Raw genomic sequence first — 251,113 nt, 5'->3', positions numbered from 1 at the left:
AGTTTTAAGTCGTGTATCGTGTAAACTTGAGGGTTAGGAAGCATCTCGCGGTTATTGTACTGTTAGAATAAATTACTGTTGTTTCGCCAAATTCGTGCACGTGTAATTGGTCATTACTTGAGTCCTTAACATACAACCTTATTACATCCGAATGACAGTAGAGTCCCGGACAATGTACAAATAAAGCAAGCAACAACCCTCAAATTTTGTCAATCAGAGGTATACATTTTTTTTCAACTTATAGGCCAAGGTTTAAACTTTCATAAATCGCGTGATAACGCAGGTTTCGATAATGCGTAACGAATCCCCGCGTTGTACGGGACTCTACTGTATATATATATATATATTTAAAGCTATGAAATTAATAAATTCATATATTGTTTTGCAAAGGAATATCATTATTATTTAAAATTACTGTTTAGATAGTAGTTTTTAAATATCTATATTTTTTGACAGAATTTGTTGTTATTTAAGAGTATATGAGGCTTTCCGCCTTTCCAAAGCATCGCAGGAAAAACAATTATGAGCAAATCTGGAGCGTACTTGTTGTTGTTATATTAATTCAGTACATCAAAGAATTATATTATAAATTGCCAAATTAACAGGAATTTGAACTATATTAGCACAATAATTTGTATATAATCAGCATTTATGCTATACACATACATGTGCACATACAGTTAAAAAAATTTTTAATTCAGTTTCATTTTTTCTAATTTGTTGATATGCATTTTTTTTACAAATCGGAACAAAATTCTAATATTCATTTGCATAATTTATGCTGTTAACTAGCAATAGAATTTTAAAGATAATTTTTTAATTTGGGAAATAACTCCACTGTATTAATTGTTCTAATTGTTACATTCCTAAAGTGTAAAATATAAAAAGAGGCCAAATTTGATATCAATGTAATGATTGAGAATATTTTATAAGTAATTAAAATTGCCCAATCAAATAAAATTTGTAATATTGGGTTGTTTTTGATAGCTAAAAAGAATGCAACACATTAACGCTACATGAAATAGGAATTAGAATTATAGTGTTAAATTTAATAATTACTTCATTAATTCTCTCTGAAATATCTAATCCTAAATTTAGCTTAGCAAATTGGAAAACTTACAAAATAAGCATGCAAAAGATTATTTACTATTTCAGTATTTTAAAAGGTAAGAAAATAAACCACTTTATATATTACGAGAATCCATTTTACTGCAATCAAATTATTAAATATTTTTAAAACTTAGAAAAGGATACAGTTTGCTTCTATTTTCTGAGATTTAGGAAGACCAGGAAGATTGATGATGACTAGCTGAGCATTGTGAGATTTTGTAACAATTACTTCATTGAGTTTAACAGCAGTATGCATGCGTCTTACATTTGCTTCATCTCTGTAAATAAATATAAATTAAAACTGAGAAAGGTTTTTCAAACTTTTGAGATTTAAGAAGCACAGAGTGCACCATTGCATCTCATATTATTAGACATTTTTTTTATCATCATCCTAATAAGAACTGTTTGGCACTTTTCCGGTCAATGTTATTTACTTCTTATGATGATCAGACCAACCTCTCTCTCTTTTTTTTTGTATTTAGAATAGATGCTAAGATTAAATTGCTACAATAAATAATGCCTGTTTTAAAAGATTATAATATATCGAAATGTTCGAATTAGTATTATTAATATAAAACCTTTTTACTACTCAGACACCTTATACTTCTGAGAAATTATTAATTTAATAATGCGAACGTTTTCTACCTGTTCCACAGGTCATCTTCAAGCAATTTTTACTTTTGGAATGTTATCTCGTGCAGGATCGAATGTATATGCGCACGATATTTCAAATTTTAAAAAACCGTTGGAACATTCCATGTAAAATATAAAATATAAACAATAATAAAAACATTAATAAAATTAATTAAATAAACGTATTGATCTGGGATGTATGTTGACATAATATATATCTATATTCTATACGGGATGAGGATACGTTGTAAGCTCGATTAAATGGGGTGTTTGTCAATCATGTATTTCCACGCAGTTGGCAAATTCGTTGCGTCTTTATAATTCAAACATCTACCTGTTGTCCCTGATCTGTATATTTCAAATTTTTCCATGGTTAATGCTAACGATGGTGAGCGTACTTGTTTGATAACTTTGGCTTCATTCCAATTAATAATGCTAACAATGGTGAGCGTACTTGTTTGATAACTTTGGCTTCATTCCAATTAATAATGCTAACGTGAAATATCGTGCGCATATACATTCGATCCTGCACGAGATAACATTCCAAAAGTAAAAATTGCTTGAAGATGACCTGTGGAACAGGTAGAAAACGTTTGCATTATTAAATTAATAATTTCTCAGAAGTATAAGGTGTCCGAGTAGTAAAATTTTGAACTCTGAGCATTTATTCAAGTAATATAAAACCTTATATTAAAATTTCATAAAATTTTTTGAATTTTTCAAATTTATGATGGTCACTCCGAAAGGTTCTGGATACGAAAAAAACAGTCTGTTATATGTTACCGCCAAACATTTTCTGTACATGTGTTTAATGGTAACCGGTGTCCTTGAAATTTCCTGCACGCAGGAAGCGGCTGACTTTGGAAGTGCCACCAAATCTGGATGTTGAAAATGGAGCTGAAGTGGGAGCATTTCTGAACAATGATGTTATATGACTTTAAATCTGGTTTGTCAGAGTCCCAGTGCCTCCACCGTTTGCAAGAAGCATTTCCTGTTTCTTGTCTATCCAGAATGCAAGTATTCTGGTGGTTCAGAGAACTTAGACGTAACAGAAACAGCCTTAAAGATGGAGAGAAGCAGTTTTCCGGTCAACATGTTTCATGTCAAGAAACTGCTTAGAGAAGATCCTGTATATTCCATAAGGATATCTTTGGTATTGGATTGGCAGCAGTGAATGGTGACTTGCACAATCATCTTCATGTCAGGAAGATCAAGAATGAGGCCTCCACTAAGACATTCTCTGATTGAACAGCAAAAAGAAATTGTATGGAATGGTGGCACTATATACTAGAAAAATTTCAACAGGGAAGCTCAAAACGTGTGTGGGACATTGTCACTGGTGACAAGACCTGGATCTACCAGTATGATCTCAAAAGCAAGAGAAAGTCTGCAGTTTGACAGATGGTGCTTTGTCGGAGAAGACCCAAAGTCAAATGTCAAGAAGTGTTGGTCAGAAAATGGTAGTAACATTCTTTGGAAGACAGAGTCATGTTGTCACCATAGTCCTTGAAGTTAAGAAGACAGTTGATGCTGAGTGGTATGTCACCATTTATCTTCCTCAAGTCTTTCAAGAAATTTGCAAACAGTGCCCTAAAACAAGCCTTCGTGGACTGTTACTGCACCACAACAATGCAACGGCACCTACAGCAATGAGAACTGTAAACTAGTTGAGAGACTCTGGAGTGCAGTTGATCATTCATCCACCTTATAGACCAGATTTAGCACCCTGCAACTTCTGTTTTCCAAAGCCAAGAAGGTCCTCAAGGAATGTTGTTTTGAGAATCTGAAAGAGACAGTTGCTGCATAGAGACACCTTGGCAGACATCTCAGAAGACAGGTGACAGTGCTTGCAAAGCTGGTTCTACTGCATGCAACAGTGCATTGAGCATCAGAGAGAGTACTTTGGGAGGATATGAGGACAGACAGAAAGTAACAATACACAGGGCCATTGTAACTGGAAACTTTCAGAGTGGCTCTCACATTAGATAATCTTTGATACAATGGCAACAGATTGAATATGCCAAATTTTCTTTGAGGATGTTACAAGATGAGCATAACTACCTTAATAAGTTGAAATTAAATTATTTATTAAGGTAGTTATACTACTTTTGTATTAACATATTTTTAGACCATATTTTATTGTTTAAACATTCTTTTTATAATCAAAAAATAACCTGAATGATTAAGTTTAAGTTGTTCATATTATCTATAGAAAAGTTTAAATTTCTTTAATTTCCTTTCTTTCTATAAATCTTGGAGAAAAAAAATTGCCCAGATAGTTATGCTAATAAATTCACATATAATGTAAACAAAAACTGAATTTTGTAATTAACCAGTTTATGATTATGAACATTTACAGATAATTACACTTAAATATCAGGTCAGTCCATAAGTCCATGCACATTTTTATGACCTTGAGAAAAATCTTGTTTTGCTGTTAAAAATGTCAGTCTATGTGATAATTTTTACACTAAAGTGTTAAATTGGATCTCATTCATATAATACTGTTCAGAATTGTGAACGTTTCAGTTGTTTATTTTGGTTAAAATGGAAGTAACTGATGAATACAAAAGACATGTTTTATACTTTTTATTTTTAAGTGGTGAGAATGCTACAAATGCAGCCAAAAAAATAAATACTGTAAATAATCAAATTGTAATTAATGCAAGGACTGCGCAGAAGTGGTTTGAAAGATTTAGAAACAATGATTTTAGTGTGGAGGATAAGGCTCGTACTGGAAGACCCGTTGACTTTGATGATGATGCTCTCTCTGCACCAGTTGAAGCAGAACCATCTTTAACAGTTGATGAAATTGTGGAACGTTTAAATTCATCCCATGGAACTGTTCATAGACACCTACAACAAATCGGAAAAGTTTCAAAGCTAGGAAAATGGATACCACACGAACTGTCAATAGCTAACCGACAACGAGGTGTAAACATTTGCCCATCTCTTTTATCCCGTATTGCTTTAGAACCTTTTCTTGGTAAGCTGGTTACTGGAGATGAAAACCGGATCCTCTATAATAATGTGACGAGAAAAAGACAATGGATGGATTGCGACAAGCAGCCAAAACCGACTGCAAAAGGTGGGTTGCATCCAAAAAAAATTCTTTTGTCTGTTTGGTGGGATATGTCAGGTGTAATTCACTTTGAGCTGTTAGAACCTAATCAAACAATTACAGCTCAAATGTATTGTGAGCAATTAGAGCGTTTAAAATGAAAAATTGAAAAAAAGTCGACCGTCGTTAGTGAACAGAAAGCAGGTTCTCTTGTAGCATAACAATGCCAGACCACACGCTGCAAAAATAACTGTACAGAAACTTGATAGCTACAACTGGGAAATTTTACCTCATCCACCATATTTGCCAGATATTGCTCCCAGTGATTATCATCTTTTTCGCAGTTTGCAGAATTTTTTAAAAGGGAAAACTTTTGAGGATGAGAACAATGTAAAAAAGGCTATTTCTGAATATTTTGATTCAAAACCGAAATCATTTTACGAAGACGGGATTAAAAAGCTACCATCAAGATGGCAAGAAATTGTACAAAATAATAGTGAATACATTATAGATTAAAATAAAATTTAATTAAAATTTTTTGCTGCTTGTTTTGTAGATAAAAATATGCATGAACTTATGGACTGACCTGATAATTAACTTTCAGAACCATTTGTGATTTCTTTTCTTGGAAAATTACTTTGTCAACATCTATTGAAAATGTTGATAAGGATTCATGTCTATAAATAGGTTAATTCAATTAACGTAAAAAATAAATTGACTTCTTATATCTGAAGTTTTCAAATTATCATCTTTGCAATGTTATGTTATGCTTGTCCAGTTTGGTCTGGATTATTTGTATACATTGGAAAAAGTACACAGTATTTTTTAACAAAACCTCTTCAGAGTTGACCATAGTGTTCCAGGTTATACTTTATATCATGACACTAATAGATTTTGGCGTTAACATTTGCTTTTATTACAAATGAATGTTTTTAAAATATAAGGGATTCTCAAGATAGAGACAAGACAACAGCTGTATAAAATACTATCTCACACAATTGAGTCTGTAATAATTGGATACCAAAGTTAAAGCTAATTGCTAGTTTTGGAATTTTGCCGACTAATTCTAATGAAGAAGGCTGAAAGTTAGAATATGTAAATTAAGAGCATATCCGAAGAGAGAAGGATTTGTTGGATAATTCTAAGTTTTACCCTTGGTACAGAGTTCTGTTAACTTCTTTCTGACCTGACATGCACACATACATACAGAGATAAGCCTATGTTTGACATTGAAGAGTTTTTTGCTCAATTCAGACAAACATTTTTTGTTTTAGATCATTTTATTTTACAGTTTGTGAGGTAATTAGTGGTTTAACATCTATACAATATTTCCTTACATTTAGTACCTGCACAGAAGCAAATTTCAGAGACTGTTTTATGTTTTATAATTCTAATTTTGTTTAACTTTTTTTATTGCAGCTATTATATATTAGTAAGTAGCTCCCTTTTCTGACAGGGTACTAACAGATTACACTCTGTTTATAACATTAAACAGATTGGAATATTTCAAGCAAAATTGTATATAGGTCTTAACTTTATATGAATACTGCTAAAACTACTTAATAAAAATTTTGAAATAAACAACTACTTACGGCTTAATATTTAACACATCGTCGTCAAATTTTTCCTTATTATTCTGATCACAAGTTTCTGCTGGTTTTGATGATTTTTCTGGAGAATTTCTCTCCGTAGAACTTCTTCCTTCTTCAGGCTTATCACAGCTCACTTCTGACAAATCTTCTTCTTCTTCTTGTGGTGTTTCTATAAATCTCACTTTAGGATTTCTTTGACTTTGAGATTGAACAAAATGATGATCGACAATAGATTGGAGCTAATAATAGCAATATTAACGGTGACAAATGAATACGATTAAATTATCTCGCGGGAAAAAAATATTATAATGATACTAACGACATTTAGTGAATCCTTGCGATTTACTCTTATATGTTTCAACATTTCGATACGTTGTTCCATTCATAAGAGTTCTTTCATAAGTATATGCTGATATGTCACTATCCATCTAAAATATAAAAGAAAAATACAATCAGTCTTAGTAATATTTTCACAAGTATTAGCTTAGCTTTCATGTTCAGTTTTACATTCTTTTGAATTTGAGGATTTATTACTTTCAATATATTTAACTAATATGGAAAGTTTGAGAATCGCCAAATTCCACTTTTTAATGAAATTTATGTCATTTTAAAGTCTTTTCTGCAAATTTTTTATGGAATCAGATTTTACTTTATTTAAATCTCATGGCTAATGTAAACATTAATAACAAGCAATGATGACCTAGTTGTCTAATTTATTGATTCTGCATTTCAATGTATGGAAGGTCGCAGTTTCAAAACTTGTTAGAAGCACAGAAGCAGGGATGGTTTGTAACATTGCTAATTATGACTTGTAATGTTACCGAATCTTCTTATACTACTTTGCAAGTAAACTTTTAATTTGCCTACCTGGTAGTTTCAAATTACTATAGTCAACTGCCTAGTCAACTTCAAATGTTGATTTAAAGAACTAGATACTTATTGACAAAATTAGAACTATTTTTAGTCTGAATTTAAGCCACTCATAAAATGATTCAAAGAGTAAGATGTTCTTTTGAAACTAAGTATTTACAACATATTTATATAGTTTCCTAATAGCAATAATTAATACAATAGTCTTTCTTTACAGTGACCTTCAATTTACTGACTCATCATGATGTAACAACCAATAGTGACGGCCCTTGCTAATTTCCCAAAAGCATAATGCTATATTACCATTGATATAAAAATCCCGTAAGTGGTCAGAATCTTGTCAGTGACCTTTCAAACACTGAAACAACAAATGAAGTAAATCAAATTGCTCATTTTGGTGAAAATATGCCTTAACAATAAAATTTAAAAAAATTAAAATTACATTTATTGTATATCAATATAAAAATAATTTTGATATTGTAAATTATTCATTTAATTCATTGAAGAAATTCTAATAGATTTTCTTAAAGACTCCACAATAGATTCAATTATTGTTTTGTTTGGTGTCACGACTTGGTGAATTTACAGACACTTGGCAAATTCATCTATTTAATCCATAATCTTTAGAGACGCATTTCGGGCTTTCACCCCTCTTTAGTCTGTTACGTAATATACATATGTTGTATCTGGTGGACATCTGTCTGGCACTTTCTGCACTACGTCTTCCTACTTACATTCCCCTCCCTGCTAACTTGACTGCTTCCCCCACATGTCTCACAGCGTGTAACCTCTCCCTCCCAGAATGCTGCACACATCCACACCTACAACTGTATAAATATACTTTTTAAGATATTCTATTTAATAGCTTTTATGAATTTCTATGCTTAGGTTAAAGTGACCAGATATGTTAGGTTGAAATGCAGGATGCTTCTGTGTTGTGGGAGCTAAAAATGGGGTGGACCTCTTTTATTGTAGATTTTACTTTCCCAATTATTTATTATTCATTGAGGGTAGCAATAATGCCAGTCAAGGTCAGCAGGTCGTGGCCAGTTTTTTCAAACATTCATTTGTCAAAATTCAATTTCACAATGTTTGCATTTCCAACTTCCCAATGATATATGCATGAGCAAATCTTGTACTCTTGCCAGTTTGTAGAAGGATGTCGCCATTTTGTATTTTATTTTGACTCTGTTCTCAGTCCCCCGAGTATCTACAAGTCTGGTGTTTTCTTATGCATGCATGATTTGGGCATCTAATACTGTGTGTCAAATTGCAACTCCTGACATGTCCCCTTATACCTCTAAGGTGACAATGTAGTTTTCACCTTACAATCTGCCATTAAGAGGGCCTTTCACTCTGCGACCGAAGTCAAGGTCTGTAGACCCTCTGCCCCCTGGTGGAATAGGGAATTAGCTGCCAAACGGACTGCGGTACGAAGGGCGAGATGTAAGATCAGGACTACAGACGACCCGGCATTAAAATCTCTGAGAACCGATGAATATAGAACCCTTTTTAGGGACTACAAGACGTTAATCAACAATACAAGACGAAAGTCTTGGCAGGAGTTCTGCACCACCTCCAACCACTATGGACCATGGTCAACTCCTTATTACATGGCCATTAGAAAGAAAAAACCTCTGACACCTCTGGCTACCATCTCAACTGATACTGACAAGACAATCAACCTCAATGAAACTTACCAAGTCATTTTTACTGACCTCTTCCCACTTGATAATCCAACCAATGATAATCCCAAGCAACAAGAAATCAGAAATCAAAGCCTAATTTCCCTTCTGACTGACGACAATAGACCTTTCACCTCAGAGGAGATAAGTAGGAAATTTCATAAAATCAAAAAGCGTAAGGCCCCTGGCCCTGACTTGATTAACTGGCAGATGGCACAACATGCCTACGAGGCCATACCTACTACTTTCTTAATTATCTTCAATAAATGTTTGGACCTTAAGTACTTCCCAACCATCTGGAAAGAAGCGACCGTAAGGCTAATCGCCAAGACTAAGGACACCTCCCCCACCAAGCCCTTTGACTACTGCCCCATATCCCTCCTGGCTGTTTTGGAAAAGGTTCTGGATGCTTTAATGGGAGGACGGATCCTCCATCACTTGGAGAAAATGAATGCACTTCACCCATCCCAATATGGGTTCAGGAGAAATAAGAGTGCCCACCAAGCAATAGGTAAGATCCTTGATTATGTTCGTGATGCCAAAAGTGACGGGAAACAAACGATGGTGGTCTCGATTGATTTTAAGGGCACTTTCGACCACGTGTGGTAGCCTGCTATCCTGACTAATATCTCAACTGTCCAGCCAACATCCATGCGTTCCTCAGAAGTTATTTATCAGGGCAAACTGCCCTAGCAATAGAACAAGGAACTATAATGTACAAAACCGCTATCACTAGGGGCTGCCCTCAAGGTTCCAAACCAGGTCCAACGCTATGGAACATTCTTTACGATGGGCTTCTCAACTCTATCAATACCTCTGACTTCCCTGGCAACCCTTATCTGCAAGGTTATGCAGATGACACTGTCGTCCTGCTTTCTCACCAAAATCATGGAGGTTCTTCAACAGCGCACTAACAATCTCCTACAAAGTATTCTCAACTGAAGCAAAAACAATTACCTCATCATTAACCATAATAAAAGTTACTGTATGGTCTTTCCTAAGAGAATCCATTACGTCAAAACCGACCATCCGTATCAAGGGCCAAAGGATTCAATGTGTCAATAGTATGAAATACCTTGGGGTAATCCTTGACCCCAAACTGACCTGGAGGGATCACACTCAATATGTGTACAATAAGGCAATTCGTGTCAACCACTCCCTCAGGAGTATTGCCAGGAACTACTGGGGGCTTGATCATCGGACCAGCCAGCTCATCTATACAGGTGCAATTGAACCGATTCTAACCTATGGAAGCGAGGAGTGGGGCTACGCAGCCAACAACATCCATATCAGACGGAAACTGCTCTCCGTGCAGCGTAAAGCTGCGATTGCAATCACCAAATCTTATAGGACCGCTCCAACCAATGCCCTCCTGGTCATCGCTGGGCTCCTTCCTATTCACCTGGTAATCCTTGCAAGGTATCTGAGGAATCTACTCTACTTATGAAACTTCATTTTCGTAACATCACCGAACCTGAACTAAGAAAGTCGATCTCCAAAATGCATCTCCCAGACTCCTTCAGCAAATTGATTAATGACATTTCTAACTACGGGATAGACCTCAACTGCAATATTAACCGGCTCCACCCTGCAATTTCTCCCACCAATAGGATTTACTTTAATTTACCACCCTCACTTACTGGAGTAAATTTCTTCACTGACGGCTCAAAAACCTGGGATGCTGTGGGTGCCTCTGCTTGCCTGGTCAATAGCACTAAGAAACATCATTGGCAAACTGCTCTTCGCCTGCGCAATCAATGCTCTAACAACCAGGCAGAATCCCTGGCCATCCTTGCCACGCTGAAGTTTATCAATCAAAATATCTCCTGCTTTTCGGGAAAAACTGTCAACATCATCACAGACAGTCGTGTGGCACTCCATCAGATAAAAAATCGGAACCAAAAACTGCCCATCATTGACAAAAGTCTTAATCTCCTTAATGAAATCAATAACTCAGCCTACATCAATTTCTATTGGGTTCAGAGTCACTCTGGGAATCCTGGTAATGAAAGGGCCGACAGGCTGGCTAAGAATGCCCACAAGATAGCTGACTCCTATGCTTATGAGGCCATCCCTCTCTCTACTCTTCGCAGAGAACTGCACGAACTACACAGTACCATCTGGCAAAAAGAGTGGGATACGGGCACCACTGGCCGGCACACATACAAATTTCTCCCAAGTGTCAGCACACGTCTTAACTTATCCTTCTTCTACACCAACCATACCATCCCTCAGCTTATGACGGTGCACGGGAACTTCTGGGCGTACCTTAATCGTTTCCTCAAGAAAGGAAACCATAAGTGCAATTGTGACATCGTAGAAGAAGAGGATCCATTCCATGTTTTATTCACCTGCCCTAAGTTCACCTCCTACCGCAGAAATCTGCATAACGTAGTGCAAGCGGAAGGTCATCATTGGCTCTGCAACTTCAGTGTCCTCCTCTCCTCAACACGGATCTTCCATGGGCTGAAAAACTTCTGTAAGCATCTTCCATTAATGAACTTTTACAATGGACGCAGAACGATAACCTAGTTGTTGGACTTATTACTGCTTACATTATAAAGGCTAGCCCCTTTGTGTCCTCCTCCAATCTGCCCCCGCTTATCAATCCTGTTTTTTAGTGGGCGGACATCTGTTTTTTTTACTGTACAACTGTTACTTTTCAGAGCGTACTCTTCTCTGTCTACTACACGCTTATTTGTACTGCTCGCACCACTCTTTATTTTCAGGATCCCATCCAATTGGTCCCTGCGTATCGCTCTACTGTTCTCTTCTTTCCCTCCCCTTTTTCTCCCCCACCCCATTCCCTTCCCCCATCCTTCTCTCATCCTCTCTATCACCCCCTTTCTTATTGGCCACACCCCTGGGTATGCCATTTCTTTCACACACTATCACTATCACTATCACTATACCTCTAAGGTGTGCACCCGTAATGGCACCGCAATTTTACAAACAAGACATAGTCTTGTCAATTAAAATAAAAATTTTGGAATATTTTTCTTATATAAAATAAAAAGTGGAAAATATTCAGAAAATTCGATGTCCTCTGCTTTTGACAGGTCCCCTAAAGATCATTATAAAGAAAGCTTACTGTAACAAGAAAAGTGAGTGAAAAAAAATCCTGTTGTTTTTAAGGTATTTATGAATATCTGAGTTTAAAAATAATTATAGCAATAAGCATTAAGAAATTTGAATCTTTAACATAAACTGTCAAAGTTTAACAAAAAGATACATTGAGCAGGGAATATTATTAATAAATTAAGTTTAGAATGTTTGTACACATTTTGTATGTACGTTCGTGCACACAATATATATTTAAATATATTAAAAATTAAATTTATACCATTTCAACCACTTCAACATCTGCTTCAATTCTAAGATGATATAAAAATGTTGTCAAATCTTTCTTCATTTGAATACTGTTATCTTCCAATTCTGTAATTACGTTAAGTCAAAGTTTTTTTTTTTTAAACATCTGAAACTTCTGCTTATGATTCATATCTAATTGAAAGAAATGGAAATAATATACAAAAAATTACATTCTAATGAAAGGATACGTGCTACTGTAAAAATTCGAAGTTTACAATTCTTCCAGGTTTTATGTTGCTTCAATAAAAATGGAAGCAACATTAAAAGTCCGCCATCATTTATGCTAAGTCAAGGAAATATTTAAATTCATCGTTTGTTAATATTAATAATTATTATTATGCAAGAAATTGATGGTAATAACAATCTGAAGAATGAAGCATATTTAGGAATTAAATATAATTTTGTTTAAATTCTTGGATAATGTTAGTTATTTTGATTAATAAAATGCATTAAAATAATAGAATAAAATATATTTAGATAAGAAGAGAAATAATGTTCTTAAAAAATTAAACTCATACATTATATTTTTTAACTACAGATAGATAAAAAGACAATCTTCTTAAGAAGTTTTAAAAGCCTGAAATTACTAATATAAAACCCATTGTCTATCTGTATGTGCGCAAGTGAATTCCTTATAACTCCTGCAATTTTTGTCCAATCCAGATGAAATTTTGGTTCTATTTGTTTTATGTTCTGATGGAAAAAGTACAGGCTACTTATTTTGTGAAAATATTAGCTATAGAATAAACGTTTTATCGATTTATGATCGGTGATCACACTTACGTTGCAGTAACATTCATGCTTGACGAGAGAATTTCCCTTAAATTGCATTTTTAAATATTTTGGCAAATGGTGTATTTTAAACATACTTCATTAAATTTAAACTAAATTTGAACTTTAAACTAAATTAAACTTTAAAAAAGCCTCATTGTGTCACTTCTATAACAAATTTTAAAAAAATCTTTTCATAGTGACTACACGACATTCTATTATCCAATCGAAAGTAACGATCTAACAAACCCATTATTTAGAAAGTGTTATTGCTCATCTAACTAACATACATACAATTTAGCTTTGTCAAGTATATGCTACCATGTCCTATGGCAAAAATTATGTTACTTTCCAAATGATAATGGGTATATTATCATGAATTAACAGACAAAAGAAATGTTAAACACCCAGATAGTTGTATGCCAAGTTTTGTAGACAATTCTATATCTCAGACAAATATGTAAATTATTGTAGTCCAACCAGATAATGCCACCAGAATGCCTTAAAACCACTACTCCAATATTCTATGAAAAGACTCACAGAGGTTCACTGTGTTAAGCATTTTCAGTGTACCTGTTGTTTGGAAGTCTTGGAATGCCAGGAATTTATGCACGATGCAGTCAAAGACATTCCACACAGCTGAGAGTTTAGAAAGGACCACATCATTGAGCTGAGGGAAGCAGGATGCCATTTTGCTGAACTGCCTGCCATCTGGATCTGGACCATTCTGATCTGACCATGGTAAGGTGTTGGGACAAAGGGACAATTGCTATGACATTTAATCACTTATTACCACTGTCATTATGTTCACACTGATAAGGTTTCCTTCAATGTGTCATTCTTGGTGTAACTTTTTTGTCAATGGATGTATTTATCATAGAATATCTAAACCAATGCTCACTGATATACAGGCTATTATTAGATTTTTGTATTATAATAAGTGCATTGCATACATTGAATGACTAATAGTAAATTATTTTGAAGATCAAAAAATTAAGAAAATTATAGAAAATATACTATAAACTATTTTAATTTTAATCCCAAGGATATGAACAATCCACCAAATATCAATGTTTCCACTTAATTTCTGTGTGCTTTCTGGAAATTGATCAATACCTTTAGGCACTAATAAGGCATTTTTACTTGCGGTAACTTCTCTTACAGAATCTATAAAAAAAAATACATATTTAAATGTTAATAAATTATAACATAATAAAATATATTTTATATTGTGTTTTTATTTATATTACTAAATTTCACAGTCAATAAATATTGAATGGTGGAAAATTAAACAGAGTTAAACTTCCATGGAAGAAAGTGCCTCCAGGAAAGGCAGAGAATTCATTAAGTAGAAAAGATAACAATAGTGAAAAAGAAAACAGTGTTCTGAATAACGTTTTATTCTTACAAAAATATCCTTGTATTTATATTAATAGCAAAACAATGTTATGTAAGACTTTTGATTTTTTTTCATGTATAGTATCTATTGAAATTGAGAAGTATTAAAATTGAAATAATAAGTACTCTTACATATTTATATTAAAAATTAATCAGTAATCTTTACTTGTATATTTTAACAAAAGTTGCTAGTTTCAATAAACAATTCTAACTTTAGATGATAAAGACTTTCATAGGAATGTTTTCTTAGGTTTGAATTATACAAACAATTTTTTTGTAAAATAGGGCTGGCGGAAATACAGTATTAAACGTAAAAACACGTAAACAGATAATAAAAATATCTTCTTTACTCGCCACGTTCAATCACCAGGAACAAATTATTCTCCACAGCAGAGACGACCTTTCTTTAGAGGCTACGCCTCTGCCAAATTATGTAGAACAGTCTAAAATGGGTGTGGCAAGTAAAGAAAATATTTTTATTATCTGTTTACGTGTTTTTACATTTAATATCAAAACAATTGTTTATTTGAAACTGTTCTTGAATACAGATATATTTTAACTTTGTTATGAGAGTACAGATTCTCAGAACAGAGAAATATTTTGCAATGTGGCAATATGCCATATTAATGTATATATTAGATTTAAGTTTTCTTTCTTCTTTGTTCTTCCTTTTGTTTTCTCAAGTTTTCTATTAACATTCCTTCCTGTGGGTGGGGTAACCCTTTACACAAACCACATTAAACAATGGGAAGTGAAGTCCCTGAAGCTACTAAAATGATAAGAAGGTTCATTCTTGGATCGGACTCTCAGTGAAGGTAGACGTGCGAAAGTTACGCTCCTGCTTGTCGTCAAGAAGGACAAAATGATATGAAGGTGGCCTACAGAAAGAGAAAAGGCCCTGCTAACGTAAAGAGAGAGAGACAACGTCCCTTGTAAAAGGAGAATCTTTGAAGAGATCCGAAAAAGATCAGCAAGAAATAATTTAGAGTGGTTCCCCACCAGAAGAGCGTCAATACCAAACGGAGAACTCGGGTATTCCTTATAACCTCCTCTATCATACCTCGTACTAAAACTTCTTGCTATTCTTCGTTTCCTTTTTAGTTTATAATTTAGTGTAAGTTAATCGTAAGATTACAAGTCCATCTTTTCTTATTTGTCGCAAGTGTGTTTTTTTGTTCTGTATTTGCTCGATTCTTCGCCCCAGTTTGGGATACTGTATAACATTAAGAGTTGGAATCCGAAAGAATCTTGTATATTGCTAATCATGTAAAGAAAATTAAATAATTATTGTTATTTTTTTGTGTACTGCCTCTTGTGGACTATTGTACACTTGTGTGACTATCGCAGCAATATGAAAATCAATTGTTTTTTATTTTATTCTTTCAACTTATAAAAGTTTGTTATGTAGAAATTAACTTCCTGAAATAGGAAAATTTTTAAATATAAAATGACATTTTCAACATTCCACAAAAAAATTCATAATACAGAACTTCATTATACAAAAATCTGAGTGTATTAATAAATTAAATGACTTTTTAATTTAATTCATTAAATGAAGTTAAGAAATAATATGCTGGTAATATTAATCTTGATATCGATATGAATAATTTTGGTCTGCAATTTGAATGCTTTTGACACTGTCTGTGATCTAGAAAAAATAAGTGTCAAAATTTCACAATTAGAAACAATAAAGATGCTAGAGCTGGATGAACGTTTTTCATCACACGAATCAGATACAGCCATTCAGTAAGGAGTAAATGTCATCAGATGGTTTTATGTCATTTTCTACAACATAGCTAGGTGGATGAATGCAAAAATAGAAATTAATAAAATAGTTTGCAATTTTCTTGAAATTTTTGATAGACTTTTTTTTAACCTCTGTTTACTTGTGGACATCAAGAAGGTCTTTTAACAGCAAATTGGTGGGGGGACAGGCCTGACATATCTGAGACAGACCACCCCAAAAAATTCCCGAGGTTTTTGGACCCTCCAGATTCATTTCCAGGTTTCCCAGAGCAATATGTTGACATCCTAACCACTTGGCCATCTAATTATACTTCCTATTCCTTTTATTACAAAGATGAAAAAATAAAATAATAAATCTATTTCTACAAAGAACAAGTATGTCACTAAGATGGTTGTGTTGTTGTCATTCATCTTTGATTTATTCTTTTTTCTACTAGATAGCATAAGAATGAAGTGTAGTGGATATCAGTGATGTGAATTGTGCAGAAATCACATGATTACATGTCTGGTGTAGTGAAATTACTCATGTGGATACTCAGTTTTAGTAAAGAATATAAGTTTCTTCTTGAGAAACTTAAGAATATTTAGTAGTAGTTTGTGTCGTTCTTATATATTGTCAGCCTATATTGTTGTTATAAAAATAAATTGTTTTCTTTTGATTTCTTTAATGTTATTATTGTAAATTATCATCTCCTTTAATGTATGCGCGGTTTTATTTGTAATCGATATTTGTAAAAAAAAAATAAATAAAAAATTACTTTTGTTTACTTTTGGGCGGTTTTTTGCATGGCAGCATTGTTGGTGGTGGGGTTGATATGCATGGGATTGCGGACCAGCACAGGGCATTTTTTCTGGTTCCGGACTTTCAGCTGTTAGGAGTGTGTCGTCCTTTGGGGAGCTGTAGATGTAACTAGTGAATTTTTCTTTGTTCGTTTGTGGTGGAGTTTGGTGATCTTGTAATCCGTCTCCATCGCAAAAAGGAATAGTGAAACACGGGATAGAATTTATATACGTGAGTTAAGTGCCTGCTTTGCAATATTACCGAGTGGACATTTTTTGTTTGTTGGAATTTTTTTGTTTTGTTTTAATTTACTCTTTGCTAAAGGACTCTGTGAACCGCTACGTGCTCTGCACCCTATTGTGTGATGGATAACGTGTATATCTGTATATATGATTTTGTAAATAAAGATTAGTTTTAAGTGACTGTCTTGCTTCTCTCTCCTTGTGGTAATCAAAATCACCCATTACCTGCGAGTTTTAACACTACAGATCTTCGCAGTTCTCCACAAGTTATAATTTATAATCACTTACTCATTTTCTAAGATTAAAACATTCTTACCAAGAAACACTTTCCAAGATTTTTCATAAGGTGATTGTCTCCATCCATAAGGCCAACCAAGAATTACTGTATTGTGTTTCATTCCACCAAGGCCAGCTGTCTGAATTCTACATGTAATTTTATAATGCACAAATTAATGCCTAAATATTGTAATGTATGCTAATATATATTAAATAATTTCTCATTAAAATAAATCAATCTTTATTGACATAGAAAAAGTCCTCCTTTACTGTTAACAGAAATATTTAACTGTATTCAGGAATTAAATGGAAACTTTTTTGAATTATTGTTTTTAATAATTAAAAATAATTCTTACATTATTTATTAATTATAAAACTGAGTTTTTATTAGTTTATCACAACGACAAAGAAATTTGATATCATATAATGCATGTATATGTTACTGTAAATTTTTAGAATCAAATTACTATTACTGTCACAAACAAATCAACTCTCACAAACTAGCATTTATATTAAAAGTATAAAATACGATATTTTTAAATTTTAATTAACAAGTAAAGTAAGTACAAGTATATATTTTTAAAAATAATTATAATTTATACAAGCATTAGAATAATTTTTTTTTAAATTAGAATTTTAATTGATTTCATTATTAAATATTAATTCTGACAAGTAATAATTTTATAGCTTAATTCAGCTAAGTTTAAATATTTTATATTAATTAGATATATATCCTATTTATTTACTACCTATGTATTAATATATGTCAGCATTTATCTTTGTTGTTTTGACTATTGATGTTAAAAAAGTTAAAGGAACTAATGTCAAATTCTCTGGAGTAATTTTTAAAAAGAATATACATTTTGAACTGAAAGACAAATGTTTTTTACATATTGTTACTTTATTTTAATATAAAATTGTTTTGTGTGTATATTTCATTTCTTTAAATATTACACAACCATACAATCGCCATAATCGATCAGGTTATAAATTCACTATTATTGATGATTAGATACTAAGTAATTTGGTACTAGATGTAGACGTTAGGCACCATCTCTTATCTAAATTAATTATTATAATTTTTAATAATAATTTTTTAGATTTTATTTACAAAATTCTTTAAATACTGAAATTAAACATTATCAACTTATCAGAAATTAGCTGCAGTATGTAGTGCAAAGTACACATTAGTTCTACATTTAAAATCACCCACTACTTTTTAATATATTAAAAATATAATTATGAAATATTCATAAATATAGAAGATTCCATTTATTGTAATAATGCGTACAGTAGAGCATCGATTATCTGACTCAATTGGGGACTGAGGTTGGTCAGATAACTGAAATAATGGATAACCGAAAAGTATGAAAAAATACATTATTTGTATAGTGTATTAGTATATCGCTATTAACCTACTTCGCGTTGAATTTTCATCGATGTTAAGCCTAACAAAATTATTTTTAAAATAATAATCATTGTTAAATTATTTCTTTATTTTGCACAAAAGAAAAAATAGAAAATTAAGCCTGGTTTAAATACTGGCCTCCCTTTCGTGGTCGAGCCAGTGTTTCCGGCTAAAACACGCAAAAATTTAACAAAAATAATATTAAAGTAGCCAAGACATAGCCAAATATTGTAGCGCCACATCACTAGTGGACATTTGAATTTGCCGACTAGAACGTAGTCCGTTAACCGATGTGACAGTTGATCGGGGGTCGGATAATCGATGCTCTACTGTATTTTTATCATCTAATGTTATATGTTTTGGTACCTACAAGTTTCAATAAGTATATTTTTACTTATAAAACTATATTATAATCAGAGTTCAGTTATTGTTATCATTATCTTTGATTAAATAAGAATTTTTATGCTCTTTTTTCATATTAGTCTTCAATCTTTTAATCATTATTTGCTCTCAAAACAGTGGTTTAAATTTACATAACTGAAGTACTAAATGCCAGCAAAGCTATTGTTTAATGGCAGTAAAAGAAAAACAGTACTGGATGAATTATATAATTTTTAACTTGAATATTTAATAATTATAATATAACTGTTTTAAAATATCCTTTTAATGTTAGTCAGTAAAACTAGAAATTGTCATAATTGTAAATAGAATCATCCAGTATTGTTTTTTTTTTACTGCCATTAAACAATAGCTTTGCTGGCATTTACTACTTCATTTATGTAAATTTAAACTACTGTATTGGGAGCAAATAATAATTAAAAGAGTAATATTAAAACAGAGCTTAAAAAATTTCTTTGTTATTTCTAATTATTAATAAGATTATTATAATGTCTATATGAAATGACTTGTTATATTAATTTTTACTTACAAATGACAAATGCCATCAGATACATTTTTAGCAACAACAACATCAGCAAAACCTTTCACTTTTTCTTCTTCCATTATTCTTCTTAAACTCTGAATGAAAAAAAAATTGTAAATTTATATGAATAAAAATTCTTATTCTTAAATTTAAATTAGAATTATTTTCATATAAACTTACTAATTTAGCTGCCTGGCTTTCACTGTACATTTTAGAATAATCTCCTTCTAAAACTGAACATATTATTGTGAGTCCTTTTCCTAAAAAAATTTAGAAAATAAAATTTATGTAAACTTGAACTAAAAAAAATAATAATGAAGAATTCAGTTACGTATATAAACTAGACTTTATTGCTTAAATATTTCACATTCTAAGAATATTTTCATACGAATAAAATATCGTCATTCCATGATTTTTTAAATTTAAAGTCATAGATTAAAATTTTTAAATAGTATTTTAGAAGCTTAAACTAACCCGCTTTCAATTGTGAAGCAAAGGTAAATAATTTTCGGTATCTAGGACTTAATTCTTCATCTAACTTGCAGAGGACCAATACTTGAGGTCTCCAATTTTTTGTATGTGGTGGACCTTCTTCTAATTTTAATAGACTGTATCGTGCAGCAGAAAGTGCGAGACCATGTATACCATCACCCCATTCTTTTTCAGCTCTAAAATAATACATGAATATAAATTTATAAATGCTTATAATTAATAAAGTTATCAATTAGTTTATCTAATTAAAAAAATATTGTATATTTATCATCACTATTTTTAACTGCTTTATTAATAGTAATATGTTCATTGCAACGCACAGTTATAAATAATATAAAAACTGTGTGCGCACGCATAACTTAATTTTATGATGATTTATATTTGTTAAGGAATCCATAATTTTTATGGACAATCTTGAATTATTTGAATTCTTGAATTTTTAATGGATGCTTATTACATCTTTCTAGCTGTTAACAATTGTTGCATTTTATTCCTATTTTAGGAGAAAAACTTAATCAACTTTTTACATATAAAACATTTTCTTCTCCATAAATTTTTATTTTGTCTGCACAGTAATTTTGGAATTCATGTTTCTATAAATAAAAGAGCAGAGGTTTATATATTTGCACATCTATACTATTTGATTTATATACGCAAGGTGTGATCAAGAAACTGGATTTGGTCTATAAAGATTTTAATACTTAACTAATTTAAATCTGACCATCATCCTCTTAACAGTAGTCCTTCCCTGCATTTATACAGCAATCCCATTATTTTTGCTAAGCCTCAAATGCTTTTTGGAAGTCATTGGTTTGAAAATTCTGAAGTACTTCCTGCAATTCTAAAAGAATCAAAATTTTACCTCAAGCTTCAATTTCACCTTAGAGAATGAAAAGGAGTTATAAGGGGATAAATCTGGTGATTAAGAAGTGTGGAAGAAGACAAATGTTGTTTTTCTCCAAAATCTCTCATATTTTCAAGGCCACATGTGCAAAAGTGTTCTCATGATGAAGGAGCCAAGTTCAGTTGCAAAGTTCTGATCTTTTGCAACAAATGTCCTTCACAGTGACTCAATGTCACAGTAAAAAGTCTGACTGAAGAAACAAATTCCCAGTACACAATCTCTTTATGATTGTAAAAAATGATCCATAGCCTCGTTGTTGTGTTACTGACTTGTCTTGCCTTCTTGGGTATCAGAGATTGTGGTCTTGCCTATAGCTTGTTTATGATAGATTATGAAAATTTAATGTAAAATTTAACTTTGCTCAAATTACAAGATCATTCCTGAATCACAACATAACACTAACACATTACAAAATAACATGTAGGAAGTGTCCCAGTTTGAAAAAAGCTATCCCATTTGGCATACTAATACTCAAGTGTCTAAGACATTAATCCTAGGTTGCATTAATCCATCATACATGTGGTGCAGTTAAAATGAAACCAGATTGTTTTCACTGTTGGGTAACAAAACAAAATACAGTCTTTGAAGGATGCAAATATTCATATGATTACATCCTTCATATGTACGCTTTATAATATACATAATTGTTTTAAATAAATAACTGTTAATTAATTTTAATATTTTATACTATTATTATGTAATTATATTTTAAGTCTTTGAAATTAAAAACAAAAATATAATTCATTGAAAAATGTAAATTTTCATAAAATTCGTAAAATTTTAAAAAATATATATATTTACCCTCGATATTCAATATATTTATAAATGCAGCCAGCAATAACCATTGCAGCTAAAGCATAATACCAACTGCTAAGGAACATCACTACTAAACAAAGACCAACTCCAAGTAATGAGAGAGACCTAAAAAATTCCTTTTATTGTATATAAACAATTTGTATACAACAACATTATAGCATTACAAAAATTTAAATTAAAAAATACATATATATTAATTTTGTATATTACTTTTAAATTTTATATATATATATATATATATCTTTCCAAAAAACAGATTTTCATTTAAATTTTTGTCAGTGTTTTTATTTCTATAATAATTAATACAGGAAAAAAACTATATTCACCAATGATAGTATCTAAATCTGGGTCGCCAATTAGGAGCTCTCAATAAACTCTGTAGAGTACAGGCCAGATTAACAAACATATAACACATTAAAAAGAACCTGAAAAAATTTTTTAAATTTTAGTTTATTAAAATTAAGCATTTATAAATTATAAAAATTTATTTACTTACATAGTAAGTATAGGTGCAATGTAATCTAAATTTCCAATTAAAATGCCAATTTCACATATTGCCAAAGTTAAAAAAAGTGCCCGTGTCGGTTCGTTTCTGGCAGAACTAACCGAAAACACATTTAAAAAAGGAATAATCTGATCTTTTGATATAGCTTGAAGTAATCGTGGAGCTCCTGATTTATAATAATTAAAAAACAAAAAAACTAGTATTTAAATTACAAAATTAATATTATAAATATAATAATAGATAGCAAAAACAAAGATACAAGTACACTATTATATACAAAATTTTTATTAATTATAATTCTATTTTTAAAACTAATTTTAAGCTTACAAATATTAATTCTTCTGTCAAGTATATTTGTCAAATTTGGTATAAAAAGTATAACAACTTGGAATAAATACTTTCATACTTTGTATTTAATTTATTATTATAAAAAAGAATTTTTCCCATTATAAAAAAATCTTAAAGTAGAGAAGCATCTTCAAGATAATACACTACAAAGAAATTAATTCAGCTAATTGAAAATATTAAAAAGATTCAGTATACTTCCAATTAGCTTATTTTTGATTACTGATAAATGGTAAGAATTAATCATAACTATTTATTCATTGACTGAATTTTATCAATTAAATGTATAAAGCTTTATGAACTAAAAATAAAATTTCATTACACAAATTTTTTGAAGAACACTTAATGTGTATTTGATTTCATAAATTAAAGTTATCATTCTTATTTTATTCATTTCATTTTACTTATAAAATTAATCTGGATAATCAATGATAAAATTTGTATTATTTAAAAAATACTTATTATTCTTAATTTGCTCATTACCAGTAAGAGACTGTAATCCAGCTCCAATAGTAGAGAGGAAGGACCCAACTACAATAACTATTGGATGAGGCCAGGCTAAATGAGCCACTGCTAATCCTCCACCAATACTATCTCCAAATCTATAATAATAGCAAAACTATATATCAGCATATATTTCTCTGTAAAATTTAATTCATAACTAAACTAATTTATGTTAAAAATATTAATCCATTATTTTTAACATAAGCAACTTAAAAAAAAAAGCTAGGAAATTTGATAAATGTTAAAAAAAAATATATATTTAAGACTGTAAAGAATGTATCTCTAATAGCAGTAATGTGCAAAAAATAGATAGATGATAGGTAGATGACTTAATACACCTTTATATTAATAAAAGTAGTGATATATCTAAGATTTTGAGAATACAAGTGCTGCTGAAGACAGACTCATGGCATGTACTTCCTGTTGTTTTTGGATAATGTTATTTTTTTTTATTTTTAAACTAACAAAACTGATTGCTTTGGTATCAAGGGGATGCTATAGCACCATAAGCACTCACCCTGGATATATCCTAACTTTTGGTGATATCATTTCAATTTCATCAAATTTACTTGTGTTATTCAGGAGTAAATTTAAAAGTGGTATTTCAACAGACTAGTTAAGTAAGAAGAAAAATAAATCTATAAAATGAAATCTCTAAAAGTATTTCTAAAATTTTAGCTACAGTGTGAATTAAAATAAAAAGTTACAAAAAATATAGAAACTCTTCACCTACAATTCTGTACAATTACAATAATGCTAACAATTATAGCCAAAATCTGTATGTAAATTTTGGACAATCATCATCGTCTATCCAAGGACACCAACCTATGTGGAATTATCGGGCTAGAAAACAGCTATAGCCATTTTCTAGCCCAATAATTCAGCATTGGTTGGTGTCTTTATATATAACGGGTTAGTTGTTGTTTATTTGTGTCTATCCAAGATCTATATAAGAAGGTCAGGACACGCGTACTGGAGCCGCCATTTTGGGACTTTTTAAGTCACATGTTTAAAATAAACTTATACGAGCAGTCAGTTTTGTACGACATTAATTTAACTAAAATTGCATAAATTAGTTTAATTAATGTCGTATAAAACTGACTGCTCATACAAGTTTGTTTTAAACATGCGACTTAAAAAGTCCCAAAATGACGGCTCCTGACTTTCTTATATAGACCTTGAGTCTATCCTAATAAAAACCATTTTTTTTTTATTTTTTAAATATTAAAAGTTTCTATGATCATGTTTCAAATCTGTAATTTAAATAACTTTTTAATGTATGTAACTTAACAGATTTAAGGTGTAAAGTTAATTTAATTGTATTATTACATTTTTGTTTTAATAATGCATCATTTTAATTGTAAAAACATTAATGTATTCAACTTTATTCCTGTGACAGGGTTCTAACCATTACTGTTTGATAAATCAATACTACAATATTAAAAGTTTACAATTATATAAAAATTACACGATACTTATTTATTGGATTCACAATGTTTAAATAATTTTAACATTAATAATTACAAAACTTACTTATCTCTGAGAAACAAATTATCAAAAGATGCACCAAATAGTAACACACCAGAAAGATCTATCTAACTGTTAAGTAATATTTTTTAGTTGGAAAATTAAATTGTACAGTATATATTATTTTAAATTACAATTAACATGATAGATTTCAATTCTGTTCTTATCAATGGTACAGTTACAGCCAAAACTTGAAATATATTTTTTTGTCGTAATTTAAAAGCTAGAAATTAATTTCTTTTGAGCTTTGAACTATTTTACAGTCTGATAATCAGAATTTTAATACAAATTTAGTTAAATCTTCAAAAAACTTAAAGTTATCATTATTAATTTTGTAAAGATTTATTTATTTAAAAGATAAATGCACATGAAAATATACATGTTATAAGTGTGAGGGTGCAAGTGGTTTAAATATATAATAGGTATATATATCTCTTAAAAGAAGATATTTTTTCCTACACCCATCCTAGAGTCAGCGTGGGATAGTGCAGAACAGATCATCCTTCAAAAAGTTACCTTAGCCATCCAGTCATTTTGAATATTTTAAATTATACCAAGTGTTTGATAGAAAATGCACTATAAGAATGCATGACAAAGCAAGAATGCCACCCGGCATGAAATACAGGGTTTTTTCAATATTATGTGGAAAAGTTTTGACTGTTGTGCATTAATGCCTTATAAATCTTTTTCTATTATAAATTGTTTCTCTTGTTGACAATATGAAAGATATGGCTAAAATAAGTTGCACTACATAGAAAAAAACACAAGATTATGAAATTTAAATATTATTTTATTTCATGGTGCTTTGTTGAAATGAAGAAAAAAGAAACTCTTTTAAAATCTAAATGAGAATGAAATTATTTGCAAGGACATTTTATTTCACTAACCATTTAAAATGGGCATCCTCCACCTTATGACAATACACAACAAAATCCATAAATTCTTCCTCAACCCTCATAAGCTGCTCTGCCATTATCTGTGTGGAAGCATCAATTATGTGCTGTTGTAATTATATAATATTTGTAACTGCTGTTCAGAAAATGCTTTCATACAGGGTGTATCAGAATGATGTTTTAAAAATTTGGGGGATTGTAGAGGATGAAATTTTGAACATTTGGTATCAGGAACCCATAGCCAGAAATGTGATATAAAGTTTCTACAGCACTTTGCACTTTGCGCTCGGTATGCTGAATGAAACAGAAGAATACAGTATTTATGACAAGTTTTATTGACAAAACAGTAGAGTACAATCAAACTGTACATCGAATCAGTGGCTGCACTACTTTAGAGTAAATTTTCAATGTGACAACCACCAACTTCGTTACATCGTGTGCAACGATGAACCATGTGTTGTCCAACTCTCTGTAAGATGTCACGCTCCCCTCTGATGGTATTAAATGCTGTAAAGATGCACTCCGTAAGCTCATGAACTGTTCCTGCAGGTGTTGCGTACACAAGGGACTTTACATAACCCCAGAGGTAGAAGTGAAGAACAATAACATGATGGAATGGGTAGCTACCAAAGTGAAGGACGGTCAAGCACTTCCTACCACTGTAGAAACTTTATATCACACTTCCAGCTATGGGTTCCTTATATCAAAACGTTCAAAATTTCAATACAATTCGCCAAATTTTTAAAACGTCATTCTGATACACCCTGTATAACCCAATAAAAGAAATCTTATAACATCAAATCAGAAAAATGGGAGGCCATGGATATGGACCATCTCAGCTAATTCACATGTCTGGGGAAGGTGGCATCCCATTCTCTCTCTTATTTGAATATCCAAATGAGCTGATACTTCCACACTTCAGTGAAGTTGAATATAATCATAAAATGATAAATGAATAAAATGTTTTATGATTTAAAACAACCTAGAAGTTGTTGCTCAATCACCAATTTTTTTTTTTTTTGGTAGATTGGTCGCTATTCCTATATTTTACATTAACTTTTCCTTCTTTTCAACAAAGCAGTATGTAATAAGATGTAATTTATTTAAATTTTTCTGTTTTTTCTCAGTTAGCAAAACAAATTTCAGAGACATTTGCCATATTGTAGACAAGAGAAAAAAATTCCTAATAGAAAACAGATCCCTAAAGCATTAATGAAGAAAGTCAAAAGTTTTTCACAGAATATTAAAAATAAGACAAGGCCCCGTACTTTATGGTATGCTGGGTGGCATTCTTTGTCATGTGCTCCTATGGTGCATTTTTTAACGGAACAACCGGTATAAATAATTTAAGATAAATTTCAAACTAAATTATTAATTTAAGAAAATAATAAAATTATAAATTCACGAAAAATATTAATTTATAAAATACAGATTAAAAATATTCAAAATAATGAAATTTAACTACAAATACTGTTTGTAATTAAAGGTTATATATAATAAAATCTTTAATAATCATTTATATATTTCAGACCCTATTTTTTGAATTGTAAATATTGTATTACATTGAAATTAGCACATTATTGTGTTAATTTCTACATTTTTTTTTTAAAGGATACATACAAAAGTTGTTGTTAATTGTGCAGCAAGTGTACCAACTGGAATAGCTTTTTGTGCATCAGCCAAATCACCAGATCTGTTTGAACCAGCCATTATTCCTATAAAATTAAAATTTTTTTATGAACATATTTCTATAAATATTCATTACAAAAAAAAGTTGAAGAATATTTTTTAATAATAATATAAAATAGAATAATAATATTAGAAAAATTTTTAAATGTACAGTAGAGCATCAATAATCTGAAACAACTCAGTACTGGGGTTGTTCGGATAACTGATCATGTACAAAAAAATATATTAACCTATCTCATGTTGAAATTTTTCTCCGTTGCATGTTGCTTTGCATTGAATTTTCGTTGATGTTAACCTAACGAAAATTTTTTTTAAATAATAATCATGGCTATTGTGTATCGTTAAAAATTATTTCTTTATTTTGCACAAACAAAATAAATATATTGAAAAATATAAAAACAAAAAAAAATTATATTTCAGAAGTTAATCTAGTATCAAAAACACACTGATTCAGCACAACACGTCCCCCATGCAGTCCTCAGAAAAGCACCATACAAAACAACAAAACCTCACCACTCACAATGGGGAAAAAACCTCGTTCAAATACTGGCATGTCCTTAAGTACCCTCTCATGGTCGTGCCAGTGCTGCTGCTAAAACACGCACACCAACAAAAATAATATTGGAGTAGCCCAAGACAGCCAAATATTGCAGTGCTACAGAAGAAATTTGAATTTGCCAACTGGAATGCTTTCGGTTAACCGACGTTTCGGTTGATCTGTATTCGGATAATTGAAGCTCTACTGTAATTAATTAGATTAAAAATTGCATTAAAATAGCATTTTTCAGTCAATAATGTAGTGGGATCTGGTTAAAATATGCAATTACAGTAAGCATTAAGATTGATAATTTAGTAATATGAACAATAATATAATATAATGAAAACTGACAAAAATATGTAAGACGTTTTTAAAATTGAAACACACAAATAAAAATCTTATAAAATGAGTAAAAATTGTGCATAAGCAATACAAATGATCATAATTAAAGAGTATATGTTCAAAGTTCTTTGTAGAAAGAACTATTGGGGCAAATTGCAACCAGATTTTGTATACACATTGCCCCGCGTATACAGTTTCGATTTTCAGGAAAAAATTTTACTTTAAAATTCAGCTGAAAATGTGAAATTTGGTACTGTTGACCTCAATGTGCATATTACATATGCTTTATAACAAACTTTGAAACTTAAACAAAATATAATAATTTTATTTCATTTGCAGAAGTGAATACAAATGTGGAATTGACGATTTAAAGGCTCTGATCTCCATGGTTTAAAAACTGCATTCGCTCCATACACATCATTTGCAATTCTGATCAGCGTGGAGAATGCTTTGCAATTCCTTTTATACTTGAAATTTGTTAGAAAATATGCATATTAATGAGACAGCCGTAGCAAATTTTGCTGTAGTAGCCACAGTGAAGTAAAATATTTTTCCTGGAAATCAAAACTGTATACATATGACAGTATGTACACCAAATTTGGTTGAAATTTATCTAATAGTGCTTTCTACAGAGAGCTTTGTGCAGTTGCTCTTTAATTATGATCACCCTGTATATTTATAAATCACAAAATAAAATTGAAAAAGGGACAAAATAAATGTAATAATTTTAAATTAATGAAACAGTAAAAAATATAAACCACAGAAGATTGTAAAAGTGTACTAACAAATGCTTAAGCAGTTAAGAGCACACAAGCTTGGGAACTGATAGAACTGAAAAATCTCTCTCAATAATTATATCATCCATAATGTTATGTACATTTATGGATGATATAATTATTGAGAAAGATTTTTTTTATACCTGTTTATGGTATGTAAAATGGATGTGTCATATAAAGATTCCCTTTCTATAATATCTAAATAATGTTGTGCCCTACTTATATTTTTGTTTTTTCTGTATAGCACTGAAGAGGGGTTGGGAATGTAAACCAACCCAAAATGCATATGTAATCCAATTTTTTAAAAAATAAAGATGTTTCTAACTGTAATGCTGTGGGATAGTCTACTGAACATAATTTTGGATTAAAGAGACGTTCACATACAAGAAATAATTTAATGTTTCTTGCAGTCAAGAAATATGAAAGTTGGAAATATTCTGTTTTTTTATATTGACATACTGTTTAGAATACATTATTATTTTTAGATTAAAAAGTAAATAACATAAATTTCGGATTTTAATTAGAATCACTTACCTGTGCATGAAGGAAAGAATATTGCTACTAATAAAGTAAATGTAGTAGTAATATCGGCAACTAGCTGATTACGTTTTGTTTCTTTTTCTTCTGGTTCTTTCAAAGAAATATATTCTCCTTTTGCCCAATAATGACTTGGTACATTTTCTAGAAATATAAATAAAAAATTTGTTATTGTATTATTATGGGTTGTATTATAATGCTGTGGTTTTAAGAAGAATTTTGAAACATCTGAACTTATAATATTTCAAAGGCTTTTTTTAATCGATATTATTGTTGTGATACCATTATTGTTTTATTTTTGTTTTAATATGTGTTTTAATCTTATAAAAATTTATTTTTTGAATAATCTGACTATTTTTCTTCTTTTTATTTATTAATTCATGTATATATTTGATTAATTTTAATACACTTTTGGTAGGAGTGCAAATTAATTGTAGGCTATACTGTATGAAATATCACTGAAGTGGAGAATTAGTGAAGCCTCTTCTCTGTGGCTTATGGAATTAAGTTCTTTCTCATATATCAGTCTATTTTAATTAAACTGTCATTTTACATATGACACGAGGAAATTAAAAATGTAATAAATATCAGGAGTTCACATGATTTCATTTGAGACACAGTGGGGTCAAAGTGATAATGTCCAAGGTTGATGGCATGAGCCCTTTCAACCTTTTTTTTCTAATTCTTTGTTATGTCAGCAACAATGTCACTGCCTCAGTAGTGGCAAATGATCATCATAAGTGACCCCCAAAACAATATTATTGACTTGCTAGTGCTTCCATTCAAATCTTAGTTTGTGTTCAGACAGAAAGCAAACTATCTATTTTAATCCATGTGCTTGGACTTACTGTCAACAAATATCGCATGATTTTCTTTTAATCATACTAAATCTTATTCAATTAGACCACTTTAATAAACTATTAATAACTATATGCAGATCAATCTTTTTTTTGATGCAATAATTTTTGCTATTTTACAAAACTAAGTTTAGAAATTCCTTCTATTAAATTTACCAAAATAATATAAATTATTTAATTTATATTATTTGCATTTTCAATAATATTTCACTGGATTTTCAGTCTTTTTAATTTAATTGTATATGCAGTAATTTTAAATAGAAAATGATGTTAACAATGTTTTTTCAGTAATCTAAAACAATTATTACTATAATAAACTATGAAATAAATGCTTAATGTGGGACTTCTAATATATATATATATATATATATATTAGAAGTCCCACATTTCTTAAAATATTATGTAATTAATTTGTAATTAAGCATTTATTTCATAGTTTATTATAGTAATAATTGTTTTAGATTACTGAAAAAACATTGTTAACATCATTTTCTATTTAAAATTACTGCATATACAATTAAATTAAAAAGACTGAAAATCCAGTGAAATATTATTGAAAATGCAAATAATATAAATTAAATAATTTATATTATTTTGGTAAATTTAATAGAAGGAATTTCTAAACTTAGTTTTGTAAAATAGCAAAAATTATTGCATCAAAAAAAAGATTGATCTGCATATATTTTACCTTCATATATGTTATAACTATCAAATTTAATTCTGTCGGATGATGATCAAAATTACTTAAATAAAGTTACAAAAACTCAAAATAAATAAAAAGTGTAATTAACATAAGTATAATAATTAATATTAGTTTGCAGAATTTACCAAATTCATAAAATTATTGTAAAAATCTAAATATACTTAAGCATAAGTAATTACATTATTTATTATTAACTAAAATTGTACATTAAAAAGGTTAAAAAAAGAAAAGAAAAATGTAAATTACCAGAAAAAACACCACTTGCAAGCCCAGGAATTGCTTTAACTTTTTCAGCAATATTATTTTCAAAGTACGGATCACAAACATAATCTGTTATATTTCCAGTAGCTGTTTCATTTTTTTGACAATAAATATGGAAAAGTGAATCGGTAATATTTTGATCTTTACTACAAGTCATACTTCTATTCTGTGAAAGTATACGATCTCCCAATTTACAGTAACTGTAAATAAATTATGAAAGTTTATTATGATTGCAAAAATAATTATTGAAGTTTAATTTTAATAGATATTTTATTAAAATGATGTAATAAGTTTTAAAAATTATGATTTTAATAATCGACAAATAAAATCTGAAACAGAAAAATATCCATTTGTTAAAAATGAGTTCAATAAATTAGCTTATGATAATTAAAATCTGATGTGGTAACAAAATAAAAAGAAAATTATACTGAAAGAGCCATCAAACAACTAATATTCATAAAAGCTGTTAAATGGCAAAATGGATATTATGAGATACAGAAACACACCCTATTGACTTCCAGCAATGGGTTTAATACAATAAAAATGTTTTCGACATCGCTAAACAAATAAACATTAATTTTACAAGTTTTAAATATTTCTATCATTTCCAAGTGATTATTAGATTTGTAGTGCTATGCTACTATGGGTTGTATAAATTCTGTATTTTTATTTGTTTATATAAGTGTGTTTCTGTTATTTTGTGTCAGGTTTTAACAGAATTTTGCATTGTTTTTCCATTTTGTCCTTGGTGTCACCTTTTCTGTGGCAAATAAATTGGAACCCACTGATTGGTCAGGAAGGGTATTGCGTGCGGAAAATGTACTTCTGGATAGTGGGAGTTATAAATTAAGGCGTTTTTACCTGTGAACCACTTTTTTTCTTCCGGTTTCCCTTGTGGACTGTTAAAGAGAGGATTGAACTTCAAACCATGGAGAGAGATGTTCATTGAGATCATCGTTAACAAAGGAACGCTTCAGTGGGACTGAGTCAATCCGTGTTCATCTTCATGAAATTGTTAGGTATCAGCGAAGATCATGCACATTGTGTTCAAGAAGGTCCCGAGGACATTAATGAGATTTTTATTTTTTATTAATAGAAATTAGTAGACACACGTTTTATTGCACTTGTAATCAACAGGCTACAGTGATGTCAATTAGAATGGTTGTTCATGTGAAGTTGTGTGAAGGAAGGCAAGAGATTGTGTATATGCAACTGTGTAAATATCTGTAATTCATTAGAACGCAAATTCGTCTTGTCATGCAGAAGTATATTATTTTTTTGTTGTTTCCCCCTTGGTATTCATGACCGTAATACTCTGTACCTACAATATATATATATATATCAAAGCCGACTACATCTTACTGTTGTTAGATTAAACAAATTTTGCTTTGTTGTATTGGTCTGGTCAATTGTTAAGTCCTTGTCTTGTTACCCTATCAACATACTTGACATACCCCGATATATCAGTTACTACAGATTTTCTGTTAGGTCAGATTATTGCTACATCTTCCCATGCAATGTATATGTTCTTCTGCTTGGTGTAGTTCACTAAGACTGTGCTAAAGTAACTTGCACTTCACACCAACTCTTGTATATGTAGTAATATTTTTTAAAGTTTATTTTGGTAATGCCACAACACTTAAGTGTTATTACTATATATAAGACTGTGCAATTTGTGTTTCTATTAATTGTATATTGATGCTCCTTGAGCCTTACTTCAGGTTTCTCAGTGGCTTCCCCATATGCAAGCTTTTGTTGAAAATGCTGATCTTCCAGTAGGATGGAGTAGACTTCTGGACTGGTAGAAAAAAATTTTCTTTTAGTTTATCATCTCTGAGTATACTAAAAATTGTAGGATTGCATTTATAGGCTACTCTTATGTTGGTACTCTTGGCAACCTTCCTTGTGGATTTTTTTGAATGAAGTAAATTACTTTCCTACACTTGATTTTTCAATGAACTTCAACATTTAATACTTTACAATATTGAATTCACAGAAGCAATCACAAAATCTTTGTATCTTCTTTTAACGTCCTTTTCGCACTCAGGAAATAACTGTCTTTACGGCGGAGTCGACCTTCTTTTGTAGGCTACTCTTCCGCTTCAATATGTAAAACACGGTTAAAAATATCCCCAAGGCTTTCGGCACAATCATTAAATTTAATTTACAAAAAATATAATTATAATTAAAATTATAATTAAAACATGCCAGGACAAAATTCATACTTTACAATATTGAATTCACAGAAGCAATCACAAAATCTTTGTATCTTCTTTTAACGTCCTTTTCGCACTTGGGAAATAACTGTCTTTACGGCGGAGTCGACCTTCTTTTGTAGGCTACTCTTCCGCCTCAATATGTAAAACACGGTTAAAAATATCCCCAAGGCCTTTTGTCCTGGCATGTTTTAATTATAATTTTAATTATAATTATATTTTTTCAACATTTAAATTTAATTTAATACCATTAAATGGCATTAAACCCATTGCTGGAAGTCAATAAGCTGTGTTTCTGTATCTCATTGTCTCACATCCAGTTTAATCTAAGAATATTTTTCAAAATGAATTTTAAAATGATAAGATTGCTGTTTTTTTAATCTCCAATCATACAATAAATTAATGACACTAAAAAATAAATAATTTAAATAAAAACATGTTTTCATCCACAGCTAATTAGTAGAAACATACTTTTGTAAAATTAAATTGCCATTTTTATAAAAAATTTCTTTTTATATTACTCATTCAAAATATCAAAAAAGAATTTAATGTTAAAATCAATATATAAATAAGTATTTATTAAATAAAATCAATTGTGTTTGTTATTACCAAATAGCTTATTCAGAAACAAATAGAATAGCATTCAAATAGAAAATTCTGATTTTGGAATGAAGTATAGTATTTGTGCGTATGAAGCATGTTGCTGATGATAAAACCTAATGTTGAGAGATCAAAACTGTCAATTATATTTCATTATGTCTAAAAGACATTAAAAATCATTACATAAAATTTAGGTAATATGTAATCATTTTGTTTTGAATTTTAAGATTATTCTTGAACAATCATGTATAGTACAATAAAAATACCATAATACATTAATAGAAAATTTTTTAACTCATAAAAATTATTATTTGTTCTAGTTTTATTGATAAATAATTATGTTAAATAAATATTTTATATTTTAACTTAATATATTGTTACATTAAACTATAAAAAAATAATTAACATTTAAAAATATAACCAGTGACTTAAAAATGACAACTGTATAAGTTCTAATTATATATCACAAATTCACTAATAAATGTTTAATTTTGATTGATATGTCTTTAATAGATTTAATTCAAATTCTGCTTTTTCAAAGACTAATAAAAATTCTAGATTTATGAACAAATATATTAATTCATTAAATTTGATGATAAAATTTTATTTTTAAGTTCCTCATTTTGTGTATTTGATTATTTATAATTATAGATTCTGACAAACGCGAAGCCATCTATTAGTGATATTATGATAAACATAAATGCTATTATAATTTTAGTATTATTATGACAAAAAATAAAATGATAATACATACAACAGATGATCATTTCCATAATAATTTGTAAACACTCCAATATATACTGATAAAATAGAAATAATAACACAGAAGAGAGCAATAGGGGCAAATTTGCTAACAAATCGAACTCCAATGAAGACAACAATTCCAACAAGTACTAAAAGGATGGTTCCGTAAGTACGAATATTATGATACATTATTTCCTGGTCAATACGAAAATCTCCATATAAAGCTAAACTTGGTGCCATGTAATTCTGAAAATGATAAAAATATATTTAACTTAGAAAATTAAAAGAAAAAAGATAAATTATATATATATATATATATATATAAAATTTACAAATATTAATTATTTAATCAATTAAAAAATATATATATTACATATAAATTATAAACAAGCATTCTTATTATTATAAAATTATAAACAGTACATTAAACAATATGCAATATGTAATACAAAAGTCCAAAAAAGTTGGATTATTAATTAAAACAGAGGAGATCACAACTATCATTTTCATTTGATTTCATAATATACTCTATTAGTTTTACATTCAGTTTACTTTTATTCATCAAGCAAACTAAATTAATTAACTGAAATTCACTAGTTGCAACGTAATGAAATGTGTTATTATGTATGCTTATACTACTGACCAAGATCATGAACATGGGGGTTTAATCCCTCCTATTAAACAGTATATTGTATATAAAATATATATAAATATTCCTCATATAACACAGCATGGTTTCACTCTAACATGGTTTGAAAATTGGGGCAATTCCTTGTACAACATGATCTCACTCTGACATGGTTTGAGAATTTGGGAAATCCTCTGTACAAAATTTCACAATTTTTAAGTGCAAACTCCATTATTTTATATTTTTTTATTCAAATAAGCATGTGTGTTGTCTCAAATTTGCCCATGGATTTTAGAATATTGAAATTTTCAGTTTGTTTTGTCCCTTTTGTCAGGTTTACTTTAAAAAAAACTGATAGGATAGAGGAAGAAAAAAATTGTACCACCTTTCTTTCATTGTCATTGCTTTCAGACTAGCCTTTAAGACTGTCACTGTTTTTTGTTTTTATAGATTAATCTTTGTATTTAGTAAAGTTTATTTAATATTTTTAAGTAAGTATTTATTAAATTTTCTTTAACCATAGTCAAGTAACCATTTGTAAAAATGACATGCAAAATACAGATGTGTCATTTTTACAAATGATTATTTGCCTACGGTTGAGTTGGAAACAGTTTGTAAAACTGTTTCCAACTCAAACAATTTGGTATTCAAACATAAATTCTAGGGGAATCTATTGTTCAGTAATCAACTGAATAAACATGACCCACTAAAACAAATTTTTGATTAATAACAATTTTTGTCATCCATAAAAACTTTTTATGATAGAAATAAAAAAATGAAGACACTGCTGATATTTCTGACCAAGATCAACAAAAAAGCTCAGAAAATAATGATACATTATAATAAGAAAACACCCTGGTTTAACTAAAATTAATATTAATGCATAATACAACACTTTTAATTGTGATTGTTAGTTAATTATCAATTGGAAACAAATTATTGATTGCTTTCATAAATATATCTCTCTTAGTAATGAAAAAGAATAGCATACTTTAGGTATTTACAGGGTGTTTTTTTTATCTTGAGACAATGAAATAACTTAATTAGATCTCATTATTTTGGGAAAAAGGTACAGACAAAAGTTGTAGGGTTTCGAAGGGCCAATCGATTGGTGACCCTGATCTTGATCTTCAAGGTCATTTGAGGGTCAAGTCTGTTTTATATTTTTCAATGGGAACACATATTTTTGATCCCTGCAATGGAAAGAGCAGGACATGTCATAACTGGATATACCTTTGAACTTATGGTCTAGGTCAAAGGTCAAGATTATTTTAAGGTTTAAATTATAAGCTTTTTCTAATGGGAAACCATACTTTTTATTACTGGAATAGGCAGGCACGTAAAAGTTAATTTTTTCATGACCTTATTACTTTGATCTTTAAAAGCATTCACTACTTTTAGCACTACCCAGGAGTAACAATGTAGACATAGTAGTTTTCTGCTCCCTTTGAGATGCTTATTTTCAGTGAGTCCCCTTGCCTTTCACCATTGCTGAGATATTGGTTTTGGGGAAAAATTTTATAACATGTTCAAAATGATGCCCTTCCACTTTGATGCATTTGTTGAGCCGTGCTTAAAATTATCACGCTTGAGATGACCTTCAGAAGTCAAATTTGGGGTACTCAAGGTCATGGCTAATTGTGAAATTTCCCATTCATTCCATGTAAATGTAAGTTTTACCTCCCTGCCTATTCCAGTAATAAAAAGTACGGTTTCCCATTAGAAAAAGCTTATAATTTAAACCTTAAAATAATCTTGACCTTTGACCTAGACCATAAGTTCAAAGGTATATCCAGTTGTGAGATTTCCCGCTCTTTCCATTGCCGGAGTCAAAAATGTGTGTTTCCATTGAAAAAACAGACTTGACCCTCAAATGATCTTGAGTCAAGATCAAGGTCACCAATCAATTGGCCCTTCAAAACCCTACAACTTTTGTCTATATCTTTTTCCCAAAATAACGAGATCTAATTAAGTTATTTCATTGCCTCAAGATAAAAAACACATCCTGTATAGTTATCTTTTGGAACCTAACCATATGTTTTGCACTCGTCTTTTGTTTCATAAAGCATGGATTTGCATAATGTGATGCTTTTTTGGAACTTAATTACCATTACACAAGGGATATTGTATTTTGAACCTGTTTAGTTTTTCCTTAGTCTGTTACAATATGTTAAAAATTAATAACTACATTATAAAAAATATTGTTGTTTAGAACACCATTCTTTTAAAAATCCTGTATCCAGAACAGAATAAAATTTGAATCTATAATTTTGACTAATCAATAGAATCACTAGAACTGTAATTTCATTTATTTGCTGAGAGTTAGGAAAGATTTAATTTCTGGAGTCAGTTTAAATAATAATTATTGTTAAATGTGAGAAAGATCAATTAAAACAGACATGCTCTAAGTTAACTGCATGTCATTTGTTACCTTTGAAACAATATGTATCTAACATGTGATCTGTGATGCATTTATGACTTACCAGCCAGGAGATAAATCTACCATTCAAGGCTGGAAGTGATCATTTTTGTGTGAAACCTTATAACGGACATATCTATTCTGTTTAAAACAAAGACTTAACAGAAAGATTTGGATTATATTATATTAAAATAGCTGAAAAAATTATATAAAAAATAAGTGAATAATAGCTAATATTATTCCTGTATGGAAATTGAAATTCTCTTATCAATCTTGTTATCCTCCAGTTGATTATTTTTTAATCTGCTTAAAGGCATTGTGTCTGCAGAAACCTCCTGAGTAACCTCCTTCAATCCATTAGTTGATATTTTGTTTTGGTGATAAGTTAGGGCCGTTTATGTGAAGGAGTGTTTGTGGGGTTTGACGAAAAATAGGAACCGTGGAAATGAGCTGTATGAAGGAGCAGCATTGTTCTATGAAATTTTGTGTGAAACTCAGGAAATCCTTCACAGAATACCCACAGGTGTGTGAAACATCCCCCGCCCCAAAAAAGCTCAACAAATTCGCTCAAATGTTAAAGTGATGTTGACTGTCTTTTCGATGCAAAGGGGGTTGTGCATCACAAATACCTACCTACAGGCCAGACAGTCAACATGGAATACTACCTGGAAGTTATGAAACGCCTAAGAAACAGAATCAGGAGAAAATGGCCTGAACTTTGGAGGAGTGGAGAGTGGTTTTTTCACCACAACAATGTGCCAGCTCATTCGTCCCTCAGAACTCGTGAGTTTTTGGCCAAAAACAAGACCTCTGTGCTTCCCTACCCACCCTACTCAGCTGACCTGGCCCCATGTGACTTTTTCCTCTTCCCCAAACTAAAAAACATTTTTCTTGTAAGATTTGCCACCATTCCAGAGATAGAAAAAAAAAAAATGCCAGAGGAGCTTATGAGCATTCCGGAAAAAGCATTCCAGGACTGTTTCAAAAAGTGGAAACAATGTTGGGATAAGTGTATACATTGGGGAGGAGATAACTTTGAAGGTGACCCTGACAAATAAATTGTAAGTAAAGTATTTTTTTTGTAATAAATAAAGTTTGGAAACTTTTTGAACAACCCTTGTATGTATGTATGTTAATACATTTAATATTATCTGTGAATTTAGATTCTATAATTTGATATTGTAACTTTTACACTGTTTTCTTCTTAAATCTTTAAAAGTTGATTCTGTCAAATTTTAAAGATGCTTAAAATTCTTAACATATCTTATTATTAAAATTAAAGTATTAGAAACAAACATTTTTAATATGTACTTACAAGAAAAATTTCAACAGCACCAGTAATATACATTGCTCCAGCAAATGATGTTGCTAAATAAAACAATATTCCTACAGCACCACCAAATTCAGGACCTAAGGCTCTAGATATCATGAAATATGATCCACCAGCTTAAGATGAAATTTAAAAATAACTATTGTCAGCATTTAATAAATATAATTTATATTAAATTTTTAAAATATAGTAACAGATATGTAAAAATAATTTCAATAAAATCAAGATAAAAATAAACATGCAATTCTTAGTATGATTAGGCTAATATCAGAAAAGCATTAAAATGGATGGATGCTGTTTTTTCTATTCATGGATGTGAGGTCAATCGTCAGATGAGCACTATATTCCACGATGCGCATTAGTAGTCAGGTTTCTTTCAGATGTGTGTATGTCAACATGGATCTTAGATCGTGAAGCACTTTTTTTTATTACAAGTATTTTCTTCATTTGAAGCATGCAATGCCATATGATTGTAAATGCCATTTTTCTCTAAATACATTTTATTGAAGAAATGAGTGCTAAATGCAATGTTTTCTGCTGCAAAACAATATTGTGGCAATATTGGTGCTGTAAGTGGCTGTATTTTGAAGCTGAATTTATTTGCAAACTATAAAGTTTCACGTGCCAGAGTGCAAACTACATGACTTTTGGCACTTAAAATGTTATGACTTAATGTTTACATCATTTTGTTATTTCAGAGAATTTGTAACCTAGTAAGTTTTTTAACCATTTTATTGTAAGATTGAAATGAATTCCTTCAAGACTTGAAGGAATTCATTTACTAGAAAAAGTGTTTATCATCTTTCCTGAAAAGTTAGTTTTTTTTTTTTTTGGTATTTACAATATTATGGCATTGCATGCTTCATTTGTTTTTGTTCCAAAGCCATTAAATAAACCATTACACACTTGTAACCAGCCTTCCTTTTTTTTATTTCTGTCTTTATAATGTTCAGATGTCCCACAATTTCAACTCATATGATCATTTTATTTATAGGTGCACAGATATTGTGCACCCTTCAACAGGAACAACATTGACCTAGCAATTCCTCAAAATTATGATGTCCATTGGTTTTTTTAGTCATCTGAAGACCATAGGCATCAAGTGTATCTCCCAATGCACACTGATCATGATCTGTCATGAGTGTCTCAGATGATTCAGCAGCAGTGGTGTAGTGTAGTGGGGGCGGCACTTTTAGGGGGCGGCAAAATTTCACAATAAATAATAATATGTTGTAAAAATTTGAACCTGTACAATACAAAATAATGATGATTGTTCTTGCTGAAAAGTTCTTTAGAATTACTGTATATTTTAATCTTTTAAATTAAGATACCTAAATAAGGGGGCGGCAAAATTTTCTTCCACCCCAGGCGGCTGACACCCACGCTATGCCACTGTTCAGCAGGCTGTCCATGCAGCACCAGCTTCATTTTGTGCATTTGCATCCATCTGACTCCTCCCTTATATTTTTGCATTCCCATGAGTCCATTAAAAATGATGGACATGAAATCATGCTCATCTGACATTAGCCTTAAACTAAAAATATACATTGGAGCATTGTTTATGTGTTTTACATTTTTACTTCATTTTATGCTGGTCTGAAAGTATTTCCATTCCTTTCACTAATAAAATATTTTCTATAAATTTTTTATATATCTAAATTCATTAAGAAATCTCATTTACAAATTGTTTCCTTTTTGATAAAAAGAACAGATATTGCAATATTCTTTTAGAAAGCATCCAAAATTTTTAGAAAATGGATGAAAATCAGACTCTCATGGCCTAAACTGGACTTTATCCTCCCTTCTGTTCATAATAAGTTTCATTTTTCTTTTTCATTACCTCCATTCACATTGTTTCTGATGAATTAATAATTAAGCAAAGTTTATGTTTTGTCATAATTTTTATGTTCCATTTAGTTAAAGTATCCTATAGTGTTTGCTATTTATAATCCAATTAAAATATGATTTCTACAGATGAAAAGATAGATAATATACTGTGTATATATATACTAATTACACTTTTTGATATTTTCACATTCCTAACTCAAATTTGATGTTTTTGTAATCAACTGTATTCTTGATCATTATCCACTTTATAATGACTGGGTTAAAATAGAATATGGCCACCAGCATGTACTGTACCTCCAAATAGTGGGCAAACTTCTCGGTCCCAATGGTGTCCGCTGTTTGGAGGTTATACAGTATATATCTTTTTGACCTGATCCCTTCAGAGACAAACAATACTCCACTGTTAATAAATTTAGAAAAATTTTATTGATTTATATGATTATTTTTTAATTTTTCAAAAATAATTACATTTTTATTTTGATAAATTTATATTAAAGTTATTTAGAGGTATTAACTTAAGTGCCTGATACCAGGGCATTTACAGAGTCCTGTATTTAAATTTTCCTTTTTATTGTCATATTCTTTGAATTTTTCATCAAAGATACTGATATTTATAAAAAATATCTGCATTGAACTTAATTCATTAAGATATTCTTTACCAAGTTTAAAATCAGTCAAATAAATGAATTGGTATCCCTCTTACCCTATAGTTCCAATTATCTGGGTGCAATTTAATCCAAAGTTCTGAATTATTTGAGGAAAATTATGGAAGAATATTTTGTCAATTAAGACAAGAAACTTTGCTTCAAGTAGATGTTAAAATGATCATGATCTGTTATAAATTAATCAATCAATTTCCTAGATCAGTGATTCTCAACCTTCTTAGCTCCACAACCCCCCCAAATATTAAATATAAATAAAATTATTATTCCTTTGGGTGGGAATTTGCAAAATATTAACAGTAAGCCTTACTATTACTAATTGAATTTTGACTGTAATTATAAATGTAAATTTTTTAAAATATTAAATAATCACATTGCACTAATTTTATACATTAAGAAAATACCGACAGTATAAAACATGTAATACAACTGTTCCTATTATTTTATGTCGCTGCGTTTATAGTGATGGGTATGAACACGCAAGTGTGATGTGTACACATACATGAGCAATTTACAAGTTCCAACTTGATGTGTACGTGCTCTTTGTAATTTGATCTCCTTCTATAATACTCGCTGTGAGAGCATGTTTGAACATGCATATGGATGCGTTTGAACAAGTCGTGCTGTCACTAGCATAAAAGAGGCACTGGCGATTGCACGACTTCAGTTAAGTTTCGAATGCGAAGTGTGCGTCTGGTGCTTTTATTTTAGTGTGTGGTCAACCGTGACTGAATTGTTTTTTTTTTTAAATTTCTATGCGAAATGGATAAATTTGTGAAAAAACAAAGTGAGCCATCTACATCCAGTGAATCAGTTGGTAAAAAGAAAGGTTGTACAATGACAGTTATTTAAATTATAGTTTCATCCCCAATTCCCCTTTAATATCACTGCGACCCCCAGGTTGAGAATAGCCTTAGATTATCAATATTGAAATTTATGTTATTTACTAAATTGCACAGATATGTATAATAAAATATTTCAAAATAATTTATTAAAATTTTTACTTTTGCTAGCAAGAATAGACTAGATTAAAAGAAAACAATTAAATTGTATATTAAGTAACGTGAAAATATAAAGTAAAATAATTTTACCTGGAACAATACCATTTGTTGCTATTGCACTTAAAGAAATGCAAGTTGTGAATGTCTGAAAAAACAAAAGTCAAAATCTTTTACATAATTTGCAAATATATATTACAAAAAGTAAATTTCTCATAATTCATATACAAACTAATACAAAATAACTTAATATAAAAGTAATAGCTTAGTACAGATCAAAAGATTGACTATATGAATATCCTTAAATAGAAATATATAATTAAATAAATGGAAAAAATTTAGCAAATTATAAAAAGAACTAGTTGAGTTCATATTTATAATAAAATAGTTCTATAACTGACAAAGTAATAAATCATAACAGATTTTCTTGTAGGTTACTACCTGAGTCAGTGTTACTTTGTAAGCTATAGATTCTTTCATCATAAATGTAAACTAAACTTGTTTTGGTACTTGTGGATTATCCTCCCACAGACTGCCTTGTGTATTGCTTTCCAATGTCATCCATCATGCTCTGTTGCATTGCTTACAAAACAATGTAGACAAGTTTGAATGGGTAACCAAATAAAATAAACAAATACAAACAAATAAATCCCATTGTTTAACCCAATCTTTAAGATTAATGCCAAACGATTGCTGGATTACACCTGGCTACATTAATGCTATTTGTATATTAACATTAATTATAATTATTAAATTTATCAAGAGATGGTGTCTAATGACTATCTCTAGGTGAAATTACTTAACATATAATTATTAATAGAAGCATTAATATGGCCCAGTATCATCTGGCATTAATCAAATGAAATAATTAAATCCTTTGATTTGTATAAAATTTGGTTAAGATTGATTTGTTTCAACAACATATTCTGATATAAGTGTAAAAATATTTTTAAAAAAACTATTTTTTAAGAAATCAAACATATCATACAGTCTTTGGTTTGAGAATGTATTGACGATACAGTGTATAAATAATGAACTATTCATTCAATTTTTGAAATTTGTTTATGTCTGAATTTGTTATTTGTACGCTACAGGAATATGGTAGAGTAAGACCCCGCTTAACACGAGGGATGTGTTCCCAGACAACAAAGTGCTAAACAAAACAGCATTAAATGAGGTCATTTTAACAGAGTAAACAGGGAAAGTGGAACACACAACCAAAAATACATGTTACTTTAATCTTAAGTTATTTTATATTATTATGCAAATTATTATATTAAGGTTAAATAACACAAATATATGCACATAGAAATTTAAAGTTCATTTTTTGTGATTAAGGTCCTGGCTCGTCTGAAATTCATGTTTTTTGTGATAGTCACTTAGTTTCATTTGTCACTTTTTTCCTTTCCTGAAGCAAATGTCAGTAGCAAAAAACTGCATCCAAAATACCTTGTTTTGCTTTTGCACTCCTTTCAAAATCTGGATCATTCTCTACAATTTGATCAACGATTTTGGTTATCGTTAGAAAACTTTTACTAAGGAAATCTGTAGAGAAATTTTTTCGGTTCTTCATTTTCAGAATTTCTATTTTCCAGTTCTACATGAATTCCTTGTTCTGCCAGTTCTTGAAGGTCAATATTGGTAAGGCTCTCACCAGAAACCTGCTGTAACTCCTCAATATCTTGCTTGTCTATATCTTCTAGTCCTGCTGTATTGATTAGGCTTTCCTTGTTGAGAATTCTTGAATACCTTCAGCCATAACTTCTTCCACACTTTGTTCATTCATTTATCAGTTAATTCTTGCCAAGCAAAGTCGATATTGTCTATGGCATCTATAATGTTATAATACATTTTTCCAAAATTGCTCCAAACAAACATAGATTTAAGGAAAGTACAGTGCTGTGACGAACTGTCACCTTTTGCTGCTGGTTTGTGTTTGGGAATAATCAACGAAATGCCATGATAATTTGAATAAGTGTAAATTTTGAGCTTTTTTAGGCTTTGAGCATACCGCGTTATATCGAATCAGCATTAATCGGGGTTTTACTGTATATTAGATTTTGAAATGTTTCAACTTTTAAAACAAACTTATATTTAAAGTAAAAATGTCCAAAATGTGGGGGTAATAAAATGAATGTAGGTATGATATTGGTATAAGAACAAACAGACAAATTCCATATGGTAAAAATGTACAAAAAAGCATAATATTTATTGAACATGAATCAATAAGAAAACAAGTAAATTGGTATATTTCTGAATTTGTACAGAGAAAGTCATTTCAAATGAAAAATAAGTTTCATGTATTAGTGACAATTATTGTTAAAAATGGCTAGCCTATGAAGCAAGTTCTAAATGAAAGAAAGTACGAGTAAGTTTTATTACTTTGAAATTCAATTCAAGTAGTAATAATTAAGTTTTAATGTAATAACCAGGGCTGTGGAATCGGAGTCGTGGAGTTTTGGTATTTTAGCCAGAGTCAAAGTCGTCAAAAATCCCCCTGACTCTGACTCCTTTTCACTTTCCCAACTTGTTATGTATATAAAAAACGAAAAAGTATTTCAATCGTGTCACATTTGACTCTCCGAGTTTTTTTGCAAATCTATATGTTTGGAGATCTCTCAAACCCAAAAATTGTCAAATAAAGGGAAAAATTCGCGCGTCCACGCACATATGTTGGCGTCTAATTTGTTAAATTTCTTTATTCTGCTCTGAACTATTAAACAATATCTCAGAATGAGTAAAGTTTAAGAAACAAAATTTGGCACAGTAGCGTGTGTATAAAGGGCATTAATGCTATTAAATTTTGGTTCTTTATTAAAAGTCGACAGGGTAGAGACATAGAAGGGGTCATGTGTCATATCTCCAGTGTGGTCGGACTTAATGAATATTTTACTCGTTATTAGCATTCACAATCTTATAATATAATCGAGTTGGGTTAATAATAATAATAATAATAATAATACTGTAATAATGATGATAAGCTCAGAGTTCAAATGGTTAAGAGTTGAAATTTGGTACACAGTTAGGATACATCATAAGAATGTACGGTACACTAAGAAGGAATTTTTTGAAATTCCTCTTGCGGGGAGAAGAGGGAGAGGGTTAAGGATTACCCTGAAGAACTCCGTTTCTACCGTGCTATTTTAGATGCGGTATTTTGCGTTTTTGTGAAAAATCGAACTTACTTTTTCATCCGTCTAAAAATTCTCTAATTAGTCTCGGAAGAGAGAGGACCTAATTCTTGCACCCAGTGAAAACAGGTAAAATCAGCTATAATCTAAATATCTTAATCTTCGTTATCATTACTTTTTGCGTGAGCAACATCTGGCTCATCTGCTAGTTTTTTTTTATTTTTTTATAAAACTCGTCTCTACCTTCAAAATTAAGCTTGAGTTCTAATATAACAGAAAAGGAAATCTTATAAAATTTGAAGATTATTATTATTATGCACTGGAAAAAATAAATCACATTGACCACTCTTCAAGTTTAGATGTTAAAACAGCAATACTGTACTATCCAGACATTATCCAAAATACAACATTGATTGTCACAGCATTGTCACCAATCAAGTTTCGGTAGAGCGTTTATCTTCCGCTCTTAAAATTATTAAATATGATTTAAGAACTTCAGTGAATGCTGAATTAATAGAAATGATTTTTTTGTAAGGAGTAATTCAGTTTATAACAGAGATGAAAAATAATAAATTAATCAACATGGCAAAATAAGCAACCTCTTTTTTACCAGTCTAAATGTTATATTTCTCATTCTTGACTTAGTTTAATGTATCTGTATACTTATATATTATCCAATATACTCGTATAGTATGTACTGTACAACATTTTTATTAAACTAATTTGTTTGTATAAGAGTGTATTTACTATTTTTATTCATATATGCTTACCGAATACCAATGCCATCATCAAACGAGTCAATAAATGTGAACTTATATATTCGGTAGATGTGTCAAATTTTAATGTTTAATTAATTTTTAAAAGTCGTTTTATTTTGTATTTTTTTAAAAAAAAATCAGAATCGTCCTCATTATTACTTTCCCGGATGTTATACAGTATAGGCCTATAACAAAGGAAAAGAATGACGATCAGTCAAAAAATGATTTTCTCAGATTTTTATGCTTTTGGACTCGGAAAGCCTTGAAACGTAGAGAAGTGCAAAAGCATTTGGGGTTTTTTCTGTACGCACGGATGTTAGAATGTGTACCAACCGATTTAGTTCAACCATTTTCAAGCTTAATAACTTCTGTGTTAAACCATCAGACTCCGATTCAAAATAGTGTCTCCCATACAGTTTAACATTCGTACATACAGAAAAAACAACCGAATCTTTTGCAAATATCGACATTTCAAGGCACCCCAAGTCCAAAAATGCAAAAATTTGGGGTGGGATCATTTTTTGAACTATCACTACACTTTTCCTCTGTTATATATAACAACAGAAGAGTAAAAACTATCGTATTGACTCATCACTTGGAGGCATATTTTAGCTTTGGAATAAAAAAGTTTCTACATTCTATCATTACTAGAACTATATTTATTGATGCTAATATTCTGAGGTCACGTGATGACGTCAGAATTTTCGGGCCTACTTTGTTAACAAGTCCACCCTTGGTCGGAGTCGGAGTCGAATCGTAAGAAAAAGTCGGAGTCGTGTAAAAATCTACCGACTCCACAGTAATAACAACTGGTAATAACAACAACCAAAATTATTAACTGTACTATTTTAGCAAAATTACTTTGAAAAATTTCAAATAAATTTTAATTTGTATTTTTGAATAGCATGATATTTTGTCTGATTGCAAAATATGTTATGCAACACAATGCAACATTGGAAAGCAACATTCAATATAATTACTCATAAGTATGTAAATATGTAAGTAAGTAAATACCCTTTTTTTTATAGTTTATTAAATTTTTAGAATAAAAAATGATAATACTATTTCTAAGTGCTTTACAATATTTGTGAATCTCATTATTATGTAAATAAATGAAAGACATTATTTTGAAAGATTAGTGATGTATCTGCAAAACATTAGAAAATTCATTATGTTAGTAACTTTTAACCTTTAGGCACTGAAGAGTACTTCATTTATTCATAAAACACATCCAAATTTAAAGTTTTACCCTCTCCAAATTGGTCTAAGATGTTTTTCAGATTTTATTGTAGAAAATAATTTTATTTTAATAAACTTTTATATTATGGTATGGAAATATTTATGTCTGTTTTAATGTTTGCATTTGATACTTACCACACAACATGATAACAAAACAATTAGGAAAGCTTGTGGAATACCAGCAACACCAACTATCCAAACAAGACGGATGAAGAAAATTACACCAAATATGTTCTGAATACATGGAAGATAAACACCAGCAATAGTCCCAAGATTTGCTTTCTAGAAATATATATATAATTATATATATATTTTTTTTGAATAAAAATTAATACATAGCTTACATAAACATTGGAAACTTCCTCTTAAAATTATTAAATGTATGAATTTAATATCATTGATATTATTTTTATTGATAAAAATAACGATCAACGATATTAAGTGTTTTGTATTAACCATCATTTAATGAATTAATAAAAGAATTGAAGAATTAAAATAATATTTTCTGACTTTTATAAAATTATTTTTTGTGATTAATAACAAATTTTATTAAGAGTTATTTTAAAAAGTTATTTAGAATCTAATAACAATCACGAAGATACTACCTTAATATATATCACACCACCAACAACCAGCAAAAACAAAAAACTCTTACTGTAACATTTTCTTTCATTTACAAGGTGTGTCTGAAAATTTCAGTGAATGGTCTCATAAAATAAAGGAAACAAGGAGTACAAACAAAATACTTTTACTGGCATTCAAAGTAATCGTCATTAGCAACAACACACATTTGACATCGGTTGTACAGCTGCTGGAAGCTGTGAGCAAACACTTCTTTCTGTATTGCACGAAGCATCGTTGTCACACATTGTTGGATCTGCGCAATGTCGGAAAAGCGTAGGCCTTTCAGGCGGGGAACAAGAAGAAATCTGCAAGTGCCAGATCTGGAGAATATGGAGAGTGTTGAAGAACTGTCACCTGGCGTGTAGCGAGGAAGTGCCATAATGTTCATGTGTTGCTCCATTTCACAGTGGCACTCCTTCTCACACTGACTGCGTTGCATTGTTTGCTGCCCGCACTTCTGTTTAACTGTCATGATTTCGATGCTAAGAGGCACTAGTTGGCAAGTCTCTCACTATGTCTGCGTGAGCGGAACATCCTAGCCAGCACAGTTATTCAACTATGGGACCATTCACCGAACTTTTCAGACGCACCTTGTATAACAGACATCATCAGGTTTAACAACAGGTAATTTAAATGGAAGAACAAAAAACTTAAAAAAGCCAGTTCTTTGTTCTTCCATTTAAGTTAATCAGTTAAACCTGATGATGTCCATTATAAATGGAAGAAAACATTAGTTACTGTAAGAGTTTTTCTTTTTTTTGCTGGTTATTGGTGGTGGTGTGATATAGTTATTGAGAATCATTTAAATTTTGAATAAATCACAGAAATTTAACATGCTATAATAAATTTTGATAATTGTAAATTTAAATCTTTTTAAAATTTATATTCCCTAAAAAATCTATAATCTACAGAATATATATATATATATATATATATATATATATATATAAATTAGGTATTTAACTAATAAAATTTAATGTAATATACCTTTGGTTTTGGTTTTGCTTCACTATCATCAACACTTGGAATAGCTACATTGTAATTGGCCAATGAACTGAGAAGTGTTGCAACCCTAGGTCTTTCTGGCATTTCTTCCTAGAAATATCAATTAGCAAAAACTTTAAAAAAAAATATTAAATTAAATTTCAAATATATTATTACAAGAAAAATTATTGTATTTCAGACACTTATTACAATAAACATTTTTCAATTAATCATACATTTCGAAAAACCTTAATTTAATAATTTACGTATAAAATTTCCTAATATTTAGACTAAAAACAAAATAATAGACTTTTCAATATATAAGAGAATATTTTACATAAAACTAAAAATGTACACAGAATGTGTCAAAAAAACCCTATAAAAACAAATAGGAAATTCTAATGCTGCTCTATTCATTTCTACTGAGATAGAAAAATCAATTGAAACCTATAGAAATTTTTATTGGAACATTCAAATCTAGTAGCAGCTCATGGACCCTGAAAATAGATAGGCTAGTTTCAGAACAAGTTATTTATATGAATAATAGAAAATTTAGATTTTAACATAAATAATACACCAAAAAAAATGTCTATTTTTGCATGGTTTATTTACTTGTTTAAACATGTTTATGGTATTAAACAACAAAACAGCAAAGTTACAAATATCATCATGATGAGATTCAAAATATGCAATTACTGCAGAGTAGCATTGATAATTTAGTAAAATGAACAATAATGAAAACTGAAAAATTTAAAAAGGCATATAAAATTGAAACATGAAGTAAATAAAAAAATCTGAAATATAAAATGAGTAAAACTAGTATATAAGAAAAAGAATTTTGAGAGAATAACACTGTCAAAAGTTTTTGAAAGATTGTCAAATGTGTAGTGATGTGCACACTCCCAAACACAGTTAACCATACACTGCAAATGAAACCAGGCTCCAATGCTCTGTAAATTCATGCATGTTCCACCAATGTGCCAACCAGCGCGCAAATAACAGTAACGGTGTGCATTCTTATGTCTAATATCTCCTCACCCAGCAAAATATATTAAATAGGTTTTTTTGTAAAAAATGATTTTTATGTTTTATAACAATCATTTAGATCAGTGGTTCCCAACCTTTTCTAGGATGCGGAACACTTTTGTGAGCAATTTTCTTTAGCGGACACTTACTTAAGTTAATATGAAATACATAAGCTTGTCATCAGTTATTTTATTAGAATTGAGCAGTTATAATTCAAAATCTCTACTCATATTATTAACGCCAATTCTAAGACAGGAAAAAATATACCTAAATAACTTTAATGGGAAACTTGTGCCTGATATTTTTTACATATTTCATTCAGTTTTTATCATTGCCTTTATCTTATTCGAAACAGTAGTACACTCCATAAGTACGAGTCGTACATATATATTTAAGTTTATGAAAATTTTATGATTTTAATTTTTTGATATTCGGCGGCTCGAATAGATTGTACACTTTCCGATTTGCGACTAAATCTGCGGAACACTTGGGAGATGCTTACGGAACACCAGCGTTCCGCGGAACACTGGTTGGGAACCACTGATTTAGATTATAACAAAACTGAATAATCTGTTAAGCAGTACACTTTTATTGAGTAATTTGATTCCTTTGATAAAATTATTGGTCAGGTCCATCTTTTCTTATCATTAATGACTGCCTCTGATCAAACCAATTGGCACATCACATGCATATTGGTCTATGAAAGCTAATAGAATGTCATAAATTCCTACTACAATAACTATTACAATTAAAATTTATTTATTTACATACATATATTTGTAATTTGGCAAAATAAAAGTAAAATTTTTAATGTGACATCTTGTGTATGTTTCAATGTTCCCATAATAGATCAATCTGAATCCTCAAATTGATGCTGAAATGTATCATCTCAAAATTGCATTCAATTTCTACAGATGGAAACTATTTTTAAAATAGATTAGAACAATAAATACTTTACAACTTAACTTCATAAAAATAAAGTAAATGATGTTTTTGATAAAATGATAAGGATAGTAAATATAAATTCACAAAAATAAGACTATACATAGAAGTCTTCTTGTCCTTTTCTCAAACCTCAGGAAATAAGTCTTATGATGGAATTGACCTTTATTTAGAGACTTCTCATCCATTTTTACTGTGCCGACACCATAGGAAAGACTAACGTTTTGCATATTGATGCAAAACGTTAGTCTTCCCTACGGTGTCGGCACAGTAAAAATTATGTATATTTGATAAAGATTGATTCCATTGTAAGATTTATTTCCTGAGATATGTGAAAAGGACAACAAGAAGACTCTTTTATTGCATAGTTTTTTTATTTTTGTGAATTTGTATAATGTTTATCTACAAATTTTAAAATGATAATTAAACATTCTTATTTAAAACACTAGTTTTAACAGAAACATTTCTGAGATTAGAAAATTAGTATAATTCAGTTATAATTTTCATTAAGTTTTTAAAAAAAGTCATATAAAATGAAAATTTTTCATTTCATTAATTTACTTTTTTATTTTCCTTTGCCACTTGTAAGAACGTGCCATAAAATTATCGGTATCTATCCCAATCATATCAATTGTCAATGCAACAAAATACATACATACTTTATATTTTGGCCTTTGAATGACCAATTAGTTTCATCTGAAATACAGCAAAATTTTTTAAATGGTTCTTAAAACCAAACCAACTTGACAATAAATTGATACAGTACTGTAAAAACAAATTCCTACTTCTTCGAGAATTGAAGATTTTAGTTACAAATCCTTGTTCAGATTACTTAGTTATAAGCTTGTATTAGATTTTTTCAAAAAATATTACTGTATTTAAATTTTTTGTAGTGAGTTGTTCTATTTTAAGTGTAGATGCCTGAAGTTTAAGAAAAAAAAAACCAAACATTTGCAAGATTTACAATTAAATTTGTTATTTTTGTAACCTATGTACGAGTAGTTTCTTTTTTATAAAACTGTACACGATCCAATGTACCTCTGATCTATTATAAGTTATGTAAGTTAATTTATTTTTGTTTCATTGAAGCAAAAAGTAGCAGTTATATAACTCTTAGTAAAAAAAAAGGGCATTACAGTACATAAATTTCAAAGCTAATTTCACTGTTCTTAATCCAAATTAAAAATACATCTTTTTCTACTTTAAAAACTTATTATGCTTATTAGTAATTTGTACAGTACAGTATCTAGATATGTAATAATTCAAAAACTAATTCCATTCAATTAGAAACTTCTCAAACTTTTATATTTTTATAAATAATTTTTTTAGTTAATGAAATGAAAACTTATTTTAAAACTTACATGGTATAAATACATATTTTTTTCATAACTGGACAACTGATCATCAATAATCGGTTGATCTTCAGGTAATAATCCATCACCTAAATAATTGGATAAAATTCACATCATTTAGTTATTGTTGTATAGTTTAATAAAAATATTTAAGTTTATAATCTATGAGTTTGAATTTATAAATTAATCAATGATTGAAATAAACTGAGGAGCACTAATGGTAAAGAACAGATTTTTATGGAATCCAACAGATTATTTACAAATTAAATGTTTTTCAGATTATTACTTGCTTTCATCAAATTCTACCATTATTTTACTGTCAGTACTCTTCAGCTTACTTTATGGAGTCGAATATTGTGAAGAATAGATTTAAATAGATATAAAACACCTGTATTGTTAAAAATTTCAAATGCTAAAAATTCAAGAAGTTAAAATATTTTATGTTATTTTCTTTAAATTGTACACAAAAATAATAAAAATACATGTATATTTTTTAATACAGTAAGCCAATTTTTATTTTACCATGTGGTGCACTGACCAATTACGCCACCCAGACCTCCGAGTGATTCCTCCCTTCTGGACACATTTAAACTTCAGATATAACCATCCAACAGAGTTTAAATGTTTCGGAGGTCTGAGTGGCATAACTGGTCAGTGCACCTCATGGTAAGCAGAGGTTGTGGATTCGACTCTCGCTCTGGGCCAATTCTTTTCTTCCAGATTATTCTAAATTTAAAAAATAAATTATAGTTATTATTTTCATTAAGAGATGGTACCTAACATCTACCTCGAGTTGTTCTAATCATGTCTATTTTTATGTCATTGAATTAAGACAGCTTTTGATGTGAAATTGTCTTTCGTGTGTAATTTATGAAATGATTATTTAAAGGACAAACGTGTCTTTTAATGAGCTTTCATTTAGTAAAACTGTTCAGAGATAAACAGACAAATAGTTGATTGTTATGTTTGATGATATTTAATTAATAAACAATGCAAACTTAGCACTGATTCTTGCAAAGTTATCAAAATATTTGCTAAATTTGACCTTTGATAAATGTTTTGCAGCTAAGGTCATTGAAGTGTCCCAAATTACATTAATAACCTAGATTATTGGGTTATATTTGAAAAAACTGTAGACCTATAAATTCTCACTGTTGTCCGTCTGTCTTTCCTTAATCTCGAGAACGGAGATAGATAAATGAAATCAGACAGATATGGAAACCTTAGGGGCAGGAAACACCGATTAACTATATACAAAATTTCAAGGGAAAATTTTTGAAAGGTGGGAATTTTCCCCTGAAAGGTGTTAGACGGATAACTGGCACCACTCTACTATAAAAGGAAAAGTATGATGTACAGGGGCAAGACACTGCTAATTTAAGGTAAAGAGTATATTTTAAATTAAATAAATTAAAAATATGAGTAAGCATTTTTGAGCATTTTTTCGACGTAGAACACATTATTGTACTTTACATTAATTTCTACGAAAAAAATTGTTTCACTTAACGAGTGTTTTGCATTATGAGTAAGACTCTGGAACGAATTATGCTTGTTAAGCGAGGTTCCACTATATTTATTTTCTATTGGTTTTTAATTAGATAATCAAACCAATTGAAACCAATATCAATTTGACTATTTGTTAATGCCATATATGCAAATTTGGTGGCATATTTCTTTCTTAACATGGTCTTAAGAGAATAAGTTTTCTAATAGAAATTTCAAGTATATTGAAATTCAGTGGAAATTTAATTTAATGTTCAGAGTCTATAAGGATCCACCAAAAAATTAAAATACGAAAAACACTAAAATATTAAGGAATCTTGTTTATTTTAATCACATTTTATCATAATTTTTGAAAAATATTCTTTTATTTGAAATAGTTATTCTTGTGATCAGATGATGAGACAAAATGTCAAAAAAAAAAAATGTTTATGACTAAAATACATAAAGACTCCTTAATGTTTAGTGTAGTAAAACTTTGATTTAACGGACTTCGATTTAGCAGACTTCAGATTTAACAGACAAAATTTCCTGTCAGCATGTCATATGCAAAAATTGACATACTGTTAATTTTAAAATGCTTTTTATGTGTAATTAAATTAACAGATTTTTTTTCAAATCTAAGAGTCATCGCACTTAACTTCGTACTACAACAGGAGAGCTTTGATATATTATCATCCAAAGATGAATAAATAGGAAATTATTTTTGTGTTCTTTTCAAATTTAAAGTTTTTTTTTTCTTTTAGAACATTATTTTAGTTAAATACAATTAAGGTGTATTTTCCAAAAAATTATTTATTTTGATTTAGATTGTACACTTCTTTATTACAGTCTCAGAATTACAGTGAGTACAAAAGTAATAATAAATATAAAGTAAAAAGATTTTATTTGTATTTATATTTTATTCTAATAAATAAAATATTATGTATATATGTTTGTGTAATTAAAAATTTAAGTATTAATTTTAATTACACAAACATATCTACATAAGTAAAAACAGATAAAAAAATTAACAAATTAATTAGTTTAACAAATGCATTTGGAAAATCTACTTTATTATCTAATGGACTTTCGGCTTTAACGGACACCCCCTCGTCCGAATTAGTCCGTTAAATCAAGGTTTTACTGTATTTGTGTATTTTAGTTTAAATTAAATTAAATTAAATTATATTGTTGTTTGATATATTGTTCTTGTTTGATACTTAATTATGATTCTGTGAAGTAAATGCTTAGAAAATTGCCTCACAACAATAAAAAGTTATTTCACATTTGTTACTTTGAGATCAGTTATTATTTGCTTCCATAAAATTTCCTAGAACTTCTCATAGTCATCGTTAACTCTATTTTAAATTCATGCCATTCCATAGTTTGTTAGTATTTACTCATGTAATCTGCAATTAATAGCAAAATTTAAATGCTTATTAATTAATTTATAAGGAAATTTTTCAAACTGTCAATTCATAGTATATATTATCATTTTGTGTCTTTAATTCTATTACAAACAATTTTTATTATAATTTTTTTCTATGTCTGAAGCAAATAGATAAGGAATAACTTTCTAAATTTGCAATAAAGTTTGATTACCAGTAGATAAAATTAAAAGTTGGAAATTATAACATTGTAAATGTTATATTTATAATATAGTAGCTAAATTATGTAAAATCATAACTTTCAAGAGTAAATAATGTTTTTTAAAAACAATACAAATCAAGCTATTTAACACTATTAACTTAAAATGTAAATACTTTTGTATTGAAATCAGTATTTGTTCATCAAGTATTTGAAATCAGTTCTAACCTAACCTATTCTAATAAATTACCATAATTATTAGCAACCAAATTATTAGAATAGGTTAGGTTAGGTTAGAAAGTGCGTCCCACTGTTTCCTTGCTGGAATCAGAGACGAGCCGCCATCTTGGCACCAAGGGTTACATTAACCCAGTATTTAAACAGATGCATAGTTGACTCTGTTTAAATACTGGTATAAATTAAGAAAACTAAAATTAATAGAACTTCATATTGGGATTTATTATTGGTTCTAATAAAATCAGTCAGTTTAAACTAATAAAAAATATTAGTATGTACGTTAATTTTAAAATGGAAATTTAGATTCAATAAAAACCGTTAAGTTCTATTGGTCAAACATGACATACAGATAGGGTTGCAAAAAATAACATACTGATTTTATTTGAATAATAACCACCCTTGAATAGTAAAACTGCACCTTGTCTTTAAAAGCATGAAATAATAACTGCCCTCAAATAGTAGCCATATCTACTATTCAAAGAGTTGTGAAAACTTAAGAAAACAACATAAAATTAATAAATATCATAAGCTATTGTATACTTATATTGCATTTATTTAACAAGCAAACTTTAATATAAAATGAAAATATGTAAAAATGCATAACATATAGTAAGCACACTTTATTTTCTTATTACTAGTTTTAATGAGTTACTTTCTATAAACTGTATTTCTGTGTATTTAAGAAGTGTTCTTACAAATAGAATAAAATGGCATTATATTCCACAAAGTACTTTAAAAAAATTCTTTATTTTTAAAACATCTTTTATAGTTTTGGAAGCTATTTTTTATTTTGGCTTTGTTTTTTAATAATGGCTACAACATAAATATCACTGAATAGTTACTGTATCAATACCTTTACATTTAATTTACATTGAAACAGCAGTACATTGCTCTTAAAAGCCAAAACAAGATGGCATGCACAAGAGCATGCTCTTATAAGCAAAACTGAACGTGTGCTTCAAAAATGTAAAAACAAGTATTTTCATGTATAAGAACATGCTCTTATTTGCATGGAAATATTGTAAGAAAATACCAGTTACCATTTCAACTATAATGTATTTTAAAAATCTAATTTTTATAAATAATACTTAAGTATTTTATTAGTAATGGATATCAACCAGCTAGGTATATATAAAAAAAAATAGAAACTGTGTAGAAAATATGCTGTTTAAAACAGTAGCCATGGTTATTATTCACATAAAATGGTAATAAATACACAGCTCTTATTTTCAGTTTTATTTAATAAAAAAAAATGTTAAAAACACCGTTATATTTTTTGCCCAAAATATAATGTTTTGGACTAGCTTAAATCCTTAAGTATTAGTCTTTTAACTTTTAGTAATTATTGGAGTATGTTAAATTACAAAATTATAAATTTCACTAAAATCTGATGAGACATTAAGGATTTTTTTTTAATTTTAAATATCCAATAGCTCATGGCAAATTATGACAGCTAAAATTTTGCATTTGTTCCATTATTTTAAATATAATATTTTTTTAAAAATCAAATAAAGTAAAATCATACAGTAAAGTCAAGAATAAAGTAAACTGTCTATTGGCATTAAAACTGTTTATTTGCAAAGTATTTATAAACAACTGCTTTCAACATTTCAAAGTGCCGTCTTCAGGTTGAGCATATACCATTCCAATTAAATCTTTTTAAAAGCACTTTTTTTTTTAACCTGTAATTTGAATGGTATATGCTCAGTCTGCAAATAAATACTTTTAATAATACTTTGCAAATAAACAGCTTTAATGCCAATAGACAGTTTAATTTATTCTTTATTTGGTGTCATAAAAAACATATTTATACAGTAGAGTCCCGATTGTCCAAGGTAACATGGATCGAGAAGTACCTCAGATAATCAATAACTCAGATAATACATAATATTAAATATTCCATGTTATCATGTTATTAATACTTTATCAAATTTTGGTAAATTATTAAATAAACTGGATTTCAATGCATTAACATGTATGATCAATGTATATGATCACACACATTATGCATCCAAATTCAGTTAATGTTATTATTACATTAGACCTGGGGTGGGAAACCTGTAACCTTTTGGTGATGACGTACGGCCTTCTGTGCCTATTAAAGGCATTCTCATATTGTTATATATATGGTTGACATGTGTAAATTAATTTTGGCAATATGGCGATTCCACTAAGAGATTATTCTTGGTAAAAGCTGTTATCTGGCTGTGATAAGTCTGTTGTTTGGCAGTATAAGATACTTGAAAGGGTTACTTCTGTATAAAAGCTAAATTAGTACTAAATTATTTGCATTTAAGTAAATTTTTTTCTTTAGAATGTGGCCTTCTTGAAAGAATGTTAACTCTCATGCAGCCTTCAAATGAGAAAAGGCTCCCCATCTCTGATTTACTTATTGTACTGTAAATAATTATTTAAATTATACAATAAAAAGTTTTAAATTTTATTTACAAGTGTGTTTATTAAAGCTAATAGACCTACAAATACAATTAAAACTTCTTTAATATGCATTAAAGTTCTTATTGCTAAGAGAAATCAGAGTAAATCTTTTTAAAACTTCTAGTCTCTCTTTTAAGTACTGTGTATTGTCTAGCAAAAATCATAAAAAACTGTATTAAATTCTCTTGTCTTTATTGACAAAGTACTCTCTCATAATTCATCTCAGATAACAGTAGCATTTGTGACAAGTTATATTGTTTATTTTTATATAAATTTATCAGAATGTGCTGTATGATTAAATAGAATGAATGTATAAAATAGAAATAAACTTTTTATAAATTTATGAATAGAAAAAAATGGATAATGCACTAAATCAGAAATGTTTCTGCATGTGTCTGACTTCTTTAAACCATGCAGGTGTTTTTACTCACTTTTAAAATTCTAATATATATATATATATATACACACACACATATATTTTTTTTTAAATGCAAAACTCTATTTCAGTACATCTTAATACTTTACTGATATTTAAAAAATTCTCTTATCCAGTATTTATATATTCTTAGTACCTATATATACAGATGATTAGTTTCTAAATTAAGAACAATACATTACCTATTTAGCTATTAAGAAAAGCCAAAATAAATGCAACCTGAAACAAGAATTTGTTGGAACTTAAGTTTCACCTTGTATTCACCTTTCTAATCCTCAAGTGTTATTTTCAGCATTCAATGAGAAATGTTACATTATTTAAAAAAAGATTTTAAATATAAATAAACTGAAACACGAGTCATCATTTTTATAAAAATGCTGCAAAAATTCTTTTTTATTTTAATTCTATTTATGTAAAACTTTGTAAATATTAAATCTATATGTAACAAATTACATATATTTCTAAATAGTTGTTTTAATACATCTGAAATACTTCTCTAGTTTCATACGAAAATGAAAAATTTAATTATTAAATATAGTTCACCAGAGCTAAAACTTCTTAATAAATCAAGTAATTTTTTTTTCAAAACCTCTCTTAAATGCTTTTTCTGTAATTTCTGCTTTAGAATTTCCAAGTTAACTTTATTAGTTTGTTTGTCACTAATTTACACATTTCACTTGAAAAATCATTAATTAAATGAAATGATTAGTTTGTTAGGTAATATGCTAAGCACAGAGTACCAAAAATAATAGATTATTACGATTCAATCAATCATTTTATGACAAGTTATATTGTTATATTTTGTATAAATTTATTAGAATGTCTTACATGATTAAACAGAATAAATGTATTGTTCTTTGATATTTAATTAATCATATAGAAATGAATTTTTCTTTTTATATGATCTTTTCACGCAAACTAAAACAAGTCAATTATAAATCTTGTTATAAATATTTTTTCTTTGAAATATTTACAGATAATCATAGGTTTTATTTAAAATTGCTATAATTTGGATTTCATTCACTTTAACCATTAAAATGACTAATCAATTGAATAAAACTTATTCTGAATTACAGGTGACAAAATTTTGGTTCCTGCTAATTCAGAACCTTCATTAACTTAAAAAAAAAACAACAACAAAAGTTTTCCACAATCAGAAATAATAATAATAATGTCAAGTGAAGTACAGTAAAGTTTTGAGAAAAAATTAAGTACTTATTAATTGAATAATTCAAATACTGTAAACCAACGGTGGCGTAGTGAGGGGGTGCAAGGGGGTGTATCATGCACCGGGCACCACTCTCAGAGGGGCGCCCAAATGGTCTCCAAGACAAACTATATGTGTTTCCAGAGGGGGGAGAGGGGTGCCAATAAAGTGTTGGGCGCCAGTTATGTTCACTACACCACTATAAACCAAAGTATGTTTTTTACTGTACAGTACAACAACACAAAATCCAGTAATCCAACAATCTGCTGTAATCTGACACTCACTGGTCTGATTTATGTCAGATTACAGAGAACTTTACTATACCTAACATTAGCATTCTTCAATTTTACAATTTAATATAATAATTATTATTACATATGAACATTAAAAACCATTCAAAACATTTGTACTTCAATCTCTATAATTGTTCAAATATAATCCTGTAGAAAAGAAATGATAAATTAGAATTATCATAAATAGCAGCATATTTCATGTGATTATTTGATAAACAACTTTAATCATTTAATTTAAGTTCGAAAAGAGAAACATCTTTAATAAATGGTAAAGTTAAGAATACAGTTAAAACAATACTAAAATACAGAAAAAACGGTATTAAATACATTCATTCTCTCTATCTTTATTGGCTAAAAGAGAGAGCGATTTTCACTTTTTCATATTCCATGTCCTACAGTTTGTTGAACTACTGACCAGAAATATGACAAATCAGAAATATTTATTGAAATTAATTACCTTTACTGGCATAAATAGGTATTACTTTCGAATTCTAACTTGAAATTTTTCACTTACAATAATTCCTTATTATAGTAAAGTCCATATAGACTAATGTTACTGTCTCCCAACTAAACAGTAATACAACCCAACTAAATGGTAAGTTATCAATATTTAAAAATTATTAATATATTTCAAACTAATAATGTAGTAAATGTTATTTTCTTATTTTCTATATACAGTATTTTGACATTTACTGTATGTCTAATGGATTTTCATTTTAAAAGAACGTGGAGTTGTTTCTCATTACTCATTTTTTTCAAAATTAATTTTTTGCATTTGTCTTTCTAATCATTTTTAGTTTTTATCTTACATATATAAACTAAAAATGATTAGAAAACGATGGAAAATAAATAAACAAATATATATATATATTATTTTCTGTGGCTTATTTGCTAATAGCTCAAATTTAGATCTAAAAATGTATCATGTTTTATCCAATAGAGAAAGGATTTGAAAAATGAGAATTTGAAGTTTTTGGATCCTGGCCAGACTGTGAAATACATTATATCTTTCCATCTTTCTTTCTGTCTTGATGATACCAAAAGAAAAGCATATGTAAAACTGAAATGAAAAGAATTCCAGGAATGAACAGATGTTTGAAATAAAAACATAGATCTGATAGAGCATATCATAGACAGACAATCCATCATATTACTAAATAGAAAAGCACAATGTAATTAAAATAACCAACACCTTAGAATTTCCAGCAATGATGTATTTAATAAAAACCACCACCAACAAACAAGCACTTAAACATATTGAAAAACTTGAAATTTACAAGGCCCATATTGACAAGGGATGCATCAACCATAGAGATGCAGAAAGTTTATCCTCCGCATGGAAATCTTTTTACCACAGCGATTAATTTTCTTAATACATTATTTTAATTTATTTTTGTTTTTTACTTTCAGTTTTATTTATTCTGTCTTTACTTTTCCTATGTAAACCACGTGCACTGTACGTTGGAATTATTTTCAAATTTTTAAACCATTGTATGGCTTGCGTTCTATTTTACATTCTTTTTGTTTTAAAGTTGTTTAACTGAAGAAGACTATTAGAAATAGTTGAAAACGTTTTTATTTTATTAAATACATCGTTGCTGGAAATTCTAAGGTGTTGGTTATTTCAAGTATTTATATTCCGGTAAGTTGTTTGTTTTATTACACAAAGTAATTATGATCTATTACAGATACAGTGACCATATATCCTTTACTTAATTTTTGCACACACGAGATTGGAATAAATGAGTGAATGAGATAAACTGTAAAATTTTTATTTTTGAATCTTTTTGTTTGCATAATTCAAACTATAAAGTTTCATTGACTTTTTTGAAAAAAGTTTTTTTCTGCAATAAGAACATTTAACAACCTGTTTTGTACAGAAGTTAAATTATACCGGTAATGAACAATAAAATACAGGTATACCTCGCCTTACATCAGTAATTGGTTCCAGGAGAGGCGACGTAAGTCGAATTTACTTGTGTAGTTACGACGTAAGTTGAAACTACGGTGGAAAATGCCAATAATGAGCACTTAAAGACCACTAAATAAGATGACAACACAGAAACACAGATGTTTTCATGTTTCGTTCTCTAGGATTTATGATGATTATATTAACATTTACTATAAATGTACACATTTTAATATGATTTTATGTGTTTTTAACGCTTTTCTAATGATATTATGACTTCGATATTTGTGGCGGACGGATGTAAAGTCAAATAAAATGACTTAAACTTGATTTTTATTTTTCCATATACTTTTTTGACAAACGACATATAATTGAGAACGACGTAACTCGAAACGACATAACTCGAGGTATACCTGTACTACCAATACAGGTTGTTAAAAAAATATTTCAACGTGAATCTTCTAAAAAAAAAAAAAAAAAAAAAAAAAAATATTTAGAATTTCATTCAGACAAAATTAATTTAATTTTCAGTATTTCTACCTTAAAGTTATTTGAATATAGCTAGGATTTCAAATAGAATATTAAAAATACATATGTAGAAGTTCTTTAATCCAGCATTTACTGTACCAAAATGGCACCAAATTATTGAGAATAATTTAGCAGCTCTCAAATTTTGCAAAATTACCAAATAAAGTAATGTATGATCCAAATGTTGCAGACATCATTGTATATTTTTGTACAAACAAACACTACTTTATGTTTCCAATTTGTTTATGCACTTTCTTTAATTATTCTGAACCTAAAGATGATATAATTCATAACTACTGTATTAAGATTAAAAACATGCAAAAATATGAACAAACACATTGTACAAAATCAATATTTACAGTGATTCATGTGCATGTACAATAGCAGCAATGGAAGTTGCACCACCCATAAAATCCTACAAAAAATGTGTTTATTTTTTAAATTAAAGTATCATTTTGCTGCAGACCTGCAAGAAAACAATGATTGAATCATCAATCCATCATCTATGGCATCATAAACATGCATGCACTTTTCATTGGCTGATAAAGCCTACTGCAGTAATTTTTCTGGTAATCGCATCATCCATTGACATAAAAACCTGGATAAAAGTGGTCTGCTTTTATAAGCAAGATGGAAAGTTTTCAATAGTTAACACCATGTAAAAAGTCCATAACTGTTAATTTGAATGCTTTATCCTCTTCTGAAATAGCATACTGTGCATTGCAATAAGTCAACAATTATGTATTTGTTGCACAGGAGACATGAATATTGTAACATTGAAAAAAAGCTGGATCAAAAGGTAAATATGTGAGTATGTCATGTCAGGATGGGATGCTGAAATATCTAGGCCTGTAAGAATGTATGCTATTTCTTCCAAACTGAAAGGAAAGCAAAAGAGCAGACATGTTTAAAATCAGGGGCATGATCTATACACTATTATCATGCAATACAGGTTTAAAGCCTACTACTCATGCAAGAATTGTTATTGCCATTATATATATTATTATTATTATATATCATGCATCCATTATTAACAAGTAGAATATCTGGACAGCAGCTTATCTAGGTTAAACAACATGCAGACTGTAGTGATTCATCACATTGTTTTCTTTGTTTCCTCTACAAACCCTTTTATCTATCCAATTTTTGTAAACTTGTCCAGACCAGCTTTTATGTTGTACAATGTTGAGGTGGACTCCTGCTAGGAGAGACTGTTCTGTAGTGTACAGTACAATGAAGACAGCCTGGGGGAAACTGATGAAAGAAGGAACTTCACTTATCGTTGAGACACAGACCAGAGCAGAAGTGGAAGGAGCTTGAGGAAGAAGGCATCGAGGAGCTTTTGAAGATGACCCCGCCATTTGTTGAAGGGGAAACAAGCAGAAATCTACCCTTCAAACAAGTCCAGACGAAGAGGTACAGCAAGGAATGTTCTAGAAGGTGACGGATGCTGGAACTATATGTATTCCATCCCCTGTTGGAGAGTTTTTTTGTTTTGCCTCCTTAATTTTGTAATCATAAAATTTGTTGCATTGGTACACTCACAATGCCAAGTATTGTCTCATTGAGAATACCTGAAGCAGCTCAACTCTATGCTAGATAACTAAAGCTGTTATTAAGGCTTGAAGTGCTCCTACAAAGTATTAGGATCCCATTCAATGAGAAATATGTGTTCATGTAATAAAATGCTTTTGTTTTGGTTTATTTTTCTTGGTTTGTTCTTTGTACTATACATGTTATAAATTTTGATCATAGCTTAAATATGCTACTTTGCACATCAGTTGAATGCTTTTTGGTATATAACACAGATGATACAATTTTCATAGCTATTACTGTAGCATTTATTCTCCAGACATGCATTATAAACATGCAATTCATAAAAGTGTGGCTGCATGCCATTATTGTGTAGTTATAATTCATTTTTATTTTAGAATATTATATTTCCCTTCCCTCTTTTCTCTTGCTATTATCTTTCCCTCTGGAATTTTCCTTCAACTCATTCTTAATGGCATAACAGCAGGTGGTCCCTTAGGAACAATGGGATGGTATGCAACCCTCAGAGCAGACTACAGACCATGAGGGCATTCTTAAGGTGGAACCGGACAAGAAGAGACATGTGAAGGAAGCTCTCCAGCTTTTATGGAAGACAGAAGAGAAGTGAAATCCTGATAGTGAAAGTACAAGAGTACTACTTTGTCCCAGTGTACTTGACTTAAGAGGTTTGATGAACAAAACCAATATTCATCTTAATTAAAAAAGGTTCGTCCTTTAGATCTATTGCATCGAGAAGCAATGCCGATAATCTTGGGTACCCTTCTTTTTTTGTCTTCTACTTTCTTCTTTGCTCTAAAACTACCTATTCTCTTAAATTAATAGTAGTTAGCTATAAGATAGTTATAAGATATACCTATATATTTGTATTTGTCCTTTGTAAAATATTAATTAATTAAGACCCAATTGTCGCAAAATTTCAATTTGTGCCTTTTTGTTATTGTCGGTTATGGTATTAACAAGTATTTGTATCAGGGATAGAGATTGTAAAGCTGACATCCTACATAATAAGATCCTGTATTCAGCTATGCGAATTAAAGATTCTTATTTTATTAAATTTAGTTTCTTTGTCTAGAAAAATTTGCACATATCTTAACAAAAGCTATACATGCTCCAAGAATGAGAAATCTGTTTTTAGGTGCACTGTTCTTATATTTTTTTTCTCATGGGCCAACACGTCAGTCACAGTCATTATTGAAAGAACACACATGCTAGATCTAATGGAAAAATGTTTGTTTAGTATAATGTAGATTTTGTATAGTTTACCAAATTATATTACATGCGAGTTTGAAATCTTAACTATTTTTCAGATGAACTTGTTGAAACTGCTGGAATTAGGTTGTGGATATCTTCTGCCTCCACAAGACATGTCTATAGCACACCATGTGTCTAAACAAATTCTGATTCATGGAACACTGGCATGCTGGATCATCACACAACTCTACATTATCAGTCACTTTTTAGAAGATGCCAAATTACTGGGCATTCTAGATCAGGGGTCCCCAAACTTGATTATTGACCTTTCAAGGATTCCATGACTATCAATCCTAGTCTTTATTTTTGCTAATACAGTTATTAATAATAAACTGGTGAGTCAGTATTAAGCTATTGTTTTCATGAAAAGAGATCTATTTCCAGTGTGCAATATCCAGAACTAATAATAACCCACTGGACTAATATTTACTGAACCATTTTCAATCAATCCCAAAAATGGATTAACTTCTGGAGATCAATATCAATCACTTTGGAGACTCATTCTAACTTATGAAGTGTCAGATTAATAAACATCTACTATATTTCTTTGGTGTTCTTTTACAGCATAAACATCTTTAAAATATATAGGACAAATATAGCACGTTTCTTAAATATGCCACACTGCTGTGATGCATAGTAGCAATGACAATTTACATTAGTATGAAAAAGGTGCAGGCTATGAGGTCTACTCAGTCTCTCTTTATCTGAATAATTGCAGGAGATATATGACTACAGTATTAAATGCAGCTGAAGTATGCTACTGGCCACATCACCATCATCTACTTTCAAACAGCTAAAAGTCAACAAGTATATAACAATTCTTTTAAATACTTTCCAAATATGCAAGTAATTTTCTTTTCTTATAGTGATACCTCGGTTTTCGTTGATAATCCGTCCGAAAACAATTGGCGAAATCCAAAACCGAGGCAATTATTACCATATGAATCAATGTAAATCCAATTAATTTGTTCTAGACACTCCAAAATACATACCAAAAACACATTTTATAGAGAATTAATATAGTGTGGTGTTCATAATGAGAGGTACACAATCCTGCGAGTGAAATGGTATAAAATAAATCTTAATACAAAGTAGTTTTATTCTCTCTGAATAGGTTCTTTACATAGGATCCCAACTTTACAACTTCCAGAATTTAATATATACAGGCATTAAATGTTTGTCCTCAAAAACAGTTATCTTGCACACACGCGACAATCTGACGAAGGACCGTATTCACTTACACTAACTTATACTAACTTAAAACTAAAAAAATGGAAGAATGGAAGAATAGAAGAAATAAGGAAAGTAGTAGAAATACCCGGGTTTCTTTGCGATGTGTCTTTTGGTGGGAAACAACTTCGGACCTCCCTTTTTTTTTCCATTTGTAGCCCTTTTCCTTTTAGACCTTTCGTTTATAATCTTTTTCTTTTGGACTGAGTCGTCTTTCCTCGATGATCTCTCTCTGCACTTTATCGTCTTAGATCACCTTTCTCCCTTTCTGGAGCACTGACTTTTTCACCTCCTACCTCTTCGGGATTTCAACCCAGAATGGCACTCTTTCTGTCCGTTCTGCTTCAGGGCCTCACTCCCTCTTTTGTTCTTACTATGGAGAGAAAGATAATCCTCCCCCAAGGGCAAAAGAGTTAGACAAAGAAAGTTCTAGGAAGAGTTAGACAAAAGAAAGTTCTAGAAAGAGTTAGACAAAGAAAGTTCTAGAAAGAATTAGACAAAGAAACAAAGAAAATCTAAGACTAATTCAACATAAAATATACAGAATATACAATATCATGGCCAATGGCCACAATAGCATTAAGTACTAAAAGCAATAAGAAATTAACATAAAAGACTAATTAGCATAAAGATAAACGCATTAAGATTAAAGATAAGATAATTAGCATTAAGATGAAAGCAATGGAATTGTTCGGCTAGACACGCGGGTTAATGTCTTGTCTTGTAGAAGCTAGTTGGACATGAGCTTCTGGCCTATATTGCCCAGTGTTAAAGTGTGACTTAATTGTCATGTAATAGTAGTTGTATGTGTTTATGATGGTCGTATCAAGGGGAATAATGCCTTCTGGGAAATCCGTTTAAGGGTAACTGGCCCCTATTCAGGCATTACAGACATGGAGAAAACTCGGAAAACTTCACACGGCCAGCCCGCCCTAGCGAAGTGCGAACCCATGACCGAACTCCCAGTGTTTGTGGAATGGAACCGTTGGCCAATGGTGGGCTGCCATGGAATAGTGTTCACACAACAAGAAATAACATCACACTGCGCCAGAAAATGTGTGGGTTGCCCTTTGTTTTCACAAAATTAGCAGCAAGGTCACTTGAACACGCCGACAAAACCCGAGGCAATCGATGAAAACCAAGACAAATTTTTCGCAAAAAAAATTGACGAAAACTGAAATCAATGATAACCGAAGTCAACAAAAACCAAGGTAATACTATACTTATTTCTTGTCATATATATTTATTCATAGATATTGATACATTTTTAAAAACTTATAATATTAAAATAAACATTTAATTTACTTTGAGACACTTTCTACTAAATAAAACTATAAAAAGACTGAAAAATTTGTAACAGTATCCATTTTAGTACAAATAAGAAAGCAATATCAGATTGTAACTGTAACAAAGCTTGAATTAGCAAAGTTTGCTAATAATATTGTGTCTTCATGCCTTAAATATATACATGAAGCCACAACATTAATTTGTCAATTTGTCAGTTACAAATATATACAATAAGCATGCATATACATACATTCATATATATATAAAATTTTGTAATTCTACATTTTCAATAAAATATAGATTTAGTTGTTATAGTTGTATGTAGTTGTGTAGTTATAGACTTTAAAAATATAGCTATTTTTCTATTCATTTTGTAATGAAATACGGACTTTTGATAAAACATGGAGTTATGAAAATTCTGAATGTATAAAGACTAATAAAAAATATTTTGACTTCTAAAAACTAAGATTATCAAATAATTAGAAGAATAAATTCAAAGAATTGAAGAAATAAAATATTTTGTATTAGAGAAATCATAAAAAAGATTTATTTAATATATAAATTTTTTTAAACGTATATATATATATATATTTTTATCATCATTATATATCAGACTATTTGGATAATTATGAATTCTTATTTTTCTGCAATTTGTTATAAATTTTATTGATGTAGATTTAAGCTTTAAATTTTATAATCACCTAAAAAATTAATTGTCACTAACAGTGGGGAGGTGGCTATTTATAACAATGAACATCTGGCTGTTTGCCATGACCAAGAATCACAGCTGTTTTGTTAAGGTTATAATAGAAGTTTCATTTGAGATAAAATTATTTAGATTTTAAAAAAGTGAATACATTATTAACTATTTCGTTTTATTACGTAAGGAAATAAATTATGTATGCAAACAATCATTTAAGATTTATGTATTTTATACAAGTATGTTTGCTGTGATGTATTGCTTTAAAATATATGTTTGCCTTGATAAACTGTTGCTAAAATCAAAGTATTCCATAAATAAAATAAATATATTTAAAAAATGTTTCAGATGTCACATTAATTTTTAACTAATATAATTTGAATTATTGAACAAACTTTTATAAATAATTAACTCCAGTAATCCAATAAACTGCAGATTTATTGGCTTTTAGTACACTCATTAAATAAATTATCTTCAAAACAAATTCTGAGATATTCCTAAAAAGGAGATTTTAATTTATATTTTAATCAAATATGATATTAAATTATTATATTGCTAATGTTTCCAGCACAGAATTACCATACATGCAGGCATACAAGTCTACTTTTTAAGCCTGAGAAATCTCTCTAAAACCAGAGGTTGACTTACATGACGGGTATAAAATGCAAACCTTTATCATATATAAGTAAACAAGTGGAACCGTGCTCTTGTATCAAATTGCTATGCACCATGTAATATAATTCAGCAAGCCACCACAAATACTCCAACTAAAACATGTTTTGTGAAACTTATTTAACAGCGATATTAATATAATAATAAAAATTTGATATAAATGAAACTGCATCACACACTGTTTCCAACAGCTGCATTCTATAGTGTTCTACTATAGAAATGTATAGTACCATAGAAATGGTTATGTCATATAGACCAGGGGTGGCCAACAAGTCGATCGCCAAGCCAATTTTGGTCAATCGCTAGCGATGTCTTGACTTAATGTATTATATTTGTAACCGAACGCAACTGTATGCATGCAGTTATGACTCGACTCATAAGCAGTGAGTGCACTTCGTACTGAAACACAGTGTATAAACATAGTATGTATTTCACACTTCCCCCTCCCCACTTAGACTATGCCTATGACAACAAGTCGATCGCAACACATTTTTACGATAAAAAGTAGATCTTATGTGCACAAAAGTTGGCCACCCCTGATATAGACTATAAATATTTTTTTGGAGATGCTGATTTATCTAGAATGTATTTGCAAATTGATCTGATGTATAGTACAGTTCTTAACCAGGATAACTTATTGAAAATTTTTACAATTGTTTATTTGCTTGGTATCTTACATTTGATCTAGTTGCTCAATCCCTTTTTACATGAATATACACAAGTTAAATAAAATGCCAGGACAATAATAAAATTAAAAAAATATTCACAAAATTAGAAGAAAGAATGTCTTCATATTTTGTCCTTTTTCAATACTTTAGGAACAACAATTTTTATGGCAAACTTGACCTTTTATTTGAGTAGCCTCAAATAAAAAGGTCCTTCCGATTTTGTGAATATTTTTAATATATATAGCGTTGAACGTTATTAGTGTTTTATTGAAAGTGATATATCTTTATTACACATTTTTACCATTGAATTTATACACTGTATTCATATTTCAGTTCTAGCTTATTGATAGCTTACTGTATGTTTAAGAGTCAACATACATGCTGGTCTACACAGTAAGAATCCAGTCACACTGTATTTTTATTAAGTGAAATTCATTTTTAAAAATAAGCCAATTTTGTTAAATGTATAATTTCAATCATGTATACTCTAGTCTATAAAGCAAGAAAAACTTTTCCCTCTGAAAATAATTTAAAATTGTTTCCAAAGGAACAGATCTAAGAAACAGAAAAGGTATGCAATGCTGAATAGCTACTTAGAACATTAAAATAAATAAATTTGCATCTAATTTCAGACAAAATAAATACTTTTATATTTTGGGTCTTCATTTCTTTGAATGGACTATAAAGGATTTACATTTTTATACTACAAAAATATAAATCCTATGTATAATACAAAATCAGTAATTGTTATTCTATAATTTTAAATTTAAAAATAAAAACATTATAAATAAATATGCATTTAATTAATGCATTCTTACACACTTTGCAATGACTATGTAAACTTTTCTTATTTTATTAATAGAATTAATAATTAACTGAATAGAAATTCTTGGCTTTATATGATTTTTAAAATGTTAATATTCTAAAGATGAGATCAATATATTCCAAAAACATTTAATAAAACAGTAAAAAAACTGGTATCTAAATTAATTGATATTAATTTACAATTAATTACATTAAATTATATTTCAATTGGAAAAGGAAAAAAGCCTATGCCATTTCACAATTGCTAATTTTAAATAAAGCAAGTACTTTTAAAATAATAAGCAATTATATAATTGATAAAATGCCAAAATAATCAATATAAATTTGGGTAACTAAAATGCAAGAGAATTAAAAAAAAGAAAACTCAGCAATATTTTTTGTAATTCTGATTTGTGCCAAAAATAATATATGTTAATGTGTTATAATTGTTTAAATAATGCCTGAAAATGATAAGCTATTTGTTATTTGTTATAATCAGCTGAAAATATACCAGTATTTTTTTTCCAATAAACTGAAATTATTATACTTACCAGTAGGCTACTATAATTTTGTTTCCCCTAGCTTCTTTAATTCTAATATCACATTAATGTAATGTACTGTACATAATTTATACATAAATGTTTTTAAAGCTTCATTTTTTAAATAATGTATTCATAATTACGTTTCACAAATATATATTTACAAAGACATAGGCTGTTTTAGAATCTTATTTTTTTTGCAAATGATGTCAACTAATGCTATGGTACCTTGTCATTTCATCACAGTTAATTTACAAGGATATGCATGCGTGTATACTAATCGGCTCTAATATTAACTTTTCCATTTTGTAAAGAATGCTTCCTTAACAATGGAAAAGTAATACTAGAGCCAATTACTAATCTCAGCACGACATTTTCAGAAGAATTATTGTACTTGATTGGTAAAAACTATTTGGCCACTTTCCATAAGTCTCCATTACATAAAACAAACATTTCTTGCTTAAACTGTAATATTGATATCTTTTCTTTTTAAGAGATATTGTCTACAGTCATAGCAATATGAATGCATATTAAAAGATTTGTTATATATATGTCATCCTTCCAACATATTCAATTGATGTAAGTAAAATCTAATTCTTATAACTTTAAACATCAAAGAAATTAGTTAAAAATTTTATAAATGATCTTCAAATATCAAGTTTATGAATTTAAAAATTTATTGTATAATAATACGATAAATATTTACTTTCATTAAAAAAGCATAACGTACCGGTACCTTAACTTTAAAAAGTATTTTAATTGATAAGCAATTAATAAAAAATAAACAGTTCAAATATAACATGCCAAGAGTTCTAAAGACAAAAAGCCTGAAAAATAAAACACATTTACTAGTAGTGTTGCCACCAGGCCAGTTTTTAAATCCACGGTAATTTGTCCGGTTTTTGTAGAAATTGTGAAGTTATGATGAAGCAAAATAAATTTATAAAAATATTTGCGAATATTTTATTTTAATGGTTAATGACTTTAACTTCACACCCGCACCCAAATTTATCTTTAGGGTAAAAGTGACAGAAAATGTACTTTTAAAATTCTAACTTGCAAATATCTCTGGCAAATATTAGGTTTGTTCCAATACAGGTCTTAGCTGGTTTAAAACTGGCATGTGCATTGTTCAGTTCTTGGCTGTAAAATAACAGTGAATGCCTCAGAGTTTCAAATTCAAATTGGTAAGGGGCTTTTTTTTTTTTAACTCTTTCTACTCTGTGGGCACTAAGAAGTTGTGGGACTCTTTTAGCAAGCCAATTATGGGTTCAACCAGGCCCATGACGGGGTAACCGGGTGGTAAGTGATGGGGCACAACATATCTGGACAGACCACCCCCCAAAAAGGTCCTGGGATTTATCGACCCGTCCAGATTCGAACCTGGGTCCCCTAGAGTGGTAGGCTGCCGCCTTGACCGCTCGGCCATCCATCATCCCAGTCAGGGACTTGTGTTGGAACAAACCTATTGTAAAACAAATATAACTGTTTTGTTTGTTTGTTTTATTAAGTTACGGCAATGCAACACTTGGGTGATCTGCCTGGGGATGCCTTCTGGGAGGTCTGTTTAAAGATAACTGCCCCTATTCAGGCATTACAGATGTGGAGAAAACCTGGAAAACTCCACATGGCTAGCCTGTTCTGGTGAGGCACAAACTGTTAAGGATTGTAAAGCTCGAGCCACCAGAAGGCGCATTAGCTCTATATATACAATAGGCGGGCTTTCCAAAGCTCTCTTTCTTCTCCATTCTTCACTTTGTGTGTGTGTGTCATGAATAAAATAATTGTTAGTGTTACCAAATCAGTTGTCTCCTTATTTGGATTTTATCACAAACTAGTGTTGCCACCTTTACAAAATTGCTGACCTGGACATTTTAAAATTAGGATGTGATACCGAGGCACATTGTAGGAAACCGTAAAAAAAATGCATGTGCAATGTCATTTTACAGCCAAGAATTGAACAATGCACTTGCCAGTTTTAAACCAGTTAGGGACTTGTGTTAGAACAAACCTAATATTTGCAGAATACTCGCAAATGTTTTTATAAATTTATTTTGTTTCATCATAATTTCAGAATTTCTATGAAAACTGGACAAATTAATAATTAATCTGGACCATAAATTTAAAAACTGGCTTGTCCAGGTGAAACCGGCATGGTGGCAACACTAGCACAAGCCCATGACCAAGCTTCCAGTGTTCAGGGAACGGAACCACTTGGCCACTGGTGGGCCCTGACCATTTCAGTTTACAAATTTATAATTTCTATTTTAATTATTTAATATGACAACCAGTGGCGTGCTGTGACATTTGATGACAGGGAAGCTGTGTTTCTGTAAGAAGCCGACTTCCAGGGGCAATCAGTTAATTGCGCGTCAGTGATGGTCTAGGGCAGTGATTCTTAACCTTTTTATACTCGCGGCCCACCAAATATTTCATAATTTTTTTGTGACCCCCATTTTTTAATAATAATTTATATTTGATAATTTATCTATAATAAATTGATTTTTTTATTATTGCTTTATTTTTATATAATAAATGTAAATCATAACTTTATTATTTCATTATCTATTTAAATAACATTCAAACTTCACAATTAAACATGAAAACTCATTAATTTTTAACAGAAAATAAAATAAGAAACATGTCGATAAATCGATCCAATGTCGATGCTAAAACTAAACTAAAACTAAAATGCCCACTTGTGGTAAGGATTTTGCATATCTTTTGCAAAAATATTTAAATTTTCAAAGCCTACTATTTTTCCTAATTATTTTTAAAATTCCAAGCATTAATAGTTTCTTAAAATTGCTTTGGAATAAAAGAAGTAAATACTGCGGTGTAAGTAGCATATTTACATTTATTTCTTCTGTACCAACAAAGTTGTATGTAGGAAGAAATACAAAATAAATAAATAAAAACTAAATAGGAAAACTTTATCTTTCTTATTTCACTTTTCAATACGATATTCGGATTATACGTCAATTTTCTTTTTATTATATTCTGAAGAAAATTTTGCATAATTTGGCAGCCCCCGGCAAACTTCTTATGGACCCCCAGGGGCCGCGGCCCCCCTGTTAAGAATCACTGGTCTAGGGTCCATTCATATTCATTTGTTCGATAAGCCAGTAAAAACTGTAGACTTCTCTAAATGTATTTTTAATATCACAATTACATTCTGAATCGCTAGCCACGATATAAGGGCTAAAATTAAAAATAAATTATAAAAACTTACTCGGTGAAATAAAATGTGCGGTGGATATACATACCTGGTACAATGTATTGTTCAATTGTATTAATATACTTTTAAAGAAAATTATAATTAAAATATAGCTTTGTAAAGAAACGTACATAAAAATAACATAAAATATTCTTTACTTTTTAAATCTTAAAACAATCTACTTAGTCAAATATCTTGATACGAGTAGCTAATGGATGGAACTAGTGACGATCCAGGCAGGTGTGTAGTGAGTGTGTGCGTGCCAAATCCCGAGGGTGCCGATACCGGTCAATGTCAAATGCCTCTTTTGTCACATCACTAGTATATCTCAAAGGACGCCACAGGGCTATTGTAAATTTTAAACATTTCTCACCGTAGCTGTAAAAATCTAACTATGTTAAACTTAATAGTCATTCGTTTTCTAACTAATTTGTTTTAATACCAGGTATACACGGAAATCAGTTTTCCACTGTACTGAGCGAGTGATTGGTTCTGTTAAGCTTTTGTTGAAGTAAAATTCTGGCTCTTTCAACAGGGTTTTATTTATGTCTCCATTCCCTAATCTCTTAATTATTTAGTCACTTCTTAAGTAGAAATAAGTCGAAACCAGTTACTTTGTACCTGAATATCTGTAGTCTTGGGAAAACAGTGGAAAGACAAATTTTTATGACAACGGATATATAAATCGTAAATTTAAGGAAAATAAATTCTAGAGCTTTTTTTTGTACCATTGTATGTACTGTACGTCTCATTCATTAAATTTGGTTGTAAATGATGCTGCCAAAGTAACAGTTAATTTTTAACACTGTACTAGAATTGTACACGTTTTTTCTGCATCCCCTTACAGATGGGACATACTAAATCGTAATATCACCGGTTTAACATCTAAATCTGTAAGTAATATAAGATGGGAGAGCGGAATAAACGCAGAATAAATATATCAAATATTTTAATGGAGTGTTTTTAAACTCCTGTCAACTATACAGAACTATCATAAAAACGTGCCAGTAAACTCCTATCGGTTGGGTTGTTATAAATCTAGTCTAGGGTGGGCAACCCTTTTTATAACGTGGGCCAGAATAAATTTTACGTTTTTTTCCGCGCCGTAGTAGTTAATTGACGCCTTCTTGTGACTCAATTTTTTTAGTCTGCAAATATGAAATAAATAAACAAAAAGTTAATTACTACATTTATTTTTTTTATCATTTTCGAAAATTACAAAGAATTGGAAAAATAACTAATTAATAGTTATTTTTCCAATTTAATAATCTATTAAATATCTCGTGGGCCGGATAGAAACTTTTCACCAGCCGTAGCTGGCCCGCGGGTTGCCCGCCGTTGATCTAGTCTGCTTATGATTCACATAATCAGACGAGGGTGGCCGAATATCTAGCAGGCGGCTAAGAGCCCACAACCGCTCTGGGATATAAAGTCGCGTACTCTTTACGCGTGTGTCGCTTCTACCAGCTAAACCGGGTGAGGTTGGTGCTCTGTAAAGCGCATGTGCCAATGCCTATAATCTGGCTGCTTGGAAGTTGACAGGCAGGCGGCTAACAGCTCAGAACCGGTCCGGGTTATAAAGTTGGACTCCGTACGCGTGTGTCGCTTCTACCAGCTAAACCGGGTGAGGTTGGTGCTCTGTAAACCGCATGTGCTAATGCCTATATAATCTAGCTGATTAGAAACTGACCCAGTTTCGACATTCCTTCCGCCACCGAATTATTCGAATATACAATAGCAATCTTATCGTTTTTTTTTTCACATGTAGTATAGAAATTTGTAAAAGATACATAATGCAGTTATAATAAAATATTCATTTTAATTAATTCAAAGTACGTTAAAATATGAAAATTTATATTTTATAAAATACAAGGGAAGGTCATTGGAAGGTGGAATCGGCGCTTCCATCGCTTCCAATGACGGCATGCCACTGATTTTTTGAGTTTTCAAGAAATTGAAAACTCAAAAAAGAGGAAGCAAACTTGTAAATTTAATAAAGATTGGCTGATACAAAACGAATTTCAGAAATGGTTATGACTTATTCGAGACAGTTTTGCCACCTTTTCAAAATTGCTGGCTCTGTCCGGGTCAGCAATTTTGAAAAGACATCAACACTGTTTACAAGCCTATTTGATTTTTCATTAACTATAGAGGGACCTGTATTTTTACAAAATCGCTACTATATCTGAGTTGTTTGTAACTAGTGAACATAAAATTAATCACATATTACTATTTGGTATAATGATATATGCTGCTTGGAGCTGGTTATGGAGAAATTTTATGGAAGAAGAACAATCATTGCTAATGGGGCAGATCATTTTATGTTGTAGATACTCTCATAGCAGAGTTGAACAAAAAGAACAGTTAAAACGAATAGTCAGCATAACAGCATGTGGTTTTATAAACAAAGATTTATTGGGAACAAATATGCAACTAATGAAACAATACGTGATTCAAAATCGTGACGTTCGATCATGTAACATTATTATTCCTATTCCGATTCTCCCTCTCCTGACCTTCCTTCCTTATGCGAAGCCCTCCTTTTTCCCGATAGACCATACAAAAAATGATAATGCCAAGGTAATATCAAATAAACAGCTGGGGAAAAGAGATATACAATAAAACATACGAGATTTCCCTTGGGACCAAAAATTCGTTGGTCACAGTGACACTATAGTTAGTCCTTTACCCTGTTTGGATGGCAATCTTTTTTCTCTTGACGTATTGCCTCGATGAAAATGGATTCCCTTTCCAATCCAAGATTTCTTCACTCCCAGGACAGTTGGTTCAGTTGGTTCTCTTGTACCTCTTTCCTAGTCCTCACAACCTGTGGCATCCTCCAGTCACTCACGCATGAAGAAATCTCATGAACAAAAAAGCCTCTTCACGTGGGTTACCCTTGTTTTTATACCACCTACCAATGGATGTCACTCCAGCCCATGAGACCTTGGACCAATCACCACATCACACACCCCACCAGCAGAGAGCTGGTGGTACCGAGGAAGGAAATGGAGAGGAACCCACACAAAAATACACACATGACAAACAAAAAAATAAAGTAAAAAAAAATAATATGCATAATAGCTGCAAAGTGCTACAATTTAGTATTATTGAAACAAATGAACAGGATCATTCTATACATATTTGTGTCTGTGTTCAAACATCAGCTTTGACATCAGCCCACACAAAATTACTGACATTTTAAGTTTAAGGAAAAATCTTAAAAAATTTACAGCATAACTTATTCATGTAAAGCTGGACAATTGGGAAACATTTTGCCAATGGAAAAATAACTTCACACAACTGGGACTGGAAAGTAATATCCTACTAATAAAACATCAATGTCTCTATGCAATTAGGTTCTTATTTTTCTTCTAAGTACCAAAAAAAAACTTAAATCCAGTAAGAATAAAACATTTATTAACAGAACAAACACTTTCAACCACGTAAAATGGTCATCTTCACAAATTTTAGTAAATATATCCAGTTTTTGGAGTCCTCATTTAAACAATGTTAGATTTTTGAACACATTTAAAATATAGTTAAAAATATAATATTCGAAATAATTACATTCAGAAATTCTGAATGTAATTATTTCGAAATTCTGAACTAATAAACTAAATTTAAGAAATATAATAACTGATCCAATGCTTGATTAATTACATGGATTGTCTTTTATAATATAAACTAAATTAAATAATAAAAATTGTTTAGATTTATTTAAAGTTTTAACACCATAAGACAAGTTGAGTGCTTTAATATTCTGGTGTGTGCCAATACTGTTATATATTCACTAGACAATTACATTTTATAGTTATTTAAAATATACACTAGTTAATAAAAAAATATATTACCATAATTATTGTTTAAATAAAAATATCTTTAAACATTTTGGTAAGATAGATTCTTTTATTCTATCCTCTATTGTATTTTACAAGTTCATCTGACAATAGCTGATGATAAAACAGCATTTGTTCAGACCAAAGTGTTAGGCAATTAGACATCATAGAATGATACTTTTAACAATTAGTTTCTTTCAATTGAAATCTAGAACCAAGTATTCTAAAGTGTTTGAATAGCTTTAGAACTGAGTTGATACTGAGCTAAAGAAATCTTGATAACATTGACTGCTTTTTTTCCAAGCTGACTTGTTAACAAGCTATTTTTTATTTAGTCATTGAAGTAAATAGTTAAAAAAAAATTCTTATTTAAGAAAAATGTATTTGTGCCTGATTTGATGATGATTTCAGATGATCTTGTAAATGTTTCATCTCATTATATTAACTATATTTACTAAATGAGCAATATATATTACATTCATTATACCAAAACAATTTTGCTATTGTCAAATATTGTACTTATTCACTAAATACTTGACAACCAGATCCTATATGAATAAATAATGCAATTTGATTTTTTAATTATTGTTAACTCAATAATAACAGAGTAAAATAATTATATGGGGAATAACCTCATACAGAAGTAAATTTATTAAATATTTTAAAATATTCATTTCTACTTTCATTTGAAAAAAAAAATATGTATTTACATAAAATTTGTTTTATGTTGGAGATAAACATACTACAATTCAACAAGGGACACATTTCAGAAATCACTGAAGATGGAGTCTAAAACTGATTGAAATTTGGTTATTTTTAAAAATCTATTTATTTATTAATCTGTGAATAACTGATATTATATTGATGTGTTAATAAAATTGCTCTATTCAAAGAATAATTCTATAATCAAATATTAAAAATAGGCAAAATTGGGATGTCTTGTCATCCTATCTCAGATCACACGCAAATACAAATATTTTTAAACTGAAGAACAAAAAAGTAATGATGTTTACCTGAAGTTGTATTGAATAATGTTAATTGCATTAAGGTCAGAAAATTTATTTGAAATAATTCTTACAGAAAATCAATACTTATTACCGAATCTGATTTAGGAAATGTTCTACTGAGGGGTGAAAAAAAACTTCTCGCACAATCCCTGGGAAAAATAAATCAACACACTAAAAACCTTTTTATATTCCTTCCAGTACAAATAGCTTTAGATAAAAACTAACGTTTTCGTTAACGTAAGCAAAAACCAATCCTCAGTTTTTGATTTGTTACTCCAAAACTCAGCTCATTAGCTTAAGGAATAGATTTACATTAATCTTTTTCTTTAAAGTTGAATATTCAAGTGATCATTGAAATAAATTGATTCCAGAATGCATAAAACAGGTTATTCTCTACAAAATGTATGATACTTACCAGAAAATTTAAAAATTATAAAGGTAAACTATGAAATTTTTATGTCTTAATCGAGCTAGCTAAGATTAATCCCCATACATTTTATGGCAAATTTTTTGAAAATTCAAAGATAAAATTTTACTATTTAGAAATATCAATGGAAGTTTAATGTCTTTTATCTTGTTTTTTCCCAAAATAAGATAAGAAGTTTGAATCAACGGTTTAAAATTATATCATATCAGTCATCACTTTATTTTTAAAATTAAAATCACTTTTAAAAATTGTTATTACATTGTACTGTTAATAAGGAGCATTTTTTACAACTAGAGAAATTCTAAAAAACTATTATATAAATTCAAAATTCGGTCATTTTGCTAAGTTGATATAAAGTTGAAAATTTATTTAGATAATTTGTCAGAAAATCAAATGATGAAACTGATTTTAGGAACTGATAAATTCTGTTCACAAAAAGTTGGCAGCAATCCAATAATGCAATGTGAATGGCACACAGAGATTAGTAAGATATTTAATTTGAATTCAGAATAGTTTTATATATACTGTAAGAGCATTTTATACCCTCATATTTATTTATCAGTATGAAAAATGTTTCCTATTATCTTAGACATTAAATAAATTATGGACATATTATTTCATTTTACATTTTTGTATTTTTGACTTTATGCACAAATATTCTAAGTTAGAAAAGAATGCTATAAAGTATTGTCTGCAAAGCAATAATTTTCCAACTTGCAATATACAATTCACTGTTTTAACAGATATTATGAACTTACATAAAGTACATTTTTTCAATGTGGAATAAATTACTAAATCAATGTATAAAAATTAAAGTAATAAAATATCTCAAAATTTATTTTTCAATGTCAAAAAATGAGCAATATTTTTCAATAACTGCAAACTAAATCATAAGTTTACACTATATTTGTAATTTTACAAAAATTATCTATTATTTATATATATAATTTATTTATTTGTTAACAGCAAAATATATTCTAATAAACAATTTTTATATAAATGTAAAAAAAATAAGTACTGTTTATGTTTAGAAGATTCATTCATTTTTTTTCTTTTCCAGCTCTTCAATTTATATATATTATATAAATTCTAGTTAAGTTTTTTTATTTCCATTGATGATCATTTTGGGAATAAGTAAATTAAATTGATATATAGTACTTCAATGTATACATACATATTTATCTTAAAATTGTTAAAGATCACTTTTGGCTTATACTCCTAAAATATATTTTTAGTCTCATATGTGCATAAAAATCTGTTTAGCAGAAGAAATTGAGCAACAGAAAATTTCAAAATAACCAACATCAATGAAAACACTAATTTGCAGAATTTCATAACACAGTCTACATCATGCTTCTCTCAAAAATGACTCAAATTCATAATTAGAATTTGTGGAGTTCAAATTTTAAACTGAACAAAAAAAAAAACATGTTTTTAACTTCAAATTTATAATTTTATCTTTTGATAATTCCAATTGTCTTTCTTCTTAATAAATAGAAACTTCTTTATTAACTGAATTTAGAACCTGAGCACAAATTATATTTTTCATTTGAGCTAAAACAAATGATAACTGATTCAATATTAAATTGAAAATAAAAGTAATACGAGTCCCACAAATTGTCAAATTAACAATTTATAGATTTATATTGTTTATTTAAATTATCCTAAATATTAAGTTATGCATCTTATAATAAATAATAGCAAGGTTGAGGCCGAAGTTTTAACCGCAAAAACGTGTACGTCGGATGTTCGGCGCCGCTTTCCTGTAAGCCTATAAGTTTGACAATGGAGTTTGGAATGTCGAGCCCGATTCCACTGACTTTCCAAACACCATTGTCAAACTTCTAGGCTTACAAGAAAGCGGTGCCAAACGTCTTGACGTACACGCTTTTGCGTTTAAAACTTCGACCTCAACCTCGCTAATAAAACAGTAATATTGAATAAATGACCGAAGAAAAATCTTCTCAAAGTCAGAAACATTAAACTATTTATTAAAATTAAATTAGTTTTATTTGTCTGGCTTCCTACGATTCTACTCATTGAAGTATTAATCACTTTAGTTGAAAGAAAATGTCTTTTAATATTGAATTTTGTAGTCCTCATTTTGCAATTTAAGTATGTCAATTTTAATGCAATCTGATAATTTTAAAATATATTAATCGAAAATAAGATTTACTGTTTTAACAGGATTTAACAAATCTCAATTAAATGTTATAATTAAATTTAAATTATCAGAAGTTAAAAAATCTAGATTTTATTTGTTTATTTTGGATTTCATTACTGTTTATCCTCCAATTTCAGGTTAAAAATAAAGATTTCAACTTTATCACTATTACATTATTGTGCAATTAAAATTGTGCAATTTTTGAGTAGCCTATCGTATTTTCTTGATTTTGTACGTTACTATAGTTTAACCTCCACTTTGCAATTTAATAATATAATAATTTATCACACATTTATGTATTTCGATTGCTATTAAAGATTTAAGATGAAAAGATTGCACTACAGAATAATGCAGAATGTATACTTAAGTAAGAATTATATAATGTAAATGTTAAAATGTATTTGATAAAAAATAATTTAACAATAAAATTTGCACATACCGTTTAGACTTAATGTAGGATTAATATTTTATTGTTAATGAATTGAAATTCATTTAAACGGTAAACTCTATATTAATTTCTTTTCAATTAATGCATTTTTTGTATAACTAATCTACTAGTTTCAATATAAAATGAATATCAACCATCTTATTACTAGTAAAAATTTTAAACAGGAACGAGTACTTTCGGTCTAATTTAGATAATCTTCAGTTCTCTATCTTTAGACCTTCTCTAAGGTTAATGTTACCTTAGGTAGCCACAATGGCGGCTCGTCTCTAATTCCAGCAAGGAAACAGTGAGACGCACGTTCTAACCTAACCTGTTCTAATAATTTGGTTGCTGATAATTATGGTAATTTATTAGAATAGGTTAGGTTAGGTTAGAACCTGCATCCCACTGTTTCCTTGCTGGAATTAGAGACGAGCTGCCATCTTGGCTACCTAAGGTAACATTAACCAAAAAGGGGGTTAACTGCAAATTATCCAATGATAATATTTATTTTGACTCTTTTCTTTATAATGGAATTCTTCCAACATTATATAGGATTATAAATATTTAAATCACATATTTTTTAATACAAAACTGTTATCTTCAGAGCATTCAATAATTTAGTTTACATAAACTAACAGAAATTAACCAATTCTGACCTCACAGCTGGATTCTATTTTTAAGGCAACTTGGCTACATAACAAAACACTAAAACTTCCGGAATTAAATACGACCCAATCGTTACGATGAAGACAAAACACGATATACAAACAACATGTATTTGAATAGGTCAATACTTTCGAAATCAATTAAAATCACATCCAATGAACTTTATTTGACAACAATGACGTTTTGACAGGAACTAGAAATCGGTTATGTCCGGAAATCGATGACACGAATGACGTCAGCGATCGATTGGTGAAAGCTACTTTGTATGCTGTCAATAATAAATAAAAATGACACTAACGCTATTTATTTATTATCATGTATACATACGTATATACCGGTGGGTTTGTGTATGACGAAGAGATTAAAACGCGAAAATATACACTAGTAAATTAATTAATTAAAATTCCTTAAAAGGGAGAGAATTATTTTAAGTTTGCATCGATTTAGATTTAAAAAAAACAAATCGTTTAAAAAAATGAAGGCGGGAGACGATTTCCTTTGATGAATTCTTCACCTCCAAACATAACTATCTTGCAAGCAAAACATACGATTGTACAATTATCTCCACTGTAAGTGCACGCATTGTTTAAATATTGAAGCGATTACGGTGATTTATATTGTAATTTAAGCATGCACAGTTTACGGGCATGGTGACAATACAATCGAATGCTGTGTCTACGCGAATTATAGTGCAAAGTTCGGATGATTTGAAAAATGAAAATTTCGAAATGGATTATATATTAACGTATACGAAAAATGTTTAATTTCATACCTTCGGCATGATTTACTCCCGTTTTTTCTTGCTTCTGTTCTGGTTCCACGTTAGTCACCGCGAATTTACCGGAACGCGTTTCCATGGTTCGGTAAACCAAACTGAAGTGAATTCTACTTGCCGGGATGAAGTCACTCTCGACGTGACGTCACGTCAAACATACTCTACCGCAAATAAACCGGAAAGTTTTCTTAATAAACTCTCCACGTAATGTCACTGTCGAAATGACTTGATATTTACGTGTTAAAAAGTTTCTACGATACGTATTGATTTTTAAAATCAATAAATGTTTTAGGAAAATTCCCCTATGCTGGTGGCTCCATCTTTCGTTCAACTAATGTACAATTTAACAAAGAAAAAATTAGTTTGGCAATGGGATAATTTTAGTATTGTTACGCAACTTAACGACAAAGGTTACGACATTTAAAAAAATTAATACTTATTTGAATTATATCGGAAAAAATAAATAGGTTAATTTTTACCGATTAAAAATTAAAAAATAAATTAATAATAAAATGCTTTTATTATTAATACATTCCTAGACAGAATTTGAATTGTAGAGAAAATTAATAATATTGAAAGTATCGTATTAAAATTATGTAATTCCATTTGTTTTGTTACGGAAAAATGTAAAATGACGACAAAAAAAAATATAAACTATTTATTGCTTATATGTAAATTACGTTGTAGTAGGTCCTGTTTTCTTATATTAGCACTCAAAACAACTACAATGTTGACAGTTGTCTCAACCTGTCTAAATTGACAACTCACATCAGTTTTCACTTGACACTAAATAATGACCTAGATTTGTCAGCAAAGTGCCAACTGTCTGTTGTAAACGGTTTAAACGTTCATCTCTTACTTTGTGCATCTCCGTGTGATATTTCTTTTCCTTTTAATTACTGTTGCTTTATTTTACTATCTAATTAACATTATTAAATACTAACATTTTAAATTATTCGAATATAAACGTTATCTTTGTTACCTTTCTCTTATTTTGTTATTATTATTATTATTTTTTTTTTTCACTTTCCATATCGGATTTTTATATTTACTATTTCTGGCATTGTTTTAATATTAAATTATACAGAATAATAATAATTAATTAATTAAAAATGATAGAATTTAAGGTAATCCAATAAAGGAATTTCAAATATTAATTTGAGTGTAAGGTTATTAAATACATACATTTTCTATTCTATCAAGAGAGTTTTTCTTGCAAAAAAAAAAAAAAAAAAAGGAAAAAGAATGTGATAAAATTTGTAACCTGATTTTTTCTTATCCAAAACTATTATTTAAGAATTGTTTTCCAGCTTTTTTTTAATTAAAAATATCTACATTTATAGTAAATAAAAGTAAATTTATAGTAAATACAATAAATACAGAATTCATCACTTCTACAAATTACTTTTTATGATAGAAGTTACAAGCTTAATCATTAATAACTCTTATAAATACTCAATATATTAAATCTGAATTCTTTTTCGACAAGAAAATATTAATTATTTAGATTAATTTCGTTAAGTAAAAGTTTAATTTGATAGAGCAAGGCCATTTAATCATTCCCTCCCGTGTTCTTATACACTTTTAATTTTATTTTTTCAGTATATAGGCCTATATCATAAATCAAAATTACCGTGCTGCTTACGAAGTTTTTTTTTTTATTAAATTATAATTCCATAAAACTTAAAAATAAAGCTGTAAACATTCGCTTAATTTAATTTTTTTCTGGTAATTCGCTCGTTTTTAATCTAAATTGGTTAGGATCGATCATTTTTTTCTTTTACTGTGGAATGGTAAAATGATAATACGAAATTAAGTTTACTTTACGCTATATTTATTTCATAATGTAATTTTAAATGTAATTATCGTTTCAGTCAATTTGAATTTCTATTTAGAAGCTGTAAAAATTTCCCACGGTTTAGAACAATTTAGAATCACTGCTTTAAACGAAACTAGTCTGAATGTAATATATCGATTCATCGCAATTATATAGGACTATTTATAGAGTCATTACATAACATCTCACTGTGGTACCTCACATAAAAAAAAAAAAATTACATTTTAAAAAGGGACCTTAGTGACAATCCTAACAGTTTTACCGTATTAACAACGTAAAAACAAGTAAACAGATAATAAAAATATCTTCTTTACTCGCCATGTCCAATCACCAGGAACAAAGAAATTTTATATTTTTAATTGTGAAGGGATTGTCACCTGTGGACATTTTACATAATTTGGTAGAGGCCTAGCCTCTAAAGGAAGGATGTCTCTGCTGTGGAGAATAGTTTGTTCCTGGTGATTGGACATGGCGAGTAAAGATATTTTTATTATCAGTTTACGTGTTTTTACGTTCTTAATACTGTATTTCCGCCAGCCCTATTTTACAAAGTTTTCCTGTAGTTATTACTTGAAATTTTGCCTCATAAATAATTCCGAGAGATTATAAAGATCTTATTATACATATACGTTGACATTATTCATTTTAAACTTCATACTATCACTATCGGATTAAGATCTTCCAAGGCCTCTAGGCATACAAGATTGGGGTCTCCTCTATATAATTTTACCACCACATAAACTAATAACGTCTAATTGTAGCTATAGAATTATTTATAAATTACGATATGCAACTGCAACGGGCCCTCCGAGACTCAAGGCTCCTATGCATTTGCCTCATGTATGGTAGGTAATCCTATACTGATCATAATCCGGATAAACCAATAAAAAATAAGCAAATGAAATTCCAAAAAATAATGTTTTTCTATTTTTGCTAATTATGAAATGAATTACAAGAAAATGGCGGAGCATCCATATTAAAGAAGCTTCCATCAAATCTGAAATACTTAAATCAGTAAAACTCTAATTATTTTTAAACAGCCGACCAGTTATTTTGTTTCAATACAGGGGAAAAAAATCAAATTTATGATATATTAAATACGTTTGAATTATTTAATATATCTTAATCCATTTTATTCAAATCTATTCATAACTATTGGATTTGTGTCAATATAATAAACTGAAATATTTATTACTATTTCATTCTCGTGACACGCACTATTTCATAATGTATGATGCATACACATCTATGTAATTTAAATTTTTTTAACTTTTTTTATTTATTTATTTAAACAAAAAAAGCCTCATTATTTTAAAATAAATGGCGAATAAAAATTATATTCTACAGTAAAATAGTTAATATTGATACTTAGAATAATTTCTGAATGATTTTTTAATCTGGTATTTGGTTGCTTCTTGTTCCACACGAGCTTATATAAAATAGATCATAAAATTGCTTTAGAGAACTTATAAAAACACAAGAACCTCAGGTAATTAATCACTTTATTAACTAAAGCGGGCTTATTTGTCCCTCATCAGTCCTTTCTTGTAAATACTACTGTTGCAGTTAGTGACATCTGGCAATCATTTTTACACAAATAAACGGTATCCATTTTAAGATTTACTTCCTTCCCCCCCCGCTTCAAGTAATAGGCCTACACTACACCTCATAACTATTCTATTAGTCGATGATGATTCAGCGAGGCATATTAACTTATATTTACTTTTATAGCATTTTATCAGTTATTTTTACACACTTTTTTCTGCGTATTTATTCTTATGAATTATATTATTTTACCATGTTTTTATAGTTTAGTTTTATAGTTATTCAGTTGTCATCTACAATATACTCATTTCTCCATGTAATTATAATTTTAAACGTATAGTATAATTTATATTTACATAATACATCAAACAGTTTGTAATCTTTTAGTGTAATTTTTTAGTATAATTTTCGTTAATAAAGTCTTTTTTGATCAATTACTTAGAAGTTCCTGTGTGATAACTTCTCTAAAACAATTTTATGCTCAGTTTCAACAAAATTTTTAATCTATTCGAACTGTAGATTAAATCCATAGAAATATATTACAGTTGAATTGCCTGAATGATAAGGAAAGTGTTAATTTATTCATAACTGTGTTATAAGTAGAACGAGCGATATTAGCGAGGTTGAGGCCGAAGTTTTAAACGCGAAAACGTGTAGCCTAGTATACCTGTAAGCCTAGAAGTTTGACAATGGCGTTTGGAATGTCGAGCATGATTCCACGACCTTCCAAACGCCATTGTCAAACTTCTAGGCTTACAGGAAAGCGACGCTGAACGTTCGACGTACACGTTTTCGCGTTTAAAACTTCGGCCTCAACCTCGCTTATTTATTGTGACGTCGTCACAATGTCGGGCTGCAATTTTTAATCATATTTTTAATTTATTTAATTTAAAATATATTCTCTCCACCTCAAATTAGTAGTATCTTATCCCTGTGCATCATACTTTTCCTGTTAGCAATTGAGTCGTGCCAGTCATCTATCTAATACCTTTCAGGGAAAGTTTTGAATTGAAATAATGTGACTTCCAGTTTGCATTGGAAGTTCGTATATAGTTAATTGGGGCCTCTTGCTCCTAAGCTTTCCATATCTGATTTGGAATTTCATCTATATAACTGTATTCTCTATATTAAGTAAGGACAGACAGTGAGAATTTATAGGTCTATAATTTTTTCATGCTTATTTGTTCTTGTCTTATCGGTAATTTAAGAAATAAACACAATTTTGTCAAGTAGTTTTCTCTTGGTTCCATTTAATGAACTGTCATAATTATTATTACATAATCATATATATGCTATATGTTATATTTTAAAGTTTGTAAGTTAGTTGTTTAGTGCTTAATATTTTATATTAGTTTATGTTTAGTGCTTTAGTTGTTTAGTGCTTAATATTTTATAATGCTAAGAGCATAAAGAGAATAATTTGTCCATTTTAACCATGAATTTGATGTTCTTTGTCATGGTAAACAATTTAACATTTCTTAAGACTTCAATCACGCTTTATTGTGATTATTAAATGTAGAAAGAAAAAGCGATAGAGGAAAGAAAGAAAATTTCACTCTTAATGTGAATTAAATTTCATTAGATAAATTTAATCTAGAACGACAATTTTTATTTTTAAATATTTCAAGAATTTAGGAATATGTTTAAATTGCAAATGAAAATTGTAGTAGTAATAATATACATGTTTTTAAAAAGCTGTTTGTGTCAAGTAAGCTTGACTCACGTTAAGTGAACTTATGAGATCCTGTAGTATCTAATTTAATCTGCTTAAATACATAGTAAATATATTTAATTTCAGTACAATATATTGTTTATTTTTTAAACAAACTATACTAAAACAATGGCAGCTATCAATGAACTTTCAAAAGAGTATAAATTATTTTAGAGCACAGAAAAAATTAGTTTATATTTAAATTTTCAAATTAAAACATTAGAAATTATTTCAAAAAAATTCATTTTAACTGATTTTTACAGCGTTTGTTTTTATTTACAAACATATACATTCCACCCTACGGGGGCACTAAAAGGGCCTTTAATCAGGCCCATCGTGTGATGAGGGCCTTCTATATCCGGAACGGAATGCACGTAAAAATTTTTCGTAAACTTACACTAGAAAAATATTTTTTAGGGTCCAGATTCGATTCCGGATCTTCAGACTGAAAAGGCTGACACTAACCAATTCGGCCATCCGACTGTAGGTATTCTTTCATTTGTTAAAGTCTTGTGCATATCTTATACACTTTTACTTTCTTGTAAAAGAAATATTTCAAATTCAAAAACAAGGTATTAAAATACAGTGGTGCCTCGTATAACGTACGCCTCGAATAACGGACGCTGCGAACAACGGACTTTCTGTTTGACCGTTACGTGACTCGAGCAACGACTGGCTGCGAACAACGGACTTTCCGGTATAATTGGTGACTGCTCCATGGGTGCGTTCTTTAATAGCGGTCGCTCTGCGTCTCCGCTACTACGGGAGTGCGCTGCTGTTTGTAGGCATTTAGGAACGACGGTGAAAGAAAGAAAGATGGCAGCGTCCGCATTATCGATAGTATCGTGATGGAGGAATCTATAATTCTAAAATATGAGCTTTTAAAGGCAAAAGAAAAGTCCCAATTGTAAAATTTAACCATAAAATGGATTATTTGTTGAAAGAGCATTCAAAATAGCCACGAAAAAATTAGAATGCCGGCTACCATTCGAAAAAAATTCGTAAAGACGCTTACATCACCGCGTGCGCTAACTCGCGCTTTCACAATTTCTAAATTTTCATTCATAAAACCACATAATGGACCCGGAAACGAAACTATCTGAGCCATGGAGGACGCCATGTTGCTTTCCACCGTAAACTACTGCTACAAGCGGCCGTTTTTTGCCGTTCGAAGGCGCGCACTCCCACCGGAATTTAAGAACGCGTTCAGCAGGAATTTTTAAACGGATGTCGCTCGCGCAGAGTTACGCGGAGGAATAAAAGAACGCACCCCATGTTCATTTTTTTATGATACAGTACGGTTATTTTATGCTGCGGAACGAATTAGATGTTTTAACATGTATTACTATGGGAAAATGCGTTTCGTATAACGGACGTTTCACTTAACGGACGTGCACCTGGAACGGATTAAGTACGTTATATGAGGCACCACTGTAATCGTATCCTGATATTTTAGTTTGTGAATTACAACAGATAAAACAGCGAATAAAGTTCTACTTGACAAATTTCATTAAGAAAATATAGTAGAACTCAGATTAACCGAGATTCAACATTGTCCAGGATGAACTCATAAGCGAATACACTACTTTTCTTATACTGCAATTCATAAAAGTTCATTCATAATTTTTAATTTTAGATGGGGGATGGGGGTGGCCGTCCGTTTTATCCAAGTTTTCGTTTATCCAAAGTTGCATCGGTCTACATTTACTGGGATAATACGGATTCTACTGTAGTAACTCAGTTGGGGGGACAAACTCTGTATCTATCTTATAAAAACAACACTGATTTCTAATTATGTAAACTTAATACAAGGTGGCCCACCAGTGGCCAAGTGTACCCTGAACACTGGGAGTTCGGTCGTGGATTCGCGCCTCGCTCGAACAGGCTGGCCACGTGGAATTTTCCGGGTTTTCTCCACGTCTGTAACGCCTAAATAGGGCCAGTTTCCCTTAAAGGACCTCCCGGAAGGCATCCCCCCTAGGCAGATCGCCCAAGTGTTGCGTTGCCATAACTTAACAAACAAACAATAATAGAAGGTATTTATCGTATTGAATTACTTATTAAAACAAGAAAATAGAAATATGTAATTATGATACACACATAATTGTAAATTTTTGAATATTGATAATTTCAGAGTAGTTACGTACAAAAATAGGCAACCTAGGTCATTCTACTAAAATAAAACGAATGAATTTAAAGAATGATAGTTATTTTGTAAACATACAATAAATTGTTTTAATTAAAAAAGCAACCAAAATGCGTTAATTAATTAGAATTTTGACAGATTTAGATTCATGTCGATCCTACTTAAATTCAAATCTAATCAAACGTTCCATATAATATATATTATATTGCTATAAACTACAGGATATGTTATTTCTTTTCATAAAAATTTAAAGAAATTAATTATTTTAAAAACAATATACAAATACAGTCGAACTTCTAACAATGGCCACCTTTAAACAGCGGTCATTTTTTGTGTGTTTCCATCAGTGGCCATTGTACATTATTCAGAGGTTTTACTGTATAAATTATAGAGAATTTTTCTCAACTATATACTGTATTTTATATTTAAAAAATAATAATCTTTGACAAAAAGTACATTTTTAATACTCCAAAATAAATGCAATGAATTTATAATTTGTAGTAAATGTTTTTGAAGCCTGAAATGTTTGGCTGGAGTCTCACATTCACATATGAGACTAGAGCCAAATGGTACTCTTTGATAGGGCCTGATATGAACGTAATGCAGACTTGATTCATTCTCAAAAGCAGTCGTTCAAAACAGGTCGATAAGCAATTAAATATGATAAACGGTATAATCGTCATCAATAATCATATTTAACCTTATTAGTACAGTAAAAGTTGACTTTCTGTATAACTGCTTCTCCCGTTTTGAATGATTAATTTTCAAGAATGAAGCCTGAAAATTTTTATTCGATTTCTATATCAAACTATAGATGTAGATCTAAATGTGAGATATTTTCATACCCTTCATGGTATTATAAAACTTATATGATAAAATTATGAAACAGATACAATACTAACATCTGTTATAACTTGTATGCATGAAATACTATTATAAGGATCGGAGGTACAGTGTTTCATCTGAGTGGATGAAACTACTGAACATTGATTCTGGTCATGGGTTTGCTGGCCACGCGGAGTTTTTCAGGTTTTCTTCGGGTGTCTAACATCTAAATGGAGCCAGTTTTCAACTGAAAATCCTCCCAGGAGGCATCTCTCCTTGGCAAATCGCCAGTGTGATGCGATGCGGTATCCTCTCAAACCAAACGAAACCAAACGTTCCGCCCCTTGAGAACTAAGAAAGCCCTCTTTTTTGCACTACTTCTGTCCTTAACACCCGGCCGCCTCCGTTTGAGAGCAATTGTGGCATTTATAACCCACAATGGGTACCATTATGGGTACGGCCAGGTCCCAAATGGAGGCAGCTGGGTGTTAGAGACAGAGCTAGACATTCCTCAGTTCCCATGGTATGCTTCGATTCCCAGTCCCTCAGAGCGGTAGGCTGACGCATAAGTCGTCTTAGTCATCCAGCCATCAGATTATTTAGAATATTTATTAAATAAATCGTAGTTTAATACTTATGCGCAACTATTTTATGAATTAAAAATTAAAAAATTATTCAAAATATCGATCAATTTTTAAAATATGACACAAGTATTCTTCGACATACACCATAGGAGTTCCTTTTCACCATTCGATACATATTTTGTATAAAATTTGATATAACAAAAGATTTCTATAGACATTTAGGTAATTTATGTTTGTTTCTTTTAAAATTTCATTTACAGATATAGGCCTATACATAATAAATTAAAATAACCGAAAAGGTAACCATTATCTTAATTTTCATCATCATCCACAATTTTGCTATAAAAAGACATTGATTCGTCTTGAAGTCTTTCTAAAACATGTCCAAATGGTCATAAATCGAGGTAATCGTATCCTACACATCGTTTGATTAAAAAGCAAGTTCGGATAAGACAAATTAAAAACTTCTTTAATCATTTTTGTAGTTTATGGTGAAATTTATCCACCATCTCTCAAGTGTCGCATTGTTTATACCATCAATCCTACAATCCATCTGTGATAATTTAAAGAATATCACTGTATGTGGGCAACTAGAAGGAAAAATAGTTTCTGCCTTCATCAAGGTTTTCGGTATAATAATAATATTTAGAAACTCGTTTTCACTTTTTAGTACTGCCAGTCATATTGTAAAATATGATTTGCAATTTTGATAAAGATTAAATACGTAATTTTCTATTGTGACAGATATACTGACGTTATCGGAGCTTCAAAAGGTGATGATACATTAGAAAACAAATGATTTTGCATATTTATAAAACTGTCAGGCAGCAAACTGCAAGAAATATTTGTATATTTTAATATTATTCGAAACGTTCAAATAATATAAACTCTAAATGTTTTAATTAATCAAGAGGCAAGCCTATATCCTGTCTGTTTTTGGGATTGTATTGTCGATAGTAGACATGATGCATAGACTTGGCCATTGTCTGACAACTCATTGTAAACATTTAATCGTTTACACAAGATTAAAACTATTTAAAAATATTTGAATTTTGTTATTCATCCTCTATTTATTTATATAATGATTAAAAATATAAATAAATAAATATCTTCAAAGATTAAATTGACGAACGTAAGTATTACGCTGATAAGGCCTATAAGATGAATATTCATAGTCTAACTTGAAGCTTATTTTGACCCCATCTGGTCTCTATTGGATATGATTAAAAGGCCTTATTAGTACCCACAGAGCAGGAAGAATTTAAAAAAAGCACATGTTAACGATAAAAATTAAACTTACAAATAAATCGTATATCTAAGATAATGTTATGATTCGCCATGTCGAAATAATTACTAAACTTTAAAATAATACCTTTGTAATATTGACAAATCGATTGATAATATATAAATTAACAGTGATAGGAATAAGAAATTGTCTGATTTAATTAGATAATTTCCCGACACGAATTATGTTATACTGTGTATTTGTAATACTGTACACTGTATCCAATAAAATAGACAAATTCCAGACTTGTCTATAATTTTATATCTAATATCAAAATGAATATGAACACATTACAATACGATATAGGATACGACGATTGAAAGAGTATACTGTTTACATTTTCAATTGAAATAATACCAAATGTATAGTACGTTATACTGTATTTATACGTACAAAACAAAATACTTTGCTATAAATAAACTAGAATTTAAATGATTTCTTAACAAACATTTATTTTAACCGGAATTTCATAAGATTAGGTAATTTTATGCGAGATATTAAATTTCTAAATTTAATATTTAAATTCAAATAAATAATGCTTTATATAAGCGTATTTGCGATTATTAGGTGTATTTCATTTATTAGATTGTAAATTCAAAAGGATTGTTTGATTAATGAGGTAAGGCTGCGCAACACGAGAGCGATCTACCGAAGAGGAATACTTCCCGGTAAGACTTTCTATAGGAAACCTGATTCCTGTTTAGGTTGTTAGACAAGTGAAAAAGACTCAGAAAACTCCACGTGGCTAGCTCGTTGGTGAAGCGCGAATCCCCACGAACTACAGTATCGTTTGTTTGTTAAGTTATGGCAACGCGACACTTGGACGATCTTTCTAGGGGGATGCCTTCCGGGAGGTCTTTTAAGTGAAACTGGCCCCTATTTAGGCATTACAGACGTGGAGAAAACCCGGAAAACTCTACGTCCGAACGAGGCGCAAACCCACGACCGAACTCCCAGTGTTCAGGGTACGAAGACCGCTTGGCCACTGGTGGGCTCCCAATTACAGTATCAGTATTCAGTGGTCTTATCCACTTATTTGTTAGCCACTGGTGGGTCATAATATCAATGGGTGATATTACAACAATAACTGGAGAATAATGGGTTCTTCAACAATAAATGAACAATACGCACGTTTCTAAGCTAAGAAATTGTTCAAGATCACAATTTTATATTTTTCATCAATTTACCTTGTTCATCTATGAATATAAATCTTCATGATTTCTAGACTGCTTAATCTCTTCCAAATATAAGCATCCGTACAGGGCGAATTTAGGGGAATGTACAGGGCGCAGCTACATTCTCTTTCTGCTGTTTTTCTGAAGGAAATACAGTTTTTGCAAGACAATGTCTCCTTCCCGCATTCTCTGAAGATTTACGGATACGCTATTATTCCTGTACATAATTAATTACTAAATATTCAGCATACTATTATTATATGTTAAATATATAATTCAAAAACAGTCCATAAATTATACACTTTATTTATAAATTTGAAAACATTAAATTTGTTTTTCCTTACAAAATCCTTATTCTGAAAAGATTTACAAGAGCTGTTTTGTTTTCCGTTATACTGAGCTCTGTATTATAAATATAGTATAAGTAAATATAAGTTATAAATATAGTATAAGTATAAGTATAGCTGGTAGTATTTCTCATAGAAAATCTGGCCGATTTCTGATAAATAATTTTAATATACCGCGAATGAAATAACGTTAAGAATCAGTATTACGTAGAACACAGATGTTTCATAAATTCGTTTATTTTTAAGAATAAATTATGTAAAATGCTAATAGTTATAATAATTGCTATAGATATATATGTGCATATCATAGTGTTTTTTAACTACAGATTAATCTAAATCGTTTTTCTCTCCTCATCACATGGGTTAGTGGACAAGATGTTATTTTTGTAAAAATTTCTTTTTCCATAGTCAGATGTTTGATGACACAATAATATCTCTTTTCTTTGACGTCATCTGCGTATTCCGTTCCAGATCTTCTTCCTCCTGATTTTTTCCCCTCAACTTCAAGAGGTACGGAATACCTGATTGTCTCACAAGATGTTTAATCATACCAAGCGCTCCAATTTCCATTTCTTGCTTTAAATTTTCTAGTTTTTCGCATTTCTTCAGTAATTTATTAGCGAGGTTGAGGCCGAAGTTTTAAACGCGAAAACGTGTACGTCGGACGTTCAGGGCAGTCTTCCTGTAAGCCTAGAAGTTTAACAATGGCGTTTGGAAAGTCAGTGGAATCATGCTCGACATTCCAAATGCCATTGTCAAACTTCTAAGCTTGCAGGAAAGCGGCGCTGAACGTTCGACGTACACGTTTTCGCGTTTAAAAGTTCGGCCTCAACCTCGCTATTATTTCATGTTCTATTTCTCCAGGAGTTACGCTGGCTAATGCCCGAGGAAACTCAATAATGCACTTCCCTGCTGGGGACGATTCTCTATGTTAGCAGAACTAGGGTTATTCATTTGATCTTGTATTTCATTATACTTATAATAAAAGATGAAAATAAGATTGTGGGTTTCCGTTTCCTTTCATTCTCGATTGTGAGAAACCAAAATAACTAAACATTCTCCACAGGGAAACTAAATTAGCTTTATGGCTTCCACTCCTAATCTAAATTATAGTGTTATAACTGTGATTATTTTATAAATAGGCTACCGGCAAGATGGCAGAAGCGGTTAAGGCATCAACTATTGCTCCGAGGGATCTGGGATCTATCCCAATCAGCCGAGAAACCCCAGGAATTGTTCGAATGTGATCTATCCAGGATATATAGAGCTCTATCTTTCATCATCAGGCAGTCACCATTGTTGGCCAAAAAAAGGACCTCTTAGTGCCAATTTGTTTAAATATTCAATTATATATATTTACTCAAAATATTCATACACCGTTTCATTTAAAACGCAAATAACTTTTGTCCATTCGTACACAGAAATATTATATCTAAATTAATATGAGTTTAGTGAAATAGTAATTAGAAAGTAATTGAAATTTTGAAATTCTAACAACGAATTTTAATTAATTCACAAGTTTAATTTATTTTTAATTGACGAAAACAGAACAACGTGATTAAGTTAAAGTATAGCCTACAACATCTGTTTTCAAAAGATTAATTTCAAAAGCTTGCTAAATCCAATTTCTCAGCTGAAATTAAATATGTTTTAAAGCAGTAGAGTTTCTCAATTCGACAAATCATCGATTGGCAGAAAAACAATCATCAGAAGAATAAAAGAAATGAAGTCCGAACAACTTGCCAGAAGTATCATCAAGTCACATGGGTGACCACTGGGACTGGGTGGTAATTGCAGCCCAGTTACGTCTTGGTACAAGTACTCCAGACTAGGCACCCGAGAATCATTTTCATTTTCGAAATGAAGTTGTTTGCCTTGCTATATTCTACACCAGGGGTGGCCAACTTTTGTGCACATAAGATCTACTTTTTATCGTAAAAATGTGTCGCGATCGACTTGTTGTCATAGGCATAGTCTAAGTGGGGAGGGGGAAGTGTGAAATACATACTATGTTTATACACTGTTTCAGTACGAAGTGCACTCACTGCTTGTGAGTCGAGTCATAACTGCATGCACACAGTTGCGTTCAGTTACAAATATAATACATTAAGTCAAGACATCGCTAGCGATCGACCAAAATTGACTTGGCGATCGACCGGTCGATCGCGATCGACTTGTTGGCCACCCTTATTCTACACGAATACGTTCACATACACGGTGTAGGGCATGGGCAAGACAAGTCGCATGCTTTAGGTTGTTGTAGAGGCACTTCAAATTTGAGAATGCTGACATGTAAGATGCTTGATCTGTAACGACAAGCAAAACCTTTTCGTACCGGGCACCATTTAGCCACTACTTGACGCAAACGTCATTGAAAGCTTTGGACACTGTAGTTGAGTTCGTATTTTCAAGTTGGTACATTTTAACAACATTGATTGTACAGTACTGTACAGTACATAGCATCCAGTTGGTGGTGCAACAAGAACGTTCAGCACGTACAGTTTTGTGGAATCCGTTCTTTCGTACAGTATAAACACTACAGGATTGTCTCCCACAACGTCCAGGATTTTAGATATTGTTTGATCACAAACTGGTTTCACGTAGTTTTTCTGAGTGCTCTTGTCGAGGACAAGCTTTCCCGTATATTTCTGGAGAAATGACTTACAGGCTACATTGTTTATTTTATACAAGGGTATATTTGCCAGCAGAAGAGCAGTCGTTAAATCTACATAAAACGTACTATTAGTCTTCTGAGATTCTTCTCTCTGAAATGAGGCCTCTATAAATGTCTGCTCGAAATTCCTCCTTTTCTGTTTGCCTTCTCTATGCTTTTCCGAACTCATGTGTCGCCTGATTTTCGTTTCTTGGAGTTTCACATCAACCGAAATCACATAATCGCAAATGGAACAGCGATGAACTTTTCCGTCTGTGCATACGCCTTCATCTTTAAACTTATTTGCTAAAATGTTCAGTTTAGACGCGGACAATTTAGCTATTTTCTAATGTCGCCGACACCGAACAAAGGAAATTGGAACTGTTGCGCTCACAAGTCAGGATTTTCTAGATTGTTCTTTTCTCAGAAAAAAAAGACACGTGGTGCAGATTTTCAGTGAATCTGTTTACATTCTTAGAACAACCCTAATGCTTAGTTGTTTAATCCAGAAAATTCCCTTTACTCCCTTTTCTCTCAACAAAATAAGAAAGTAAGCTAATTATCGTTTTTTTTTTTTTTTTATCAGCATACATGGTCCGGTTTAACGAATTTGTTTCCCCCCTCGAGTAAACGAATAAAAACCTCAAAAAAAGAAAAAGAGAGCGAGAGAGATAATTGTCAGCATATTCTTTGAAAATGTAAAAAAGGGGGAAAATATATAGTTTGGGTGCTAGTCACAGCTTTGGGGCAGGTTTGCTTTTTGGGTGCATTTGGGTACTAAACGATTTGACAATGAGTGGGCCTACTGCACTAAAACCTATATAGTTTGTCTTTTTACATTCTGCCCCTTTCAAAAACCAAATGGGTGCGGCACCCAAAAATCCGGACTTTAGTTATTAGTAAGAGTTAAGTTTTTGGCATGCCTTCCGTTAGCCATTATTTTATTGTTTAATTAAGAAACTAAATAAAGAAAATCCATAAATTTAGTTGGAAACTTCAATATTAAAATCAGAATATTTACTACAGAATTATATTTTTTATTTGTTTAATTTAATTTAAAGTACAGTGATAGGCTCTATTTGTTATTCGGATTTCCGTTATAACTAACTTGCGTGTTATAACTAAGCGTTTGTTATTGTGTACTAACAACAAGTAATTTGATCAAAAAGTAATCAAATCAACTAAAATCATAATTTAAAGATAAACTATAATTGTAAATGTTCCTTAATTTACGTAATTTTTCCATTCTCAATATGGTTGTTACGTGGTTGTTCTTCATTGTTTTCTTTCTGATTTTTCTTCTTGAAAATGTATTTTAAAATTACCAAAACACATACAAAAACTGTACTTAAAAAAGCTTTAGTTTTTTTTCCTTTAACGTTGCGGCGGTAAGAACGAAAAACTTGTTAACCAAGCAATGTTAAATAAGAACTTACTGTATTTGAATTTGAGTCATATACCGACATGATTTCCTCTTTGAAAGTATTTTGACAGTTGAATTATCTAAAAATCTAAGCGTATTGTCTTAGATGCGCAACTGTTCGAAAAGTTAAAGTATAAAATCGGAGTCCATAAGTACTTTATGCGGTTAATGTTACCTATGGTTCCAAAATGGCGGCTTGTCTCTGATTCCAGCAAATAGAAGAAAGGAAACAGTGGGGACGCACGTTCTAACCTAACCTATTCTAATAATTTTATTGGTAATAATTATGGTAATTTATTAGAATAGGTTAGGTTAGGTTAGAACGTGCGTCCCCAAGGGCCGGATGGCCGAGCGGTCAAGGTGGCAGCCTACCGCTCTGGGGGACCCGGGATCGAATCCGAACGGGTCGTATAATCCCCAGGAATTTTTCGGGGGGTGGTCCGTTCGGATATGTCGTGGGCCTGGCCGAACCCATAATGGGCCGTCTATAAGAGGCCCTCTTAGTGCCCACAGGCCGGAAAGAGTTAAAAAAAAAAAAAAAAAACGTGCGTCCCCACTGTTTCCTTTCTTCTATTTGCTGGAATCAGAGACGAGCCGCCATTTTGGAACCATAGGTAACATTAACCCTTTATGCCAATCAATATACTAGGTAAGTTCACTACGGTACTAATAAATCAAATTCAGTGTCTTTTGAAAAGAAACATTTCATGTTTTAGCCTAATTATATTTTTTATAAACGATACATTAATAGAAGAAAAATAGCAATTTAATTTAAAAAAAAAATTAAAATTAGAGTATATACAATTTAATTTTCTGCAAGAAACTGCTGAACTTTTCTGAATTTTTATGCGAACGAGATAAACGAGTTTGCATTTTATGTTCTGAACAAAATAGACATGCCTTTATTTACTTACTTTAAAGAAATGATGGATAAAATGGAATAAGGCAACGCAACCAGTGCCGTCTTTAGAACGTAAGGGGCCCTGGGCCAGAAGAATGTTGGGGCCCCCATGAAGAAACAGAATCAATACTAGATTACAGACCTAGGGGTCGCTGGTGTAGCTAAGACGGGCGAGACCGGTTACGGATATCGTGCTATCACCCTTTTAACATATCCCAGAAAATCTGACCTTTTTTTTTAGCCAGTGAGATTTTTCACCCTGTACTCAACACTTCACACAACGTGTTGGAGGAGTAATTTCAATCGTATTATTAATGGTTTCTTCATTTCAAGCAACCTATTTGTTTTCTTTGTAACTTTATTACTTTCGGATTCGGGGGCCGCTACGACCTCGGGGTCCTGGCCTCGGGCACCGTAGGCCCTCCCCTGAAGACGGCACTGAACGCAACACAGGCGATCTGTCGAAGAGTGCTTCCCGAGAAGACTTTCTATGAGAAACTGGCCCGTATTTATTACACACAAGAAGAACACCTGGGAAACTTCACGTTTGTCAGACACGAGATCCACAACTACCGGTATTCAATGATTTTATCCACATAACGAACAATTATATCAAGAAAATAAGACAAAGAATCCTAGATAAGAATTCAAGCAGCTAAAAATTAAATTTAATTCTTACCAAAGTTTCGTTTTCTTATGCCAGTGATTGCAAAGGAATATCTTGTAACAGATAAATTTTCAATTATCCATATTTTATATTTATGAATGTTAGTATCGTTGTATAAATCGAACTATTCGTTTAAGGAATGACGTACAGCAGTGGTATTCAATTTATGGGTCGCGACCCAAATGGGGTCGCGGAAAGTTATCTTGGGGTCGCACTGTTAAAATGTTTGAATACTATTGACCTATAGCTATCATTTATGCAAAAAATTACTGTGAAATTAATTGTCGTTAAAGAATATTGACAAAGAAAAATTACTAAGAATGGAAAAATCCTCAAGGCATTAGCAACTTTGAAATCGATAATAAAAAAACAAGTAACATTTTTTTCAAGTAGATATACTACTTTTTTATGCTGCTGCAAATTATTACACTTTACGATAGTTCAGTGATGACTAAATTTTATAGATGGAAATTTCAATAGGTTGAAGTATCCACATATCACTTTACAGTCAATATCCTTTAAAAAATTCTGCAGTTAAAAAAATTATATGATAATAAAACTACATCGGTTACTAAAGGGGAAAAAACTATTAAATAATTATTGTTTTGTCCTTTTAATAAATGTATAATATATTTGAATACGTGTATTAATCGAAAACAACAAGAATAGGATAAGAGGATGTAATTTTCCGTATAGAAAATTCATTGGTAATCGATTTTTTTGTAATGTTTGTTTGTTTTAGAATATGGAATTACACTGATATACAATAATTGATTTTAAGAAATAAAACTAACTTTCATGATATTTGACAGCTAACTAAATTGCATACGTTATTGTATTTATATTCCGCTGAACGTTTACGTTCTTACCACTTTTCGGCCGTTTTCGTTTCGATGATGTGAACTTCGTAAGTGCATTGTTCCAATTGATTTAAGTCTCACGTAAAAGTCAACAGAACCGGAAAAGTTAGTCATCGTTCACATTGTTTTCCTATCCGTATTCAACCATAAACTAATCTTAAGTGAAACAAGTCTCTGCATAATAATGAACTGTTAGCTAGTCCCTAGCGTAAGGCATTCTGTTAGCTTCACAACGAACTTAACTGTAGGCCTACATACTATAAAAACGCCATGATTTTTTAAAATATAATTTATATCCAGGAACTCTTAATCAACGCTTCTAAATAAGATTTCATATTAATTATTTTTTATATCATAAACACGACAGTGTAAATTTTCCATCGGTTACGAATACAACATCGTTTTCGTCATTTTTTTTTCCTGCATAATTTACGGGCTAATCCATAAATTATTCTTTCCATAAACAATTTTTAAAACATCCTAATAATTTTCTACAGATGCATCGGAATACATAAACTTTAATGACGTCTATAAATAATGTAATTTTAACGAGTTAAGACCAAAGTATTACAACTTTAAATGGAGAGAAATATTTGTTTCTTTAAATTATAATTTTAACAGAATTATAAATGATTATCATCAAAGTATACAGTGCATACGAAACAATAACAAGATTAAAATTCATTTCTATGGTTTATAAGGAAAATTTGTTAGATTTCGATTTATATCAATATATTATACATTATCATATTTGCATTTTCCTTTATATACGTATATGTATTTTTTTTTAAGTATGTAAAACAGAACAGAAAAACTAAATTTCCTTGGCTTTGTCTTTAATTTTTCCTCCTATCTTCACTACATAAAATTTTAACGAACTTAATTAAAATTAATGATTTATTCAAATATATTAATATAATTTATTTGAATACATCATTCTATTTCATTTGTTTTAAAACTCTCATCACTTTAGTTTTAAAGTAATTATATCAATTTATATCACATATTAGCATACAATTCTTTACAGGAAATTTATCCGGAGTTCCCACGCCAAAAATATTTTTAATTTTCCTAGAAATAATTATATTAAATAATAGTAATTTTAATGTATGTTATAAGTATAGACTACCAGATTTTTAAATGTTTTTTGAACTTTATTAATATTTAATTTTTTACTGTATTGAACTTAACTAAGTTAACGATGTATATATTTAAATCCAGTAGAAAATTTACTCATTAGACTACCTGTTGATTGTTAGAAATTAAATTAGACTTATTCCATAAATCTAACCCATTAAAGTTATTTATCTTCAATTTGTTTATTTAATACATACATAGGCCTACATATGTATATGTATGTATATGTTTAAATATTGTTATAAAATAATTTTTGACTCTTTCTTGATATATTGTTTACTTTAATAAATATATATGTTACTAACCTATACACAGAGTTTTTGTCTTTAATAAATTAATATATATATCTAACCCCACTCCAAATATGAACCAAACCCTTCTATCTCCCTCTAGACTTAAAATTTTGACATTTTGCAGAGAAAACTCTGCCAAATGTCAAAATTTTATAAACAGAAATTCTGTTTAGGTTAGTGACATATATATTTATTAAAGGAAACAATATAATTATAACGAAAGATTTAAAAATTCGAGTTATTATTGATAAGGCGAATAAAAATAAGTTTTATATATAAAAATTAAAATTAACAGTTTAAGTAAGAAATTTCAAAATTACTACATATTGATAGATCTACATTTCATCAGCGTTTCGAAACAATTATTTCGAATAAAAATAAAGAGGAAAAGAAAAAAAGAAAACACATGGATAAAATACAATACATCAAATAAACAGATGGCGCAAGATTCTCACACACAAACTTGACAGCAATACACAGAGCACGTGTACTAATCCATTATTATACAAACTAACTATTTTAAACGAAGTTTAACGTCGAGCAATTATTTGATCATATCAATTTTACCAAAAAAAATATTTTCGTCTCGAATAAACAAATTCATCGCGATTTTTAATGGATGTTGATGATGATAATGTCTTTTTCTCATACAAAACAATTCATAAAAAATTATTATTACGAAACTTTCCTTTTTCATAAATTCTATTTCGAAATTTAACAATTAATTAATTGTATATATATTTTTACTCATTTAATCTGAATTTATACCTATTAATTAAATAACTATCCTTCAGAAAAGCACACACACAGAATACAAATAAATTGTATTATATATGTATATTTATTATTAATAATCAGGTAGAACGTATGGCTTAATCTATATTAAAAACTCGAGTAATGTAATATTCATTAATATAAACATCCTGTTCTCAAGACGTAGGTGGAACTAGACTACACATGTTTAAAAGGACGTCATATCTTTATTCTCTTCTTACATTAACCTACTTACTCATTGAAGAATTTGTCGGTCAAGATTAAAAACTTTTTTCCATATATAAAATTTCATATACTATTGTATTATGAATATTTCAGAATAAGTAAAACACTGTAAATATTTCTAGCGATTTACACAGGCTTGTATATTATAATAAATGATAAAATAATAAAGAACATCGCTGGTGAATAGATATGATCATCTGTTTTAATATCTCGATTGAATAATTGTACTAATATGGCATGACTAAATGTAGCCAGGTTTAAAAATAGACAACTCCTACACATAAATTGATTGTATGGTTTTTTTTTAATACGAAATATTCTTGTTGAATGTATATAAAATTTTCACCTTCATGCGATAACGATGGAATAGTTCATTAACAGTACTTATTTGTTTTGTTATTTCAGTAGTAAATAGTAATATTATTAGACAATATGTATACATTTCTACTCATAGAAGAATATATATTTTAACACAGGATCACACACACTACTAGAAAAACCAGTTTTTAATGTAACTTATAAAATTCGATTCATTCTAATTTTAGAATGACTAAATTATGTGTATATAGTATTTTTCTTTTATTTATTTATTTATTTTTTCATTAAAGACCATATTAATTTTGCCTTAAAATGAATTTTCTTACCAAAAGAGTCAACGTCCCTCATTGTGTAATTGTCGTCCGAAGTTGATCCATAATTCTTATCTCGGGATGAAGAAATGAATCGAGTCACTTTAAATCTCGACATTTTTACACTTTCCTTGAGATAAAAGCGTCAAAAGAAGTCCTTTTTTTACCGTAAATCACTTCTATAAACTCCCTCACATAACAAATAATGAAATGACAGATCGTGCTTAACACTGTTTCCAAACGACCCTAATCCCGTGTGACGTCATCACACGTAGAGAAGCGTTTTGATTGGTTTTGGTTAGTAAAGAAATGAATCTTTTAACCAATTACATCATAAATAGCACTTTTGTTGTTAATTCGTGTTAAGTTCTATTTATATTAATTTTAACGCGTGTAAATGATAATTTAAAAAAATTCGCTTTTAAAAACATTTTATAATTATTAAATTACAAACAAATTAATTAGATTTAGCTTTTAAAACTGTAATTACACTTTCTAACTTAAAAACAATAAAAAAAAAGTTTTCAGAATACGTTTAATTGTATAATTTATCGAATTTTATTTTATTTTAATATAAATGATTCCATGATTAATATTTTTTTAAAAAAAATTATTTAAAATAATTATAACTTTTAAAATTCAAATTTAAATTAATTTCCCTCTAGCAGACGACGTGTAGGCTTATTACGTAACACGGTAAACTTTTCGGCGTAAAATAAATATCAACTTTAAAATTTTTTAAATGAAATTAACTATTTATTTAAATTTTAGTATTATTATATTATGTTTATTATTAAACTAAGTACTTTTATTATTATTATTTCACATTAATAGTCGTATTATTTCTCTGTTTTAACTTCTGTCCAATGATTGTTAAGGGTGAAGGTTCATGGTGCAGCTGTTTGTTTTTAGCTTAATTAATAATTTATTGTAAATTTTTACGAATTTTCTTCATTATTTCAAGAAGTTATGTAAAAATTTATTTCCTTAAAACATGTATATTACGTAATAGATATATATATATACATATATCTATTACGTAATATACATGTGTACACAATACATATTACATTAATAATTCATTTTTAATATTATAATATATGTATATACTATATGATATATATGTGTATATGTAGTGGTGCATTATCCTATGAGCAAAAAGTGCAGTTGGCTGGGGGCACCGACAGGTGACCACAAACCAATCTTTTATAAGAAAATATTTGTCCCACCAGTGGCCGAGCAGTTCCGTTTCCCGAACGCTGGGAGTTTGGTCGTGGGCTCGCGCCTCACCCGAATGGGCTAGCCAAGTGGAGTTTTCTGGGTTTTCTCCATGTCTGTAATGCCTGAATAGGAGCCAGTTACCCTTAAAAGACCTCCTTGTGATGGTCATTATGACCATCATAAACACGTACAACTACTATTACATCACACTTTACCATGGGTTGATATAGCCTAGAAGCTCCTGCTCAACTAGTTGAGACGAGACAAGAAAATATTTTTCCAGAAAAATTCCCTCAAAGAAAAATGACCTAAGTCAGCATTACTTGGGGCCCCCTAATTCAAATTCACCTGGGCTCTACAAAGCTATAACATGCCACTGCATATATGTATGTATTACACATTATGTATATGTACTTTACATAATATATATGTATATATATTTAATATAAATTTATAATATGTAAAAATTATTTTAAGGATAAAGTTCATACATAATTTATATATAGATTATAATATATACAAATTATTTAGGAATTTTAGAAAGCTTAATTATTTTACATTATCTGTTTATACTAAAATTAGAGAAACTAATAATTATTACTGTTTCTTATAATAATTAAAAAATTTACAAAATTAAAATTAAATAATTATTATATAATGAATAACCTACAGTATAAACTTTTATGATTCTAGAATATTTCTAATTTTAGCACTAAACAAAATGTCGAAACTTTGGATGATTTCTTAAACTTAAATATTATCAAAATTTCAACCAAAAATTACTAATGAAATGTATTATACGTTAAAAATTTTTAAATTAAGATTAATTAAGTATATTGGATGAATTTTTTATCTTATTTAAACAATAGATCAAATACATTGGCTACACACATCTAATCTAATAGTTTCAATAAAGACTCCAGATTTACTGCCACATTGTTTATTGGTTTTAGTATGAAAATTAGATCAATAAATCTATTTTTTTTTATAACTTTGCTAAATCAACAAATTTACTGGGCTTTTTTTTCTTATTAGAATGGTAAATTTATTAAATTTAAATCAATATAAGAAGTTTTAAAGAAAGTAAAATTTTGAATATAACTAACAAAGAAATTATCTTAACTGCTATTTAAAAATATTGTATAATACATTATTTTAAATGATTTCTTTAATATAATCAATAAATTTAAATCAAAAGCCTTACAACCTAACACGAACTTTTATGGAATAAACCTCCTAAAAGTTTGATTGTAAGTTTTTATTGTTTAAGTTATATTTATCCATTTAAATGAATTACAGTAAAACTCTTTTAATATTTATGTAAAAAGTATAAAAATTTCAGAAAACCTTATAAATAATTTGACATTCATATTACCTTATATTATTGTTTTGTTTTTCATTTTTATAAAAGCATATTAATGAAATAAATTTTTAATATATTTTAAAAAATTTAAAAAAAATGTTTTTATTGGTCATGTTTTTCAAGATTGGGGTGGAGGTTCACCTCATCCTCACCATATGCATTTACATATGCATATATCACAATTAAATTCTACATTTAGTTATGTTTATCTAGTTTTGGAGTGAGCAGATGGTGTGGATGGGGCCACCCCTCTAAAACATCAATAAAAAGCAGTGTCATAAGACCTACTTGTTAGATCAAAGTTCCAGCCTTCCAGTGGCTGGAACTGTGTTCATGGAAGCTGTGGAAGCACTGCTTCCCTTGTATTTTCTAAAATATAAATACATACTGTGCAATTATTTTCATATTTTAACATACTTTGAATTAATTAAAATTAATATTTTATTATAACTGCATTATGTATCTTATTGCAAATTTCTATACTACATGTGAAAAACAATAATAAAATTGCTATTGTATATTTGAATATAAATTCGTATATGCATATTCCCAATGGAAGTGCTGTATTATCGAATATGGAATAGCTTCCATGGCAAAAATATTTGAATAGTGTAAAGCAGCCAGATTATACGCATTCATGCATGCACTTTACAGAGCACCAACCTCACATGGTTTAGCTCACACCAAAATATTGTATAACGTTTCCAATGATTCTCTCCAGGGCTGGCACAGCTTCCCTATCATCAAATCACATCACACCACTGCAGCCTTCTATTTTAATTAAGAGTGGATGAAATTTGAGTTAACTTTTGGGATTACATAGCAAACTAAATAAAAGTGTTTAGTAAAAATACATCCATGTATAAAATTTAAAAAGTTATCATATATTATTGTAATAATGATTTTGGATTTTTTTCATTTAAATATTTAATAAAAAATCAAAAGATTATACTCTTAAAAAATAAAAACTTCAAAAATTTCAAAAGTTATCCATAAAAAATATATAACATTACTTGAAAGTATTTTGCAATGTAATGATTTCTAATATTATATATGTTTAATTTACAAGACTATTTTTATTAATTAAAAAAGAAAAATTATTTTAAAATGAGAGATATTAAATTTCCATAAATATATATATGTTACAGTCAAAACCCGTTTTTAGTTAGAACGCATTTTAACTAGTTGAAACTAGTTTATACTGGATGTCTTTGTTAAAACCCGTTTTGTCTAGTTAAAACTAGTTTTAACTCAAATTCATTTTTGACTAGCAAGTAAATTCTAGTTTTAACTAGACAAAACGGGTTTTAACAAAGACATCCAGTATAAACTAGTTTCAACTAGTTAAAACACATCTTAACTAAAAACTGGTTTTGACTGCAACATATAGTGATTCGGGGTAAGATGGTAAACGGAGGAAGATGCCTACTTTTTGATATTTTCAAACGGTGACATCAGATATTGTCATGTGTTTGTATGATGAATTGTTGGGCCAATATTGAGCGCAGAAAGCTGTAGTTGGCTATCGTTACCTCATTTTCTACATTTGAGAAGAATAAAAGCAAGATAAGAACGAAGTTTTTGTTGTGAAATGTTTCTAGAATCATTTTAAAACTAAAAGTTAAAATAGAATTTATTAAAAATTTCAAAAAACAATTAATGTGTGATGTAGTTAAGGTTCTAAAGTTTCCATTGTGAGCTACTGCCGATTCCGATTGGACATGCTAGAACTCGTGACTCCACTAGGCATCTTACCCTGACAAATGGGAAAGATGCCACATTTTTCTTGGGGTAACATGGCTATTTTTTGTTAATTGAATTCCAATATGCCTATTTTTAATAAATTTTTGTTTTCTTGTTTTATTGTAGGATATGCATAGAAATTATATAAGGACTTCTCAAAAAGGTTTTTGGACTGAAAAAAACTTTCAGCTAGCTATAGAGCATGTTAGAATGGGCAGAAACTTAACAATACTTATACTGTGCTGTTATACTTACTACGAAGTACTTTGTATTACATATGCAATAAATTAAATTTGGTTAAGATATTCAAAAATTAATTTTATGCAATTATATTTGTTATCTTACCCTAATGGCATTTGGCATCCCACCCAGATACTTTGGGTGAGATGCCTAAAATGCCAGATAGTAAAATAAGTCGTCATTGCAAACACAATATACAATTATTTTTCATATACTCCAAAGTTTTATTCAAGCAATCCTCAAGAATATGATATTTTTGTTAGAGGCCTCCAAAACCCAAATTATCACTATAATTTCCTTTGTAAGCAAAATATTAGGCATCTTTCCCCGAATCACTATACATAACTTTATTTATTTCCCCCAAACATATTTATGTAGCTAAAATTAGTTTTAACTAATGTTAAAAGTTAAAACTAGTTTTATCTAAAATCAAAACATGTACAGCAGTAAATTAACTAGACAAAACCCATTTTGTCTAGTTAAAACTAGAATTTACTGCTAGTCAAAAATGAATTTGAGTTAAAACTAGTTTTAACTAGACAAAACGGGTTTTAACAAAGACATCCAGTATAAACTAGTTTCAACTAGTTAAAACGCGTTCTAACTAAAAATGAGTTTTGACTGTAGCATATATATATTTTTAATATATTTTATTTTATTATATTCTTGTAAATTGATTGTTTATAGAATTATTATGTTCTTTTGTGGAAATAATTACATTATATAAATTTACTAAGAAAGAGAATCATTAGAATATATAATGTTGAATTCTATTTAAATTAATTCTTCCAAGCCACAGAATTATTACTTTTAAAAGATAAATTTGGCTGAATTAGAAATATTAATTTTCATTCTGATCAGTTAATAAATTAGTAATGTCATTAAAAATTTTTAAGACAAAAAATTATTTTAATGAAAAAAACAAATATTCCTGTATTAAAAAACAAATCTTACATAAGAATGATTTTAATATAAAAATTATAACTGTAAAGTGTTAAGATATTTAATTTATGTAATAAAATAAATTTCAAATAGAAAAACAATTAGAAATTGCTTGAAAGCAGACTTTAACAGTATTCCAAACATTTCCAAACCCAACGATTTATCTTCAGAAAAGCACTTATAAAATAAGAGCTGTTTCTTCTTTATTTATATATCTTAAATGATGACATTATATTATATTAAAAAGTAAAATCTTTTTATTTCTGATTATATTTAACAATTTTTTTATATTCTATTAATAGATTACAAAGATGACAGATTGGGTCCATTGCAATACTTGTTTTAGTTTATTAGGAAGTGGAAAAAGATTTTTATTAACTAGCTGTGGTCATATTTACTGTAATGATTGTGCTACTGGTACTGATTTATTATTAATAACTTGATAATTTTAATTGGATGTATCTTAACTATATTAATTATATTTCTTATAATTTATTATTTACAAGGATCAGAAATGAACTGTCAAATATGTGGAAATTCATGTACAACAATTCATCTGACTACTCAAGTAAGTATCTTATTTTTAATGTCTTTATTTTCATTTAATAAAAAAATTAACAAAAACACAATATTTTATAAATAAATGTTTTATGATTCTTTGATAACTTACCGTTTGACATATATGAATATTAATATATAATGTAAATTAAAATATCTCCCTTAAATTTTGCATTGATTATATTATATAATTACATATATAATAAGATTACTGGTAAAATGCATCTATGATATTAGATATCATTTTACCAAACTTAACTATTAAAAGTCAATTATATTAATAATTAAATATCAGTTTTTGTGTATTCATTTAATCTCTGACTCCAAAATATTTTTGATATGATTGAAAATTTCAATTTACTATAGACTGTATATAGCAAGAAAACTACAGATATATTAAGGATTGAGTTGTTGTTATGCCTTTTGTGCTTTTATTTTAGTAAATAACATTTTTTATTATATTTAGGAATTTTTAATTTCCTATACTTCATTTTATATTATTTGTCTTTTTTCATTATATATATATATTAAAAATGAAGAAGTGTGTTTTCAAAAATATTCTATCTGTGATAAATTTGTGTCAACTGCTTTATCATAACAAACTAGGCAAGCAATAATTAATTTAATTTATTAATATTAAGTAGTAATTTATTTATTTATTTTTTTCAATATCAATATCAACCTTTACATAATAGGCTTTCGCCTATTACAAAAGACGTGGATTGGACCTTAACAAGATAGTCCACATAGAGTAAATTTAAAAGGCACTATTACAACTGCCTATGTATAAGTGGTTTATAGTATTGAACGATGAATTAATTAATGTGTTCTAGATAGCAGTAGAGCCAATATGATTTCACTCTTTAATATATGTTATTGGGTTACTAACCCTAGTGATTTATATTTTTAGGGATAATCATTAGAACATGCACATAGTACATATCGTTTTGACTCAAATCTTGAAATTGTACTAATTTTTAAAATATTGATTCATGTAATTATATATCTTAAATATAATATTGTTGTTTGTTCTGTCGAAGATCTCATATAGTTCACTTTCATTGTAGCAGTTGGATAATATACACTCAAACCTGTTTTTGTGCGGTCTATTTTTGTGCGATTTTTTATTTGTACGATTTGTTTAGTGTGATTTTTTGTGTGCGGTATATGAATTTCAATCAAATTGGTATACTGCACAAAAATAATTGCACAAAACACATTGCACGTATAAAAAATCGCACAAAAAAAGACTGCACAAAAACAGGTTTGAGTGTACTTATTTGTAAATTTTGGGTAATTTCTATTGCTTCACAACATTCACAAAAAATGTGGAATTTAGATAATGGTTTATTACATTTTAAACATGTAGTCTGGGAAAACTCTATGAATTTATTATTAATAGTTATTCCGTATTTATTCAGTCTAAGTTGTATAAATAGTTTTTTGACGTTGAAGGCAACATCAACATATAGTTATTGTTCGATGGATAATTTAAAATCTTTTTATACCAGTCTGGATTTTTCCGTTTCTGTATATCGTCAATGTCCTGTACAATTGAATTTTCCATAATTCTTTGGATTAGCAATTTACTCTGGTGATCAACAGTATTTCTTTGTTCTATGAATAAGCTGATAGAGAACCCATATGTATTGAGTATTTTCGATAATTGTAAAATCCAATTTCTATTTTGATTTTTTCCTTTGATTTTTTGGTATAATAGATGTAACAATATCATAGTTAGAACCTCAGCGTTTATAATTTTTATTAAAAGCTTAATGTATATTTTTATTATTATGGTGTTTAATTTAAACCTGCTCAACTCCAGTCTAAGTGTGCTTCCAGGGATATTATAATCTAGGTGGAAAATTCTGCAGATAAATCTATTTTGAATTTTTTCACAATCATAAAATTTCTTCAAACTAATCTCTGCACACAAAGCTAGAACTAATTTAAAATCGTAGGCACAAAAAACCTTTCACACACTGTTTCTAGCCAACAAATTAATGAGCACAAACGTTTTTTGTTGGCTAGAAACAGAGTGTGAAAGGTTTTTTGTGCCTACGATTTCTCCAAACTCCAAATTGGTATCACATAACCCAACGAATTCATAATTATCACATTAAAGAGATGAAAATGTATTTCGAGGTTCTTCAATTTAGTCTTACAAAAAACAACAGTGAGATTATTTAATAAATTATAAGCTTTAACTATTGATTTTTTATATTGTTTTTCAAATGATAAGGTAGGAGTAAATATTATTCCTAGGAATTTTACTTCATTAGCTATCTTCACTTCTTCTCCATTAATATGAAAAGACATGTGTTTCCTTGGTAGTTTGTTGCCATTTCTGAATATCATATTAAGTAGTAATTTAGTTAGTAGGATACATTAATAATATTTACTATTTTATTAAATCTAAAGAAATAAAAACATAAATTCTTTACATAATAACAGAAATTTATTATCTATTAATTACATAAACAATAAATCATTTATAATGAAAAGAAATATCAGTATCAATGCTTTACAAATTAAAATTGCATTAAAAGCAAGTCTATGCAGAGCATTTTAAAAAAGATGGGTTTTACAAAAAACATTATTTTTTCATAACATCTGTTTATTAATTTTTACAATATAGGTATGTAGAGTAACAAAAAACAATAGACTAAGGAGGAACTGAATGGGTACAGAATAAGTCTGTTATATGCAATATACTATTTAATTTTATTTAATTTTTAAATTCTTTCCAAATGGAGAGGACTCCCAAACTCTTCATATGTACATTACAACCTAAAAGTATCTAAATATAAATATAAATTTAGGCTGAATTGTTTGTTTATTGCTTCTGTGGGAAAGCATGCGATCTTTAGAGTATTCCCCATGCAAAAACAGAAAAAAGCTTCAAAGAAATAAATCAAGTACTCTATGACTCTAATGCAAGGTCCATTTTAGTCCTTCTGATCACTTCTCTGTCCATTCGCTATAACAGACAGTAAACAAAAGAAACAACACAAAAAAAGGAAACAAACTCGCAACTCTCTCATCTACACATCATTTCTCTTTCCTTCCAAAAAGCCCCACTTTTTTTGTTGAGCATGCGTGATATTTCTCCTTGATCCAGGTTCTTTGGTCGTCATCAAGCATGCCTATTGTGGCCATACACCTTATTTTGTATATTGTAGTATATATTATTCTTAGTATTTATTCCATTTTCTTCTTCTTTGTAGTTCTTTTGTCTATCTTTTTCTAGAAACTTCTTTCTTTCCTAACCCTTCCCTGTTCAAATGGTGGTGACCTAATTAAAAGGCAAAGAAAAGGTGGTAGCCTGAGGGCTAAGTGTAGGACAAGAGGTCATTTTTCAACTGGGATGTTGGAGAGATAGGACGTGTTGCGAAGGCCTCCAAGTCGTTCTAGCATAGACTGGAGAACAAAGGAGATGACAAGCCTAAGCTGGCTTTCGAGAGAAAATCCAAAATATATCTCGATATAGAAACCCCGAGAAGCTTATTGAGAGAATCGGAGAGACGTCCACAATTAACAACTCAGAAGGTTAATAATCTAGCATTCGCCACCATCACCCCAAGATCGTCGACACTTTGGGTACCCATTCCTTTCTATCATCATATATCCAACTATCCTATTGTCTATCTTTCCTTCTCTTTTTTCTTTATTTGTATAAGTAGTTTTAAGTATTTAGTCATAGTTCTTTATTTTGTACTGCGGTGAATATTCTTTTGTTGAGAGGTTGCTTAATGATTCTACCAGAGCATCTGCAGAAATTATATGTAGAAAAGGTTAATAGAGAAAAAACGAGGAGTGTCGGAATTGTAAAAGAATCCTGTCAAGTAAATAAACACGGGTGACGAGAACATATATGTGTGTTATATTCTCTTGTTGAATCACTCACCACGTGCATATCCTACACTATCCAGACCAAGGAGCTGGTCACAGAACATGTGGTCTTCAGACCACACTTCTCTTTATTCTTTTTTTCCTCTTTAGCAGATTTCTTTAATATTTTGAAATAAGAATATAAAATAATCTGTTTGAGTGGGGGTAATTTGAAATCTGTATCATAATAAACATATTAGTTGTGTGAAGTTCAATATGCCACAATGATAAGAGATGATGACATTTTAGTGGGTAGTTTTGGCATTTGACAAAAGTGAAAAGGGCACTGACCATGTATCAATGTGCTAAGTGTATGCAAAATTTGAGTCTTATGACTATCAAACATTAGTTTTGTTGTATACCATTGCATTGTGACATATCAGGAAAGCATTTTAACAAGGGACAGTTTTCTCATGTCTGTCTTATATTTTAATAAAGTACACTCATATCTGTAAAAATTGCAATACCATGAAGGAATCATGCAAATAAATTGAAACTTACAAGAAATGAAAAGTAGGGAATGACATGCAAATGATTAGAATATTAGAGTGATAGTACATGAATAGGCTAAGAAGCACCCTCTGAATGGATGTGTTAGCCATAGAAATAGAGGACAGTAGCAGAAAGTTAGAAGTGGGGTATCATTGTCTGTCACTGGTAAACGTTTCATTAGAAGTCATTATGTCTTTTCAACAACTAAGGGCACCATATGAGCCGGTTATGGAGTTTGAACAGAAGCAAATGATAGGCCTGTGTGAAGGGGGATTTTCTTATCACAAAATTGCAGCTCATGGAGCATAATGCCATGACAGTGATATGAGTTTGGAAGCAGTGGGTTGAAGAGTACCAGACAAGTCACAGATCTGGCAGTGGATAATGAAATGTTATGTCAGCATGGGATGGAATGTAATTGTCATCTGCATGATAATTGCAGATCATACAGCTTCATCTTGACAGTTGGCACAACATTGGAACACTGCTACAGGTGTGCCATCGTCTGCGTTCACAGTTTTTCAGCATCTGCTGCACCATGCAAGCATTCCTTTGTGCAGGATTCCCCCGATGAAAAACCATCAACACCTGTGGCTACAATCTTTTCCAATGGATCTTGCTTCAATTTAGAGTACAATGATGGCTAGAGCCAAAGTTTTTGCCAGTTTTTGCTGACCCAAACAAGTTTTGGGTTTTACCTAGAAACAAAAAGGGAGAACAATCGGGAAGCAAGGAAGCAGAATTTTTTAGGCTTCCTGGAGAAGGCAAGGTATATCTTTTCATTGCTGAAAAGATCTGAAGGACGACAAGGCCATTAAATCCCATGGTCATTTAAGAGAAGTTTTATCTCCAGACGTTCTGCTTTGAGGATAATGCGGTCAAAGATGTAGTGTGTGCTGCTGTCCTCCACCTGGCAGGCAGGTCAGAGATGAGAAGAGTGATTGGTGAAACATGAAAGATAAGTACCAAATTTGCCATGACCTGTGAGGAATTGTGTGGTGAAGTAGTTAGGGGTGGACCAGTCAAGTTTGAGAAAGTCATTAAAGTTTGGAATAAAATTATGCATGATGCAGCTATTTTTTTCATTCCAGATATCCTGCCAGGTGGAGAGATAGTATCCTTCCAAAGGAACTGGCGTAGTGTGTGTTTGGTGGCTTTGTCATAGATTATAGGAATTGAGTTATCCCTGACCGCAGATTTAGCCAAGAGGGCGGTACGCTCGTTGACAGGAATGCCTTGGTGAGCCCAAGTCAAGTGATTGATGTGGTATTGCTGGTGTTGATGATATTTCTGATTTTGGTAGTGATCGGGTGAAAGTTTGTACTATTAATAACATGGTTGGCAGATAAGCTGTCAGTAATGATATGGACATGGTTGAAGAAATAATTGTTAATAGATCAAAGGAGGCCCATCTTTATAGCGAGTAATTTGGCTCAGAAGACAGTGCATATGTTGCTAAGGTGGTATTTTTCGATGTGAGTTTCCTCCCCATTAATGAAGACAACAAAACCGCAGGCAACTGAGTTTTGAATTTTAGATCCATTGGTGAAGATCTCCATGTCAGGAGTTTGAGGAACATTGTCATCCAGGCAGTGAAGTTCATTACCAAGTAATGAAGTATCCGAAACCGGATAAGGGCTTTCATAATTGCTGAGGAATCCCTCTAGCACTAGTGTTAATTTCTTTACCTCATTTAATATTTTGAACTTTTCTGTTAAGTTGAAACTCTTGCCTTCCCTCATCTTTGTGGCAGCATTTGAACTTTGCAACTAATGATACAACTTTCAATTACTGCTATCCAAACAGTTTTGAAGTAAAATTACAAAAAAAGCCTCATTTAAATAGTCTTATTAAAACATAAGCTTAGATTATTCTTTTATGTTTTATCCAAAACTTCTTTTTTGATAAAATAGAACAATATTCTATTTTAATCTACTCTCCACTATATGATTTTCTTTTCATATAAAAGTAGTTTTATTATCTCTAAATAAAAAAATATTAGTAAAGTTGAATTATTTTTTATTTAGATATCAATACCACTTTTATATGAACTGAATAATTTTCTTTTATTTATAAAATTCCTTACAGACATTCTGTAAATATATTGTAAAGTTAAATTTCAATATATTAAATTTTTTTAAATGTATATTTGTTTGAAATTTTGTTAAAGACAGTTATTTTAAGTATCCACATCTGAAGATGACCATTAAACTGGTTGAAAATGTTAGAGTTCCTTTAATTTCACCCACTATCAGAGGAGCACTGATTAATTAAGCAGATTAACTGCAGTGGCTATTTCATCCTTGTTGTTTTAATTTTTTAGTAATGTTATGATTTAAAAAATAATTTAAAATATAATGTCTATATAGTTATGAAATAGATTTTGCAAAAAATAAATACTAAAATAAATATATATATATAGATTCAAAGCCAAAAATCATTAGAAATGGTGAAAAATACAAGTCTGAAGTTATCAGACTATACTTTTGTACAAAATTATCTAACAAAGTTAATATAGCAGTATTTCACGTTAAAATCACAATGAAAAATAATTTCTTAGTAATTAATATATCAATTAATAACGAAATGAATGTCTTTATAATAAATAAAAATTGAAAATATACCCAGATGTTTTCAATATTCTTAAATTTTATATATAGTGTTTTTTTTAACTATTAAAAATTATTATTTATCTTAAAACTTGAAAATAATGTACTGGTAATTAAAATTTAAAACTTAAGGATTATAAAAAAATTTTATTCAAATTATTTTTAATTTAGATGAAACCTGATGTTGAAATATATTTTATGGATCCTCAAGATTTATTGAAAAAATATATGAAGCAGTTACAACAAGTAAGTATAAAAAATAATTTAAAATAGTAACAAAGAATAACAGCAATTAATAATACTGTATAATATAAAATAATAAAAAAATGATTGAAATCATGTAAGAAAATCAACTTTAAACACATTAAAATGCATTTATTTGGAATCAGAAGTTGAATAATTAACCTAACAAAACATTGAATAATTAAAATGATTGTTTATAAATAATTTTCAGATATCTATTTTATTTTTCAAATATAGATATTCTGTGAGTAAATTATATAAAATCTCAAAATTACTTATAATAGTATGTAAAGAAAAATAAAATTATTTTACAGAATTACAGAATCAGTGTATCTTATTAAATCTCAATTACTTACATATATTGCATACATTTATATGATTTCAGATTTAATAAATTTATATTTTATGAATTCTTAAATGGATTTTATATATTTTATCTTTAATGTAAAATTATATAAATCTACAATACATATACATTTTAAATTAATATTTTTAAAGAAATGTAAGTTTTAAATTATTCAATGCAATTATACAATGTTTAAAATTAAATGCAGAAGAATATAATAATTATAATTTTATTTTTTATTAGATTATTAATTTTCAAAATAGTCATAGAATGAGATTATCTGCTTATTTTAAAAAAGAGGTAAAATTATTTAATTTAAAAATTATATTAATTTTAATATTGTTTCTATAAATATAATTAAATTAAATAATAGCCATAAATTTATTATATTAAATGAAATTATATAATTATTAATATGTTGAAGATTTATAATTCCTATTTTCAATGGTATATTGATAATTTATATTTGTTTTTATAAGAGATCAGTAATATCCATAATTATAATTATGGATATTACTGATCATTATAATTAGTAACTATAAGAAATTTTTAATAATTGATAATGTGGGACATTATTGCCGTTATAAATATAATAAGTCATATATTTTTTTTTAACTTTTTCTGCTCTGTGGACACTAAGAGGGCTTCTGTTTAAGCAAGGTGGGCCCATGGGTTTGGCCAAGTCCACATTGGGGTGACCAGGTGGTGAGGGACAGGACCAACATATCCAGTTGGACCACCGACAAAAAATACCTAGGGATTTTTCAACCTGTCTGGATTTGATCCCAAGTCCCCTAGAGTGGTAGGCTGCCACCTTAACGACTTGGCCATCCGGACATCATAAGTCATATTTATAATAAATGTTCCATTTATTATAAATGACTTATGAAATTTTATTAAATTTTACATATAAATTTTCTATTAATAAATATAATTTTTTTGATAATAAAATAATGCTAAGTGACTGATTTGTTAGTGACAAAGTATAAATTCAGGTATTTAAATTGTAAACAGAACCAAACAAATTGTCAAACAGGATATTTAAAACCCAGGTTTGGCTGTCTTAATGGACTTTCTAATTTGGAATATTCAGTATGAATCTAAATACAGTAGAGCATCGATTATCTGACCCCCAATCAACCGTCACATCGGTTAACTGACCGCGTTCTAGTCGGCAAATTCAAGTGTCTGCTAGTGATGTGGCACTACAATATTTGGCTATGTCTTGGCTACTTTAATATTATTTTTGTTAAATGTTTGCATGTTTTAGCTGGCAACATTGGCTTGACCATGAAAGGGAGGCCAGTATTTAAACCAGGCTTAATTTTCAATTTTTTTCTTTATTTTTGTATTTATTTTGTGCAAAATAAAGAAATAATTTTTAACGATACAAGAGCAATGATTATTATTTTAAAAAATTTTGTTAGGCTTAACATTGATGAAAATTCAATGCAAAGTAGGTTAATAGCAATATACTAATTACATGGGATATACTAATATATTATACTAATGTATTTTTTCATACTTTTCAGTTATCTGACCAACCCGTCCCCAGTTGAGTCGGATAATTGATGCTCTACTGTAGTGTGAATTCAGTTTTTACTTGGGATGAAATTAATTTTGTTTATTTGAATCTTGTTTCTTTTTCTACATATAGAAACATGTTTTGTATATCAGTTTTTATATACATTTTCTAAATTTATTAAAATATAATTTTACAGTATTTACAGTCTGATGAAATTTTAAAATTATTATAAACATTTTCTTAATAATGTTTTAATTTATGAAATAATTAACTAACTTATATAGTTTTTTTTATTACAGTTTTTAACAAGTAACTTTTTACTTATTGATAACATGATCTGCTTCTATAATCTGCCATATAACAATAATTTTTTTTTTACTTGAATAGTTAGAATGATTATTGTGTTTTCATATGAATAACCTGTGGGTTATGTGTTTAAAAGACAATTTGAAAAGGGTGTGGGTTATGCAGTTCAGTGGGTTACATGCTTATTTTAAATAACTATTGTAAACTCACACTTAGAGCAATCACTTTCCATAGACATGGGGTATATGGTATTGCAGATTATACACAAAAACATATGGTAATAACTTTTATTTTGTTATATATTTGATATTATTTATTGCATTTATCTGAAGTAAAAATCTAATTATACCAATATTGTATATCACTAAGATATTTTATAAATCCATAATTATTGATATAGATATATTAGTAATTTTCTATATTAAAAGCTGAAACACATTTCACATATTTTAAATATTCCATTATAGAACTGCCACTATTTCACTCAAAACTTTTTAATATAGTCCTACCTTATCATAATTATTTTAGGATTTTCTTTTTAAAAATTCTTTACAAACATACTGAAATTTTTTAGATACATATCAAAGCATTTTTATATCTTGGACAATATCTTTTTTAAAGTTTGAGATATTGGGAATGCAGTAAAAAGTTTAATCTTTTGTAAATTTATGCTAAGTACTTATTAGAATTATTATGATAGTTATATTAATATAACTATCAGGTCAGTCCATAAGTCCATGAGCATTTTTATGACCTTGAGAAAAATCTTGTTTTTCTGTTAAAAATGTCAGTTTAATGTGATAATTTTTACACTGAAGTGTTAAATTGGATCTCATTCATATAATACTGTTCAGAATTGTGAACATTTCAGTTGTTTATTTTGGTTAAAATGGAAGTAACCAACAAATACAAAAGACATGTTTTATACTTTTTATTTTTAAGTGGTGAGAATGCTACAAATGCAGCCAAAAAAATAAATACTGTAAATAATCAAATTGTAATTAGTGCAAGGACTGTGCAGAAGTGGTTTGAAAGATTTAGAAACAATGATTTTAGTGTGGAGGATAAGGCTCGTACTGGAAGACCCGTTGACTTTGATGATGATGCTCTCTCTGCACTAGTTGAAGCAGAACCATCTTAAACAGTTGATGAAATTGCAGAACATTTAAATTCATCCCATGGAACTGTTCATAGACACCTACAACAAATCGGAAAAGTTTCAAAGCTAGGAAAATGGATACCACACGAACTGTCAATAGCTAACCGACAACAATGTGTAAACATTTGCACGTCTCTTTTATCCCATATTGCTTTAGAACCTTTTCTTGGTAAGCTGGTTACTGGAGACGAAAAACGGATCCTCTATAACAGGGGTGGCCAACTTTTGTGTACATAAGATCTACTTTTTATCTTAAAAATGTGTCGTGATTGACTTGTTGTCGTAGGCATAGTCTAAGTGGCGAGGGGGGTGTGAAATACATACTATGTTTATACATTGCTTCAGTACAAGGTGCACTCCCGCGAGCTATGGGTAGATAAGGAAAATATATGTTCAAAACTATTTTTTATTTTTTAAATCACTTATTAAGTTTTCAAGATATATGCTCATAAAGAAAATAAATTTCCAGACCCAACTTTTGATATTTGCAGTTACGAGTTCATTCCGTACAGGCAGCACCTAAAAAAAATCGATTTTTCGACACTACCTACGTAAAAAGCAACGTAATTATTTAACGAGCCAAAAAACCCATTTCCAGGGAAATTAAAACAACATGAGTAATTATTAACAATATTTATTAATTCAAATTAGTTACTGATAAAGACAGATTTAGAATTTATTTTATTACGTTACATTAATGGGAGGACTGAGTTTGCATGTTTCTTACCAAGGAAACATAATTAGGTGTATATCCTGACAAAGATGATAATAATGATTCTTTAGTATGGGAATCAGTCAGGACAGAATGTTTAGTCTTCGTTAACCTTAAGTATGAAAATGCCAATTCACACAGGTATGTAGTTCCGAAACAGGAATAAATATATTTGCTACATTTGGTGATACTGGGATATTTTTCTCAATTGACGTATTTCCAAAAATCCAAAAATATAGAGGTCTGTTGCCGAAAACGCTCACTTATCAAGTAAATAGATAGGTAAGAAAAGCCATAATTTAATTTAAAACATAATGAACAGGTACTTACATTTTAAACAAATGAAAAATTGAAACTCAACGTTGTCACCATGGATAAATAATATTGATTAATAATAATAATATTGTTAATACTAAAGAAAAGAAGCTACCGCATGACAGTATCAAATATTCAAGCTAAATGGCTGTGTTTTCTACGAGTCCAGTCATAACTGCATGCATATTGTTGCTTTTGCGTGTTACGTTCACGCGTTGCATTCAGTTACAAGTGTAACACATTAAGTCAAGACATCGCAAGCGATCAACCAAAATTGGCATTGCGATCGACCGGTTGATCGCGATCGACTTGTTGGCCACCCCTGCTCTATAATAATGTGATGAGAAAAAGACAGTGGATGGATCGTGACAAGCAGCCAGAACCGACTGCAAAAGGTGGGTTGCATCCAAAAAAAATTCTGTTGTCTGTTTGGTGGGATATGTCAGGTGTAATTCACTTTGAGCTGTTAGAACCTAATCAAACAATTACAGCTCAAATGTATTGTGAGCAATTAGAGCGTTTAAATGAAAAATTGAAAAAATCGATCATTGTTAGTGAACAGAAAGCAGGTTCTCTTGCAGCATAACAATGCCAGACCACACGCTGCAAAAATAACTGTACAGAAACTTGATAGCTACAACTGGGAAATTTTACCTCATCCACCATATTTGCCAGATATTGCTCCCAGTGATTATCATCTTTTTTGCAGTTTGCAGAATTTTTTAAAAGGGAAAACTTTTGAGAATGAGAACAATGTAAAAAAGGCTATTTCTGAATATTTTGATTCAAAACCGAAATCATTTTACGAAGACGGGATTAAAAAGCTACCATCAAGATGGCAAGAAATTGTACAAAATAATGGTGAATACATTATAGATTGAAATAAAATTTAATTAAAATTTTTTGCTGCTTGTTTTGTAGATAAAAATACGCATGAACTTATGGACTGACCTGATAATATTATTAACTTAGTTTGTATGTAGTGTAATTATCCTCTTCTCTTCCATTTCTTTCTTCATATTGATGTATCAGGCAATCATAATTAAAGTACCCCTATTTAACACTGTCTAGAGATATTTTTAGTAGTTCAAATGCAACTAAATCTGATATGGTGACATTTCAGAACATGTGGAAGACATTTCTATTTAAAAGAAAATTATTACCAAAATTTACCACTATGACACTTTTGGCTCTGAAAACAACAAAATAACAGTTTTCTCTGCATAAGTATGTGTTACAGTAGAGATCTGAATATAAAAGTGCCACAACTATTTATTGAATACCATTCATACCAGCTACAATGACCATCATTTTGCTGGAAAATATATTGCTTGTGAAGTTGTTTTTATGATGATGATAACAAATATTTTGCTGCATTTTAGGAATTTTGCCATCATAAGAATTTATGCCAAGAACCATTAAGCCTCAAGAGAACAATCATTCGATTTGAGAAAACTGGATGTCTGGAAAGTTAACCCAATTCACAAGTCATTGAAAATGTTACCACCAAAGTTATTGATCAATTAACGAATAATTTTGCAGGCTTCAGTAGTGCAAGTGTAGTATCATGGCAGTAGTATTTGCCATCTTGTCATCTTGCCATCAACAGAAAAACCCAACAGATCTTTTCATTGACCTTCCTTGTTAGAATGGAATTGGATGTGTTGTGACCAAGGAATATCCTGTTTAGCAATGAAGAATATTTTTACCCTAGTTGGAACAATGAACACTCATAATATTGCATTTGGGCCATATAAACCCTCATGTTTTCCAACATTCCACTGCACTCACCTAAAGTTATAGTCTGGGGTGGATTCACAGCCACACTTATTCTTGGACCATTTTATTTTGAAAAAGCTAGTCCCAATGGGCCTCTGACATCATCTATGAAGACTCAGAGATACTGAGAGATGCTCAACACTTTTGTTATACCCCAACTGCAACAGCAGCAATGCTTTGAGTCAACCACTTTTGTGAAAGATGGAGTGCTTCCACACATCAGATACTACATACAGTAGTTTCTCAGCATTTCACTAATAACAGAGTGATTAGTTGTGCATTTCCTATTGTGTGGACATCTTGTTCTCTAGATCTTAATCCATCTAATTTTTGGTTGTGGGACATGGGACATTTAAAAAGTGTGATTTATTGTAAACATGTTCCAAATTTGAAAGTCTTGAAAGACAGTATCAACTGCATGTGAGAAGTATCGCATAGAATCAATAGTTAGCCATTGAACAAACTGTTCATCACCTTCAGATTTTACATCTTTGGAATGGGGACACATTGAGCCATATTTTTTGCATTACTAAGTTCTCTATATTGCATAAGTGCAACTTATAATACAAATAAACTGTTGCTTGCCAGCACCAAAAGTGCCATAGTGGCAAGTTTTGATACTAATTTTTTTTTTACCAAAATGTTTTCCATATGTCACCATATTAGATTTGGTTGCATTTGGATTGCTATATATATCTCTAGGTAGAATTGAGTAGGGATATTTTAATTACTCTTACTTGGTATATAAAAAAACTGCAAATATTTGACAAGAATCATTATATATGACTAAATATTTAATTTTAAATCAAATTCTAAATATATTTATTTTGAATGTTTCAGATATTAAAAATTAAGAAACTTAAAGAAGAATGTAAAATTAATTTTTCAAATCTTAAGGAGTTAGAAAAGTATGTCATAGTTTTATTTTATCTATTTTAGAATAGTTAATTATTGGTTTTATATTCAATTCTTTTCATATTTTTACACAATTTTTTTTAATATATATATATATATATGGATGGATAACAATTTAATACAAAATATCTTCCTATATATATATGTTATGTTATGTTATGTTTATTGGTTTAAAATTAATTCTTACAATGGAGGAACAAATTAGTTACATAATGTTATTAAATATACATAAAAATAAATTATTACAAAAATTTTAAAGATTTAGAGAAGAAGGAGAAAATCTTAAATAAAGTAATTTTTGACATGTCGTCATTTTTCAAATGATTATACTTGAAATCATTTCCTAGTACAAAACATTTTAGTTGATATATCACTTGACAAGATCCAAACAAATGTATTAAGAGATTCTCTTCCTCTTTACTACCGCAATAACTACAAAACTTCTCTCTTGATATATTTATCTGATAGCCCTTTAACATAATCCGAAATTTATTAAGTCTAAGTTGCATAATGAGGCTTTTCGTGGAAAAGTTAGTTTCACAGTTTAAGTAGTTTTTTGTACACCAACCCAGGCGCATTTCGAACAAGTTAACTCGTTTAGCTGAAATAGATGATATATCCTGATTCCACCACTGGTCTGACTTAGTTTGAATTATATCATTTAAGTAAGTTTTCAACAATGAAGCTGATCGTGTTGAAAACAAAAAGGAGTAGCCCAAGTTATCAAAAATATTCTTAACTGAAGCAGGCCAACTTTTCTTATCAGGTTTGACTGCTGTTAGCAAAACATTATAAGTAATTTGGTGCAAGTTGTATGAGGGTAACTCCATAACTTTTGACCAAAACAGAAGAATAGTCTCGACAAATTTCAATTCCAATAGAGGTCTTCCCAATTCAAGACGAACTGCAGAGCTTGAAGCTGAACGTTCTATTTTAAAAAGTCTCTTAAAATATTTCGTCTGTACTTTTTCTAGTTTAGACAAACTCCAGTCCCCAGACCGGGAATAAATAAGTCATCTTAGAACCAATAAAAGTGTCAAAAAGTTGAAAGATATCTTTTATAGAACTCTGCTTCATTCGTTTTTGTAGAGTAAACATATAGCCTGTCTTATTCTGTATGTCTTTGGCTATTAAATCAAAATGATGATTATATGCACCTGACGAAGAAAAATGTATTCCTAGGTATTTAAAATATGACACAAAACTAATTTCAGTATTATTCACAAATATCTTATCAGATTTAAGTAGTCTGCCTCCGTTGCGAAAAACCATTTCCTTCGTTTTTTGTAAGTTAACTGTAAGATTATTTCTTTTAGCATAATTAACTAGCAGAGAAAGTTTTTGTTGCAAACTCGTTTTTGAATCTGCTAGCAGAACTACATCATCAGTGTACATTAAGCAATGCAGATCAACAGATTCTCCAAGAGCAAATTCCAAAGTTTTCAGAGGTAGAAAACAGTTGTGGTAAATCGTTAATAAATAATATAAACAACAGGGGGCTTAAAGGTTCCCCCTGAGGCAACCCACTACTGGAAATGACACCTTTAGTATTTGCCAGATTGCCTCTCAAATGATATCTTGTGTTACAAAATAAATTTTTTAGTAGCTTAATGAACGAAGTTGAAACTCCCAATAAATGTAACTTTTTCCATAAAATATTAAAATTGATTCTATCGAAAGCCTTTTCCAAATCCACAAATATCGAATAGATTTTACGTCTTTTTCTTGACAAGACATACTGTATTAAACCATTAAGTATAAAGATGTACATGGTCCCGCTTCCTCTAACAAATGCACCTTGAAACTGGGAGATAACATTAAATTCTATTATCCATTGATCAACCGATCTGCCAAAATTCTGGTAAACAACTTTCTAAAGGTATTTAACAACGTTATTGGACGATAGTTTTGAGGATTTAGTTTGTCTCCTTTCTTGTAAATCATTTGCAATAACACATTTTTCCAATGCTCGGGAAATTTTGATGTTTCCTTAATCTTGTTAAAAAGTTTGAGTAATTCTAAACATATTTCATCAGGTAGGTGTATAATAAAATCATTTTTTATACCATCCATACCAGGGGCTGATTTTCATTTTAGTTTGCAAATTGAAGTTTTTAACTCAGTGCGAAATTGGATTATCTAAAATAGGAGAGAAATTATCATGGTCAAAATCAAGAATTGAATCAGAACTTGGGTGGCAAAAGTTATATTCTAAAAAACGTTCCCAGTCGTGAAAAGAAATTTGATTATCGGATTTCTTTATCCTGTTAAATCTATTAACAATAGACCAAAACTGTACAGAAGATCGTGCAGACTGCAACTGTCTACTAATATTTGACCAGTAGTAGTACTTTTTAGTCTTACATAACGAATGAAAGATTGCTTTAGAATCACAGTATTTTATTAGATCTTCATTACTACGGGACATTCAAAACCTCCTCAGTGTCTTATTCTTCATTTTCTTCGCTGTTCTACAGTCTCTGTCAAACCAAACTGAAGATGGTAATTTTGTCGTTCCCAGGTATGTTATCATTCTACCTTGTTCAGCTGATGACTTGATAAAATCCAGAATTGCAGAATAACTGTCCTCTATTCCACCACTTAAGACAATATTTACATATCTGGCCGAAATTGTTTCAGAATATAAACTGGATTTGTCTTCTTTCCAGATTAGTCCTTTTTTCTTGTCATTCAAGTTAGATTTTCTATCCTCGTCAGTGTCTATCAGGATTTCAGAAATGACAAAATGATGGTCAGACATATAATCTTCAGAAATAAAAAATTTATTCAATTTCTCAATTAGACTCTCGCTCAAGATCACTAAATCGATTACTGAAGCACCCAGTTTGGAAATGTAAGTAAAGTCTGCTGGTGATTCAGAAGGATATCGACCATTTATTATGTATAAATTATACGTCTTCACTAGTTCAATAAGTAAGTTTCCTCTTTTATTGCAAATTTTATCATTTGATAGTCAGATGTTTGAAATTGCATCCCCATGATAAATAGTGTCCATACTCAAGCCAATTCGTGCATTAAAATCACCCATCAGCAGAAGATCATAATCTGAAGTATAATCAGAAATCAAATCCACCAATTTTGCAATTAAAGTTTCAAAGATAGGAATATGAAGATATGCTAATATAACTATCATTTCTCGTAGCCCTTTATTTTGCTTCCGGTTAAATTTCACTCTAACAATCATTATATGTTGCTATGAAAGCAGCAAGTTTACTTCCCCCAGGTCTTCATTTATACCTAGAAGCAACCTGCCAGAAGGTCTAGCTCTTCCTAAACTTTTAGTAGCCATTACCTCAAAAACTTTTAATCTACAGTTAAGGCTTTTAAATCTCGAACACAGTGGAGCTGTAGACCAAGTCTCAGTTAATCCCAAAATATCAGTTTCGGAAATATGTTTAACAAAACCACTATCATTTAGATTAGTCAGGAGGGTACCCTGAGAATTCCATGTTGAAACTTTCAATCCAACTGTACACTTGCTTGGATCGGAGAATGAAGATTTTGAGAATTTACCATTCAATTTTCCACTAAAAAATCAAGTTTCAATAATTCTCCTCTTTCTAGGTTGTAAGTATATCTTTCATTGTCAACCTGCAAAACATCAGCCATCAGTCGAACTCTCCTGCCTTGCAGCTTATAATCGTGTAAAAAAGGCAGAAGCTTTTTCCGTTTGTCTTGAACGCCAACATAAATCATTAAATATTTGTATATTCTTCAATGCATCATTTGCCTTTATCTTTCTAACGTTACCAAAGATTAATTTCTTGTCTGCAAATGACTGCAATTCCACCAATACAGTATCTGATCGGTTAAATTTCACTATCTTAACTGTTGGAATTGACTTTGATTCACCTATCAGTTTAGAAAACAGGTTTTGCACTTTCCTATTCAAATCGGAACTGTTGTTGATTATCCGATGGATCTAAGTCCACGGATGTAATAAGGATGTATGTTAAGGACTCAAGTAATGACCAATTACACGTGCACGAATTTGGCGAAACAACAGTAATTTATTCTAACAGTACAATAACCGCGAGATGCTTCCTAACCCTCAAGTTTACACGATACACGACTTAAAACTAACGAAATTTACAATACTCTATATACATATATACATACACATTTTCCTTCTATACAATAATTGCATATATTAGCCTTCGACGAATCACGGTATTATGTTAAGTAAATGCAACACGATCTCGAGTTCCAAGCGTTCCTTTTCTTTACGTTAATTCACAAAACTAATAGTTCTTTCCGATACCTGAACGTAATTTACGTCACCAGAAGTACGTCCCTCGTTGATACTTCTCAATTACACTACGATGGAAACGGATTGTGCTTCCCGACTGAAAGTGGTCGCCCTTTCTAGACTCCTGTTCTCCCGGTCTAACTCCGACGTCCTTGCTGACCCTTCCTCGGCAACCTTCCTCGACGAATCCAAAAGCAGCCAAAAAGTGTCCTCAATCGTGAGAGTCCCTCAATTTATATTTCCCGCTCTCCGGAAGTCCGCTTCACTTATTGTCCCACTCTGGACCAATCAGAAAGCTTCTCACGTATCCTAAGGTGACATCATAAGAAAATTCCACGCGACACGGTACAAACCAAGAAAACCCGATACATACAAAAAGGAAACCGAGAAAATAATTAATAATAATAATAATAACAATAATACATAGTTGCGTAGCACTACATATCTCCCCCCCCAAGCGACTCACTTCCCGTAGTGCAAACTACGGAAATCAATTTTGCGTTCACGTAGGTTATAAGGTTTCTTACGCACCTCAAGGTCAGTGCACTTCTGCACACCACTTGTGTCAACACCTTGCGTGTTAGTGACCACCCCACGTCTCCTCACCAACCGATCATCCAGGACTTCATCATCATCCTCCAGTACAATTCCTCTATCCTCCCTCTTTTTTTTCTTATTACAAATCGGATAGCCATAGCAAGGTTTTAGGCGATCGACATGGACAGTCTCCTGATCCTTCATATTGCAACCCTCCACACGATACGTAGTTGGGTTTATCACCTTGGTGATCCGAAAGGGTCCTTTATAATTATAAGAAAACTTATTCCCTTTAACACCTTTCTTTCTCACCCAAACCCTCTGCCCTTCCGAAAAACTTACTAATGTTCTCCCTTTGCTTCGATAATCCCTTCCTTTCTTGTTGTAATTTCGCGCATGGATACTCGCATTTTCCCGTAATGCACGGAGTTTCGTGACCAGGAATGCCCTACGCTCATCGGTAGACATATCATCAGGCAGGTATTCGATATTAGGGGTACGGGGATCAACACCATACAAGAGGAAGGCAGGTGACTCATTTATGGCAGTGTGGTGCGAATTGTTATAGGCAAAACATGCAGAAGGTATCATTTCATCCCATTCGACTCTCCCATCGTCAGAGGATTTAGTTATCATTTCGACTAACGATCTGTTCACCCGTTCGCACGTGCCATTCGCACAAGGTCGATAAGCGGTAGTAATGTTCCTCCTAATTCCTAACCACTTGCAACAGTCCGAGAATAAAGATGATAGAAAGTTGGTACCTCTATCGGAAATAATTACTTCTGGGGCACCGTACCTACAAACGATTTCATTAAATATTGTATTACTCACAGACCATGCAGTTTGGTCCTTCAAAGGGTGTGCTTCGACGAAACGAGTGAAAATATCTACTATTACAAGGATGAATCGGTTACCGCTGCTCGATGTGCGGATAGGTCCTACTATATCCACAGCAATCTTTTGGAAAGGTGCCTCAGCCGTCTCGTTTTCTTGGAAAGGAGCCTTTCCTTTGTGTACATTATGCCTCTGGCACCTTTCACACGTCTTAATGACACCTTCGACCTTCTCCCTCAAATTCCGAATATAATAGTGTTTCTCAATGTTAATTATAGTTTTTCGCACGCCCCAATGCCCCGACAGATTGTTTTCGTGAACAGCCTTAATCACTTCCCTAGCAAGATCCTCCCCTACGCATAATTGGCTAACATACTTGTCACGGGACTTCAAGAGGCTTCTTCTATACAGGCATTCGCTTATTACTACATACTGGTGCATATAGCTCCCAATATTTCTATTCCCGGGGCTTCTCAGTAAATCCCTTTTTATGGGGCCAAAAGTTTCATCGCGATCCTGTGATAAACCAATCTCGTATCTATTAGGGATTACAGCCCTTGTAGATTCAACATCGAAGTGATGAACCCCGTTAACGTTCCTCGAAAGGAAGTCCGCTACTTTATTGTCAACGCCTTTCACATGTTGGACTTCTATATGGTAGTCCATAATCTCCATTATCCAACGAGTCAGACGCTTGCTCCCATTTTGAATGTTGCTAAGGAACACAAGGGGTTTATGGTCAGAGAGTATTATCGTTTTTTGGCCTAGAATTAAAAATTTGAAGTGTCTTAAGGCTAAAACAATTGCTAGACATTCTTTCTCAATTGTGGAATAATTGATTTCTGCCCCTTGAAATCTCCTACTAAAATAGCCTATCGGAGCCAGTCCCTTTTCGTGCCGTTGTTCGAGCACCGCAGCTGCCGCGTTGTCAGATGCGTCAGTGTGCAAATAGAATGGTCTATCAAAATCCGGGTGAGCTAGAATTGGTGGGCTTGCTATTGCCTCTTTTAACTTTTCAAAACCTCTCTGACATTCTGGGCTCCATAAAAATCTCTTCCCTTTCTTGGTGAGTTCTGTTAATGGAGCAGCGATATCGGAAAACGACGGGATAAAATTCCGAAAAAATCCAACCACACCGAGAAAACTGCGGACCTCTTTTACACTACGAGGTGTTTCCACTTTCTTGATCGACTCAACATTGTTGGGATCAGGTCGCACACCCTCGCTATTAATAATATGTCCTAAATATCTCACCTCCTTTGCTAATATTTGGCATTTACTCGGATTTAATTTTAGGCCCTCATCCCTTAATGTACTAATTACTCGATCGACAAGCTCAAGATGATCCTCCAAACTTTGTGAAAATAATACAATATCATCTTGAAACACAAAGCAGCTATTTCCGACAAATTTTGCTAAGATCTTCGTCATAATGTATTGGAAAAACCTCCCACTATTCTTCCCACCCTGAGGCATCCTACAAAGTTGGTATTTTCCCCATGGTGTGGAGAACGCAAATATGTGTCTTACCTTGGGATCTAGAGGAATCTGGAAATACCCTGCTTTTAAGTCCAATACCGAGAAATATCTGTTCCCATTAAGTTGGGATAAGATGTCGTCTATTCGAGCCATCGGGAATATTTGGGGTTCTGTTATATCATTAATTTTTCGCAGGTCCAAAGTGATACGAATCTCACCAGAGCTTTTAGGAACAACATGTATAGGAGAGTTCCACTCCGATGAGCTCTCCTCACATATACCTGCTTTTATCAGCTCACTAACTTGCTTCTTAAGGCCAGGTAAGTAACTGTACGGAATTCGGTACTGTCTAACGTTGACCGGACGTTCCGACGTCAGGCTAACAGAGTGCATATGTCTGCTAGTGCCAGATAACTCGGCAATTTCGCTAGCAATAGCGTCCGGATACTTTCTCAAAATATTTATTATTTTCCTCTTAACCGGTTCATCTAGGTGATCCAATCTCCACACCTCTCTTTCTACCTCTGCCACCCCTACCTCACTATTTATATTAATACAAAATCTCCCTTCACGACCTTGCTTATCTGCCTTAACCACTGATTCGATCCCCACCAACAGCCCAGGGTGCTGGCAAATAATGTCCATCCCGATGATCATCTCGTAACCTGCCCTTTCAGGAAACCCAACACTTGGTGTTGTCGTGCATACCTTTTTCCCATCGTGGAAACAGCACTCGATTGCTACGGCCTCATCACTGTTTATGAGTGCTCCCGACATCCCACTAATACATGAATTGTTTGGGACCACCCAATTCCTATTTTCACGCCTGATATATTCAGTCAATTCATTCTTAATTACGGTCCTTTCTGCACCTGTATCTACTAGACCAGCAATTTCACGTCCTAGGATTACACCTCTTACAATCGGTAACCCCCGGTCTGACAAGTGGATCTTTCTGGTCAGTTCTAATTTAACTAACCGGTCATTCGCCTGACCTTTCAAATGACCTCTGACTAGTTTAAACCTCTTCTCTTGTTGCATTTTCTCGAAATATGGCCTATTTCACCACACGTGTAACAACGGCGCTCTTTTCCCCACCTCTCGCGGTTATTGTTCCCCTTCATGTGCTCGAGTAAAGATGCCATGGACTCGGTCAAACTCCTTATTTGAGTCTCCAACTCCTCTACACGCTTACCCAATTGTACTTCCCTTCTCTCCAACCCCCTTTCATGCTCAACATTTGCGCATACCTCACTTATCCCACCTCGTTTGTTGCAGGCCGATTCGATTTCCTCTTCTTCTTCGGCCTTTACTATCGCCTCATCCAAGGTGTCCGGCCGCCTCTGCATCACCTGCCTCCTAATCTCCGCTAGTAGTCCTTTTATAAAGCATTCCTTAACAGCATTGTCGCGAAGCGTCGCTAAATTAGAATTGCGCGTCACCGCTCGTGAAAACAACGACTTAATCCTAATCCCGTATTCGCAAACCCTCTCCCCTCTTCTCTGGGAGATCTTTAATACCTGATCAAACGGGTCCTGTTCTTTTTCTTTACGACCAAAGCACTTTATAAGAGCCCTCCTTATTTCATCATAGCTCATGACGCCCTGGTCCCTTAAATCGAAAAATAAAGACAAGGGCTCACCTTTTAGGCGGGCTTGAACTACGGTGACCTTCACAGTCTCATCCCAGCTTGCCAACGACGCGACGTTCTCGACGGTTTGGAAAAACCTACTCACATCTAAAATATCTCCGGGCAGGTTCGAAAAACATGGGATCATGCCCATAAATCCCGTTACAATAGGCACATTGCCCAATTCCCCTGCCCCTGAAGATCCGCTGGTAATTTGTTCATCCATAGTTTACCGAAACCTTTTGGTTTTACAATAATATAATTTACAATTCCAATGGCTATAATTACAGATATAAGCGGCAGTAGGATGAGGGGTTAATACAAGATGCACGTTTGGTCGGTCCTTTTACAACAAACAACCCGATCAATATCCTGTCGCGGACGCCAATGTTGATTATCCGATGGATCTAAGTCCACGGATGTAATAAGGATGTATGTTAAGGACTCAAGTAATGACCAATTACACGTGCACGAATTTGGCGAAACAACAGTAATTTATTCTAACAGTACAATAACCGCGAGATGCTTCCTAACCCTCAAGTTTACACGATACACGACTTAAAACTAACGAAATTTACAATACTCTATATACATATATACATACACATTTTCCTTCTATACAATAATTGCATATATTAGCCTTCGACGAATCACGGTATTATGTTAAGTAAATGCAACACGATCTCGAGTTCCAAGCGTTCCTTTTCTTTACGTTAATTCACAAAACTAATAGTTCTTTCCGATACCTGAACGTAATTTACGTCACCAGAAGTACGTCCCTCGTTGATACTTCTCAATTACACTACGATGGAAACGGATTGTGCTTCCCGACTGAAAGTGGTCGCCCTTTCTAGACTCCTGTTCTCCCGGTCTAACTCCGACGTCCTTGCTGACCCTTCCTCGGCAACCTTCCTCGACGAATCCAAAAGCAGCCAAAAAGTGTCCTCAATCGTGAGAGTCCCTCAATTTATATTTCCCGCTCTCCGGAAGTCCGCTTCACTTATTGTCCCACTCTGGACCAATCAGAAAGCTTCTCACGTATCCTAAGGTGACATCATAAGAAAATTCCACGCGACACGGTACAAACCAAGAAAACCCGATACATACAAAAAGGAAACCGAGAAAATAATTAATAATAATAATAATAACAATAATACATAGTTGCGTAGCACTACACTGTCATCTGTTAAACCTTTAATCAAAATATTTTTCTTTCTCATTTCATTCGACACCTTGTCTATAGAATGCAAGATCAAACTGTTTTTTCACTGCATGTCATCTTTAAGTTTGAAAATTTCTTCTAATTTAACCTCCAACTGAGTTAATCATTGGTCGTGTTCATTATGCAAATTAACCAACCAGTCAATCCTCGTAACAACTTCATTTAGAATCGAAAAAAGCTTATCAAATCGGTCGTCCAAATATGAAATAATCTCCCTAGGAATGGACTTACTTGAATCTATCTTTGAAGAGAAAAAATCCTCTAGTCTCGCCAACTTCAAGGAAGGTTCACTCAGAGAATGATGTCACTTTACAGTAGATATCGGTGATTGAATCTGTGAATGCGGCAGAGTACGATCAACAGGACCAGAATTTAATTCAATACCACTTAATATTAACAGCAACTCAAACAACATTATCCAAAACTCAATATTTTCCATAATTTTAAAATTCAAAGTAAGCTCACAAAAAAGTTCACCAACACCCTTAGCAGTAAGCAGTGCCCCATATATATTTATAATATATATATATATATATATATATTTATATAATATTTATAATATATATTATAAATTATAAATATAACAAGTATTAAATATAATTTTGTATTAAATATATATATATATATATTTAATACAAAATATCTTCATAATATATATATATATATCAGGTCAGTCCATAAGTTGCTAAACAGGATATCAATATTTCAATCTATAATGTATTCACCATTATTCTGTACAATTTCTTGCCATCTTGATGGTAGCTTTTTAATCTTGTCTTCGTAAAATGATTTCGGTTTTGAATCAAAATATTCAGAAATAGCCTTTTTTTACATTGTTCTCATCCTCAAAAGTTTTCCCTTTTAAAAAATTCTGCAAACTGCAAAAAAGATGATAATCACTGGGAGCAATATCTGGCAAATATGGTGGATGAGGTAAAATTTCCCAGTTGTAGCTATCAAGTTTCTGTACAGTTATTTTTGCAGCGTGTGGTCTGGCATTGTTATGCTGCAAGAGAACCTGCTTTCTGTTCACTAACAAAGGTCGATTTTTTTTCAATTTTTCATTTAAACGCTCTAATTGCTCACAATACATTTGAGCTGTAATTGTTTGATTAGGTTCTAACAGCTCAAAGTGAATTACACCTGACATATCCCACCAAACAGACAAAAGAATTTTTTTTGGATGCAACCCACCTTTTGCAGTCGGTTTTGGCTGCTTGTCGCGATCCATCCATTGTCTTTTTCTTGTCATATTATTATACAGGATCCATTTTTTACCAGTCTCCAGTAACCAGCTTACCAAGAAAAGGTTCTAAAGCAATATGGGATAAAAGAGACGTGCAAATGTTTACACATTGTTGTCGGTTAGCTATTGACAGTTCATGTGGTATCCATTTTCCTAGCTTTGAAACTTTTCCGATTTGTTGTAGGTGTCTATGAACAGTTCCATGGAATGAATTTAAACGTTCCACAATTTCATCAACTGTTAAAGATGGTTCTGCTTCAACTAGTGCAGAGAGAGCATCATCATCAAAGTCAATGGGTCTTCCAGTACGAGCCTTATCCTCCACACTAAAATCATTGTTTCTAAATCTTTCAAACCACTTCTGTGCAGTCCTTGCACTAATTACAATTTGATTATTTACAGTATTTATTTTTTTGGCTGCATTTGTAGCATTCTCACCACTTAAAAATAAAAAGTATAAAACATGTCTTTTGTATTTGTTGGTTACTTCCATTTTAACCAAAATAAACAACTGAAATGTTCACAATTCTGAACAGTATTATATGAATGAGATCCAATTTAACACTTCAGTGTAAAAATTATCACATTAGACTGACATTTTTAACAGCAAAACAAGATTTTTCTGAAGGTCATAAAAATGCGCATGGACTTATGGACTGATCAGATATATAGGAAGATATTTTGTATTAAATTGTTATCCGAAGATACCCAAATGTCATCTACCCAAAGATAACATTTGGGTAGATGACATTCGAATAATAAGAAATTATGATTTCCAGTATAATATATAAGAAAACTCATGGTTTTAGTTTGTTCAAATTAATACAAAATTTAAGATGTATCTTTATTAAATTTTGCATTAATTTCAACAAACTGGAAAGTAAAGATGGAGAAATTTGTCATAGTAGTCAGTAGAAAGTTTGTTACACAATTCAGTGATTCAGTATTATTTATTATAGAAGATAAAATTAATACATCTAAATTCTATAAAGAGAGAATCCTTAAGTCTTTCAATATTTATCTCTGCTGAAAAACCTATAAGCACCATCCAGTTTTTCAGTCCCTTCTATTACTTATATTTAAAACATTTAAAATTTGAATTATATTTGTAGATAATTTAAGCTGTTTTATTATAAATTTTGTCAAATAGATGAAATAATGTCTTTTTTCACTCATTGGGATTCAAATTTGACAATCAGTTTATAAATGTAATGTTATTTATCAACAAATTTGTTTTTCACTACTAACTTTCTATCTTTAGAATTAAAAATTAATTTGAACCTTTATGAATAATGGAAAATAAATTTCAGTTTAATACAGCACCAGACCAATCATCCAGCAAGTTTGTATCAGAAGGGGTCTGTATTTATGGATTTTCCAGTTTTCTGTATTCAGGCTAAATATACACTTAAAATATAAAATAAACAAGTTAATATACTTCTAAAGAAGGGTGGATTTGATCATTACTAATCCTCTTCAAATTCAGAATACTATGTTAGTGTAATATTTAGGATGAAAATAAAACAAACAAAGCAGCTACGTGGTAAACTATAGCTGTGCTATAGCCTGCCAAAATCAAAACTAGCAAGTTTCAAAAATAGCCAGTTTTCTGGTAATTCTAGATTTCTGAAAGCTGATTAATTGGTTTATTACTATATATGCTTTAGTAATATAATGCCAAAAGGAAATGTTCACAATAACAATTCACTGTCTTATGATCAGATAAAATTTAAAATAATTGTAGATTATTTTTACTTCTAAATGAGATACTTATAAAAAAGCATACATAGGTTCATATACATTGAAGGGAAAAATAGATGAATTTTTGAATAATAGTTAAGAAATATTTAAAAAGAGTAATTATCTTAATTTTTTTATGTAAGGAAAAACTTTAATTTAAAATTATATAATTTTCTTTAATTTAATTGCATAGTGTTACAATAAAATAACTTACAAATAATATAAGATATTTATCAATTATTTATTTATTTCTGTTTTACAGACAAAATATTTCATTGACAGCTGAAAATTCTTATTTGAAACAACTGTTATCCTCAAAACATAAGTATTTACTTAACTAAAATTCTTAAAGGAATAATATAATACTATAATAAGATTTAATCTAGCTGTAAATTTTATATTTTGACATAATATAAAGCATATTGTGTGTGTGTTATTGGAATAAGTGAAAAAAAATTCACACCGTATTTATATAAATGGATAACAAAAGTAGAAAATTCTTGCATATATTGCTATACTATATAATCCATTGCAATTAAAAGTATTTCACCAATAATTTTGGAAAACTATTATAATTATAGATAAAATGAAAGAGTTTTGTACTTGAGTATGGATAATAGCATTTAATGATTTGATTTGTGTAATTAAGGGATCAAATAAGAAGTTGAACTAACTATTCTGTTTTCTATCAATCATACAGAAGAAACAAAGGCAGCAGATTATGTATAACAACAACATGTAAAACAATATTGTAATCAAGAAGTGACTTTTATGAATATAAAAATAAAAAGATAATAATATCCAAACTGTATTAACAGTATCTCTGATCCTCATATATACTTCTAAGAGTTTCAACAACACACTGTCATGTAGTAAGGGAATGTTCACAAATCACATAGCCCAGCTGAAGGGAGTTAAAGGATAAGTTAGTGGCTATCATGGATTAAAATGAGGGAGGGGGTTTAGGTCTGGTCATGTAGCATAGTCTCTTCATAATAAAATTATGAGTTGCAATATAGCCTATTATCTGTTGAAATTATGTTATAGACATGATGTCATGAATGTAGATGATCATGGTATTAGAGAAACTATTAGTAGAAGCAATGTTGAGCGGAAGGGGCAACAAATCACCAATATTGATTGAGAACCAGTGAGTATGTAATTGCACAATGATGATAAGTAACATATATATAGAAAATATATATTGTAATACAGAGATGCTATCCTCATATATAAGTGATTTGATAATTTTAATAAATGAAATCCTTAAATGCATATATTGCAATCAGTAGTGTAGCTAGCATGGGTGACATCTGGTGCGGATATCGTGGTGTCACCCTTTTTAACTCTTTTATAAAACACTGTTGAATTGTAATATCTTCACACTCGAGCAACTTGAACGCTATATTGAATATGCGATGTCACGACGTATGAGTTTAGATTTATAGAATAAATCATAGTAAGGTTTTTAGCTGCTGCGAGCTCTCATGGTGTCTCCTCATAGCAAAGAAACTGTCATGGGGGCGAGCCATTGACTTTTTTTTTTTTTTTTAGGTACAGGCCTACTGGGTGTCACCCCTACACGGGTGACACCCAGGGCAGGCTACCCCCCCAAGCTATGCCTCTGATTGCAATATTGAATCAATTTAATAAATAAAATAAGTTCAGTATACAGGTATACCTCGAGTTACGTCATTCTCGATTATATGTCGTTTGTCAAAAAAGTATATGGAAAAATAAAAATCAACTTTAAGTCATTTTATGCGACTTTACATCTGTTCGCCACAAATATTGAAGTCGTAATATCACTAGAAAAACGTTAAAAGTACATAAAATTATATTAAAATATGTACATTTACAGTAAATGTTAATATAATCATCATAAATCCTAGAGAACAAAACATGAAAACATCTGTGTTTCTGTGTTGTTGTCTTATTTAGCGTCTTTAAGTACTCATTATTGGCGTTTTCCACAAGTAAATTCGACTTATGTCACCTCTCCTGGAACCAATTACCGATGTAAGGCGAGGTATACCTGTAGTACAAAGTATTTTGGAGTTAGTTTAAATTAAAATGTATATATTGTATAATTTTGTATTCTATCAAATAATTTGAGATATTAATATGTTAGATCTAAATTAATTAGATGTATTAATCTTTGTATTTTGTAAATCATGAAGTTAATAAGTTAACAAATATTCTTAAGAATAATTATAAATTAAAAAATGTTAATATTAATTGTAATTCCACAATAAAAATTTAAATTATGTTATTATTATGTATTAATATTTTTAATTATTAAATCATATAGATATTTCTGTAGATTTAAAAATTTTTCTCTTAAGAAAAACATTTCTTTAGTATTTTTATATTGTAAAATTTTTTTGTATTACTTTTGATAAAATTTAATGATTTGCTAGTGTATTTTATTGAAAAAAATGTATTTTTTCTGGTCAAAGAAAAGCAAAGATAAAATCACATACACAAACTTTTAAGAAATTTTAAAATTTATAGAAAAACCATCGTTCAATTCCAATAATGTTCAATTTAATAGATCTAATGTTTACAACTATATTTTAATGGTCATCACAGATAATATTTTAGAACAAATCACATTTTAGTTCTGTTAAAATGAACATTGCTTGAATTTCAATGTTAATTTTATAATTGTATAATTTTATAACAATAATTAATTTTGTTTCCAGTTTCGGATAATTAGCATTATTTTAAAATCCATGTCGCTTTGGCATTATTTAATTTTTTCTTGCTTAAGTAATATTTATATATGAATGATAGTGTTTACAATGTACAAAGGAAATTTCTATTTCTAAGAATTCCTCTACTTAAAAACAATTTTGATAATTGCTAGAAAATTGCCATAATGTAGTTATGAGATAATATTTTTAATATGTTATTGAAACAATTATATATTTATGGAGATTTTTAATTTATTATATGAATTACAGATTTAAAATTTTCATCTTGTTAGATTTAGTACCAATGCTGATTTCTTGATATTTTAACATTTATTTAACAGATCAAATAATATGATGGATGCGCATTCAAGTAATAACAGTTTTACAGGTTTGTTCATCATTAATTTATTTAACAAAACTCTATGAAAAGAATGTAGTTATATTTAAATAAATTATTTCTATTAAAATTGAAATGTATTAAATTATTCAAAAAGTAAAATTATTCATATGCTTTCCATTTTAGATAATATGAAATCTGATTCAAATACACAAAAGAATTACTCAAAGTAAGAGTTTTATTAAATTTATTTTATTTGAATAGTTACTTTTTGCAAATTTTATACAAAATGTTTTTCCTTTTATTTAAAACAATAAGCTGCTGTTGCTATGAAATTTATTAATAGTTATGCATGTTGCGCTACTCCAGGGCTTCTTAAACTATGGGTCGCGACCCCAGATGGGGGTCGCTTAAATCTTGGGGTCACGAGATTTTAATGCAAAATATTGAAAATAATTTGTGAGAGTTTGAAAATGGCATGCTTTGTGTCGTAGGTTTCGTGAGTTGCACTTTGTGTCACTTCTGGTGCAGCGAGACAACGATTCAGCAACACTGATTGTAGTGTGAAATAGTGTAATGTTGTTGCTTTTCAGTGTATTCAGTTGTCTCTGTTCCATTGTAACACAAGAGTGAACTGTGGTAGTACACCATTATTGTTTTTGCAAATTTGTATATATCTTTATTGTATATTTGGGGGGGGGGGTCCCCCCCGCGAAAAAAATCAAAATCATAAATGGGGTCGTGAATAATAAAAGTTTAAGAAGCCCTGCACTACTCCATACATATTTTCAGTCAAATATGAGCACCTTCCTATATATGAAAATAACTTGTTTTTGTGTTTTTAGAACACATATTTTGTTTCACTTATAAGAGCATATTTTGCATATAGGAACATGTTTTTATGTGTACCAGCTTGCTTTGGCTTATTAAGAGCACTGCACTATTGTATTAATGTAAATTAAATATAAATGTACTGATACAGTAACTATTCATTGACATCTCTGAGTTAATCATAAAAATGAAAAGGCAAAAAGTGTTTCCAATACTATAAAATTTTTTTAGTAGTGAGTTTTTTAGATACTTTGTGGAAATACAGTAAGAAGTATAAAGAATAGTGTAATGCTAGAATCACTAAAGGAGTCCAAATTTTCTTTCAGATTAAACATCTCTTTATCAGATCTGATGATGGAATGTCCCAAAACCATTTAATCTGCAAGAAAATTTGAGATTTATTAACTTATATTAATTAAAACCCACCTTTTGAATTCAAAATATTTTATATATGTGGAAAATATGTATATTTGAAATAAAGTCAGAAATATGTGGTTGAAGTATAGTGATAATGACATTGAAGATGTCAAAGATATATCTTCACTCTGAAAATATTATAGACTTTAATGATTGATCTGTTAATATTATTTGTGTATCATCCGTGGATTAATTGTAATATACAGATGATAGACAAAAATTATGACAAGATTACAATTTTATGTCTTTACTATGTAACATGCCACTTAAACTGCATATTTTAAAACAACTTTCACATTTTTAGACAATGGGGTTAAGTTATCATCCCAGCATCATGCATGAGTGAAAGTAAAATTAGCTATCAGTACATTTCAAAATCCCTTGGTAAGTGAACAATAAAATGTTAAATTGGAGAATGAATGGATCATTTAAGTCAAACTGTGATGCTTTGATTTAAGCAGGACAAACTACATGATATTGCTGCCCAATATAGTCTGTTTACTGATTTTGACAACACAAAATGTGTTGCCTAATAAGGAGGTTGGCTAACATCAGTTTTCTGGAAGTTTGAAAACATGACTAGTTGTCACCAACAACTAATCAGGAAATATTTGGACGATACTAGCACCAATTTATGAGTAGCAAGTAGCAGCATTCATTATCTTATTCCTTCATTTTTTTCTTCATCTTCAATTTCCAATAAAAAAGCAACAGCAGCACTGGAGGATAATGTTGTTTAGTGTCCACTGTCTCCAAAAATATTGTTGGGAAACAAATCTGTCTCCAACTACAGTCAGCCAGTAAAATTGTGTGGTGTTTGCCTCACTTTAAAGTGTTGGCATTCTAAGGGTATCCTAAAATTAATGCAGGATTTAAATTTTATGCCATTTTTCTCCCATTGGGTTGGCTTTGCCATATGAAGTGACATCTTATAGTAAGCACATTGCAGTTAGTTAATATGGAGAAGCACATAATGATTATCAAAACTTATTACAAGTATGGGAAAGTTTTGCTGCAACTGTGCACAAATTACATGGCATTTTCAGTTGAAGAAACATTCCAAATGAAATGACTGTGCAAAGAACAATTGATGTATGCAGGGCCAGATTATCGAATAGGCAAAGTAGACAAATGTCTAGGGCCCGTAATTCGGAGGAGCCTGGCTTCAGTGCAGAAGATTTCTGTTTCAAAACGAGTTAAAATTATTCAAGAAATTCGATAGGACAGAAAAGGCTGTATTTAAGAATTCCTGCTAAGCTCCGCCCGACTAGCCATTACCTAGAAAAAAAAAGTCAACAGCAACCCGTGCGTCGGGTAATGTACTGTACGCTACGAGATCTCTCGCACCATCTAGGAATAATCCATGACAAATAAAAATGAATAACGAACCTACTGGAACTGGTATAATAAAGAGAAAACAACACCTTTCTTAAATTCCAGCAAAAGTTTAACTATATAAAAACGTTTTCAACTGATTTCATCAGTCTTCTTCAGTTACTCGAACAAAAAAACAAAAAGAACGAACCAAATTCAAATTTACAAAATCACGAGAATGGAAAGAATTCTCGTGATTGCGCAGACTATGCAAAAACGATGTACCGATAAACGGTAAAAAAATGCAAATTCTTGACAAAAAAATGCAGATTCTTGACAAACTATATATAATATCACAATCTTACGTTATCCAATGAACGATTTCCAAGCAGACGATAGCCCATCTGCGTCCCTGTGGTTGATACAATGGGATGTTAATTGTGCCCTATATATTTCTAATTTCTCCAAGTGTCTAACGGCCTGTTTAGATCTAGTGGCTTTTATGATGGAAGCACTATCCCAGTGTACCGTGATCTCCTGTTGCTTAGCAAATGCTGCTAGGACTGTGCTGTCAACTGTCCTCTTAACTGATTGCTTATGCTCTTTTATTCTTTGCTGTAAACCACGCAAGGTGGCCCCAATGTACACTAGATCGGATTTAAAACGTTGGTCCCTGATTGGAATTGAGTACACTCCTGTTAGCTCATTTGGTTTCTCTTTCCTCTTATCATTCCTTAACAGACGGTATACTGTCGGGTTGCGCCTATATATTATGCGTAAGTTCCTTTCTTTGGATACCTTCTTAACAATACTTTTAATAAACGGAATATAGTCCATGACCACTGTTTTTTTTCTGTTCAGTTCTGTGTTGTTGATGTTTACGTCTCTGTATATCCGTAATTAGACGGTTCACTACCCTTCTCTGATACCCAAACTGTGTTGCTACGCTTCTTACGTACGCACAGTCCTAGCAGCATTTGCTAAGCAACAGGAGATCACGGTACACTGGGATAGTGCTTCCATCATAAAAGCCACTAGATCTAAACAGGCCGTTAGACACTTGGAGAAATTAGAAATATATAGGGCACAATTAACATCCCATTGCATCAACCACAGGGACGCAGATGGGCTATCATCTGCTTGGAAATCGTTCATTGGATAACGTAAGATTGTGATATTATATATAGTTTGTCAAGAATCTGCATTTTTTTGTCAAGAATTTGCATTTTTTACCGTTTATCGGTACATCGTTTTTGCATAGTCTGCGCAATCACGAGAATTCTTTCCATTCTCGTGATTTTGTAAATTTGAATTTGGTTCGTTCTTTTTGTTTTTTTGTTCGAGTAACTGAAGAAGACTGATGAAATCAGTTGAAAACGTTTTTATATGGTTAAACTTTTGCTGGAATTTAAGAAAGGTGTTGTTTTCTCTTTAGGAATAATCCTGATATATAGTTATGATTTGTTTTTTAAATCTAAACTTATACGTCACGACATCGCATATTCAATATAGCGTTCAAGTTGCTCGAGTGCGAGGATATTACAATTGAATAGTGTTTTATAAAAGAGTTAAAAAGGGTGACACTACGGTGTGACTTGGGGTGACACCAGTGGTGATATTCAACGGGTTCGCACAGGTTCGGCCGAACCTGTTGTTAAAATTTTCAGTTTTTCCGAACGAGTTTGCCAGAACCCGTTGGTAAAATTTTCAGTTTCCCGAACCTTGTTAAACACACAGAACATTTCTCAGTGGTTTTGTTTTCTTAAAAAGATATATTAAAACATACGTATTATACTCTGTAATACTACTAAACTAGAGCCTTATACCCCGTTCGCACCGAGAATTTCAATCTAGATTGTGAGCAAGGTCGGAGACTATGTCTTGGTGCGATCTCTCTCGACCGTTTCAATTTCGACCGAAACGAGGTTTAATCGCGATCGATTCAAGAGAGTTCTTGAAACTAGATCCAGTCATAAGAGAGATTCCACAATCTCATGCGCGTGAGATAATACAAGATGGCTGTGGAAGACGTGTCGGGCTATGGACAGCAAAATAAAAAGGATATTGTATTTCGAGAGATAATGACATCTGTCTATTATCAGCAGTAGTGCCATTCGAGGTGAAAAATTTCTCTGCCTAAAAAAAAAAAAAAGAAAGGTCGACAGCAGTAATATACTATTGTTACCTGGTCTTCGCCCAGGGCTCGTTACGTTTCAAATACGCCACTGATTATTAGATATATCGCAAGAAAAGGTATTGTATTTAATTGCATTTATTTCTAGCCAAAACTTCCATTTCATTTGTCGGTGACTGTCAGGGAAAAATTTTCTGCTAGCGAACCCTTTGTTAAATATTTCGAATATCACCATTGGTGACACCACGATATCCACACCGGGTGTCACCCATGCTAGCTACGCTAATGTCACATTATATAAGATTTGTTTAGAAGCAACTTATTTAAATGGGGCCCCAATTTAAATTTTGTCTAGGGCCTGCTAGAGGCTTAATCCAGCACTGGATGTATGCCCAACAAGTTACAGTTTGGTGTGGCTTTGGACCAGTGGAGTGATTGAACCATATTTCTCTGAAAATGAGGTGGAAAATGTAGTTACTGTTAATGGTGTACACTATCACGAGATGATATCAGAGATTTTGTGGCCTCATTTGGACAGCATGGATTTGAGTGGCATGTGGTTCCAGCAGGATGGTGCCACCTATCATATGGCACATGAAACAACTGTGTTGTTGCAACAGAAGTTTCATGGGTAACTCATCTCATACAACAGTGATCAGAATTAGCCACCAAGATCATGCAATCTGACAATGTGCAACTTTTTTCTCTGGGATTTGTAAAGTCCAAAGTTTATGCCACTAAAATAAGAACAATTTCTGAATTAAAAGCAGAAATTCGAAAAGTTATCAATGAAATCGAACTGCTATTGTGCAACAATGTAATTGAAAATTTTGTCAAAAGAATACAAGAATGTCAGAAGAGTTGTAGGGGAATTTGCAGATATTCTATTCCATATTTAATTTTAATGTTTATACTTTAAAATGATGTAACAACTTTGCCAATTAATGAATAAATAATGCATTATTTTTAAAATTTAAATCCTGTATTGGGACACCCTGAATGTATAAATAAATAAATTTGCACTCATTTATTCATTTTATCCAGTACACTTTTATTTAAAAGATATCTCTAAATTTAAAATTTTTTTCCTGGTTGCTAGTGTCCCAGGCCTCCATTTCCATGGGAGCAACCACCTTCATTCTCATGACTTACAATTGGGTGAATTCCCCCTTCATATTTCTATTCTATATATCTTTACTTTTGTACAAAATGATGCTATGCCACTGTATAGATAGAATAACATATTTACTTTATCAGATAATTTTTTAAAAATTTCCAAAAACAATTTTTGTGATTACTAATATTCTTAATAGGTTATCTGATGACAAAAGTTTGTATTTAGAAACTTTTAAGAAATTTTTCTGTGAAAACATGAATAGCAACGTTTATATTAGTCTCACAGGTGTAAATTACAATAGTACAAGAACAAGTGAAAAATTAATTTCAAAACATGCAAGGAAATGCAAGATGTAGAATTGAAAGTTGTAAAATTTATCTGTATTAAATATAAACAGAATACATTTTAATTTTTAAAACTCTGATATTATTTGAGTGATATATTTTTTTTAAATTCAGAATTCTTGATTCCATTAGATTTGTTTTATGTATTTGACCAAAAATATTTTTTGGTAATAAGGCTTTTCATATTCTATTATCATACAAAATAATCTAGAAAATGAAATAAAAAAATTTTTAATAATTTATTTGATATAATAATGAGAAATTAAAGTTCTTAAATTAATGTTTAAGATTTTCTGAAATAATTTAAAATGTCTAAATTTTCCAATTCAGATATTACATAATGTATTATTACATAATAAATTATTATTTCTCTTAGATAATTATAAATAGATATTATATTTACTTATTAAATTAAAAAAAATCAATTTTTAATAATTTTCTTTTTTCAGATCATTTTCAAGTTTGCAGTTTCAAAAATCATCAAATATGGTATAAACATTTAAATATAAATGATAACATAACAACTCAAATATAACAATAAATTAAAAATTAAAATTTTCTCTAACAAATATATAATTAATTTTTCTTGATAATTCCCTAATAATTCTTTTAATAAATTATTGTAAGAAAAGTACCTTAAATTTTTCATATACAAAAGTCGAATTAAATGAATTTAATAATTTATAACTTTAATAAATATTCATAATAATTAACAGCTAGAAATGTTTAATGGTCAGAGAACATCGATGCCTGCAAGAGTAACAGTTCGAACACCACCAGTTAATGGTCATATAGGTAATTTTTATAAAATTTATGTTAAATATATAAATATTAACAAATTAGTCTTAAAAGTGACCTTTAATAAAGTTTATCATAAAATATCCGTCATCCAGGAATACATTCTTTATAGATTCAATATAAAAACACATATGAAAAGAAATAATCAATAAATGAAAATAAGAAATTGAAGAAAGTAATTCAAATTGATAACTACGTCTTTAATATCTAGAAAGAATATTTATAATTGCTCAATGCAGTTGAAAACATTTGTTCTATGATCTCCAGTTTCTGTTTGTATTTAAAATTCAAAATTTCTTATTTTGAGGGTTTGAAACCTGAAGATGACAGTTTACAGTAGTTGAAAAACACTTGTTTTAATATAAATATTCTTGTTGAATATTAAACATTTAGTTTTAAGTTATAAGTTCTTTTAATGTCTTTTGATCTTCATTTGTTAGGATCTCTATCTTTCATTTGTTTATGTTTAAAAATATGAAACATTATTTAAGTTATAGGGATGACTCAAGTTATAAATTCTTATAAAATATTGAAAAAAAATCATTGTCAACTACAAAAATAAATATAAAAACATGGCCGACAGTATTACATTTAATTTCATTATACTTAACTATACGAAAGAACGACGGATGAATAACGGAAGCAAAGTATTTTTGTTAAACATTGTAATATTATATTATATTTATACAATTAAGTATAATGAAATACAAAATTTAAGTTGTTATTATTATTATTATTGATTATTTTTTAACTAGTAATCCAATACTTGTGTCTTTAAATTTTACAAATTATGGTGTATTTATTTTAAAAGCTTACAACTTTTTCCACTCATTTTTAATTTATTGAAATTTTTTTTTTCTTTAAAAATTAAAAATATATAGATTTTCCTTTCATTATTATAAATATTTTTTAATTTAACCATTTATTAAGAAACTTATATTTTTGTTAAATGTAACCAATATACATCAACCAGCCAAATCATTATGACCATATACTTAATAGGAAGTTTGTCCTCTTCTTGCTACCAAAACACTGTGCCTGACAAGGTGCAGATTCCACAAGATTCTGGTAAGTGTATAGTGAGAGCTGTGCATATTACTGTAGTGTTTAAGAAGTATCGAAAGTACTGCAGAAAATAAGTTGGGTAAAAATGTATGCATGAAGACTTTACATCGACAATGCCTTGACTTACAATTAACAAAATTTTAATAATAGACAAATACATCAGAACTTACACTATTTACTACCAGATACAACTAACAACACTTGTGACAATTAATAGATCCTTTTTGAGGAGCCAATCGTGTGATCTAAACAAAAATTAATTTTACACTGTAATTTTACAGATGATGGTCATTTGCTGAATCTCCTTAGTATAAGAATACATTTCTTTCTAGGGGTCCAAGAATCCACTCTCGACAGTCTCGACCATGTGGTTCACTGATGAGCTCAGAGAACGATAATATTAGTCTTATCCGGTTATACACCCCACTCAGTCTAATGATAATGATAATTTATCATGATGTATAACTTACTATGATGTGGTCTGATTGCTTCTCAAATGGTTTGCTATCATTCGTCCAAAGCAGGTCGTGTCCCTCTTTCTTCCTACTTCACTCCCCACTCCAAACAAGCCTTTGTATGTTTGATTCAAGTCCCAGTTAGAAAAAAAGAATGATTCATCTGCACATGGGATGCCAATTTATACATCCCGCCATCATACTATGTCACACCCTTCACGTGGTCACATACAACCAATTGTTGCATGGCAGATGATGCCACCCAAAAGGTGGTTCTACCAGAACGGAAATTATTAACATTTCTTCATTTACACAATTACAATTTCAGCATGGACTAACGAAACATATTACATGAAGGACATAAACATATACAAGTCATATGAAAAAAAAATGTATATAGTGATGCAGCACTACATTACCAAAAGAGCCTTCAGTTCCTTCAAATTATGTGGTTTAGGTGATACATCACAAACCTATTTCTCCAACTAAAACCATAAGTATTCAATTAAATTTATGAATCATGATTTGTCAGACCAGACAACCTTTTTCTATTCCTTGATGGTCAAATTTTGATGTTGATGTGCCCACTGCAAGCGCTGTTAGTGACAAACATTGTTAACAGAGGCAGAAGACTAATCTGTGGCCTCATATTCAGAAGTATTTAATGAACAGTGTATTTGGACACACTCATACTATAATCACTATTAAAACTGAAAGTTTTGTATCACAGTAACCTGTCTGTTTCTTTGTATAAGACTGTTCAGTCCCCAATGGACCTAAGTCTATTGGACGAAATGTTCGGGTGAAGGCACATTAATCAAGGACTTTACAATTTTGTACATTTTTTTACAATAAGGTTTAATAATGAACACATATTACAAAATTAATATATTCTAAATGACATGAAAAATAACGTAATTACAATTCTGGGTTTTAAAGACAAAGGATCGAAGAAATTACTTAAAAAGTAAGATACAACAATTCACATACCGACAATAATATTCTTCGGACGTTCCTTGAAGTCTCCTTTATATATCTGGCGTGATATTTTTTTATACCATAGAAATGTTCTCCTCGATGGGTCCGGATTTTATTCACTGTTCAATTGAATGTCCGCATGTGTAGTCTTCCTTCTCCTTTGTTCTTTCACCACAGTCTAATTTTGTCGCACAACTGGTTGGGACCGAAGGAAGAAACCAAAAAGAGTGGTGGACGGGAGTCCAACCTTTATAATCCCCGCCATTGCGCGTGACGTCATGTCCGTTGCTAACCAATCCGCAATGGAGACCGGTTTTTACCCATCCAAAAACCGATATAGGGTACAAAACGAAATGTTAAAAAAAAACACAAACAAAGAAAACCCGATACAAATGTATACATATATATATATACAAAAATAACGATATAATAGTGCTTAGGCACTACAAGACAAGACATGCATGCCAAGGATGGTGAACCTATGGCATGCATGCTCAAAGTGGCACTTCAGAAGGCACATAACCTATCTTATGATTTCAGTTTTCACCTTTTTCAATCAGTTTCTTTACATTTATTTTAATTAAAGCCTATTCATTTCATTTCTTTAAAAATATTATTTGAAGTCTACAACTTCAGCATGCATTAACATTTTTAAAGATAAGTGTGCTTACGATGTGGTATGCTGACTCAAAACATTTGTTTCTGGATCTGTGCTGACTTTCATTAATGAAGTGTGGTTGGCCCAATGTCTTGTCAATGGTTCATTGTTTTGCCATGTTTGGAACACCTTTGATAGACATTTACTATAGATGAATGTAAACAACCCATGAACTTTGCTGTTTCGGAGATGCCAAAGTGCTGTTTCAGAGATACCAAGGTGTCTGACAGTCGTAATTTGACCATTGTTGAAGTCAAATTAATCTGCTGTTTCACCCATTTGCACATTGTAACAACTGCAGACTGTGCAACCTTCTGACACATATATATTCATTTGCAGACCTTGACTTGAGTAGCTATAAGAATGTTCTTACATTGACAAGGGGTGGTCATAATGTTTTGGCTAGTTGATGTATTTTTGAAGTGTAGTAATAATCAGTAAGTATAAAATATCTGGGATCAAATCTGTTATAATACAGTTATCTTTATATTTCATTATTTTATAATTTCATAAATTTCCAATTTGTTGATATAATTGTTTTAATAACTTATTTCTTTAAGTTTTGTACATATATAAGTCAGTTATATCTTCCTTCTTTGATTTTACTCACCCAATAAACAAAACTGAATTGTTTTCAATTAATCGAACTACAATATTTTAATGTAAACAGATATATTCGTATAAAAATCTGATTTAACTCTAGCATTTTTTCACATTTATTTTAATTATACACCTTTACAGATCCTAATATGTTTTTAATTTCGTTTTAACTCAGAGGAATAATCTTAATCACTGATGTGCTGATATTTCTATTTCTTTACATAATTCAAATATGTCTTTTTTTTCTTAAAATCAAACTCTTCTGTCCTCTTAACTTTTATAGATTACTGTATTACACATGCGTAGGCTAAAGTAATTCATGATTACATTTTATATAGCTAAAAGTTCTTTTAATAAATTCTTTAGATGTATATTGTAAATACAATTAGTATAATTAATTAGCAGAAATTTTACATTGTTGTTACATATTTTATCCAATATAAGTATTCAGTTAAAATAATTATTTAAATTGTAATTTAACTGCCAAATTTTTAAATTAAATTAGTATACAGTAGATACTGGTATATACATTCCAAAACTCATTATATTTAAAGCATATTAAAAAGAAACAAGTTTTACTACTAAAACATTGAATTCTTTAAATTATTATTGAATTGAGAAATTGTGTGTTAATTCAGTAACTTGTTAAAAGTATTATTTTGATTATAATTTTTAATGTTGAATTGTTTACAATTTATATATTTTTGGCACCATTTGAATGTGAAGTAAATTAATCATGTCTGCTTATTTGTTACATTTAATAATTTCACATAGAAATTTAAAAATTTTAGAACATTTTAAATGCATTCGTACTTTAAAAATCTTAAACATACTCATGCATATATAATTTTTAATTTGAAACTATTTTTTAAGTGAAAATTTTTGATGATACAAGATACAAGACTAATTTTGAATTAGAAAATACCCATTAATATCTATTCCAGTTGTAAAATTTTCATTTGTTAATGAACTAACTACAGATGAAAATTTCCTTTGTTTTATTGTCTTCTTTAATCTTTTTATGAAATTCTTGATGATAATTTATTCACTCTTATATTGCAGATTAAGCTTCACTTTATTGTTCTAAATTAATTTTAAAAAATATATAAACCTTTTGATTACTTACTTCTATAAAAGTTTTTGATATTTTTAATTAAACGAAAAATGAATTGTTATTGTCAGAAATCTGCTCACATTACAGTTGAATCTATCTATCTCAAACATGTTTATGTTGAAAACCTCTTTACCCCGAAATTTATTATTTCCCCTGCATTTTTAGCCTAAATTCAATATATTTTCCATGTATATCTCAATTTTCTCCCAAAACCTCTATACCTCAAACTATGGACTGAAGTGTAAATTACAAATTCAAAGCTTACTGACTACCATTTTGATAGCATAAACTGTAGTTTAAAAACATCTCTTGCAATACATAGTTGAAATTAATGCTGCTTTTCTCTAGATATAAGTTGAAGAAAGTCCGGCATCAGAAACCATTGACAAACTGTTTCTGTTAAAGTACTCATAAATGTTTTATTTATACATAATAAGGTATGTACATTTGCTATTGTATTAATAAAATACCATACCTCTAATCCAATGGTTCTTAACTGGTGTTCTATGAACTTAGAGAAAGTGTTCTGCCAAAATTTAAAAATCAGTGAAAAATTAAAATGGTTAAAAAATGAAAAAGTAAAAATCATTGTTTTTTGTTTTATTGTCTTTACTTGTACTTATGTAGGCTTTTATCGATTTCTATTAGAACATGAATCAAATCTGCTTTTGTGTGTAGGCAGAGTCTGTGTGCAAACAGTTGAATGACAACAACTGAAGTGTACAGATGTGTTTCTTGCTAAAAATGTTACTTGAAAACTCAAAAATAACAGTAAGTCCAATGTTTTAGACAGATTGTCAGTGTCATAAAATGTATTGTTTTGTAATTGTAGGTAGAGGTTCATTTGCAACAAATTGGTCTTATAGAAATTAAAATAGTTCTAATTACCCTCCAAAGAATTAAAAATGATTATTCAGAATCAAATTTTTAAGATGAAAATATGATTCTGGACTGATAGTACTAGTGTTAGTGCAATTACAAGCAATATCAATAATGATACTCACAATAGGGAGAACAAAATAAAAAATGTCAATAGACAATATTCCAATGATTATCTAGATTTCAGATTCACTTATGTTCAAATTCCCTTTGCATGGTTTATGGGCTTTGTAATAGTGCAATGGTACCAGCAAAATTAAAACAGCATTTTACATCTAAACATGCCAATCTCAAGACCAAAAACAAGAATTATTTTCAAAGATTGTTGAATAATCAAATTAATTGAGGAAAAAAATTTTTTAAAATAGTAACAATATCTAATAAAGCACAAATTGCATCTTATAAAGTTGCCAAAATAATTGCTAAAAATTTAAAACCACACACCATAGCAGAGCATCTGCTTTTACCAGCATGTTCTGAAATAATTCAAATAATGTTTGGTGATGATGCAAAAAAAGAAATTACGAAAATTCCTCATTTGGACGACACAATAAAAAACAGAATTATACATATGTCAGATGATATTGAGAAAACAGTTACTAATAAGCTATCAGAACAATACTTTGCTTTGCAAATTGACAAGTTCACTGATATCAGCGTAAAGCTCGTGTACTAGGATTTGTTCATTTCATTGATGAAAACAAAATAGTGAATCAATTTTCATGCTGCAGACAACTTACCAAATGCACACAGGACAGGATATTTTTGACATTTCATCATATTTAGATAAATTTAACATAACATGAGACCAATATGCAGGAATCTGTACCAATGGTGCTCCTTCAATAGTTGGTTCTATCAAAGGATTTATTACTTTTGCAAAGAAGAAAAATCCTAATATCACATCTACACACTGTTTTTTACACCGAGAATCACTTGTCTCAAAAACATTACCTATAACATTAAAATCCATATTAGACCAAACTGTAAATATGGTTAACTACATCAAATCAAATCACAACCCTTACAAACACACCTATTTAAAAAACTTTGTGCATCTGTGGAAGCTCAGCACAAATCTTAACCACCTTACTTCAGTATGTAAAAGTAATCATGAGGTAAACTGCTGAACCGAATTTTGGAACTTAAGGATGAATTGTCAATGTTTTTTCAAAATGTAGGGAATGGTATTTTTAAAACTTTTCTTACAAATATATTTGGTGTATTGAAATAGCATATTTAGCTGATATCTTCAATTATTTAAATAACATGAATACTGGTATGCAAGGTAAAAACGAAAATATTCTAACATCCACTGACAATCAGTCAGCATTTAAAAAAATATATATCACTTTGGAGAACGACATGTTTCCTTTAGTCAAAATTAACAATATTGATGAAATAATTCCTATTATAACACAACATTTAGCATTATTATAAGTAAAAATTCAAAATACTTTCTCGTATCGAACATTGAAAGTTACGATTGGATACAAAATCCATTTTCTGTAGTCAACACATCAAGTTATGAGTTTTCATTACAAGAAGAGGAAGAATTCATTACATTGTCAATGAGTCATACTTTCAAAATTAAAATTTTCTGAAGTAACAATTAAAGAATTTTGGATTTCTATCCAAATGAAATTTAAAACTATTTCTGAAAAAGCAATTAAATTTTTATTACAATTTTCAACATTATACTTATGCAAGCTTAGTTTTCAACGTTAACGAATACTAAGACAAAGAAACACGAAAGGCTGACAAATATAGAAGAGGAAATGAGAGTAGCTATTTCACACATAAGACTAAATATTGAAAACATTTGTAAAATCATCAGGCCCAAATATCCCATTAAAAAATTGTGACAATTTTCTTTTTTTTTTTTTAATTTCATTTGCTATTGACTGATATGTAAACTGTTAAGTATGTGATTTTTAATATATTATGCAATATAAAAAACATATATACTGTTTTATTTTACAACTGTGTTCTGCAAAAATCATGTAAAATTGTAAGTGTTCCATGATTCTGAAAAGATTAAGAACCACTGCTCTAATCAAACCTATTACCATTTACCATTTACTGTTTAGGAACTTCTATATCTCAAAACCCGTTGCATCTCAGTTTTTTCCCCTCATTCCCATGAGATTTGTGATAATTTTTAAAAGATTCAAAATACAGTTGAATTTGTCTAATTTATTTTTTCATGTTTATAATATTCGTTATAGTCATTTTAAAATTTTATATTCCATTTGAATAAATAAAATTTATTTTTGTAGGAATAGTGCCAATAGGAACACCTCAGTCTTGTACTTCTGTTATTAATCAAAGGTAGATATGAAATATCTAAAATTAGTTTTGAGTTTGTATTAAATTTTATAAATTAGATAGTTTAAATGTTATTTTCTAATTATTCCAGTATTTCACCATCATTTTCGAATCTATCTGTTCCAAAAATTTTTAAAGAAACAAACATTTATTTATCACCAACATCAAGTCCATCATCACAATATTCCAACAGGTTTGTTTTAAAATTAAATTTAATCTTTTTGATGTATTTGAAGTTCTTTTTATGAACTTTTATATATACTTTTAAATAGACATTTTACTCACTCAGTAAATACTGTATATCTCGGCAGATAAGACGACCTTCAGATAAGACAAGGTATAAATTTTCGTCAAAGTTTTATAGTTTTAGCATATATCTGTCCTATAAGACGAACCCCAAACTATCAACAGCCTATGAATTTAGTTTAGATCGGCGATCATCATCTGAATAATAATACTGTATAGCGTATAGGAATTATGTCCTATTTGTAATTTTTCGAACGAACAAATTTTATTTTCTTGCACTGCTTTGCGATTGTTGTAAAATTTGCACCGATTTGGCATTCGGGTAATGACCTCGACTATTCACAAAAACGTCGTATCTGCTATTCTATTTTGTGCACATACCCTACTCTCTACTAGTAAATAATTAAGGTTTGTCCGTTTTTTATAATGGTTTTAATTTATATAAATTTCAATCTAATTTTTTTGTATCTGTCCTATAAGATGACCCCGGATTTTGGGGGCCTTTTTGTATGTTTCAGCTATTGTCTTATCCGCCGAGATATACGGTAATTGAAAAACAATTTATAATATTTTAAAGACACTAAGTAAATCTAATGAAGAAAAAATAATTAATACAGTAGAACCTCTATTATCTGGATTTTCGATTATCCGGATTGTTCAAAATAAACAAAAATTGTACGAATTTGCTGATTTGCACTTGGCGAATTGCGACACTGTTGTTCGTACGTGATGGAATGCATGGAACAAAATTTTGAAAAGACCATTAGTAAATTCCAGTAACACAGTAGAAAGTAGTATAGGAGACATTGCGGAAGCAATAGCACAAATTTCAATATGTGCCGAATGTGACGAAGAAGATGTAACCGAGTGGTTAAATTGCAATGCAAATGATCCTGGATTCCAAATTTTGAATGATGATGAAATAATTAAAGAAATATCTGCCTCAGATGAACAAGATCGAGAAGACGAAGAAGAGATTTGCGAAGTAAGAGATATTGGTCCTACACATTCTGAAGCTTTTCAGTGCTTAGATGTCGCCATGAAGTGGTTTGAGAGCTAAGAAGAGTGTAACTCAGGACAACTTATATGTCTTAAAAGTATTCGCGATTTAGCAGCTTCAAAAAAACAGCTAGCTTTAAACAAAAATCGATAATTGAATTTCTTAATAAAAAATAATTTAATATTGAAGCTATATATAAAACTAGACAAATAAAAATTATTCATACTGTATGTACATGTCTTTCACTGTCAATTATTAATTTTTTCGATTATCCGGATTTTTCCTTATCCGGACTACCTTCATCCCCAATTAGTCCGGATAATAGAGGTTCTACTGTATATTTATAAAAATTATTCTTTATTGTCAAAAATTAGAATAATCAAGATTATTCAGAAAAATTTCAAATCTCTTTAGTTTATTATTCTAGAAGTAAAATTCATTTCAAATTATTTTATTTATTAAATGATAAAATTAATGAGATTCATATAATGCAAATTTACATTTATATTGAATTGTGAGATTTATTAAAAAATTCTGGGAGCCACTGCTGGAATTTAATCCAAATCTAAAATAAAAAATACTATGTTCCATTTAGAAAATTCAACTTTCATTTTTGGTCTAGACAACCCATTTCCAGTTGGTACCAGAAGTTAAAAATATCACCATTCAGTAGAGTGTATCAGATTTATAGGATTTTTGATGAAACTTGTTTTCCTTCATTTTAAAAGGGGTATATCGGGTATCTGAGTCACCTTGTATATATATCAAAATTTTTACAAAAAGAAAATTAGTGCAAAACTTTTTTGTTTGGTAAAAATACTCAAAAGGAAAGTAGTTAGACACTATCAAAAAATGAGGGGAAAACTGTGAGAGATTTCTCAGTATGGCCTCACAGTTTAAAACAAGATAAATCATCCCTCTAGTTTTCTTCCTATACTTAGTTGGCTGCCTTGAGCATGCAAGTCAATTTGCTATTTTGAGCTGCTCCACAACTTTGTGATTTAAACTGTGCTTGCAATCTTTCATAGGAGTCAAGATAGGATTTGGTCCTATGAGAAGGGAAGTCAGGAATGCATGGTGGCTATGTCATCAAATAGCCCACTACTGATTACCTGTACCCTTGTACACTTGTATTTAGTTACATATCTTGCTTCTGCTAAGTGTTTTGTCTACACTCTAGATTGTGTGTTATAATTAATACACTCAAACCTGTTTTTGTGCGGTCTTTTTTTGTGCGATTTTTTTATACGTGCAATGTGTTTTGTGCAATTATTTTTGTGCAGTATACCAATTTGAGTGAAATTCATATATCGCACACAAAAAATCACACAAAACAAATCGCACAAAAACAGGTTTGAGTGTATAACACACATATCTAATGAATAAACTTAGGTTATATTTTCTCCAGAAAGGAAAAGTGATTCAATTTGATGTTTCATATTAAACCGAATTGCATATGGAAATAGTATAATTTTTCTCATCTTATAGTAATATGTTTTTTAATGGGTTTTGTTTTTTTATTGTTATACAAGTACTCCCCTACTTAAGAACAGATTAGGTTCCTGAGGTTTTTATCATAATTTGAACCTAGAAAATACATTTGCACACAGAATAACAGAACTTATTGCTAGTGTTTTATCCTTCAATGTACTTAATAGAATACATTATGCTCATTTACCCCTCGCTACTACTTAGTAACAGTTATTTCAAATGTGGTTTTTTTTCATCTTAAAGCACTTAGTTTTATAATGTCCAGTTTAGCTTCCATGGTAATATTAGTGACAATAAATGCAAGATGTGTTGCTCTGTTATGCTTTGGATGCATTTTAGAACCACTAATTATAGAAGTTTATAAAAATTGCAAACAATAGCAAAAAATGTCACTACTCCAACACTACCATCTACAACACCACCTCAGAATTTGCACAAAAACAAATGATGATATGCAATAGGAATAAGCCTACATTATTTATTTATTACTGGCCAAGGACTAGACTTCAATGCCATCTACGAGTGGCAAGAGAATTTCAGAATCTGTGCAAAATTTAAATTTTCAACATACATTCAAATTTGTCATAAGTCTGAAAGTTTATAAGTTTAATGTTCATAAGCAGGGAAGCACGTATTAGTTTTGTGTTTGTACTCGGCATTGCTTGGACTTTTGAGGGAGTGGACTTTGTACAACCAATTCTTTTACATCTATTGTACAATAGTCTTTTTAAAGAGTTGAAGATTAACTGTGTACGCCTAGTGTTACTCGGGTTTTTAAGAGGATGGGAGATTGGTGAGGTTAGGTTGAGAGAGGGTGATAAAAACAATGGTCTTAGTCATTAAAATGTATATTTATTGACCTATACATTTAACATAACATTGCAGTTTCATTATTGTAACACTTGCTCAGATTTAAGAGGCGTGGATTTTAGAGTTGGTTGGGGATGGGAAACCTCCACAGTATTTTTTCTAGGGTGTTGAAGAATATTCTTGCCAAATTTGGTATGGATATATGTTGAATGGCAAGAACCCTTTACCTAACATATACACACACAAAAGTCGAAATATGTAAGATTTGGGAGGAGGTTGACTAAATGGCAATGGTCATGTGTTTCTATTTCCAGGATTTCTATACTTAGCAGGACACCTTATCTATCAATCTCCAATATGGGCATTACTTCAAAAATTTTTGTTTGTTTCTTTAATAAAGCAATTTTAGAGATGAATTTGAATTTCATTGCATAACCTTAAATGAAAATATTAAAAAATATTTAATCTAGATAATTATCAAACAAACCATATTTAACTTTTTAGAAAATTTTTCAAATCAAAAAAACTTTTAATTGTGCTAATTATCTTTTATTTCGTAGAACTCCTATCAATCAAAATACTATTAGACATTCAGGCTTAACTCAAGACTTCTCAGGTAAATTATATTGAATAATTCTCTTCAAAAAATTGTATATTTAATTTTGCTAAAAAATTTCAGGTAAAATGTCACTTAGTCCAAGTTCATCAAAGCATCTAACTATGGTTCACAAACCAATACAGGTTAGTTATTTTATTATTATTATTATTATTAAACTTGCTGCTTTGAACACAATAAAGTGCTATAAATTAAGACACTTGGCAGTTTTCTCATCTTTTATTTAGTTGATACGTGTGAAAATACACACGTTTCGGGCTCCTAAGCCCCTCTTCAGCCAACTAAAATATTATAGCACTTTATTGTGTTTGAAACAGCAACAAAGTTTAAAGCACGGTTTCAGATTATTAAAAGAATTATTAAACTTGTTTATTTCAGGAATTTTTTTATTCAATTTAATAATAGCTTCAACTAAACTTTAATTTATTGAATTTTTCAGCTAAAACCAGAATTTAGGCATCCAGGATTAATCAGAAAAGCTAAAGTGTAAGTTTATTTACAATTTATAATTTAATATGTATCAAATCACGTTTTTGCCTTATATTAATATTTCATAATCAAAAAAATCTTAATATATATTAATAACATAATCAATTTTACATTAGACATTTTTGTGAACTCCAAATGGAATTAAATAAAATGATCTCCATTATCAAATGCATGATTTATTTTGATAACAAATTAAAATAGTCACATATTTAATATAAACCAACATGATTGGAGTAGGAAAAACTCAAATTGATTTTTTTTTTAATTAATAAGATTCAGAAACAATTTGAAAATTTGTAATTATCAACACACTACATTACATTGTCTACTTCTGTAGATATTTAGGGGACTTTGTTGACAGTCTAGGGACATTTTCTGCAAAATAAGAAATAGAATACTGGAAATTATCATGCAAGAATAGTATCAAGATCTATAAACATAAGGTCAGGACACTAATGTTCCCTATGGAGCTGCCATTTTGGATCCGTGGTTCCAAGGTCACAGTATAGATTTCGTGCCATCTACATGCTGTAAACTGCACGTTCCTTTGAGTTTGAGCCACAGAATTTCTTTTGTAGTTTCAAATAAGAGTAACTTCTAAATGAAAAAATACTCTGATACATAAAGGTTTTATCTAAATAGGTTTCAAAATAAAAAGCTGTCAATGGTACGTATAATAAATTACAAGGATAAATTTATTTAGTTTTGAAATGCAAAATTAGAGAAGACATTTGGAGATATTTGTTAAAATAAGAATGCATTTAGTTTTCTATATTCACATGCACTTTTACATTTCACAAACTGCCAATAGGAGCTCAGATTAAACATTTTTATAAATTAAAATTAGATGAAGAGGAAAACCATTCTCACAAACTTTACTCGTTATGTAAAGTAAACCTTCAAAAGTGTTTGCAAGAGATAAGATGCTAAATGAAGGAAATTATTTCTTATGCATATAAATTTAGTTTATTTATTTTTTATAGAGAATTAAATAAGTATATTTATAAAAATTTATTAAATTGTAGACAATTAGACAATACCAACAAATAGAAATATCAACTTTAACTTTATTTACTGTTTATTTTATAATAAAATGATTATTAAACAACAATTATTCATTAGAATATGCACTTTGTACTGTTACATTATTCTCAACTATTATGAAATATTAATTTAAATGAGTGAAAGTTTTAATTTCAATTACTATATTTTATCTTAAATTTTAAAGTGTGTTTCAGTCCACAAACAACATATTATAACATTTATTAAACAGAATATGTAACTTATTCTAAAGTTTCTGTTAATGTTGTTATACATCCTGTCAGAAAACTAAAACATTACTAGTCTATAGACTGTTTGTGGTACTGATCTGAGAACCATGTTTTAATATAATTTAAACAGAATTAAAACCACTTTAATGATGCATACTGAAAACATTTTATAAGTGTTAAATATTAAAGCAGTTTATATACTGGATTTTTGTTTTCATATAACAATATAAAATATTTACAAGAAATCTCTATTAGTAACCTGATACTGTATTTTTCAGTTTCGTGTTCACACTGAATGACACAAATAATGCTATTTGCTGCATATACTATCAAAATATGAATATATAAAAGCAATAATAATTATAAAATATGCACTAAATTTCAGTTGAAGTTTTCTTATTGAATATATTCAAGCAGTCTCATATGGCTGTTGTTCCTGATAAAAGAAAACATCAACTTCTATAGTCTTCTAAGCAAGTAATCATTTATTATATGTAACATTACAAATGTCACACAGCAAAAATCTTCACAATAATAATTTAATTAATATAAATAAGATGTTTTTGAAAAATAAATGATTAGTGAATATTTATTATGATAATATCATGAAGTTCTTGTGATTAAAAAATATATTTACTTTTTCAAATTTAAAAAAATGTCCTAAAAACATTTAAACCAAAGCTGCACTTATTTGGAGGTAATTCTTTCTCTTGGTGTTTTTCTTTTTAATTGTAGATGGGGTGGAGGATTTGGAACATCAAAAAGCGTCGAATTGCATTCCATTTCAATAATTTTCTTCCGTCCACTCTTTTAAGTTTAAACTTTTAGATACATTTTGAGGAGTCACAATTTGGTTACATTATATTACATTACAAAAGTTATAACACTTCATAAATTTATATTTTCAAGATTATTTTATCAAATAACCTCATACAGCCTCGAATTCTCAGTTGGTTTCGATTTATCTCTCCTGAATTTGCCAGCAGGAAAACAAAACAATCTTACACCTTTAACTGTTGAATTTTTACAATTTGGTGCTGAACCAAATCATTTTAAAGATAATTATATATATATATATATGCATATAGAGAACAGCCTTCATATATATGCATAAAGAAACAGCCTTCATATATATATATATATATATATATATATATATAATATGAAGGCTGTTTCTTTTTCAACCTCTGATGGTCCATGAAACAAAGACAAATGTAAATAACAAAATGAATTTATTACCAACAGTTAGGTACAGACATGGTTACTTTTTGACATAAATACCTCAATCTTCATGGTGATTGTCTACGTCAAAAAGTAACCATGTCTGTACCTAACTGTTGGTAATAAATTCATTTTGTTATTTACATTTGTCTTTGTTTCTTTTGATCTCAATTAGTTGGATTTCTTGTTATATATGAGGAATCTTTCTTTTTCAACATCTGATGGTCCATGAAACAATCAGATTCGCTCTAGAAACACCATACACATAATCTCACAAGGGTCCAACATGGCGACTGCTGTGATGCATCACTGTATCGTGTCTAGACCTTATGCTTATAGACCTTGATAGTATCAAATGGATTTTGCCTAATTAAGAGAAAAACTTTAATGAGTTCCAGAAAGACAAGATGAAAGTTGAAGCACACATTATTTTACTTGCAGACAATTTATAATAGAACACATTTTTTTCCTTACAGATCACCGTACAGTCCAGATGAGGAATAAATACTTTTTATTGCTTAAAAATAACTATTGTATATAAATATGTACAGTATTCAATAAAGTTCAATTTTATGTAGATTTGTTTTCTTTCAGTCTCATTTTTTCTTGATTGATGATTTTTCTTCTAATTTCCAAAGCTTGGTTAACAGGCCTTTTTTTATGATAAACTGATTGTATTCTAACTGAAAATACATATTAAAATTATATTTACTTCTTGTTCTATAATTTCAATCACACAAAATCAGTACTATTGCATAATAGTTTTATAGAAATAAAATATTGTAATTTTCACTTGTCACTGATAAATTAGCATATAAGTTTGATGGCTGTCAGCCATCAGTTTTAAAATCTACAGGAAAAAAGAAATAGAATATATTCTATCTATATACAGTAAAGATTCAGCTTTTTCAAATATTAAATATAAATTTGATTCCATTTTCAGTACTCTAAAGTCACAAAAACTAATTGAAGACTAATACAAATAAAAATTTGATATCTTCACATATCCTTCACAACCATAGGAACACAATTAACATGACCAGAGTTGACCTTTCCTTTTAGGCTCTTCTCTGCTTACAAATATGTAAATTGATTAAAAGTTCTTTTTGACAGAAAAGTTCTTTTTGACAGAGACTTTTAATCAATTTACATATTTGTAAGCAGAGAAGAGCCTAAAAGGAAATGTTGACTCTGCTCAAATTGTATTCATGTAGTTGTGAAGTGTATGTAAGGACATTTATAGGTGTAATCAACCATAAAAAAACTTAAGCCTATATATATGATTTTGACTTCCATAAGTATAGGTGTAGTCTAACCACAAAATACTGTATGACAATTCGTTTATAATTATAATTATGGCATTCATGGAAATTGGCCCACTCACTCCATTCATGCCATAATCACCTATATTATAAACTAATTGCATAATATACTATTATTTGTATTTATATTAATCATAATAGTTTTTTAAATATTTTAGACTTCAATTTGTAAGTATTTTTGAACTCTTTGATAAAGGTTTCTATTGATGATATGAGGAAATCATTTTCTTTTTAAATAGAAAAATGGATCTATTGAGAAATAATTATTAAAATATCTTATTAATGTCTTATGAATCATAACATAAGTTTATATTTATTCACTTTGATAGTGCACTCATTTTAAAAATAAAATATATTAATGTTAAAATTTTCATTCTATATCAATACATTAAGTATGAAGCAGTTATTTTGTAATTATTTATAACTAGCAGGTAGGCCCGGCGTTGCTTGGGCAAAAGTAACGATAGCGAAGATTAAGATTATTACATTATAGTCACAAAAAAAGAGTAATTTCATCAACAAACTAAGTTTTTCTAAAGAAAGATCGAATTTGAAAATTGAATGTTCTAAAGAAGAAAGGTCGAGAAAAACCGAACTAATCTGTTTAAATTTGAAAATCGAATATGTCCCAACATATTATTATTCTTCTTTTTTCTTTTTTTTTTCCAGCACCCGCAAATCTTGCACATTGCTTTCTCTTGTTCTCCATTGTTACTTAACACTATCTTTGTTACTTAACACTTTGGTACTAGAATCTGGTACCCTAACTGTGCACCAAATTTCAACTTTCAACTCCTAACTGTCTTAGCGAATATTAAGATTATTACGTTATAGTCAACCTTACCCGTTTTCACAGAATGCAAGAATTGGGTCCTCCCTGTTTCCAGACTAATTACAGAATTTTTAGATGGGTCTAAAAATATGCTCGATTTCCCGCAAAAACGAAAAAAATTGCATCTGCGTCTTGCACATCGCTTTCTCTTAACACTTCCATTGTTACGTTGTTAAGACTTAATCCTGTCCCTCTCCCCCCGTGCGGAGGAATTTCGAAAAATCCCTTCATAGTGTGCGTTCTCGAGACGAACCCTAACTATGTACCAAATTTCAACTTTCAACTCCTAACCATTTGGGCCCTGCTCTGATTATTATTATTATTATCAACTTTTCTCGATTACATATATAGATTAGTGTAAACTAAAAAAAATTTAAATTATCAGTCTCCATTCTGTTTTTCTATAATTTTTAACAGAGATGCATTTTAGAAACTTTCCCTTTTACCATCCGCTTCCCACGAAGTTAAGTCAATATTTGATATTCTCCCATTTTTAACTGTCAACAAGTCCTTTCCCTCTTGTGTAGACCAGTGAAAATAATGTTAAAACAATCAATTGTAAAGTGTGAGAAAGTTGACACTTAGTCCACAGGGAAAATCTAAAAACAATCAAAAGAAATACTAAACCTACAAATCAACTTTAACTTTCATCGTCCAGCTATGACACCTTTGACATGTCATTGCTGCCAAACAAACCTGACCAAATTCCCACACCAGATGGGAATATAACAGCCAGATACATGTTCGTTGGGGCAATCGTTCTACAAGGAGCTAACTTTTTACTTTGTGTCGTCTCCTCCAACGTGAGCAAGTTTCTATGGATTTATCTCAAACTCCCTTTATAAAGTTAATGTTGTCCCAAGTGTCTCCCTGGATAATTACAGGAGGTTTACATCTCCTGCTGCACAGAGGTATGATAAATGATCAATCTTATGCATGCTCTCTCTCTCAGGCGGAAATAGTTATTAGTAGGTATAACGCTCACTTGATGGTAATAATATCGTACTAGATTGAGGAAACTATTCCTCGCATTTAGATTTGTGTCTGTAATCTTTTAGTTTTTATTAAATTTGTTGAATTTTTATCAGTGGTTGATCTTTCTCTGGTATCACAGACCTCACTAAACCCTCCCACTCAATTAAATCATAAGAAGTAGAAACTCGAAGAACGTCATCCAGTGACAACGTGAGCAGGTTCTACCAACCCGTCGCCGAGTTTGGCACTCTATCCCCAGCTTTTCACACTATTATATTTTTAAACTTATTTTAAATGTTTTCTCATAGCATTTTTATGTTTTTACAAGAAATAATTTGCTTGAAATTACACATTTATTTATTTCAAATCAATAACTTTCAGCATACCTTTTGATTGGTCATCATGATTTTCTTTCATTCTATCATCAGCAGCATCACTGTCTCTTTTTGTAAGATTCTAAAAAAATTTATTTATTTAGAATTATAAGTCATAAAATTAATTGAATAATTATGCAAATATACCTTCATCTCAGTTAATTTTTGTATAAAATAATGTATTTGATCTTTTATACATTTTTCTTCTTTTTCTAGGGCTAAAATCTAACAAAATATATTTTTCTATTTAAAATGGCATAAAACAGTTACCAAAAATGTAACATTTTACCTTATCTTCGAGGTTAAACCAACTTTTAACAAAAGTCGCAGGTTTATCGAATTCTTGTTTTTGATACCAATCCGTTAATCTTATTTTCGTAGATCCCGTTGTTGTATCCAAATTATACAGAAATTCCTACAAAACAAATTATTTATAAATAAATCATGGAAGCCCTTTACTTCCTTAACAATAGTTGCATAAGAGAGAGTTTGAAAAAGTAGCTTCAATAAAACAGTTAGTATAAAATTTCCATATAATAACAACTTATTAATACAAAAGTGCATTATTTTATATTCCTTGAATACATTTAAATGGACAACTTGTGTGTTTTATATATACAGGATATTTTGTAATATTGGTAGACTAGCAGACGAGTCCAGTGTTATCCAGCGAAAAATAACAACAATAAAGATTAAGATTATTAGATTATTTTGTACTTCTAACCCTTCTATTATATTACATTACAGTACTTCATTTATGTAAGAAAACCTTCATAGTTAGATTGGTCACTTGGTGTGATAAACCCTTACTTAAGATTTCTTAATTATATGAATCAAATACTATAATATAACAAACATTAAAACGAAAACCATATAAAGAGTCTGGTTATTTCAGCCTACTGTCATCACATTTATCACGACACTCGGATGGTACGAAATGGAACAATTTTATTCGGTTAAATAGACAGAGCTAACATTAAGGAAAATGCTAACAAACTGTACCACCATTCACAGCTGAATATCAAATGGTAATATGCCAACAAATCAAGTTTTGCAAAAAAAATTGGACCAAATATTTAAACTTGGCATCCTTGAAAACCACTTAAAACATATTTTGTGGGGGCTGGTAACCTTGTATTATATAATTTTCCTATTCAAATGCCACCATACCGCTGGTTCTGATAGGAGGAAGAGTAATCATTGATCTCCTCCTGGAAGAGAGGATGGTCAATGATTACTAATTAAAATACTGGCCTACTATTAATATTTGAAAAGTGATCCATGTTGGATAAGTCGTGATGGCCTCACATATGACTGAACTTGCTAACCTTAACATCCAAAATACTTCATATGATTTGTTTAAATAAAAATATCTTGTAAAAATGCAAGAATAATTGCTTTTATATGATGATAAAGTGTTTATATTTTTGCGACAGATTGTATAAATCTCTCTGTCTGTCCTTCCTTAATCTCAAGCATGTAGTTAGATAGATGAAAGTCAAGACCACATATGGAAAGCACAGGGACAGTAGGTAGGATGGTGATTAACTATATACGAACTTCTGGTTTGGACCAGAAGTCATGTTACTTCAATTCAAATTTTTTCCCTGATGGAGTTAGATAGATAACCAGCACAGCTCTATTGCCAACAGGAAAAGTATGATGTACAGGGACAAGACCACCACTAAAAGAATTGAAAACATCGTAATGAAAAGTTGCAGTTTGTCATTGTGACGATATCACAATGAATAATCGCTTGTTAGAATTAGTTTGCTCACATGCTACGTTGCCATAATCAAATAAACCAATCTTCCTAGAGGATGCATCTTGGGAAGACTATGGGAAACTGGACCCTATTTAGGTGTTACTAATATGAAGCAAACCCAGAAAACTCCACATTGGCCATGCCCAAACCCACGACTAACTAACTGCCAGCACTGCCAGTGTTTGGTGGTTTCAACCACACAGTTACTGAAGGGCAGTTATTAGAATTAAGAAAGTACCATTTAGAAATGAAAAACCCAAGTTGTTAGATATGGAAAAATAAATACTTAAGACTTTTCACAGGGTAACACTTTCCATTTCACACAGGCATGTGCTATGTGCTACCTGTCCAATAATGATATAGTGTGAAATATATAATTACTGTGACAATAATATAGCATAAGTGAACATAATATATATTTTTAAACTTTAAACATCATTTTTGTAAGAATTGTATTTATTATTTTCTTGAATTTTTTGTCGATAGATGGCACTATGTGCAAAGCCAGCAAATCCAATGTAGATAGAAATGAATTGATTTATAGAAATCCAAACGATATTTTGGGGTGGGATGTATGACATTATCTAAGTTAGAAGCGTGTAAAAGTAACTGCCAATGTAACATCCTCATTTATATACATAGATGTACAAATAAAAAAACAATTCAGTGAAGAAAAGTAAGATGATAATACAGAAAAAACAATTTTTCAAATGTGTTACTTGCCATCATTTCTAGAAAAGTACGACCGAGAAGATAACAGCTATTAAAAGCTTTACTAGTTGGAAGAAGTTTGATTTGGTTTAATGGGATAAGGCAATGCAACACATGGGTGATCTGCCAAGGAGAATACCATAGACAGTCTTCCTGGGAGGCAAACTGGCTTACATTTAGGTGTTATGTTATGTGGGGAAAACTTGAAAAACTTCATATGGCCGGCCAGTTGGGTGGGCACAAACTCGTGACCAACTATCGGTTTTCAGTGGGTTTATCCACTCGGCAGAGTAAGAAAAAATAATTTTTAGTCTCAAAAATATATGAAATATTGAAATACAGCTAACTTTTTGTCAATTTTTATGACGATGTTTCACAATAAAAGTCATTCAAGTTAAATAATCATATTTATTTTCTATAAGATATCATTATTGTAAATGATATCTGTGTTTTAGATGGTTGACAGTAATAATTATGCTACAGAAATCACTTAAATAGTTGAATTATTGAAAATATTTATCATAACTGAATAGATGATACATAGTTATGTAGCTTCAGTGAAGCTACATAACTATTATTTTTTAACCTGAAAATGCTAGGATATTATATTGATAACTTTTTCATCCAGTTACAGTAAATCCTTTTATGACATAAATAATTAAGTATAGATCAAAGTTCCTGAACTGTTCATGTAAAAATGTATAGAAATAAAACTAAATTACAGTAGAGCATCGATTATCCAACTTAATTGGGGACTGGGGTTGGTCGGATAACTGAAAAGTATGAAAAAATACATTATTAGTATAGTGTATTAGTCCTGGTTTAAATACTAGCCTCCCTTTCATGGTCGAGCCAGTGCTGCCAGCTAAAACATGCAAAAATTTAACAAAAATAATATTAAAGTAGCCAAGACATAACCAAATATTGTAGCGCCACAACACTAGCAGACATTTGAACTTGCCGACTAGAACGCGGTCGGTTAATCGGGGATCGGATAATCAATGCTCTACTGTAATTTTAATTTTCCTGTATCAATATTAATTTTATATATCAAACAAACAGCTGGATTCCCTATTGGACTACAAGGCTAAGTAACCTGGCTGTTAATTTGATATTTTTTTCAGCTGATAGACAATTCCCACCAATAAATTCCCACCAGTGTCCATCTTCCTATCTGTCCTTACTTAATCTCGAGAACCAGAGTTAGATAGATGAAAGTCGAGACCAAATATGGAACGCTTAGGGCAGGAGTCCCCCGATTAACTATATACAAGCTTCCAGTCTGGACAGAAAGTTATGTGATTTGAATTAAAATTTTATACAGAATGAAGTTAGATAGATGACTGGTATGACTTTATTGTTATTAGGCAATGTGTGATTTACAGGGGCAAGACACTACTAAAATTGAGAGCATATATTTTTAAAATTTTACCTCATTCAACAGTTTTCTTTGTATCAATAATTGAAGATTTTTCATTTTGCACTCTTCATATCTTCTTTGCATTTCATTTTCTTTATCTATAAAATAATTAATGTTCTGATAAGTTACTGTTAAATATTTTGTAACTTTATTCAAAATAATTTTTATATTATGTATACGTCGAGGTAGAAAATATTCTAACGTAAAATACTTAATTATTTTTATAAGTAAGTTATAAATATGAAAAATTTTACATAGAGATGACAAACTCTAGTCCAATTTGCTTAATATCTAATGAATTAACCTTATAGTAGTTCGATAAGAATCTGGCCATAATGTGAAAGCCGCGAATTTACGCATTTGACGAAACTTCCAATTTGTCGGAAATTGTAACAAATCCGACGGAAGAACGCACCAGGTGAGAAATTAGATCATCACCGTTTTGATAAGAATCTGACAGGAAAATTGACACGTAAGTGCCAACTCAGCGCTGTTATGTCAACTTTTGACAGTCATGTGACCCCCCTTTCCCACGTTAAGGAGATAAAAAGTGAGAGTCGCCGGAACTCTGGGAGAGCGATTCAACAGGAAGTTTATCGGGACATCGTGCGCATCCAGTCTCCCAGGCATCCGTACGTCGGACTGGACCCAAGAAGAGGAGAAGACACCCGTTGGAAGAACATTGACGACAATGACCCTTCCATACAACGAAGTTCGTCTAATCGACTCTCCGCTACGCATAAGAGAGGTATTTAGGGGGGGCTAGAAACTTGTACACTCTCTCTGTGAGCAACCCATTAGAACTCGGGGAATAGAATGAGCACGCGCTTCACGAGCTACCTAGAACTATTTAGAATCTCCTCCCAATAGGAGTATTTGTACTTGTATTTAATCACCTATTTTACCACATGTATTTAACCCATATATCCTATCTTTAGTTATAGAATAAACACTGCTGTTATGTTAAGACCTGTCTCCTGTCAATCTAAGGATGCCTGCCGACTTACTACCTCCCCCCTCACTTTTTGCTCTCCTAGCCATCCGAAACAACGAGGTCGGGTTTTACCAACCCGTGCAGCGTAAGTGGTCAGCAAGGTTTTACCCCCGACCCTCTGCTTATCTCACAATAACATTTGATTAGTGAAATATTTTACAATTAGGTTTCAAATTTGATAATAAATCAAAGTCAATTAATACTAAAATTATTAAAAACTTTTTAAAAGTTAATCCATTTCTGATTATAAATAATTTTCTGGTTTTTTTTAAATATTTATTTTAATAATAAATTTTTCAAGATCTCACCACTTATATCAGTTTCATTGTTTGTACATAATTCTGTATTCTTTAACATGTTCCTTCTCCTTGTTTCTAAACTTTCTAATTCATCGATGTTATATTTTCTTCTTCTTTTTTCAAGTTGATAACTAAAATATTTTTATTTAAAGAAAAACTACTTGCACATTTAATTCTTTAAAACAATTTCGAAATGATACTTACTCTTTTAATAAATTAAATACTTTAAAATCTGTATTGTTGGCCAGTACGTACGGACTTTCACTTCGCCACTTTTCGTATAGAATATTATCAATAGCAATTCCAGTTTTTCTATAAAAATTCGTATTGTAATTTTTGATTATTTTACTTTATTGGATTTGTCTCTCTAACATGAAATATCAACAACCTATGGATCACAGCATAAATATAGAGATTTAATTATGTAATTGGAAACTGTTTTTATAGCACTAGTATTGATAGAGTGCATGATTTTGTAAAATTTGATGTGTATAATTTAAAATAGATATTAAGTCAAATTAAGAACTAAACATTTTCTATCACGAGACACTGTTCTGTGCATTCTATTGGACTAATTGATTCTAATCGAATATCAGATTTCTCAGTCAATTTTCTCTGTATTTCTAGTCAATCGTATCAATCTTAAGATGAGTGGGAAAATAACAGACTGAGGAAATGTATGGTTTATCAGAAGAGAATCATTTAAAGATAGAATCTTATGTACTATACTATTATACAGTGTAATCACGAAGTCCCTCTGCAGTGGCTCGGCAGAGTGGTGATGTCGTAACTTACTTTAATTCTTTCGATGCACTGTGTGTCCGTGACATTATTACTTCATTTCTGGAAGTTCTCTCCCATTTTCCTGCCCGCTGTGGAGGGACTTTAAAAATGCACTGTATGATCTAGTTTGTTGTTATAAATATTTTTGATTACAGTAGAGAGTCGAAAATCGGCACCCTGGTAATCGGAATCGGCACGATTTTCAGTCGGACTGTGTCGTGCTGAATCGAACGTTTTTGATACTAAATTTACTTCTAAAGTATAATTTTCATGTTTTTATATTCTTCAATATATTTATTTTGTTTGTACAAAATGCAGAAATAATTTTTAACAATACGATAGCCTCGATTATTATTATAAAAATTTTCGTTAGGCTTAAAATCGACGAAAATTCAACGCAAAGCGACACGCAACGGAGAAAAATTCAACGGGAAGCAACAGGCAACGAAGAAAAATTTGAACATCGGACAGGTTAATATATTTTTTCGTACATAGACCGTAATCGGAACAAATCCCTAATCTGAACAACCCCAGTCCCCAATTGATGCCGATTTTCGACTCTCTACTGTATCTAAATTATTTTCATTTAAAAATATTGAAGTAAAAAGAACGACAAAGAATGCGTTGTTTTTATTTATTTTGAATACAAAACTATCAAATAAGAAAAAACAGCCTTAAGCCATATTAAATTAATAATAGCAATTTAAAATATATATTGTACTGTTAATAAATTGAAAAACTTTACCTTTTCTGTAAATAATCTAATTCTTCTAAATATATTTCTTCTTTAGCTTTAAACTAAATTTTAAAAATATAAATTTTGTTTAGAAACCAACAATTTGATTAATTAAATTAGTTTTTAAAAAAATCTTTCTTACATGATCACTATCTTTAGGAAATTTGGTAAAAATTGGATATGTTCCTTTTGGAAGTGGCATAAAATGCCCTATAATAAAATCAGGTTTTAAATTAAATGGAGTATTTTCCATCAAGATATAAGCTTTATGAATAATTCTTTCGGCCGAAATATTAGCTTCCCGATCAAAATAAGGCTAAATTAAAATAAAATTTATTTTAGTCTAAATAATCATCATATCACAAATAAAACTAATCAATTAAACTAGCAACTAGACTATGTTTAAATATAGATTATCAAATTTGATTAAATCCTGTGAGAATTTAAAATATTTAATATTGACTGATTAAATGTTTAAACTACATTTAATTACTTTTCAATGAAGTATATTAAACGCATAAAATCTTGTTAATTCAAACTTGGATAGTTCAAAATCCTGTTAGTTCGTAACTGTACTATTCGTCCCAGCTGGGGATATATAGGTTTATACGTTAAGGAATTCGGTTAGTTCGAAATACCAAGAGGTGCCATACCTTCATTAATGCTTTCCGGATGTTGACGACAATGTACGGTAAGGACAAGTGCAAGGTTTGTAGAAACGCTTTTCTAAGAATATTTCCAAGCCTTTCTCTCATACAAAGGAAAATGAATTGGAGGCACTGAATATAAGTTTATGAAACCAAGGGAACAGTGGATCAAAAAAGTTTGGGAATCACTGTTTTAAGTAACACATTTTCAAGTGTCAACTTATCTATTGACAATTCTTTTTCTCTTATCTCATAAAATATGGCTGGGTTTCGGGGTTTCTAGATTGAGCTACAAGTAGCAAATTGAGATATTTGTAGGGCTCTACGCTACTAGATTTAGCAACTTACTACTATTTTGACTACTTTAAAAATAATTTGGACTACATTTTGACTGGTGAGGTTTTCACTGGACATAAAAATAAACTGCAAGTAAACAGCATATTATTATTATTAATTAATGAAAGTAGCATTCTTATATGTAGCCGTATTCCATTTTTACTTAATAAATTACATCAGTTACAAGGCATTTGGCACAATTCAAAGTCACAATTATTTTATCCCTTCAATTTTGAATTAGAGAGATTTTCGGCACTCCTGTACTGAATATAGATTTTCTGTTTTGATCTACCATTGTTATTTTTAAACAGTTTCAAGCTTATTTATATATTCTCAAACATCATTCATTAAAACTTGATTCTATATTGATTAAAATTATATAAGAAAAAATAAAAATAAATTGAAAATAGTAGATTGTGTTATTACACATTGTATTCTAAATAATTTCTTTAACGTATACAATAAATTTTTGCATATTTCATAATTGTGTATATACAAAGTGCTACTCAAAAGTTCCAAGAATGTGCCAACCAAAAAGTAAATACTGTATGTTCTAATTTTCACTGTCACATTACTGGAATCGTATGTGATAATTCCAGCACTCCTGGAAGTCTACTTTCATTAGTGTTGAGGAGTTGTTTAATTACATTTAGATCTCTTCAATTGAATCAAAATGTTGTGTTCTTTCAATTGGAGTTTCATTTTAAGGAAGAGAGAGATTCACAGGGGACAAAATCAGGTAAGGGGTGGGAATGGTAATCATGTTTTTAGTAAGAAACTTCCTCACAATGAGCAAAGTATTTGAAGATACATTGTCGTGATGCAACACCCAATTTTGTTATTCTACCTCTCAGGCCATAATGGTGGTCTCAAACACTCATCATATTTGACAGATCCCCAGCCCTTTTTGAATCACTTAAACTACTCAAATGTTCTTGTTTGGCTTAACGCTTGATCAGCAAGAGCATCTTTTAGTATTTGGTGAGTTTCCGATGCAGATTTTTTGAGTTTAAAACAAAATTTGAATGCAAGCCCTTTGCTCTTTTGCATCAACCATTTTTCAGAATCACAAAATCACCGTGTAAATAAAAAGTCTAAATGTTGGGAACTCAAGTAATCAGAGAGATGACATTTAGCAGGTTTTTTTTCTTAAACAATATATCTAGAGATGCCTAGCAGTACATGTCTGTACTACAGTTTGTAGGTGCAGACCATTTGAATTCTTGGGACTTTTGAGTAACACTGTATTGAGTAATCTGTGTACAGTAATTGTATGTATTTTTTCATTGAAAAATGTATAATACTGTATATATTTAAAATTAAATTTAATTACCTTCATTTCTTCTACTGTCGTACATCTTATTAATATATTTCTTATAATAATATTGAATGATATTACAACAAATAACATAAAGGACAAATTATTTGAAAAAATGTGATCCCAAAGATGAAGCCAGTGTTTATGAGGTAGTATTTTGGAGAATGAATTTTGCAGTAATGTCCATGCATAAAGCTGAAACATGTTATTTAAAACTTATTTTAATCAATTTTTATTAATAAAAATGTGCATATCAATTTATATTAAAATAAAAATAATCGATAACTTACATCTGCTTTAACTCCGACATTTGCAAAATGTTGTAGTAATTGTTTATCGTGATGTGCTAATAGATTTTCTATAGCGCTTAAAATACTAACGGGTAACAACGGAAAATATAAAAACCAATTCTGGTACCAATTACCTAAATAAATAAATATTTAAAGAGTTCCAATAATGTGTTGTTGTTATTACTGTATCTCGACGTACTGTAAGATATGTGAATGATCCTTGTTTAGTTCAATTATACTCTCTCGGTTACTTTTTTCATTTTATTTATATTGACAGAGTTTAACAGACTACTTCAAAAATAATATCAGAGAAATACTAATGTTTAAAACATCTCCAAGATTATGGCAATGGAAAAAGGGTAGCATTATAATTAGAGGGTATCACTTTACATATCATATAAACACTCACACATGGGATATATTCCCCTGTAAAGTCAGACTATTGTATTATCTGAATATCTGAAGTCATTCTGGATTGGGTGGATGGTCCAGGTAATTGGAAACACCAACATAAAATTATGTAGACCAAATTCCTTGTGATGAATTCGGGGACTCTACCGACAGAGGAAAAGCACTCGGAAACATTCTGGGTTTGGACAAAGTACTCGGAAGAAATAAGTGCCTAGTGACTAACTGGAAAGGACTAGATGACCATGCTAAATGGAAGATGCCAGACTACAGAGGATGCCCACTACTTTTGAAGATTCCTACATCCAATTATAACTCTCCATAAACTGGTAACTTAGTAACTGTCATGTGTGCACTAATAAATGAACCTTTTCTTGTTAACCTGTCAAGCACGGTCACTCTCCATCGGGATTCGCATGAAGCGACATCTTTCACCAAGGTATATCATCACAGAGGAATCGCAGATCGGCCACATCTCGAGCCAAGATCATTTGACATTGTCACAAAACAAACAAATCTAGGAACTTCACATTAATTGTTTATAATTTATATAATTTAATCGAAGTATGTAACAAAAAATTATGGTATATTAAGTATTATTATAACTCAGTATATTATGGAAAATAAATAAATTTTGAGGAAATTGATAAATTATTGCTGCTAAATCAAGGATCATTCAAAAAGATGAAATATTATTTAACACTTACATAAAACAGATAATATTACTTCAAAACAATTCAACAAATTACTATGAAAAATCTTCACAAATGGAAATATCATTAAAGGAATGTAAGTGGAATCACCAAAAAATGGACACCAATGAAGCAGTGCTGATAATAATCTATTAAAAAATTGTTTAATAAAATAATGTTTTATATATAATTCTAAATTAATATAATTCTAACAAAATCTTACCTTTGTAATGCTCTAAATGTACTATCACTTGCACTATTTTGAGAAATTTGTTGGCAAAGTTGAGCACACAACGGATGCTCTCCCTTCTCAATTAGCATTTCAAATGAATCATAGTTGCCAGGCAATTTCAAGAGTTTAAACCAAATGAGAAATCTAAACAAAGAGGTAAAAAGAATCTTAAATTAGTTACAGATGTAAATACTTTATCCAATCAAACATAAACATAAAATTAAAAAAATTCTTTATTGATGAAGTCAAAATAAGGATAGGGGAACTTCACACACGTGTCGGCATCTATTTTGTTTAATATCTCGGAATGGGATGAAGATTAAGAAATGAAATTTAGCATGGCAGCTTGTGTTAAGATTAAGAAACGAAATTTAGCATGGCAGCTTGTGTTAAGATTAAGAAACGAAATTTAGCATGGCAGCTTGTGTTAAGATTAAGAAACGAAATTTAGCATGGCACTTGTGTTACGATAAAAATGAAATTTACATGGCAGTTTCTATTATAATAGTACTGTTAAAGAAATGTTACTCATTGAGTTTAACGATTACTTATGTTAACAGTTTTGATTAAAGTTTATTTTTAGATTGACACAGTTTATTTTTCTTAAACCTTGTGGTCCCTGCTAACAACAATGAAATCAAAGTGGTCCCTGGTCAAAAAAAAAGTTGGGAACTGCTGTTCTAATCCTTCTATTATATTAAATTATAGTATTTCATTTATATTTACAAAGGTTTATCACACAGAGTGACCAATCTAACACATTCTAAAAATTTTTTAACTTGTGTACAGTAGACGAATAAAGAACTCTGATTTACATAAGATAATCTTTGTAGTTACATAAAACACTATAATATAACAAACCTTAAAACAAAAACTATATAAAAAGTTTGGTTATTTTAGCCTACCATTGTCATGTTTATTGCAATACTCGGATGGTAAGAAATGGCACAAATTCTATGGTCAAGTAGACACCAATTGAAAATATATCTTAAAAAATTTAAGATATATTTTTTCCTATAAGAAACTGTATCATTTGCAGCTGAATATCAAATGGTAATCTGCCAACCAATCAAATTTCGCAAAAAATGGATCATATATTTAAACTCGACACCCTCGAAAATCACTTAAAACATATTTTATGCTCGCCGGTAAATTTGTATTATACAATTTTCCTGTTCGAATGCCACCATACTGCTGGTCCGATAGAAAGTAGCTATTGACCTCCTCCCGAAAGAGAGAATGGTCAATGACTACCCATTAATACCAGTCTATTATTAATAATTGAAAAGTGATCAGTGTTTGATGGGTTGTGATGGCCGCACACAAGTTCTTAACCTTAATGTCTGAAAGACTTCATATGATTTGTTTAAATAAAAGAAATCTTGTAAAAAATGCAATAATAATTACCTTTATGTGATAATAAAGTGCCACAAACTGTACAAACTACGTGGGAAGTAAGTTCTTGTAAATATTGCGTTTATAGAAAAATTATCGGGGTGCAATTTGAAAAAACTGTAGACCTATAAAGTCCGTCTGATGTCCCTTGTCTATCTGTGTGTCTGTCTGTCCTTCCTTAATCTCGGGAAAGGTGTTAGATAGACGAGAGTTGAGACCAGATATGCTTAGAAACAGGAGTCCGAGAGTAACTATATAAGAACTTCTGATGCAAACCCGAAGTCACGTTACATCAATTCAGAATTTTTCCCTGAAAGAAGTTAGATAGCAATAGAGTCGTGCCAGTTATCTAACGGGAAAACTGAAGTACAGGAACAAGACACCACTAAAGGAATCGAGAACATTGTGATGAAAAGTTTCAGCCCGGCATTGTGACGATGTCACAATTAATAATCGCTTGTTAGAATTTGATTTATTTGGTTAGGGGAATGCACCATGTGAGCGATATCCTGAGGGGGCTTCGTCCCGGGAAGACTTATGGGAAGCTGGAGTCCATTTAGGTGTTACTAACGTGAAGAAAACCCGGAAAACTCCAGCTCATTCGCCATGCCCGAGCACCCAACTAACTAATTACCAGAGTTCAGTGGTTTTATCCACTCGGCTACTGGAGCGCACTTATTAGAATTTAGAAAAAACCATTTAGAAATGAAAAAACTTGAGTTGTTAATGTGGAAAATTAAATTCTTATAGACTTTTCACCGGATAACACTTTTGATTCCACACGGTCAACAACATTCCCAGGAAACGACATCAAATAAGATGAATTCGTACTTCTGGGAGTTTTCTTTATTATTTACTGTATTTTAGAATATTTTCTTGCGATTTACACATAGGGTAAGAAATTTAAGAACGTGTAATTACTGATTTACATTCAATTCAAACATTCCATTTGCACATTTACAGGTAGCACCATCTAATGGAGCTACATGTAAATCAGCAAATCAAATAGAGATAGAAGTTGATTAATTTATAAAAATCTAATAAACATTTTGGGGCAGAATGTTCAACATTATCTAAGTTAGTGGTATATAAACATACCTGCTGAGTTTTGTAGCAATTGGTTGAACGGCCTAGGCATGAATAGCAAACAAACATCCAAATGAATATTCTTATTTATATATGTATATAACCAAACAATCGCCTTAAATAATTGGTCCAGAGCAGAACTCGAACCCTCGACTCCCGTTTACTGTGCGAATGCATTGCCAGGAGTTGTGGATCGAAGTCCCACTCTGGGCTGATTTTTTTCTTCGGGAATATTCTAAATTATTTAATAAAATATTAATTTAATTATAATTATTAAATTTAATAAAAGATGGTGCCTAACTCCTACCTCAAGTACAAAATTATTTAGAATTTAATTAAAAATAACAGTGTTAAACTAGCCCAATTTAATTTGGCAATCATTTGGCATATTACTAAAATATTGGACTTTAGTATGTTTATATATGTATAGAAATTCTATTTTAAATATTTAAAAAATTATCTCTGTACATAATAAAATTTCACACCGATTTATTTTAAAAAAACCAAAAATTTTTAATTAAAAATTTAAACATTCTTTAGAATCAATACACAAAAACATCTACACACAGATAACGAAATCTGATTTAGTTATTTAGACAATGTCATGCATAAAATTTTTAAAATAAACACGTCTTAGTCTCTAATGATTATTTCTATTTACAAGTTTACCTTAAAGCATCCACTCTTTAAAAATGAAAGCTTGGAAATGACTATCTTTATAGATAATGACATGAAAGAATTATTTTGAATGTAAATAATTTTAAATAAAAAAATTTGTATAACAGTTACCAAAAACATCTTTATAAGATCTGTTCTTAATGGATGGAACTTTAAAGAAAAATTGCAAATGAAAGTGGGTTATTAAGATCTAAAATATTTTTGTATTGATTTGTTCTGTAAAATGTTTAACATGTTGCTGTTTACACGTTCTACAACACAGTACACAAATTATTTATAACACAACAACAAAACTATTTGTAATTTATTTTCAGCACTAGTGAGTAACACTCTGGCACTCCACAAGCGAGTAACATTCAGGCACCCGACAATTAATTAATAAAGGCACAACACCGGTTCTTTGCCAGCCACACAGCCACACACTCTGGTCAGCACTGCCCGGCCACACCAAAGGGAAAGCACACTTTTTCCCTCTCTAGGCAGGAAGATCTCTCCCCGCGTTCCCAAGTTTATAGTTACACAACACACCCGAAACGTGTGACAGAGCTGTAGACTGTACATCAACACTACATAACATAAACACACGTGTTACAATTTTGTTAAATTGAATATTTGAACTTGATTTGTTCTAAACAATTGCAATTTGTATGCAAAATTTCTTCAATATGCAATACACTTATGAAATGAAGAGCTTAATTCTTAAAAAGCCAAGTACCTGTTTTCAAACAAACAAACAGTTTTTTTAATAACATTTTGCATATTGAGGCGGATGAGTAGCCTCTGCCGTAAAACCGTTATTTCCCGAGGTGTGAGAAGAACATAAGGAGGCTTGTTATTGTATGGTCTTTTATATACTTGTGAATTTTTACAATTATCTGGCATTTCTTTTTTATTAAATTACAGTTTTTTTTAATTTAAATGGACTTAAAATAAGATTATCGTGAAATTTATATTGTAGTATTATTATTAAATAACATTGAAACTCACCTATATTCTTCTGGGCATACTCCAAATTTCTTTATTAAAAAACGTAATTTAGAAGTGGGAATTTCCTGTAAGTAATAATCGAACAACAAAGTGAGAAAAATATTCAGTAATTTCTCAACGTAAAATATAATCTAATTGATTTCACTATGTAAAAATACTACCTCAGCAATTTCAGTTTGTTTCCATTTCTTAGCATTTGACCCTGAATAAAAATGTTCTAAATTCTCTCTTCTTATGTTTTTTCTCTTGGTCTTTAAATCCTTTATAAAATCGTTTGTAAATATATTTTCTTTTAAAACAATTTATCTTTATAAAATAATCAAATCTATAATTAAATAAATAATATAAGAACAAACCTATTTTACACTAATTACACTCTACTTTTTTATATTATGTAAAAGATAAATAAATATTCATAAATTACACAATTCTAAAATCATTAATTATCAAATATTTTATATTAATTGCATCTATAATACGCAGTTTAAGTCATTGATCTAGTAGATAAAGTCTTCCAGTAATTAAGTATACACTTTCTGAACCATTTTAGATCCTCTCCCTCTCTGTTGTGTACAATCGAGAACTTTTGGCAAATACATTTTATAATTACGTGTACAATTGTTCATGGACTCCCCTTGCATTCAAATGATTAAAAAGTTTTGAAAATATTTTCTAATTGATTGTTTATTTGTGTGACTAGAAAATAAGCTCGTAAGAACAAATTTATATGCCACTAATACACAGGAAAGTTCACTAGACAATGCCGCAACATCTTAACCTACACACGTAATTAACGGAGGCCCCTAATTTATGTAATGTCTGCAAATGAATATGGAAAAAACTCAATTGTGAATGAACAGTCAAACTAATTCTCTGAAAAATGAAATATTTCCAGTCCATAAGTTCTCTGTGTAATAGAACTGTAATAAAATTTTAAATGACTAATAATTAAGAAAATTTTATTAGTACTTATAATTGGAAGTATTAATATATTAAAGCGTAACTATAAACAGAAATTTAAATAATTGATAATCTAACAATAATTGCATAAATCTTTTACTGAAAAATTATATAAATATTTGATAAGTTAAAGCAAACCGTATGCGTTAAATTCTAATATTTATAAATACAAAATAAATAAATAAAATCATCATAATATGATCTAATTACAGTTCTTTTTTGCTGAAAATGATTATTCAAGTCAAATAATAAAATATGGCCTTTTCCAGAAACTGCGGCAAATCTGTGTTCATATTCCGAAGTCGAAACTGTACGTATCTTGTCATTGTCCAACTGTACTTCAAATAGATGTTCCGCCGAATTTGAATCATATATGTGCAAGCATCCATCTTGTCCTATTACTCCTAATATCTAAATATTAATTAATTAATTAATTTAGAGAATTAATTAATAAAATAATAATATATAAATTACAATTTTGATTAATTTAAAAGAATTTTCTTCTTTTTTATACATTAATCTTTGAAACAATAAAAACATTAATCTAACTTTTAATCCTCTAAAGTACAACTGAATTGTTGTTGTTATGGTAATTATATATTTTTTTACATTATTTGCGCAGAAATTTCGATTTATAAAAAGTATTTAGAGTTTACATATAAACTGTAATAAAACTGAAGTATTGCACAGTGTACAATTTATCATATATTCAGTTTAAATGTATTTTATTTAATTCATTAATTCGTACAGTCTCATAGAAACATTTTAATTAATTATGTATTTGTGTAATGATAATGAACAGGTAACATAATACAGATCTTAATAATGTATTGATTAATGTAATTACAGGTAGGCCTCCTACAATGCGGTAGATACGTTCCTTGAAAATACCGCGTCGTGGGAAATCGCGTTATAGGAGACACCAACTTCATACAAAAACTGGGATTCGGTTCTAAAAAAGAGAAAAACTGCCTTTTATGGTGTAACATTTTCATCATTTTTTAAATTTATATACATAAAAAGCTTAAATAAAATTCAACATCATATAAAAACTAAAAAGATTATGATTTCAAGTCAAAATCAAAAAGAAACATAATGTTATGCTCACAAATTCATTCCTCGTCGTCACTTATTATAGTTGTTCGAGAATGTTTGACTGGCCTTATTTCAAGATCTGAGCTTGTTTCATCAAGTTCCACTGCATTTATGTGATCCGTTGCGATTTTACTGTTATGTGAAAGATAATTCGTTTCTAAATACCCTAAACCGCATTATAAGAAAATTTCTGCGCGTTTCCAACCACATTGGAGCAAAAATGCGTTGTAAAAGGTACCGCGTTGTAGGAGGCCTACCTGTATATGTATATTAAAATAAACAAGAACTGATAAAGAAATGAGACAGATAGTTTCTAACAAACAACTTAAAATTAAAGAGGAGAATCATTCTTATTTAATTTGATTAAGTATTTTATCTTGTTATAAGTTTTCTTTAAAAAACAAAGTAAAAATTATATTACTATTTGTACTAATAGTGGAATTATGTTAACAATTAAAAACTAATAAAAATGCACATTGCTGAATTATTTATATTTTGAAAATAAAATTTAATTAAATTAAACATACATAATCTGAGTTCTTCCATATTCCAAGTGGCATAAAAGTTACTTGTTTAATTGATTCAATCATTCTTGACACATTTATGGTACACGCAATCTGTTTGGTATTCATATTCCACAATAATAATTTATCTTTACGATTTCCGGCGACTAATAAAAATCCATCACTACATATAAAAAAGGGATTAATTGTAATTTTAATAATAAGATTTTTTAATTAGAAAAATTATTTACCTAGATACATCTAACGATTTTATTCCTTTATCGGGATCATCTGTCGAATGAAGTTGTTTTTGAAATCTCAAAGTTGTTGATTCCCATAAAAATAAATTTCCATCTTTAAAAGCAATTGCTATTTCATTTTGAAATGGTATATAAATTGCCTATAAACGAAAATAAATTCTTAATATAAACTAATCAAAAATTAAAACACTTTTTCCCCTTTAAAACATCTAATTTATGATTTAAAATTCCTATATTTTAAGCATAAATTCATTCATGGCTTATATAATAGTATATATATTAGCATTTCTCAAACTATGGGTCACCTCTCAATATTGAGCAGTGTGAAAATTTTAATGGGTTGCGAAATAGTACTACCTTCCATAGAAAAACACTTGTGGTGTTTCTACGGAAGGTAGTATCATTTCGTAATACTTGTATTACAGAAACATTCTCTAAGAACAAGGAACAACAGTTGCAAAAACTGAAAATTTTTTAACTACCGTATTTTCTGGCTTATAAGATGACTTTTTAACCCAGGAAAATCTTCTCAAAAGTCGGGGGTCGTCTTATATGCCGGAAAGTACGGTAGTATTATACAGCGAGAAAATATAGAGTTTGGGATATACTTGCCATATAAGACTACCATACTTTCCGGCATATAAGACGACTGGGCATATAAGATGACCTCCGACTTTCACAGTTAAAATATAGAATTTGGAATATAAACTGTAAAAGTCGGGGTCGTCTTATACGCCCAGTCGTCTTATATGCCGGAAAGTATGGTACTTTTTTCCTTATAATTGTTAGTGTCATTTAGTACAGTAATAAAATTAAGATTATAGGATAGGTGTATAAGAAATTGATTTATCTTTTCTATTTTGAATAGCATCAAAATAGATATTTTACGTAATGTCACAGTCATAAATCCATTTAAGTTGCAATGGTTTTCGAAAATATTTCCTTGTTTATTCAAACTTTAATTAAACACAAACGTTTTCAGCCTAATGTAATAGGCCATCCTCAGGTGAACTGGCATTCGAACGTATTTCAAAATTGTAATAAATTAATTAAATAAAGTATTCTCAGCGATAGAAGGTGTTAAATGTTTTATTAAGTGTTTTTAAAAAAGCTGAATTTGATATTTAATTATTTGAAATGATCTGTTTTATTTACACTCAACAGTCTTACAATTTTTAATAGTTAAATTTCAATACCCGAATGGCCCGAACTGCTCTTAAAAGAAATGTACTCGATGTTACATTTCACACACACAAGTTATTATCAATAATTGATTTCATTATATAATATACAGTGATTCCAGTTTACCAGTCTTTTTAAAAATTTTATATTATAAACATTTGGGTAATGGAACCATTACAAACAAATATATTGGGTCACATAAGCAAAAAGTTTGAAAAATGCTGGTATATATAATAAATACTTTTCTTTTTTTTAAGATTTTCTACCCTGTGGGCACTAAAAAGAAGGCCTTTTTTCGGGCCCATTGCAGTTTCGGCCGGGCCCACAATGGTGCAGCTAAGTGACAAGGGATGGGACCAACATATCTAGAATGGTCCAACCCCAGAAATATTCCTGGGGTTTTTCAACTGCCCAGATTTCATCCTGGGTCTTTCAGAGTGGTGGGCTGATACCTTAACTGTCTCAGCCATCCAGCCAGCACATAATAAATACTGTAATTCATATAATTTATATTTTACTTTTAAAAAAATAAATTATACAAATAAAAATAAACTAATAATTAAAAATTTTATGTAAATCATTAAATATCAGGAAAAAAAAATCAGGAAAAGAAAATTTCATGTCTTTTATTCTGATAACTTAGTAGAAAAAATTTAGATTTTTTCAATTGATTTGTATTGGAAATATCTGAATAAAGTTTGATTTTTAAATTTAAAGTAGTAAATTTAACAGTATTTTATAGTAAATCATTTTACTCATTCTGTAGTCTTATTTATACTGTTTATGTTCTCAGTTTTTGGATTAGAATTATTTTTAATTGAATATATAATTTGGAAATTTCTTAACAAATTAAAAAAAACAAAAAAAAAAATGGTTATAAATTTTAAATATGAATACATTTAAAACTAAATTTTTAAACATAAATTCATGAAAATCAATGTGTTTTCATAATTTATTATTAAATTAGGATAACAGAAAATTATAATTAAAAAATTAATTCTTAAAATTTGAATAATTAAAACAAAACATAAAGTTTACAAAATTTTCAAAGCACTTACTTTGCATATTTCCTTTCTGCTCGCAGTTAAATGATGTAAAGCTGTGTAAGTTTTTAAGTCCCATAAAACAGCTAAATCGACTGAACTACTGAGGCATCGTTGTCCTTTGTCGTCAACAGAAATGTAGTTAATTGATGTTTTATGGTTCCTCATGACCGAAATCTCCTTTTTAGTTTCTAAGAAGTAACATTATTAATATATATTACTATATATAAAAATATATATACTGTAAAAAAGCTTCTTGCCTGTATTACTAATTTACGAAAAATTAAAACCACTATATTACTAGTTTATATTTTTAGAAGATTTTAAAAAAATTCACACAAAATATTTTTAGAAATCACATACTAGAATTGAATAAATATAGGCTATATCTAGCATCGGTTATTGCGACAAGAACATCTTTATCTTCTATTTCTGTAAATGCTATTGCAGAACAACAATGACAAAGTTGACAAATTAACCAAAACCTAAATATAAAAACAAAACTAAAGTTAGAAATATTATTTCGTCAATCAAAATATGAACTGTAAATTATTGATATTTACCTATTTCTTTCAATATCAAAAGCGTAAATGCATCCACTTTGATCACCGGCGATAACATTATTACCTTGTTTATCAATAGATACTTGAGTAAATGACGTTCCTCTGATAGGATACTTTATTTTGTAATGTGGTTCATTATATATGTCTAATATTAACCTAAGAGAATTGAATTATTAGATGCATTAACTTTAATCGCATTAATAAATCATATTTGTAAGAAAATTATTTCGTATTATAAATCGTGTTATGTCGATATCAATTTTATTGTATGAATAAAATGAAAAAATAATTAAATGTATTAAAATATAAATAAATTAAAATTACAAACTTAGAATCAACCATTAATTATGTGTACAAATCAAGGCAGGAGGGTTGTAAAAAGTGCATCATTGTGTACAGTCGGGAGGGAAGGAGTCGAGGCATTATCTACGTGGACTTTAAGTGGTATTAATGGTATACGAATTCATTCTTATAAGCCTACTCACTAGTTGTGAGAATAAACCATCAGTTGTAAAATATTTTCAGAATTTTTTAAATCGTTTCTTCAATGTCGGAGGAATCCATGAACTATTGTACCAGTACATGTAATTAAAATTTGGGAAGGGTTTGCCAAAAATACATTACAGTATACAGTAAGGAGGGAGAGGATCAAAGGGGCTCAAAAACTGTACATGTAATTAATGGATGGTCCCTTATTTAAATTATTCATTTTTTACTACTAAAATAATATATTTTAATGATGTCAAGTACTTAATATACTGTACTTACCCAGTATTACTTGTAATAGACTTTTCTTGCCATAAATTACCATATTCTTTATGAAATATATTTAGATGATATGTTTCCATTAGACTATAATATATTACAAAAAATTATTAAGTACTAATAAAATTCCTTTTATTTAAAATTCAGTTTATTTTCGGTTTTTAGTTCCTTTATTTAAAAAATAAATAAATAAATTTTAATAAAACAAAGCAATTAAAAATTTTGAAATACTCTTTCTCTCTCTGCGTGCCATATCAGATTCCCGAGGTCGGCGACATCGGGAATCTGATATGGTCGCCGACATCGGGAATCTAATCTTACTAAACTACCTGGCGTAGGTTAGTAAGATGGTTAATAATGCGCCAAGGTGTTTTCTAGAGAAAGTTATACCCAGAGTGGTTTCTCGTTGTCTTTTCTGGGCGTGATGTTACACGTGGGGAAAATGCTTCTGGGAGGTCTTGTAAGGGAAACTGGCACCTATTCAGGTGTTACAAACATGGAGAAAACCTGGAAAACTCCACTTGGCCAGCCCGTCCGAGCGTGGCGTAAACCCGCAACTGAACTCCCAGTGTTTAGTGACGGAACCGCTTGGCCACTGGTGGGCAAAATACTCTGAAACTAAAGTGACCAGATACGTTAGGTTGAAATGTGGGACGCGTCTGTGTTGTGGGAGCTAAAAATGAGGTGGACCTCCGACATACATATATATAATAATAACTAATTCATTAATAAATAATTTAGTAGAAAAATATATAAATACATAAATACATAAATAAACTTAAAAATAACTCTTTATAGAAAAAAAAATTGTTTTTTTTTTTTTTTTTTACAACTTGATGTCGCTATTTGTATATCTGTCATGGAATGCCTATAATGGCCACTAGGGCTCCCCTAGATATTATTTAAATTAATAATAAATTCAGTATATTATTATTGCAATAGGAATTTATTATTGAATTATTGATATGAATTTATTATTTATACCACAGAATGACACCGTTGCTGCTAGAACGCCCACTAGGAGACGTCCCGAGCTACTAGTAGTAAAAGAAAACGACAACTTTGTGCTCTTGACAGCTTGCAAACATGTTGAAAATGTTACATGACCAAATACGGGACACTTTCCGGGACGGTGTTCAATGCGGGATTAACAACCCAAATCCAGGACGTCTGGTCACCTTACCTTAAACAGACTTTAAAAATATTATATCATAATTATTTACATTAATCACATTTATAATTACAGATACTAGTAAAACAAGTACTAAAAAGTAAAATATCGCTTACTTAAAATAAATAATATATATATATATATTAAATATCATTAGAGATTGGCAGTAGTTAATTATTCTCAATATATTTAACTAATATTGGAATATGAAGTAATTAATATTTTCACTAAATGTTTTATAAAAATTAATATCTTAATAGTTATTAGTTTTTCAATCAATGTTTGCCTTGTCTTTAAAAGATAAAATATATTAAAATATCTATTTAAAAAAATTATTTGTCTGCATCTTTGTTTCTTATTGATTCTTAATGATGATAAGCTTCATAAACTGGCATATAAAAGAAATGAAACATGATAACAGGCATAGTTCCTAGATATACAAGAGAATAACTCTTTAGTTATCCTAGGTATTCATTTAGGCCAGGGATGGCAAACCTTTTTAAGCCCATGTGCCATACAGTAAGCATACTTAAAAATGTTTATGCATGCCAAAGTTTTAGAATTCAAATAACAATATTTAAAGAAATTAAACAAATATGCTTTACTTAGAATAAATGTAAAAAAGCTGATTAAAAAAAGAGTAATCAGGTGACAAAACAAAAGAATGATTGAAAAAGACACGATAAATCAAAATCGTACATACGTTACGTGCCAGAGATTTCTCCTTACGTGCCACTTTGGACACATGTGCCATAGGTTTACCACCCAATTTTTAGGCCATATACCCATACACTAGGCATATATCAAGAGTCAATAAGATAAATGTTTCTCTGGTTCCTTCCTGATGATACATATAAAGGTTAAAAATTCTTCAGTTTTCTAAAAAGTTTTCATATTGAAAAAACAATTTGAACTGAATTTATGTTTGAGGTATTTTCTTTAATATTTTTAGAAAAAAGAAAAACCTATTGTGACATGTTAAAGTTTAAATGTAAGAATTTGAATCAATCCAATTAATATAAGTATAGAAAGCTTATAAATGCACTTTAAATCTATATAGACTTATAAATAATCATGTTCGAAAGTAGTTTGTTCTAATCAATAATCGAGGCCGTGCTAATAAGAGGCGGAGAGGCAACTACCAAAGTACTATACATTGGAACCGTTCTCAGACTTGACTGAGATGCCAAAATTATTTGGAATGATCCTGTCAATAATATACAATAACTAAACTGTATATAGAAAGCAAAATTGAACATTTAAATAGTAAAAATAAATTGGAAAATTTAAATTGTAAATCATAATTCAGTAAAAAATATTAGGTAACGATCAAACATTAAAAACCTGAAAAAATATGTAAATATAATTATATTGATCTACCACCAAAATAACTCCAGTAATGATTTTTTTCAAATTCAAATTTCTTTTTTTGTTTAACAATGGAAATAAAGATTACATTTTTAAAATTAAAACAACACTAAATTCATACTCTTATTATCAGGGCTATATTTGCACAGAGCTAAACAATTAGGGCAATATTTTTCAACCTTTTTCTAATAGTGGCACCCCCAACCAGATGAAACAGCTCGGCACTACATTTCGTGAGCACCGGACCCCACCAATAGTCAAGAGGATAAAACTGTCAAAACTGGCAGTCGGTCACAGGTTCACGTCTCACCAATGGGCTAGCCACACGTAATTTTCCAGGTTTACTTCACATTCTAACACCAGCTTCCCACATCAAGTCCTCCTAGACGACCTCCAGCAGATCATCGAAACGTCGCATCAATCTTTTTCCATCGATCAGTTTCACGGCACCGCTAAAGTGTCGTCATGGTATATCCTGGTTTAAAACCACAGACTTAGGGTCTCGTGTCAGGCATCTATAACTTAGGACTATACATGTATCATTATTTGATGAAGAGCCTATTATATATCAAAGCTTAGGACCATAACAAGAAGTTACTTTTAGGTCAATACACCCATATGTATATATGTATCATTTAACTAAAAGTAACTTCTACTATTACTACCATAACGATAATTTATAAAAAAAGTATCTAATAAAAAATAAAATATTTATAAATGTAATAATAATAATATGTAGTACTTACTAAAGGTTTGCAGGCGTATAAACATTTTTTTTAAATAAATAATTCTAAAGAACCACGTTTCAATTTGAAAATTTAAATTTCCGACTTTGGTAATCGTAACACGTGATTCGATCAGATGCGATATACGAAAAAATAAATAAAGATTATTAAATACTTCGTTTACGTGAGTTAATATTTAAATAAATTATTTATTTTTATAGCTGTTTTTTTAATTTTAAAAATTAAAACATTTATATACGTATTTATTATCAATTTATATCTAAAGAATTTTCCTCCCTTTCCCTTCCGTTATCTCGTATGTGATTGGTTGAAATTTGAAAAACTTGTAGATTACACAATGTGATTGTATCACTTGTGTAAGTGTATAGACTTTTCCATGACGTGTTTAGCAATATATTCGAGAAGTTTTCGATATTTAAGATTAAATAACAGTCTTAAAGCTTATGATTTTTACGTGAAGAATAAATTGAATGATCCTTTGAAAGATTTTCGTATATTTCCTTCACAGATAAGAATATTATCGTCGAAACAGGATATACAAGGTGATTTAATCTATTGGTAATCGAGTTAATGTTACCTATGGTTCCAAGATGGCGGCTCGTCTGATTCCAGCAAGGAAATAGTGGGGATCCACGTTCTAACCTAACCTAACCTAACCTATTCTAATAATTTTGTTGGTAATAATTATGGTAATTTATTAGAATAGGTTAGGTTAGAACGTGCGCCCCACTGTTTCCCTTCTTCTATTTGCTGGAATCAGAGACGAGCCGCCATCTTGGAACCATAGGTAACATTAACCGGTAATGGTTTATTAATAACTATGCGCCAATGTTCTATCGTTTAATTTTTAGATAAATCAAAAGAAGTCGTTCATTTAAGTCAAAAGGAGAAACTTAAAAGAGCTGTTAAAGAATATGGATCTGTAGTAATTGTTTTCCATGTTGGAATCTCTCTCCTCTCACTTGGAGGATTTTATTTGTTAGTAGCTAAGTAAGTAGTCATGTGATTGTAATGACATTTATATAATTTTGAAAACTGATTAATTATTAATGTATAATTTCTTCAGAATGCAAATATAGTTTTTCTTTGCCTGGTAAAGCAGCTTTAATGGCATTGATTAAATGGCTGGATAAGTGAGCCAATGGCATAGTCTGTTTTAAATGAAATAGACTATGTCATTGACTTGTTTAACCAGCTATTATATTAAAGCTGCTTTACCAGCAACACACCCACTATACTACATATGACTCTTATATACTTAATAGTTTGATAAGTACTTTGTTTTTGCGGTTAATGTTACTTTAGGTGCCAAAATGGCGGCTCGTCTCTGTTTCCAGCAAATAGAAGAAAGAAAACAGTGGGGACGCATGTTCTAATCTAACCTAACCTATTCTAATAAATTACCATAATTATTAGCAACCAAATTATTAGAATAGATTAGGTTAGGTTAGGTTAGAACCTGTGTCCCACTGTTTCCTTCCTGGAATCAGAGACGAGCTGCCATCTTGGCACCAAGGGTTACATTAACCCATTAACCGTTTTTGGAAAGTCAGATTTGTCCATCCTGTTTTTTGAGTAAATGAGATCAGAAACTGTCATTTTGAAACAAGCCACTAATTAGATTTATTTGAATTTGAGAATATTTTTTTCTGAGGAGACCGAGAATGGGCTCTTTTAAAACTTTTGCTGTATATTGAAACATTACGTGATGTGATAAAGAACTGGCATTCGGTTGGATTATTAAAAAACTTATAAAAATAACTTCGTCTTTTGAAACTTAAATGGTTAAAATTTGATTCGTTAATTGTCTCTGTGTTAATCTCGTAATTATACAATAAGTTTGAAACTAGTTGTTTGATATTAGTCTCATAATTATATTATTAAATTGAAATTATAAGGGTAAAAATCTTTTACGACATCATATTTACTCAAAATATTTTCTCGTTCTTGTCAATAGTCTTTTTTTCTTTCTTGTACAGTTGACCGAATATAAAATCTTTTGTCGTTGAGTGTCACATTCGGCCAATTTAAATTAATTTTCTGTCCTCTTGCCTTCTGTAATTTGTCTGTGTTGCGTGTTTTTGAATGCAGACAAACAAAACGCATTTGAGTAAGTATTGTGATTTCAGAGTAATGTCGTAGCCAGTTCCGAATTTTCAAACACATTATATTGAAGTTAAAAAATGTCGAAATTTTATGTCCGACGATCTTGTGAATGAATTTCGATCAGACAAGCTCAGATATTGACTTTATAAACGTGTCCAATATAACTTGTTTATAGTAGTACATTCTTGATTATTCTTTGAAATTAACTGTTAAAAATTTAACTACAATTTTTATTTAATATATTTTCTTCTCAACTAAAGAATAATCTATCTTTATAGTTTATTTTTCTACACACCAAGAATTATTCTGAATGATTCTTTATATTACAAAAGTAAAAATTGATTGTAATATTCTGTCTTCTGTTTCTTTTCTTGTGTATGGTTTATCAAAAAATTTTCCACGAATATGTAAAATAGTTGCTTATACAACGGAACCTTACATAAATTGAAAACGAGGCGAAACCTACGGAAAAAGTCTCCTAAGACTATATTCCTATGGATAATTGAATCAGATTCTTTTAATTCTCTCTCTTCTCGAGTATTTTTATGAAATTTATTAAGTTATCAACTGAAAGAATCCATAGGGAAAATATATTTAATCTAAGTAATGCATTATCCTTAGAAATATGTAATATATTCGATGAAATTATGAGAAGGATAAAGAATAGTGTTAGTATTGCAAATGAAGTATATTCTAATTGGCAAGTATGCAATACAACATTAACTGAATAATTAAATAGATCAGTTTTGGAACAAGGCACAACTAACTACACCCTATTCTGTTTTTACACTATTTGTTTTGATCTAACACATTTCTTTAAAACTTTTCATTTGATTTAGATTCTAACAAAAACTATTCATACTTCCTTTCCTGGAAAATTTCCCTTTTTAAGATAACAATTCTTAGAATCTTAAGATTTGGCTGTTGACTTATATGAACCCGCGTTAAGTATCTTTTTGTTCTGGCGTTATCCAACGATCGAAACATTCGGAAAAATTTAATTCAAAGTTTGATGATCTGTTTGTATGATTGCGTTTTTTCTGATTTTTTTTTTTCAAAATGGAAGTTTTTGTATGTTGTGTGATGATAAAACCTAGAGGTATATTCGTGTTTAATGGAAAAAGTTAAACAAAAAATAAAATTTGTGCCAATTTATTAAATTTTATGGTTAATGTTACCTTGGGTGCCAAGATGGCAGCTTGTCTCTAATTCCAGCAAGGAAACAGTGAGATGCACGTTCTAACCTAACCTAACCTATTCTAATAATTTGGTTGCTAAAAACTTTCGCAGACTTTAATTTTATAACTTTTAATAATGTAAAGAAAAATACACAAACTAAAAACATTTATTTTGACGCAGGCCGACAAATCTTAATTTTAAACTGTACAGGGACTTCTCTCTCCCGACGAGAACTCGGTATTTACAATGTCTTCATAGAGCTCCTCTTATTTGTCTTATATGGCACAATATGTCCTTTTTCGTAATTATTCCCAATAACCTCCCGTTGTGGATGACCAATGTCTGTCTCAGACCTAATTTTCTAAACATGTCTATGACGGTTTCCATGGGAGTCTGATCGGTGATGGTTATGGGCGCCAAATCGACTATTTTTCTCAGTCTCAGAGGCGGAGGATCCAACCACGCCGGAGAAGTCAGGTCCGTGAAGAGTACTTGAGATTTTCCAGAAATGCCTTCGTGAGTTTTCTTCGCATTCCTCAGTGCAAACGTCAAGTCTGTCCTGGCTACGAATCCTACCAAATATTGAGATTCCTTGGAAACCACGACCGGAAATCCGTTATAACTCGTAGAATTTAGCAGACTTTCTATGTCGTCCAAAGTCATGCCGTCTTGCGTAATGACTTGTAAAGGCTCTTCGTTTTTTTTGGGCTTCATGGCATCCGCCGCCAGTGTGGTCTCGGTAAATTCTGTTATGTTATCCAGAAAAGGATAGCAGTTCAGCTGTATGTGGGCGTCGTAAATTCCTTCTTTTCCAAAAGCATCACCCACCCACTTGCTGGTCATGATGGCCACCATAAGAGGAACGATGTAGTTGACGCTTCCGGTCATCTCGAACATCACCACCACCAGAGAAACGGTCATCCTCGTCACTCCACCAAGACAAGCTGCCGCACCAATCATGGCGTATAGCCCCGGAGTTATGCAGTTTTCACCTGTATGACATGCTTCACGAAACAGCCAGCTGTTTTTATTTAAAAGTGCAATCTTTTCCATTCCAATTCCAATTAATCTTCCAATAAATAGCTCCCATGGTGAGGCTGGGTATAAAAATTCCAGTAAATTGGTACCTTAATTCCAAAAGTGAAATATAGTTACTAGAAGTTTTATTATTAATGCCAAACAGAGCAGCCATATCGACTGGTGTATTCCGGATCCGCCACCCGATGCTTCTGCATTTCCAGTTTCCATGGTGTAATTTCTAAAATCGTCACAAAATGGAGAAGCAGCAATGTTGCATTGACTAAAGAGCAATTTTATAAGATTTCCCATATTCATTCTGGTAAATTTGTTTGGATAATTAATAATGGCTGTAACTAATGCAATTACCAATACCTCAACAATTGGATGTTTTTCGATAACGACACCACCAAATATTGCACTTGATAAAGATTGTACCAACGATACCACCAAGAAGTCCCAGTATTATAAACGGAAAGAGTTCCACAAATATCCATGGCCTTTTATAATCCATATAGAACATAACAAGATGATCGTTACCAAAAGGATTAATAGAATGTAGAACAAATGATGCAACTAACGCACAAAAAAATGATCGCCATAAGGTCTTCAATGGAAAATAATAACTGATTTCTTCCAAGCTGAACAGAACGCCTCCGATCGGTGCACCGAATGCGACGCAAACGCCTGCAGCAGCCGCTGCCGAAAGGATTTCTCTCTTTTTAGCCTCGTTATCTCCATATTTTGTAAAAAAGTACGAAAATAAATTGCCGATGCAGCAGGCGACGTGTACCAGCGGACCCTCTTTTCCGAGGCTGAGACCCGAACCGACCGCCAGCATCAGGCCTGCCGATTTGATTACCAAAGTCCACTTTCCTAGATAACCACGAATGATGAAGCCACTTAAAATAGTTTTTATTTCTGGAATACCCGATCCACACGCGTACGGCGCAAACATCCTCACTAGTAAGGCAGATAGGCCGGCGAGACATATACTAATTACGATGTAGATGAAATACGAAAATATATATTCGGCTACTTCATTGTTAGTATTAATACCAAAAACTTCGGGCCAAGAATACCACTGATAAGCATTTATCACCTTCATAATATGTTTCGTTAGAGGACCAACAACACTGTTCTTTATTTAGCCAGAACGCTTCCAAACACACACCTTCTTTCAGATACCTCATCCATCCCGTTCCGATGTCTATTATACCTGCTACCGTACCTGTAGTCATTCCAACTAGAGCAGACACAGCAACCCGACCAGGCATCGTGAAATCCTCTGATACAATCCCACACGGAATCTTTCTTCTTGGAAATTATGTAGCGATGCCTCGTTCGATCCTGAGCTATGTCTCTCTGCCAATCTATGGTGTGGAAATCCTCGTAGTGCCTTGTTTTGGGAATTTCTTCCATTTCTCCGAATTCGTCGAGTTCCTCCATCTTAAATCGGAAGTACGAAAGCGTCATCTCGTGATGGTTTTGCGAAGCTCTATCTACGAAACCGTCGGTGTGTCGGTCAATAACCATGATAATTTATTAGAATAGGTTAGGGTAGATTAGAACGTGCGTCCCACTGTTTCCTTGCTGGAATCGGAGACGAGCCGCCATCTTGGCACCCAGGGTAACATTAACCAACTTTATTTATAAGTAAGTTACAATTGTCTCTCTGATTTATTAATTAAATTTGTATTATTTTGTTTAAACACATCCTATTATATTAATTGGTTTATTGTATTGTTTTCATTGGTTTTTAAGGTCTGGAATCAATCTATTTTTCAGGAGCATATCTACCGTGTAAAAGTAGAATTTGGCTGCGTAGACTCGCGTGATTAATAAATAACTAGGCACAAGGCTAAAGATAATATCTCTGTTTAACAATAGAAAGATATACAGTATATATATTTTAAATGTTAAAAGCCGAAATGGGTAGAAAAATAATGAAATTATAACCATTTTGGATGGAATTTATATAGATTATTGATCTAAACAATAATTATTGTCACGATATAATTAATATTTGATGTAGCTGATTTAAAATAACTCTATTGCTTATCTGAAGCTTATCAAGCTGTTATTGTGTCCTATCAAAAAAAAGACAATGAAAACTAAACAAATAATTATTCATTTATAAAAATAGCTCTCCATGTTCATGCTAATATAATTGAAAAAAAAAATTATTTTAAATAAAAATAATATTCTAAGGGTATGCTTTGTGTATTTTAAGCAATTAATTGTATATCTGTAATTCTTTATAGATTATTTACTTATAAGATGTAAAGAATTGAATATTTAAGAGTTCAAGTTCAAGATATTTTAGAGTGGAGGAATATTTAAATTTTCTAAATGTGTATAGAAAGAAAGAAATTTTTATTGTAAAATAATAGATTAATTCAATATACAAATTAATTTGGTTATTTTTTTTAAATTTGAACATTAAATAAGTAATTATATTTTATTTATTAAATTAAAAACTAGATAATAAGTCTAACTAACGTTTTTTTAATTTTTTAAAAATCTTTTACTAGTGGATTGGACGTCGTTTCATTGTTAAAAGCTACAAGATTTGCAGAAAATTTAGCCGAGAGCAAAGTCGTAATGGAAGGTAGCACTTTTGTTATTGCTTACGCCATTCATAAATTATTTGCTCCTGTAAGAATTGCCATAACCCTTTCTTCTTCTCCTCTGATTGTGCATTACTTAAGGAAAAAAAGTATCTTTCGATCACCAAAGACAAAATAATTTTCATGATTAAAGTGTGTTTTTTTTTTTTTTTTTGAGGAATCTTCATTTAAAATTGAAAAATTAAATAATTAATCCAATTTAATAGATTGAAAATTAATTTTAATTTCTAACTTTATATGTAGTACAGTAGAATCCAATTATTATAATCACTTTTCTATTGTCAAAATTAGTATACCTTGAAACATAGATTTATAGAAATTAACAATAACTGAAACTTGAAGATGATTGCTTATCGTAACTAAAGTATCTAGACATTTTAAGCTACATTATCAGCAATTTGTTGAGATTGATAGCAAGAAAAAACACCATTTAAAGCACTGATTAAGGCTGATAATCAATTTTAATTATTGCTCACAAAGTAATTTAAAATGCTATCATTTCCTTCTCCAATTATATGTAGAGATATATTAATTTTAGTTAATAATTAATTAAAAAATTATAATATATCCTTTTAATGTCAGTCCATAAAATCTGAATTTCCATTCACTAGGCTATTTACTCCACTGAATCAACTAATAACATTATCATCAATACAGGTAAGTCCCAAAGTGATTACAATAAATGGATTCTGTTGAATATAGTTGTGAAAAATACCTTTTTTAAAATTTACAAATCAATCTACATCTTAAATTAATTGCATTTTTATCTCTCGGCTTCTGTAATTATAAATAATTTATGTATAAATGTATAGGAATGTTCTTTATATAATGTGTTACAGAAGAAACCTGTGATGATAATACGTTTTAGAAAAAAATATTACTTTTCCCTTTCGTTTAATAGTTACAAAGCAAGTTCGTGTGCCTAAATATTGGATTTTTATTATTGAAGATTAATTTTAAATATAAAAAGATAGAAAAATGAGAAATTGCGCCATATTGTAAATATCAATGTTTACTTTTATATATACTACTGTTAGAAATAAAGAAAATATTATGTATTAATTCACAATGTTAATTAATCTGTTGAAAACATCTTTGTATAGTACAGAGTGATTTTCATTCAGGACCAGTGGCGTAGCGTAGTGTGGGCGGCAGGGGCGGCCCGCTTCGGGCGGCACTTTTAGGGGGCGCCATTTTTTCACAATAAATAATAATAATATCTTGTAAAAATTTGAACCATTTCATTTCATATTTTTATCGCACCTACGATTCGGACCGATTGAAATGAGCACGGAATTTTTCATTACTTATTCTGTGACGAAACTGGGGAACCCCTTTCTTTAAATGAATGTATAATATGACATCTTGCTGATTGTAGCGACTGACAACACCATCTGTACTGACTTGTAGGTAGTGGTGATATTCAGCAGGTTCGCACAGGTTCGACCGAACCCGTTGATAAAATTTTCAATTTCCCGAACCTTGTTAAACACACGTAACATTTCTCAGTGGTTTTGTTTTTTAAATATATAAAAATATACGTATTATACTCTGTAATACTACTAAACTAGAGCCTTATACCCCGTTCTCACCGAGCATTTCAATCTAGATTCTAGATTGTGAGCAAGGTCGGGGACTATGTCTTGGCGCGATCTCTCTCGACCGTTTCAATCTCGACTGAAACGAGGGTTAATCGCGATTGATTCAAGAGAGTTCTTGAAACTAGATCCAGTCATAAGAGAGATCCCACAATCTCATGCGCGATAATACAAGATGGCTGTGGAAGACGTCTCGGGCTATGGACAGCGAAATAAAAAGGATATTGTATTACGAGAGATGACGACATCTGTCTACTATGAGTAGTGCGATTCGGGGTAAAAAATTTCTCTGCCGGAAAAAAAAGGTCAACAGCACTAATATATTATTGTTACCTGGTCTTCGCCCAGGGCTCGTTACATTCCAAATACGCCACTGATTGTTAGATATATCGCAAGAAAAGGTATTGTATTTATTTCTAGCCAAAACTTCCATTTCGTTTGTCGGTGATTGTCAAGGAAAAATTTTCTGCTAGCGAACCCTTTGTTAAATATTTCGAATATCACCACTGCTTGTAGGGATTCCCCGTATTTTATTTAAGAGGGGGCGGCGAAATTTTCCTCCGCTCTGGGCGGCTGACACCCATGCTACGCCACTGTTCAAAACTAAACACTTTGTTCAATATCTCGTGGTTACATATTGTTCAAATGTAACTGTACAATGTAAAACATACATTGGTCGACTGCTTTATCATGAAATAACTGTCCGTGTTTTATATTCGTCTTTTTATATGGAAAGGGTCGGCATAACAAGTGCTCATTTTCAAGTGAACCATCCTGTATTAGATAACATGGAATATTTTTATGTATATTTCCTAGTTTTGTTCAAATATTCTTAGCTGTGAATTTTTTTAGAATAATTTTTCTGTTGGATACAATTTATAAGGCGCACTATTAATACATTAGAAGTGGATACCAATAAAACAAACTTTACTTATTGATATTTAATAATTAATGTTGTAAGAATTCAGAGATTTAACAAATTTAAATTGTATGTTAATAAATATAAAATATAGTCAGCTGATCTGGGAGTAATAATCTAGAATAAAAAAATCCACGAGAGCTGCGTAACTTTCCCGGCTGTTATAAAAGTTTTTTTTAAAATAAAAACTCGTATTATTACACAAAATAAATAAAATTGTGTGCGGCATCATCTGTTACGAGATTTTGTTTTAAAAAATGTTTACATTTTTAATTACCATACAATGACAAAACCTCAATTTTAATGGTAGGGACGAGTTTTATAAAAAAAAAAGTGTAAATGTTAATAACGAATAAAATCATTAAGTCCTATTCCTCTCGAGATATGATACGAACCCCTTCGTCTCCTCACCCTCTTGACCTTTAACCACCAAAATTTAATGGCATCAATGCCCTTCATATACTAGTCACCATGCCAAATTTCATTTCTTAATCTTTACCCCATCCCGAGATATCAAACAAAATAGATACCGACACACGCACATCCACGGAATTTTTTTGCCTGTTTGTTTTTACTTTTCGGATTCAGGTCGTCTCAAAACGTAGGGTCGAATTTGACACAATTCCAGTACTTTCCCTTCTTATGTATACATAACAACCGGAAAAAGAAAATAAAATGAAGATTTTAGTACATATTATAATTTATAGAATGTATATCAAACTGTTAAGATAATTCAGTATAAGTAAATTTTATCACTTTGAAATAAAAATAAAAATCATATAAAGTGATAAATTTAAATAACTAAATAATTTCTCTAATATATAGTAATTCTAAATAAAAAAATTATTTGAAAACAACTGGATTGGAAGTAAGGAAAGACCATACTTAAGTCTCCAGTTTAATGTTGAAATTAACACACATTAAAACATATTCTGGTGAAATTTGAAATATCTCACTTTTTTGGTATGGTGATCCTTTAATTGGTATATGTGGTTCCTTTAGTTTGACGAAGCTTCGTCTTATTAGGCAGAGAAGTTCATGCAAGTCTGAATCATCACTACTGCTTCTAATTCAATGTCCAGGGAAAATACATTTTAGAGATCATTCAACATTTATCCCCACTAGATTTCTTCTTCCAAAGGTTTCTTGAAGGATCCTTTTTATATAATGAAGCCACACACTGTTCCGAAGTTGCCACAGTTCTGTCCATCAACTGTACATCTTGCAATATCAGAAATGTCAAATCTTCATGGAAACAAAATGCTGCATGAGCATAGGCACTTTATTTCAGTATGGTTTACAGCCATACTGAAATAAAGTGGCACTTAAAATCCTTCTCACTGGGATAATGGTAAAGTAGCCCAATTTATTATGGCGATCATTTGGTTTATTATTAAAAACGTTTGGCTTTGAGATGCTTATAGCCGGGATATGTTTTATAATAATATGTAATTTAACGTGTGTGAATTTCAACACAAGCAAATGGGAAATATAATTATAGCCCACCTTGCATACGCATTAATATAAAAGTAAACAAAAGCAAAAAATAAACTAATAGTAGAATTTGAAATATTACTAAAAACAAAATAAAAAACTCCGACCACGAATGAACCGCAAAACACTTTGTTTTATTATAAAAGGTTTTTGGAGTTTTTTAAATAAATTGGAGATTTAAAACCTTTTTTTGGTGGATGTTTACATAATTATAACAAATTATATATTGATATCCAAGTAAGCATGAAAAATTACATGCCGATCGGATTGGTTTAGGAGTTAATGAGGAGGGATGAAATCGGAAGGGATAAGGTGTCCAGGTTTTGTGACGATCTCCGTTTTTCTCAGATTCCAAGTTAAATAATAATAATAATTTGGAGCAGATCAACCAAACAACAAAGAATAGAGAGCGAGAGAAACATTTTATATCCTATATAAAACTGACTAGAGACCATCTAGTCCAACAAACTAAGCAATTCCAACGTTATGTAATGATTGAGGAACAGTCTAGCTTAACAATTCTGACGGAACCATTAACCCGACTTCCGAGGAACCAACCATTCTGACAATGGTTTCATCAGAACAGTTCTGCACTAGGATCAGTTCCAGGTTCCGGAAGCTAATCTTAATCCAGAGACTTCCAATTTTTTCCATTCCGATACGAAAACAATTATGAATGAGAAATCAAAATTATTCTTTTGTATTTGATTTTTTTCTCGTTTTTAAAAAATTAAATGTTACTCTTATAGCAACATCATAAAAAGGGACATTTATATACATATTAAACACTCATTTATAATAAATTTCCTTTTAAATTTTATTTTATAACAAATACAAATTAACAGCAGTACTATTTATTGGAAAAAAAAAAAAAAAGAAAAATTAGAGGAGGAGCAAGGATTGTGTTACAATATAAATTTTATATCCTATTTAGCTTTAATCTCTCGAAATTCATTGCTAAATAAATACGAATTAATTTGATTGAGGTTTCTTTATAGCTTAAAAATCACTAATAATAATAATTACACCAAATCATACTGACATTAAAAATATTTTTCAATGTTATAAAGTTAGATAGTATAGAAATACAAATGAAGTCAAACACTTAAGTATACATTCACTCTACTCAAATACCTAAAATACAACACGTATTAACAGTATAACTAGAAAACTCACGATAGAACCTCGGTAGAAAGTGTTTGAATAATAAATAGGCGTGTTATTGAAATATGCTTTAAAATTATAATTGTTTATGACTTAATTGAAAAATCAGTTTCGTACGAAAGTACACAAACAAAATTTAATTACCGACATACGACGAACAAAGCAACGGCACAACTAGAATATAAATTCTGAAATCTTGCGTATAAAAAAGGGTACAGGCACCTTTTTTACACAACAGAAGATAATTATTGTGTGACTAAAATTATCCTCTGGAAAGACAATGTTTGGAGTTGTTTTCAAGTTTTCATACAATTACATAAAATATTCTATAAATATCAATAATTATTTTACAGAAAACTGAAGAAGTCTGAAGATTCAAAAGCAAAAAATTTGACTTTGATATAAAGTAATGAAATTCTGATTTATATTATTAAATAGGTTTTAATTAAATATTAAATTCGATAGAAATCTGCAAACTTCCAATAATCAGTTACAAAAGCTTACAATTCATATGAAATACTTCAGTAAAAAGAAAAGTTAAAATGAATACACAAATATCAAATATTTGATACATTATATATAATGTTGATGACATATTTACTATATTTTTTTAATGTTTCTTCAAAAAAAAGCCTATTAAAATGCATATGTTCGTGCATATTTTGTCATTTTATTAAAACTTGGTAATTACTTTTATTTTTTACTGTTAAGAATCAAATCCACATCAATTTTCTGCAATAATGTAATCAATTATACTAATGACGACACTGCAAAAATACTTGGAAGGAAACTAGATATCTGGCTCGTTCTTTTATTACACTTTAACAAATACTTGGAATATTTATTTAAGAAAATTCTCATTTATAACTATTACAAATTAATACAATCTTAAATCTTATAAAACAATTATAAAAATAATTTATACATATATATTTTTTGTTGAAGGATTATTTATAGAGTGAAATTAATTCAGTTAAATTCAATATTTGTTTTTACAGAGTATAATTTCACTAAATATTTCGAAGAGTAAAAATGGTTATCGGTCAGTAAAGATGCTATGTAGATTCTGTGAAGGTTTCCAAACGAAGAGGTTTTACAGAGTAATAATAGACTGTTCTCACCAAACAGAGAAGGAAAAATCCAAATAAACCTGTAAAGAGAAAAATAAAATGATCAAAATTGGAATTTTAAAAAATATAGTGATAATTTTAAGTCTAGTATTACACAGTAATATATACAGTAGAGCGTCGTTTATCTGAAAGGCGGTTAACCGAAAGCTTTCCAGTCGGACTGTGTCGTGCTGAATCGAACATTTTTGATACTAGATTAACTTCTAAAGTATAATTTTTTTGTTTTTATATTTTTAAATATATTTATTTTGTTTGTACAAAATAAAGAAATAATTTTTAACAATACAATAGCCACGATTATTATTATAAGAATTTTCGTTAGGCTTAAAATCGATGAAAATTCAACACGAAGCGACACACAACGGAGAAAAATTTCAACATCGGATAGGTTAATATATTTTTTCGTACATAATCGGTTATCCGAACAACCCCAGTCCCCAATTGATTCGGATAAACGACGCTCTACTGTATATGAAATGACTTTTAATGCTAAAAACTGCATTTTTCTTGCTTTATAATTGAAACAGCGTACATTATCATTAGTGAAATATTACTGAAAATGAAAAGTTAATTTATGATTTCTCCACCAAATGAGTTATTTCTATTAACAAGTTAAAATTTTTAAGATACACAAATATTTAAAAAATTTTCTTAGGAATTAAGGAAACAAAACATCAAACATTCTGTATAAATGGAAGAGCCATCTAATCATTCCTTAGATACACTAATACAGGTACTCCTCACTTTACGACCGAGTTCCGTTCCGACGACTACGTCGTTAAGCGAGGAGCTTGCGCCGGGAATATAGGATCGTTGTAAAATTATACAAATTATGCAACAAACTTCAAATTTATTCATAAAAAGACTATTATAGTATGCTATTAGCCTATTATAGTACTATAAGACTATTATAGTATGCTTAGTGCGTATGTCACCACCAACACTGACCAACACTCAAGCTGAGAAAGGGGATTCCCCAAATTGCAGGTCGAAACTCGATTGGTCCTAAGTGCGAGTGGTCGTGCGAGTGGTCATAAAGTGAGGAGTACCTGTATATCAGGAATTTCTGTAAGGCTTGGTACCATTTTGTGCATTGCAAATTCTATATGCAAATTGCAGTACAGCACCGAATTTCCCTATTGGGAAATTTTGGAACTACACTTTATTTGCAAAATTGAAAGCCCAGTCAGGAAATTTGGTCTAATAACTCTTTCTACACAGAGCTATAAACAGTTCCTGTTTAATTACAAATCAATCTGTATAATGAGGACATAATTTTATACTTATCCATTTAAGAAGTGAAACTAGTATTCTACTGTCAAACTTGATATTTTTGCAAATTTTGAATCTTAAAACAGACTAGAAGAAACAGCAATGACTAATGCTCCTTACAAATCTAAATATGTAGCAATGTATAAACTTCTAGGCTTTTATTGATTCTATTTTAAGACATTTCTTCCACGCATCATAATAGTGAAATATTACTAGGACATCGCATGACTCTGTCGTATCATGATAGAATTGAGGTGGAGCCAGAAAGAAAGAAGCGATCCCTGCACCTGATAGGCATAGAAGAGGTGATTCTCATACCTCGCATGGACGCAGACAAGTGAACTGTGCACTTGCTGCCACAAAAGAGGCTATCCTTGTACATGCAGGCCATGGAAGACATGATTCTTGCACTGACTAGATACAGAGAGGTGATCCAAAAACAAAGCAATTGCCACTGATTGCTTTGTTCTTGTGTTTTGTTCGTTTTTCATGCCTATTTTCTATCAGGATCACTCACTTGCACCAGAGAGCATGGACATTGTCACTGTAATACTTTTGTATACCAAAAATGAAGATTTCTGGTATACAAATGGATTATTAATGGTATACAAATTCATTTTTGATATATAGGAGTCTATGACTTCTCATAGACTCTTATAGTTACTTTCCTGTTATATATAACAGGAAAGTAAATATAATTCTGTTATATATAACAGAAGGAAACTATGGTGATTGGTCAAAAATGTCCCCCAAGATTTTTACATTTTTGGACTTGGAACTTTGAAATGTTGAGAAATGCAAAAACATTTGAGGTTTTTCTGTATGTATGAATGTTGAAATGTGTGGGGCATGAGTTTTTTTACCCTCTTTGAAGTTTAATAACTTCTGTGCTTTCAAAAATTTCTGAAATTTTGCAGGAAGGTTTATGTATTAGAGATTGATGCTATTAAATTTTGGTGGTTTAAGGTCGAGGAGGTGAGAAGATAAAGCGGGTTGCATGTTGTATCTTGAGTAAGGTTGGACTTAATGACGATTTTACTCGTTATCAGCATTTACAATTTTTTATAAAACCCATCCCTACCCTCAAAATTAAGCTTTTTGCCATTTTATAATAATTAAGTGTAAACATTGCATTTCATCTGTTATGATATGACATCATCTGTTACCAAAATTTTAAATATTACCTGGAAAGTTAAACATTGCTGGACCTTTTACATTTAAATGGACTCGCATTATACATATTTCTGGATTTCTTGTTTCAATTAATGGAAAATGGCAAAGTTTTATCAAACTTGGCCCATTAAATTTTGAGAACAAACTTGATTGTATAAGACCATAGAAGACATGCTAGCGACTGTAAAACGTCACATGACAAAGTTGCGGAAAATTCATGCAATACTGCTTTGTCACATGCGCTCGTGAAATGACCTTATATCTCAAAAATGAAGTCATGGGGGCCCCTTTTTTTTTATTGTAATTTTGGATTCTGAATTGCAATTAACAGAAAATGACAAAGTTTAATCAAAAGCAATCAAATGGATTTTGAGAACAAACACAATTCTGTAAGCCTCACAGACGAAGCTTTTCTAATATTCTGCTTCATATATCTATTGTGTAAAGCAGCGATTCTCAACCTTCTTAGCTCCATGATCCCCCAAATAGTAAATATAAATAAAATTAATATTTTGCGACCCTCCACCCAAAGGACTAATAACAGTAAGCCTTACTATTACTAATAATTTTGAATTAAAAGGATGCATTATAAAGGTTTGGTGTCCGTAGATACATAATTAGTAATTAGATGCAGTCAAAGAAGAAAGAAAGAAAGAAAGAAAGAAAGAATGTTACTATTATTAATTGAATTTTGACCGTAATTATAAATGTAAATTTTTTTAAATACAGTGCTAAAAACTAAATACAGGAATCGTCTTTTATCACTCAAAAACAATTTGCTTTTGTGTGTTTCTAATGTAGATCCACATATGGAGAAAATTTTAAATGAAAAACAAATGCAACTATCACATTAATTTCTTTTCTTTACATGTGTACTTATTGTAAAATGTTTATAAGTTTATAATAAATGATTTTTTCTCATAAAATGATTTCATTATTGTTTCACGACCCCCCTTTAATATCACCAAGATCCCCTTGTGGGTTGCGACCCTCAGGTTGAGAAACACTGGTGTAAAGCAATGGTTCATTATAAGGAGGAAAATATTTACAAACTTGACATTTTAACACAAGCCATAACAAAATAAAATAATAATATTTAATAAAGTTAGCCAAACTAATCATATCTTTCCAACATTTAAATTTTGTCTAAAGTTTTTCAAGCTGTAAACTTTTTGCACCAACACCAAGTAGTATCCCACAATAATGAAATATGCATTTTTATCTAGTTTGATGATGATGATTATTTAACTCACCAAAGATCACTGAAATTAAAATATTAACAGAAGAGAGTCAATTGAATATTTTGTTCTTTATACAAACTCTTCTTATACATAAAATTCTTACCCAGACTGTGATAGATTCTATTTATTACAGTAACTTCCTGGAATATCATTTTCATCTTTAACTGCATAATCAGCAATCAGATTTTGTACATTAAATTATTTATTGTGTTGTACAATTGCAATTATTATGTAAACTATACTTTAAATACTGGATGTTTTTAATATTAAAAACACCAAACTACACCTTAATTAATCCAGTAAAGAACAAACTCGAAGCTACAACTGCCACTTACATTGAGGATATGCTGCCAAGTGGTGGTTGTGGTTTCAAGTCCCACTCCGAGCCAATTATTTTTGTTCTTTACTGGATTAAGGTGTAGTTTGTTGTAATTATTATATAATAATGAATACTAAATAACAATCAAACAACATAGAAAGTGATCTTTTCAGATTAACAAACATATTCTGCAGAACCTTCAAACTTCATGCATAAGATTATGTGCATTTTTAAGTGGTATATAATATTAAAAAAATAGTATAATGAACGACCTTATTTGACTTCAAAAGCTAATTAAGTAAGCAATTTATAAATTTTAAGAAAATATCATAAAATAATATTTTTTTATTTGTTAAAAAGTACAATATATGAATCTTATAAATAACAACTAAAATTTATTATTTATAATTTTAAAATTACAATCCTTAGTAAATAAATAGAACAAGTTACCAATATATGCTGCAATGATAGCTGGTTTATGCAACACCTTATGAACTGTATAAACCTGGAAAAAAAATGTTTTCAAGGTAAATTGTATGACTTTATATTTAAAAACTTGTTAATCTTATATATAATTATCTGAAATTCATCATTAAAGCCTTAAAAACTTATAAATAAAAGTAATATAAAATAAATTTTTAAAAATAAAATTATATATATCATAATTGCTGAAATATCTTAAAATAGTCTTTTTGTTTCTAAATATAGATAAATGTTTCTTAAATAGTATGATAAATGAAATATAAATTATATGAAGTTATTAAAGAATATATATACGTGGTATGATCCAAAAGTTTGGGGACTGCAGTAATCTAAGACAAAAGCGTGTATTTGAAGTTACAGCGTATGAAATGAATTCTACCAAACCACCTCTACGTGTTCAGGTTAATTTCACCCATGTCGTGTGATTAAACCGCGAGCGCTGCTGTTTTTTTCCGGATATAGTTACCTTTGTTCTGCAACATAATAAAAGTGGAGTTTCAAGAACAACCTCCAATATTTCGACTTTGCCATGGTAGAATCACCATACACCTTTCTTAGCAATTTTATAGTCTCCATAGGTGTTTTACCTAAACGCTGACAAAATTTAATGTTGGAGGTTGTTCTTGAAACTCCACTTTTATTACGTCGCAGAACAAAGGTAACTATCTCTGGAAAAAAACAGTAGCGCTTGCGGTTTAATCACACGACATGGGTGAAATTAACCTGAACACGTAGAGGTGGTTTGGTAAAATCCATTTCATACGCTGTAACTTCAAATACACGCTTTTGTCTTAGATTACTGCAGTCCCCAAACTTTTGGATCGTACCACGTATATATGTGTTACTTTATGACGCTGAAAATATAATCAAATGAATATTTGCCAATTGTTATCATGGCTTTGATATCGTATAAACAAGAAAAATACTTATTTCTATATTCAATTTATTCAATTGTTCAATAACAATATCATCAAGTAAAATAAGTTTGAAAAGTGATTATTAAGATTTTTCTATTCTCTATTCCCTAGACTGGTATTTCTGAACCTGTGATAGACAAAACACTTCCAGGAGATATGCAGAAAAAAAATCTGTAAAGGCTGCCAAATGTAATTAAAAACAAAAAAAAAAAATCAGTTTTTTGATGTAAAAATTTATATTTAGAGGATTCAAAATTTTCTAGATCCAAGCCCATGAAAGTTGCTAACTTTAATTTTTTAAAATAGATTTAACAATATTTTACAATTTCTGAAAGTCTGAGTTAACTTGCTTTATTTTTTTATTTTCTATTGTCTAACTTCACGTTCGCATTATTAAAATTAGTTTAGTAGTATTTTAAATTACAAATTAATGAAAAAATATGATTATGAGAGAACATTAAAAAGCAATAATATTTAAATATTTTCAATTTATGGACATTACGAATAGATGAAATTATCTATTTTCACAAAAAATTGGAAGGCCTGAAAAAGTTAATATCTGTTGTTCTAGCAACAATGTTCTGAACATTTTTTATAGATTTAAAAACAACACTAATACAAACAACTTTTGCAGTTTACTTTTATAAATACTGTTCAATTTTATGAATGTCTTAGTATGAGAACTAATATGAAATTTTGTTTTATACAGGATTTTAAGTATTTTTCTGTAATTCTATCTTGTTTATTTATATTACAATATTATATTACAAGTTGAAAACTGTATTTAGTAATTTGACATTTAAATATGTATTCAATGACATTTATGATCTAAAGTACATTTTTTATTGTCAATAACTGTCTAGTTAATTGTACTAAAACACTTTCTTAAATAAAAACTCAAGTCAGTCATCACTCATAGAAAGACTAATGTTTTTGATCCTCCCTCTGGATCTTCTTCAGGTGAAAAGTTTCAGAATCAGAATGTTTTTTCAAATATCTTCACGATCATTGTGTATCATTGCATTTTTTTAAAATGTTCTGTTTTTGAATGCGTTCACATGTTTAAATTCGTTTGTGAAATTATCATCAAAAAATAATCGTCAATATATGCACCAAGTGCAGTACATAAATTTCCAAAAGCACTTCTTATGGAGCTATGAATAGTTTTGTTACAATTGTGTTGGGTTACAGTTTTTAAAGTAATCTCTGCCATGCATAGGACAACAATTTCTCATCCTCGAAATTAATATTTCTCCCATTTTTCAGCTTTATAAATTTCTAGCGCTTCCATAGCCTTTATTTTATCCATTATCTGGCTTGCCTAATGATGGAGGCATTCTATAGGTCAATTTGGATGTCACTATCTGCAGCATAAATGGACAAGACAGTGGTGTGTTTCTTGTTGCTGATATCATAATTATGTTCTGTTAATATTTGTTGTAGGAAGCATGTGGTGGAACTGATGTACTTTAAGTCCCAGTGGATTCTTTGGTCTGTTACTGGAATCTGCTATATCTTCAGTAAGCAGAACTGATTGGCCATATCCTTGCTGTTGTGTAATAGAGTACATCGGTTCCACTTGGATTTAAAGAACATTGGTTATATCACACATAGTCACAACAAACAGAACAGAGAGTCTACTCTATACCACTACAGGACAGTAGGTTTGATAATAATCTCATGTACATAGATTCCACTAACAGGGCTTGGATGCAAAGGTTGGTTGAACATAAGTATGATTTCTCTAGAAATAAAACTTCAAAAACTTTGGCCCAATATGTGAAACAAGTCCAGGGTGTTGGCAAAATAGAATGAAACCAGGTTAAGAAAATCTTGGATATCATAAAGCTTAGAATGCTGAAAATATGGAAAATATATAAAAGCTCATATTGGGGGAAAATGTATAAATGGCAAAGGTGCAGAAGAGATTTCAATAGTAGTTGATTGCTTGCTGTACTCTCAATTACAGTAGAAAGTCGGTTATCTGAACGCTTTCCAGTCGGATTGTGTCATGCTGAATCGAACGTTTTTGATACTAGATTAACTTCTAAAGTATAATTTTTTTATTTTTTTATTTTTCAATATATTTATTTTGTTTGCACAAAATAAAGAAATAATTTTTAACAATACAATAGCCTCGATTATTATTATAAAAATTATCGTTAGGCTTAAAATCAATGAAAATTCAACACGAAGCGACACGCAACGGAGAAAACTTTCAACATCAGACAGGTTAATATATTTTTTCGTACATAATCGGTTATCCGAAAACTCAGTTATCCGAACAACCCCAGCTCCCAATTGATTCGGATAAACAACTCTCTACTGTAGTTGTATGTTCTTTGGAACTTAGCATAAAGTAGCTATTGAGAACAAATCATACAGGAACACTCCTCTTGATGGAAAAAGTATATTTTTATTTTCTATAATTTGCAATGGATATGCAATGGATATTTTTATTTTCTATAATTTGCAATGGATGTGCCCCTCTTCAGTTCTTATTTTATTATGTATATCAGTAAAACTAAAAATAATTATAGTGACAACTGGAATAACTAATTATTAAAACTGTTGAGGTAGAACAAGTAAAAACTAAAAATAAAATATTTTACTTAAAATACAGAAAAAATTCACTAATAAAGGTAATAAAAACATAAAAACTTTAAAACCAATAAAAAACTGGTTTAAAAGACAAGGTGTAAAGGCTTTCACTGTGTTGTTATCGGGAAGTCTCTTCCCGACAACAACACAGTGAAAGCCTTTACATCTTGTCTATTATACTATGTTTCATATGTATTCAACTTTGTTAAAAGTTTAATACATATGAAACATGGTATAATAGAAACAAACAATTCACAATACATTTATTTAAAATACTTTTACTTACTAAAGTAAATATTCCACTTATCAAGAACAATAATGTAAGAATCATGCACAAGTTTCTTCTGTTTTTTATATAATGAGAAGAAAATGTGACACTGAAATTTCATAAAATATAATATAAATATTTAAAATCATCTAAAAATTACACATATACACAACATACTTCACTAAAAACAAAATTTAAATTTATACACAATAATATATTTTTAAATAATTTAAAACAAATTTTACTGAATATATTTATAATTCATATACCGATTATTTTAGAAATTAAATATTAATCTATATTGTTAAAAAATTTTTAAATGTTTAACTATAATTTGTTCTAGCTATCTAATCATCTCTTATAAAAATAATTTAATTAATAGAGTAATTGTTAGTTAATTATTTGTCGAAAGGAATCTGGCATTTACATACAGAAACAAATTAAATTTTTGATTTGATCGTTTTCATCCATTTGTATTTCAAGACAACTAATGATTCGTGATAAAATATCTATCATTTATATAGATGCAAGAACAAACCGACTAGCATGTTTGAACAGTAAAAATTGTTTATAAATTTCAGTCATGCAACTTCTTTGTCTTAAACGTTTTAGAGTATGTTATAAAAATAAAATCCTAATCAAAACGATATTTGGAAAAATATCAAGTCAAAAATATTAAAATGATTATATCAGATTTTATAAACAGTTTAATTTCTTGAATAAATATTTTATGTTAAGAAAGATCAAAATATGACTGAGTGACATTAAAATTTCAACTTACCGTCTCCTACAATATACACACCTCATCACCTTTTTGAACTCGGTAGTATTTATCTAAAGAAAGGAAACATTTTAATTAAATTTATGATTTTGCTGTTAAATAAATATAGTTATAAAGAACACACACATATATCATATGCAAAATAAATATAGCCATATCTCAGTATTCAAATTCTCACAGTACCAGTATTTACAAATTTATTTGAAATACATTTGTGAAAAAAATTCAAATGTTAGTGGGAAGGAGGGGTAAATCCATTTCCAGCATCTGTTTGTTATTAGTTTGTCTCGGTGTTTGTACCTGAGTTCTAATGCGATTGTGTTTTTATTTCAAAACTTCAATGTAATCTAAAAAACTTCATTACAACAGATTCACTATTTTGTTCATTTATTTTCATTGTGTTTGCTTCTGTAATATTTTAATATAAAATGTTTTAATAATGCTGTACATTTTCATTGCTTTCTAGTGCATGTTAATAAAAAATGCAGTTCATACACAATTCCTTATTATAATATGGGGTAATATATATTTATTCATTGCATTACTGCTCACAAATATGAAAAATATCAACAAAATCATTAAAAAATATGACAACTAAAGGTTCATTTTGTTTAATATTATGTTAAAAATCTTGGGTTGTTATTTAAATACGAAGGCAGAAGTTCGAGACTAATGATGATCTTCAAAACGTTAGGGCCCATCTCAAGTCATTAGTGGTAACATTCTGTGACAAGGGGATGGAAAAGCTCGTTCACAGATATGACAAATTCCTCAATCTTCACAGTGATTATGTCGAAAAGTAACCATGTTTGTACCTAACTTTTGGTAATAAATTAATGAAAATGGCATTTCAAAACCAACCAGTAAAATCTTAACCATAATAGAAATTAATTGAGAAAATGCATTGTCTTTTATGTCCATGCACTTTAGTTTTTTAATGCTATAAACATGGATTTTGTTTTACAGTTTCAACAAGCTGTTTGATAACTGCCATTCTGAGAATGCTTTCTGATCAGAAAATAATTGAATGCGATTGGTTAATGGATACCAGATGACAGAGTTTGAGATGTCTACAACAGCAATTATGTATTTATTCTCCCAAATTCTCAGTGAATAAATCATAAAAGATTTCATTCAATAAGCAAGCAGTTTATTTAATAATTATTGTTACAGTTCCTCCTGGTTAGGGACTTATGGGCACTACAGGCATAAAACACATTCCAAAATTGATGGTTAGTGTTTTGATAGAGTGGCATGGCCTTATATACTTTCATCATAGGCTAGAACTAAAATATGACCTGTGGTAGCCTATCAGTATCCTACCATAAATTTGTGGATTGACATAAATTGTGGGTATAGATTAAATCAAAATTTTGAGCTGAAAAGTTAAGAACAACACATGTGGCATTCATAATATATTTTTTGTTTAAAATATTCTTGAAATAGTTTATTACTTGTTTTACTTAGTTTTGTTTTTAAAAAATGACTTTAATATTATCCGAATCTTCTAAAAAGGAAAAAAATAAAAATGAGATCCATATGATTATCAATTTTTCCAATTATGATTAAAGATGGACTATAGGAATGATTCATAATTCTAATATCATTATTCATCCCTAACTATTTGAGTAAAATAAAGAGAAACAATCTTATTTAATATCTCAATTAAGTTCCTCATAGGAGAAGGTATGTAGCAGCAGCAGCAGCAGCAATTTACATTTGTTGTTAGTGAAAAGCTTATAAAATAATTTCCATCAAACTCACTAATTTTTTCCAATCAAAGTTTAGTGTGTGGAGATTGGCTTCGTACCCATGTATTTTGATAAAATTTTGTTTCAGATTAACTCAAAATCTTTCTATAGGCCATAATTGGAGCACACTGAGTGGATTTTCTTCTCTCTTTACATAATTAATATTCAAATTTTCAAGTTTTGTGGTATTAATGGCTGTCCAGTGAGATACATCATGCCACATACTATAATGACCATTAGGTTGTTTTTGTATTGACAAAAACAACTTAATGGCTTCAATTTAGATTGAATACATTCAGTCAAGTATATTTTGACATCCAGAGCAAAATATGAGGGTGCAAAATAACATTCTGACTGACTTTTCTGCTGATTGATATGCAGAAAATCATTTCAAAATATATTAAAATTTCATATTTTCTTTATGTTCTGTGTATAATTCAGTTTTAGCTGAATTTTTAAGTGTAAAATAAGAGTCATTGTCACAATATAACGAATTAGATTTTCTGGCATCTTTGTGGCCATGATTTTCAGTCTTTCCGTTCTGTCACTGTAGTTGTTTATCTGCTGATTTTGGCACCATCTTACCAATAATATTCTATATAAACTTATTTCAAAATTCTTCTTGCTCAAAAGTTATAAAAGTTTCTTCTTTTTATGCAACTTTTATACTCATTTTGTCCACTTCTTTTCTTTTCTTGAAATGGCCAACAAAAGTTACTTTTTACAGGCATCTTTCTAGTGATTCTGCAGAATCCTGGAGTTATACTCAATATTTGGTCATTCTTCAGCCTTTTTCCTATATCAAACAGTCTGATGACCAATTCTGAAATGTTTCATAACACTAAGAATCTAGTTTACTAGAGCACTAGTATTAATGTTATAAACCTCAGCTAGCAAATTGTTTATCATTGAACTCTCATACCATGAACATAGCACAATCTATAAACATGAAATTTCTTATGTAAATGCATGTTGTCTTTGCTTACTAATTTTCTAATGGTTATGTCCGAAACATCTCAGTGCAACAGTACTTCAAACTGCGTACAGATTGTTAGTGCATTCCCTTATTATCTATATATTAAAATTTGTCAATGTACATGGATGCAGATATGTATGTATATATCTGATGTTTGACTATTTTTAGTGCAACCTTGGTAATTTTAATAGTTAGAGAAATATAATTTTTGCAATGGCTTCAAACTTCAATGTATATTTAGCCTTTCTTATTCAAATTTTGTGAACATTTGAAGATTCATGTGCAGCATCCTAAACTTGACTGTTTCAGACTTCATTGGGCTAAAATTCATTACATGTTTTTGACACTAATAAATTTTTGTAATTTGTACAAATTTTTGTACAAATTACAAAAGTGTCTATTGTTGTTAAATCACTCAATATTTCTAAATGGAGATTACTTATACATTAGCCGTTAACTAATAGATAATAAGATAAATAGATATCAATTTGAAAAGTACCAGATTACATCTTTAACGGATTTTAAATTAGGCTATTTTTCAATTTAAAATATTTTTTCATTATAGTTTGGACAAATTCTTTATTGCTAATATTTAAATTAATTTTGAAATGTAACGGCTGGAAATTATGGATAATCTAATGCATAGGAAATTGTTATAGTAATGGTAAAAATTTTGAAATATAATAAAGAACATGTCTGTATATTAGTAATTTACACAATATTAATGATATTTGTGCATACATTCCAGGTAAACATACATAATCCAGATTGTTGTCTGCAGTAATATTCAGTTTATTTTTTACAAGTGGAGTATCTGGATATGCCCACTAACATCTAATATTTGTTATATTCTGTTCCAATTATTTTTGTATCTGCATTATCTACACACACACACACACTCTCTCTCTTTAATAAATATCAGAATGTCATTAAAACAAACATCAGAAATTCAAATTTTTGTTTTAAGTTTTAAAACAGTATGTAATTTTAGATAAACTAAATTATTGGAAACATTCAAAACAAAATGCATTAGCAAAAAACCTAAATTTTGATGTTTTTTTTATAAAAAAAAAATTTCAAAACTCCATAATTTTTCATAATTACAGACATTTTGCAGGAAATTTACAAATTCAGCAAGATTATTAGTTGTATCTATGTTTAAACCAAACATAATATCAAAATTATAATAAAACTGTCATTACCATAAAGACACTTTGACAATGAGGACATGACACTTGACCCAATCCTGGATTATCATTATTAGTTGGAAAAGCTGAGGGAGCCATGCTTATGATACGTTTGCTATAATTAAAATAAAAACAATTATGTAATCTATAAAAATATAAAATTAAGATATTTTATTATTTCCATTAAAAAATTTAATTAAAATGATAATTATATGAAAAGACTTTTCTTTGTTACTTAAATCAAATATAATGCACTAAATGAATATCTTGAATAACTCAGAGACATTAAATGGAAAAATTAGAGACACTTAACAAAAATTATTTAATTTTCTTTTATAAATACACACACACACACCCAAAATGAAAAATACGTAAAATTTTATAAAATGTGATTTTAATTATTATTAAAAACTTTTAAAAGATAAAATACTAACACAAAAACACTTCATTCAGTTTTAAGTATTGTGAGGTCTAGACCTCAACCAACAGTGGGATGTAATTGCCTAACTCATGTCAATATTTGGATGATATATTCTTGACCAAAGTTGAAAAAAATAGAAACAAAGGAATTTGGTGTTGTAAAACTTAATTATGACATTTCCCATTTGATGTTTGCATGAGAAGAGAGAATTGACATTGATTGTAAAACTTTGCTTATTACCTGATAGCCAGTTGGAATTGAAAAAGTAAATACTTTCTCTGGGGAGCTTGTGGACAAAGTCGCACCCTCTTTGAAAGGGGAGAGCAAAACCAATTTTCTCTACTTTATGGGCAATCATTTGAGGAAGCATAACCAAACCCTTTGAGAAGAGCAGGTTCATTCTGGGGCAAAATGGGATAGTCATCACCTCCACAATTCAAATTCGGCCCCTAGCAACAGGTTACGGACCAATCAGAAGGGGAGAAGTAATGGACTGTGATTAATCCAAACTTGGAATTTGTTCCCAAATTGTATAAAAACCCATATTTTCAATTACACAAGATCCTTTGAGTCTGATGAACAAACTCAGAAGGAATCCAGTCTTCTAAAAGAAAGGGACTGAGGATCTCAGTGTGGTCTTTCTCACTCTTCAAGAAGCCAACAGTGTCAGAAGAACAACCATCTGAGAAGGAAGGACCAACAGAGTAAATAGGACTTTTCTGTTCATCTTCATTCCTCACTGTAGTAGACTGAAATTATGAGTTTCAGCACTTGTTTCCTTCTACCCTACCCTCAAATCACCTCAAAACAATTGGCTAGTGTAAGCATGCTTTATTACAATGAATGTGAATTCATTTGTCAAACTGTGTAAATCTCTGTCTGCTACCACTATTCCCGTACAGTTCCATCCTCTTGTATCAGCCTAAGAAAACATAAAAACAGTGAGTAACCCTATCTTTGACTAAGATAATGAGTCTACACCATGTGAGATCGATGGTAGACCCACACTGTCGAAAAGCCTCATATTGACTTTTTACACATAAATTAGTATTACTTGGATTCATTTTTATTGAATTCAGTGGTATTTTATAAATCCAAAGTTTTTAATAATAAATACTATAAACATTTTGTATAGTATCAAAAATCAGAATCCTAAATAATATAGGTCACCAGGATTGTATTGTCTAAAGCACAGAAAATTAATGATGGTCCATGTTTGAGCAAACTACATCTTAAAATAATTTTTTTAAAAATATAAATTATTTTATATTTTTACAGTATAATACTCAGTATATTATTATTTTTATTTAGTATGCTCCGATGCCTGCATCGGGCCTTTCGACTTGTATATATATAACTATGGACGTCCTGATACCACAAAAGTATTGATACCAGTGGTATCATGAGTAGTTTTAAAGTAGTGATGCTGGTATCAGTATTGATCTTAAAAGTGTTGATACCAACCAGTATCGACATTGGGAATTGAAACTGGAAATCTGTGGCTTGATTTTGAAACATTTTGTATAATTGAAACTTTTAATTTTAATATAAATAACATCCTTAATTCTCGTTAGTTATTATTAACAAGTTACTAAAACTGATTTCTAATATAAACTAAATGTTACCAATACTGTATCAGTTGATTTGAGATTTTAATGTATTTTATTTATAAATAGTAATCTGAACTCTAAATAGATTCTGAGAATAAAATTTGATGTAATAAATTTATTGATTTTGGTCATTAATATTTACTATAGAAGTCTAACTTAACCAAAAGTAATGTAAGATTTGGTTTTGTTTTTGGCCAAAACTGACTTTAAAACACAAATCTGGTTTTAGTTTTGGCTGCAAAATCCAATTTTGGTCAGATCTTACCTGTCTGTGAAAAATGTAACGATACCAGATCCAATACCCGAGGAAAAGTATTGATACTGGTTCAGACAAAAAGTACTCGGTATCAAAGGAAAGTATCGATACAGTATTGGTATCAGCAGTATCGGGACATCATTATATGTAACCCCTACCCATTACCCATAGCACCCAATAAGTGTGTAAAAGTAACAAACCCTAAGAGGAAAGTTGCAGTATCAACAATTGAGGCAAAAAAGGAATGAAAAATGAAAACTATTCACATGTGGCAGATCTGGCAGCTATGTTTAAAATGTCAAAATCGACTGTGCACACTATTCGTTACATAACTCTGGATATCTTCTATTTTCGAAGTTTAGACAATGAAGAAAATTATTCACATTTTCAAGTCTATATTTTAATCCATTTTTCACCATACCACAGAGTAGTAACAGTTAAAAACGTTGAAGATAAACGTGAATAATTTTCTTCATTGTCTAAACTTCGAAAATAGAAGATATCCAGAGTTATGTAACGACATGTAAATGAAATTGGAATACTCAGAACCACCACTAGAGGGCCAGACCAGTTATAAATATGTTAAGGACTTGACGGTATGGTAAGAAGATTATACTTCCGTTTTTAATGTAAAAACGTCAGATCCTCCATAGAAAGGCTGACGTTGATATCGTTTTAATCATGTGAATTTTCTACTTACTGTTTGTTTTTTCGTGAAGTTTATCTTCAAACGTTTTTAACTGTTACTTCTGTGGTTGGTGAAAAATAGATTAAAATATAGACTTGAAAATGTGAATAATTTTCTTCATTGTCTAAACTTCGAAAATAGAAGATATCCAGAGTTATGTAACGACATGTAAATGAAATTGGAATACTCAGAACCACCACTAGAGGGCCAGACCAGTTATAAATATGTTAAGGACTTGACGGTATGGTAAGAAGATTATACTTCCGTTTTTAATGTAAAAACGTCAGATCCTCCATAGAAAGGCTGACGTTGATATCGTTTTAATCATGTGAATTTTCTACTTACTGTTTGTTTTTTCGTGAAGTTTATCTTCAAACGTTTTTAACTGTTACTTCTGTGGTTGGTGAAAAATAGATTAAAATATAGACTTGAAAATGTGAATAATTTTCTTCATTGTCTAAACTTCGAAAATAGAAGATATCCAGAGTTATGTAACGACATGTAAATGAAATTGGAATACTCAGAACCACCACTAGAGGGCCAGACCAGTTATAAATATGTTAAGGACTTGACGGTATGGTAAGAAGATTATACTTCCGTTTTTAATGTAAAAACGTCAGATCCTCCATAGAAAGGCTGACGTTGATATCGTTTTAATCATGTGAATTTTCTACTTACTGTTTGTTTTTTCGTGAAGTTTATCTTCAAACGTTTTTAACTGTTACTTCTGTGGTTGGTGAAAAATAGATTAAAATATAGACTTGAAAATGTGAATAATTTTCTTCATTGTCTAAACTTCGAAAATAGAAGATATCCAGAGTTATGTAACGACATGTAAATGAAATTGGAATACTCAGAACCACCACTAGAGGGCCAGACCAGTTATAAATATGTTAAGGACTTGACGGTATGGTAAGAAGATTATACTTCCGTTTTTAATGTAAAAACGTCAGATCCTCCATAGAAAGGCTGACGTTGATATCGTTTTAATCATGTGAATTTTCTACTTACTGTTTGTTTTTTCGTGAAGTTTATCTTCAAACGTTTTTAACTGTTACTTCTGTGGTTGGTGAAAAATAGATTAAAATATAGACTTGAAAATGTGAATAATTTTCTTCATTGTCTAAACTTCGAAAATAGAAGATATCCAGAGTTATGTAACGACATGTAAATGAAATTGGAATACTCAGAACCACCACTAGAGGGCCAGACCAGTTATAAATATGTTAAGGACTTGACGGTATGGTAAGAAGATTATACTTCCGTTTTTAATGTAAAAACGTCAGATCCTCCATAGAAAGGCTGACGTTGATATCGTTTTAATCATGTGAATTTTCTACTTACTGTTTGTTTTTTCGTGAAGTTTATCTTCAAACGTTTTTAACTGTTACTTCTGTGGTTGGTGAAAAATAGATTAAAATATAGACTTGAAAATGTGAATAATTTTCTTCATTGTCTAAACTTCGAAAATAGAAGATATCCAGAGTTATGTAACGACATGTAAATGAAATTGGAATACTCAGAACCACCACTAGAGGGCCAGACCAGTTATAAATATGTTAAGGACTTGACGGTATGGTAAGAAGATTATACTTCCGTTTTTAATGTAAAAACGTCAGATCCTCCATAGAAAGGCTGACGTTGATATCGTTTTAATCATGTGAATTTTCTACTTACTGTTTGTTTTTTCGTGAAGTTTATCTTCAAACGTTTTTAACTGTTACTTCTGTGGTTGGTGAAAAATAGATTAAAATATAGACTTGAAAATGTGAATAATTTTCTTCATTGTCTAAACTTCGAAAATAGAAGATATCCAGAGTTATGTAACGACATGTAAATGAAATTGGAATACTCAGAACCACCACTAGAGGGCCAGACCAGTTATAAATATGTTAAGGACTTGACGGTATGGTAAGAAGATTATACTTCCGTTTTTAATGTAAAAACGTCAGATCCTCCATAGAAAGGCTGACGTTGATATCGTTTTAATCATGTGAATTTTCTACTTACTGTTTGTTTTTTCGTGAAGTTTATCTTCAAACGTTTTTAACTGTTACTTCTGTGGTTGGTGAAAAATAGATTAAAATATAGACTTGAAAATGTGAATAATTTTCTTCATTGTCTAAACTTCGAAAATAGAAGATATCCAGAGTTATGTAACGACATGTAAATGAAATTGGAATACTCAGAACCACCACTAGAGGGCCAGACCAGTTATAAATATGTTAAGGACTTGACGGTATGGTAAGAAGATTATACTTCCGTTTTTAATGTAAAAACGTCAGATCCTCCATAGAAAGGCTGACGTTGATATCGTTTTAATCATGTGAATTTTCTACTTACTGTTTGTTTTTTCGTGAAGTTTATCTTCAAACGTTTTTAACTGTTACTTCTGTGGTTGGTGAAAAATAGATTAAAATATAGACTTGAAAATGTGAATAATTTTCTTCATTGTCTAAACTTCGAAAATAGAAGATATCCAGAGTTATGTAACGACATGTAAATGAAATTGGAATACTCAGAACCACCACTAGAGGGCCAGACCAGTTATAAATATGTTAAGGACTTGACGGTATGGTAAGAAGATTATACTTCCGTTTTTAATGTAAAAACGTCAGATCCTCCATAGAAAGGCTGACGTTGATATCGTTTTAATCATGTGAATTTTCTACTTACTGTTTGTTTTTTCGTGAAGTTTATCTTCAAACGTTTTTAACTGTTACTTCTGTGGTTGGTGAAAAATAGATTAAAATATAGACTTGAAAATGTGAATAATTTTCTTCATTGTCTAAACTTCGATTGTGCACACTATTCTTAAGAACAAGGATGCAATAAAAGCAACAAATCTATGACAATGTTTACCTTCAGGAGATTGCATGTTATTGAGGCGATGGAAAAACTCCTAGCATGGATAAATGAGAAGCAATTAGCTGGTGATATCAACCTTGAAATGATTATTTGTGAGAAAGCCAAGCAGCTGCGTAGTAACCTTAAAAAACAGGACATCACTACTCCTCACTAAGATATAGTAAATGCAATTTTCATTTTATTATACAGTATTATTTTATTTATTGTTTTCACGTTTTAATTTATTATTTAGGACACTTAATTGTGTAATTTTTACCTTAAATTATGTTTATTTGCTGTTTAAGTTTATCAAAACAGGTATTGTTTAGTGTCTGGGAGCATATTAATTTACCTTCCATTACTTCTAAATGGGGAAAATTGATTTGGACATCAAACAATTCAGAATTCAAACAGTATCCTGAAATGAATTAAATTCAAAGTATGAGGCACCACTATTAGTTTCAGGATATTCCATTATTATAATTTCATACGAGTTTGTATTATTTAATAGAATGAAATATTTAATATCTGTCACATCATATTAATTTTTTTGCATTAAATATGAATATGAAAATTTATAAAACAACCACAACTCAATGTAATGTAACCATACAATAAACAAAAATATAAAATATAATCTATTAAATTATTTTTAAGAATTTTTTGAAAAAGTTTTACCAATTTGGCCTTGGACAAGAAATCTTCTGTGACGTAGATTTGCATATCAAAAGACAATTACAAGGGCAACGAACATATTTTTTTCCTGGTGGAGCAAGCTTTATTGGCTAATATTGAATCAGAAGGGGGGGGAAAAAATCATTATAAATAAATTTAAATGATAAAATAAAATGTTTTATTAATTGATGATGATAACTGAAATGTATTTTACACACTAAATTATGACGAAATGACAATTAAATATATACTAATAAAAATTGAACTTACAGTTGCTTCATGACAGTTTTCACATTGTACAACAAATTGATCAGCTTTGCCAGAAATATCAATGCTGCATTTGCAAACTCTGCAACTAACTGTTGGTATAATTCTTTCCGAAAAAACATTCTGTTGCACTGGAAATTCGCCAGTTTCATTTACATGCACATTGAATTCAGATGAATTTCCTTCCACATAAGGAGGTGCTAAAATTTTAAAAATCAGAAAAATAATAAAATAAAAATCAACTTCAATATCACGAAATAATTATAAGATACATCATACATTGAAGGGGGAGAAACAGTTCAAATAAATCAAGTACTTAACAAGAAATTACAAATATTTTATTCTTTTTACAAAAATTCAAAACTGATACCTTTTTATATAAAAACAATTGATCAATAAAAAAAAAAATCAAAGTTTTAAACAAAATTACACACAATTGAAACTCAACATTGTAGGTTTGGGTGTGTAAAATTAATACAACAGTAGAAACTGAAAGTTTATTTTGCAAAAAGAACAACAATTATTATGCAAAGCATACCACAGTAAATAAACGATAATACTGTAGCTCCTCATTTGAATATATTCTGTTTCTTTGGTCTTCCAAATAAAAAAGCACTTTAGCCAATAATTTTTTAAAAATCAATTGCCATTGAATTTCTACTGGCAGAGAAATATTACTCCATTTCAGTAATTGACCTTGAAGCTATCTTTGTATCAAATACAACACACAAAAAAAGCAAGTTGGCATGGAGATTGAAAATAGAGAAAATAAGTAAATTGATACATTGGTTATACTGTCATCTGATATATCGTTCATTTGATTTGTCTCCTGTCTACAAACATGCACAATAAAACAACAAGATATGGTATATGACAACATTTGGAAAGCAAGTTCTGAATGACCACAAAGACACAAAGAAATCATTTTAGACATTCCTTTGTCAAAAGTTCTCTCATTTATTTATCTATTTTTTGACAATCATCAAATTATTGAGATGGATTAAAAAGGCTAAAATTTATATAATTAACTATACTTATAGTTAATCCAGCTCTATCATTTGATTATTATTAGTATAATAATTCAGAATTGATTTTCTATATATATTTAACATATAGATCACCTCAGAGATTAAAAAAAAACCTTACATCTGGAACAAGCTTTTTTTTATACACTCCTGAAGTCTGCTATAAGATTTTTAACTAATCTTGCACAGCTTGCTACATCTTCATTGCTGTTGAATAATTTTCCCACTAAAAATGTCTTCAAAAGTAAACCTGCACATAAGCAGAGGATCAAAGTCAAAGCTACAGGCTGGGTGATGAAATATTTTTGACAAGAACCAATCAACAGTAAGATCATTCAAGCAGAAATATGTTGTCTTCCATTGTTATGAAAATTCATATCACTAGGGCTGTATGTTTTGTTTATTTTGAACAGCCAATCTTAATTTTTTCAAAGTTTTATGATTCCTACTTGCATTTATTGTTGCTCCGTGATTCAGGAATTTTGTCAGAAAACATTATTTCCATAGATGGAGTTTTCAATCATCATGTTTATTTTCTGACATGATAACAAATATCTGACAGATTGAAAATACTGTTAATAAGCCTGGCAATTCTTACCTTATAGGACGACAATGTGCTAACAAAGCTCAATTCATTCCATCTTTATGGAATGCAGGTATAATTGAACTTGATTTCTAATGCCCTTTGTTATACATTGTTGATGCCCATATTTTATATATTGTTGATCTCAAATAATTATATTGATAAAAAGAAATTAAATTATAAAAACCAAAGTACATTTATACATTAAATTACTATTGTAATAGTTTGGCTACCTAAGATAGCTGTAATTATTTCTATTCTTATTCAGAAGTCCACTTGATAGTGGTTTATGAACCAAATTAGTTTATGAACCATAAGTTTAATTTTAGTTTGTTTGCATATACTTGTCTACAAATTTTGTGAAGAAAAGGTTAATTTTTTTTTTTTTTTTTTTTTAAACATAGATTTAGTAAGTTAACTTACTGTGTGTGTACTGTGTTTCTATCACATATCTGAATATAGAACTTGTTTTTAAATAGAAAGTTTTCTATATATATCATCAACTTTTGCAAGCTAATCTACTTATCATTGAATTAAATAACAGGATGACCCAATCAAATCTCATTCCATTTCTTTATCAATAAACTACATTAACAAAAACAATTATTAACAACAATGATTCATTCTATTAACCTTTTAAATGCTTCCAATTAGAATCAGCCTACAATCATGTTTCATTTTACGGTATTAAAATATATTAAATCAAATAATCAAGCTACATTTTGGCTAAAATATAAAAATATTATATAACTAGCAGGTAGGCCCAGCGTTGCTCGGGCAAAAGTAACAATGGCGAAAATTAAGATTATTACGTTATAGTCACAAAAAGAAAAAGAGTAATTTCATCAACAAACTAAGTTTTTCTAAAGAAAGATCGAATTTGAAAATCGAATGTTCTAATATTGTTCGATTTTCACGACGTGTTCTGATTATATCCTCCGATTTTCATCGAATGTTCTAAAGAAGAAAGGTCGAGAAAAACTGAACTAATCTGTTTAAATTTGAAAATCAAATATGTTCCAACATATTACTCTTTTTCTTTTTTCTTTTTTTTTCCAGCGCCCGTAAATCTTGCACGTCGCTTTCTCTTGTTCTCCATTGTTACTTAACACTTTTGGTACTTAAATTTGGTACCCTGACTGTGTACCAAATTTCAACTTTCAACTCCTCAACTGTTTTAGCGAATATTAAGATTATTACGTTACAGTCAACCTTACCCGTTTTCACAGAATGCAAGAATTGGGTCCTTCCTGTTTCCAGACTAATTACAGAATTTTTAGATAGGTCTAAAAATATGTTCAATTTCCTGCAAAAACGAAAAAAACTACATCTGCGTCTTGCATGTCGCTTTCTCTTAACACTTCCATTGTTGATGGAAGTGTTAAGACTTAATCCTATCCCTCTCCCCCGTGGGAGGAATTTCAAAAAATCCCTTCTTAGTGTGCATTCTCGTGACGTACCCTAACTGTGTACCAAATTTCAACTTTCAACTCCTAACCATTTGGGCTCTGCACTGATTATTATTATTATTATTATTATCATCATCAACTTGTCTCGATTATATATATAGATTTGGACTAAAAGAGGAGCAATTAAGTCACCATCTTCTATTAAATTTAATAAGTAGAGTTAAAATAAATTATTTAGAATATTCTGGAAGAAAAGGTCAATTTGAAGTGGGAGTCAAACAGAATTCTACTTACTGTGCAGATGAATTGCCAATTACATTATCCTGACCTCTGTCCAAAAACTCTTCATGTCAAGTTCAGTCTATAACCATATTAGCCTGCTTCAATTTAGAGTCCATAACCATACCAGTCACTCACCATGCTGACTGAAAAGTATGCTCATACAATTCTTATATTCTTAGTCCCCTGGCTTAAAGTCTTGGTATTTTGATACTTTGTGATAATGGAAGACCAGATATTGCTTTTGAATGATCCTATTGCCAAACAATTCCGATAGAAAATATTCCTTCACACATTCTTTGGCCTTGCATCCTCTAATTTTTAAAATTCACTTCACTAATGTTTTCACTAACGGATATTTCAATACGTTTTGATATTTTTCAACATTCAAATTTTTATTTTAAATTGGTGTTCCATCAAAGAAAGGGGAACGTTCTCCTAAAGCAGGACTCTGGAGGAGCCTGAAAACATTAGTGAAGTGAATTTTTTCCAATACCAGACTTTAGGTTTTGGGTGAGAATTATCTAAATTAATTTATTTCTAATTATTAAATTCAATACAAACTTGCTGAGACTCAAAGCCAGAGCTTCTACTTTAACAATGCATGTATATATATACAGTGGTGGCTCATATAACGTACTTAATCCGTTCCAGGTGCACGTCCGTTAAGTGAAACGTCCGTTATACGAAACGCATTTTTCCATAGAAATACATGTTAAAACATCTAATTCGTTCTGCAGCATAGAGTAACCGTACTGTATCATTAAAAAATGAACATGGGGTGAGTTCTTTTATTCCTCCGCGTAACTCTGCGCGAGCGACATCCGTTTAAAAATTCCTGCGGAACGCGTTCCTAAATTCCGGTGGGAGTGCGCGCCGTCGAACGGCAAAAACGGCCGCTTGTAGCAGTAGTTTACGGTGGAAAGCAACATGGCGTCCTCCATGGCTCAGATAGTTTCGTTTCCGGGTCCATTATATGGTTTTATGAATGAGAATTTAGAAATTGTGAAAGCGCGAGTTAGCGCACGCGGTGATGTAAGTGTTTTTACGAATTTTTTTTCGAGGCTATTTTGAATGCTATTTCAACAAATAATTCATTTTATGGTTAAATTTTACAATTGGGACCCTTCTTTTGCCTTTTAAAGCTCATATTTTAGAATTATAGATTCCTCCATCACGATACTATCGATAGTGCGGGCGCCGCCATCTTTCTTTCTTTCACCGTCGTTCCTAAATGCCTACAAACAGCAGCGCACTCCCGTAGTAGCGGAGACGCAGAGCGACCGCTATTAAAGAACGCACCCATGGAGCGGTCACCAATTATGCCCGGAAAGTCCATTGTTCGCAGCCAGTCCGTTGCTCGAGTTACGTAACGGCCAAACAGAAAGTCCGTTGTTCGCAGCGTCCGTTATTCGAGGCACCACTGTATATGCATTTCCAGTTATGGTGAATCCCCCTCTGATCATCATGCCAACTGTAAATGAATATAGTCCTCCATGGCACTAATTAATAATTAGTCGTACCCAAAGTCCTCCAGGCTGAGTGCCATGCAAGACTGAGTACAATTGTTTCCAGTTAGTGCAATGAGTGACTCGGACAGTTACATCTCATTACCAGTCTGGAAGTGCAGACTGGATGAAGATCTGGGTGACATAATTGGTAACACATCTGCATAAGAAGTTGAGAGTCTGAGTCCTATCTCTGATCAATCTTTTTTCTAGAATAGTCTTAATGATTTTGAAATAAATATCTGCCAATTAATAGGTACTTATTTTATTGAATTATTGATATCAAAAATCCCAAATGAATATCAGTAATTAATTATAGTCTTTCCCAGAATAAGAATAGAACCATATTCATTAGTCTAAACATCTAAAGAAAAATAGTTCATTACAAAGTAGAACATAATATATATAAAGTACATATTAGGAAATTATAAGGTATGTTTAAACTGTTATAATCTATTTGAAATTTCTGACAAAAATGTCAGAAATTTTGGTTTTTATGTCTTGATGTCAGGTCAGTTTTGACATGTAAATTTCTCAAGTTTTTGTTCTGTTCTATTTTATTAAATTTCACACATAGCTTTGTTGCTTAGCTATGGCATTAGAGTGATACAAATTCAAGATCCAGCACATTGGCTCCATTCTTATTCTCAGAAATACTATAATCTCATTGCTACTTAAAAAGTTTGGGTATTATTTGAATCAAAATAACCATGTCTTCTTTAATATAATCCCTTTTCTTAAATAAATAAAAAAGTATAAGATGTATTTGTATATAGAACTATATAAGTTACAATAGCAGTAAACATCCATAATCTAACTTATTGTATCAGTCCGTATCATTTGCTGTATGTATCGGTGAAATATGTTCCATATCACATTTGCGTATTTTCATATTTAAGAATGCAGCTGATTCAATACAAACTAAGATATTACTATTATGTTCAGTTTTATCATTTTTATGTTTAATTAATTTTGATCGAAAACGTTAGTTAAGTGGTCGTTAATGTTAGTACTTAGTACCGGAAATTCGAAAAAAGGCTTAAGAAGGTATAATGGACATCATATGTACCGGTATGAGAATTGTTTCTAATTTTGTATTTATACCTAGCTCTTAATTTTAGTTTAGCCCGAAATGAATCCAGTTAAGTGTGTAATCAACCAAAATAAACAATCTGTCGTTTTGGATTGTTGAGTTACTGTAACATTCCTATACACCTACATATGCAGGATTACGGAATTCCCAGAATTTTAAAAATCGAACTCACTTGTGCCTATTGACCGGTGTGAAATAAATAAATTCAATTCAACGAACGTTTTCTGGACGCCTTCCGTGTCCTTCTTCAGGTTAACTGCTGGATTCTATTATTTTTAAAAAACTGTCGATCTAATATAATAGAATCCAGCAGTTAACCTGAAGAAGGACACGGAAGGCGTCCAGAAAACGTTCGTTGAATTGAATTTATTTATTTCACACCGGTCAATAGGCACAAGTGAGTTCGATTTATATTTTATACACCCCGGTGTGTAGGATGAGGATATCCCAGAATTTTCTAATTAGAAAGGAAATTATATAAGTTATTTATCAAACTGTACAGAAAGTACTTAATCTGTTGATTTTTACATTTTAATACTATCAGACCAAATAAAATTAAGAAATTTACAGTATTTATCTTCAATAATATAATGTACCTTTTACCTATTATAATATTAATTACAAATGCTTGGATTTCTTCACTTTCTTATCATCTGGTACAGATTTAAGGTCATATTTAATATCTACTTATTTGATTTTATTGACAATTTGTATTATCAATATTATCATCATTGGAAAAATTCTTTAGTATATATTTTCTCACTTATTACATTCTTTAAAAATTCTTTAAGAAGTTTAATAACTAAAAATATTCTGTAAAACAAAAAAAACTTGGTTTTGACACAAAATTATTAGAAATCATTTAAAATAGGACAAATGTCAATATATATGGAATAAATGAGAAAATTCTAAGAAGAGTGGGTGAGAAAAGGAGCATATTAGAGACAACAAAGAAGCGAAAAGGTAATTGAATGGGACACACGATTCAAGGAAGGCTCATCGCACGATGTTATGGAAGGAAAGATTGCAGGCAGAAAGAGATGAGGGAGAAGGAAAATTAAAATGGTGGATGACTTAAAGGAAGTTATAAGGAGCAAAAGACAAGACCTGAGGATAAAATAGGGTTAATGTTACTTATGATAGCGAACATGGCAGCTCGTCTCTGAAACAGTGGGGACGCACGTTCTAACCTAACCTAACCTATTCTAATAAATTACCCCTATTCTAATAATTTGGTTGGCAATAATTATGGTAATTTATTAGAATAGGTTAGGTTAGAGCGTGCATCCTCACTGTTTCAGAGATGAGCCACCATGTTCGCTACCATTTACCCAAAATAGAAGAAAGAAAGAGTGGTGCTCTGGGATAAACTTCAATATATGGAATAAATGAGGAAGTTCTAAGAGTGGGTGAGAAAAGGAGCATATCAGAGACAATAAAGAGGCAAAAAGCTAAGAGTGCTGCTCACAGATCTGCTATAACCATCAGAAAACTAAAAAAGGAAACCTCAATTTGTATGTTTAGCCTAAATCTTGTAATTATTTTCACGATGCAAAAATGCTCAAAAGTTAGTAATAATTTAACACATTACAAGTACAAGTTACTTTTAGACAAATTGTGTATAGATGTGTACATGCATAAATTATCTAAAAGTAACTCCTACCAAAGTGTTTATAACAAATTAACGAAACAATTGATTGCAGTTTCAAATATTCGAGTTAAAATATTGATTTTTTAACGAAATTGTCAGAAAATCTTATAATTTTAGCACGCAATTATACCAAATTACGTTTTTATCGTTTGATCGATGACGTCAATATTATTCAACATTGTGAAAACAATAAACACGGATCTGTTAACATACCACTTGGTGCTGTAGCTCCGTACTCTGCATTATAATTTTCTTCCTGAAGTAATGCTCGCTTTTCCATGTTTTTTCTAGTTCCTGTTCCTTCGTAAAATTTAATTGAGAAAATATCATATGTTGATCATATGATCTGTCAAAAGAAAACACGAGAAGCGCCATCTTCTGTTTTAAATAATTATATACTATTTGGAAAACATAATAAATACATAAATATTTAGCGATAATTAATTTATTTTCATTTTTATAATGTAAATTTACGCGTATGAAGAGATTATTTAAATAATTTATTTTATTTCATTGAAGTCGATATCGATTCTTGAAATGTATATTTATTTTAATCGAATTGTTGGAATCTGTTAGTTGATCTAAGCATTATACTGTAATTAAAGAGTATGTAAAAATATAAGATAAATTATACAAATAGAAAATTAAAAAATAATAATACATCATAGATATCGTTTCTCGTATAGGATAAGACGATGTTCATTCCGCTTCAAATCAGTCACGTGCTTTTAATTTTTAGAAATTATATCCATGAAACGCCGGCTGGATGGCCAAGTAGTCAAGGTTGGCAGCCTGCCGCCCTGGGGGACTCGAATCCGGACGGGTCGAAAAAATCTTCAGAAATTTTTTCGGATATGTCGGGCCCCGTCCTTCACCACACGGCCGCCCCATTGTGGGTCTGCTAAAAAGAGGCCCTCTTTAGCAGGCGGAAAGAGTGAAATAAAAAAAAGAAACGTACAAATTAAAAAGCAATGGGCTCAGAATTTCACCGTGGAGAACTCCAATGTCAATACCAAATGAGTCGGTCGTTTTGGCTAATATCTTTACTCTTGCATCTTGCATTAACTTTGGTATATATATCAATTATAAGGCTAAAAAAACTGTTTATTCGTGCCCATTCTTTCTAATAGAGCAGGGGTCTCCAACCTTTTTGTACCTAAGAGCACATTCTAGAATACCGGCCGGACGGCGGAAACCATTTATTTTTTCAAGGTGAATTTATACTTGGGCATAATTAATAATACATACACATAATGTACAGAAAACATTTAATTCCAAAAATGTAATAAAACATACACAAGACTATTAACAATAATTTTTACAAAACAAGTAATTACTAAACAATGCATACAAAATCTACAAAGTAAAAAAATTCTTTATAAAAAATATAAATCTGAAAGTAAATATGATTTTTGGCATTGCATTTCATTGGCCATTGCTTCGTAATTAGGAGAGTATGACGATATCCCTGCTCGTAAGCAATCGTCAAGGTGTTCATCTGTAAGTCGTGATCTGTACTTTGATTTTATGATATTCAGAACGGACCGGTTTATTTCATTTCAGGTATGGGAAATTTGGTTGATGAAGATTTGGCGGAGGGGAAAAAGAGATCGGTCGCATTTCGCTTTGTGCTTTTATCTGTGTTGGACGCCATTTCTACTTTTGAGTGGTTAATCGTTAAAAACGAAAAAACTTTTACATAGCATTTTATTGAAAACCAAAATATTTTTATTTTTATCGTGGTCGCACAGCGGGGGCACACGTGAAACGATCGGCGGGCGCTATCGTGCCCGCGGGCGTAGGGTTTTTTTTTAACTCTTTCCACCCTGTGGGCACTAAGAGGGCCTCTTTTAGTAGGCCCATTATGGGTTCGGCCAGGCCCACAATGGGGCGACCGGTGGTGAGGGACGGGGCCCGACATATCCGAACGGACCACCCCCGAAAAATTCCTGGGGATTATTCGACCCGTTCGGATTCGATCCCGGGTCCCCAGAGCGGTAGGCTGCCACCGGCTCCGGGCATAGGGTTGGGGACCACTGTAATAGAGCCATAACTTTTGATTAACGGTATCAGTGCGTGCCGCCCATGGAGCTGTGGAAAACCGCTTCTTTGTATTTTCTAAATACATACTACTGTGCGATTATTTTATATTTTAACGTACTTTGAATTAATTAAAATTAATATTTTATTATAACCGCAACGATTCTATCCAGGGCCGGCCACCGGCTTTCCTATTATTATTATTATTTTTTTTTTTTAACTCTTTTCGCCCTGTGGGCACTAAGAGGGCCTCTTTTAGAAGGCCCATTATGGGTTCGGCCAGGCCCACAATGGGGCGACCGGGTGGTGAGGGACGGGGCCCGACATATCCGAACGGACCACCCCCCGAAAAATTCCTAGGGATTATTCGACCCGCTCGGATTCGATCCCGGGTCCCCCAGAGCGGTAGGCTGCCACCTTGACTGCTCGGCCATTCGGCCGTCTATGGTAATTTATTAGAACAGGTTAGGTTAGGTTAGAACCTGCGTCCCCACTGTTTCCTTTCTTCTGTTTGCTGGAATCAGAGACTAGCCGCCATTTTGGAACCATAGGTAACATTAACCAAAAGAGATTTTAGTTTTCCGGAAAAATGGATTGAATTCTTGATTATTCCAATATATAAAAAAGTGATGTGCACGATTTAAAAAAATTATGGACCCATATCTTTATTTCCTGTAATCGGTAAACTATTTACGTCCTTATTAAATAAAAGATTAGATGACTGGATTCTTTAATATGATATTTTGTGTCAGGAGCAAGCACGTTTTTGACTCGGCCATCGTGTCAGGATCAAATATTTGTATTAAATGCATTGGTATAATTAAAATTGCAGAAAAAGAGAGGAAAACTTTATGCTGTTTTTGTAGCACTTTAGATCTGTTTTTGATACCGTTCAGTGGCATGCGGTGACATTTGATAATAGGAAAGCCGGGACGGCCGGATGGCCGAGCGGTCGTGGCGGCAGCCAACCGCTCTGGGGGACCCGGGATCGAATCCGAGCGGGTCGAATAATCCCTAGGAATTTTTCGGGGGGTGGTCCGTTCGGATATGTCGGGCCCCGTCCCTCACCACCCGGTCGCCCCATTGTGGGCCTGGCCGAACCCATAATGAGCCTTCTAAAAGAGGCCCTCTTAGTGCCCACAGGGCGGAAAGAGTTAAAAAAAATAAAAAATAAATTACCATAATTATTACCAACAAAATTATTAGAACAGGTTAGGTTAGGTTAGAACGTGCGTCCCCACTGTTTCCTTTCTTCTGTTTGCTGGAATCAGAGACTAACCGCCATTTTGAAACCATAGGTAACATTAACCTCTCTTTTAATAGTGTTAAAAACTTCCAATGTTGTAAGAAGAAAGTTTTCTGAAAAACATTTTAAATATTCTCAGCGCTCAGCTGGCGCCTCAGAGCTGGCAAGGTACGCCTTAGCGCTGGCAAAATATAAACGAGTGTTTACTACAAACCGAACCACGTCCCGCTGTTTATTACCGCAAACTCATCTGATCCATTTTCTTACAAAATCGCTGTCTTCAAGGCCCTAACCAGGAGGGCCTACACGCATCACACCAACAGACGCGAAACCATGGTAGAGCTTAAACGCATAGAAAAAATAGCAGTCGAACATGGCTACAGTAAAAGCTTGGTTTACGGCTTGGCCCGTGCCTACGCCATCCTCCCCCACACAGCATTGCGGGCGCCCGGTCTACAGCAGGTGGCACCCAACAGCCCGTTACAGACAACAGGTGCACTGTCGTCCATTACAGTCATAATCTGGATTCCCTATACAGGGAGTTTGCTAGACATTATCACACCAGTATCACGTATAGGAGAACCGGCACGATTTACGAGATGCTGCGCAACACTAAGGACGGGATAAATCTTGGCAGGGCCACTGGGGTTTATTCCGTCCCCATCAGGAACGATAGGTTCAGAAGGGATTTAGTTTACATTTGTGCAATCGTACGTTCACTTCGGAAACAGTCACAAAAGCATCAAGCTGACCTTAAAAACAACAGGCACACCACTGCCCTGGCAACGTACGTTGCCGACCCAAAAATTCGGGCAAACTTCCAGAGCACTAAGTTAATCTGGCAAGCCTTTCAATACGATCACATACGACACCTGGAGGCCTGGGAGATATATAAAGCCAACGTGCAAAGCACCTGCATCTACTTTAAGGACAGGGACTCGATCGCGCATGCGTGGAGATACCTGTTCGAGGAATTCGAACGGAGCCAGGCGGAGCGGTGAAACGCGACACGTACTATGTTTATTTCTCGGGAGCATCGTTCTGCCGGTCTGGAGGGAGATGGCATTTAGTTCTCGACCCGAAGAAGACCTTGGTGGAGGCCAAAAACGTTAGTTGGTTCTCTGTCGTATACAACACTGTAAAAGGTTTCTGTCTGGGACTTTGCGAATATTATTCTTTAAGTAAAGAAATTCACAAAAATTGCAAGTGATTAGTAACCATATAACAGTAACCATATTTAAGCAATTCATCCAATGTTTATAAGATATAAAAAACAAAAATAAATGTTATATCATATACATGGATTTAATGAATAATACATATTTAATATAGGGGTAAAATTAAAATTTGCATATATAATATCAATGCAATTAATATTAATATATATGCAATATTTAATATTAATACAACTAAAACTTTAAAAAAATCAAATCGTGTCAAAATTTGAAACTTTCGATATCGATGATTTAATTAAAACTTTTTTTTATTTATTGTATGCTATTATTTAAATAGCCTAATAACCATTACTATTAAATCAATTTTTAAAAATTATAAATAAATCAAATAGATACGAGGATGAAATTTACGAGTTTAGTAATTCTAGTAAACATCGTGTTCCTCTTCTGAACCGAAGATCCGGAGAGGAAACTGTACCACGTGACTCCACCACACGCCATCTGACAGAAAACAGTGGAAAAAAAAATTCTAGTATATAATTCAAAATGATTATGAAATTATTTCTTCGATTTTTCTATACATCATAATGCAGTAATAATCATCCAATACATTAAATTAAAAAAATAAATAAATTTCTAGGTTTACAATGTATTAGTGAGGTCACGGCCGACGTTTTCAACGCGAAACGTGTAGGTCGGACGTTCAGCACCGCTTTCCTGTAAGCCTAGAAGTTTGACAATGTCGTTTGGAACGTCGAGCATGATTCCGCTGACGTTGCAACCTCTCTAATAAATGAGTAAATGAACCATAATACGCCTTCAGATGGTGAGAATATGTTCAGTAACGTTTTAAAACTAATACAATCGGGTGTGTAACTGAAATTCGAACGTAGTTTTAAAAATTTCACATTTTCTCAGTAACTAAGGGTATTTGGTAGTTCAAAAGCTGAGTTCGATATTTAGTTACTAATAAATGAATACATTGCCTGGGCCGTGTTTAGTAACTCAGAATGCTAAATAAAAAATCTAATTAATTAAAACCGCTAAGCTAAAAAGTATTTTTGAGTATCTTTCATAAGTTAACGATATGGAAGTTGATGTTGCATTAATACGCGAAACGTGCAATTCTGACGGAGACAGAAGAATCTCTCGGAAAAGCGAAATAATATTGGTAGAAATAAATTGAAATCTTAAGAATTTCATTTATTTCATGTTATAGCCGGTCTATCAAGTCCCGTTCCATACGGTTCGGCTGCCCACATCGTGGACTTTTTCTTACCGCGCTAAATTTAACAGAAAAATTCATCACAAAACGATTATTGATGCTAATGTGTAAAATTCTATTTAATCCATGCAAGATGTGTGATTACCAGAGCCCCTTCGGCCGCCAATTTAAAGTCTTTTAATCTTTAAAATTGGCGTTTCCACTTCCCGGGACGAGGACCCAGGGGTTGGATTTGTGGGAAGCGAGTGTTCGGGTTGTTTCATTGTGTCGAATTACACAGAACGAGGCGCTTGATGTGTAAGTGCGTGAGTGCGAGGATTCGAGTAAAGGTTAAACGGTGTATATCTTCGTGTACAGTGATGTGTCCGTGTGTGTGTGTTTGTGTATGTGTGTGTGATCGAAGAACATCTTCGGCATGTCTATAAACAGAAAACAGTAAATTACGATACGAGAATAAGATGTGTTAAAAAATAAAACAAAAGAATTCTTACCATCGGAGATTTCGGAAATTATTCACTTGTCCACTTGGTCCTCTTCGCGGTAAAGTTGGGGAGGGAGAAGAATCTCCCTCCCTCCCCAACTTCCAAATCTTTGTGTTTTGTAGGAACATTTGGGAGGGAGAATCTCCCTCCCAAATGTTCCTACAAAACACAAAGACAGTGAGAAAAGGACAAGTTGATTCATATATTACCTAAGGTGAACATTTTTACCCAGTGGCGTGCCGTGACATTCGATGATAGGGAAGCTGTGTTTCTGTAAGAAGCCGACTTACAGGGGCAATCAATTAATTGCGCATCAGGGCCCGTTCGTATTCGTTTGTTCGATAAGCCAGTAAAAACCGTATACTTCTTTAAATGTATTTTTAATAGATTATCTGACGTACTTAATAAATAAGAAAGTTCAATATAATTACCTCCGTTATTAGATTCAGTAAATTCCCTATGACACCTAAATGCCAATTCTTGCTTTGAGAAAAAACATATAACATCTATTAATTTAGATATATCTATTAATCGTAATTATCTTGTTATAATTTTCAATATTTATTTTATATTGTCTACCAATGTTAAATTCTATTCGCGTTTGATTTCCAAATTGCTTCAATTTTACGAAAGAATCGTCATAAATTTTATCGTCAAAATGTCGAAATTTTTTGTTGACGTATTTATATTTAATTTAGGCATTGGTCTTTCTCTTTTAATAATGTTTTCTTTTTCATTATATGATCTCGAGCCAAAACTTTTTTAAATAAATTTTTGAATCACTAGCCACGATATAAGGGCTAAAATTAAAATTATCAGAAAAACTTACTTGGTAAAACAAACTGTGTGACGAATATACATACCTAGTACAAAAAATTCTTCAATTGTATGAATATACTTTTAATGAAACTTATAATTAAATATAACTTTGTGAAGAAACGTACATAAAAATAACAAAATATTCTTTACTTTTTAAATCTTAAAACAATCCACTTAGTGAAATACTGTAGTTCCCTACGAGTGGCTAATGAATGGAATCAGAGACGGTCCAGGTAGGTGTGTGCGTGCCAAATCCCGAGGGTGCCGATACCGGTCAATGTCAAATGCCTCTTTTGTCGCGTCACTAGTATATATCAAAGAACGCGACGGGGTTGTTGTAGATTTTAAACGTTTCTCACCATAGCTGTAAAAATCTAAATATGTTAAACTTAACAGATCGTCAGTCGTTGGTTTTCTAACTAATTGGTTTTAGGACCAAGTGTTTACGGAAATTTCCAAAATTTACAACTTTTCGGTCACTCTCATTGAACTGGAAAAATTTCTGTCTTTATTACATCTAATATTACGAAGAGAACAGACCCCACTGTACTCGGCAAGAGATTGGTTCGGTTAAGCTTCTGTTTAAGTAAAGTTTCGGCTCTTTCATTGGGGTTTTATTTATGTTTCTAATTCCCTAATAGTTAATTATTTAACTACTTCTTAAGTAGAAATAAGTTGAAACCGGTTACTTTGTACTTGAATATCTGTAGTCTTGGGAAAGAAGTGGAAAGAAAGGATTACAAGATATTCAAGGTATTTATCTATATTTACACAAGATCTTATATAACTTTGCAAAAGTGTATTAAATCATACGGTTTGTTACTTTATATGATGTAATATTCGATATATCTTATTATCGTTATATACAGTAAAACCTGTTTTTATGTGGTGGATAGGGACCGCATAAAAAAACGCATAAAAAAATCTCACGAAACTTTACGAGTGGCTATAAAAAATAGTTTTCGTAACACAATTATAAAAATATTTTTTATGCGGTCAATAGGGACTGCATAAAAAAAGTCTCACATAGAAAATAACTCAAAACCGTACGAAATAGAATTTATTGACAACAGATGTCAGCACTTGACTACATCGTCTCGTCTATCGTCTGTTTTACATATTTTTGTCCAGGTGGTGTTTTTTTGACTTAAAAAATAAATTATTTCATTTTTCGCATATTCATGCTATAATATTACTATAATAAGTTCATTTGTGCTATAATAAGTTTATTTAGCTATAATAAGTCAACGTGAGACATGACAAATCGCACGAGACTAGCCGCCAACTATACCGCACAAAAAAACCGCACAAATAAAAAGTCGCACAAAAAAACCGCACAAATAAAAAATCGCACAAAAAAGACCGCATAAAAACAGGTTTGACTGTAAGTAGAAATTTTACATACTGCATTTAATAATTACTTTATTAAAAGATCTTATTTTATGAAACATTTTGAAATAAGTTTAAAAAAGTTTAACTTAAAATAATTAAATAACACAGAAATATACAAAATTCCATTTTTGCAGACTAAACGTAAATTGCTTATTTCTAACACCAAAATTTATTTATTAAAAACGTTTATGCTATGATTCGAATCCATCTTTAAGCCTTAATCCTGTCCCTCTCCTTCGTGGGGAAGAATTTCGAAAAACCCCTTCTTAGTGTGCGTTCTCGTTGCGTACCCTAACTGTGTACCAAATTTCAACTTTCAACTCTTAACTGTTTGGGCTCTGCACTGATTATTATTATTATTATTATTATTATTATTATTATTATTATCAACTCGTCTCGATTATATATATAGATTTTAAGTTTTTATAACACATTTCCAAATGTTTTATTAAATAAGATCTTGTAATAAAGAAATTAAATGCGGTATATGAAATTTCTATTTATATATCAATAACAAGATACATCGAATATCACATCATAAGAAGAAATAAACTGTGTGATTTAATACACTTTTGCGAAGTTATATAAGATCTTGTGTAAATATTGATAAATACTTTGAGTATCTTGTAAATAAATATCAACATTTTTCATTACCAATGTTACTTTATTAAACAATTAAATTAAAAGATCGCGATTGTTTTACAAATAAAAATCAATAAAATAATAAAATCAGGGTCTTTATTTTTTTTACTGTTAATATTTCAAAAAAAAAAGGTTTTATTTAATTTGACTATACAGTGGACGAGTAGATAAAACTCTGGATACTAGTCGCAGGTTCACGCCTCACTAACAGGTAGGCACGTGGAATTATCCGGATTTTCTTCGCGTGTTTAACACCTACACAGGGTCCAGTTTCCCATAAAAACACCTAAATAGGGTCCAGTTTTTTTTCAATAAAGTCCTCCAGGGAGGATCTCCTTCTTTGGCTGCTCGATCGAGTGTTGTATTTCCTTAATTCAATCAATTCACCAGTCCAATGTAATAACATCTCAGCTATTATTTAAAACCGAATCGAATTCCATTATTTATAATTAGAAATATAGAAATATTCATTCGCAAAAATAAGCTCATTTCAAATTGAATTGATATTGATCGGTTGCATTGCGATCACAAAATTCTGCACATCGCATAGATGAGTAAACTATTTCGCTTAAGTGCGTTTTAATACAAGCGAATACACGTGGAATGAGAAGGAAAAATCGATGCTATTTCTAAACAACAGCATTAAAGTAATTTAGAGTTGTTAGAGAATAACAAGCTCCATTACTTCTAGTTAGATGCAAAATGGCGGAGAATTGTGTTTACTGCATGCTTTATTCCATAATCTCTATCTCTATAGTTTTTGGCGATATTTATTACAAACGCTGCGATTGTCGCCAGTTGAACGCCAGGCAATCAAAAATAATAGAATTTTACAGGAAATGCATTCTGATAGTGTTGGTTACTGAATCAATTGTATTTCTCCTTCAGAATCTTGCAACTAAAGAGAATGTTATTTTCTGTAGTCCTATTGAAAGATATAATGGTAGAGAAATGCATCCTTTTCTGAAAATGGCCTTTTATTTCATTAACATTGGTTCCATTGTTTGCATACATATCGGTAAGAGAAAAATAAGCTTTGACATGAAAATATCGAGTTACGCTGGTGAGAAAGAAAAATTGTTTCGGTATCAATTGGTAATGTTAGGATTTTTCGGTGTTTCTTTTCTCGGAATTTTCGTTTCTATCGCTTTGATGACCTCGCTTGTTTTCTTTCCGGTATTAGAGAAGAATTCGAGTTCTTTTCGAGCACTTTTTTGCTCTCTTTCGTTTTCTCTTCTTGGTACTTACAAAGTGGCATTTTATTGTTGGATGATACCGGCAGCGTTATCAGTAGGCCTTTTGATACTCGAGAGATTCAAAGAGTTAGCCAAACAATTACAATTAACCAAAAATAGATGCACAAAGTATGATGTGGATGAAATCATCTCAAAGCATGCAGAGATTTACGATCTTATAAATCAGATGAATGATAAATGGAAGGAACTATTTTTCCTTATATTTGGCATATCAATTTATATCATAGCCTTTTTTATCTACAATGCTATTTTCGGCGAACTGGATATAATTTATCGGCTATTGTTATGTCTCGCTACCATTTTTTGCGTTTTTCTGGGATTCTTGTTCTCTTTTGCTGTTTCCCGTATTTCGGCATTCGTAAGTTCTGATGAGAAAAATAAGCATTTTTATTAATCTTATATTTTCAATAACATTTTTTAAATTTTATGTGTTTAGGCTTATGATTCTTTTCAAGAAATCAGGATCTTCGCTTCCGCTCGTTTGGCGATAGAAGACAAAATAAAAGTAAGTTTGTTGTATTTTCAATAATTAGAAATAAAAGTGTACTTGTATAATCGTATTTCTTTTAATTATTAAAATTTATATTTATTTAGTTGTTGGATTTCATGAAAAAATTTCGAGAAAACGAACTGGGATTTAGTTGTGGTGGTTACTTTGTTGTATCGAAGGGATGCCCGGTAAAGGTATATTGAAGTTTATCAAATATAAGAAACATATGTAGAGTATAAATTCGAGTTTAGTAGCGATTATTTTACAGCTATGAAGATTTTAAAACGTCAAAAAATAGGGAAAATTAATTGTTCTTTTTATCGTTAATAGGTGTACAGTTCGCTCTACTCCGCCTTCAACATTCTGTTGCAAGTTCGAGACATTTTGAAAGGTGGAGATAACAGGTGTATTTCTTTCGCTGCACACGTTTTAAATTTATCTCAGAATTCTACTTTGTTGCAAAAATAATCGGTAATAATTACCATTTACAGAATATTGTAATTATTATAGTTGAATTTAACGCTTAATTACTGTTAAAAAATTTAAATCGGTTTGAACGTTTTCATTTTTGCGTTAAGTAATTACATAATATGTTCCGTTTAAATGAATGAGAGGTTTGGATTGATGGAAAAAGTCAACGCAATACAAGAGCGATCTGCCAAAGGAGCGTTATTCAGGAGGACTTTTTTTGAGAAATTGGCCCTGCTTTAATTGTTAGACACGTGAAGAAAATCCACGTGGTCAGTCGTTGGTCAAGCGCTATTCAGCGGTTTTCATCGTTCAGGCATTGTGCTCATTATTAGAGCCGGAGTTAAATTTTTATTCGATGCTACAACATACAAGACCCCTTCCTTTTTTTACCAAATAATATTGAGATATAGCACAGATATTGAAAATTTTTTATGGAATGTAGCTAAAATTTTACGATGAAAATTTGGAAAATTCAATAAGGTTTAAATTTTCCAAATTTTAAAGGTTGTTCATAGGCCGTTCGCTGTAAATTCGTGCTCTCGCAAGAAATAGCTGGCAAAATTCAGTATTCTTTGTTAACAATTGTTGAACTTTAAATCACATACAGTAAATTATTTAAGTTTAAATCATAGAAATTAAATTGACAGTTTTTATATAAAGAGTTATAAGATTTTTCGCTTGTAAAAAAGTGTTGTATGCGAAGGGTAGGTGTGATTGGCTGAAAGTTTACTCTGCCTTCCTTCTACGGTCCGAAAATAGTTCAGAAATGGCGGTCATTTGGGAACCAATTTAGATTGCAGAAATGAGAGATGTCACCAAATTGCTTGATTGTTTTTTATGATTACGCAACGCGACACATGGGCGATCTACCGTGGAGATATTTGCGGGAGGACATTCTATGGAAAAGTGGCCTGTACTTAGGTGTTAACCTATGGGCAGAAAGGACAATTGTTTCGGGTTCCTACCAACAAGAAAAACCAATCTTTTATAAGAAAATATTTCTCCTGAAAAATTACTCCGAAGAAAAATGTACGAAGTCAACGCTGTACATAGGGTCCCTAATTCAAATTCATCTGGGCACCACGAAAGTATAACGCGAACGACGCTGTGCGGTCAAGGTGGCAGCCTACCACTCTTGAGGACCCGAGATCAAATCCGGACAGGAAAAAATTCCTATAAATTTTTCGGGGGGTGATCCGACCGGATACGTCAGGTCCCGTCCCTCACCACCCGGCGGCCGCCCTATTGTGGGCCTGACCGAAGCCATGAAAGACTTGCTAAAAGAGATAGTCTTAGTGCCCACAGGGCTGAAAAAGCAAAATAAATAAAGGTATAACGCACCACTCAACTGTCATACAAAAATTGTTTCTTATCACTCAGTCGACCCTAATTTTTTGGCTTTCTGCTCTGTAGGCACTATGAGAGCCTTTCCCCCATAAAATAATCGGATAGCTTATGGGAAAACACTTGGGCGTTCCCAGATATTTTCTATGGGCGGAGTGTTGCGGATATATCGGGCCCTGCTCTTCATCATTCAGCCGTCCCATTGTGAGCCTGGCAATTTTGGCTAGATCCATATGGCCATGAATCGTCCGAGTGATAATTTAAAAAGCCCTCTTAATGCCCATAGGGCAGAGTCAGAAATGTTTTTAAAAATTAGTATTGATTTTCCATAATTCTTATATGTACTATTAAATAATAACGAGTGATAATAAATAGTACTTTATTAAAACGTATAAAAATAAAGAATTGACAAATTATAAATAAACAGCTTTTCGAATACTTTACTTCCAATTACCGTTACACTTACAATTCCCTAGTGGCGTAATTACGAACTTACTATTCGAATTTTTGAATATATATATATATATATAAACATTTTTAAACATAAAAATCATAAATTAATATTAATTAAATTTTAAAAAATTGAATTAAATTAAACTTTAAATTTTATAACAGACATAAATATATTTCCCCGTTCAATATATAGCGCGCACCTATATATACTAGTTACGACGTAAGAATCAATTATATTATTTTTAGTTTGATAATTTTGATCTTATCATCTATCAAAAATGAATCGATATTAGCGTTTTTCGAGGTATAATCACAACACACATGTATCTAGAGGAATGAACACGATACAAAGAAACGAAGGAAGGAAAAAAAATAAATAAAAATTAAAAAAAAAGAGGATCCGGCAGAAGTTCTCGGGGCGTGCTAGCTGCAGTTGACGTCAAACACTATGTTTTCTTCATAGAATTATCCTGTCGATAATAATAATAATAATACTTCGATGCATCGCTAATTTCCGAATCATTCTTAAGAATGAAAATGGGAAAATTGCCCCTTACGTTATTATTCTCTTTTATACTCTTTAATTGTAATTGTTTCCACGTGAACGAACCGATCGACGAGAAAACGTAAGTGATTACTTTTATAAATGACGTATTTTGAATTAAATGTAATTGATTAATTTATAAATTAATGCACGTGTCTATTGTTATTTAACGTTTGGTTCGCGAATGTCTGCATTTCCTGCATGCATTCGTGTATTGCTGTTAATATTATATTACTGTGATATAATTTTACTTCGTGTAAATGAAATTTCTGTATTTTAATCTCACGATTCGATGTTTAATATACACTTTATGTGATTAAATGTTTAAAAAATTTTTGCATTAGCACGGATATTTTAAACATTCAGAAGACTTTAGACACCCCTTTATATAATTTTATGACGTCATAAACTAATAGAGTTTAATTGCTGCAATGGAAATATTTATAAATTATGATGTAGTACCTTTCAATGGCAAAATTTCTTTATTTTTTGCCAATTTAGTGGCCTGGCATGTTACAGAAATCTTTATGGAGAAAAGAAAAAGAGGAGTGCAATTCAATTATCTCTTGGCAAATTTATAAAGAAAACACCAGATATTAATCAATAAAAAATAAACATTTTGAAAACCCTTTTTGATATTTATTTTACATTGCTCTACTTTCGTACGTACTCCGGGGACCGATTAGGTACGAAAGTAGAGGACCACCTTAGAATATTATTTGGCGATGAAACGCAGCACATATATCATTAAATACAATTTTTCGGTTGGATTTAATTTATTAAATATACATTTTGACTCCTTCCACCCTGTGGACACTAATAAGGTGGCCTGTTTTGAGACCAATCGGACCAACAATGAGGTGGCTTGACATACCTGGGACGGATCACCACTAAAAAACTTATGGAGTTTTTAACACCCGGATTCAATTCTGGATCCAGGTGCCTTAACTGCTTCAATAATTTGAACCACAGAAATATATTAATTTAATATGAAATTAAAACTGTGAATCTTAACAATGAGATAATGAAATAACTTAAGATTCAAAGTTATTAGAACTGATAATTTTATGCTGGATATTTAAATGCAGCATATATCACTATATATTTTTAAATTGCATTTAATTTGAATTATATCCTGCATAAAATTATAAGATGCTATAATATATTAACTTCATACAAGTTGTATAAAAACTTTAAACAGCTTTATACAAAACATTTTAGGTAAATAGCATATTTTTTATATTTATATATATTTTATGTGCATTTTATAAATTATTAATGATCGGACAAATAACGGAAAAAATATACTGTAAATTATTTATTAAATTATATTATATTTTCCCCGTGATAACACATTAAATTATTGTAACGTAGTATCATGAGAAAGTTAATATAGTGAAATTTTTAATGAAATAATATTAACGAATACAAAAATTCCCAGAAGAAATTAAAAAAAAACAAAGATACTGTTTCTTTACTAACCTCTACCTTACTTTTCTTTCTTATTTTTAGACTCTTCTAACAAGGAAAAAATAAGATTTAGAAGTTCTTTATGAACTGTATCATAAATACATTGTAACACATTAAATGTATATTAATACAGTTGCTTATACATTTACAAATCTCCAGTATTACCCAGACTTTCAAATTAAAATTCTTAAAAAGTTTAATAATTTATGCATTGCTCCACAAAACATCATTAAAACATGCTAGAATTCTAATTTGGCTAAGGTATATTGATACACTTTCTAGTTATGGCATTTTTGTAAAAGATTTTTGTTCCTGTTTGTGCTTGCCGTAATCGGACTACGTAAATGCCAGACTTCTCCAAAAGGGTAAGAGGATCCCTATCATTACATAGAATTCTGCAGAGTGATGGCTGTGGTTTGATGGTTAAGTGTAACCCCATGTCTTTTGTAAACTCAAACTATATGTAAAGTAGCAGGCCATAAGTATGAGATAAATGGTTTGGCAAATATTAGCTCCTTGTTTTTGCCACATGAATGGAGACTGGTGGGCAGGAAGAGAGAATTGTGGACCAGGTTTTTGATAAATTTAAACTTGGAATTGTATACACAGCATCGTATCCAGCAACAGCTACTATTTGCAGTTCATCCTGTATCAATACTGGAGAAAAGGGGCATTAGTATGCTCTGTGAATGAAAGCAGATATAGGTGCATTTACGTATTCAGGAGGTAGGAAGGAAGCTCATATAGTACATGGAGATGAATTGTGTACAGTGTAAACTGAATGATTTAATTCATGAAGTAAATAAATCTAAAACTGAAAGACAGTAAGATTTCTTCCTTATCTAATACTTTATATTGTAATCTCTTTTAATATTAATAGAAAGGAGCGTTTTGCATGATGAATTGTTAGGAATACAGTAAATCCTGCTAATTTTGACCCTGCCAACTTGAAATTTCTGTAGTTTTTCAAAAGAATTTGAGTTATATGAAATCCAAGTTGGCAGGGTCCAAATTAGTGGAGATTTACTGTATTTCTAATATTTAAAAAAATTATAATTAGCAAGTGTTTTTAATATCCAGAAATCTTTTTGATACCTTTATTACACTACTACAGTTAATAAGTTACTAAAGATTTACATTGTTATATACTGTACTATCATAAAATTTTTTGAACTCGTTTCCTGTAATAATAAATTCAGCGATGTAACTTACTAAAGCTCGGTAAAACTTCCGTGTGGAAGAGTTCATCAAAGGATAACAAATTCACATAAAATTGGAATTAAAATACTTATTTAGCAGATATAAATAGTTATTACTGATGTGTGTGTCTATACAATATTAGTTTTACCGAGATAGTCATACTATCAGCACAAGGTTTTGCTGTAAAGTATCATAGTATTTTACAGCAGTATTTCCTTGAAGTGCTTGATTTCAGGTATTAAAAGAAAATTTTACATGATCATAAACAAACAATTTATTCAGAATACTGTGAATCAACATTTAACTGAGAACATAAGAAAATGAACCAACAATCACTGCAAATATTTATTGGACATTATATGCAGATAAATTAATATATTTTTCATAAATAGATTTCAGTTTGTCCACGAAGTCATCAATATTTTTCTTATTGAAGCTAGTGGCTTCTGGTGATTGCAATTAAAGCTGTAAATGACGTCCCATAAACCCCTTGTTCTGCAGTCATATCCTGCAGTTTTATTGAAATTCCATGAACTGGGATATGTTTTATTCAAGGCAGCGACAAACTCATATGCCAAATTTCTTACCTGCACTGTTGTCAGGCCATAGTGCATTTTACTTGCACTAAGCAAGTAATTTCTTAACTTTTCTTCTTCCTCCACAAGAAAACCATTCCACAAATGAGGTTAGACTAGAATATTACAGACTCTTTGTCTGAAATGCTATTAAATTTTTTTTACATGTTTTGCTAGTGCTGATTTTGATAAATTTACAGCTTGAAGAATCAAACTATTGGCTGGTGTTGATTTTGTTGGATCTTTCTTCTTCCATTTATGTGGCATTTTTCCTGAAAATAGAAAAAAAGGACTATAAAATTTAACACCACATCAGGAAAATTATTATTAGGGAGGAGTAGAACACTGTCCCATTCCTCTCTATTCCTATTCCTTACAGATGAGACATACTAAATCGTAATATCACCGGTTTAACATTGAAATCCGTAAGTAATATAAGATGGGCGAGCAGAATAAACGCGGAATAAATATATCAAATATTTTAATGGATTTTTTTAAAACTCGTGTCAACTATACAGAACTATCATAAAAACATGCCAGTAAACTCCTATAGGTTGGGTTAAGTTATAAATCTAGTCTACAGTGGCAACCTTTTTTATAACGTGGGCCAGAATAAATTTTACGTTTTTTTTCCGCGGGCCTTAGTAGTTAATTGACGCCTTCTTGTGACTCGTAATTTTTTTAGTCTGCAAATATGAAATAAATAAATAAAAAGTTAATTACTACATTTATTTCTCTTATCGTTTTCGAAAATTACAAAGAATTGGATTCCAATTTAATAATCTATTAAAGATCTCGCGGGCCGGATATAAAGTTTTCGCGAGCCGTAGCTGGCCCGCGGGCCGGGGGTTGTCCGTTGATGTAGTCTACTCGTGATTCACATAATCGAGTGATGGCGGCCGAATATCTAGCAGGCAGGCGGCTAACAGCCCACAACCGGTCCGGGATATAAAATTAGAAGCTTTATGTGTGTGTTGCTTCTACCAGCTAAACCGTGACGTTTGGTGACTGTTAAGCGCATGCGCCAATGCCTATTAATCTGGCTGCTTGGAAGTTGACAGGCAGGTGGTTAACAGCTCAGAACCGGTCCGGGATATAAAATTAGATGCTTTATGCGTGTGTTGCTTCTACCAGCTAAACCGGGTGAGGTTGGTGCTCTGTAAACCGCATGTGATAATGCCTATGGGTACGTTCGTTAAGTCGAACGAGTTAAACGCGTTAGTAACGAATCGTTCGAAAAGTAGTAGTCTCGCTCAGTGCGCATGCTCCGCGGTGATGACGTATCGAACGAAACTCTAACGAAGCTCACGGAAAAAAGAGTTAGTTTACTTCGTTAAAATAATGGCGCCCGACGATATCGATGTTTCTAGATCTACACGAGTGTTTAAATTGTAAATTAAAAGGTGAAATGATTGAAATAACTGTCCATCCGAAGCAACCTAAGAAAAAATATTTTAAATAAAACTGCACTAGCAACATTCATATTTTCGATTTTAAAAACAGCCATTTAGTTATAACGAATCGTTCGAAAAGTCTAACGAAACAAGAATAACGATGACGTCAATTCTCGTTTAACTCGTTTGACTTAAACGCAACGCTACAACCTATATAATCTGGCTGATTAAAAACTGACCCGGTTTCGACACTCCTTCCGCCACCGAATCATTCGAATATACAATAGCAATCTTATCGTTTTTTTCACATGTAATATAGAAATTTGTAAAAGATACATTAATGCAGTTATAATAAAATATTAATTTTAATTAATGCAAAGTACGTTATAAATATAAAAATTTATATTTTATAAAATACAAGGTAGGTCATTGAAAAGTGAAATCGGCGCTTCCATCGCTTCCAATGACAACACGCCACTGTTATTACCTTTATCAG

The 251,113-nt window shown here is 30.6% G+C and overlaps 5 protein-coding genes and 1 pseudogene across 6 annotated transcripts; 2 read left to right on the top strand and 4 right to left on the bottom strand.

Moving 5' to 3' along the window:
* Nucleotides 1–1,225: 1,225 nt before the first annotated feature.
* On the bottom strand, nucleotides 1,226–84,632 carry LOC136984363 (solute carrier family 12 member 6-like). The gene is given in 26 exon segments (XM_067281321.1): nucleotides 1,226–1,388; nucleotides 6,397–6,635; nucleotides 6,716–6,778; nucleotides 6,780–6,824; nucleotides 12,295–12,386; nucleotides 12,509–12,598; nucleotides 14,142–14,258; nucleotides 17,575–17,681; nucleotides 19,871–19,959; nucleotides 20,045–20,124; nucleotides 20,339–20,532; nucleotides 22,062–22,181; nucleotides 22,403–22,501; nucleotides 22,573–22,747; nucleotides 23,410–23,528; nucleotides 24,964–25,021; nucleotides 27,467–27,565; nucleotides 29,730–29,876; nucleotides 31,539–31,753; nucleotides 35,124–35,359; nucleotides 39,476–39,606; nucleotides 43,092–43,146; nucleotides 48,262–48,408; nucleotides 49,738–49,845; nucleotides 53,064–53,143; nucleotides 84,397–84,632. Coding segments are annotated over 26 exon segments (3,138 nt in total). The 5' UTR covers nucleotides 84,482–84,632; the 3' UTR covers nucleotides 1,226–1,240.
* Nucleotides 84,633–106,099: 21,467 nt separating this feature from the next.
* Nucleotides 106,100–164,522, top strand: nenya. The gene is made up of 17 exons (XM_067281319.1): nucleotides 106,100–106,112; nucleotides 111,228–111,342; nucleotides 111,432–111,493; nucleotides 118,647–118,721; nucleotides 119,308–119,364; nucleotides 125,701–125,768; nucleotides 138,999–139,061; nucleotides 141,774–141,820; nucleotides 141,956–141,998; nucleotides 148,376–148,415; nucleotides 148,643–148,721; nucleotides 156,753–156,804; nucleotides 156,893–156,994; nucleotides 160,909–160,964; nucleotides 161,028–161,089; nucleotides 161,404–161,450; nucleotides 164,422–164,522. Exons 2-17 carry the CDS (start codon nucleotides 111,237–111,239, stop codon nucleotides 164,447–164,449), a joined length of 987 nt encoding a protein of 328 aa, XP_067137420.1. The 5' UTR covers nucleotides 106,100–106,112; nucleotides 111,228–111,236; the 3' UTR covers nucleotides 164,450–164,522.
* On the bottom strand, nucleotides 164,440–192,003 carry LOC136984359 (TBC1 domain family member 31). 2 transcript variants are annotated; one of them, XM_067281316.1, is made up of 23 exons: nucleotides 191,882–192,003; nucleotides 188,600–188,683; nucleotides 187,832–187,987; nucleotides 187,632–187,753; nucleotides 187,284–187,459; nucleotides 185,035–185,183; nucleotides 184,808–184,967; nucleotides 183,396–183,596; nucleotides 182,387–182,485; nucleotides 182,226–182,290; nucleotides 178,071–178,223; nucleotides 177,863–177,996; nucleotides 176,748–176,881; nucleotides 176,473–176,652; nucleotides 174,299–174,472; nucleotides 174,166–174,218; nucleotides 172,842–172,949; nucleotides 172,647–172,768; nucleotides 171,357–171,442; nucleotides 167,738–167,863; nucleotides 167,596–167,673; nucleotides 167,461–167,530; nucleotides 164,440–164,628 (listed from the first exon to the last, which is right to left on the bottom strand). In XM_067281316.1, the coding sequence occupies exons 2-23, from the start codon at nucleotides 188,677–188,679 to the stop codon at nucleotides 164,516–164,518; spliced, it is 2,739 nt and encodes a 912-aa protein (XP_067137417.1). In that variant the 5' UTR covers nucleotides 188,680–188,683; nucleotides 191,882–192,003; the 3' UTR covers nucleotides 164,440–164,515. The 2 variants fall into 2 exon arrangements, with proteins under 2 accessions (XP_067137417.1, XP_067137418.1); XM_067281317.1 differs by lacking the exon at nucleotides 167,596–167,673.
* A 193-nt stretch (nucleotides 192,004–192,196) lies between these two features.
* On the top strand, nucleotides 192,197–198,987 carry LOC136984362 (protein FAM210B, mitochondrial-like). The gene is made up of 3 exons (XM_067281320.1): nucleotides 192,197–192,423; nucleotides 192,733–192,871; nucleotides 198,718–198,987. The coding sequence occupies exons 1-3, from the start codon at nucleotides 192,258–192,260 to the stop codon at nucleotides 198,929–198,931; spliced, it is 519 nt and encodes a 172-aa protein (XP_067137421.1). The 5' UTR covers nucleotides 192,197–192,257; the 3' UTR covers nucleotides 198,932–198,987.
* Nucleotides 195,280–197,668, bottom strand: LOC136984360 (H(+)/Cl(-) exchange transporter 3-like; annotated as a pseudogene).
* Nucleotides 198,988–204,785: 5,798 nt separating the features above from the next.
* On the bottom strand, nucleotides 204,786–232,764 carry LOC136984364 (type I phosphatidylinositol 4,5-bisphosphate 4-phosphatase-B-like). Its single transcript, XM_067281322.1, has 8 exons — nucleotides 232,613–232,764; nucleotides 224,855–225,051; nucleotides 224,588–224,694; nucleotides 218,103–218,202; nucleotides 214,174–214,226; nucleotides 213,411–213,501; nucleotides 209,574–209,628; nucleotides 204,786–205,138 (listed from the first exon to the last, which is right to left on the bottom strand). The coding sequence occupies exons 1-8, from the start codon at nucleotides 232,677–232,679 to the stop codon at nucleotides 205,044–205,046; spliced, it is 765 nt and encodes a 254-aa protein (XP_067137423.1). The 5' UTR covers nucleotides 232,680–232,764; the 3' UTR covers nucleotides 204,786–205,043.
* Between the last annotated feature and the right edge of the window lie 18,349 nt (nucleotides 232,765–251,113).

This window comes from Centruroides vittatus, unplaced genomic scaffold (genome assembly GCF_030686945.1).
Source record: "Centruroides vittatus isolate TY-2023 unplaced genomic scaffold, ASM3068694v2 contig_917, whole genome shotgun sequence".
NCBI lineage: Eukaryota > Metazoa > Arthropoda > Arachnida > Scorpiones > Buthidae > Centruroides > Centruroides vittatus.
The sequence above is the reverse complement of the archived record's forward strand: the minus strand, read 5'-3'. Positions and strand labels throughout refer to the sequence as shown.

Coding starts and splice junctions, on each gene's coding strand:
- nenya (XM_067281319.1), top strand. CDS start 111,237: ATGACAGATTGGGTCCATTGCAATACTTGTTTTAGTTTATTAGGAAGT. Junction 139,062..141,773: donor CTGTTATCCTCAAAACATAA/GTATTTACTTAA, acceptor TTTATTTAACAG/ATCAAATAATATGATGGATG. Junction 141,821..141,955: donor AAGTAATAACAGTTTTACAG/GTTTGTTCATCA, acceptor TTTCCATTTTAG/ATAATATGAAATCTGATTCA.
- LOC136984359 (XM_067281316.1), bottom strand. CDS start 188,679: ATGGAAACATATCATCTAAATATATTTCATAAAGAATATGGTAATTTA. Junction 187,988..188,599: donor TCTATTACAAGTAATACTGG/GTAAGTACAGTA, acceptor CAATTCTCTTAG/GTTAATATTAGACATATATA. Junction 167,864..171,356: donor AAAGAAAACTGTTGAATGAG/GTAAAATTTTAA, acceptor TTTGTTTTGTAG/GAATTTCTGTATAATTTGGA.
- LOC136984362 (XM_067281320.1), top strand. CDS start 192,258: ATGACGTGTTTAGCAATATATTCGAGAAGTTTTCGATATTTAAGATTA. Junction 192,424..192,732: donor GTCGAAACAGGATATACAAG/GTGATTTAATCT, acceptor TTTAATTTTTAG/ATAAATCAAAAGAAGTCGTT. Junction 192,872..198,717: donor TTTTATTTGTTAGTAGCTAA/GTAAGTAGTCAT, acceptor ATCTTTTACTAG/TGGATTGGACGTCGTTTCAT.
- LOC136984364 (XM_067281322.1), bottom strand. CDS start 232,679: ATGGAAAAGCGAGCATTACTTCAGGAAGAAAATTATAATGCAGAGTAC. Junction 214,227..218,102: donor ATTGTCAAAGTGTCTTTATG/GTAATGACAGTT, acceptor TCCTTTCTTTAG/ATAAATACTACCGAGTTCAA. Junction 209,629..213,410: donor TAAGTGGAATATTTACTTTA/GTAAGTAAAAGT, acceptor TTTTTTTTCCAG/GTTTATACAGTTCATAAGGT.